A 288,358-nucleotide genomic window follows, 5' to 3' on the forward strand; every position below is an offset into this window, starting at 1 on the left:
ATTCTCCTTCTATGATTTCTTCTTCTCCAGTAGCATTTCTCATCAAATGGCATTTTTTACTTATTAATTTTCTTTCTTGTCTGTCTCTCTCTAATACATTGTATGGATGACAAAAGCAGGGTATTTTAGGTTGTTTTGCTCACTGCAGTAGCCCTAATACCAAAAATAATACCTTAAACATTGTTAGCCCTCAAGAAGAATTTGTTGAATGGATGAATTCACTGATTTCAATTATTTTGAGCACTATATAAAATGTGGTGATATTGACATTGTTATGCACTCAGCCACTCCTGAGGGAGAGGAATGGCATTTGGGAACATAGCCATTAAACTGGTCAGTGTGAGAGCCTAACTTAGGACAAAGAAAAGTTTTTATAACTTATGACTTCCCTGCCTAGGTCAATTACTACAATTACCACTCTTGAGGAAAGACCTCACTGACTCAGGTTCAAAGTTATTCAATCACGTACAAAATCAATGAGAAAATTCAGCAGTGCTCTGCGCACACACAGGTCTACAGCATTGTTTTTGTTTTATGGGTTTTTTTTTTATCACCGCTATCAGCAGACAAGATCTAAACTGCAGTAGGAGTTGATGTAGCACTTCCTAAGCAACCTGGGTCAACAACAACCAAAACAGAAACAGGGGAATTCCCTGGATAGCAAGTAATAATAGCTCATTTCATACTTATAGGCTGTGTGACCTTGAGAAACTCTCTTGGCCTCTCTGAGCCTCAGTATTCTTGCTTATAAGAATGGGAATGATAATTACATCTACCTCATAGGGCCGCTGTAAGGACTAAATGAGCAATAGATAAAAGGTGCTTGGAACAATACATGGTATAAAAAACTACTATGTAAGTGCCACTTACTATTTGTATTGTTATTTCTAGAAAGTGAGTATATCTATAGGAGAGGATCTATTTCCCCTCTACCCTCATGCCCAGAACAAAATATATAGGCACAATATAAGCACTATTACTACGGCTATCATTATAATGATGGTGATGATGATGAGTAGCAGTAGGTAGTGTAAGTATTTGATTTATGTGCCTTTCACAGGAACTGCAAGCTCCATGAAGGCAAGCAGGAACCAAGGCTGTCTAGAGCCCTAAAACATCGTAAGTGCTAAAATTGTACACAGTAGGTGCTCAAGTGAATCTCACATGTGTCTTTCACCCAGAGCTTTGGTAAGACTCCTGCTGCTTTAGGACTCAACTATTCCTAAATATGAGTCAGCAATGTCCTTCCCTCCTGTAGGGTAGAAAAAGGATATAGAGACCTCAGGCCTATTTTCCCTGGGGAAAATCAGTCTAGTAGGTTCAGCCCTGAGCAATCACTTCCAAGTCATTCATAGGTAAAGAAGTCATCAAAGCAGGTAGGCCCAGACTGTTTATTTCATTGTTACCAAAGAAATAAATTGGGAGGAGAGACAAGATGCCGCTGGAGTAGGCGGACATACCAGCATCTACCTCCCAGAACCAATGTGGATTACAAACTAATTTTATGAACTATCAGCTGGAAAAACCAACTTTGGACTAAACTAAAAGGACTCTTCAACCCAGGAACGCTGAAGAAGCCACACAGAGACTGGTAGGAAAAGCGGAAACGCGGAAACGTGGAGAGAGCAGCCCAGCTTCTCGGAGCGAACGGCAGCAGGGAGAAACTCGCGTGGCGGGAAGTGAGTTTAGCAAAGGGGAAAGGGTCCTGAGCCCCAGGAACAAAGCCCCAGCCTGCAGCCCCAGAGCCCAGAAGAAGCGTAAGGACAGTATTTAGCTGGAAACAAGTCAGGATACTGTTTGTGAGAGAGTCTGATTTCTCAGACCCAGGATCCTTCTTAAAGGGACCACACAGAACATCTCTCTCACAAACACTCATCCAGGGCTCCTGGGGACGGAGGGAGAGGGGAGAGAACCACAGTAACAGGAAGAGAGTGTAATCTAGGAGGCATAGGGAGAAACATTTTGGGAGATAGCCACCCTAACCCCTGGGACGAGTCACTCCCCAAAGCTGAAGTGAATATTTCCCCCGGAAACAGCAATACCAGCAAAGGGAAGCAAGAGAGCAGCCAAACAAGCTCCCCCGCAGCATTCAGAGCAGAGTCGCATAGAAGGAGGGAGCTTTCGGGTCTACAGTAGTGAGTCTTAGGGTCCGAGCTGCAACGCCCCCACCCATGCGGCTGAGGGTGCACGGGAGAGCGGGCGGCAGCGGGAGACAAAAGAGCGGTTCTGCTGGCAGGGGCGGAAGCCGGCTGGCCACCAGAGGGCTCAGGTGTGAGCTCAATCTTGCCCGGCTAGGGAGAAGGGGGCGTGCAAAAGCAGCCAGGCTCTGGGAGAAGGGCGGGAAACCCAGAAAGGGTAGAAACCAGCCCCGGAGCAAGGGCAGAGGAGCACATCCCTGCCCCGCCCATGCAACCCAGGCTTGCGGACTGACTTGGTAGCCGGCTCCTCCCGCGAGGGTAGAGCCAAAAGCCCAGAAGAGGTGGAGTTCCGCTACGAAGCTGAGCTTGGGCACGCAGCCCTGCCTGGCGGTAGAGCCAAGGCTAGCAGCTGTTCCTTGAGTGGGATCATCCTGCAAAGGCAGGGCGAAAGCTCGGAAACAGGCGGAGACCCGCAGCTGAGCAAAGGTGCTCGCCAGTGCCCTCAGGACCGGGCTTAACATCACACATGGGGGCAGGGCAAAGGTCAAGGCCACCAACCCTTGTGAACCCAAGCACGTGATCACAGCCACTTCCGTGAAGAGAAAATGCGAAGGCAGAGAACTACAACACAAATAAACCAAGAGAAATCCCCAGAAAAGGACCTAAGTGAATCAGATATAACCAAATTACCAGATGCAGAGTTTAAAATAACGATTGTTAGGATGCTCAAAGATATTAGAACCACCATAGATGGCCATTACGAAAACCTAAATAAAGAGATAACAAATATAAAAAAGGACATTAAAAGAATCAGACAGAAATGACAAATACAATATCTGAAATAAAGAATACAATGGAAGGAATTAAAAGCAGGATGGATGAAGCAGAGAATCGAATCAGTGAGTTAGAGGACACAATAAATAAAGGCATGGAAGCAGAGCAGAAAAAAGAAAAGAGACTCAAAAAGTCTGAGGAAACTCTAAGAGAGCTCTGTGACAACATGAAGAGAAATAACATCCGCATCATAGGGGTTCCTGAAGAAGAAGAGAAAGAACAAGGGATAGAGACTTTGTTCAAACATATTATAGCGGAAAACTTCCCCCAATTAAGGCAGGAAAACATTTCACATGTTCAGGAAGCACAGAGAACTCCATTAAGGAGAAACCCAAAGAAACCAACACCAAGACACATCATAATTAAATTACCAAAGCTAAATGATAAAGAGAAAATATTAAAAGCTGCTAGAGAAAAAAAGACAATCACCTACAAAGGAGCCCCCATAAGGATGACTTCTGACTTCTCAACAGAAACACTTGAGGCCAGAAGGGAATGGCAAGAAATATTCAAAGTAATGCAGAACAAGAACCTACAACCAAGACTACTTTATCCAGCAAGGCTATCATTTAAAATTGAAGGAGAAATAAAAAGTTTTACAGACAAAAAAAAAACCTCAAAGATTTCACTGCAACCAAACCAAGGCTGCAAGAAATGCTAAGGGACCTGTTGTAAACAGATCAAAGGAAAAAAAGAATATAGCAAAAGAGAAAAACAGTTTTAAAGAAAAAAATGGCAATAAACAATTACATATCAGTAATAACCTTAAATGTTAATGGATTAAATGATCCAATCAAGAGACATAGGGTAGTTGTGTGGATAAGAAAACAGGACCCATACATATGCTGTCTACAAGAGACACACCTTAAATCAAAAGATGCACACAGACTGAAGATAAAAGGATGGAAAAAAATATTTCACACAAATGGAAATGAAAAAAAAGCTGGGGTAGCAATACTTATATCAGACGAAATGGACTTTAAAACAAAGACCATAGCTAGAGATAAAGAAGGTCACTACATAATGATAAAGGGAGCAATCCAAAAGGAAGATATAACCATTATAAATATCTACGCACCTAATATAGGAGGAGCACCTAAATATATAAAGCAGACTTTGATAGACTTAAAGAGCGAGATCGACAGCAATACTATAATAGTAGGAGATTTCAATACCCCATTAACATCATTAGATAGATCCTCAAGAAAGAAAATTAACAAGGAAACAGCAGACTTAAAGGACATATTAGATGAACTCGATTTAATAGATATCTTCAGAACCTTTCACCCTAAAACAGCAGCATATACATCCTTTTCAAGTGCTCATGGTACATTCTCTAGAATAGATCACATGTTAGGGCACAAAAGTGGGCTCAACAAATTTAAGAAGATTGAAATCATATCAAGCACTTTCTCTGATCACAATGGCATTAAACTAGAAATCAACCACAATAGAAAAATTGAAAAACATTTAAACACTTGGAAACTAAATAGCACGTTATTAAACAATGAATGGGTTAACATTGAGATCAAAGAAGAAATTTAAAAATTCCTAGAAACAAACGATAATGAGCATACATCAACTCAAAATTTATGGGACACAGCAAAAGCAGTCCTGAGAGGGAAGTTTATAGCATTACAGGCATACCTCAAGAAGCTAGAAAAAGCTCAAATAAACAACTTAACCCTGCATCTAAAAGAACTAGAAAAAGAACAGCAAGTAAAGCCCAGAGCTAGTAGAAGGAAGGAAATAATAAAGATCAGAGCAGAAATAAATGACATAGAGGCTAAAGAAACAATACAGAGGATCAATGAAACCAGGAGCTGGTTCTTTGAAAAGGTAAACAAGATCGATGAACCTTTAACAAGACTCACCAAGAAAAAAAGAGAAAGGACTCAAATAAAATTAGAAACGAGAGTGGAGAAATAACAACTGACACAACAGAAATACAAAATATTGTAAGAAAATACTATGAAGAACTGTATGCCAAAAAACTAGACAACCTAGATGAAATAAACAAATTCCTTGAATCATATAATCTTCCAAAAATCAATCTGGAAGAATCAGAAAACCTAAACAGACCAATTACAACAAATGAGATTGAAACAGCTATCAAAAAACTCCCAAAAAATAAAAGTCCTGGGCCTGATGGCTTCACAAGTGAATTCTACCAAATATTCAAAGAAGAACTAACTCCTATCCTTCTCAAGCTATTTCAAAAAATTCAAGAGGAAGGAAGACTTCCAAACTCCTTTTATGAGGCGAGCATAACTCTGATTCCAAAACCAGGCAAAGACAACACAAAAAAAGAAAATTATAGGCCAATATCCCTGATGAACTTAGATGCAAAAATCCTCAATAAAATATTAGCAAAACGGATCCAGCAATATATGGAAAAAAATCATACACCATGATCAAGTAGGATTTATTCTTGGGAGGCAAGGCTGGTACAATATTCGCAAATCAATCAATGTGATTCATCACATAAACAAAAGAAAGGAGAAAAACCACATGATAATTTCAATAGATGCAGAAAAAGCATTTGATAAAATCCAGCACCCATTCATAATCAAAACTCTCAGCAAAGTGGGAATACAGGGAACATACCTAAACATGATAAAGGCCATCTATGACAAACCCACAGCCAACATCATACTCAATGGGCAAAAATTAAAAGCAATCCCCTTAAGATCAGGAACAAGGCAGGGGTGCCCCCTTTCACCACTCTTATTCAACATAGTTCTGGAAATCCTTGCCACAGCAATCAGACAAGAAAAAGAAATAAAAGGCATCCAAATTGGAAAAGAAGAAGTAAAACTATCATTATTTGCAGATGACATGATATTCTTTATAGAAAACCCTAAAGTCTCAGTCAAAAAACTACTAGACCTGATAAAAGAATTTGGCAAGGTGGCAGGATATAAAATCAATACACAGAAATCAAAGGCATTTTTATACACTAATAATGAACTGTCAGAAAGAGAAATCAGGGAATCAATCCCCTTTACCATTGCAACCAAAAAAATAAAGTACCTGGGAATAAATCTAACCAAGGAGATTAAAGACTTGTACTCGGAAAATTATAAAACATTGATAAAAGAAATCAGGGAAGATACGAATAAGTGGAGGCATATATCATGCTCATGGTTAGGAAGAATAAACATCATTAAAATGTCTATATTACCCAAAGCAATTTATAAATTCAATGCAATACCAATGAAAATACCAATGACTTACTTCAAAGACATAGAACACATATTCCAAAAATTTATATAAAACCAAAAAAGAACACGAATAGCCTCAGCAATCCTGAAAAGGAAGAAAAAAGCGGGAGGTATCACACTTCCAGACATCAAGTTATATTATAAGGCCATTGTACTCAAAACAGCATGGTACTGGCATAAGAACAGGCACATAGATCAATGGAACAGAACAGAGAACGCAGAAATAAACCCACAGCTTTATGGACAACTGATATTTGACAAAGGAGGTAAGACAATACAATGGAGTAAAGACAGCCTCTTCAACAAATGGTGTTGGGAAAACTGGACAGCTACCTGCAAAAAAATGAAACTAGACCACCAACTTACACCACTCACAAAAATAAACTCAAAATGGATAAAAGACTTGAATGTAAGCCGTGAAAACATAAGCATCTTAGAAGAAAACATAGGCAGTAAGCTCTCTGACATCTCTCGCAGCAATATATTTGCTGATTTGTCTCCACAGGCAAGTGAAATAAAAGACAGGATAAACAAATGGGACCTTATCAAACTAAAAAGCTTCTGCACAACTAAAGACAATAAGAACAGAATAAAAAGACAAACTACACAATGGGAGAATATATTTGACATAGCGTCTGATAAGGGGTAATAACCAAAATTTATAAAGAACTTGTAAAACTTAATACCAGGAAGACAAACAATCCAATCCAAAAATGGGCAAAAGAAATGAATAGAAACTTCTCCAAAGAGGACACACAGATGGCCAATAGGCATATGAAAAAATGTTCAACATCACTAATGATTAGAGAAATGCAAATTAAAACCACAATGAGATATCACCTCACACCAGTCAGAATGGCGCTCATCAATAAAACAACACAGAATAAGTGCTGGCGAGGATGTGGAGAAAAGGGAACCCTCCTGCACTGCTGGTGGGAATGCAGACTGGTGCAGCCACTGTGGAAAACAGTATGGAGATTCCTCAAGAAATTAAAAATCGAACTGCCTTTTGACCCAGCTATACCACTGTTAGGAATATACCCCAAGAACACCATAGCAGTGTTTGAAAAGAAGAAATGCACCCCCATGTTTATGGCAGCATTGTTCACAATAGCAAAGATTTGGAAACAGCCCAAGTGTCCATCAGAGGACGAGTGGATTAAAAAGCTTTGGTATATATATACTATGGAATACTACTCAGCCATAAGAAATGATGACATAGGATCTTTTACAACAACATGGATGGGCCTTGATAACATTATACTGAGTGAAAGAAGTAAATCAGAAAAAACTAAGAACTATATGTTTCCATACATAGGTGGGACATAAAGATGAGACTCAGAGACATGAACAACAGTGTTGGGGTTACAGGGTGGGGGGAGGAGAGGGAGGGGGTTGGGGGAGGGGAGGGGCACAAAGATCATGGCTTTTCAGCATTTGCCATATTCCCCCCTTAATCTATAGACAGCAAATATTTACGTATGGTGTTCCCACTATAAAGACTGCTGTCTTAGGGACAAATGCTGATAAACTATTTCAGCAGTTCCTCCTTCTTCAAAGACTTATATGTAAACATAGAGCTCCATGTTTCATAGGACATACTCAAGCTCACTCCATGCTCCCTGGAGCTTTAGCACAAGGGAATGCCCCCCCCCCTTTTTTTTCTTTTTTTTTTTTTTAGTATTTTTTCTTTTATTTATTTATTTTTTGTATATTTCTGAGGATGGGGATGGGGAGGCAGTCGGGCAGACTCCTGCATGCGCCTGACTGGGATCCGCCTGGCATGCCTACCGGGGGGAATGCTCTGCCCATCTGGGATGTTGCTCTGTTACGGCCGGAGCCATTCTGGCGACTGGGGTGGAGGCCATGGGGCCATCCTTAGTGCCCAGGGTGGATTTGCTCCGGTGGAGCCTTGGCTGCGGGTGGGAGGAGAGAGGCCGGGGGGGGGAGAGGGGGAGGGGGGAGGGGTAGATGGGCGCTTCTCCTGTGTGCTCTGGCCGGGGGTCGAACCAGGGAATCCTGCACAACAGGCCAATGACTCCGACGGGTCTACCATATCATGCTTTTTACTTAAAAAAAAAAAATTTACATTTCCTTTGAATGCTGATGAACAGGAGACACCAAATCTTTTTCACCTGCAAACTACTACCTTCTTTACTAGATCTAGCTAATAACACTGTTCTGTCTTTTTTCCAAATAGCTCCAGATATATGGAAAAGATTTATATAGGCGGATGGGGATCCTCAAACCCCTCAGCGAGATCTTCTGAGAATGGCTTTTAAGATACCTAGAGGCAGAAAAAGCCCAATAGAGATCAGGGGGAACTACCAGCTTTTAGGATACACCCTTAAAGGCTCCAACACCCCAAAGGGGTCTCATAGGATGACATCTGGGTCCTGCTTCAATAGTGGAAAGGAAGGTCATTGAGCTAAAGCCTGCCAGGCTTACACGCCTCTGCTGTGAGGAAACAGGGACACTGGAAGGTGGGCTTCCCCTGCGCTCCTCTAAGGGAGGGTTCAGTCTCTTCCAGCCCTGCTCCAGTCACCTATGACCTAACCTTGCCCAGAAAGCTGGGGTTTGCCACTGAAGGCTGAAGGTGCCCAGGGCCATCGGTCCCATCTACAACACTGTGGACGAGCCTAGGGTATTTCTTCCAAAAAGCAGGTAAACTGATCTCATTCGCACAAGGGCCACTTAACTATGTTTTGCCTGAATAGTCAGGTTTTTTATTCTTCCCTCAAAGATCTCTGTTGTGGGTGTTGATAGTCCTATTTTCTGCTGCTTTGCTTAATATATAGTGTTTCCTTTATCCCTCCTACCTCAATGCCCCACTCATATTTCAGGCTGGGACCTACTCTTAATTTAGAGCTCTCTTTCCTCCTTTTGCCAACTTGTATTATGAATTTACCTTTGCCACCCGGCTTAGTGTATCCCAAGGTTCTCTTTACCAGGACACAGTCACAGAGCTCCAGGGAAAGGCAACCTGGTCTCAACTCTCCAGGCAGAGGAGAACAGAAGCTCCATATCCACGCATGCTGCAAATGGCTTTTTCCAGTCTACCTGAATCATTACCAGCTAGAAGCAGCGGTCATTGGGACTTGGACATGAGCTGCAAAGTGTAGAATGGTGACAACAATTCCAGTGCCATGCGGACTTTTCCTGTGGGGAACTTTCCTGGACTCCTGCTCCCTGTGACAGCTTCTAACAGACTGAACTGTGGTTGGGTTGCATTTTTCAGGGATTTGGCATGGTGATGGGGCCAACTTGGACTTGGGGAACATGTTAAGGACACTACTCATTTATGGATTCTTGCTGTATTGGCCAAGAGTTTGCTTAAAGGCTTTTAATCACTGTAAAAAAAATAGAGGACTGGATGAAGAAGATGGGGCAAATATACACCATGGTATATTATTCAGCTAGGAGAAATGATGACATCGGATCACTTACAGCAGAATGGTGGAGTCTTGGTAGCATTGTGCGGGGTGAAATAAGTGAATCAGAAAAAAACAGGAACTGCAGGATTCCATACATTGGTGGGACATAAAAGCGAGACTAAGAGGCATGAACAGGAGTGTGGTGGCTATGGGGGGTGGGGGGAGGGAAGGAGGGAGAGGGGGAGGGGGAGGGGTACAGAGAGAACTGGATGGAGGGTGGTGGAGGACGATCTCTCTTCGGGTGATGGGTATGCAACAGAACTAAATGACAAGATAACCTGGAAATGTTTTCTTTGAATGTATGTACCCTGATTTATTGATGTCACCCCATTCAAATAAAAATTTATTTATAAAAAAAAGAAATAAATTGGATGTATATGTGTATATGTGTATATGTGTAGGTGGGTGCTTGGGAAACTTTATGACTTTATATGGGTAGTCAGATTCCTAGGAGATGGTGGCATTTGAGCTAAGACCTGAAAGATGAAAACGAAACAGGGTGCAAAGGTTTGGGAGAAAAACATTCTAGGCAGAGAAACAATAGTGCAAGGCAGCCAAGGGCCTAGGGTCTCTTTGAACAGAATGGAGGCCAGTGTGCCTGGCTTGTTAGGTGGAACAGTGAGTTTGGAGCAGCAGGTGGGCCCTGTAAGCCATAGTAAGGCAGGCCATTAAAGGGCAATCTCAGATTACTGAGATCCTTCCCTAAAACAACCTGTCAAAACACATTGCTCAATTACCTACATGCTATCAGAATGCAGGAAAGTTGTGGCATCTGGTCATGCTTGTTCTCATCATGGTTACAGACAGTTCAGAATGTCAAATCCTCTCTATTTTGGACCTCATCAATTCAAACTTTGAACTGGTCCACATGGCAGCTGGAATGAGATGGGGGTTTGGCTGTACTGCCTCCCAAATGCCACCAAATGAATTAGAATTCATCTGTTTAAAAGAACAGACTCCTCAGCAAGTTAGGAACCAACGATGGCTGTGCAACCCACAGGGTAGGCTTACTTAGCCATTAAAGCAGGTTCCAGAAGATTCTAACTTGACAGCACTGTTAGCCTTGTTCCTATTGCTATGTAGTAGGGGGGGGCATTTTTTTTTCTTTTAAAAAATAAGAAACAGAGCTTTTTTTGGGGGGGAAGAGAACATTCAATATACCAATTTTAAAAAATTGAATCAAAAGCCGGGTCTTTGCCAAATTGATTTGAATTTCCTGAGCATCTATTGATACATCTGTGATGAAACATTTGTGTCACATCCTGAGACATTTCTTACTCTCCCAGCCCACCCTCCCAGCCCCAAGAACCTGATTCAGAATCAGGTTCTAGGTCTTTGCCCCTTGAACCCGCTGTGAGGTCAGTTGGCAATGGAGGAAGGTCACATGAAGAACCAGGTCCGGGGACTTTGGCCGAAACCACCCATACCCATGACCGCCAAAAGAAACGGCCCAGGAGAATTTTGAAAAAATCTGTCGGTGAATGAAATCTTGCCATGACATATCAACCCGCCTCAACCTTACTGATGTTATAAATTACCCCCGGGCGGGAGAAATTGTGCGACTTCTCTGGCCTCTGTCTTGCGGACCAGTGAACCTCTCCACACTTGTCCACACTTGGTGGCTATGTCCTTTTTTCTTCCTTGGAGGAAAATACCTTACACCCGCCTGACAGTCCCAGGCATGCGTGCTTCCTACCTTTTTCTCAGAGCTGTAGTTCTGACTTTGAAGACTCCTTTTTCAGCAAGACTCAGCCGAGAAGAGAATGTGTGGCAAAGATTGTGCTCAACGGCCATCCATTTGTCCCCTTACATTTCCCAGCCTCCCTTGCAGTTAAGTTTGGGCCATGTGACTAATTCTGACAAAGGAAGAGTCGTCAGCAGTAATGTGTACTATTTCTGAACTGAGGCACTTAAGAGTAGTAAATTGTTGTCGTCCCCCCCCCCCAATTCATATGTTGAGACCCAAACCTTCAGTGTGGCTGCATTTCAGTAAAGGAAGTAAGTAGGTTAAATGTGATTATGAAGATGAAACCCTAATCCAGGGGTTGGGAACCTATGGCTCGTGAGCCAGATGTGGCTTTTTTGATGGCTGCATCTGGCTTGCAGACAAATCTTTAGATAAAAAAAATAATAATAGTGTTAAAAATATAAAACATTCTCATGTATTACAATCCATTCATTTCCTACCGCTCATGTTCATGGTTGCGGGTGGCTGCAGCCAATCACAGCTGTCCTCTGGGACAACAGCAGATTTTTATTGGATAATGCATAACGTACATGGGTCGTTGCATGGCTCTCACAGAATTACATGTAAAAATATGTGACATTCATGGCTCTCTCAGCCAAAAAGGTTCCTGACCCCTGCCCTAATCTGATAGGATTGGTGCCTTTATTAGAGGAGACACTAGGCAGGGGTCCCCAAACTACGGCCCACGGGCCACATGTGGCCCCTGCCACACTTCCAGAAGGGGCACCTCTTTTATTGGTGGTCAGTGAGAGGAGCATAGTTCCCATTGAAATACTGGTCAGTTTGTTGATTTAAATTTACTTATTCTTTATTTTAAATATTGTATTTGGACCCGTTTTGTTTTTTTTTACTTTAAAATAAGATATTTGCAGTGTGCATAGGGATTTGTTCATAGTTTTTTTATAGTCCGGCCCTCCAACAGTCTGAGGGACAGTGAACTGTCCCCCTGTGTAAAAAGTTTGGGGACCCCTGCTCTAGAGAGCTCTCTCTGTCACATGAGGCCAGTGAGAAGGCAGCTGTTTGCAAGCCAGGAGGAGAGCTTTCACAGGAACTAAATTGGCTGGCACCTTGATCTCAGAATGGATTGGCCTTTCCAGCTTCCAGAACTGTGAGAAAAATGAATTTCTGTTGTTTAAATCATCATGGCTGTAGTATTTGTCATGGCAGTCCCAGCTGATTAAGACACATGCTTCTTCATTTTTCTCTTCTCTGCTATAGAGATCTTGGAGACCACATATTGCAGACAGCTGAACTATCTGATGTCCAATCTGCATTTGACTTTGTGCAAAAGGCCATAAACCTTTCCTGTGCTCAACAACTGAGATTTCTGGGTTTCTGGGTTATTGCAGCATAACCTAACCAATCTTGACCTATGCACAGTGTCAGGGAAAGACATGCATACCACATCTGTCCAAACAAGAGCAAAAGCAGAGGGGCGCCACTGACTGTTCTTCCTCTGGCCCTATTGCCTCCGAGATTGAGTGTGGACCCAGTGAGCCCTGGGTATTCAGACAGAAGCAAAGTGTACTTCCTGAGTCTTGGGATTCAACAATGAAGGTGTAAACTGCTCAAGGAATCCATTCAGGTTTCAAGTAAGAAAACAAGAGTCCCTGCTGTTCAAAAGTTGGGAAGCTTTGGGAGGTAAGGCATTGTCTCCGGAAAGCTCCTATTGAAATGCATACCAATTGCCTGGCAGGGGTCACACGCATTTATCCAGTGACAACCAGGAAGCATATCCTTAGGACCAGTTCTCAGGGAGGGCAGACAGACAGATCCAGGGTCTCTGGGGGTCACCCTGGGTCACTAATTGGAGGCAGACCACACAGCTTGGTCTAGGACTAGTCCTTCCCTGCCATGAGGAAGTTTGAATTTCACCGAGGAGAGGGGGGTCATTTTAACACTTCAGTTTCCCCGTGGCTTCTCACTGATATGCCCTTCTTGGGTCAGACAACCTCCATGACCGTCTCTGTAGACCACCCATGAAAGAGGATGGAAGTGACCTTTGGGGCCTCCCCCCCCCCTTTTTTAATGCTTGGCAAGACTTCCCTACAAGCATCTTCTTCTATATTGACCTTAGAAATTATTTTCCTCTTTCAAAATCAAGATCAAGCCTAATCTCCTCCAAGAAACATTTCCTGACTCTCCCTTCTCTTTGTAATGCCTGCTGATCTTCAAATAACAGCAGTAACCAACAGTGATTGTATACCTCTACCTAGGATACCTAGGAAGCCCTCTTCTAACTCACGTTTCTTATATGCTATCTCGTCTGACCTCTCAGATTCTAAAGATGTTATCATCCCTACTTAATATCTGAAGAAACTTAAAATCAGAGAGGGAGAGTGGCTTATCCAAAGTCACACAACTAGTACGTGGCACAGTCTCCTGTATAATTCAGTCACTGTGTAACTTGGAGTAAGTCTCCTAATTTCTCTGGGATTGATCTGTAACAAACCAAATAATGTGTTTATCTGAAAGCAGGTATTAAAAGGAAATGGAAAGATTTTTTTTTTTACTACCTCAAAGCAGAGTGCTGGTTTGTATGATCTGTTAAGGTCCCTTCCTGTTTTGTGTTTTCATGATTAAAAACAAAACATCAACAAAAACTCTCCTTGGAACTGGAGAGAGGAAGCAAGTGTTAAGGAGGCAGCTTTCTGTACCACTCCCCCCAAAAGCCAAACAAAACTAAGGTTATTCTGCCCCCTTGTGTCCTCTTCTGTCACTGCAGTCATTGTTAGTGGCCCATCCAGGTTTCAGGAAATTTAGAATCATTTATGTTCATTCATTCGTTCATTCATTCACGCCTCACACAATTATTGAATATCCCACTCTGGACCAGGTGCTGTGCTATACACTATGGGTATAACACTAGGGCCCCTCCCTGAAGGGGCTGCAGTATAGTGGGGCAGACAGACAGACAGATCATTTGATCCAGTTAAATAAGTGCCCTGTAAAAGATCATTATGCAACGCAGGGAGGGCAAGATTGGCTTGGGGGAAGCAGAAACATGTTGGAAAATGCTTGAATAAAAGAGATGGTTGTTGAATTTGACGACTGACTTTGAGTTTTTTAGGTGCCTGGGGGGAAAGCCTTCTAGAGGTGGCTATGTGTGAAGGCGTGGGGGCAGGCACATTGTAAAGGACTACAGGACGCTTTGTATGCTGGGGACATAGTGTGTGTTTGGGAGGACAGTGGGAGAGGAAATTGAGAGCTGGCTGGTGGTTAGGGCATGGAAGGACTTGTGTGTCATGTGGAGGGTTTGGAACTGCCCCCCGAGTGCTAGGCATCCTTGAAGGGCTTTGAGTAGGGTAGCAGCATGGTTAGATGTGAATTTCTGTGAGTTCATTCTGGCTTCTTTGTAGAGAATGAAGTGTAGAAGTATAAGACTGGGAAGATTCTTGGGAAGGTTGCCAGATTTAGCAAGAAAACAGAAGAAAAAAGAAACCAGGATGCCCACTGAAGTTGGCATTTCAGACAGAGAACATTTTTAGTATAAGTGCACCCCAAATATTATATGGAGTGTACCAAAAATTATTTTGTGTGTATCTGAAATAGAAATTTAATTAGGCATCCAGTATCTGGCAACTGTATCTTAGAGTCATCAAGGAAAGATATTGGAGACTTCGACTAGGGTGGAGGTAGAAGTGGGTTGGATAGAAGTGGAAAAATTCAAAAGGTACTCAGAGATAGAAATGAAAGAACTTGAGGATGATGTGGATGAGGGAAGGTGAGAGAGAGGTGTCAAACACAATGCCCAGTCTGCAGCTGGGGCTGCTCGCTCTGTGGTGGGTCCTCTAACTGCACTGCAGCCTGACTATTACACACACTGAGGTAAAGGGTCCTTCTTGAAACATCCTAGAAACCCCCTGAACACAGAAGCCAAGGTGTCGTCCAGATTTCTGTCCGTCTCCCGCCTGCTTCCTCTCCTTACCTCACCTGCTTGGTTTTTTCATTTTGGTCTCACCCTTTATTTGATTGGTCCAGTCCATTATCCAGGATTTGGTGCCTGGAACCAAGTTAGGGCCCTTTTAGTCTTCTGTCCTTTGCCTCTCTGAACTACTCTCTGCAACAGCTAGCATAAGGTGCCCAGCCCAGGCCTCCATGACTGACCAGGGTAGGTCCTTTGTAACATGCAGGAAAATCCCACACAACCTAGAAAACCACAGGTTTCCCTAGGGAGTTTCTCACCTCCAGGAAGCTGAGACTGGAATGGTGGCCTGGCTTCCTGGAGCCTCTTGTGACCCAACAGTGCCTCCCAGTGGTCATATAGTATACTGAAGTCTCACGTGAGATGTAGGACTGGATTGTAGACCGCTGAGAAAGCTCTACTTTTTTATCTCTCCCTGGCAGGGCACAGGGATCTTCCCCATGCTGGTGACCATCCATTAAGAGTGCTAATGACCCTCTTCAGCTTCTAGGATCTGAACAACACATTTGTTTGGTGGACCTGCTGGTAGAGAGGTGGCCCAAGGTGACTTTGGAAGAATCAAACAACTAGGCCTTGAATCTCTATTCACGGCAGGACTCAGGGAGAAGCTCCAGGTGGAGCAGTTAGTCTCCAATATCTCCAGCCTTCCATATTGGATAGATACTACCCTACAAATCAAGGTAGTTGTGTTTGAGGAACTCCCCACTCACCAGATTGTGGACATCAGTACATAGAAAATTGGAGCAGTGAGTGGGTCTTACAACTGGGCTGCCTACAGTGGGCATGTTCCCAGCCAGCCAGTGGGCCTGGCCACCATAGAGGGTGGCTGTCCATCTCTCCAGCATGCTGTCACCCTATCCAGGGTCACAGCCAGTCAGAAAGTACCTATCAAATGTCATGGCCTCTCTCCCTTAGACACCGGAGCCTGTGAGCGTGTGAGCAAAGCCAAGGCTCTAGGCCTCAAGTACGGGAGCTGAGAGGCATCAGGGCGCCAGGTGGGCTGCAGTGAAAGGGTGGTTAGGAGTAACTGAAAAAGCCTTCTAAGGAGCTGGCTCAGGAAATGTAGCCCTCTGACTATAGGCACTTGCTGTGGGGGGTCTGGGGACACCCCAGGCTGTGGTGGGAAGGCTGCAGGGATCACTGACCCACTGCTAGTGTCTCCAGCATCATCTGGCTGGACATGATGAGTCATCCCGTGGGTATGGCATGTGCTCTGCTTTCTAGCAGGCTTTGGCTCATTAGCCTTTGCCAGGGCCCCTTGGGGCCCTAGCCCCCATTTTCCTGGGTCCAGAACTTTGGAGAAATATAAAACTTACCATGTGCCTCATCTGTAAAATGAGAATAATAGTAATACTCACCTCATACGTGGTCACTCAGGCTACATGAATAAATACATGTAAAGCGCTTTGTTGTTGTTACAATGAGTATTTCTCTGAGACCCTGCAAGGATCTAGACATCAGCTTGGGTCTTAAGGACTCAGTTTTCTTATTTTCCCTTCCCTTCAGGGTCTCTAGTTGTCTACATGTCATAAAGTCTTGCAGGTGAGCGAAGGAATTCTATTTTCTTCCATCATCTCATTTTCCCCAAAGAGCCTAGTTTGCTGTTGCTCTCATAACCAAGTACCACAGACTGGGCAGCTTAAACAACAGAAATTGACCCTGTCACAGCTCTGAAGGCTAGAACTTCAAGATCAAGATGTTGGCAGGGTTGGTTCTTCCTGAGGGCTGTGAGGGAGACTGTGTTCCAGGCTTCTTTCTAAGCTTCTGGTGGTTTGCGGGCCAGCTTTGGTGTTCGTTCCTTGCTTGTAGATGTATCACCTCCATCTCTACCTCCATCTTTATGTGGCCTTCTTCCTGTGTGCGGCCATGTGTCTAAACTTCCCCTATTTATAAGGACTAGTCATATGGGACTAGGGCCAACCCTCCTGCAATATGACCTAATTTTACTTCAATAATTACATGTGCAATGACTCTATTTCCAATTAAGGTCACATTCATAGGTACTGGAGTTTAGGACGCTAATGTATGAATTGTGGGGGGGGGGCAAAATTCAACCCATAACAAGCCTTTGGTTTTCTTTCTACTTCCTCTCCAGTCACCAGGCATGGGATCATTCTGTTCCCTTCCATTCACATCTGCATCTCCCCCTCCTCCAGCTGTTTCATCACCTCTGTCCCTGCTTCCAGCCCACCTCTCTCCAGAGAAGATCTAACTCTTCAGCAGCTCGCCGCCCTCACTGAAAGTTTCTAAATAACTTGGAACATTGAGGGACAGTTAAGAAAGCAAGACAAAAGACATGTTCTTTAATTCCTCCTGGTTTTCAGTGGAAGATAGGGCTGAAACTTCCATGGACTTCAGACAATGTCAGTCTAGTCCTGAAAAAAGTATTCCGTAGTTGTTGTTGACTTTTTAGGCCACAAGTAGATTTTAAGGAGAATAGTCAAAGTCCTCAAAATAGAAAGAAATGATCACAGAGCCAAAAAATTAAGTGCAGCTTTAAATACCAATTTTAGAACTGGGACGTCCTAGTCCTCTGCCATCTGCTGGCCACAGCTACAATTGGTAAATGAGCCTCGCCTTTCAGAGTCAGGGCCGTTAGGTGCTATGTGAATGGACATGGCTTAGAATGTCAGGCTCTACGAAGTTCCGAGTCCCAGCCCGGGAGGCCTAAGGCCACCTGGTGGCCTTCGGTTCTGCCCTGCAGGAAGCTAGAGGAGAGAAGCCTGCAGATGCTAAGCAGAAAGCAGGCCTGGGATGTGACGGGGCAGTGCAACGGGCCGGGCTCTGAGCCCGTGAGTCCATCTCCAGCTGCCTTCATGCCTGAGCAAAACACTATGTCTGTTCATTCCAACACAGACTTTTCTTTCTTTTATGCAATAATGTCTTAAATCTTTTTCTGATATGAAAGTACATACTTATTGTAAAACATTTAGAAAACCAGACAAATACAAAAGTGAAAGAAAAAAAGAAAGATTTAGGCTGGCACCAGAGGCTGGATTGGGAGTTTACCAGCATCTCTGTCAGCACCCCCAAAGTCGCTGCAAGTACGCATTACAAGTTAAGGAGAAACTGCTTGTTAGGTAAAGGCAATTCACAGTTAGAGACAAAGTCCCTAGCCTCCGTTTGAATGACATTCTGGAGCCACCACAATGCCAGCACCCAGGGGGGACTGCTCTTTACTAAACAGAGCATTGATTTCCACCATTTTTTACCTATGTATCATAATTTTTACATTTATTTTTAGTGTGATATAATTGACATATATTAGTTTATAATTGACATAAATTAGTTTCAAGTGTACAACATACTGATCAATATTTGTATATAGTATGAAATGATCACCACAATAAGTCCAGTTTTTATCTGTAAAAAACCTATAATGTGTTTTCCCACCTTCTGGTTCTGAAGACTATGTAGACTGTTGTCAGTTTTTTTGCTCTAATGAGTAACGCTGGCATTAGCTTCCATGGACTTAAGCCTTTGTGCTCTTCTAGGATAATTTCCTAGAAAAGGAATTAGTACTATGAACATTTCTAGGCTCTTGATATATATTGCCATATTGCTTCTATTTATTTATTTATTTATTTATTTATTTATTTATTTATTTATTTTTCTTTTCCAAGTGATAAGAGAGGAGATAGAGGGACAGACTCCTGCATGCTCCCCACTGGTATCCACCCAGCAGCCCCCATCTGAGGCCCATGCTCTGCTCACCTGGGGCCATGTTCACAATGACTTATTTTTACCACCTGAGGCGGGGGCTCCATGGAGCCATCCTCAGCGCCTGGGCCAACATGCTCAAATTGAACAGAGCCATGTCTGTAGGAGAGGAAGAGAGAGAGAAAGAGAAAGAGAGAGAGAGAGAGAGAGAAAGAGAGAGAGGGAAGGGTGGAGAGGCAGATGGTCACTTCTCCTCTGTGCCCTGACAGGGAATCAAATCAGGGACTTTCACACACTGGTTGACACTCTACAACACTCTACCACTGACCCAACTGGCCAGGTCCACCATATTGCTTCTAGAAAGGTGACACTCATTTACTCTTTGACAAGCAGCAGACATGCAATGTTTTTGCTTACCTTTGTCAACACTAGAGTTGTAGATGACACATATTTTTGAGTCCCAGGCATTGGGTTGGTGCTGGGGATACCGTAATAAGGAAATGAAAAAAAGAGAGAGAGAGAAGAATGTGGTCTCTGTCCCCATTGAATTACTGACCTGGTGGGAGAGGTGACCTTCATCAAATAATGAATGTATGATTGCAAACTGTGATGCGCACTGTGGAAGTGTGAGGAGAACGTAGCCCAAGAAGAACTGGCTGTGTAGTGGAGGGAGCAAGAGGAGAAGCCAGGAGAGAGAGGGTGGCAGATGTAGGAGGAGGCTGGAGTCAGTAACACTCAGACCTGCTGGGCCTCGTGGGTCCTATAAGAATTTTGGGAAGAACTGAATGCTTTTAAACAGAGGGGTACCGTGATCAAATTTGCCTTTTGAGAATCACTTTTTATGAAATTAAATTTTTTTTGAAATTAAAATTTTTTAATTGTGGTAAAAGAAAAAAAAAAAGTACCACTGTAACCATTTTAAAATGTATGGTTCAGTAGTGTGACGTATATTCACATTATTATACAATGGATATCCAAAATGTTTTCATCTTGCAAAACAAAAATTCTATCCCCCATTAAACAACTTTCCATTTTCCCGTCCTCTCGGCCCATGGAAACCACCGTTCTACTTTTTGTGCCTATGAATTTGACTACTCTAGGTGCTTTGTATGAGTGGAATCATACAGTCTTGTCTTTATGTGACTGGCTAGCTTATTTCCTTTAGTACAACGTCCTCAAGGCTCATTCATATTGCAGTATGTGTCAGAATTTCCTTTGTTTTTAAGCCTGAATAATATCCCATGGTATACATATACCACATTTTATTTCTCCATTCATCCACTGGTGGGTTCCTTCCCTGTTTTGGCTACTGTAATTCTGCTATGAACATGGGCGTGCAAATATGTATTCAAATCCCTATTTTCAATTCTTTTGGATATATATTCAGAAGTAGGATTGTTGGTCATATGGTAATTCTATTTATAATTTTTTGAGGAACCTTGAGAATCACTTTTAAAAAGCAAATTCAGCAAGGCTGATTTTGTTGCTTACAAGACAACAGAAAATGGTGTTGGATGGCTGCTAAAAGTTATTCTCTTCTTGGACTACGTTAATGTAACTAAGTACTAACACACAAGTTCTATAAGATTCATAGAGCTCAATATGAATAATGAAATGCATGCACATTTCAGGAGCACCTATTGTATACAGACTGTATCTTTAAGTGCTTTGAGGGATAATCTTTACTAAAGAAATGCTGCTTTGAGCACTTGCTCCCTATAAGGCATCATGGGGAAACCCTAAATATTCCCAGCCTAGTTTCTACTTTCACAAAGCTTCTAATCCCAGGGGGGCAGCAACACTCTTAGGTGTGTTATGTGTTAAAATATTGGTACAACGGGAAGGTTCTAAGTGCTCAGGGGAGGCAGGAGCCATGGGGAAAGGCTTCCTGGAGGTGATATTTGGGTGTGAGATGATGTGGGCAGGTGGAGTGGCAGAGTCCAGAGGGTTCCAGGTGGCTGGCCCACACTGAGCCGAAGCACAATGTGCCCATGAGTTTGGGGGAGGGGAGCGCATGAGAAGGTCGAGTGGGAGCTTCAGAGAGTTTAATGAAAGAGGCTAAGGAAATCTTCACTATTGGGATGAAGAAAAGGAACTTCTGTGGTAAGTGGAGCTAAGGGGCCCAGAGAGGTTGATTAGGGGCCTGATGTCCAATCAGCACACTGGGAAGACCAGTCTGGCAGCGATGCATGTAGGACAGACTAACAGGGAGAGCTCCTGGCAGCTGAGAAGCTAGAAAGGGCTTAAGAGGACTGCCACAGTATGCTAAGTGAAGTAAGGTAGACAGAGAAATACAGATACCATGATTTTACTCATATGTGGTATCTAAAGAATGAAATAAACAAAGCAAACAGAAACAGACTCAGAGATACAGAGAACAGACTGATGGTAGCCCGAGGGGACAGGGTGGGAGGGCCGGGTGAGGAAGGGGAAGGGATTGAGAAGTACAGACTGGCAGTTGCAGGATAGTCATGGGATGTGAAGTACGGTGCAGGAATACAGTCAGTAGTAACACTGCAAGGTATCTAGTGGGACCAGGTGGGTACCTGTAGGATCGGGGCTGAGCAGAGGACTGTGAAAAGTACATGGTTGTCCAACCACTGTACTGTACACCTGAAACCAGTACAGAATAATACTGAATGTCAATGGTAGTGGAGAAATTGAAAACGGTGTGTGTGGGGGAGTACACCAAGTCTGAAGTAATGAGGGTCTGAATTTGGTGGTGGGCTGTGGGGAGAGAGCAGTGGGGAAGGAGGGGCCGGATAGCAGACAATGGGAGTGACTAGACCTTGGCCCCTTTCCTATGGATGTCCCATCATGCCTTTTCTTCCCTTCCTTCCCGCTTCCTTCATTTTTCTTTTTCCCCTTCTCCCTCCCTCCCTCCCTCCCTCCCTTTCTTTTTTATTTTTTTTAATTTATTCATTTTTAGAGAGGAGGGGGAGAGAGAGAGAGAGAGAGAGAGAGAGAGAGAGAGAGAGAAGGGGAGGAGCAGGAAGCATCAACTCCCATATGTGCCTTGACTAGGCAAGCCAGGGTTTTGAACCGGCAACCTCAGTGTTTCCAGGTTGACACTTTATCCACTGCGCCACCACAGGTCAGGCCCCTCCCTTCTTTTTTAAAAAATATTATATATGTCTCATTTTAGGATGACCAGTCCTGCTCACTTTGATTTCCTCCAGAACTTTGCATAGTGGCCTACACTTAGCAGGTGTTTAATAAATATTGGTCAAATGCAATCCATGACTGATTAGAAGTGGGGCACGGGCCAAAAATAACCAAGGGCTCAACCCGAGGTGGTAGGAGAGAAGAGGATGCCAGGAGAAGCTGGCCAGTTCAAAGTCAGTTTGAACTTGAGCCCTGGAAGGTTATCCAGCTGACCTGAAATGTCGGGATGCAGCTAGAAGAGATAAAACTTTTAAGGAACATCCCCACCTTCACCTCCACTCCAGCAGGGGAGATAGTGGCTGTGTTTAAGGGTCAATTTTTGGTCTGGATTAATATTCTGGTCTGCCGCTAGGCGAGTACCAAGTTAGATAGCCTCACTGAGCCTACTATAAAAATGGGATAAAGTAGTACTTTATAAGGTGGTTGTCAAGGCCAAAACTGAGGTAAAATGCATTAGTATACTACCTGGGATAAGTGATAGGCACAGTTACTATCAATAGTTATTATTACTATCATTAAGATTAATTATTGTTACTATTATTAAGATTAGGGAAAGGAGCATAAATTGTTTCACCCTGAGTGAGGCCGGCCATGGCTTCCTGTTGCATGTTAAATTAAAGGCAGCTTCCTGCCCCAGGCTCTACAGGCCTGAGTGCCTAGGCCCCTGCTCACCTCTCACCCAGCATACCCTCTCACCACACCCTGGGTTCTGCCTGGCTGCCCCCTGAATGCAGCAAGATGCTTTGCTGCCTTGGGCCCTTTTGGTTTGCTCTTTCCTTTGCTTGGAAGGTTCTTCACAAGATCTTGTATGGCTGGCTTTTTCTGCAGCAGGGAAGGTGCATATATACTCAGATGAAACCTCAGTGATCTTAAGTCCCGCATTGTCCCCTCTGAGACAGACTGCCCATCAGAACAATGAGACTGGATTAGATCATCACTAAGATTTTCTCCGTAATGCTCTGCCTACTGTTGCAGAGGGTGGCTTTAGGTTATTAGGCTACACCAAGAACCAGGTCTTCAATTTGCCCTTCAGTCAAGTTGCCCTAACGGTTCTCCTGAAACAGCAGCTGGGGAAACAGTCTCTAACATCTGGAAATATGGTCATTGAGGCTGCTCTGCCATATTGCCTGCTGCTGCATAAAAAACTGTCAGTCACTATCCACTGAGGGGGGAACTCACTCTCAAAACACAAAAACACCTTCCTCTGCCAAGTCTTTGGGTGGGGTTAGAAATACTGTTCATGAAAACACTGAATCAGCACACTTATCAGGGTCAAGCTTGCAGTTGAAATGAACTGTTTGAGAGAAACCTCCAGCTGAGGAGGCCTCTTCAGTCTCAAAGGGAATGGAATCAGAATGTGCAAGTTCACAATGCAGATGGCAGAGGAATAAAGGTACTGCACCATGCTCAAGTTAGGGGTTTCCTTCTAAAGTGCTAGCATTCATATTATAGTCCCCCCTCGAGTATTAAATTTATGAAGTTCATCACCCCAGGAGGTAATAATAAGAGTTCAAAACTAGTTTTCACTCAAAAGTTTCAAAGTGAATTATGTGAAAAGAGGCTCTTTGGGGGGCATGTCAAAACTACTGAGACTATGTTGGAAAGGACTGGGTTCTCTCAAAATGTATACTTTGGGGTTTGTCAGATTTCTAGGCCTGAGGTGCTCATGGATCTGACCCAGTGTGATATATACATGAATTAAGAATCAACATTCTGCCTGACCTGTGGTGGCACAGTGGATAAAGCATTGACCTGGAATGCTGAGGTTGCCGGTTCAAAACCCTGCCCTGTCTGGTCAAGGCACATATAGGAGTTGATACTTCCTGCTCCTTCCCCCCCCCCCCCCGTTCTCTCTCTCTCTCTCTCTCTCTCTCTCTCTCTCTCTCTCCTTTCTAAAATAAATAAAAATTAAAAAAAAAAGAATCAACATTCATTCTCCCAACAGTGCTATTGTGTTGCCTTAATACTCAGTTTAAAATAAGGATCCTTGGCTGGCCTCTGAAAACACTGACTTCTTTATTAGCCTCTGAAAATATGTGGCTGCTTCTCCTGTTCCAGGGCAAATATACTGAGAATTCTTTTTTTTTTTTTTTCTGAAGCTGGAAACGGGGAGAGACAGCCAGACAGACTCCCGCATGCGCCCGACCGGGATCCAGGAAGCTCTGCCCACCAGGGGGCGATGCTCTGCCCTCCCAGGGCGTTGCCCTGCCATGACCAGAGCCACTCCAGTGCCTGGGGCAGAGGCCAAGGAGCCACTCCCAGCGCCCGGGCCATCTCCGCTCCAATGGAGCCTTGGCTGTGGGAGGGGAAAAGAGAGACAGAGAGGAAGGAGGGGGTGGGGGTGGAGAAGCAAATGGGCGCCTCTCCCACATGCCCTGGCCAGGAATCGAACCCGGGCCCCCCGCACGCCAGGTCGACGCTCCACCGCCGAGCCAACAGGCCAGAGCCTATACTGAGAATTCTTGATTCTTCCTGTAGGACAGGAAATGACAGGACAGGCAGAGCTCTGAGGACTCAGGGACAAAAGCCTCACCCCTCCGTTCTTCCTCACCAAGACCACACTTTGATTTTTCACACAACATACATTTATTGAGAAAAAATTTGCAATAAATTATAATAAAAAAGATGACACTAAATACAGAATCCCACTAGCAGCTTTGCTTAGTGACCAAAACATTTTTGGGAAATACAACAAACAATTACAGAAGAAGACTCAGAAAACCGTGAAAGGGAGACTAATGCAGCATTACCACATGAGTTTGAACCATTTCTTCCCTAAAACCATAGCTGCAGAGCCCTTCCCTACCAGCTGGCTCGGAATTCCTTCCTCAGAGGCACAGCAGAGGCACTCGGGAATCAGAGGTCAGGATGCTAGAGGACGCACTGCCGGGAGGCAGATCTCTGAGGTCTGCTCTTTCTTGTCTCCCCTACCTTGAGATTGTCTACAAACCTCAACCCTGTGTACCTCCTAGGACCACAGCTGGAATAAAGGCTGAGGCAACGAACTAACTTAGTAGTTTGCTTGACGATGAAAGAGGTAGGCTGCTGCACACAATTCCCACTAACCACGACCTTGATCACCCCGAGACCCCAGGTTGGCGACATACTAAAAATGTGGTCAGGACAGGCATATGGCCTATCATTGTATTAAAACCTGGCCCAGCTTCTGTAATTTGCCTCGGCTCTGATTGCTTTCTGGAGTAAGGGAGATCACGAGTGTTCTGCTCACTCTCTTCAGAGTCAACACCCAGCTCCTAACCTATCAGAGCTGTAGCTGTTTGGCACCAATCATGTGAGTCCTGCTTCCACAACTCCCAGTCAGAGAAGGCTCTATGCAGCCTATCGCAGATTATGTCCCTTTTCTTCCTCCCAGGAACTTCTAAGAGATGGTGGGACCGGGGAACCAAGCAGCTGTGGTGTTGCCCCAGCTCTCCTTTGATGTGCCGGAAGAGTCCGGAGTTAGTGCCCGAGAACGGATACAATGCCTGTCCATTAGGATGCCTGGATTTAATGGTAACAGGCATGAATTTGGGGTAGTTTTAACAAAAAGGAACCTGGAGGAAGCCAACTGCACCAGAAAGTTTTGCAATCAGTGGCTGGTTGCTGGTTTGTTTGCCAATCAACATAGATTCCATTTTTTAAAGGCTGCCTCACAGGGACTGAGTAAATGAAGAGCTCAGAGGGTTGTTGGGTAGCAGAGAAGGGCGCTTGGCTGGCCCCGCTGCACAGTCACTCCTCCCAGCACTGGGCCGAGTGGCTGGCGGCACAAGGGAGCTGGCTGGACAGCCCCGTCAGCCTCAATGTGGGACGGGGACATCTGGCTCCTTGGACTAGGGGACAGGAGAGAGGTTCCCAGGATTCTCATCAGTACTCTTGATGGAGAAGGAGCAGCATCTCTAGAAAGACCTGTTGGGAGGTGCACACTTGTTTTTGACTGTGGTGCAAGCATTGTTCCACAAGTGGATTTCTAAGTGGGGGGTGGGTCCCACAGACACCCAGGATTCGTTCTCATGTAGAATTTGCAAAACAGAAAGGGATGGTAGGAAGCAGGACTGGTCAAACATGGATGTTTTCACTCCTGAATATGCAAAAAAGTGCTTCCACTCTGATAACAATTCTGTCACACCAGTGGGATGTCATCTCCAATATTCCCTAATGTTCTGCTACTAAATGTGGTCTGAGATAAGAAAACATGGTTCCACTCGGTGCAAATTCATGAAAGGGCCAATGTTACAGAGACATACAGATAGCACTGTAGTAGAAATGCACAAATGCATTTAACAATCACATGTAGATGGTTAACTCACTGTTGGGGACACCCAAAGGGTCACTAGCCTTACTCAGACTCCCTTTGATGTACTGGTGGAGTGCAAAAGGGGTGACAGGGGACAGCAGGGCAAAAGTGCTTTAGAGGAAGGATCACACACAAGTCTGAGCTACACCGTGTAGTGCTTGCACGCCTAGAATGGGAACATCTCAGAAGTTAGGCCTTGGGTGCTAAGGACAATCATGACAGCAGGGCAGGAGGCATCAAACACGTCCCCAGATAAAGGAGTGTAAATACAGATCTCTTCGCCTTAGAAAGACAGAAGGCAAAAACACCAAGATGTGGTGACTTTGGCTTGGCAATGTAAGTCTAAACGCATTTCACTGTGTAGGCTATGGTAAGGGAGGGATTATGAAACTGCCTTTTCATGCCAACAGCCTTGGCATTCTGCAACAGACTCTTCCTGTGGCGTGACTTTGCAAATCATTCTGAAATACTTGGTGCCAAGATCTTCCACCTCTAGAATCTCGAAGAGTAGTGAAGAGAAAAGGGCTATTAGTCTTCATCGTTCCCAAGCAGGAAAACCAAAAGGAACTGGATAGCACGCTGGCGGTCACTCGAAGTTTGTCTTGCCAACAGGTTAGGTGGAGGTCTTAGGAGAAGACTTGTGAATAAGGTAGCTAGAGAGCGAGAGGAAGAAAAGGGGAAACCCCCTTGTCAGACACCACCTAACAAAGCTTCAGGGAAGGGGTGGGGGCGAGGGGATAAGGGCAGTGGGAAAGAAGTGACTGTCCTGTCCCTGGGCTTTAGAGACGGAATACACTGTGCACCTGCGTTTTCCCACTGCCAGTGTGCGGACCGGCGCCGGTCTGCAAGACAGTTAACCGCCCTGATGCTGTATGAAGATCATAGACACAATGATTGTTTAGGAGGCCGCTAAGACGGAAATCACCCTGAACATAAGTAAATTTGACTAAGATGGGTCTACAATCTTCATACAGGATCAGGGTAGTTTAACTATTTTGTGGATCAGCATGAAATTTTTGGCAGATCGGTGCCAGTTTGTAGACTGGTGGTTGAAAACACTGGTATACACCATACACAGAGAGTCCTGACCAACACCCACCATGGCCATTTTTTATAAAGATTTTATTTATTCACTTTAGAGAGGGGAGGGAGGGAGAGGGAGAGGGAGAAGGGGGAAGAGCAGGAAGCATCAACTCCCATATGTGCCTTGACCAGGCAACCCAGACCCAGGGTTTTGACCTGGCGACCTCAGCGTTCCAGGCTGACGCTAATCCCACTGTGCCGCCACAGGTCAGGCCTGTGGCCATTCTTACTAAGTAGTCTTACCAATCATATTGGCATTGACATTGTTGTATTCGGAGAATTTTAAGAGTTCTCGAAGGAATGCCATCAAATAACGGAAAACATTTCTATGGCATCTTGGAAGCTGGGAAATCACCTGTTTTGCAAAGGGAAGGAGGCAGTGAGGAGAACAGGTGAAAGATGTAAGAAGAGCTTACAGCTGCATAAACTCAGTTTATAATCCAACCTCTGCAGGACCCCGTTCATCTGTTAAAACCCTCCCTGATTTACTTATGACCAACACAGTAACTGCCAAATGATCATTTCCAAGTCCGAATGGCTGTACTGTCTGGCCCCTGTCCACTCAGTGACCAGGCCACGCCATCATCACGCATTCACATACACACCTCAAGTCATAAGCAGGTCAATGTTAACCTGGTCTTTTCTCATATCCCCATGACGGGAGAATGGCAGGTACCCAAGTCATCTGCCAAGCTGAAAAGTTTTCTTTGTAATGTCATTTAACATGGACGGGAGCTTCTCCCAATACTTACCTCTGAGGCAGCCTCAGAGGTATTATCAGCTATTGTAACACCAAGCACACTAAAAGAAAGGCTCCCAAGTCACGTCAGTCAGAATCTCATGTGTGATCAACTTCAGCAATCTTACGCCAGAGTAGAGGCATCCACCCTACCCAATGGGCCAACTGGGAAAGGGTGCAAAGTATAATGGGAAATAAACTTAAACTTTAAGGGTTCTAACTCTCAATGCTGGTGTCAAGTCATGAAAAAAAGACCCAGACCCATCCTACCATGTAGCTGATTGCCCACCTGGCTTTGTAAAATGGATGACTTCTCTATGGGGGAACCTGCCCCAACATAGCCTCAGAGCAATAAGACTCACCTGTCTGCAGACCCGGGGATCATGAGCAGAGTCAAGGCATCGCTGATACAGCTCATAACAGATGACAGGCTCTGGCAGGGCTTCCAGGAAAATGAGCAGCGCTTCGGCCACAGAGTGATTACTGCCAGCTGGACAGCCTTAAGTCAAAGGAAAGAAGCTACAGGAAAAAGGGCACGCCGACATCTGATTTGCTTCCCTCCTCAAGCTTCCTCAGTGACTGTTTCCTTCCTCTTACTCAGGGCACACTCATCCTAATTGGGGATTGATTATTTTATTGGTCTATGTACACTGCAGCTGAGCTGTTACAAAATTGATCAGACTCTTGGGAAGTCTGGCCCAACTTGAAAATCAGGGGACTATAGCATGCAGAATGATAGTCTACACTGGATCAGTCCTGGAAACTAGTGCCATCCTCCTCCCTGTCACGGTGACAGGACTTGTGGTGACAGGAGTGATCAATTGCCTGAAGCAGGACAGTACTAGTGCTTTGGGTCCTATTTCCACACTTTTTAAAAGCCATTGTTACTTATTCCTTTACTCTTTTCAGCAAAAGTCTGATACAAAGAAAGGTCAAAATTTCCTTTTTTCTTTTTTATTTTTTTATTAAGTGAGAGGAAGGGAGGCAGAGGCAGACTCCTGCTAGCACCCTGACTGGAATCTACCTGGCAAGCACACTACGGGATGATGCTCTGCCCATCTGGGGCGTTGCTCTGTTGTTCAGCAACTGAGCTTTTCTTAGCACCTGAGGCAGAGGCCACAGAGCCATTCTCAGCACCCGGGGCCAACTCCCTCCAATCGAGCCATGACTGCAGGAAGAGACGAGAAGAGAAAGAGAGAGAGAGAGAAAGAAAGAGAGAGAGAGAGAGAGAGAGAGAGAGAGAGAGAAGTGAAAGGGGGATGGGTAGAGAAGCAGATGGTTGCTTCTCCTGTGTGCCCTGACCAGGAATCGAACCTGGGACATCCACACACCAGGCTAATGCTCTACCGCTAAGCCAATCGGCCAGGGCAAAATTTTCTAAATGAAATAGAAACTGTAAAGTCAATGGTTACCTTATAATAAAAGTTATGAAGAAAAGATGGAAGGACAAAACTCAAATGTAGGTGGTTTGAAAAAGAGCTTGGCCAAGTACTCATCCATTTTCCTAAGCCTTTGTCAAAAAGGATACGGATTGTCTCGGGCATGCTGGTATCCAGACAGTCTATGATCTGCTGTAACTCTTCCTGCATTCCAGGGGTTTGAAACAGGTCCTCCTACCAAAGAGGTCACAAGGAATGGAACAAGGCAACACAAAACGTCCTAACGTTCTGAAGACCACCCAGAGCCAGGAGAGCAGCAGGAAGTGAAGTGAAGGGTGGTCTGCATGCATACGATTAGGAGTGGAAGTGTGACAGCAATGCCTGTTCTCATTACCATCTATCTCCATAGTCTGTGCGGACTGCATTTTAAAACAGAAACTATCTTCAAAGGTTTCAGTCTGTACCAGACACGGCAAGGGAATAGGTGGTTGGACTACAGACCAGTTGTTCCACATCTAGCCTCCTGACAAGAAGGCAGATTCCAAGCAGTAGAACCGCATTCAAACACTGATATCAGTAATCCCTGCTTTTTGAAAACTCATGTGATGTAACTGCTTTTACGAAAGACCTACGCTAGTGGCTGTTTTCACTATATAAAAACAATCAAAGAGCATTTTTGCTCTTATGAGAGCCAGCCAAGGCCCTTCCCAACAAGCCCAGGAAGAATTCAGCACTGAGAGCGCCCCCCACACCCCTTCCCCACAGCCCAGGAAGAATTCAGCAGTGAAAGCGCCCCCGACGCCCCTTCCCCACAGCCCAGGAAGAATTCAGCAGTCAGAGCGCCCCCCACGCCCTTTCCCCACATCCCAGGAAGAATTCAGCAGTGAGACCACCCACCACGCCCCTTCCCCACAGCCCAGGAAGCCCCCGCAGTGAGAGCGCCCCCCACGCCCATTCCCCACAGCCCAGGAAGCCCCCGCAGTGAGAGCGCCCCCCATGCCCCTTCCCCACAGCCCAGGAAGAATTCAGCAATGAGAGCGCCTCCACGCCCCTTCACCACAGCCCAGGAAGCACCCGGCAGTGAGACCGCCCCCCATGCCACTTCCCCACAGCCCAGGAAGAATTCAGCAGTGAGAGCGCCCCCCACGCCCCTTCCCCACAGCCCAGGAAGAATTCAGCAGTGAGACAGCCCCCCACGCCCCTTCCCCACAGCCCAGGAAGCACCCAGCAGAGTGAGCGCCCCCCACGGCCCTTCCCGACAGCCCAGGAAGAATTCAGCAGTGAAAGCGCCCCACACACTACTTCCCCAAAGCCCAGGAAGCACCCAGCAGTGAGATCGCCCCCACGCACCTTGCCCAAAGCCCAGGAAGAATTCAGCAGTGAGACCACCCCCCACGCCCCTTCCTCACAGCCCAGGAAGAATTTAGCAGTGAGACCGCCCCCCACGCCCCTTCCCCACAGCCCAGGAAGCTCCTGCAGTGAGACCGCCACCCACGCCCCTTCCCCACAGCCCAGGAAGAATTCAGCAGTGAGAGCGCCCCCCACGCCCCTTCCCCACAGTCCAGGAAGAATTCAGCAGTGAGAGAGCCCCCCAGACCCTTTCCCCACAGCCCAGAAAGAATTCAGCAGTGAGACCGCCCGACACCCCCCTTCCCCACAGCCCAGGAAGAATTCAGCAGTGAGAGCGCCCCCCACGTCCCTTCCCCACAGCCCAGGAAGAATTCAGCAGTGAGCGCGCCCCCCACGACCCTTCCCCACAGCCCAGAAAGAATTCAGCAGTGAGAGCGCCCCCCACGCCCCTTCCCCACAGCCCAGGAAGAATTCAGCAGTGAGCGCGCCCCCCACGACCCTTCCCCACAGCCCAGAAAGAATTCAGCAGTGAGAGCGCCCCCCACGCCCCTTCCCCACAGGCCAGGAAGATTTCAGCAGTAAGAGCGCCGCCACGACCCCTGCAAACAGCCCAGGGAGAATTCAACAGTGAGACCGCCCCCCACGTCCCTTCCCCACAGCCCAGGAAGAATTCAGCAGTGAGACCGCACCCCACGCCCCTTCCCCACAGCCCAGGAAGCACCCAGCAGTGAGAGCGCCCCCCATACCCCTTCCCCACAGCCCAGGAAAAATTCAGCAGTGAGACCGCCCCACACTCCCCTTCCCCACAGCCCAGGAAGCACCTGCAGTGAGAGCGCCGCCCACGCCCCTTCCTCACAGCCCAGGAAGAATTCTGCAGTGAGACTGCCCCCCACGCCCCTTCCCAAAGAGCAGGAAGCACCTGCAGTGAGAGCTCCGCCCACGCTCCTTCTCCACAGCCCAGGAAGAATTCAGCAGTGAGACCGCCCCCCACGACCCTTCCCCACAGTCCAGGAAGCACCCAGCAGAGTGAGCGCCCCCCACAGCCCTTCCCGACAGCCCAGGAAGAATTCAGCAGTGAAAGCGCCCCCCACGCCCCTTCCGCAAAGCCCAGGAAGCACCCAGCAGTGAGATCGCCCCCCACACACCTTCCCCAAATCCTAGGAAGAATTCAGCAGTGAGACCGCCCCCCACGCCCCTTCCCCACAGTCCAGGAAGAATTCAGCAGTGAGACCTCGAACCAAGGCCCTTCTCCACACCCCAGGAAGAATTCAGCAGTGAGACCGCACCCCACGACCCTTCCCCACAGTCCAGGAAGAATTCAGCGGTGAGACCACCCCCCACGGCCCTTCCCCATAGCCCAGGAAGCTCCTGCAGTGAGAGCGGCCCCCACGCCCCTTCCCCAGAGCCCAGGAAGAATTCAGCAGTGAGACCTCGAACCAAGGCCCTTCTCCACACCCCAGGAAGAATTCAGCAGTGAGACCGACCCCACGACCCTTCTCCACAGTCCAGGAAGAATTCAGCGGTGAGACCACCCCCCACGGCCCTTCCCCACAGCCCAGGAAGCTCCTGCAGTGAGACCGCCACCCACGCCCCTTCCAGACAGCCCAGGAAGAATTCAGCAGTGAGAGCGCCCCCCAAACCCCTTCCCCACAGCCCAGAAAGAATTCAGCAGTGAGACCAAGAACCAAGGCCCTTTCCCACAGCCCAGGAAGAATTCAGCAGTGAGATCGCACCCCACGACCCTTCCCCACAGACCAGGAAGAATTCAGCAGTGAGAGCGCCCCCACGTAGCCCTTTCTCCACAGCCCAGGAAGCACCCAGCAGTGAGCGCTCCCCCCACGACCCTTCCCCACAGCCCAGAAAGAATTCAGCAGTGAGAGCGCCCCCCACGCCTTTTCCTCACAGGCCAGGAAGCACCCAGCAGTGAGAGCGCCCCCCACGCCCCTTCCCCACAGCCCAGCAAGATTTCAGCAGTGAGAGCGCCCCCACGACCCCTGCACACAGCCCAGGGAGAATTCAGCAGTGAGACCGTCCCCCACATCCCTTCCCCGCAGCCCAGGTAGAATTCAGCAGTGAGAGTGCCCCCACGCCGCCCTTTCCCCGCAGCCCAGGTAGAATTCAGCAGTGAGAGCGCCCCCACGCCGCCCTTTCCCCACATCCCAGGTAGAATTCAGCAATGAGACCGCCCCCCACACAACTTCCCCACAGACCAGGAAGCAACCAGCAATGAGACCGCCCCCCCACGCCCTTCCCCACAGCCCAGGAAAAATTCAGCAGTGAGAGCGCCCTCCACGGCCCTTCCCCACAGCCCAGGAAAAATTCAGCAGTGAGAGCGCCCTCCACGGCCCTTCCCCACAGCCCAGGAAGAATTCAGCAGTGAAAGCATCCCCCATGCCCTTTCCTCACAGGCCAGGATGCACCCAGCAGTGAGAGCGCCCCCCACGGCCCTTCCCCACAGCCCAGGAAGAATTCAGCAGTGAGAGCGCCACCCACGCGTTTGCACCACAGCCCAGGAAGCCCCCGCAGTGAGAGTGCCCCCCATGCATTTTCCCCCCAGCCCAGGAAGAATTCAGCACTGAGACCGCCCCCCACGCCCCTTCCCCACAGCCCAGGAAGAATTCAGCACTGAGACCGCCCCCCACGCCCCTTCCCCACAGCCCAGAAAGAATTCAGCAGTGAGACCACCTCCCACGACCCTTCTCCACAGCCCAGGAAGAATTCAGCAGTGAGACCGCCCCCCACGCCCCTTCCCCACAGCCCAGGAAGAATTCAGCTGTGAGACCACCCCCCACGCCCCTTCCCCACAGCCCAGAAAGAATTCAGCAGTGAGAGCGCCACCCACGCGTTTGCACCACAGCCCAGGAAGCCCCCGCAGTGAGAGTGCCCCCCATGCATTTTCCCCCCAGCCCAGGAAGAATTCAGCACTGAGACCGCCCCCCACGCCCCTTCCCCACAGCCCAGGAAGAATTCAGCACTGAGACCGCCCCCCACGCCCCTTCCCCACAGCCCAGAAAGAATTCAGCAGTGAGACCACCTCCCACGACCCTTCTCCACAGCCCAGGAAGAATTTAGCAGTGAGACCGCCCCCCACGCCCCTTTCCCGCAGCCAGGAAGAATTCAGCAGTGAAAGCGCCCCCACGCCCCTTCCCCACAGCCCAGGAAGCACCCAGCAGTGAGACCGCCCCCCACGGCCCTTCCCCACAGCCCAGGAAGAATTCAGCACTGAGACCGCCCCCCACACACCTTCCCCACGGACCAGGAAGCACCCAGCAGTGAGACCGCCCCCCACACCCCTTCCCCACAGCCCAGGAAGAATTCAGCAGTGAGATCTCACCCACTCCCCTTCCCCACAGTCCAGGAAGAATTCAGCAGTGAGAACGCCCCCACAGCCCTTCCAAACAGCCCAGGAAGAATTCAGCAGTGAAAGCGCCCCGCACGCCCTTTCCTCACAGGTCAGGATGCACCCAGCAGTGACACCGCCCGACAGCCCCCTTCTCCACAGCCCAGGAAGAATTCAGCAGTGAGACCGCCACCCACGCCCCTTCCCCACAGCCCAGGAAGAATTCAGCAGTGAGACCACCCCCCACGCCCCTTCCCCACAGCCCAGGAAGAATTCAGCAGTGAGAGCGTGCCCACGCCCCTTCCCCACAGACCAGGAAGAATTCAGCAGTGAAAGCGCCCCCCACGCCCCTTCCCCACAGCCCTGGAAGAATTCAGCAGTGAGACCGCCCCCACGCCCCTTCCCCACAGCCCAGGAGGCACCCAGCAGTGAGAGCGCCCTCCACGGCCCTTCCCCACAGCCCAGGAAGAATTCAGCAGTGAGAGCGCCACCCACGCGTTTGCACCACAGCCCAGGAAGCTCCCGCAGTGAGAGTGCCCCCCATGCATTTTCCCCCCAGCCCAGGAAGAATTCAGCAGTGAGAGCGCCCTCCACGGCCCTTCCCCACAGCCCAGGAAGAATTCAGCAGTGAAAGCATCCCCCACGCCCTTTCCTCACAGGCCAGGATGCACCCAGCAGTGAGAGCGCCATCCACGCGTTTCCACCACAGCCCAGGAAGCCCCCGCAGTGAGAGTGTCCCCCATGCATTTCCCCCCCAGCCCAGGAAGAATTCAGCAGTGAGACCGCCCCCCACGCCCCTTCCCCACAGCCCAGGAAGAATTCAGCAGTGAGACCGCCCCCCACGCCCCTTCCCCACAGCCCAGGAAGAATTCAGCAGTGAGACCGCCCCCCACGTCCCTTCCTCACAGACCAGGAAGAATTCAGCAGTGAGAGCGCCCCCCACACCCTTCCCCACAGCCCAGGAAGAATTCAGCGGTGAGACCGCCCCCCACCCCCCTTCCCCACAGCCCAGGATGCCCCTGCAGTGAGAACGCCGCCCACGTCCCTTCTCCACAGCCCAGGAAGAATTCAGCAGTGAGAGCGCCCCCCACGCCCCTTCCCCACATCCCAGGAAATATTCAGCAGTAAGAGCACTTCCATGCCTTTCCCCAGAGCCCAGGTAGCACCCAGCAGTGAGAGCACCCCCAGGCCCCTTCTTTATGGCCGCAGGGGTTACCTCAGCGTTATGGCACCAGAGTTTTGAAATGTCTCTGTGAACATCTGTGCTATAGGCCCTTTACTCTTATTTTGTGCGTTTCTGATTTTGCTATGTTACTGTTATTTGAGGGTTTATGTGTTGTTTGGTATAATTCTGTAGATCATTTTTGGGGTCTGGGAACACTCAAAAATATTTTCATGCAAATTAATGGTAACTGCTTCCTGGTCATACACCATGTGGCGCAAGAAGGGTTTTGCAGGAATGCAGGACTCCGGGACAGTGGGAGGCCTGTGTTAGGAAATGCTGGGGCAGGCGGAAATGGCACGTTCAAGGCAAACCTTGAGTTTAAGTTCTGTTATTCTTCAGTAGGTAAGATACTGTTGTCCTTCAATTTGGTACCAAGAAATTCATCTTTAGGGGGGAATATGCTGAGGGTGACTAGGATATTAGGTACGGTTTGAAAGGAAAAGAGGACCACATTTACAAAATGGACTACAAGTTGCCTTTGAACTTTAAAATCTGGAATGCTTCACTGACAGCTAAAGCAGGCATAACTTGCTCAGGTATGCAGTGGTCAGGGGAAGAGCATGTGTACAGACTGGTGCACTTGGCTCGGGACCCCGCTCTGCCACTACACTGTTGCCCTGGTCTTAGGGAAATCATTCGGCCTGCAAGCTTTCACTCTCATCTCTGTGAACAGGGGTGTACTTCCATCTGCCCAGGTGATCCGACCCTGCTGCTGTGTGCAAGGAGCTTGGGGAGTTGAAACCTCTATATTGATGTGAGGTGTTATCATCTCTCACTGGACTCACACACCTTCCAAAGTTGCTGGGTAGGTCCACCCTCACTTACCTGGTGAGAGGCATTTCTGAATAAGTGATCTACCAGAAGCCAGATCTCCTTGGGGACCTGAAGGGGTCTCTCACTGGTGCCTTCATCCAAGGGAACCATGTGTAGAAGGGATTTCTCCTACGAGATGAAAAGGATGACAATCAAATGAGTTTCAATAAAAACGTTGGTCTGTAACTTACTCTCTTTCCAATTCCAGTTATATGGAGTACAACTTGATCTCTATCTCTTAAGATTTTTTTTTTCTTCCTGGGAACACCCCGGGTCAGAAGTTACTTGATGCTAATTCCCACAGTTAAAGTATCTCCTTTTCTAGATGCTTCACTAACCATTAAGCATTCCATTTGGGTTTACTAGGTTTATCACTTGGATGCATTGTGTGTTGTAAATTCTTTCAAGGGTGACGCTGAGAACCAGCGCTCCAGCAACTCAGTCATGGTCGAGTTCACACCCCACCAGAGACTTGTGGGTCATTAAATTACAACCGTCAACACAGAACTCTGAGAGAGCAGTATCTACTTAGGTTTCTGTTGACTTTCAACTTATTTTTCTTTCAGGTTTTACCACAAATATTACACTTTTTATTGTTGATTTAAATGAAGGTTGCTGGGCCTTAGGAATTAAACACAATTCTCTACATTAGACCTACATACATGAAGTATTTCAGGCTTGAGAGGTCTAATCTTAAGGCACTAACAGCCATAAGCCTTAAGATCCAAAAATAGTAAACTAACTGAACACAGAATACCAAATCTGAAATACTATGAAAAGTCTAGGATGTAAGTACAGAAGTTATTCTTTACATTAATAGCCCAGGAAAGATTTCTCGGGGTTTTGACCCCTCCTTCCACCTATCTACCTACTGTGTTAGAGTCTCCTGAAAGAGTTTTAGAGAAAAACCAAGAAGTGCTATAAACTAGATCAGTAACTAATCTGAACTTGAAAACGGTGTGGGAATAAAAGCCAATTTATCTTATGTTTATACAGTCAAACAGAAATCATACCATATTAACAGATATCTGAAATCGGTTAAAGGGCATCTGAAGGCAACCTTCAGAAAAACCCTCGTAGAGAAAACAGTGACCAACTTTTTTGTGTCATCCTCCCCTCCTCCACCTCCGTTTACGGTCATATACTATGTATGTTCAACTTTAGGAATTGTAAATTCCATGCACAACCCCCAGCCACATAGCCTTAAGGGAAAGAAAAATATTTTACTACTTCCAGAGACTATGTACATAAGAGCAGAGCTGACAGTTCTTCTTAACATTATGTTCTTCAACAAGCATTGGTGACCTTTTAAAGCCACTGTGTCTTTCTAAGGAAATGAGGAAGAGAAGGGAGCATGACAGCTGGTTACCATTTAAAATCTATTTTCCTCAGTTTATTTTGCTTCATTTCTTTCCCTGGGTCTCTATCACTTGATATTCATGTTCCCTAGTGCTGCCAGAACTTCTATCAGTGGCTCATCCTCTAACTCCTTTGCAGTTGCGAGTATTAAATCCAGGCATCCACGTGATATCTGAGCCAAAACGCTGTCAATAATGCACTCTGTGCACTCTCTGGACTAAATGCAAGACAAGTTCAGATTCTTTAGCAGATGCCACCAAACTGACCATATATAAGTTATTCAGCATTGAGTCAGGTACTTATACAAAAAACACCTGACATGCAGTTGGCACTTTTCCTGTACTAAGGCATTAAGACAACACAAGGCTCTAAGATGAAGAGATAGAACATGGCCTACTCCTAACAAGAAACGGCTGGGAAGCAGAACCATCACAATCCTGAGCAGTTTAAAAAGGTTAATAAAATGTCAAGAGGCTCTATACATCATCCCCTATCCGTTTTCAAATCCTTGTGTGATAATACAAAATGTCTTGTGTCTCTGAGGTCTAGAGAAAAGATCATGCACAAGAAACGATACTTTTTAAGAAGTCCACTAATTATCCTGAACTCTAATTTTCAAAGGGAAACCAGGCACACTTTGTCCTCTGTCAACGAGACAGATCTGGTGCCTGATAAGCCCACACATTGTCACCCTAGTGCTAATAACCAAAGCACAGAAAGACTGTGCCATTGCCACCATTAAAGTGCCTTAACTGAGCCAGATGATGTCGTCATGTTAGACACTGTGTGAAAGTGCTTGAAGAATGTTGTTCAAGCCTGTTTCTGCACGTGGTTGCCTGTGTGGAGCCAGGCGCTCTCTAGCTCCCAGGGGGGCGAGCCGTAGAAGGAGCTTTCCACTAGGCATTCAGGAGACCAGGTTCTAGTCCCCTCTGCCCCATGCTCCTGACATCTGGGATGGCAGGCACAGGAGGGCCCCAGTGAGCTCTTCAGTTGTGCTGGCCTGAGCTGCTCACCAGTAGAATAGAGCAAACACCCGACCCTGTCTGAAGGCAGAGAACCTGACCAGATGATCCCTTCTGAGCTCATTCGGCTCTATGATTCTATTCTTACGCTCTATTTCTTGACCATATTGGAGTATTGTTTCAGTAATTAATCACTGTTATCACTTACCCCAAATCACTCGTAATACAAGAATAATCCACTTCTGATTTCACTCTCATTGGAAGTTGAGGACAGCTAAGTGGTACCTTTCTCCATTTCCTGAGCTTTCTGCTACATCAGCCAGTTCTTGAGTTATTTCTCAGTACAAATACAAATACAAATACAAGTCTGGCCCCTTAGGTCCTGTTGCTTTTACATCCTAGGCATCAATGCCTTGCCCAGTCCAGTAACTATCTTCCCTGTACTTCAAATACACCGCAGACCAGCTCTGGGGGACTGTTATGGAGTCAGAGGTCTCTGCTATGGAAAACCCTAGGGACGAATTCCAGGGCCCACAGTTAAATGTCAATCAAGCACAGGGAAATGCATAACCACCAATAGATTGCATTACCTTTTCTAGGAAGCTGTCTTCTTCCTGAGAGCACAGCAGGGAAAGAAAGTCATTGACAGATAGAAAATGATTAGAATTAATTTACAGAACCGGATACAGATCACTATTATTAGAACTCAACCAGCTTACTAGATACATATGTTTTAAACAGTTTTAAATTCTTAATAAATCATGATTGTCGAAAATGGAACACATTTTCATATGCAAAGTTCCCTCTTGTGCATAATACATTTCTGTGCAGTTTACTGAGACTATCACTCAAGAAACATTCTTGTGCAGCCCTGGACTTCTGTGGCCTTTGGCCACTGGCAGCTGATCCGGGAAAAGCCCAGTGATGTTTCTCGTCTGTGCATAGCCCGGCTGCCACCCTGCGTACCTTCTCGCTTCACCCTAATGCCACTTTGATGGAAGAATTCGCTTGTGAGCCTGAGAGTGGCCATTCAGAAGGAGATGGTAAGTCTCTCTCCTCTCGGCCGCCCTTTCTGTCACCCTCGGCATCCCCACTCCTTTCTATCTTCCTATACCCGGCCCCCTCCTCAAAGCCCCAAATATGGAGGTCCCTCTAAAATGTACATTAATTTCGTTTCTGATCTCTGTGGGCCAGAACATCCATCTCTATCCCCTGTTGTGTAATGCTATAAGGCATGAGAGAAAAAAAGCAAAGCAGGGGGGAGGGAAGGAGCACTGAATTCAAAAACATTTTAAGTGTCTCTGTCTCTGTCTTCTGTACAATCCAGTAACAGCAACAGCAGGAACTACATCCCACCACTTACGGAGCTCCTGCACACACTGGGAACTGTGCAGCAGTGTCGCTTAGTCAGCAAACGTGTGTAGATATTATTTCTATTTCACAGATGAGTAAACTGAGGCTCTGAAAGCTTAAATTATTTGTCCAAGGTCACACTATTAGGTAATAAGTGACAGAAGCAGGATTAGAACTCAGGTCTGACTCCACAGTCATTACCACTATGCTCCCTTAGGCGACTCAAAAAGGACAAGCGTCCTGCTTCCAGGACAGAGAAGCGGGGCAAAGCTGGGAGAATGTATTTCACTGCACAGCAGGGCAAAGACCGTGAGAACCCCGTTACAAGGCAGCACAGTTAGTGGAGAGGCTACAGGCACTGGTGTTAGACAGTCCTGGGTACACATCTGTGGTCTACCTCGTACTCATTTTGTACAGACCAGAAGCAAATTATTCAACTTTGTAAAGGCTTAGTTTCTTCACCTCTAAAACAAGAATAACAGTATTTACCTCACAGGGATGGAGAAACAGCCTAACTCAGGGCTGATGGGCCAGCAGGCTAGCAGAAAGCCTGGGGCTCTGAGAGCTCCTCACACCACCCCAGCAACTCGCACTGGAATCTTCTCAATCCTGCCATGGGCCACCAAGAACTGGTGCACAAGTCCCACGTCTAAGGTCTGACAGTAAAGGGAGAAATCTGCCTTCACTGGCAGAGATGTGCTGGGCCTGAGGAAGTGGGCGAAGCACATGTTCTCTGGCATTTCAAGTGGTAATGCTGAGTGCATTTCCCCCAGTGAGTATGCTATGTGGTGGGCAGCTTGTTAGTATTGTTAGATACATTATGAACTAAACATCCTTTTGTGGGTTTACCTAGACTTTTAAATACCACACATAAAATTAAATAAAAATAATCAGACTAACAGTGCTTTGTAAAGTATACAGTCTTCCTAATATTGTAATTAAAATACTTTTTAATGTCAGAGTTAATTCTGAATGCCAAACATTTAATGTAACACAGATTTGGAGCACGACCTTTCTTAAACTGCAGACTACTTAGTAACAAACAGAGAATCTGCCTGCTTTCCCTCCATGAACACATACTCCATGCCCAGATGAGTAAAACTAGGCAGCATTTTTATCTATCAGCCTGTCAGCAGGCCCTCCAAGCTGTCTGATCCGAGCAGTGCCCACTAGCAGTGCACGTAGTGCCTGTGGGGGGTGGGGAGGTGACTTGGGGGAGGGTCCCAGAATTTATGGCCTGATATTGTTGTAACTTACAAATGAGTTCTCAGTAAGTGGTTAAAACAAACAAACAAACAGAAACAAACAAACAAAGACAAAAACAGGGTTCAAAGGAAGGAAACAGAGCTCTCTTCTGGGGCTGTCGGGACATTTCACAATGGAGATGGGACCTAACTAACCTTTAAAAGATTCACAGAATTTTAAACTGTAAGGGGCAGAAACAAACAAAGGTTCCGAGAAGGTAAATCATGAGGTGAGATTAGGGAAAATTCAGTCATCGGGTTTGTGGGGAGCACGTGGGGATGTTGAGAAAAACAGTGGGAAACAAATCTGCAAAGCTGTTGAAGTCAGACTTTGGGGGACACTGATGACAGGGGAAGCAATCTGGATTGCAGTCAGGAGACACTAAGGAGCCACTGACTACTGTTAAACAGGGAAGTGACAGGCCCCACCTCTGTGTTACAGAAAGATCGATCTGAGAGCCCTGAAGAGGAAAAACGAAAAGGTAAGGACACAGAGGCGAAGGGAATGCCGAAAGGCTCTCAAGGTATTGTCAAGCAGGAGACAGTGAATATCTAAACTAAAAATGGGAAAACAGTGTTTTTCTAAATGAATGCATACACAAGAGAAAACTGAAAGAAGAATCAAAAGGACTGTGATAAAATGGGCAGCAGATTGACATTGTGAGTTTACTTCCCTGGCCACAGGCAAAAGGTAGAAGTGAGTTATTTCAACAGGAGGCTCAAGTTTGAGAACAGAAGCACCACCCAGGTGTCCCCACGAATACACAGCATACTCCTACGGTGGTCCTGCAGTTACTGCTGCCCCTCTCTGCAGAAAGCTCCACCACTGATCACACTAAAACAGGGAGCTGACTTCCAGATCCCCCCAGTGGGGCAACACTGGCGTGCTACAAATGTATAGCAAATCATTCTTGACCCCAACAGTCAGACTTACGGCACTTTTTCCAGTAGTAAATGCAGTTAAAGCAATGCAAAAGAGTCATTTTGAGGCAGATTCAAATCTAAAAGTTAAAAATAGAAACTGAAATGGATACTGAAGTTCTAGGAAAGATTATTTCATGTGAAGTTAAAGAGAAGAAACACCAACCACACCCCTAACAGGGTAAGAAATGGGTGTGGAAACACCTAGTAGAGAAATCACTGGAGAGGAATTAACCACCAAGTTGTTCTTCCTGTTATTTGAGATGTTTGATGTTCTTTCCCTAATAGACATGTCCCTAAGCAAATACAGTTTGTCCACCCATCCTCAACTTTCCTCATCTCAATATTTACAAGCTAACCCTATTACCAGACCTGGGGCGTTCAAACCCAGTAGTCATTAGTCTAGTCTATAAAGCAGCACTGGAATGTTCCTCCCAGCGTGTCAGTTTACAGGCTCATATCACTCATCAAAGCCTCCATGGTTCTAGGTGCCCTCTGGCTCTAGCAGAACCTCATCCGTGGACTTTCAGACTCTCTATTCCCTGCCCCTACCCCTACGCAACCAGCTAACCCTACTTTTCCCAGGGTTACCTTATAATATTTCCCTTTCACTTCCTACTCTTAATTCACTGCATCTTATGCCTGGAGGAGCCTGTTCACTTAATATATTAATACACGTTTCTTAAATACTTCTGTGATGAACCCCAAACCACTTCCCTAGTCCACATTATTCTTATGCGTTGAACTAATTTTTTGTTATGTTGCTGCTGCATGCATGAAATATTCATTGAAGCCAAAATAGACTGATTCTGAGATTGATTTTTACAGAGATTAGCTGGTTAATCAATAAGCTTTTATAGCGTATAAGGGCTTAAGTAAACAGCACAGGAAGGGAATCTATTGTTAATACAAATTACAAGCTCCATAACTCTCATTCTAAATGACATTCCAAAATATTGACTTCCCAAACACACTGGACATAAGCCAGTAAAGGTGGTTAATATTTACATTATCTCTAACCAAACTCCATATTAACCTGGATTTCGAATTTAGCCATATGGTACACACAAGTAAACTTTCAGCACCACTAATTACAGAACCCACATAAACTCCATAATACTTTGTATCCAATGTGTAATGAATATTGATGACTATATGGTAAGTATATGCTAGATAATAAACTAAAAAGTCTATCTTACTTCTTGATTAAGTTTATCTTAATTATGAATACTCTCCTGGTTGTCACTTGGGCTAATCCCAACTATTTTAATAGTGGCAAAGTCACTGTCATTGAGATGTGCAGGAAGAATGAAAAGGACTTATGCCAGCTACTTAATTCTGCATTTGGTGTGAAGAGGGTGTGGCACAAGAATCTTTCTGAAAGGAAACACGGAGACTCAACACAGGCACTGAACTCATTTCTGGTTGCACTAAAGATTTAGAGTAAATAATACAAGAAGAACAATAGGTACCATTATTAATAGCACTGTTTCACGAGATCTGAAATATCATCTTGGGCAGGGGTCCCCAAACTACGGCCCACGGGCCGCATGCGGTCCCCTGAGGCCATTTATCCGGCCCCCGCCGCATTTCCAGAAGGAGCACCTCTTTCACTGGTGGTCAGTGAGAGGAGCATAATTCCCATTGATATACTGGTCAGTTTGTTGATTTAAATTTACTTGTTCTTTATTTTAAATATTGTATTTGTTCCCGTTTTGTTTTTTTACTTTAAAATAAGATATGTGCAGTGTGCATAGGGATTATTTGTTCATAGTTTTTTTTATAGTCCGGCCCTCCAACAGTCTGAGGGACAGTGAACTGGCCCCCTGTGTAAAAAGTTTGGGGACCCCTGATCTTGGGTCTTGGAACAAACAAACTAAGAAAGCATTTCAGAAGGGCAAAATCAGAGTGGGTAAGGTATTATGAATGGCGTCCAGAAAATGCTAGATTTCTTTTTGCTGCCCCACACTAATATGGGTGATTTTCTCATCAGTGATATATAGGAACTGAATAATGCAAAAGTGCAACAGGTTATAAAAAGAATCCGAACCCTAAGTCTTACAAAAGAAAAACTTTAAAAGAATAAATGATGACTACACACAATTTCATAGGAACTCAGCAATTTTGTAATGGAAAAAATGATTAGGTTTCTATTTTTTTAAGCCTTGAATCATTTGTACACAGAAAGAAGGAAAGGGCTTCTTACAGAACCATGAACTCCGTTTAAGATTTGGGCTACTTCCTATTTATGGTCAGATATGGTTAAATTACCTGGTATTATTTTAAATAAACTTTTAAAATTTTATGCTGCTTGAGCCCCCTCCAGTCGCTTTAATATGGGACAATTATAGTAAATGTTATTACAATGCTTTTACCAAATCTGACCAAAAGTAAAGCTAGATTCCAGTTTACAGGAAACAAGGTGGGAGGAGAGGGTTTAAAGGAATAAGTTTAAAAAATCCTCAAGAGGAAATAATCAAATACATTTAGGAAATGGCAGATTCTTGACTGGACAATGTCCCAGACTCTTAAAAAATCAACATCATCAAAGAAAAAAGGGGAGAACTATCTACTCTATAAGAGACTGAAGAGCCCTCACCAAATGTACCGTATGAATCCAGAGTGGGTTTTGCTTTAAGAAAGCTGCAAAAAAATTTCTTGAGCTCTGACTAGCTTGCTCAGTGGTAGAGCATCAGCCCAGTGTGTGGAAGACCCGGGTTTGATTCCCGGCCAGGGCACACAGGAGAAGCGCCCATCTGCTTCTCCATTCTTCCCCCTCTCCTTCCTCTCTATCTCTTCCCATCCTGCAGCCAAGGCTCCATTGGAGCAAAATTGGCCCGGCGCTGAGGACGACAGCATGGCCTCTGCCTCAGGTGCTAGAATGGCTCCAATGCAATGAAGCAACAGCCCAGATGGACAGAGCATCACCCCCTGGAGGGCATGCCAGGTAGATCCCGGTTGGGCGCATGTGGGAGTCTGTCTGTCAGCCTCCCCACTTCTAACTTCGGAAAAATACAAAAAAGAAAAATCTTGAGACAATTGGAGAACTCTAGATATAGACTGCCTAATTTTCTTAGGTGCAATAATGGTTTTGCGTTATACAGAGGTTGTCGTTTTTCTTAAGAGAGGCAGGGTGAAGTATTCACTGGTGAAAGTGACATAACGTTAACGTCACTCAATTTCAAATGGTACAACAAAAATATGTATCTATATGCAGAGGTGGGCAAAAGTAGGGTTACAGTTGTTAGTACATAAAACAGTTTATTCTTTTATTATTTCTATTAATTATTGTATTATTTGTATTTCAACTGCAATCCTCCTCTTGCTCACACCCCTGTCTGTGTGTAAGGCAGGTGGGATTCCCTGTACTGTTACTCCAATTTTTCTGTACATTTGCCATTTTTTATAATAAAGTTGAAAAAAAAAAGGAAGCTGAAAAATGGTGTTTGGGATGGAGAGAAGGGGGTATAAAAAAAGAAAAACAACTTCACTTAGAATATATTCTAAAAGGTTAAATATTAAATTTGAAAGACAGAACTATGGTAGTAGAAGAAAAAATAAGTATGAAAAATAACAGTCTGTCAGGACATGAATTTCTAAAGAAAATGGTTCTCTCGTGAGCAGAGGTAATACAGTCAGTCATGGAGGCTCTAGGGAAACAAGTATAATTCCAAGAAAGAATGCTGGAACTAGACTCAAGTGTTTTAATCAGCCATCTGAGTCATAGCTAAAACTATTCCATGGCAACAGGACAGATCGCACTCAGACAAGCCAGCAGCCTGCTTGCTGGGCCAGTCCTCTGGCTAGATGATACAATCACTGCTCTGGCCAGAGGAAAAGGATCAAGTGAATTCTAATGGCAGTGATAACAAATGGCCATCCTGTCACCTATTTATACTTTCCTGTGGTAAAAGATCAATGTTCTTTTATAGACTAAAGAGGTCGCACACAAACCCAACAATACATTCATTTATGTTACTAAAAATAATAGAAGCATTTTTTTTCCATAAGGACACTAATATCACAGCTTAGTGGCAGGGAAGGGAAATCCTCCTTCTTTCCTTTCTGAAGTGAGTCACAGGAAAGATGGATCAAACTTCCCTGCACATATAATCTTCTGGAATGCTGATCTGCGCAGATGCCGGGGCCGCCCACCCTGAGAGCACGATTCTGCACTTGCGTAACGACCCCTGGGGATTCTGAGGCAACTGAGTTTCTCATATAGGTCTGGGCTGCCAGAAGCAGCTCCATGTGACTTATATTAGATAAGATATAGCAAGGAGCCGTGGACTGGGAGTCAGAAAATCTGGGTGATAGATTTGTCACTGACTTCCTCCACTTTGGGCAAGTTCCTGCCTCTGTGCCTCAGTTTTCTCATGTGTTGAATAAGCAAAATACTGCCTCTCTCACCTACTGTGCCTCACAGACATGCCGATTTATACAAAAGTGACTTGGAAGTATGAAGAGCATAATAAACAAGCATTTTGTCTTTGAGAAGGGAACCTTTAATCTAATTCAGTGAATTTAGTATTACCTATTGTATTTCTGATAAGAGCTAATAACAGATTACCCCTTCCTCTTTTCTTTTAGGCTTAATCTAATGAAGGTGGTGCTAGAGTAAGTGACAGTCTGTCTTATTTATCATTTGACGGACTCCACAGCTCGACCCCACCCTGACAAAGAGAACAATAAGGACATTACCTAAGCACTGCGGAAATGGTACCGAAAGGAGGCGCGTGTCTCAGCGTGTTTCTTACCAAGTCTATGAGCTTGGTTACAGGAACTTCTCGAATCGGCCTTTTCATTCTGCACAAAGCCTCTAAGGATGTACCGAAACAGCTCGGGAGGTAATTCCCACTGATGGTCAGAAAGTAGTCTTTGCCTCGATCCAGGTGAAGGACAAGAATATCTTCAATTTTATCTTCCCCAGAGTTCAGGATGGTCACAGCGTCTTTGCTGACATACACATCAAGGGAAATGTCTACTGTCTCATCTGAAATGTAAGAGATGCCACATGGTAACAGAAACTTCCAGTGGAAAAACAAAGTAGGGATGAGAACTAGCAGAAGTGGCCTCTAAAAATCACGTGACAGAGGAGAGATTGGACATGCAAAAGAGGTCTCCCCAATATTATGACATTGATGATCAGAGACATGTGGTTAGAGAACAAGAAGTTAAACAAAGGGAGGGGCCATGGGAGGCAGGAGGAGGTGGCCCATTGCAAGCAGGGGCAGCGCGGTAAAGGAAAGACTCACTTGGCTCCAAGTAGCCCTCGAAAGGTTCGGCCCGAAGCCATGGCTTGCAGTACTGGCTATCATTAAGTTTAGGGATGAAAGAAAAATGGCAGGGAACCTGTCCATTGTTGCTGATCTGGAACTTCTCCTTTTGTAGTTGCCGAAACTTCACATTCTCAAACACAAACTGGGGATGACAGACAGACACAAACATGCATCACTAGTAGGGGAAGTAAGTCAGTTGGATTATTCCATAGAAAATACGAATGAAGAATGAGGTCATTATTAACCAGGTGTGCAACTGCCATACACACTGTCCAGCTGAGCCAGCTACACACCATCCCTCTCTGATACTTTTCTACTCCACCAGCAGAGAAGGAGTTAAGCAGTTTTTGCTACTTCTCTAGGCTACTCTGACTGTTACTGGGATCCTAACAGGATACCTCAAACTTGGGTCAGAGCATTCATCCCGTGACCAAGTCCTGGTTCTTGAGATATGAATTAGTCAGCAACCCTAAAATATAAACAAAGAGTGGCTAATATCTGAGGTCTTATTTTGTGCCAGGCACTGTTTTGAGAGCTTCCCGTGTATTAACTTGTGTAATCCTCACAAGCACCCCTCTATCCAGAAAAGGAAATTGGCTCTGAAAGATAAGATACTCGTCTGTGGTCATAAATCTACTGAATGGCAGTGATGTGGTTGGCATGGGGGCAGGCTGACTTCAGGAGACATGGTTTTTAGCAATGCGCTGTGCTGCCTTCTCTAAGGCACACGGTTTTCCCTGTGCTAACCACGATGGGCAACAGAAAGGGAAGCCACATAGTTGCTCACCTCCCTCCTGCTGAGTTCTAAGGAAGGAAGGAAATCATTTTCCATTCTGTCCATGATGCGTACACTATCCTCAAACACTTTCCGATACCTCTTTTCATCGACAACCTTTACCTGAAATCAAACAAACAAACAAACCCTCTTTTCAGTCTTACATGCTCCTAGCTCATCTTCTTCTGAGATTACCTAGCAATTAAAACTGGTCATTACAGCCATCATTTCAAAATAAACTGTGGTTCAAACAATATCCTCAAACACTTTCTGATATCTCACTCCATCTAGAACTCTTACCTGATAGAAAAAAGGCCCTTCTTTCAGTCTTATGGGCTCTTATCTTAAATATCCCTGAGTCTAACAATTTTTAAAAAGGTCACTAAAACAAACATAAATTAAACTAAGCATTAAAGAATCACACACTTTAAGATGAAGGTAAGGTTAATTGGTTAACTTCCTACAAGGTTAAACCTCTGTGCTAAGAAGCTTGTTGATAGTAATAAATATTTGGGAAGAATATTTTCTTGTTCTACAATTATTTGGTGGCAGAGAAAATGTGATTTTGTAAAATGATGCCCTGCACTGTATAAAATGGCAGTGTCAAAATATACCTATTTCTGTTTCTAACAATGATCCTAAAGTGTTGAAACAACAGAAAAAAATGGTTAAAGCATTTAACTCCATTAGTTGCTATGCACAATGCCAAGAATCGTATCTACGCTCAGATTATACATAATGATAAAAGGTATGTTAGTAAATGAAGCCTGTGGCCATTTTAGAAAACACTTGACCCAACATGCCCTAAATTAGACTAAAAGCATGATAACAAACAAGTCACCCTGACCAAGAGATCAAAAATCCTCCTATCTGACACGGCACTTTCAGCTTCTTGACAACTATATTTTTTCACCATTAAGACTTCATACAAAAAAAAAAAAAAATCATGCAAATCAGTGCCCAAAAATGAACGTAAATAACAAAGCATTCTAACTTACGAGATCCCAGTTTCTTTTTAGAATAGAAAACTTCACAAATTCAATGTGAAGGCAGTAGACGTAAAACCAACGAGGGCAATAAAAACAGCAAAGCTGAGCAAACATCTCTAAGGCTGGGGAGGTTGCTGCATAGCTGAACCATAACGTTTGAGGACTGAGGAGCCAGCGACACTACTGTCACCGGGGCCCACACTGCAGTGTGAGGGGAAAAGGAATGTTTTCTATAAACAAATTCATACATATACATACATACATACATTCATACGTATGTACGTACATACACACATACACACATACATTCATACATACATACACACATGCATGCATACATACATTCATACATATATACATACATAATTTTTTAAGGAATGTTATATTTTGTAATACCCTTACAAAACTTTACAACTTTTATTTCAAAAAGTATTTTACATGTGTCATCTTATATATTTTCACAACAGCCTGTGAGGCTACCAAAGCAATGATTCAATTCTGATAGTTGAGAACATCAAGACACAAAAAGATCAAGTAAGCTGCTCACTGCCTCAGTTAGTCCCAGAGGTGACACTGGGACCTCTAGTAAAGACCTGTCCAAAACATTAGGCGTGCAACAGGACCAACTTGGGTAGGCCTTAAAAATGCAGAGACCTCGGCCTACTGATCAAAATCTGGGGCTGGGGCCTATACATTTGCATCCCTCAGAGCTCTCCAGGCAGTTCCCGTGTCCACAGAAGTCTGTGATCCAGTGCAACAGCTCCCATTACGAAGTGCAAGGCGGGCGCCTTGTCTCAGCCCAATCTCAGCCAGAGAGCAGTACGTCTTCTGAAGTGAACTGGCCACTGAGTACACGGCCCCTTTGTTAAGTCATTGATGCTAAGGGTGGTAAAAATACAATGTGGCTTTTAAAGCTTCTAAGCATAGCATGCCTAAGAATTCCAAATATGGGGTGGGTGGTTACTCACTGAAATCAAAGCTTTTCTCAGTGGGTTATCATAATCATAGCCCTTAATAGCACATTAGAATAATGAAGGGGAAAATAGCACAGAATGTCATGGCCTGATAAATCCATTTTAGAAAAGGAAATTATTAACAAAATTAGAAATTAAGTAAAAAAGTACAATAAGCTAGATCCTTATGTAGTAAGGTGGCTAGCCCTGGTTGGGTGGCTCAGTGGATAAAGTGTCGACTTGGTGCACCAAAGGTTGTGGGTTCGATCCCTAGACAAGGCACATATGAGAAGCAACCAATGAGTATACAACTAAATGGAAGAACTAAGTGCAACAACGAGTTGATGTTTCTCTCACTCTCATCCTCTCTCTCTCTTCCTCTCTCTCTTTTTCTCTCTACCCTTTCCCCCTCTCTCAAATTAATGTAAAAAAAAAGAAATAATGTTTTCTCTCTACCCTTTCCCCCTCTCTCAAATTAATGTAAAAAAAAAGAAATAATGTGGATAGCTCTCCAAAACACACCACTGAACTTTTAAAAACAGCAAATTGCCGACCAACACATACAGTATGAGACCATTTATGATCTAGACACACTAATTACAAAGCAATACTATACTGTCTGTGGGTAAACAGAAAAACACATGCAAAGGTCTAGATCTGTGCTGTTCCACAAGGACCTTTAAGTCATTAAAAGTAAACAGAGTTGAAAATTCAGTTTTCTAAGTCACAGTAGCCACACTTCAAGTGATCCATAGCTGCCTGCAGCCAGAAGGTACTGCCCTGGACAGGACAGAGCTAGAGCACTTCCATCATCACAGAAAGACCTAGGGGACAGTGCCGGCCCAGGAAGACAGACACTCCTAAGGGCATTTGGCTGAGCTAGGGAGTGGGGGCTTAGGGAAAACTGGGAATGAGGGACAGAGCAGGAATTGAAGAACTTCAGCTTATCTGTACATTTTGCTTAAATGTTTTTAATTTTAAAGAGAAATCACTTTTGAATTCCTGTGTAATTTAAAAATCATTCAACACTAGAGAGAAAGACCTTTATTAAAGATACACAAAAATACGTAGGAAGCATGGAAATTTTTTAAATATCCTGTTGGGTGTTCTTGATTAATATGTATGGAGTATTACAAATAGTCCTAGGTTCTGAAAAGAACAAAATAGCCAAGTATAGCTGATTAAAACAGAAAGGTTAGTGTTTTGTGAAAGACATCCTTTTAAAAATGGATTAAGAGAACTCAAATAATAAAACAGGGCAGTATACAACTACAAACTAGAAATTAAATGGCCTGAGAGTAGTATCTGAGGCACAGCCTGGTCAGTAAGTTCTCGGAACTGCAGGAGTGATGGGGGGTAGCAGAAAGAGTATCTATAGGCTTGGGAGTTAAACAGAGTTAAGATTTGAATCTCAGCAATCCATCTAGCTGAATGCTCTTAAAGAAGTTATTTAAATGCATTGGTTCTCCATTTGCTCACCTGTTAAATGAGAAATATTTAACTCAGAGCCTTGTTGGAAGGAGTAAATGAGACGTGTGTACACTGCCGTGCACAGTCCCTGGCGCAGACTAGCTGCTATCTGAGACATATTTACTATTATTATGCATGATTATTTTTAAGTTTCAAAATGCACAAAAATCAAGTCATCATTGCCCCCTCAATTCAGAATCTATTCTAAGATCAAGAACTAATTTTGTACCTAAAAGCAACGCCTCAAATTCATCCCCCTTTAAGACAAGAGTAGGATAAGACATGTCGGTGATAATCTATGTCAGAAGGCCCCCAAATCGTCATACACACAGAGGAAAGTGACTCTCTTTCTATGCTTTTGGCATGCCTTACCTCGTTAATCCTCTTAAGTAGGTACTATTTTATCCCCATTCTGTAGAGCAGAAAACTGAGGCGCAGGGTGTTACATAAATTTTCCATGGTTGCACAGAAAGTGGTTGAGCTGGGACGTGAATCTTAGCAGTTTAGCTATAAAGTCCATCCTATCAAGCATTGCACTATACAGATTCTGACAGATTACATGATCACAAGTCTGGAGAATCTATAAGAAATAATCTAAATGTACTAGCTGTAATAAATCAACACAATCCCAATACATAACCTGCATACTAAGAACACAACTAGAATAAACAATGTGAAAACAAAAACTTTACTCACAAAAGAGACAAAACAAATAATCCAGTCCAGGATACAATGGAGTAAAAATCATGTGAAAGCTGTATTCCTGGACGGAAAGACATCACTGTAGGGCTGACAGTATGCTCCTTAAGGTAGATACAAAATTCGTTTGTGCTCAGACCAGCCTGTGCTTTTACCCCTGCTGTCCCCCCCTCCACCTAGACCTCTCTCCTCACTATTTATCTGATGAAGAGTAATAGTGAAACCTATTACTCATCCTTTAAAACCTAGTCTCTCATTTTTTTATGTATAAGGACTATAGGAGGCTAAGGTTCCTACCCAGTCCTTACATAGTGTGAGAAACATCTGCATCACTGAAAGGACCCAGAGATAGCATTCAGAAGGGCCAAGGGTACTAACTTCTTGATGCTGCAAATGACTGGTTATGAAAACATTTATGATTCACTGCATTAATGATATGTTCTGAGTCTAAATAATGCTATCAGAATAGATACTTGACATACAGACAAATGAGTGAACAAACAAATGTTTACCCCAATATGGAAGAGGGCGCTAACAGGCTTGTGGTCACTGGTTTTCATTTCCATGTGACTCCGGTAATGAAGCTGATTAACATTTGTTCCTCTCCAAAGAATTCGGTCACACCAGGCTGGAACCCGACATTTCCCACTGCAAATAAAAAAAGGAATTCTGATGAGAACAGACCACACAAGAATGTAATACCTTCCACACTGGTTCAAAGCTGAGGTAGGCCCTCCTGCTATCCACTTCTCCTTCCTTAACAACTCCAGCTATGATCTTCCCTACTACACTGCAGACTCTGGAGAGACCATGTCTGCTTGGTTGCCACTAAATTCCCAGCACCTAGCACAGGATGTGTTGCAAAGTAGGAGTTCAATGAACATTTCTCTAATGAATGAATAAACAGTGCTCCTAAAATTAGGATTACATCTTCAATGACATCGTCTTAGTGAAAAAATAACAGTGCTTTCTTAAAATAGCCTCAAAAGGTTGGGATTATATTCAGAACACATCCTCTTCCTTTGCTCTATAAACTGCAGTGAGACTTCACAACAGATTGACAGCTGATAAAATCTAAAAAATCCAATTCCATATTCCTAGACTGGGCTTAATCCCTGGAGATGAGCGATTGGATTTCTCCTTTAAACCTGAACTTTTATGAACAAGTCTAGCCTCTTCTAATAGAAATGAACTAACATCTAAGCATGCAAGTCTGAACCATAAGAGCCCATAGAATACCAAGGGTAGGGAACACATCCGTTCATCATTCTATTAAAATCAGCAACACCTTATACACCTGAACCAGAAGGTGACACAAGTAAGTTCTTAACAGTAGCTCTTCAGTTGAGTCTAAAATCAGGTGAGTGGAAGAAACAAGGCCAAGTGTACAGATCTTCTGTCAGTGTCACTTTTCACTTTCTGACCAGCTCCTGTGGAGGGCAGGCTGCTGCCACCCCACCCCAGAGTTCACTGAGTCTGCCCTGGCCAGGTGTGCTCAGTGGATAGCGCATTGTCCTGGTGTGTGGACATCCTGGGTTCAATCCCTGGTCAGGGCCCACATGAGAAGCAACCATCTGCTTCTTTCCTCCTCCTTCTCCCCTTTCTCTCTCTCTCTCTCTCTCTCTCCTTCTTGCAGCCAGCGGCTCCATTGGTTGGAACATGTGGGAGTCTGTTTATCTCCCTTCCTCTCACTTAAAAAAAAAACACACAGGCCCTGGCCGGTTGGTTCAGCGGTAGAGCGTCAGCCTGGCGTGCAGGAGTCCCAGGTTCGATTCCCGGCCAGGGCACACAGGAGAGGCGCCCATTTGCTACTCCACCCCTCCCCCTCTCCTTCCTCTCTGTCTCTCTCTTCCCCTCCCGCAGCCAAGGCTCCATTGGAGCAAAGTTGGCCCGGGCGCTGGGGATGGCTCTGTGGCCTCTGCCTCAGGCGCTAGAATGGCTCTGATTGCAGCAGAACTACGCCCCAAGATGGGCAGAGCATCGCCCCCTGGTGGGCATGCCAGGTGGATCCCGGTCGGGCGCCTGCGGGAGTCTGTCTGACTGCCTCCCCCTTTCCAGCTTCGGAAAAATGAAAAAACAAACAAACAAAAAAAAAAACCACACACCCACAAAGAAATAGAATGTGGCTAGGGATTCTTGTTTAAGTTTCTGGGCTCAGCCAGCTAGGAAGCCACAGGGAACAGAGAAATAGATAGTAGGTAGAAGACAAACAATGACCAGAAATGTACTGACAAGGGCACTTAACTTGGGTAATGAGGAGATCAAAGGGCGCCCCGAACAGTGGGTCTCAGCTTTCTCTGGCAACTGCAGATTCTGGGCCCTGGCAACAGTATTTTTTAAAGTCCCCCAAGAGATTCTAATGGGTATTCAAGATTGAGAACCACTGTGCTGGAAGAACTTTCATGATTTTTGTGTTCATCTTTTGGTGACTTGAGTAAAATAGTTAAGAGTTTGGAAAGAAACAGAACAGGACAATAGGTAAGTAAACTGAGGTGACATCAGGAAGGTGCAAATCTAAGCAAGTCTGCTGGGGTGACAGGAATAAAGTACTGCATACAGCCCATAAAACTTCAATGATCCTCAGATAGAAGTTACACTTTTTAAAGATGTATTTACCTTTAAGTACACATGAATTAAAAACTTTTCTGTAATAGCATTGAGCCATTAGGTCTTTCTAAAAAAATTTTTAAATTTATTTTTAGAGAGAGAAAGGGAGAGAAGGAGAGAAGTGAGGGGAGGAAGGGGGAGAGGGGAGAGATATTGATTTACTGTTCTACCTACCCATGCATTTATTGCTTGATTCTTGTATGTGCCCCAACTGAGGATTGAACCTGCAACCTTGGTGTATCAGGACGACCTTCTAAGCACCTAAGCTACCCGGCCAGGGCTCCATTAGGTCTTTTATATCTGCTTCTGACATGATCTAAAAAATTCCTAGCCCTTTACCAATATGGAGGGACAGAAATAAGATCAGGCCTTAATCTATTCCATGAGGAGGTTTTTGGACTTTACCTGGAATCCCATCGGTCTGTTTTAGAGTCATACTTATAAGTAGGGATAAACTTGATTTCCCCTTCGGTGAAATCAATAAAAGCTTTTTTCTGTGTGCGCTGAATATTTAGCTAGAAATAGAAAGAAGCATCACATAAGCAGGGTAACAGCATAATGCAGGAGACAAGCAGGTTGATTGGTCATTTCTAAGTAGCTAATTTGACACCCTTTGCAACTCTCAGAGTATATAGTAAGTCAAATTTCCGTACCTTATGAGTTAAATTGTGCCATTTCTGCAACACCCAAACTCGTCCCCAGCTAGAATGCTCATATGAGCACATTGCTAAGTATTTAGTGGTAGCAGTGGTCATGTAAAATGGAAAAATGAAATATGAATATTCCTAATTTCCCTAATGGGAGGCACAATTTTACTTAAAAAAAATCACATAAATGTTCAATGGATAATTCCAAAAGTCCAATTTAGTGAATAGCTACAGATTGTTTTGAAAGTTATCCTTGAGGCCCTGGTCGGTTTGTTCAGTGGTTGAGCGTCGGCCTGGCGTGCAGGAGTCCCAGGTTCGATTCCCGGCCAGGGCACACAAAAGAAGCACCCATCTGCTTCTCCAACTCTTCCCTTCTCCTTCCTCTTTGTCTCTCTCTTCCCCTCCCGCAGCCGCAGCCGAGGCTCCATTGGAGCAAAGTTGGCCTGGGCACTGAGGATGGCTCTGTGGCCTCTGCCTCAGGCTCTAAACTGGCTCTGGTTGCAACAGAGTGACGCCCCAGATGGGCAGAGCATCACCCATTGGTGGGCATGCCAGGTGGATCCCAGTCGGGCGCATGCGGGAGTCTGTCTGACTGCCTCCCTGTTTCCAACTTCAGAAAAATACAAAACAAAAAAAAAAAAAAAAAAGAAAGTTATCCTTGAATATTTTACCAGAATTACATGAGATTGAGAATTTATTCCAACTGTACCCCCTTTGGAGGCAGGGTAGAGGAAGATATGCAAAGAAATTAGCTAGCCAACCTCAATGTGAAGGAAGACACAGCCACGAAAGGCTCAGTACAAAAACCATTCTACTACAAAACACCTGAAATTTGACTATGTGAGGTCAAAAGACTCATGTAAGGATTTAAAGGCATTCAAATCAAATCGAAACATTTTCTTCCCTTAATAATAAGAAGCATTCATCTTTAGCATCTAGTATCCATAAACTGAAACAAAGACTCAAGTCATGTGCTAGGTTCCAAGTTAAATTTACAGAAAATCAGGTTCTTGAATACCAAGTTTACACAAATGTGACCAAATCAATTCTTTCTCCACGGGTTTTAACATCTATAAACCAGCTAGCCTCCACTTCTCAATCAGTTCCCATTAAACCAGTCTGTGTCCCTTGTCATCAACTTTTCTCCTGCGCTTCCCAATCTCCTCCCAGCTGATGGAGCCCGCCAGATAATCACAGAGCCGCCTTCCCAGTTTCATCTGCCAAACCACATCAACAAGGCTGGCCTGCTTCCTCCAGGAAGCGTTCTTCAATTCATCCCAGCGATCCGCCAGCTCATTGACACAGATCTCGTCTTGATAAAAACTTAATGAATGAATCTTATATTTACTTTCTGTCACAGGCACTACCTCCCCTCCTGCCACCTAAGTGCTTGATAAAAGCGCTACAGCCCTTGTACGCATTCACTGTATTCTGAGTCAGTTTCCCAAGACTATGAAAGCTTCCCATTTATTCCTAGAGTAAGACACACTACCTACAAGTCTATCTCATAAACCTAACAGTTTTATTTGCTCTGTACGAAAGTACCTATAAAATGAACATTTACATACCTGGTCAAATTTCAGGAGTCTCGGAAGGTCATTCTTGTTAATAAGACTCTTCACTTCATTGGCATCTGGCATGCAAAGTCTATAGTTCAGATCTCCCAACCAGATGACTACGCTGGGGATCAGGAAATATATGAACAGAAGTACCCATAATTAGCATAAACATCAACTATAGACCGGAGAAAAAAAATGGATCGATTATCAGTAAGGATTTATCACTATCTGACAAAGGGTTGAATTGAAGCTGTAACTATCTTTTGGAGGAAAGTACTACTGATACCAGAGAAGGATTACAGATTACACAGTACGCAGGAGGATGGGCACTCCACACGTGAAGAACAAAGACAAATAAAACAGTATACATGTACGATTCAGAAGCCAAAGAGTTAAATGCCTAAGAGAAGCATGTAGTTTATCTGTTGGACTAGCTTCAGCATCTTTTCTGGCTGCTTGCCAAGTCTCTAGGGAAAGAGAATCGGAACATTTTCTGCCTCTATGAGCCCTGACATTCTGCAGGCTCTGCATGGTCTGAATGATACCTCTCCCTGGACTCACTAAGAAACATAGGTCCAGGGCTCTCTACTACAGCCAATCCGTCTACCCCACCCCAGGCCCACTCTCCAAATCCCAGGCAGCAAGGACTCTGGAATACAATGGGATCTACAGTCTCTCTCAGAATCCTCAGGCTCCCAATCACACCAACAGGCCCTAAAATATGCTGAGACTTGGAAATTACCTCACCAAACTAGATTCTCCTTTGAGCCATCTCAAACACTGAATGGATCTCTTAAGTGCAACAAAAAATTTCTAGAATCCTGGGGTAATCAATTTATGGAACTTCAGGGCAACTTTTTGACCATTAATGTTAAGGCCTCAACTGTACCACTGTGAAACAGACCAACATCACTGTCCTTCCCTACTCTTTCCTCAGTTTACTCTACTGTCTACTGATTCTAATACCCAAAAATTATCTCTTGTTTTTCTACAATTCCCATCTTAAACCACTTATTTTAAACCACATCACCCTCTCAGAATTTTTTTTTTTTTTTTTTTGTGACAGGAACAGAAATACAGACAGAGAGAGGGACGGATAGGGACAGACAGGAGAGAGATGAGAAGCATCAATTCTTTGTTGTGGCACCTTAGTTGTTCACTGATTGCTGTCCCATATGTGCCTTGACTGGGGGGGTTTACAGTAGAGTGAATGACCTCTTGCTCAAACTAGCAACCTTGGGCTTCAAGCCAGCAACCTTTGGGTTCAAGCCAGTGACCATGGGGTCACATCTACGATCCTGCGCTCAAGCTGGTGAGCCTGCGCTCAAACTGATGAGCTGTGCTCAAGCCAGCGACCTCGAGGTTTCGAACTTGGGTCCTCTGCATCCCAGTCCAATGTTCTATCCACTGCACCACCACCTGGTCAATTACCAGTATTAATTTATTTACAACTAATTATTTTCTATCACCCAACTCATTCCTCAATTGAAAAGTCTCAATCACTAACCTTTCCCTCATGTTGATCCAGTGGGGTCTTTAAATTTCCACTTCCCCTATTCTTAATCCTTTGAGTAGTGAATGTTTTTCATGCTTGCTGACCTTCAGGAGTGAGGTTTTTTTTAAATGAAATTAGTTCCAGTTTCAGTTTGATCAACTTAAAATTATGTATGTTGGATAATCAACAAGAAGGACATACATTTGCCTTTTTAAATGTTGCCTTACACATTTTAAAAACAAACTGATCATAGTTCGCATGGTCAGGAGGCACGAGGATGTACAAGAATGTTTGTACTACTCAAAGAGTTAATGATTTACAGCTATTAAAAGAATAAAGTAGATTTATCTATACTGGCATGAAAAGAGATCTACAGAAAATAGAATAATATAGTCCATATAACAAGTATATGTGTGTTTACACGTGCATAGAGAACATTCTAGAACAGCACTATTAAAAAAATGCAATTGCCTGGCCTGTGGTGGCACAGTGGATACAGAGCCGACCTGGAACGTCAAGGTTGCTGATTCGAAACCCGGGCTTGCCAGTCAAGGCACATAGGACAAGCAACCAATGAACAACTAGAGTGAAGCAACTACTTCTCGTCCCCCACCCTCTTCTCTCTGTAAAATCAGTAAATAAAATCTTAAAAAAAAGAAATATAATGCACACCAAAAATGCAGTCTAAATTTTTCTAGCAGTTGCATTTAAAAAGTAAAAAAAACCAAACAGTGAAAATAATAGTAAACTTCATTTAACTCAATATATCCAAATTATTATCATTTCAACATGCAATCAATATTGAAAATTTCATTTTATTTTTATTATTTTTAATACCAAACATTTTATATATTTTACGTTTTCTCAAGTGTCTGAAATTCCCGATCTAGTTTGTGCTTACAGCACAGCTCAGTCCAGCCCAGCTGCTTCCCTGTATGTCAGCCAGCGTGGCTGCTGGCCGTAACGCTGGACAGCACGGACCCAGAAGGACACACCAACTGCTGGCAGTGGCTTCAGTTGGAGAGAGAGATTGGCTGGGGAGATTGGAGGATGAGAGATCAGGGATTTTTACTTTTATCTTTTACTCCGTTTACAACAAACACTTCTATTTTATAGTTTAAAAAACAATAAAAATTCCAGATCTTAGCTACTGTAAACAATGCTGCCATAAACATGGGGGTGCATTTCTCCTTTTGAATCAGTGATGTGGTGTTCTTGGGATAACTGTGTGAACTGAGGAGCAGAACAGAGACAGAGGCGGGGTCAAAGGGTCCAGAGGGAAAGCGGACAGAGGGAAAGGGGATGAGAGGATGGGATGAGAGCGGAAAAGCAAAACCAGGGGGAGGGTGTTGCAGGGAGGGGGGCAATGGAGATGTGGTAGGGAACACGGGGGAGTGGGGGAGGTATTCAGGGGGACACCAGAATCTATGTACACCCAATAAATTAAAACAAAATTTAAAAAAATTGACTCCAATTGACAGACCCCTCCTGTATTACTTTACATGCACTCTAACAGAACTAACCTTTCCTCTGATAGCAAATCTAGTTTTTCTACCTTAATAAATCTGCTCCTCCTCCCAAAGCCTCTCTTCTTTTTGTCCCCATCCATAAGTGGCAAACCCTTCCGCTTCCCGTTCTGTGGTTCCTCAACACGTGTATTCTCTGCTCGGCCCCACTATTCAAAGCCTCCTTGGACTGAACACTCACTCGTGTTTCATGATGTTCAGTGGAGGGAGGCTCTGATTTGGGACCACAAAACTCATCCGCGCACAGATGTCCTTATAGTCTTGATTCCTTCTCTCAAAGTCCTCCACGTGGGCAGCCAGGTGGGAATTGACAATGCAAAATGTAGTGTTGTGGAATACAAATCTCACCGCTACCCCACCTTTGTTTCCCTGTTGGCAAGAATTATTATTCACAGTTAGTACAAAGACACAAATAGCAGCTGAACCACGCACGGACAGAAATAATCAGCAAACTGATTTCCAAAGGAACTCACCATTTTTCCCATGATTCCAGTTCCAACCGTTTCTGTTGCAACATCACGGATATGTTGCCACTGATCTTTTCTGGCAAATATCAGGAGCATCATTCCAACCAGGCGAACTAGTTGAACCTATGAGATCCGGGGAGTGAGACAAGGTTCATGTCAATAGCACTCTTTTTAGATAACACATATCTAACTTCCCACAACTTATTTTTCACCAAGAACGTATAAGAATTGCTCAAATATGAATCCACTAATTTCCCAGTAGACTCCATAAAGAGGAAACAGAATTTCTCTGGGGAGCTCTAATCTGGTTCTATTAAGTCTTCAGGACAGCGAGTACACTCGGCTCTAGTGCCATTACTTTCATCCCGTTTTTGACCTATCAAATAGTTTGGAAAAAAACCTCTGTCCAAGCTTGTTCCTTTTGTTTTCCTTCCTTGTCTCCGGTTTCCAATTTCCTAAGAAATGAACATTTACAAAATAGCAATACTTTGTACTTTGATTACCTTAAGTCTGTGAACTAGAGCTAGACATACGTCTGAAATATGTATTAGCCGGGGACCTATATAAAAAATAACATCAACAGGATTTTTATTACCTACATCAGCTTTCAGAGGCTACAGATAAAAATTATTCAGGCAGGCCCTGGCCGGTTGGCTCAGTGGTAGAGCGTCGGCCTGGCGTGCAGAAGTCCCGGGTTCGATTCCCGGCCAGGGCACACAGGAGAAGCACCCATCTGCTTCTCTACCCCTCCCCCTCTCCTTCCTCTCTGTTTCTCTCTTCCCCTCCTGCAGCCAAGGCTCCACTGGAGCAAAGATGGCCCGGGTGCTGGGGATGGCTCCTTGGCCTCTGCCCCAGGTGCTAGAGTGGCTCTGGTTGCAACAGAGCGATGCCCCGGAGGGGCAGAGCATCGCCCCCTGGTGGGTGTGCCGGGTGGATCCCGGTCGGGCACATGCGGGAGTCTGTCTGACTGTCTCTCCCCGTTTCCAGCTTCAGAAAAATACAAAAAAAAAAAATTATTCAGGCAGATGATTCCTATTAAAGGTCTTAGCATGGCAGCCCTGCAATTAAAATAACTCTTCTGGTAGCCTCTACCTTGTGCCTTCCAAAGACCAATAAATTGGCACACCTTGTTAAAGTCAAATGAACTTTTGACTTAAAACCAACTTTAGAACTCATTTAAATTCCGCACCACTTTTATTCTTGTTCTTGTTCCAAAACATATCGTGTGCACCTGCATCCTTGAAACTGCTTTTCTGTAAATCATCATTTCTGACCATGCCAATGAACAATCTCAATTTTAAACTCTTACTGCATAAATCAGTGACCTGGTATGTAATTCTTGTTATAAGAACAGAATTCTTTTTTTTCTCCTGAAAGCTGCCTGAGGAATGAAAATGTAGGATCAGAAGGTTTGGAGAATTTTTTTTCCCCAGGAAATAGGTGTAAAAAGGATTAGTTTACCCTATTCCAGTATTACACATGGGAAAAAGAATTCCACTAAACCAGTCTTTTGGAACAAGATACATATAACAATAAAGTCTAGAAAAGATAATTAAATGTGACTTACCTTCTTATACTTGGCTTTGGAATGCAAAGCCCTTTCCACAGCCATGGACCACTCTTGCTCCTTCATAGATTCAAAGTAGAAAAAGGCTTCTGTGCTCAAGTCCAGCTCTTGGAATCTGAGAGGCAAGACAATGTGAAGTCTCTATGTATCCCATAATTACCTCTGACTACCTCCTGTCCCATTTGGTGACATTAGGTGATAAAGAAATTGGAGAGAAATTTTACAGAACTGCTCTGTTGACCCAGGTGATCAGTAAGGACAAGTAGCTTTCTTTTCGAAAGACTGCGTACAAGTATGCAGCCAGGCTATAAAAGATGTAAACAAACAAACAAAAAACTTCCACAAGGGGTAACAGTAGAGTTTTGCTCATATATCCTAGGAACAGTCACTGTTAGAATTGACCCTATGTCTCAGTTTCTGTGAAGAACATACTTTTCTACATGTACTGCGAGGACCAGGTGCTTCCTTACACCATTTTAGGTATCTATTCCTTTCTGATCTCAAAACTTGGACCCACAAGTTAACTCTCACTTATAGTCTACAGAAGATTTTTACCAAATAGATTTTTTTTTAAATGAAGGCAAAATGTTATGTAAACTAACACCGAACACACAGCCCAAAGGAAATTCCAGACGTATCCTTTACCCAATGCAGTAGATATCAGGAGGATTCGGATCACAGTTCAGCCAAGGTTCTAACCCACTATCCGGAGACTGGCCATTCACGTTCCAAGTTCCAACAAAAAACCTAATAAATAATACCAAAAAGATAACGTAAAAACAAAGGTCAAGAATAAACCAATGGAAGTTTTTCATCATCCCATACAAAGGGATATTCACAATAAGCCAACCAAGTTTCTTAAATGTTTTGCCACACACATAAGAAAAACTGCCTGCATATAAAACACTTAAAGGCAGTGAGCTTATTCTAAGTTTTACATTATATGAGCCTACAGAAAGGACCGAAGTCTCTATTTTAAAAAAACACAATTAATTATTCTACCATATTTCCTTTCAATTAAACTCCATCCAAACTCACAGTTGAAGGGAGAGCTTGTGGATGGGAAAGAGGTATCTTCATGCTGTAAGTGTGTCTAATATGGGTAACTGTTCTGTAAGGGGCTGTAGTTGAATCCAAACACTGACAAGGACATCTGTGTAGGAAATTCTATTGAGGCAGATATAGTTTTAAGGGGGAAAACAGAAGGGAAAACTCCGATTGTCTGAACTGTTTACACACAAATATAAGCATCGTGATGAATATAGGAACTGGAGGTTTTAGCATAGGGATCTAGTTATGACTGCACTAGAATAAATTAGGCGCAATGGGATAGCAGATGGGCCTGGCATCTTGAAATAGAAGGGTACGTGCTATTCCCAAATAGCAAAGAAAAGTGTCACTGCTTTGTGCACTGAGATAAAGGCCAGGCCAGGCCAGGCCACGCACACAGCACGCCACGCGCCACATATCCTTATCTCCCAGGAAGGAAGGTAGCAACAAGTAAAGATACACAGAAGCTGTAGCGCAGATCAAAGACTCCAAGCTAGACCTCCCCATCAAGAGGCTGAGGTGAAGCTTTCTTAGTTAACTTTCAAAGCAAGCAGGTTAAGATCGAGTGGTTACAGTGGACTTTAAGTTTCCAATATTGGTCGGAACAATTCAGCAGGCCAGAAAGATAAGCACACTTGCTTAGGGACTGTGCTAGGGAACAAATCTATAGAACAGTGATTTCCAACCTTTTCCACCTCACGATACAGGTTAACTAATTACTAAATTCTGCCAATCTGACAAAAAAAATAATAGGTATAATTTTGATTCATTTACACTAGATGGCTATTGTGCTGGCTGTTGTCATTTGTTTATTTGACAATATAAGGGGAAAAAGGTCAGTGCCCCCTACTAAACAGTCAGACTTTACATGTGAGTCTGATCCGGTTTCCTAAGAGCGGACAGAAATATTAGTAAAGACTGCATCGTCAAAAACAGAACAAAATAAAACAAAGCCAAAATCAAAAACAACAACAACCAAAACGCCTGACCAGGCAGTGATGCAGTCAATAATAGAGCATCAGACTGGGACGCAGAGGACCCAGGTTCGAAACCCTGAGGTTGCTGGCTTGAGCACGGCTCATCCAGCTTGAGCACGGGGTCACTGGCTTGAGCGTGAAATCATAGACGTGACTCCATGGTCCCTGGCTTGAGTCCCAGGTTGCTGGCGTGAACAAAGGGTCACTTGTTGTAGCCCCCAGTCAAGGCATATATAAGAAAGGAGTCAATGAACAAGTAAGGAGTCACAATGAAGAATTGATGCTTCTCATCTCTCTCCCTTCCTGTCTTTCTGTCCCTATCTGTCCCTCTCTCTCTGTCTCTGTCACACAAGAAAAAGACTGAATCATTAGTAGTTAGAAAATCCAAGGGAAATTTAAAAATTGATAACATCTGCATTATTTTGGATAGAGACAGGGGCTTGAATGAATCGAACATTCCTTTTCACTATGCTTTGATTCTTAATTAAGCTCATTAAACTACTAGCTTAAGGATCAAAAGGCCATTTTCTGCTGTACTTCAGGAGTAAAGAGAAACCAACCTGAAAGTCTGAATGTTGACATACTCCTTCTCTCGCTTTGCCAGAATATGTTTGATGAGGCCCTCCCGCTGCCCTGACTGGGTGTTCGGTACAAAGAGCTTCCGCATGGTGTTGGTCACTTTGGGCTGCTCCTTGTTAGAAGCTTCTTTGTCACGTGGAAGCCTAAGAAATATATGAGAGATTCAAAGTGAAATTGCCTAAAATAGAAAAGTCTTCTACATGGGAAGTATATTTTGACATAGGCCTTACATTCTGTTCACTGAAGGGGGTGGCGGGGGGGGTTCCCGGTGAGTCCCCATAGGCTGGTTTTGTGAATTTATTTTCTTGTCCAAATTCATAGATGAAAAATTATCCTCAAATCCAAGAAGACCTAAAGGACACAGAACCCAGCATCAAAGGGTGGGCCGGTTATCCTATCCAGGATAAACAGGGCTCTGCTTTGATCAGTGGGTTCAATTTGATCACTACTTGCTCAATGGCAAATTCCAAACAAAAAGGCAGTGTTAACTTAGACTGGGGGAAGAAGCACGAATGTCCCTGAAGCACTAACATATTAACTATAACAACAGTAAGTTATATTAAATAATGAGCACTAACATTTATTGAAGACTTAACACAGTGCCTGATTGATAACAAAGGATTATATCATTATCTCAATCATCACAAAGACCCCTTGAGGTCAGTGCTATTAACAATTTTCCCATGTTACAGAAAAGGAAATGGGCCTCGGAGTTATTGAGTAACTCGATCAAGGTCATCTAACTAGTAAATTGTAGAATTTGGGATTCAGACCAAGGAAGAGCGGCCTTGGAACCTACACTTATTATTTAAGCACAGTGCTGAGCTGGCTCTGGAAGAGCTAATGTGCCGCAGCAAGGATCGGAGCACACGCTGCTCAGTGGGCATGGCCTGCACAGAATCACTTCACAGCGGATGCCTGACACCGACAGTAATCTACTATATATTATCTGTCCAAAGAAAATCTACTCACTCCACAATGATCAAAGCAACCAAGGGAAAAAAGAATGTTTTCAGTACCTGGAAAAGCAGAAGGTTTGTCCTTGCTGTCTACTTTCTGGTACCAGCTGGACGAGTCCTTTTGTTCTGGAACAAGAAGTTGTGAGTGCGCTGAAGAGATAAGGGTTATGGTCAGAAACTGAGGAGCCCTTCACCGAGTGAAGTTTACCATAACCAGAGGCCACTCACTCAGCACTCCTCCAAGGCAGGGGCCAGCAGCATTCTTGGATGTAAAGGACAAGGCTAAAAAAATGAGGGCATCTTGGGGACCATCCGGGGGCAGAAGGCAGTACATGTCACTGCACCGAAGATACTGGAAACTGGCTCCGTGTCCTTAACGCTGAATAGAGTGTTCCCTGACCCGCCACTGGGTTCATTCCTGAATTTTAAAAAATCATCTATCAAGGCCCAGGGTGTGTGTAGGGGTGGTGAAATCCTTTGTTCAGGGCTACCTGCCCCTGTATCTGCAGGCCAGAAATTTCCCTCCCTTTAAAATAGTAGAAAGAAAACTGCTGCGTGTTGAGTTACCTTCCTGAGCAGCAAGGATCTCCGACAGGAACCTCAAGCAGCGTCCCTCATCAGGGATTTCAAAGCGGCGCTCTCTGGCCCAGTCCCCCTGAACCCGAATCTTGCAGCCACCTAAGAATAATTGAAATCCATACACACATAGCTATGGAATATAGCGTTTCATTGGGGTCACAGTCTCAATTTCCCAGCTTAATGGTGGAGGGTCCAGATCACAGAGATTCCAGATCTCTTATGTAGGAAGCACGTCTACAAGGTTAAGGGACTCAGTGTGGCGGCTGCGGTGGCAGCGGAGGCAGTGCAGGGTAATGCGGGGTGGGGGCAATGCAGGCGGGAGAGTCTAAGGAGCCGGTGAACCAGGTCCCTGAGCAGCCCCATACAGTGATATGACACACACTGAAATCATAGTTTCCTACGTTCCGATTTCTCCCTCAGGTGTCAATGCAGAGACCTCTAAATTCTGCAAAAGATGAATCCCCCAACCACCCTCCTCTCATCCTCTACTTGGAAATTCCTACCATTTCCAATCCAGATCATTCAGCAAGAGTAGCTGAGGTGTGAAGAAAGCAAAGGAAGGAAGATGGTTGTTCCTAGGTACAGAGTGTACCCAGGCAATCCAATTTACAAACTAATTAAAAAGAAAAGAATAATGGAATCGGTTTGAATTACTCTGAAAAGAAGCATCTATGTTTCATTCTTAGTGAAAATGTAGGACTTGAATAAACTTACAAAAGCAATATAATGACCAATTGCAAAATAGTGTGATCACAAGCAAAGTTACCTAAGACGTTGGTGATCTAGGAAACTTAGGTGTTTTTTTTTTATTTTAACTGATTTATTATACATACTGCTTTCTCCCAGCCTGGAAACTCTAAGCTCCTGAGTGCAAGAGGCAGAAGCAGACACAGGTTCTCATCACAGCACTCCTGCGGCCTCCCAGGGCCTCCTGCAACTGAGCACTGGCTTTCCAGAACGCACAACCCTCAAAGCTAAGACCGTGAACATCCCAGGCACACAGGGATGCCTGGTCACTTTACTGGCGACAATGACACGATGACACATTGGACAGAAGGCATTCAGTAAACAACTGTTTAACTGGAGTCTTGTATATAACAAAGAGATGAGAAGATGAAATGAAAATCCTAGTTTCTTATGGTGGAAATCTACTGCAGAACCTTTGACTCTTTTTTTTTCCTTTGTATTTCCGTAAGTTTCTATCCCCATAGACTTAATGATCGGGAAAGAAAAGAGATAAAAAATAGAGAAAGAAATGAAAAAGAAGACATCCAAGTGGGTCAGAAATAATAAAATTAATGACAGCGCCACTTTAAGGAGGAGGAAAAAAAGGAGGCATGAATAACAACAGCCAATTAAGAGCAGCCTTGAGATACAGAGAAAAACTCCTTCAGGACACAAGTAATCCTTTCTCAGATAATTTATATTAAAAGCAGAAAAAAAAGAGAGAGAAGTTTCAATCTGATAGAAACTTAGAACAAGAACACATAGTCTCTCCCGTAATCCTTGAAAGACATAGTTTAGCACATATAAAAAATAATTAGCCTATTTAATGGGCAGAAGATTCCAGAAATTGCTTACAAAATAACACTAGATGTTCTCTCACCATGTTGCAAGGGAAAGAGGACAAACTACCCCACAACCCTGCCTTTTACTTGGCTCCATTCCCAAGCACTCTAGCCTCTGTGATCAGTAAACACTACTAGAGCCTCAACTTCTCTGAACATTCCCTGTGACTCTCAGAGCTTTCTGACTACGGCTGCATCAGAATTACCAGAAGCATTTTTACAAAATACGACACTTGGGCCTCATCCCAGGCTAATAACACAGAATCTCTGGGGGTGAAGCCCAGGCAGTGGTAGCTTTTAAATTACTCTAGAGTGACTCTACACCCATCCAGATTGAAAATCAGTCACCTGCAAACTGGCTGGTCCCCGAGAGCGGCACTCCTTGCATAGCCCTCTGTAACGGAGGCCGTCTGTCCTCTCGCATGCCCTATGTAATTTTAGATCGGTGTCCTTATTTGTCCTAACACCATCTCCAAGCCATTCATTCTTTCCCTCACATGAAAAACCCTGTCTCCTTTGAGGCTCAACCATTGGGCGATATGAGCTTCTTCCCTTCCTTCCTCCATGAGATTATTTCCCATCTTCCCAGACACTTCTGAATCCAGGGTTCAATATCTGACTCATAAGACTGCCTCACCACTCGAACACCTGCCTTAATTTTGGGTCCCTTCAAAACCAACACAGAAAACCCAGCTGATGCCTTCAACTTCCTTCTCCAGTGACCTGAGGTCGTCCACCTCAGCACCCTATTCCCTCAGTGCCCACTGGCACGCCTTCAGTTATACCCCAGCCCTTTCCATCATAGAAACACCATCACCGCGTAAATCTCTAATTCAAATACCCCACTCTGACCTGTTATTCCTTCTAGCTTACTTGCTTATCCGGGAACCTCTGGTTGATTCATCCCTCTAGTCTCTCAGCCTCCACTCACTCACGCCCTTCTGCTTTCGCTTCCTTTTTTACCAAACAAATGTCATCATTATGCTCTGTTCCAAAAGCCCAGAACTGCCTTACCATTTTGTTCTTCCACAGCACCTGGCAGCTAACATCTATCCCTCAGAAATTCAACTAACTCCTCTTTACTTTATATGTGAACAACCAGAGGGAGACACACACACACACCCCATTATACACTGACTGCTTACCTCAACTGAGCACTCCACGATAGGGAGCAATCTAAGTTTCCATAACCAACTGGTCTCCTACTACTATCTAGAACAACTGTTGCACATCTGTTCATTTATCCTCAATCTTTGCTCTCCACACACCCCTCTTCTCATGCCCCCTCATTCCAAGCTAATTGGTTCACCTCAGACTTCGGAGAAAAAGGAAACCATCACATGCTAACCGACCTGGTTATTTGTACTCATCTCTTTAACCTTCTGACACAAGGAAGAAAAGTACTCCTCTCAAATGCCACCTTTTCTTTGACTTATAACTCCTCCAATTCTCACAAGAATTTTTCCCTCAGAACAATTCCTAGACATCTCCCCCCGATATTTTTAACCTGTCCCTTTCATAACCTATTTCCCATCAGCATTAACCCATTTATGCTGGGTCTTTCTCTCTCTAAAATCAATCAATATATTTTTTTAAGTAGAGTTCAATCCTAAAACTTTTTCTACATCTATAATAGCAGTCATTGGACTTACTGTGATGATGGGCATGTTCCATAACTATGCTGTGCAATATGGTCATCAATGACCACACGTGGCTAATGAGCACTTGAAATGTGACCAGTGTGACTGAAGAACTGAATTTCTAATTTAACTTTAATTAATTTAAATGTGCACACGTAACTAGTGTCTACTGTAGCTGACAGCACAGCTCTATACAATCATCATCTCTCTTGGTTCCCAATACCATGTATGTGTTAGTGACTCATACTTCTCTTCTGAGCTTTGGATGCATATATATTTTTCTAACAAACTTAGGGTTCCCCTCCTGTAACATATTGTGAGCTCTAAAGTTTACGTATGAAGCCCAAGAAATCAACATAAAATTTGGTTTCAGCACAAATATTATTAAATGGGCAGAGATAACATGATTTTATTCAGGTGGTTACTTACTTATTTCCCCTCTAGGATCTAGTAACTTGAACTCTGGACAGAGCAACACATAGCTAATTCTTATGCAACAGAGACCAACAAAACAATGCCACAGACTAGGTGTTTACAGGAGAAAAGGCACAGTTCAGTATAACTTTTCAGCTTTGGATGAAATACGTATTTCACCAGGAACAGGATATTTCAGAATCTTCAGCAGCAACGTCAGTCACTGCTAAACTACCTTTGCTCAAATTTTGCTTTTTAATATTCTTTTTGCTTTATTTCTAAGCACAAGAAGACATAGCTTTTAAGTTATTTGCTCTCTTGTAAACCTACAGTAGGAGCCAGTGGCTGAGTTTACTTAGCTTTTCAGGATCAGCCCTTCAGATTTCAAAAATGCATGATCAAACGAAAGAATAATAAAATCTAAACCAGAAAAAGCTCAACTAATGTTCAATGCAAGTTAATGGTGCCAAAGACAGGAACGGTGTGTAAACAAAAGTGTGTATAATCCACAGCCCCAAGCTGAGAGTCACGCCCCACTCATCCAAGGACTCAACCAAGAGATAAGGCAACCAGTTGGATTCAGACTCACATGGCCCAAGCTCTTTCCCACAGTCACCACAGAGTGCATGTTTCCTCCTCCCCATTACACAGCACAATCAGAAAAGCAAAGAAAAGGTAAAAGTCAATGATTTGCTTCAACCAGATACAAATGAAAGAATGAAGACAGTGAGAAGATGTTCCAATAAAGGGATGTGTTGAGGAGATGGGGCTTAAATAAAAGCCCAAAATTATTTTAAGGAAAAAAGGTACACCTGCTACAAGAGGGGTTCAATGGCCTCCCAAAATAATATAACAAATAAAGACAATCATTATGACTTAACATGCAAAAATAATAAACAGGTTAAAAAAAGCTTAAAAACATAACAGCAGTTAAAAAAAACCCACTAATAAAACACACTCATAAGCCTTCTGAGCTTTAAACATTTTCTGGTCCTTCCTACAATGATCAATTCTATAGCAATGACAGCAACAGTACTGGTAGCTCAAAGAAGTTCAGCATTAGAAAAGCAGATCATATTTTCAACTTTAAAAAATATTCTTGACAGCCACCTGCTTTTTCTTATGCTTAGCCTAAATGTTTTTGGGAAGCAATGCTAATTTATTTGGCTGCCTGAAGAAAATAGAGAATACTGGATAAGATGGTAAGATAAAAACGTGCCAAAAAGGTGTCTTAAATATAGTGGGTATTTAAGTAAATGTTTGTTGAATGAAAATCAACTTCATTTAGAAAGATACTCACTGTTTGAAGCTATATCAATCAAAAGATTTTCTTCTGCTTCTGAGGGAAAAGAAGAAAGAACATGATCAGGGAAGAAACCTGTCATCACAACCAAAGAAGTATATACCTAACTAAATAACTGCCTCTCTCAATCACCACTCCTAGGTCTTAGGAAACATTTTTTAAAAATCCTTTGCTCTTTTGTTTAGCATTTTAAAAAAGTATAATAGCACTAGGGGTAAAGATTATGAGCAATTTAACTAAAGGAGAAATGAATTAAACAAAAAACTGAATGGGATGCCTCAAAGCAAATCAAGGAATTACAATAGTAGGAAACATAACCTGTTAGTTCAAGTGAAGATGAGTTTAAATACCCCCAACTATAACATACAAATTTCATATAATCTGCATCATTTAGATAATTCTTATAAAAATCCAAGGAAGTGACACCAAAACCCAGAGTTAAATTACTTCCTTAACTCAGATCTAGTGTCTAAAAATTTACCAGTGACTATTATCTCCGCCTCTGCCCCATACAGGAACAGAGAATACCCAGTTCTTTACCTTCGGCTGCAGCTAATACCTGTGGGTCCAAGTATAAATTGGGACACAAGTCAGTATAAATTGGGACAGAACAGTCTCCAAGTTCAGAGTTCTCTTTTCTCTCCATGGCTCTCCTTGACTTCCTTCCTTCCCTTTAGTTTCTAGACCCAAGCCATCTCTTCCTCTCTGACATCCCTGGTTTTAGCCAACAGCACCTGCCAGATCTTCCTGGCTGGTTGCAATCTGGGTACTGGCTCCTTGGAATTAGGTGGGGTCTGCTATAGCCAGATGGAGTAACCTCGGCCTTTTCTCATCCCTCACAAGCACGGATTATGCACTTGGCTCCATTATTTAGGCACGACAGAAACTACTGGAAAGGGATTAAACTGCCTAGCATTAGAAAACAGTTTCAGTACTCCCATGATGCAATCTCATGATATAGCATGATGGGGCAAGGAGCAAGGCATCAGGACATAGCTACTACATGTTTACCATTGGTTTTCAGTAATGTTAATGTCTTCAAACCTGAGTCTTAATAGACTTTGCAGAATAGAGGTGCAGGTCAGGAAACAGAAAAGCTATGAAAATTCAAGGGAACCATTCCTTTGGTTACGGGACACTACCGTGTGTGTGCACACATATTTACCTAGATTCCAATCTAACACTGACATCTCTTTCTTATTAAAAGCAATACTAAGAGAAACAGGGCATGAGACTCTAGAAGTAGTACAAAAAGGTAGAGTTAATAGGATACTAATCTAAAGCGTGTTCTTTGGCTTTTCTCCTCCTCAGAGGGCTGGGGATGTAACATAGGGTGCTATACCATGAAGAGTGAAGTGAGGAAAGCAAGTAGTATGGCATGCAAGTGCCTTGTTCAACGTCTCTCTTGGGGGCCCAGCTGAATAGCTATGACTTCATTCTTCTATACAATGTGGATACCATTCATTGCAGGTATTTCTAATTCTTAATACATGTTGTCTTAAAAAGTCATACCCACTTAGTATTTCTACTTACAAGAATAAATCTTAAGGAAATAAGATATACACTCATTTCACTTATGTAAAGAGATGCTCATCACATTACTATTTTTTATTAGTTTTTAAGATTTTATTTATTGATTTTAGAGAGGGGGGAGGAGTGGGAAGCATCAATTTGTAGTAGTTGCTTCTTGTGTGTGCCTTGACCGGGCAAGCCTAGAGTTTCGAACCAGCGACCTCAGCATTCCAGGCCAAATACTCTATCCATTGTGCCACCACAGGTCGGGCCACATTACTATTTATACCAGTGGAAATAACCCAAATGTCAAACACGAGAAGATAATTACATTATGGGCCATTCATTAAACAGAATAGTATACAGCAAATGATGACACAGAAATGTACTCATAATATGATGGCATGAAGAAAAGACAAAAAACTATATATAATTTAAGTCCCACCCACTCTAAAAGTTACATGTGTAGAACAAGGGAAAATTTTAGGTGTTTATCTCTAATGGATGAAAATTTGCTTTGCTTTATACTTTTATGCTCTTTCCAAAATTTTTATAGTGTGTATATATAACTCTTGTGATTAAAGAAAAAAAAGTTCAATATAGTGTAAGAAGGACTCCATGCAAGGCAGAATTCAAGTTTTCCAAGAAGCTAGCTATACCTGACACAATTCTTCTATCTGATGAAGCCAACAGACCCACTGCAAACATAATGCATTTGTTCTCTAGTAATCAATTTCCTTTGGAGAGCAATGTGAGATGACAGAAGCAACACCTCCCACGCAAACCTCCCAATTATTTTATTCTCATTGTAGCAGATGAAACAACAGATGTTCTGTTCTTTGTCCCTAAATGTGAGGGCAGGAAGCCAAATATATCCTCCCCTGAGTCCATTTTCTTATGATTCACAAATGCCAAGTTTTGAGAATCAGCACAATTGAGTATAAAGTATTACAATCTCTCAAGGCATATTGCCAAGTTTTTTAATTCAAATAGCAAGGGGATAAAGTGCTGAATGTGTGTGAATCCAAGCAACCTTGATACTTTACAATGAGCAGTGTGTCAGTTAAACCCAAGAGTGTCATTTAAATCTACCTATGGGTCTGTTAGCATAAAAGACTACCCACAGTCCTGGCCAGATAGCTCAGTTGCTTAGAGCATCGTCCTGAAGCACAGAGGTTGCTGGTTCGATCTCTGGTCAGGGCACATACTCTCTTTCTCTCTCTCACTAAAATTCAATAAACAAACATTAAGAAAAGGTCTACCTATATAGGTAACATTTGTAACCCCCAGCCAGGGAAGCAGGTGAGGGAAAAAAAATCCATATATATATATATATATATATCAATGTGTGTGTGTGTGTGTGTGTGTGTATATAAACACACACTCACACATATATATATATTTTTCCAGTATAACCCACCATCTCTCTTAGACAAAGCATTTATCATCTTTTTAATGGTAGATTTATGCAGAGAATGTTTCATTTTACATACAATGAAAAATTTAAATATGTATGGTATTACACAAGGCAATTATGACCATGGAAAAATATTATAAAACTAGCTAAGCAATTAAAGCTAGTACCTTGAACACATCTAAAGTGGCTATTTATAGGAATGATATCTTGAACATGTTGTTCCTTCACGTGCAACTGGATTATTAACCTAGGAAACAGAAGAATGCATGAACGAATAGCCACTGAAAAATTCAAACATTTAACAACAAAATACACTGCTGTGTTGTTACACAAATCTAGCCTGTACTGATCAGGCTTGCTGTATCTTGTTCCCTGGATCTGAGCATCAAGACAGCTAGAAATTGCTCCAGGTCAAAAAGCACATTAGTGGTGATCAATATCTGAAGACCCACACTGTTCTACACCACAAAGAACATAGAATAGCCTACATCCTAAGAACAGCTTACAATCTTAAGAGCATGAATTACAGCACATACACCTTCAGAGTATGCATACCCGAGTGAAGAACTAATAATATCTAGATGTGAACTCCACGAGGGCAGGGGCTATGGCAGGGGTCCGCAAACTATGGCCCGCGGGCCGCATGCGGCCCCCTGAGGCCATTTAGCCGGCCCTGACACACTTCCGGAAGGGGCACCTCTTTCATTGGTGGTCAGTGAGAGGAGCATAGTTCCCATTGAAATACTGGTCAGTTTGTTGATTTAAATTTACTTGTTCTTTATTTTAAATATTGTATTTGTTCCCATTTTGTTTTTTTACTTTAAAATAAGATATGTGCAGTGTGCATAGGGATTTGTTCATAGTTTTTTTTATAGTCCGGCCCTCCAACGGTCTAAGGGACAGTGAACTGGCCCCCTGTGTAAAAAGTTTGGGGACCCCTGGGCTATGGCTCTCTTTTCACCATAGTACCTCCAGCACCTGGCAGTGACTGGAACATACTAATTGCTCAAGTTTGTTGAATGAATGAATTAGAAATATCATAAATTAGCTTTCCAACAGTATCCCCATGGCTTTTGCCAAAGAATGGTTCTATCTCTTCAAACAAGTATACAGGTTCAGAGGAGACTGAGAGGAGGTGCCCAGCTAGCTGGATCAATCAAAATAACCCCAGTGACCAACAAAGGAGCAGATGTCACCAGACTGCCTTTACATCCCTTGTGTTTTTACTCTGGTTTCCAACTTCCTGCTGGCAGTTATAGGTAAACATGACTGAAAACCCTCCCCCCCCCAAAATAAAAAATGAGAGATTTCTAAATTCCTATGTACTTCTAAAATATTACATTTTCATTCACGACTTATCTGAGATGGCCCAGAATCAAGGTATACTCTACTGGTGAGTGGCCATTCTGAACATAGCCATTTCCCCAAACCTAGCACTCTTCACGTGGTTCTTTTTGCCAGGACCATTCTTCCTGAGACTCATCTCAAATACTCCCTCCTGTGGGAAGCTGCCCCTTTGCTTGACCTGTAATAGGACACTTACATACAACATTGTAGTTATATTTATTTCCCAAACTGTTGGGAACTGCTTGAAAGCAAGGACCCTACCATATTCACATTGGTCTCCTGCCTCTAACATAGATATTGCTTGAGAAAACCAACTAGATTAAGCTATAAAGAGATGAATTTCCAAATATAACTGTTCAACTCCTGACATTAAGAATGTCATTGTTGGCCCTGGCCGGTTGGCTCAGTGGTAGAGTGTAGGCCTGGCGTGTGGAAGCCCCAGGTTCGATTCCCGGCCAGGGCACACAGGAGAGGCACCCATCTGCTTCTCCACCCCTCCCCCTCTCCTTCCTATCTCTCTCTTCCCCTCCCGCAGCCAAGGCTCCATTGGAGTAAAGTTGGCTCGGGCAATGAGGATGGCTCCATGGCCTCCACCTCAGGTGCTAGAATGGCTCCGACTGCAGAGGAACAACGGCCCAGAAGGGCCAAGCATCGCCCACTGGTGGGCATGCTGGGTGGATCCCAGTAGGGCGCATGCGGGAGTCTGTCTGCGTACCTCCCCCCCTTCTCACTTCAGAAAAAAAAAACTATAAAAATGCATTGTTTTCAAGGGTTTGGTTTCTATTTTGTCATCTTTGGGGGAGGTTGTTTTAGCTTTATGAATTTTTTTCAAATGTGTTAATTTTTAAGGAGATAACTGGGGAAAGAAACTGCTTAGACAGAACTAAGGGAAATAAACTATGGGAAAGAATGCTTTCTGCTGAGATCCTAATTTTCAGAGGTTTGTATTTTAAGATGACTAGGGGAATATGGGGTCCTTTCAACCTGCAAAGTTCATGAATTGAGTAGAAAGTCCTATAAACCCAGATGGAGACTAGAAACTAGATAAAGGCTGACAAAGAAAGGAACAAGGAAGAAGAACTTACTTTGAGGAAAATGAGCACATACAAATTTAATCTCCAAGTAACTAGACCAGAAATACTGTTAAACATTGCAGTAAAGTTTCAACTGGAATGTATTGTTTAAAACTATTATAAAACAGTCAACATGGATGGACCTTGAAAGCATTATGTTAAATAAAGTAAATTAGACAGAGCAAGACAAATATTGTATGATCTCAACAAAAACAAACAAAAAAGAAACTCATAGATAGAGAAGAAACTGGTGGTCCTCAGAGGAAAGGGGGTAGAAGGTGGGTAAAATGGGTGAAGGTGATCAAAAGATACAAAAATCCAGTTATAGAAGAGTAAGTCACGGGTACGTTACATCCTCGTTATTTTTTAAAAAGTTACAACTATGTGTGGTGATCATTCTCAACATACACAAATATTGAATAATTATGTTTTACACTCGAAACTAACATAATATTGTATGTCAATTATATTTCAGTAAAAAAAAATGCAACCCCTCTCACACACACACACACAAAAGCCCATCAAAAAACAAAGATAAACTGGGATTAAGTCATTCCCACAAATATTTATTGAATATCTATGTTCTACGTGTTAGTCACTAAATAAACTGTAGCAAGAAAGTAGGGCTAAGAATAATCATAAAAATGTTACCTAACCATTCTTTTCAGAACAGAATGATGAAAAATAATAGGCACATGGCAAAACAATGGGAATCAGAATTTGGTAGTTGTCAACAAACAGAATGGAATGACCGATTGTAACTGTGGATTCAGCATTATTTCTAGAAAATACTTAAGATTTGGTCAAGGAAGGTTAAAGATGAAACAAAATGCTGCATAATTCATTTTCCTTGAAAAAAAGTTAAGTGTTTGATTCTGTTTCCAAAAAACTTCAGTCTCTCTTGTAAATTTTTCATGGTCAATAGCAGTAACTACAGAACTAAAGATTAAAACAGGCTTCAAGTTCTAGGATAAACAGGCCAAAAGTAAAGACGTTCTGGACACCCAATTCAGAGGAGGAACCCAAGACATGAGACTTCCAAGATTATAGATGGTATGAAGTATTAGGTGTCTGTAATAAATGATTTCCAAAGAAACGCCTCAAACGATATAATCCTGAGATATGTTACATGGGTTTACATCTCAGTGAGGCTACACCCTAACTGTGAGCAAGTGACTTAACCTCTCTGTGCCTCAATTTATCTATTTATAAAAGGGGGATGATGATGAAAATATTACTATTTCACAGTACCATTCACTCACCTGAGGGTTAAATGAATTAATTCATGAAAAGTGCTTAGAAGAGAGCCTGGCACATATCAAGCCAGTGTTAGTAGTTGCTATGCCTCCATAACTTAAAACAGATATGGAACACAAGAGTTTGATTTTATGTGAGAAACATACAAATAGGAGAGCTACCACTGCAAGTTTAAAAGTTCTTCTTGGATAAGAGCTCAGATAGAGTGAGACATTTCTCTCAAGACCAGGTGCTCACTCCCTTATTAGCTGAATAGAGTTCCAAACCAATGGAACCAAGAAACCAGATCAGGGGCTGTGATGATCTCAATAATATAACTATTTAATTTAATCCTCATATATATATTTTTATACTAAGAGGAAACCAAGGCTCAAATTTACTCATTTGCCCAAAAGTGTCACAGCTCTCCAGCCTTTTCCAGCCTTTGCAAGTGGCAGTGGTGGTCCATTTTTCAATTCACATTTCTGTTAAATTGACTTTTATTAAATTTGCCTTCCTGAGTTTGATGAAATCTGGTAAAAACAGTATGAGATTCCTACATCAATAGAACTGACCAAGTAGGACACAGGGAAGAGCTACTTCATAGAACCAGCTGATGTCCAGTTAGCATGGCACAGAGTCTCAGAAAAGGGCCGGATGGGGCAGGAAGAAATTCTCACTGTATAATTAGACAGCAGCGATACAGACTGAGTCTGGACAATCTAAAAGTGGGGACTGAGAAAAATCGGTTTTAGGTGGAATCCAGTGTTGGGCAATGGCAGAATGTAAGCGATCAACAGTTTTTAAACTCTAATGTCAAGAAACCAGTGAAAAACGAAGGGAGGTGGCTTGAGCACACAAGATAGATAGGACTTATTAAGTGTAATGGTCACCACAGATACTTTCAAGACAAGGCATCAGTGGCAAGGGAGTGAGATCAGGAGCTACAGTGATAGCTTATCAAAATAATCTTTTGATCCATCAATCAACAGTATTTACTGAGTTCTTATGTGCAAGGCAGAATGGAAGGTAACACACTGATAACGTGCCAAATATCGTTTACATTTCTGCACATTTCAGTACTTTTTCTAACAGTCAGGTCAATAAATGAGGCAGTTACTGGACTACATGAAACCATTACTGAATTAATGAATATGCCTTCTAGCACGTGGACTAAGGGGTGGGGAGACTGCGGGAACCGTTGAACGGGGTTCAGAAAAGGCACTTCTGTCAAGGTTAACAATTAAGTGATTCTTCAGCACTTTTACTTTTTATAAACCACTTTCACATTTATTCTCAGTTCCAACGCCAAAGGCTATAAGGTAAGCAGTTCATGTTTTTATTTAACTGATGAAGGCATTAAGTTCCAGAAAGCCTTACTGACTTGCCCAATGTTACACAACACATGTCAGTTGCAGGAGCAGGAACTAAGAACTCGGGCTTCCTGCTTCCCCGCCCATTGAGTCCTTCCACTGAGGACACTGCCAGAAGCAATACAGCGGGTTGGATGTTGGGGACAAAGCCCCGTGGTTAGAGCACTCGCACTTCACACCTTCCCCTGAACCTGTTGCCCACGCGGCAGCAGTGGAAGAAGGGTAGGTGGCTTCTCGCGGTTTGGGGCTGGGCGGTAACAGCAGGGTCCCTTCCTTTGCGGGAATCAGGTAGTTACTTACTCATATTGCCCATTCCTCTGGGCTAGAGTCAGGGCACAGGGCTCCCGGAGAGGACCCTTCATTTCCACGCCCTCCACAGTATGCGGGCATCAGTCAAGGGTCTGCGCTAGAAGGCCAGCCCGGGCGGGGTGTCGTGGCGCGGGTGGAGGGAGGGCGCCGCCCCTCTGCCCGCCCGCCCCTGTGCCCGGGCACCGTCTCCTGCGCCGGCCCCCTCCCCCGTTAGGCTCGGCCTCTGGACCGGACCGCTCCCGCACCCAGCCTCCGCCGCGTCCCGCAGGAAACCCACTCCGAACACCCCCCGCCTGAGCGGCCTCCCCTCCCCCTTCTCTCTGGCGGATACTGCGAGAGGCTGAGCTCCGACAGGGAGCGGCGGCTCCATCCGGGCGGCCTTCGGGATCAGCCGGGCTGAGGGTTGCGGGCGGATCCGACGACACTGCCTCCCGCGTCCTCCCACCCACACGACACTGCCGCACGTTGTTTTAGGAAAGAGTCCGCGCTGCGCGCCGGGAGCCGGGAGCCGGGAGCCGGGAGGCAAGAGCCTGACCCCAAGAGAGAGCGGCACCTCGCGTCCCCGCCAGTTTTCCAGGCCGCCGTAGAGTCCGCCCCCTGTGGCCAAACTACGGAACTACAGCAAGAGACCCGACGGACCAGGGGCGTCTCCACCATGTCCAGCAAGGCGTACGTTTTAAATGCTGCCCGTGACACTAGAATTATTTTCGGGGCTCTGAAGATTGCCACAGAAACAAACAAAGTCATACCTATGTGAGAACTCAAAGAGGTTGGGCCAACAGGACCCGCATCATCCATTCAAAATGCCTCTATTACGGTTATAATGCATCGTGCTAGTTATCCCATATCTCGAACGTTCATTCTTCCCTTTCCTCTTATTTCTTCCACCTCCTAAATCGGAAGAATCCATAAAGCTCAGACCTTTGCAGCCGCTTTAGGTCACCTCTATGCAAGCAATGACCAAATATACATCCCTGGCCCTGACTCCTTGACTTATATACCCCATTGTTATCATAATACTGAATAACAAAACTAATTCATCATGATTTCACATAGCCACTCAGACTTGAAACTTCAAAGCCATATGCTTTCTTCCTCTCTCCTCATTTCTCTGTATCTAATCAGTCAACAAACCTTGTTAATATTTTCTTTGGGATTACTTTTAGATTTTGTGTTTTCTCTACATTCACACCACCATGACTTAATTGTAAACCCTGGAGATAGATATCTCCTTTGATCATTTTACTCTGTTGAAAGTTACAAGAATTTTATTCCTAGAGAAATGCTTCAATTATTATTCATTTGCTCAAAAATCTACAGTGGATTATATATCAAGACTGATTCTAAACCTATAGTAATTTAGACAGTGTGGTATAGAGATAGATAGACCAATGGAACAGAATACAAAGCTCCAATACAGGTCACACGTATATAGAAAGTTGAAATGCAGCATGTGATATTTGAAATTAGTGAGGAAAAAATGGATTATCTACTAAGTGGTATTAGGACTATTGATCACCCACATGGAAAATTATAAAATTAGATCCCTACTTCACACCATAGAGGGGGAAAAATCAATTCCAGGTAAGAGATCTTTAAAACTTTAAGAAGAAAATAGGACAACATCTTTATGACCTTGGAACAGAGAATTCTTCATATGGATATACATATAGGTATAGTAGTAAAAGTATATAAAACACTAAAGGGCATAATCATCACCAAATACAAAAGTATTGGGAAAGTAGAGACTGGAGAAGGGTATACAGGGAATATCAATGGCATCTGTATTATTTACTTTTAAAACACAATCTTTAAATTGATGTTGCTGGCCCTGGACGGTTAGCTCAGTTGATTAAGAGCATCATCTTGAAACAACAAGTTGAAGGTTCAATCCCCAGTTAGGGCACACATGGAAAGCAACCAAAAAAAAAAAAAAAAAAAAAAGAAGAAGAAGAAGAAGCACAACTGAGTGGAACAGCAAATGCTTCCCTTCCCCCGCCCCTCTCTCTCCCTTCCTCTGTCTCTCTAAAAATCAATAAAAATTAAACCCTGACTGGATAGCTTGGTTGTTTGGAATGTTGTCCTGGAGTATGGAGGGTGCCAGTTTGATTCCCCAGTCAGGGTACATACAGAAGCAGCTCGATGTTTCTCTCTCTCTCTCTCTCTCTCTCTCTCTCTCTCCCCCTGCCTCTCTCAAACAAACAAAAAACAAAATAAAACAAACAAAATAACAAAGGTGATGTTGAAAGATTTGATAGAACTGGGTCATTTTTACATATATTGGTTATGTTATTCCATGTACTTTCCAGCATTGTAGATTGTTTCCAATCAATGAAAAATGAAAAACAAAGAAATATTATGTGGGGGAGGGTCAGCAGTGTCAAATGCTGAGAACAGGACAAGGAAAATGAAGATTGAGAGATTTCTTCAGATATGTCAAGGAATTTAGAAGAGACCACTGAATAAGAAGTTTCAGTAAGTGGCGGAGGTAGAAACAAGGTGACAGAGAATTGAGAAGGGACTGTATTGTGAGGAACTGGAGATGAGAGACCACATATTGCAGAGGTTTGTAAATAAAAAGGAGTGAAATAAAATTTTAAGTAAATTAGTCAGAAGGGTCAAAGAAATACTTGGTAAAACCAGAAACCACTTTAAAGCAAAGGTGAAGGGGTCAGTGAAGAAGGTGACATTTAAAATACTGGAAGAGGCCTGACCAGGTGGTGGCACAGTGGATAGAGCGTTGGACTGGGACGCGGAAGACCCAGGTTCAAGACCTTGAGCTCTCCAGCTTGAGCGCGGGCTCATTTGGTTTGAGCAAAGCCCACCAGCTTGAACCTAAGGTTGCTGGCTCGAGCAAGGGGTCACTCGGTCTGCTGTAGCCCCCAGGTCATGGCACGTATGAGAAATCAATCAATGAACAACTAAAGAACCGCAATGAAGAATTGATGTTTCTTATCTCTCTCACTTCCTGTCTGTCTGTCCCTCTCTCTGACTCTCCCTGTCTCTGCCACACACACACACACACACACACACACACACACACACACACATACACACACACACAAAATACTGGAAGAGGAAAGCAGAAAGATTGCCAGAAAAATCCCTCAGTAATTAGGAAGGAGGAGGAGATGGAGGCATCAGTCTTATCTCAGAGAAGAGGATACTTCTTTCTCCAAGTCTACAGTATCCCCGACAGCTAAAACAGCACCGTGTGCATAGTGGGGTACTCGAATATTTGTAAAGAGTAAGAGTTGTGAAGAAATGGAGGTGAGGACACTAGAAACTGTAGTCTCTCACAAGAGAGATGGTGATTTTCTCAAGAAAAGTAATAAATGGATGTCATGATAACGATAACAATCCCTAATCCTGGTGGCTAACATCAAATGCTCATGTGACAGACACTTTCCTTATGGATTTACATGCACACTCCCAATTAATTCTCACTAAATATCTGTTAAGTAGTAATATTGTTTCTATTTTAAAGATGTGAAAACTGAGAAACTGAGACTGGGAGGGGGGTTACCAACTTGCCCATTAACTAGTTAATTGGCAGAATCAGGATTCAAACTGATGTTTGTCTTATTTCAGAGCCTGAGCTTTTTAAACAACATTTGCTGTTCATTCAGTATTAATAGCAATAACAGTGTTTGTTTAGAACCTTCGATGTGTCAGGTACTATGGTACCTGCTCTACCTGAATTATCACATTTAATTTGTTGAAATTAAAGTTGAGAGTAGAGGAGGGTTGCAAAATTTAAATAAGGTAGAGAAGGAGAGAAGGAACTGTTGGAGAGTGATAATGAATGCAGAAATCATTAATATGTTAATAAAGGGTAGTCCAAATGAGCATGTGTTTGTATAAGTTTCTTTGACAATGCTTGTCAGATGGAAAGCAGGAACAGAGACAATATACCAAGAAGGTGAGTTCGGCTTGGGAATTAGTATAGCAGGCACAGCAGAAGGTTAAGGATGTGAGGGAGTCTGAAGTGGTGTTTAAGATGAACTGAAATAGCTGGCCCTGGCTCTGGGCAGATAGCTCTCTTGCTTAGAGTGTTGTTCTGAAGATCTCTTGCTTAGAGTGTTGTTCTGAATCACAGAGGTTGCCAGTTTGATCCCTTGTGGTGTTTAAGATGAACTGAAATAGCTGGCCCTGGCTCTGGGCAGATAGCTCTCTTGTTTAGAGTGTTGTTCTGAAGCTCTCTTGCTTAGAGTGTTGTTCTGAAGCACAGATCCCTCGTCAGGGCACATACAGGAATAGATGAATGTTCCAGTCTCTCTCTCTCCGTTTTTTCTCTCTCTAAAATTAGCAGATAAAATAATATTAATAATAAAAAAGAAATAACTGGCCCTGGAGTCAAAGTTAGGTGAAGATATGAATGCCCTCAGCCTAGGCCCTAGAGCCAGCAGAAGAAACAAAGGCAAACTTGACAAATTTAATCATTTCCTTAAGCCTGATCCTGTGACAAATTGTTATATCTCCTTTAGGGGGGATCATTTTGGGGACTATGCTTACTTATGAGCTTCTGTATGCGTGAAATCATTTTTGTAAGTTGGCTAAAATAGTTTTTTCAAATTCACAACTGCCTTCTGACTTAGCTGTGGTTGTTAATAATACTACTGTTTAACTAGTCATCCAAATTTGAAAGTTCAGTTTAATCCATGAACCCTGCTTTTCCTTCACCTATGATATCTCATAACTCAAGTTTTGTCAATTCAATAGTAAATTCCTTAATGCATAGCTCTGATCATTCTCACCTATCAGATAGCATTTTGCCCTAACTGAATAAAGTTTTGGTGTTCTACACTTGTGTTTCCATACAAGAGACATCCAATGCAAAGAGTTAAGTAGTCATTAAACAAAATTCAAATAAGTAAAACTCTAGCTTCAAGAAAACACAAGCCTCACCAGCTTCACCACCATCACCGTATGTTCGTGTGTGTTCACACACAGACACACACACACAATTAAATGGGTGCTCAGGCCTGTCTTTTATCCATTAGATAACTATAACTAAGTGATTAAGATTTATTGCTTTTTAGAGACAAAATAAAAAATTGAGAACTTAAAAGAGACTATAACGTACTAAAAGAAAATGAAAAACTCAAAAATAATAATTAAATGGTTACAAAATATAACATTATACCAAGTTTATTAATTATTAAATTTTGTATTTATTAAAAAATCTGTTGTCTTTGTAAGCAATTTTTAGGTTGGATCTCTTCACTTCCCAAGAATTTACAAGAATGCATAATGATTATAGAGAAATCACAGCCATTATCTTTAAATTAGTTATGCACAAATAATTTCAAGAGCAAACTTACAAAAATCCTTTCAAAAATTTATAGCAGAAATATAAATAATTTAATGCAGGATTCAGATGCATTTTAATATGTTTAATAAAATGGTTGCTGAAGTTTTTAAAAGTAAGAGAGCTTTGGGCTTGCAAAGGCAAAAACAGGCCTGCTTAACATAGATGAGGCTGGGGAGGAGGATTTCATATAGGTGCTTCAGCAGCCAGGGGCTGGAAGGCAGGCCAGGCAGAGGCAGAAATGATTTATTGATTTTTAAATCACCACTGGTTAAAAATCATATCTTTTTATATACACAAGTTCAATATAGATATTTATTTCCATCAGAGGATCACAGAGAAGAGCTGTTTTATTTACATATTTCCATTTATGTTTTTCAGTCCTTATAAGATTTGGGATGAGAAAGGTTAGTAAGATGGCAACAGGTATCTTCCCTTTGCTACTTTATTTCTGCTCCGGTTGATTTCTGAATTCCCTTTGTGGTAGCTCATTCTCCTAGGCTAGGCTTTCCTGTCTGCGCAGCAAATCCCATAGCCAGGTTGGCATTGCCTAGGCCTACTTTTTCCTCACCTCAGAAATTGGAGCTATGAACTGAAAGAATATGGAGTTAGCCTGGTATATAAGGCTCCAAGGAGTTGTCTCTGAACAAACCTTTTTAGAGTTACCTCCTAAGATCACTTCACACATCTTATGCTTTATCCAGCATTTATTTCCCTTAGGAATTGAACATGGGCAGTGGCTAGTGGCAATAAGATGGGTGTACTCATGACTCAAGTACTTCATTGACCATCTTTATAGATTGCTAAATTTTTAAAAAACTGGTCATAAGTTGTTTAATATTTATCTACAAAAAATCAAAAATATGTTGATGTTGGAATATAGCTGATAAAAATGATAAAAATTCTCAAGATGATACTTATCAGACTCATAAACTGCACTTACCAAAATTCTTACATAGCATGTAAAGATTCTTTTAGCAATGTGCAAACCTTAAAAAAGAAAATAGAGTTATGGCTAAACGCAATTCAGTTTTTTGCTTATTGGGAATAAAAATTGTCCATATTTGCCAAGTAAAAATGTCTCCCTAATCTCATCATTTAGAAACAAAACACAGAAATTATTAAAGTAAGAGAGCTGATATTTTTTAAAGCACAAAATTCAGAATTTCCAAACACGTCTTGAAAAACAGTTTTTGTCTATTTGTGACATTTAATCTACACTGTGCTGGATCGAGTGGGACAATCCATGAAGATGAGTTGAGCTCCCTTCTCCCCTCAACCCTGTGACCCTTCCTCAAGGCAGGTAGTGACACGTGAGGCTGGTCTCACCTCCACTGCAGATATCAGAAAGGAAGGGCAAGACTCACTCGCAGTTTTTAGTTTTTTTCTGTCTCGGTCCAGGGTGTATAATTTAGGAAAGAATGCTTGCTGGGCAAGATGTGTTAGGTTATATACCCCATCCCTCCACCGTAAGAGGTAAGAACCCCTCTCCCCCAATGAGAAGGAGGCAATTAGGAAAAGAGAACTTAGAAGCTGGGATCTTGTGGTCATAAGGGGGATCAGCACTGCGTGGCAGTAAGAACCATGCCACTAGAAGCCTGACATGGAGTTGACCAACTTAATGGAAGGCAACGGGGAGGGATGACAGGGTAACTATACATCTCTTGGAATACCAGAGCAGGATAAATATATTAAGACACCAAGAAGTGGACACCTCCTTTCTCCCACTGCTATTTTAATTTTACATAAACTCTAGAGTTCAAAATCAATATGAGGGTCATGAAGGAGACAGAAGTTGACCCTAAATCTGACTGAGTTTAATCACAAAACCACACATACACACACACAGAAAACGTTGCGTGACTGAGTCTAGCTTGTTTCCAGATCTCAGGAATAATGGTGAAAGTAAGCCCAGATAAAAGCAGTGGAATCCTCAGAACCTTATCTGTCTTGTTGGGATGGCTGTGCCCATAGCATGTAGCATAGTGATCATTCAATAGTTAACTGTAGAACAGATAACTGTTCCTTAGTGAAAATAATGTATGATTTAGAATTTTCCTAAGGTTATTAAGCATCAAAGCAAGTTGGGAGATGCTACTCTAATCTATCTGACTATTTAATTTCTTGATTACATGCTACTTCCTCTTACTTCCATCTTGTTTATGCTGTCTTTTTCCCCAACTTCCTCTGCAACTGTACCTGCTAGAGTCCTTTTTATTCTTCAGTGCTCACCTCAAATGGTCCTTCTTCTGTGAAGCTTTTCTCTTGTCACCTCTCAGCAGGAAAAGAATGCCCCTTCTTCTGAACAACAGTGTCTCCTTGTATCTCTTATAAAACCTCTCAGAATTTCTCAAGGCCAGTTTGTTTCGTTATCCTGTTGTTACAGAATGCATAAACACATGACAGCTCTAATCCCTCTAATCTTCACTCCTCCAAAATCTTCTCAGGGCTTTATAGTTATACTTTTTAAAGTAAACATTTACAAAACGTCTATTTATATTTTCCTGTAGCATATCTAGATTGTTCATATATATGTTTCATATATTTATATATATTGAATGTCCATGCAACCTTCACCCAGGTCAAAAAATTGAACATTGCTAGCACTTTGAAAATCACACTTGAACCAGGGGTCTCTCTCTCTCCTTGAAAACCCCTTCTTCCCTACCCAGAATTAAATCAGGGCTGGTAATGAGCCAGCATACCCTGATGAGGTATAAAACTTCTATCTGTTTGGATTGCTCAAAATTTGAGTCATATTGATTGTTAAAAGTTTTTAGCCCTGGCCGGTTGGATCAGTGGTAGAGCATCGGCCTGGCGTGCAGAAGTCCCAGGTTCGATTCCTGGCCAGGGCACACAGGAGAAGCGCCCATCTGCTTCTCCACCCCTCCCCCTCCAGGGCTCCATTGGAGCAGAGTTGGCCCGGGTGCTGAGGATGGCTCTGTGGCCTCTGCCTCAGGCACTGGAATGGCTCTGGTTGCAGCAGAGCGAAGCCCCAGGTGGGCAGAGCATTGCCCCCTGGTGGGCATGCTGGGTGGATCCCGGTCGGGTGCATGCGGGAGTCTGTCTGACTGCCTCCCTGTTTCCAACTTCAGAAAAGTACAAAAAATAAAAATTAAAAAAAAAAAGTTTTGAAGATCATCCTTTAGGACATACCACTATCTTGACTTCTGTGATAATCATCTAATTGCTTTTCTTTACAGTTTTATCATTTGTGAATGCAGCCATAAATACTGTTAACTGTTTTTGAACTGTATATGAATGGCACCAGACAGTCTTCACTCTTTTACATCCTGCTTTTTTCACTCAATATTATGCCATGCATGTAATTGTATATAGTGGCCATTTTCATTATATGAATATATCATAGTTCATTCATTCTCCTGTTGATCGACATTTTGGTGGCTTCTTGTATTTGGCTATTATAAACAAAAGCTGCTTAGAACATTCTTGTGCATAGCTTTTGGTGCACACATGAATTTTCTCTAGGGTATATTATCCTAGTGGAATTACTGAGTCAAAGGTATTGCATTTTGGGTTCACCATAAGCAAAACCTGGGATGGAGTGTTGAGTACAAGATGCTTATTAAGGACCAAAACTCATGAATGTAAGGCAGAGGAAGCACAATTGGGCAGGGGGAGAGGATGAACTTCGATACAAATTTGATGGAGCTTGGGCCAACTTGACATGGAGCTTGTACAAGTTGTACCCATTGGTGTGTTCTGCATCAGGCTTCACTTAGTTCCACTCCCACCTTGCTCCTGTATCTTAGGAACAGTGTGACCTTGGGCAAAGCAACTCTCTGCAGCCAAAGCAGACCCTCAAGGAGCTGGCAGCTGGAGGCCATCTATTGACAGCATTCTCCATTTCTGTGAAGAATGGTCTCCTATGAAGGAGAGTTTGGGTGGAACATCTCTCATTCTCTACCACAGTAGGATGGATACACATATGTATTTGGCGCTAGTAAATAATGTCAAACTGCTTTGCAAAGTGGTTGTGCAAATTACAGCACACTCTCACATGTACTATATGAGAGTTACCATTGCTTCCCTTCTTCACCATCCGTTGGTACTGTTAATCTTTTTTTTTTAATTGCCATTATAGTGGATACGTAGCAATATCTCACTGTGGTTTTAATTTGCAGCACCCTGGTGACTATCAAGGTTAAACACCTTCTTATGTGCTTATTGCTTTATGTTTGTTTTTCTAACTTGTGCTTGTTTTGTCTTCCTCGGATAATGAGTGTTTTTCAGGTAGGGGTCAGTAAACACAGCCTGATGCCTATTTTTGTAAGCCCCTCAACCTAAGAATGTTTTTTTATATTTTTAACTTGTTGAAAAAATAAAAAGAGGAATAATATTTCATTGTATAAGATTCAAATTTCAGTGTCCATAAATAAAGTTTCCTTCCTTCCTTCCTTCCTTCCTTCCTTCCTTCCTTCCTTCCTTCCTTCCTTCCTTCCTTCTTTTCTTTCTTTCCAAGTGAGAAGCGTAGAGGCAGAGAGACAGACTCCTGAAGGCGCCCCAACTGGGATCCACCTGGCAAGCCCCCAACCTGGTAATGCTCTGCCTATCTGGGATTGCTGCTCCATTGCTCAGCAACCGAGCTATTTTTGCTCCTGAGGCAAGGCCATGGAGCCAACCTCAGCACCTGGGGCCAACTTTGCTGGTACCATTCAAGCCATGGCTGCAGGAGGGGAAGAGGGAGAGAGAGAGAGAGAGAGACAGACAGACAAGGGTGAGGGTGAGGGTGGAGAAGTAGATGGTCGCTTCTCCTGTATGCCCTGACTGGGAATTGAACTCAGGACTTCATATGCCTGGCTGATGCTCTACCATTGAGCCAAGCACTCCATAAGTTAAGTTTTATTATGGTTGTTTTCATGCTACAGCAGCAGAGTTTAGTCATTTTGACTTACAGTCTGCAAAAGCTGAGATATTTGCTGTCTTGTCCTTTACAGAAAAAGTTCGCTGATCTGTGTTCTAGGTCACTGGTTCCAAAAGGTGGTCCTGCGCCATCAGCAACAGCATCACCTGGGAACTTCTTAGGAAGGTAATTTCTAACCATACCACAAAACTATTGTTTCAGAAACTCTGCCAGTGGAGCCAGTCATTTGTATTTCAACAAGCCCTCCAGGTGATGCTGATGTGTTAAAGCTTGAGACCCCCAATGGAGGCCCAGGGCAAGGATCTAATCCATTTTCCTTGCAAATCATTGGTCTTTGATATCTCATTTTACATATCGTGGGTAAGCTGTACAAAAATCTTACAAAGTGTTCTATAAATGTGTTTCTATGCACTTTAAATCCAGCCAAAATGGACACCTAGGGCACAATTAAAGAGGAAAAGTGGAAAAAACCACAGAAGACAACATAAATTTTGAAGGGTATATGTGAAGGTGGAAGACTCAATGTAGCTGGGGAGCCAGCCCCTGGACCCTCTTCCCTCCACCACATTTTAACAAAGATGAATCAGATATAGTCCCTGGCCTCAAGGAGGTCACAGTCTAGGTAGGGAAGTGTCCCATCATCCCTCTTCTCCCTCATTTACTGCCTTTCTTCAGAACTTACCTTTGAGTGAGTATAATTGCACTAAATCACTGACCTTAATAACTGAAAACGAACACAGAAAATTAATTTAGCAAACAACAGTTGGCCTTATTCCTACTTTAGTTTAGAACTGACTTCCAGAGTGATTTTCTCAAATCCTGGCTTTTTCCTTGGCTCACTCAGTCTGAAGCTCAAAGCATCACCGTGGTATTTTTCTTTTTGTTAACTACTATCCATTAAGTGCATATTATGTGCCATGCATATTACATGAGTGCAAGGCCATGATAAATGCTTTACATGTGCTTTTATATTAAATCCTCATAAGGCCACTTTGAGTTAGGTATTATTGTATTTGTTTTATAGATACAAATCTGAGGCTTACAGAGGTTAAATAATCTTATAGAATTGAAATGCCAAGCCTTTTTGACTTTACAGCCCAAGCTGGTAATAATTGTGCTATTGTGCCTCTAATATTATAATATTCACTATTTGCAATATTGCAAGACAATACAAGCCCAATTCAGCTTAATTAGCATGTGCTTCTTATTTTAGGGCGTACATGGATGTGTAGAATTTCAGGGAGGGAAATACCTAAAAATCAGTTGTATCATTTTTCTGAGCAACATTTTTTGTGATTTTTTTTTGCGTGACAGAGACAGAGAGTGAGACAGAGAGAGCAAAAGATAGGGATAGACAGACAGGAAGGGAGAGAGATGAGAAACATCAGTTCTTCATTGCTGTTCCTTAGTTGTTCATTGATTGCTTTCTTATATGTGCCTTGACCATGGGATTACAGCAGAACGAGTGATCCCTTGCTCAAGCCAGCGATTTTGGGCTCAAGTCAGCCATCTTGGCTTCAAACCAGTGACTTTTGAGCTCAAGCCAGCAACCCTGAGCTCAAACTGGTGAGCCCATGCTCAAGCCAGATGAGCCTGGGCTTAAGCCAGCATTGTTGGGGTTTTGAACTTGGGTCTTTTGTGTTCCAGGCTGATTCTCTATCCACTGCACCACTGCCTGGTCAGGCTGTAATAATTTTTAAAAGTAGAAAGATACCTTTACATTCAACTTATAACAATAATGTCATGAACAGTTCCTTAATCCGGTAACATTATGGTAAATTAGCACAGTCATTCATATTTCTTTTGTTACACTACACATTAAAAAACATTGTCTCTTCAGTATGAAATTGTTCTTTTTGGCCCTGGCCGGTTGGCTCAGTGGTAGAGTGTTGACCCCACGTGTGGATGTCCCAGGTTCAATTCCTGGTCAGGGTACACAGGAGAAGTGACTATATGCTTTCTTTTCTTTTTCTCCCTCTTCTGCTACTCTACTCTCTCCCCCGCTCACATCCAGTGGCTTGGTTGAGTCCTAGATGGAGGTTGCTGGTGGATCCAGGCCTGGGCGTATGCGAGAGTATGTCTGTCTATTATATATCCCCTCCTCTCACTTAAAAATAATTGAAATTGTTCTTTTGTGGTTTTTTTTTTTTTTACTTACTCTGCCTACTTGCTCCTACTGCTTCTGTTAGGGACTATTTCAACTGGTCCATTTTTAAGAAGAAAAGTTTTTACATAGTTTTTTTTTCTTTTCAAGAGAGATAGAGACAGGAAAGGAGAAAGAGGGTGAGTAGCATCAACTTGTAGTTGCTTTCACTTTAGTTGTGCATTAATGCTTATTGTATGTTGCTTGACCAAGGCCAAGCCAGTGTCCCCTTGTTCAAGCCAGTGACCTTTGGGCTCAAGCTGGTGAACTTTTGGGTCGTGTGGGTGATTTCTTGTTCAAGCCATTTACCCCATGCTAAGGAGCCTGTGCTCAGAGCCTGGGACCTCAAGGCTTCTAACCAGTGACCCCAGCATTCTGGGTCCATGCTTTATCCACTATGCCACCACCGGTCAAGCAATTGTTCCATTTTTGAGCATTTTTTTGAAAAGTGGTTTTATTTATTGATTTCAGAGAGAGGAGAGAGTGAGAGCCTAAGGCTGGGTCAGAGAATTCCTTCTCTTATCAATTTGTAGTTGCTTCTTATATGTCTCTTGACTGGGAAAACCTTGGGGCTTTGAACCAGCAACCTCAGCATTCCAGGTCAACAACTTGTCCTCAGTGCCACCACAGCTCAGGCTTGAGAAACATTTTTCAAATTGGCTTTTAAAATGTTATTTATTTATTATATAAATATAAATAACTTAATCAAGGAAAATTAGAATAGCAAAGCAGAAATAAAAACGTCATTCATAATTCTACTACCTTGCTGTAACTACTGTTAATGTTTGGGGTAGAACCTTCTAGACATTTTGCTTTGTGGAAATGTATTTATGTAAATAGTTATTTTTATTTATTTATTTATTTTGAAAAAATAGAACCATTCCATTTTCTTGCTTGCCTGTTCCTACTCAACAATATATAGTATTAGGAACATACTTCCATGTCAATAAATATATATTTACAAAGTCATTCATAATGACTGCACAGTATTACACTTACACATATACTGTACACTATTTTGGCAATCAATTCCTCTTGGACATCTTAAATTTTATTTATTTATTTATTTATTTTAAGTGAGAAGAGAGGAGATAGAGAGACAGACTCCCACATGCACCAAGACCGGGATCCAGCTGGCAACCCCGTCTGGGGCCGGTGCTCAAACTAATCAAGCTACTGGCTGCAGGAGGGGAAGAGAGAGAGAGAAGGAGGAGAGGAGGAGAGAGAAGCAGATGGTTGTTTCTTTTGTGTGCCCTGACTGGGAATCAAACCTGGGACGTCCATACACTGAGCTAACACTCTATGCAATGAGCCAACCAGTAAGGGCCCCAGGTTGTTTCTTTTTTAAAAAACATACTGACGGCCCTGGCCGGTTGGCTCAGCGGTAGAGCATCGGCTTGGCGTGCGAGGGACCTGGGTTCGATTCCCGGCCAGGGCACACAGGAGAAGCGCCCATTTGCTTCTCCACCCCCCCTCCTTCCTCTCTGTCTCTCTCTTCCCCTCCTGCAGCCATGGCTCCATTGGAGCAAAAGATGGCCCGGGCGCTGGGGATGGCTCCTTGGCCTCTGCCCCAGGTGCTAGAGTGGCTCTGGTCGCGGCAGAGCGACGCCCCGGAGGGGCAGAGCATCGCCCCCTGGTGGGCAGAGCATTGCCCCTGGAGGGCGTGCCGGGTGGATCCCAGTCGGGCGCATGCGGGAGTCTGTCTGACTGTCTCTCCCTGTTTCCAGCTTCAGAAAAATACAAAAACAAACAAACAAACAAAAAAACATACTGACTTCAGAGACAAAGGAGGGGAGATATAGAGGGACAGAAACGTCAATCTGTTCCTGTATGTGCCCTGACCTGCAGCCTTTGCGTTTCGGGATGATGCTCTAACTGACCTATTTAGCCAGGATGTAAGTTGTTTCTGTTAGGTTTTCCCATGCTCTGTACTCTAACTGTCTTGAGTCCCATTAATGTTTCAAGAATTTACTTTGGGTACATGCAAGAATCCAAATTATTCTCCAAGTTCCACCTTATAAGAACTTTTAGGTAGACCTAAAGAAATTATCCAGTCATATATTACTACCAGAGCCTTAACAGTGACAATGTCTTCTTAGAAACTCAGAGGGAACACCATAGAGCCAGATGACAAAAAAAAAAATTACTAATTTTCTCAATATGATTTCTACTATCAAGGAAGAAGTCCCATAAGGGACAAAGAACTTAACAAAAGTGAAGTGAAAAGTGGAGGTTTGGAGCCAGACAGTCTGGGATTTGAATCTGGCTTCTGTCATTCACTAGTTATGGGATCTTGCATGAGTTACTTAGCCTCTCTGTTTTCTTATATGTAAAATAGGGATAATAACATTTATTTCATAAAATTTCCAGGAAGGTGAACAGTATCATAGGTGGGGAATCTAGCACAGTGCCTGATACAATAGTGGGTTCTCAAAAAATGGTAGACATAAACAAGCTATTACCATTACCTTTTCTATAACACCCAAAGAACTGAGGAAAATCACCTTTTCAACAATGCTACTATTGCCCTTGCTGGTTTGCTCAGTGGATATAGTGTCGACCTGGTGTGCAGATGTCCCTGGTTTGATCCTGGGTCAGGGTACATATGAGAAGCAAGCATCTGTTTCTGTTCTCCTTCTCTCTCTCTTCTCCTCTTGCAGCCAGCGGCTCTATTGGTTCAAGTGTTGGCCTTGGGCTCTGAGAATAGCTCGATTGACTCGAGCATTAGCCCCAGATGAGGATTTCTGGGAGGATTCTGTTTGGGGCACATGCGGGAGTCTGTCTTTCCATCTCCCCTCCTCTCACTTAAAAAAAAAAAGGAATAAAAATGCTAATATGAACTAAATGGTTCTATTATAGCTGTAAGCAAGACACTGTTACCAGAATCTTTTATACCAGTTTCTGATACAATTATCAGTGGGCTTACAATGTGGTTTTAAGTCATACTGTGGTTTAAACGATACATTTTAAATACAGAATAAGTGAAGGAACACCAAGCCCTTGACTTTGCCTTTATGAACTTCATAAAAGTATTTTTAGTACCAGCATTAGGCATGCATTCTGGTAGGTACTAAACAAGTTTGGTTATGCAAAAAATGACTATTGGATAACTTCTATAATATTCACAACCTGACAGAATGGATGTATTATCTAGTAGACAAGAATTCATTTTGAGGTTCCCAAATATGACCCCAAGGTTCTTCATAAAATTGCGCTTTGTTTTCCAACCTCAATGGAGTAGGGCAATTAAAGACCATTTCAAATGAGAAGACAGTAAGGGAAAGTAGTAGCAGATAGAGCAGGGTGTTGAGAAGGATCAGAACTCAGGTGACTTTTGTTGAACAAAGTCTACAGATCATAAATTTTAGGCAGATTTACAAATAAGGATAGCACATGCTTTGTAAATAGCAGCTGTTGCCCCAAGCCAAAGGACGATATTTACATGAATCCTGTGGAAAGATCTATGGATAAAGATTTTGACTTTTCTAGCCAAACTCATATACTTGGTAGCACTTTCAGCCATGCCATTTTAACAAAAAGGATTACATTATATATACATGGAAATTTGCCAACAAACAAATATGTTCTGGTTCCCAAATTATTATTTTTTTTTACAGAGACAAAGAGAGAGAGTCAGAGAGAGGGATAGATGGGGACAGACAGACAACAATGGAGAAAAATGAGAAGCATCGATCATCAGTTTTTCGTTGCAATACCTTAGTAGTTCATCGATTGCTTTCTCATATGTGCCTTGACCCCGGGCTTTCAGCAAACTGAGTAACCCCTTGTTCAAGCCAGCGACCTTGGGTCCAAGCTGGTGAGCTTTGCTCAATCTAGATGAGCCCGCGCTCAAGCTGGCGACCTCGGGGTCTTGAATCTGGGCCTCCACATCCCTGTCCGCTGCTCTATCCACTGTGCTACCGCCTGGTCAGGCAAATTAATTTCTAATTTATTTTTTTGAACTTGAAACACATATTCTCACAGGAAAGGTCTTATAAAGGGATGTGACTTTCCCAGATGTCCTCACAAAAGTGAATTTAGCTCACGATGTAATTGAAATACTGTGCATTGGTCATGAGAAATACAATGGAAGAAGGCACCCTTGCCAGCAGGAACTGGTGCCTTCAATATACAACAAATATTTCTTGAATCTTTCCCTTGAAGCCTCAGATAGTGAAAGGTTATTCTATCCTCCCATAGCTGCAGTTTGGTGAAAGAGAAGTCTTCCACTGCCATTGTCTAGAAGAGTCCTTCTCAAGTCAGGTGGATGCACGCATTTCAGCGTGCTTCTTGAACTTCCTCGCCAAAGAATCCATAGTGACTAAGATTGAGGAGGTAGTGGGGAAGGGACAGTATGTTTAGCTGGGAACCTCAAGCTTTTATTTGGACACACTTCAAACTGTGCAGTTCATTTCTTAACATATCTGTACATTTTTACAGAAAAAAACGTGCTTAAATGATCAGTTGAGCTAATTCCCCACCTTTTGACTGAAGTTGATGCTCCAGAAATATGAACTATTTTTATACTGATATATCCCTATATTTTCTGGATAATACACATTTGTACTTCAGGAGAAGAAAAAAGGGCACCAGGGGCAAAATATAAAGTAAATAAGAACAGCCTGACCTGTGGTGGTGCAGTGGATAAAGTGTCTACCTGGAATGCTGAGGTTGCCAGTTCAAAACCCTGGGCTTGCCCGGTCAAGGCACATATGGGAGTTGATGCTTCCTGCTCCTCCCCCTTCTCTCTCTCTCTCTCTCTCTCTCTCCTCTCTAAAATGAATAAATAAATTAAATAAATAAATAAATAAATAAAGTAAATAAGAACATAATGAAGGTAAAATCAGAGGAAAGCTCTTGGCACTGGCAGCTTGTTTTCCACTCCTCAGCGACACACTCCTCCACTCACCAATGTCTTGTGCTTTGCCTCAGGATCTTACACTAAGGTGTAAATAACCAATAGTAGCTAAACTGTCACAAGGTTTTTGAATATTAAGAGTTATAACTTTAAAACAAAAGGGAATTTAGGATATTATCTCCAGGAAAAAAGGACATTTTTTGGGGGGGGGGCAATTTTGTGCCTCCATGCTTTTGGCAAAATTCACACTTTATTTCAAATTGGTAATTTATAAAGGTGTGTTCAGGGAAATTAATCACAATTTCTTTACACTTTGGAAAGTACAGTATTTGCTTCATTTTGGAATCTGTGGGTTTTGTGATTGTTGTTTGCTATATGTTTTACTATTTTTTGTCCCTGAAATTTAAAAACTAGGAGGTAAATCTTCTCATTATTGCTCAAAATAATAGGTGAGGAGAAATAGACAGGATAATATTTAATGATTGACAATTGCATAGTGTTCAACCCTTTATGAAATCCTTTTATATGCGTGATCATACATATTATTGATATTGAATTATTACTAAATAACAACCGGGATATAAATACAACATACACCAAAAAAATCACAGTAACTCAATCCAATTATTAACATTAGGTATTTACCATGAGTTGACCCAGGTTCTCTGGGAACCTTGCCCTTGCCCCCAGGATTTTTACAATTCAGTCATTATGGCAAAAGAAAAGCTCCTTGCACATTGGCTATCTGAGAGGTATAGGAATTGAAAATAGAACACATACATAAAATTTAAGAGTCATGCTTTGCTTTGTAAGTGAATGTTTGCAACTACAATTGGGATTCAAGAAGTGCTTTTCCTTCTGCAGAATTTACGAAGGTGGGAATAGCACCACTAATCCCCCTTGGACCTGGGAAAGGCCAATTCCCAGGAGTGGGGGAGGGGATGCTGGGTTTTGCAAATGGTGAGAAAGCCCTTGTACAGTTACAAGCAGAGGAAAAGTTCTTTGTGCAAGAAGGGAAAAGCACCCCGATGTACAAAGAACAGATTTAAGGGAAAGAGGATTCCTTATGCACATATCAGCGAGGGGATCTCAGGCTGACTGTTGGGGGCGTGTGGGAAAGGAGATGTGCAGGGGGCTGAGGGTTCCCGCCTCCACCCCAGTCTGCGCCCCACACTCAGGCAACAGTTGGTCGTGCGGGGCCAGCTCGGGCTCTGAGTGGGGAGGGGGAGTCTCGCGATCGTTGGGGGGTGTGTGGAAGAACGGGGGAGGGTGAAGGGGGGCATGACGTAGGGTGGGTGGACGGAAGTGGGGCAGGGTTGAGGGTTATTTAAAGAAGGGGGGCCGAGCGAAGGGGTTGGAAACGGAGTGATTCTCCACCCCTGCTCCATCTAGCTCTTTCCAGTGCAGCCACTGCCGCCGCCCAGAAGCCCTCGCCCCTTTCCTCGCCCCTCTCCTTTTCCCGCTCCGACGCCATGGAGCAGGACACCGCTGCAGTGGCAGTCACCGTGGCAGCCGCTGAGGCGACTGCCACAATCGTGGTGATAGAGGACAAGCAGCCCAGGCCGTCCACCTCTAAGGAGGAGGGAGCGGCCACTGCCGCCACAGCTGCTGAAGCCACCGTGGCCAGCGAGAAGGGCGAGAAGAAGAAGGAGGTAAATCGAAAAGGGGTGTGTGTGGGGTGGACAAATCCCGTGAGGGGACCCTCGGAGGGACGCAAGCCCTGATCTTTTTGCGCCGACAGGTACCCACGGGCTCGGTGGGGATGGGGCCGCGGGCGCGCGGAGCGGGGGGGGGGAGGACGGCGAGCAGTCCAGTATTCGCTCCCTTCCCCCTTTCCTTCTGGCCGCCTGGAGGGCGGGGGCGGGGCCGAGGCGCGGGCGCGGCGCGGTGTGCTGGGCGCCCGTTATCCAGGGGCTTAGGAGCCCCTCGGCAGCCCCCAGCCCCCTTCACATTCCCGGAACTGGGGGAACGCGCGGGGTGGGGGATGGGGCCGTGCAGGAACCAGCCTCCGCCTCTCCCTCTCCTCTCGCTCCCTCTCCCCCCTCTTCCCGTCGGCCTCTGCCTGGGAAATCTGGGCCCTTCAATCCCGCACTAGCGCAAAAGGGGTTTTGCTAGAGCTTATTTTTTAAAATTTGAACTACAAGGTGCCGGTGGTTGGGAGGTGGAAGGCGAAAGAAGAGACTTTTATTGCTTTGATTGGCAGTGTTGGCCTTTTGGGTGGCAGGGGGCATAATCTCGTTTTTGGGTCCCCGCCTGCTGAGGCGGGGGTGTTATCCTCAGAAAATGAGCTCACCGTCGAACCCCCCCCCAGTTCAAACCCCAGTTCAAACGCCAAACTGAGAAACCGTGGACACTCGCTTAGGAAAATTTCCAACGTGTGCACCCTCACCCTCTCCTGCCCCGCCCCCGACGGTATAGTGTTTCACTCCAGGGCCACCCAAATGGTCCCCAATCTGGCCCCAAGCCTTTCAGGCTTCTTCCTCCCTCTTCTAGTAGGCGCTGCTGGCTCTGGGACACAGGCAGGTTAAAAAATGTTCTTTCTTTAAAACCCAGCTTCGCTAGGATGAGCTGCTATAAACTACGTAAGGGTCCGCTCAGACATCTATTAAAGCCAGATAATATGTATTATCTCCATAAGGCATATTTCATGTGGGTTGAGACATGCAGATAAAACTGTGAGACGCATTGAAAAATTGAGATTAAAATAGTACGAGGCAAAAGGATTTTTTATGTATAATAAAACTTTATAATGGATAATTTATGGGTGGATTTTTTCCCGTTTATAAATAGACATATCACGTATAAAATGGTAGGTAATTAAAATCATGCTTAAGAGATCTCAGGTGGCTTTGTGTGAATAATTATATGAGACTACACAACCGAATGAAAAACTTTGGAGGGAAATGAGCGTCTTTCGCCCTGGCAGGTACAGCTGGGATGAGTAGAGCGGGTTCTGATCCCGGGTGAAGCAGGGCACATACAAGAACAGATCCTATGTTTCTGTCTCTCTCTCTCTCCACCTTCTTCTCTCTAAAATTAATAAATAAAAAAGAAATATGTTTTTCTGTGAATTAGAATAATTTTAAATTCAGCAGTTGCTTAAGTGACATTTTACTGTTACAGGTTTGTAGCGCTAAATGAAAACCGTAGAAAACACGCATTTTAAGATCCCTCTGATGTTTGAATCAATAAGACAAGATTGATGATTAAAGCTGTGCCAAATACCAACCATCAATATAAATCAAATGTTGAGAAATTCAGAAACAAATCCAGGTGTCTTTTATTCCCTACTGTGGGCAAATGTAACTGCTAAACTGTCTTTTGCATGACAGTTAAGGTTGTTGAATCTCCAGGTTGTATACATTTTTTGAATTGTGAAAACACTGGCCAGCAATAAAAAAACCCCTATATAATAAACACTGAATTGAGACATATATATTCATGAACTTTGTAACCTCAATAGAAAGTATCTTATGATAGTACCGCATCCTTTCAGAACAGGGGAAGGAGTGGCTGCGTGGCAGGATCTTTCTGAGTAGGTGAGGCTTACTACTTTACTCAGTACACTTTTTAAAAAATTTTTATTGATTTTTTTAGAGAGAGAAGAGGGAAAGAAAGGGGGGGAGGAGAGGGAAGCATCAAGTCCTCCTTCTATTATGTACCTTGACCTGGCATGCCAGGTTCGAACTGGCAGCCTCAGCATTCCAGGTCTATGCTCTATCTCTCCACAGCGCCACCACATGTTAGGCTCATCACATTTTTTTTTAATTTTTAATTTTTGGTTTAAAATTTAAATAGTACCAACACATCTAAAGCTTTTTTCCCCCCATCTGTACTGTTCCTTCAAATAAGCATATTTGGTACCCCCCCCAAAAAAAACCTAAATAATATTGCACACTACCTTGACTCCTTAAATGGTGTACTGAAGGTACAGATGAACCTTTTCCTCATGTTTATCAAATTATTGTACTCTTGACAGTGATACAAAGGCATTTGAGATCTAGGATGTTTCCCTTCAATTAAGTAAGCACCTCCCAGACACTTCCAGTGTTGTGATGATGTTTTAAAAAATTTCTCACTCTCTTCCCTCAATTGTCATGCTGTTTACTATCATTTTTTAAATCCTTTTCGACTTTCATTAGAAAAATATGTCTATGATAATAAGCAGGTGTAAAAAAACCACAAAATAATTTAAAGTTACTGTAAAATACAAAATACAAGTGATGCAGCATGGAGAGGGAAATACTACACCTGGACACCAAAGAAAAGGGCCGTTCCCATGGTGGAACTCACAATTGAGTCCTGGCCTTCTGCTGTCCCTTCCTGTTTTTTTATTTTATTTTTTATTTATTCATTTTAGAAAGGAGAGGGAGAGAGAGAAAGAGAGAGAGGAGAGAAGGGGGGGAGGAGCTGGAAACATCAACTCCCATATGTGCCTTGACCAGGCAAGCCCAGGGTTTCGAGCGGGCGCCCTCAGCATTTCCAGGTCGATGCTTTATCCACTGTGCCACCACAGGTCAGGCCCCTTCCTGTTGTTTTCAGCACACCTTCTTCTAGTGGTCATTCTCACATCACTTGCTGCTGTATTACTCTCTGTAGTAGTATGAGAAGCCAGATTCTTAAACTTGCTAAGAATTGCATATCAAATAAAAGAAAATAGACTCTGAATGACAGCATTTTCGTAATGCATAAAGTAAATGAGATTTAGTGGATTGACTTGTGACATTTAACTACAGAAAGGTATTTTTGCTTGCCTTCTGGTTCTTAAACTTATTTGGTTTAAGTGATAGTTGGATGACTTCACTGTCAACTTATTTGTAAACTGGAATTGGTATTTTGGTAATAAAAACATCTAGAGAAAGGCCATGGTCTTTTAAGACAGGGCATCTTGATGACCTTGTGCTGCATTCTCTTGGCATCTAGATTACCAGATGATAAAATCTATAAGGAATGTATTAGAATAACATAGTCACCTTTTATCTTTTCCTGTATGAGAAGTGTAATTTTAAAAACATATACGTATACAAATAAGAAGGTTTAGAGGTAAAGTTTAAAATTTCTTGTGGAAGATAGTGCCGATTAAGTAATTGCTCACAGCTTTTAATAGTACTGTTCAAGACTAGGAATTTTAATTAGCATATGATTAAAATTTTATGGTATTTTACTGCAAGGTAAGCAGAAAAAAGTAATGAGTAAAGTGTTTTTCTAATATTAAAGCCTAAGTTTTCTGTAAGTCCCACATTTTTAGATATATATTGATGTATGTGAGGTAATTTTCACTTTTTAGAAATTTTAAAACTAGATTTCATATAGTTTTTCAAGGAATAATAAAGGTGTGGGTTTGTTAATCAATTTTCCTTTAAATTATTGCTTTGAAAAAAATAAGGTTTATAGTTTATGGGACATATAAAAGTTTGTGGCTGAAAGTTTTTTAAGCAGTTTTCTGTTCTCATTCATCCAAGATTACATTAAAAACATCTTACATAGATGATACATGCACATAAGGTGCTGTAAATCAAGACTGCTGTTACTTGGGTTTAGAATAACTGAACAATACCAGATCTTTGCTCCAAAGTAGAACCCCGACCAAGGTCAAATTTGCTGATAATAGTTTGGATTTCCTCAGAGTAGGACTTTTAGTAAATATTGGAAGATATATACATTAACTATTGGAGCCATAGTTTTCTTACATTTGAGATCACATTCTGGTTTTGATTTATGCTCTAAATTTTCAGTAAGAGGTTGAGAAATCCATGATAAAATTAACATAGCTCCTTTAGTTTTCACAAACAGATTTGTGTTTTGACTTGTGCAGTCTGTGTTAAAACTGAAATACTCTCAGCTTCGGTACTAATGGGTAGATATGTGTTTTTACTGTTTTGTTTCTTTATTTCTTACAGGGAAGGACTTGTATTCTGTATACCTATTTATATTTACCAGTACAAGTTTGTCTTTACAAAGTAAAGAATGCATGAGATAAGCCTCCTGATAATTTTAGTATTTTTAAGCAGCTGATTTTTTAGTTTTTGCTAAATTACATTTTTTAAATACCAAAGGTTAATAGTTAATGGCCCTGAGAAACTGCTTCTACAAAACATTTATGTAATAAAAAATAGTTAAAATAATGTTCTTCCAGGTTGGAGAAAATTAACATGAACCAAAAGTTCGAGCCTGACCAGGCAGTGATGCAGTGGATAGAGAATTGGACTGGGACGCAGAGGACCCACGTTTGAAACCCAGAGGTTGCTGGCTTGAGTGCGGGCTCACCAGCCTGAACACGAGCTCATTCGCTTGATCGTGGGGTCGCTGGCTTGAGTATGGGATCATCGACATGACCCCATGGTCGCTGGCTTGAGCCCAAGATTGCTGGCTTGAGCCCAAGGTTGCTGGCTTGAGCAAGATGTCACTCTCGCTGTGTTGTAACCCCCAGTCAAGCACATATGAGAAAGCAATCACTGAACAACTACAAAGAAAAATTGATGCTTCTCATCTCTCTCCCTTCCTGTATGTCTGTCCTTATCTGTCCCTCTCTTTGTCTCTCTCTCAGTCTCTCTTGCAAAAAAACCCCACGAAAGTTTGAAACTGTGCTATTTCATTATTTTAAATATAAATGATAACATTGCATTACATTAAAAAAGTTTAAATATTCTACTTAGAATGTGGAAACAATAAAACATAGGGTCTTTTCAAGAACTGAAATCACATTATTTTCTTCTGAAACACTGGCTTGTTTCCATTACATAAAGTGTTAGTATTAATATTTACTTTCCTTAAATTCTTTGGTTTGTGGTTAATAATGTTAATATATTCTATATTTTAGAATTTTATTCTTAGTGTATTCTAGATTTTAAATCTCCTATTCAATAGTTACATATGTTCTTATGCTTTAAATTAAGAAATAGGCAAAAAGGCTCAATGTTTCTCCTTTAGTTTTTATTTCCTTTAATATTGTTTCTCTGGCTTTCACAATTGTTTGGATTTTTTAATTGGACCTCAGGTGTACAAAGCTGGATTAATCATAGGCCCTGCTTCATGGCATACTCTCATCATTGCTCCATGCAAGGCCCATGTTGATTTATTTATTTAGTATTTAATTACTTTTTACTTTTTCCAAATGACAATGTTGACCACTTTTAAGACCTTGCTTTGCAAAAGTTGATGATTTATTTTCTTTGAAATTCTAGAAAAGCAGTTCTCCATTTCAACTCAAACTTGCTGCTAAAACTTCTAAATCTGAAAAGGAAATGGACCTGGAATATGAAGAGAAAATGGTAAATACGTCCTTGGGTAGGATAGTGAATACTGTAGTTGATTTTTATAGAGAGGATGTGAAAGATTATAAATACTTATGTATATATAATGAATACAAAATCATAGACTTTAGAATTAGAATACTTTAATATCACAATAAATATTTTGTTGAATAAATGAATCTTTTCATTTTCAGATGAGGAAATAAAACATCAGAGAAACTAAATGGAATAGTTGGGACTAGAAGCTCCATCTTTTCTTTTTTGTTCAGTACTCTACCCCATAATAAGATGTTTAATGCTAGAAATACTTTATTCATTAAGTGAAAATAAATACCTGGTTTGACCAGTGGTGGAGCAGTGGATAGAGTGTCAACCCGGAATCCTGAAGCCCCTGGTTCCACACCCTGAGGTTGCCAGCTCAAGCATGGGGCATGGGCTTGAGCGCAGGGGCTCTGGCTTCAAAGTTGCTGTATGGAGCCCCCTGGGTAAAGGCACATATAAGAAGCAGTCAGTGAACAACTAAAGTGAAGAAACTATGAGTTGATGCTTCTTATCTCTCTCTTTCCTCTCTCTCTACCTGTCTCTCCCTCAAATAAAAAAAAATACCCTTGACAGTATCAATATGGCTGAAAGAAAAGCATGTCACAAAGCCAGAGTGACAGTTTTTCTCCCTCTTTTCTTGCTTTGGATATAGGAATGCTACCCATTATAAATATGTAATATGAATCCTGGCCAATTGATAGAGCATCGACCCAACCTGTGGAAGTCCTGAGTTTGATTCCTGGTCAGGACACACAGGAGAGGCGCCCATCTGCTTATCCACCCTTCCCCTTCTCCTTCCTCTCTCTCTCTCTCTTCCTCTCCCACAGTCAATGCTCCATTGGAGCAAAGTTGGCCCGGGCACTGAGGATGGCTCAATGGCCTCCACCTCAGGTTCTAGAATGGCTCTGGTTGCAATGGAGCAACAGCCCAGATGGGCAGAGCACCGTCCTTTGGTGTGCATGCTGAGTGGATCCTGGTCACATACGGGAATCTGTCTCTCTGCCTCCCCGCTTCTCATTTCAGAAAAATACAAAAAAAACTCCACAAAAACAAAAACGTAATATGATAATATGTTTTTGGAGGGAAGGATATTTGCCCAGTACATGCAAATATAACATGTTTATGTCATATAATCTTAGGTATGCCAAGCTTCTGCTTTGCTATACATTTAATTATTTAACTTTTGGTCACTAGTATCCATATTTTAGGTTTAATTAAACTATACATTTTTATGCTTGTGAATTTTTAAGATCAGCAAATTTGGCCAACTCAAGAGAAATTAACAGGTATTTGGAACTAAGTTTTTCTGTTGAGGGTTTGTTTGTTGTAGTAATATTATAAAAGTAAATAGAGATGAAGTATACTTTTTGATTGTTCACAGTGATTTTACAAATCTCCATGCCTTAATGTTTAAGGCTACCTCTACTGTAGACAGTTAATGTTTTAACAACTCTAAAGAGAGCATCCCAGCAAGGATAACATAAAATGTAAAGGTTTTGGCCTCCTTACAGCTACTGGTCTGAATATATTTATCTAATTATTATATTTATGTTAGTGAACACTTGTTTCTTGTGTTATTAGTTATGCCTCTTTCATTAGCAATCAAATATCCTCTACCCTGTGAATCAAAAAATTGTCTTATTGTTTTCTTTATCTAGAATGAAGTATATACCTTTTGGTCTTTAAAGATTTTTTTTTAGTGAAAAATGTTTTATTGCATTTACGTGGTCCAGGTTATACGACCATTTACAATTTATTAAGAAATGATAATACGTATAAATTTTCCGTAGTTAACATACTATTTCATGTGTGTATTTCCCCCCAAATCTTGCTCACTTTGGGAAGAAACTTTATATACTATTAGCATAAGATGTAATTTTCTAGATCATTCTAATTGAAGAGACAAATGTTTATTATGTTATTGTACCATAAAACCAAAAAATATTTTGATACTGTATTCTAAGATTTCAATGATTTTTAGATGCAGCTTGAAAATTCTTAATAATTCAGTTTACAGTGTATACATACAGGGTGGACAAAAGTAGGTTACTCTTCTTAGTATGTGAAACACAGAGTTTATTCTTGTCCTATTATTTATTAATGATTGGTATTATTTTCCATACAAACAACTGTAAACCTATTTCCCCCCACCATGTTTATCGTAATTTATATTTCTATGTCTAGGGTACATTATGTATTATGATTCTTAATTTTGTTAACTGTTTAGGAAAAGAAAATCATTATGAGCATTATGGTTTGGTGAGAGGATTTGCTTTTAGATCTCATCTCTTTAAAAACAGGGTAGTTCTTACTGGAGTATTTACAAAGTCTCGCAGATCATTTGGCCTCTATTCAGACTATCCAAAAGTACTGTTTTCAGATTGGCTACCTACTAGCTGTGGGAGCTTAAGCCCAGTTATTTACCCTCTCTGTACTTCACATTTATTATCTGTAAAATAAGGAAAATACAGATACCTATCTCATAGGTTTATTGAGAAAATTAAATGGGTGAGTATGTTTAAAGCTTAGGACATAGAACAGACTAAGTGCAATATAAGTGTTTGTTAAATAACTTTGAATGACTAAAAAGGAAAGTCATTACTTTTTATTTTGTTTTGTGAACAGAGAGCAGACCGAGCAAAGAGATTTGAATTTTTACTGAAGCAGACAGAACTTTTTGCACATTTCATTCAACCTTCAGCACAGAAATCTCCAACATCTCCTCTAAACATGAAATTGGGACGTCCTCGAATAAAGAAAGATGACAAGCAAAGCTTAATTTCTGCTGGAGAGTATGTTGGCATCTCTATATATTTTCTTCCCTCTCTCTTCCTCCTGTTCCCCTTTATCCCTCTCCTCATAGACTTCTTCCCTATTCACATATTCAGTGTAATTTTATGCTAAAAAATAAGGTTATTGTTAGTGCAACTATATTTTGTAGGCAATAATATTTTTCCTTCCTAGCAGTTATTCAGTTAAACACATAGGCTGATTCTGCCAACTTATGAACAAGACCCTAGATAACTCAATGCTTTTTTTTCATGACAGACATTAGTAATGTATATTGACTTAATTGATATCATAGCATTTGGGTTGAATATGAAGTTGCTTGTTTTTTCATCTCAGCTACCGCCATAGGCGCACGGAACAAGAAGAAGATGAAGAGCTACTCTCAGAGAGTCGGAAGACATCTAACGTGTGTGTTAGATTTGAGGTGTCACCTTCGTGTGAGTACATCATGATCATGTTGGTGTTAGTTTTTCAATTTGTACATATTTATTTATTTATTTATATTAAGTAAGAGGCAGGGCAGCAGAGAGACAGTCTCCCACATGCACCCTGACTGGGACCCACCCAACAACCGCTGTCTGGAGCTGATGCTCTGCCCATCTGGGGCCGCTGCTTTGTTGCTCTGCAACCGAGCTATTTTAGTGACTTAGATGAGGCCATGACACCATCCTCAGCGCTGGCAGCCAACTTGCTCGAACCTTTCAAGCCATGGCTGTGGGAGGGGAAGAGAGAGAGAAAAAAAGAGAGCAGTCGAGAGGTGGAGAAGCAGAGTGATGGTCACTTCTCCTGTGTGTCCTGACCAGAAATCGAACCTGGGACTTCCACATACTGGCCAGATGCTCTACCACTGAGCAAACTGGCCACGACCTCAGTTTGGTTTTACAACAATTTTACTTCATTGTATTAATGGAAGTATGAGACATCATTAATTTTATTTTTTCAGATGTGAAAGGAGGACCACTGAGAGATTATCAGATTCGAGGGCTGAACTGGTTGATTTCTTTGTATGAAAATGGAGTCAATGGTATTTTGGCTGATGAAATGGTAAGGAATTGGTAGCCAAAAACACATTCTCAGTTATCAATAATTTTATTTTGTAAGTTTGAAATAACTGAGCTGAACTGTCCTTCTGAGGCCTGAAGGTTAATTTTATTTTGTTATTTTAACAAAAAAGTCATTTGCAAAGTCTAGAATTGTTTTTTTGGTAACCTCTAGAACACTTGCTTTCACTGACCACAAAATTTTTATTGAGATTTCCTCAAATGGTATTAAAAGAACTACCATATACTTTTGCTTTTTTTGCACTTTGGCTTCCAGGAAGCTCAGAGCCAAAATTAATGCTGAAATGGAGCATCTTTGTTTATTTTAATGGTCTACTCATTGTGTCCTTTGTGCCTTATTCTGTTCTTTACCTTCTAGTTTTACTGTTGTTGATTCCCCTTTATTTTTATTTTACCTTATTGTTTGTTCCATGTTTTCATCATAGGCCATCTAAAATGGATTTTCATTGTAGGCTACCTGAAATCCTTTTGGTAATGAGTCAGGGTGTGTAAACCAAATGCTAAATGAAAGAATGAATAAACCAAACACTAAACAAATAAATGTATGCATGAATGAATGTAAGTCACGCCATGTTTGAACAATCAGAAAGTGAAAAAATGGCATAAAGGATAAAATAATAGCCCTCGCTGGATAGATCAGTTGGTTAGAGCATGGTCCCAAAGCGTAAAAGTTTGCCAATTGGATCCCTAGTCAGGGCAATACAGGAACAGCTCAATGTTCCAGTCTCTCTCTTTCTCTCCCTCCTTCTCCCTCTTTTCCTCTCTCTCTGAATAAAAAAAAATTTAAAAAAAGAATAAGATTGTAAAGAGCAATGTTGAGTCTTGACAATTGAGTACCAGATGGTGGTCAGCAAATAAGCCAGGAGATTACAAATAAATAAAAGGATCAAAAAGAAAAAGTAAAGTGATTTAAGATGCTGATTTGGCTGAGGTGGGAGGATCTGAAGGTCTAGATTGGTATTTTAAGACCAAATAAATAAGATGTGATTTAAGAGAGGACAAGGGGAGTTCTAGATCTATATATATGAACCAGTGAGACCCATTTATGTTACTGCTCTTTAAAAAATTTTTTCCCCATTGATTTGAGAGAGAGAGAGAGGAAAAAGGCGGGGTGGGGGGAGAGAGAGAAGCATTAACTCGTTCCACGTAGTTGTTCCACTTAGTTGTGCATTCATGTATTGCTTCTTCTATGTGTGCTGACCTAGCATTGAACCAATGGCCTCAACACATTGGGACAATGATCTCTCCATTGAGCAACCTGGCGAGGGTTACTACTCTTGGCTGCAGCCTGTCTAAGCATGAAGACTCTAAAGAGTCTTTGTATTGAATTTATGCTGACACCAGATATGATTTTTATTTTTTAAATAAATTTTTAAGCCTTTATTCATTTTTAGAGGGGGAAGAGAGAGAGAGAAAGAAGAGGGGAAGAGCAGGAAGCATCAACTCCCATATGTGCCTTGACCAGGCAAGTCCAGAGTTTTGAACCAGTGACCTCAGCATTTCTAAGTAGATGCTTTAACCACTGTGCCACCATAGGTCAGGCAACACCAGATATGATTTAATTGCTAAAAAGAGAAAGGAGTATAGAAAATTGGGAAAAAAGCTCAAAAAATATATTAAAAGTAAGTTATAATTTTGCTATCTATAAATAACCACATTTAACATTTGAACATATTTGTTTTCAGTCCTTTTCTTTAAGATGTATTTATTTTGAGTAGTTAAGATTATATTTTGGGTATTTTGATTTTTTCACATTCATGATTTTTTTCCATATACTTTAAATATTGTTAAAAATAATTGTTATTTACTACATAATTAATCCTAGGGAAGTGCCATCATTTTATTCATCTCTTCCCTTATTGTCAATCATTTGGATCAGTTGATGTAGTGTATGTCTTTTATAATAATGCTATTATGAGAACCTTTGTAATTTAGCTATTCTGTACCTCTCAAATTATTTTCATAGGATTCCTAGAAGTGGAGTTACTTGGTTTAGGAATATAAACATTTTAAGTTTTTGATGCGTGATGCGTAGCATACATAAAACCCATCTCATTAAGTGAAATATCAGGCTAAACCCTATAAAAATAGATTTAAGTTTAGGTTTATAAAAAAAAATACATATCTTGCATTGAGATAAACTTAGAAATTGTTTTAAAAGGCTGTGCAGCATAAGAACATGTTCCCTTTCCCATGGGTTAGGTAGTAGGTTCATAGGTGGTTATTATATTATTTTTAAAAGTCCACTGGACTGGATAATCTCTAATGTCTTCTATGGCTTAAGAGTTCTGTTAAGTTCTGTTCTTTTATGGTTCCTTAGATCTTCAAGGGTGTGTGATACTCCTACAGAGCCACCTGCCCCTTGAGATGCATAGTTTGAATATTTCATGCCTGTGCTGTAGTGTTGGGGACAATGGGAAAAAACATGGGTATCTAGGCAGTGTGGTAAAAGAAATGTGTCTTTGTGAAATGCACACTCAAAATTCTTAATTTTGCAATTGGTAGAAAAATATAGTAGATTGCTTGCTTTTTTAGGAGTAAAATCTTCTCAGTAGAGAGTTGCTTTGTTAAGCAGCTATTTATTTTAAATTGATTTTTAGAGAGAGAGAGAGAGGGAGAGAGGAAGAGGAGGAGACAGAGAAAGAAACATTGATTTGTTGTTTCTTTCATTCATTCATTCATTCATTCATTCATTCATACTTGTATTGCCCTAACTGGGGATCAAACCTGCAACCTTGGTGTTTTGGGGACGATGTCTAACCAACTGAGCTACCCAGTCAGCACTTGTTGAACAACATTGTAATTTCAAATTCTTGGTTTCTTTTTTTGCTCACAGTAACTATTGAATTGGAATGGTTATATACTTAAAAACAAATCTTTTATCTTTTCCCTATGTGAGATAGTTGACAGATGTCTTTCGTGATGTCATTACTAACAAAATGTTTTATTAAATAAAAAAATAATGTTTATGGATTTTTTTTTTTGTCTTGTGATGAAAATGCAGGGTCTTGGGAAGACTTTACAAACAATTGCTTTGCTTGGTTACCTGAAACATTACCGAAACATTCCTGGACCTCACATGGTTTTAGTTCCAAAGTCTACTTTACACAACTGGATGAATGAATTTAAACGATGGGTTCCATCTCTCCGTGTCATTTGTTTCCTCGGAGACAAGGATGTGAGAGTAAGTGAGAAACAGGTTTAAAAAGGCAATCAAAAACATTGTTTGTGAGGTTAGGTTGCACACTATTGCCATCAAATATATTTAAGTTGATGGCTATTACTAAATACTTAGTTTGTGCTTATTCTAAGGCTCTGTTTTAGTGCTTTTTATATAGTAATTTCATTCTCACATTCTCACAACACTTCTATATGGTGGATTTGTTACCTACTAATAACAGACAATCCATTTTTTAAAGAAATACTATTAAATATTTTTTATTGATCTCAGAGAAAAAGGAAGGGAGAAAGTGAGACAGACAGACAGAAACATGGACCTATTTCTGTATATGCCCTGACCAGGGATCAAATTGGCAACCTTTGTGCATCAAGGAGGATGCTCTAACCTACTGAGTTTTCCAGCCAAGGCAACAATCCATTATTATGCTTATCTGCATTTACTTTTAAGTAGCTCATTAACTTAAGCATGTTTGAGTTGCACTTTTAAGTGACTTTAGTTAAAAAAGTTATTTCATTAATAATGTATCTTATTAATAACTCTATTAGTTGTGTTATTTTACACAAGAAATGTGTTCATTTCTATGATTAAGGTTTTGTGTTTAAGTTTTTGACTTTTGACTTTGACTTGTATACATGCACACATGTATGGGTACACACATATTAATGGGAGCTTTTCTCTTTGTTATGAAATCCTTGTATTTTGTGTTTATGCATAGACATAGCTTTCAGCTTTGGTCTTTGAATAGAAAAAATATATGTCTGCATGCATTCTTAGATAATATAAAAAAAACTCTGGGCCCTTGTTTAAATTATCCATTTGTCAATCTAGTAGGCCACACTTATTTTAGGAATGTAGAATTAATTTAAAAATAATGTATTGTGCAAAAATACCAAAATGAATAATCAGCTTAGGAAGCATATTATTAAAGTTTGTCTTTGTTTTGCCTGCACAGAGCATAGTTTAGAGTGTAAAGATTTATTTTATACTAGGCCCTGGCCGGTTGGCTTAGCGGTAGAGCGTCGGCCTGGCGTGTGGGGGACCCAGGTTTGATTCCCGGCCAGGGCATATAGGAGAAGCACCCATTTGCTTCTCCACCCCCTTCCCCTCCTTCCTCTCTGTCTCTCTCTTCCCCTCCCGCAGCCAAGGCTCCATTGGAGCAAAGATGGCCCGGGCGTTGGGGATGGCTCCTTGGCCTCTGCCCCAGGTGCTAGAGTGGCTCTGGTCGCGGCAGAGTGACGCCCCGGAGGGGCAGAGCATCGCCCCCTGGTGGGCAGAGCATCGCCCATGGTGGGCCTGCCGGGTGGATCTCGGTCCGGCGCTTGCGGGAGTCTGTCTGACTGTCTCTCCCCGTTTCCAGCTTCAGAAAAATACAAAAACAAAAACAAAAAAAGATTTATTCTATTTTACTTATTTTAAATAGGTTATAAAAATATATTTTCAAAAGAGTGATAGCTTAATGAATAAGTAATTTTATTTTTATCATTTTGCTTGAAGAAAAATTAAATTTATTTAAATTGAACATAAATAATTTAAATGCTGAAATCCTGAAATCATACGTTTAAAATTAGGCTTGATTTTGCCCTATGCTTAATATTCTCAGTAACAGATTAGTCACCTAGAACTCTTTCTAATCACTACTATTATTTAATGCAGTGATTTTCAACCTTTCTCATCTCATGGCACATATAAACTGCTAAAATTCTGCGGCACACCAAAAAATATATTTTGCCGATCTGACAAAAAATGGGTATAATTTTGATTTATTCACACCAGATGGTGTATTCACACCTATTGTTGTATTGGCTGTCATTTTTTTATTTGACAATCTAAGGAAAAAGGTCAGTGCACCTGACTATATAGTCAGATATTGCATGTTTTAAAAATTCGTATGTCATACCACTTCTTTTAAACTTTGTATTTCTAAAGTATTCATTTTCTTTGCCGAATGATTTCTTGATGAAGACCATAAGCAAAAGAGAAATATCTAGGCTTGTGTTTTCATGACATTTCAGTAAAAAGGTATGTCAGTGGTTTTCAACTATATCATATGGAATCCAAAAGTTTCATGGAAGCATCCCGGCAATATTTCATGACTTTTAAAGAAAGAGTAGCTGCATTTAATTTGTGACTGCCCTATCTCTATCCCCTGGGAAGTTGGCATTCTTCTGGTAACTTCAAAGCTTTTTTAATTTTGAAAACCAATCTTTAAAACAGCATTTTTCAAATTGCCACTAATAGGTTGGGAATTAATTTTAATGCATGGTGATAACAACTTCTTATACATTGAGATAGAATAGAGTAGAAAATAGTAGAGGGTTTTATACATAGTAAGGTTATGTATTGCTTTTTTTTTTCTGTGTACATACACTTGAGCATGTATATGTATACTGCATTGCAACCTAAAAGATAATTTTACTATGGGCCATTGTCAAAAGAGTTTGAAAAACAATAATTATTTAGTAAATAAATAATGTGCCCTATTCAACACTTAAGATATTGATGTTAGTATGTATTGAGAAAATCCGATCATTATGTATAGATGATTTGAGTCTTGCTACCACATAGGATAGATATATTGGATCTTCCTGGTTTCCTGACTTTCTGTAAACATTTTGTGAGGTGAATATTTTAATAATAAAAATATGTTTTAGGTTACGATAGTTTTTAAATTGAGTTGGAAAATTATTAGAGGTATTCCTGGTCATGTCTGATGCTAATGTAGTCTTGAAGTCTATAGACATATGATTCCTAAACATGTTTTTTGACCCCTTTTCCTTTTCCACTCCAGGGACATCAAATATCATGGACATAGAAACAGGAGATCTGGTTTAAGTTCTGGCTTTGCTATGGGATGTGTGATGTTAAGTAGATTTTTTTTAAAAAAAAATATTTTAAAATTTATTCTAGGGAGAGAAAGGAAGGGAGAGAGAGACAGAAACATCAATATGTTCCTGTATGTTCCCTGGCTGGGGATTGAACCCACATCTTTTGCTTATTTGGACAGTGCTCTACCCCAGTGGTCCCCAACCCCTGGGCTGAGGACTGGTACTGGTATGTGGGCCATTTGGTACCGGTCTGCAGAGAAAGAATAAATAACTTAACATTATTTCTGTTTTATTTATATTTAAGTCTGAATGATGTTTTATTTTTAAAAAATGACCAGATTCCCTCTGTTACTTCTGTCTAAGACTCACTCTCGACACTTGTCTCGGTCACATGATACATTTTTCCATCCCACCCTAAAGACTGGTCTGTGAAAATATTTTCTGACATTAAACCGGTCTGTTGCCCACAAAAGGTTGGGGACCACTGCTCTATCCAACCAAGTTATCTGGTCAGGGTCTTGAGTAGATCTTGAAGGGCCTTAATTTTGTCACCTACTAAATGGGAGCTTTTAGATTTTGTGATCTTAAATGTTTTGTCAAGATATTTAAGTCTTTTAGGTAGTTAACAAATTTCAAAAGAGAGTTAATTTAATTTAAAAATATGCATATGTTCCATGGAACTGTAGGAGGAACCATTAAACTGAATGTTTCACAAAATCAAACAAGAATTAGGTGGTGTTTGCAGGACTGAATAGGGTCTGGAGCCTTGGTTCCCTTTATTTTTGTCTCCATTCCCTAATGTCTTAATTAACTTTTTTAATATGATCACTTCCTAGGGTGAAACTGAGATTTCTACAAAGGCTTTTTTCCCCCCTGTCCTCTACTTAAAGTCAGGCAATCCTTTCATACATAGTGGACACTCAGTGAATATTTGTTGAATGAGTTATACATTCAGTATTTTGCTGCATTACTGAAGTAAAGACTTTGCAGTGAATAGTTAATTTTGTTTATGTGCTATAATTTCAGATTTATAATACTAATCAGACCCTCTTCAAATAGATTTTGCTTCTCTCCATAACTTCTGTGGTTTTATTTTGACTCATAACATCTGAAGTTCATTTCATACAAGTTAAAAATGCTATCAGTCAGCTTGGGTACCATGTTGGCCACTGTCTGTGAAGGTTTAAAAATAGTTTTAAATAATCTCACGGTTTTAAATAGACTGTGTACTAGACAGAGCAAGTCCCCTTCTATAAAGTCACATTCATAGCTTCATAACATCAGAAAGTTCATAAAAACCTGAAGAGCCTTTTATGACCTCTAACAAGTATAAGACTTGTCCCTCCTAGAAACTAAGGAACATACAAGAAATCTCAAAAAGTTGAAATCATCATGTATAATGAGTTTTTTTCCATTTGTTGAAACTATATCATGTTGGTAATGCTTAGATCTTGCTAAGAATATGGTATTCAGAAATAGTTACTGTGCCCACGTGCGTTTAGACCCCTTGTGGTACGGAGAGAGAGCCTACAATGTAATCACCTTGCTGATAGGAACTTCTGAGTTCATTGAATATGCTGTACTTGTTTAAGGGAAGCTTTTGCTTGTCTTTTGTTGACGAATACTATATTAGTATGTTATCCCAATAATTAACACTTGAGATACCATATTTTCCCATGTGTAAGACGTACCCTTTTCTGAAAAATTTGGGGTATAAAAACTGGATGCATCTTATATAGTAGTTGTAGGTTATTTTACTTGCATTTCCTGCTTTTTCACGCAGATGAGGAGTTGTCTGAATTTTAAGATGAATAAAACTTGAGTTCAATAACTTTATGTAATACTTTTTTTTTTTCAAATTTTGGGCCACAAAATTAAAAGTGTCTTATACATAGCATTGTCTTATATATGGGGAAATACCGTATCTTTGTGCCTTTTTCCATCTCTAAAATGGATGAGTCCAAATGATTCCCAATATCTGTTAGAATTCTTAGTCTTCTCTTGATATTTGAGTCTGTGATAATATTGTCAGAATACTCATTAATATAAGGAACTTTATTTTGTATTAGGCTGCTTTTATTCGTGATGAAATGATGCCAGGAGAGTGGGATGTTTGTGTTACTTCTTATGAGATGGTAATTAAAGAAAAATCTGTTTTTAAAAAGTTTCATTGGCGATACCTAGTCATTGATGAGGCTCACAGAATAAAGAATGAAAAATCTAAGGTAAGCCAGTTCCCAATATTGTCACTAAAGTTTTCTTTGAACTGTTATATGTTTAATTCTCTGCATTCAAAATAAAAAAACTGGCAGAAGACTGTGATTTTATTTATGGACTATAAATGAAAATCCATTTTTAAAAATGATTTTAAAGTTTAAATTATTGAATATAAAACAAATAAAAATTGAGCACAGTTTTTAATATGAAAATTGGGTGTTCATTTGCTATATCCATTGCAACCTAACTCTCTGTTTTGCAGCATTTTGATATTTTGGTAATATTTTTGTGCAGATGTTACTTAAATTGATTAATATTTATTGATGGGCTATATGGACTAGAAAAAACATTTCTTGGAATTATCTGACTTGTGTGAATTAGAGTGTGGTGTTAACACTGAAAAATATATTTCTTGCCATTCAACTCCATCAACAGTAGGAAAAGCATCAATTATTATGATGAACCTCTATTTGGATCACTGGGCTACTTTGGGAGAAACAGGGACAGAACTGGAGCAAAAGCACCAAGTGGATCATACTAATTTCAAATTGGAACTAATACCTGATAAAAGGATGCATGTTAGAGAATAATTGTTTAAGAGCATTATAAAAATGTGTGTTTTTATTGATAAGATTACTGTTCTTTTGGAATTTTTGTGCTTTCATTTTGGTGATCATATATTTCAAAAATTAATCTAATATGTCAGGGAAATTGGGCTCAACTCTGGTGCTTAAAAATTGCAACCAGGTCAAGTTAGAACTTGGCTAGTCATGTAGATGGCATGATTGAGAGGGTGAACAGGATGTTATTGTATAAAATGACTAGCCTGAATTCCACGGAGTTATGGCTGTTTCTGTGGATCCAAAATGGAGAAGATAAATTTTTAGAAGTAGTGTAATGGTCTCTGGTATAACTATGATCTGCATTCTTGTAAGTGTAGAAATACCTAGAGTACTTTGTTCAGTTATGCTTTACTGTGGCTATGTCACCTGAACTATAATATTTTTCCATAGACAATTTTTAAATTTTATTTTATTCAGAAATATATTGGTTGGATAAAGAACTGAATGTTGAGTATTCTAATAAACAATGCAATGCTAACATAACTATTCTTTTTCTAGCTTTCAGAGATTGTTCGTGAATTCAAGTCAACTAACCGCTTGCTCCTAACTGGAACACCGCTGCAGAATAACTTGCATGAACTCTGGGCATTACTCAACTTTTTATTGCCTGATGTCTTTAATTCTGCAGATGTAAGTTTTAAGTCTAGTTTTGTTATGTTCACAAGCGTGTGTTTTCAAGCATATAATGTAGCTTGAAATTTATAATTCTTTTTCATTTGTAATTCTTTATCTGTGCGTTTAAGTTTTCACAGAAAAGAGTTGTTAAGTACAAATTTTTCAAATGGGGATATTTAGAGGAATAATGTTTTTTTTTTCCTTTGAGATTATCATGCCTGTTAAATTTTGCCTATGTCACATTGCTGCCACAATTTATGATATGAAATAGGCTGATTTCAGAGCAGTGCATTCACAAATTTCTTTTAATTAATTTGGTAGGGCTTTCTGTAGACTGGTTTGTCAGGTTAAGTCTTTAAAATGTTATTTGGTTATCGTAGACATTAAACATTTGGTGAGTACTAAAGAGCTCATAGTATGCAATTTGGAAAAAACATTTTGTAAATGTATGATATATATGATTTTTATCATTAACATATAGTTATGAATTGAATGATTTAAGGACTTTGGAACTTGATTTTCCTCATTACTGATATTGATAATAAAAGCACCAAGTTCAGCTATCCATTGGTTTGTATACCTTATCTTACTTTTGTTTGTTTTTTATTGTTTGGTTAACATTTCATTACTATTATATGCTTCAATTCTATATTTATACTTCTACTAGATATAATGTTATGGTGTTATGGGAAGCCTAATAAAAATGTTTTAAGGAAAATCTGCTGATAGAGTTTCTGTGTAATGGGGTTCAAATTTTGTTAACTGTTATGCAGTATTTTATTTATTTTAGAAGTAAACAATATTGGCTATCACAGTTAACATTTTGAAAGTGCTTTTTAAAATGAATTCTTGCTGTGTCAATTGTATAAGAGTTTATAGAATATTGAGTTTTTGTTTAAAAAAAAGGAAAGAAAACAAACTGCACTTACTGCAGAATTTTCACCCCTCCACAGGATTTTGATTCTTGGTTTGACACTAAAAATTGTCTTGGTGATCAAAAACTTGTTGAAAGACTTCACGCAGTAAGTAATAGTAGATAAGAAAATTTAGTAATTAAACATATATGAGCAAACTAAGAAACAAACTGCCATAGAATCTGTTTGAAGTGTGGATTTGCCTCTTGGTTCAGTCTCATGGCTTCTTTCTTTCAACAATTCTGGCAGTCTCTTTGGGAAACAATCTGCACTGTTTCCTCAGCCTCTCTCTGCAATGCTTTCCCCAGTGGATAATGGGGAGTAATGGGTCCTCTCTAGTAGAGGCTGCTCACTCTCCACACCCCACAGGACCTCAAGAGCATTCTCTCAGTAATCTCCTAGTTACCTAATGCTACTTTTCAGTCACTGTGTCTCCACTGTCTTGTGTAGAACTCTTCCTTTGAGGCTCAAGTTATGTTGCAGGTCTATTCTCCATCCATTCTCTTCCCTGTCATCTGTTCATCAGGAGGTGACTTCTTCACTTTTATTAAACACCAATTTTACATTTTCTGATAACTTCTCATATCATTTGAAACCTTTCATTCATGTAACTCTTTTTATACTTATTCTTTTACCTTACAGAGATCTCCAGTCTCTTGACTTCTGCTTTTTCTCCCCACCCATCAGCCTAGTTACTTTGTTACTTTTTTCTGTACCCAGTGATGAGCCCATTTTCTATCCTTTGGACCACTCTTTTGCTAATACTGCTCCAAAACTCCCTTGGTCTCTTGATTTGCCATTTTTCTCTGAAAGTCTTAATCTGTAATAATGTAACAGTGTCTCTATCCTCTGGGTTTAAATTCTGCTTCTACCACTTACTAGCATAGGTAGGGGCCACTATAATTTCATGTTCCCTTAGATAAACTGGGATTTGATGAGGCTAGTGATCTTTTAACATGGCCTTCCACAACATTCTTTCCAATTTTCTATAATATGATAGCTATTTCACACTTTCCCCAATCTCTCCAAGATGTCTATCCGAGATGTTCCATGCCCTCTTCCTTTCTCAGCAAATTACATTATTCCTTTCTCAAAGATAAAATGTAAGTCACTGGGGTAAGAACTCCTTCAGGGATCTCCATCTTCCAAGAGTTATTTGCATGTGTGCTACCTTCTGTCTGGGTGGAATATGTGTTCTTTCTCTAGGCAATGGCTAAGTTTTCTAATGTGAACCATGGATCTCATCTTTTCCTGTTTCCTTATGGACATTTACCCATGATTTATCCTTTTTACTAACTGAATTTTTACCTCTCCCTCTGTAATAGCTAATTTCCCTCACTGTGTAAACATTTTCAATATCTCCCTTATTAAATTCAGACCCACTCCTATACCCTATCACCCCCACACACATACAAAACAGGACCCTCTCAGCAGTGTGTCCCTCTCTGTGATTCCGGTTTTTTTCTCCTTGATAGAAAAGTTTGTTTTTTTATTTTTCTGAAGCTGGAAACGGGGAGGCAGTCAGACAGACTCCCACATGTGCCGACCAGGATCCACCCAGCACACCCACCAGGGGGCGATGCTCTGCCCATCTGGGGCGTCGCTCTATTGCGACCAGAGCCACTCTAGAGCCTGAGGCAGAGGCCATGGAGCCATCCCAAGGGCCCAGGCCATCTTTGCTCCAATGGAGCCTCGGCTGCGGGAGGGGAAGAGAGAGACAGAGAGGAAGGAGAGGGGGAGGGGTGGAGAAGCAGATGGGCGCTTCTCCTGTGTGCCCTGGCCGGGAATCAAACCTCGGACTTTGCATGCCAGGCCGATGCTCTACCACTTAGCCAACCGGCCAGGGCCTATAGCAAAGCTTCTTAAAAGAGTAATTGATCTTCTCCATCCCTACTATTTAATCTGCTATTCACTCCTTTTTATATACACTTTTAAAATTAAGAAAAAAATTGTCTTAGTGGACTTTTGTAAGGATGTAGAAGCCAGTGCATTTTTGCTAACTTTTGTCTGCTCTCTTAAAAATATTTATTGATTTTAGCTAGAGAGAGAGGGAAGGAGGGAACAAAGGAGGGAAAGTGGGGGAGAGATAGAGAGAAAGAGAGACAGGAATATCAAATTATTCTTGTGTGTGGTCTACTGGTGATTGAGCTGGCAGCCTCTGTGCTTGGGGCCAAAGCTCTCACCAATGGAGCAATCTGGATGGGGATTGTATGCTGTTTATAATGAGAATCTCAAGCCTTTTTTACATATTAAAAAAATAAAAACAAAAATGTATTATCTTCCTCTCCCTCTCCTCCCCCGCCCCAGCAAAATATAAGCTTCATGTGGCAGAAACCTTTTCTCTTTCTCTCTACATTTTGTTCTGTGTGTCTCGACCAGAGTAACTACTCATTAAACATTCATTGACTTGAATCCTCAGCAGTCATCATGGTGTAAATATTTGTTCAGGGTTAAACAGAACAAGTCAAAATAAATTACCTTAATAATAGGCATTTATTGTAAAAGTGCAGAACAGGAGTAGAAGGCAAATCTTCCAAGAATCTTGTTATATAAGTTGTAGTACATTTGGGCCTTAGATATCAAACTTGGTCAGCTCTAGCAGTTGCTTCTTCTGTCTTGTGTGGGTCTTATCCACTTCTGAATCCACTGACCACTGGCTTCTGTCCATTCCATACAACTGAAACTTACCTCACAAGTTTTCAATGATTTTCAAGTTGCTGTATTCAGGATACACCTTTTGGTCAGTATCTTGGCTTCTCTGTGTTGTTTAGCACTGCTAACTATTGTTCCTGCTTGAAACTCTTTCCTGCTTGATTTCTGTGGTGCAGAATGGATTTTCCCTTCTCTTACCTCTTTGCTGCTCTAAGTTCCCTTTATGGCCTTTTCTTTCTCTGTCTGTTTCTGAAAATTTAGTGTTTTGTAGGGCTTTGTCTTTGACTTTCTTTTTCATACACGCTCTCCCTGGGGATCCATTCCTATAGTTTCAGCTACTACTTATATAATTATAACTCCAAAATTTTTTTCTCCATACCTCTTTCCTAAGCTCTAGATTTATATATTCCATTGCCTTCTGAGTCTTCTGCTTAAATATCTCACAGACAGTTTAAACACTTAAGAATCTCCCTTAGACAAATTTAGGAGGCCCAACCCAGAAACTAGAAGTCTGCTTTTGTTTCTCCGTTTTCTTTCCCTGCCATAGATCTCTAATAATAATAGCTCTAATTTACTAATGTCTCCTGTAGTTAAATTTTACACAGGTACTACCACAAATTGTCACAGCAGCCTTAGAAGTAGGTATCATTATTCCCATTTAAAACTACTTAGCATATATATTATATTTATACACATACATACCATAAATATAAATATTGTTGGATGAATGGATGAGGAAACATTCTGGGAAAAATTAAGGAACTTGAGCAGCTCATGACAGCAATCAGGGACTGAGCTGATTGCTGACTCAGCTTGATCTGGGTTGGAATTTCTGCTTCTACCACTTATTAGTCGAGTAACTCTGGTGACATTTTTAAAATTAAAATAATCACTTCCCCTGAAAGGTTTATTGTAAAGATTCAATATTTGTCATGTGATGTTTAAGGTGCAGTGTTTTGCACATTGCATGTACTTTATAGATGGTAACATTATTATTTTCTTCCGGTAGAATCTGCCTTGCAGGTATACACTCTTTTTTACTATGTTCATTTGTATCTTCCTTAACATTGAACCATTTTCTCCTTGTTCATATATTTAACCATTTTGAAATTACCTGAATTTTTATTTTATGTTTAGCAACTCTGTGATCCATACTCTGATTTCAGATTTCTTTTAAGATTTAGAAATCCTATAAGACAGTATATTTTTAAAAAGCTCTTTCATAGTCATTGAATAGTCAGTAATCTTGTCTTAATTTTTAATGTATTTTATGCTATCAGATTATGTATGTCTAATTTAGGTTTATATATTAAATGTCTGACAAACTTTTATAAAACCTGTAACATTTTAGGTTTTAAAACCATTTTTGTTACGTCGTATAAAAACTGATGTAGAGAAGAGCCTGCCTCCTAAAAAGGAAATAAAGATTTACTTGGGACTGAGTAAAATGCAGCGAGAATGGTGAGCTATTTTATTTTTATTAGAATTTATTTATGTATAAGGATTTATTAAAATTAGCTTTGTAATGGTTCAGTTATACCTTTAGTTCAAAAGTTACATTTTTGCCCTGGCCGGTTGGCTCAGCAGTAGAGCATCGTCCTGGCGTGCAGGGGACCCGGGTTTGATTCCCGGCCAGGGCACACAGGAGAAGCGCCCATTTGCTTCTCCACCCCTCCGCCGCGCTTTCCTCTCTGTCTCTCTCTTCCCCTCCCGCAGCCAAGGCTCCATTGGAGCAAAGATGGCCCGGGCGCTGGGGGTGGCTCCTTGGCCTCTGCCCCAGGCGCTAGAGTGGCTCTGGTCGCGGCAGAGCTATGCCCCGTAGGGGCAGAGCATCGCCCCCTGGTGGGCAGAGCGTCGCCCCTGGTGGGCGAGCCGGGTGGATCCCGGTCGGGCGCATGCGGGAGTCTGTCTGACTGTCTCTCCGTTTCCAGCTTCAGAAAAATAGAAAAAAAAAGTTACATTTTATGTTTAAATGGCAAATTAAGTAGTTCAAATATCATATATTTCAATACAAAATTGGTGAGTATTTTATTTAACCTTTAGGAAAGAGCATTTGCCTTGAAGTCAATAGACCTGTGTTTCAGTCCTGTGCTTTTTCTCTTAGTAGCTATTTAGCTTGGACAAGTTATATAACCTCAGTTTCCCTTCTGTAAAATGAGGATAATAATATTAAACTTATCAAGATGATAGATGTCAAGGTTAAAGGGGATAATGCCACTGACACATTTTATTTTTTCATCACTGAAAATAGTAATAACTATAATAAGAATCAGCAATAATAACATGGGTGAAAATATCAGTGATTGTGTATATTACAAAAGTGCAAGCTGGAATGGTTTGATAAATACAAGTAAGCAGAAAATTGACAAGAGGAATCACAAGGAATCATAAATAGACATTAATAGTGCAACCATGCTGCTAAGAGAAGCAAAATGTTGCTTATATAAATAAAATTAGATTATATAATATATAATGACTTCTCTGCTATTGAAACCAGTATATGGTAGTGGTGAAGAATATATTTTTATGGACTCAGACATAAACTCAAACCTGTCTTTGTCCTTTTCTGTGCCCCTGAGTAAGTTGTTGCACTTCTCTTTGCTGCCTGCATTTGTAACTATAGAATGGAGTTATGTTAGTACATATCTCAGCATTTCTGTGAAAATTTTTTTTTGTATTTTTCTGAAGTGAGAAGAAGGAAGGCAGACAGACAGACTCCTGCATGCACCCAACTGGGATCCACCTGGCATGCCCACCAAGGGGCGATGCTCTGCCCATCTGGGGTGTTGCTCCATTGCAACCAGAGCCATTCTAGTGCCTGAGGTGGAGGCTGTGGAGCCATCCTCAACACCAACTTTGCTTCAATGGAGCCTTGGCTGCAGGAGGGGAAGAGAGAGATAGAGAGGAAGGAGAGGGGGATGGGTGGAGAAGCAGATGGGCGCTTCTCCTGTGTGCCCTGGCTAGGAGTCGAACCCAGGACTTCCACACGCCAGGCCGATGCTCTACCACTGAGCCAACCGGCCAGGGTCTCTGTGAAGATTTAATAAGATAATTCATATAAAGCCCTTGACATGATGTCTGGCACTTGCACTCAGTATAGGATAGCTCTTATTATAATTAAATAGTCTTACTGTTCAAGTGGATACACTGCTCTGTTTTTGCCTGGATGGATGTCTAGAAAAACAATGAAAAGAGCTTTTAGAATGGGGAAAAAATGACCTATGAAGACAGGTATAAGAAATTGTGATTGCTTTTTAGCTTAAACAAGTAAAGGTTGGATGTCAATTTTAGCCACTGTAGGTATTGAATAATTATCAGATATAGTTATCTGAATAGTTACCAGCTGATTACAATTTCTAGTAATGGAAAAAGCAGGAGGAAGCAAATTTATAGGCAACAAACAGGTTAAAATATTTCAATCTTCACTACTTTTTTGGTTTTACTGATAAGATTTACTCTCAAATCTTGTTTATCTTTTAAAAATTATTTTTAGAGAGTGAGAGAGGAAGGGAGAAACAGTGATTTATTTTTACACTTATTTATGCATTCATTGGTTGATTGTTGTATGTGCCCTGACCTCAAGCTTGGTGTATTAGAACGACACTATAACCAACTGAGCTACCCAGCCAGAGCAAGTCTTGTTTATCTTTAAATGGGAATCTAAACTGATCTCCAAAGGGACACTTCTTGATGGCATTGAACCTTTCTAATAATCAGTGATTAATCATAGTTTAAAATTTTAGGTATACAAAAATCCTGATGAAAGATATTGATGTTTTAAACTCTGCTGGCAAGATGGACAAGATGCGGCTCTTAAACATTCTGATGCAGCTACGAAAGTGTTGTAATCATCCTTATCTGTTTGATGGTGCTGAACCTGGTCCACCTTACACTACTGATGAGCACATTGTCACCAACAGTGGTAAAATGGTAGTTCTTGATAAACTATTGGCCAAACTCAAAGAACAAGGTGAGTAACAAATCTTTCTATTAACATGAAATAACAGTATTGACTTGCATCTGAAGAACATTTTGCATAATCAATACTTATTCATTCATTTCTTCAGCAGACATCATTGAGCACTTACTATTTGCTAGGGATTGTCCTAGGGCTGGGTGTACAAAGATACATAAGACACACACAACATTTTTTGCCTTGGAGGAACTCACAGTATAATGAGGAGGAATAGTTACAGTTCATTGTGATAAGTTCTGTGATTTGTTGAGAAACTAGGAGTTGGGGAAGTGGTCACAGAGATGACATTTGAGGTGAGCCCTGAAGAATGTATAGGAGTGCCTGACCAGGCAGTGGCTCAGTGGATAGAGCATTGGACTGGGATGTAGAGGACCCAGGTTTAAAACCCTGAGGCTGCTGGCTTGAGTGCAAGTTCATTGGCTTGAGTGCAGGCTCACCAGCTTGAGCATGGGGTTGCTGGCTTGAGCATGGGATCATTGGTATGACCCCATGGTCACTGGCTTGAGCCCAAAGGTCACTGGCTTGAAGCCCAAGGTTGCTGGCTTGAGCCCAAGGTTGCTGGCTTGAGCAAGGGGTCACTCGCTCTGTTGTAGCTCCCCTGCCTGATCAAGGCACATATGATACAGCAATCAGTGAACAACTAAGGTGCTGCAACAAAGAATTGATGCTTTTCATCTCTCTCCCTTTCTGTCTGTCCTTATCTGTTTCTCTCTCTCTCTCCCTCTCTCTGTCTCTGTCACACACAAAAAATGTATAAAAGTAACTCATGAGAAAAAGAGGAAGGGTTTTCCAGAGCAGTGAGACACAAGAATGTGGAACTTATGGTATTTAGGGTAGAGTGTCAGTAATGAATCTCGGAAGATGGATGGGGCCATATTGCAAAAGGCTTTTTAAACCATACTTTCAGGAATTTGGGCTCTTTCAAAGGCAAGGCAGGGTTCAGGGCAGTTCATAGAAGACTTGGGTATGGAAAGTGACGCAAACAGAGTTGCATTTTCGGAAGAGAACCTTAGAAGCAGTATAGGGGAATCTACTAAGGATGAGAGACTAGAAAAAGGAGACTAGTTGGAAGACTATTGCAGTAGTCCAGTGAAAGATTGTGTGGACCCATTGGTATCCTCAGTACAGGGTAAAGGAAGACTTATCATCTCAGTATGTGTGCAGGATTTTGAAGGCCATCAAAATCCATAACTTGACAAATGAATAATTCTATATAGCATCCCTTGAAGGTGTATGTGTGTGGGCATATGTGTGTGTGTGTTTAGTGGAATATTCATGATATTCATGTGCTATATATATTTATATTGCATATGATATTTACTTTTATTTGTATAACTTTCAAAATACAAGTTTTACAGAAGTTGAATAACTTTTTTGTTAAATGTTTCAGGTTCAAGGGTTCTCATTTTTAGCCAAATGACTCGCTTACTGGACATTTTGGAGGATTATTGTATGTGGCGTGGTTATGAATATTGTCGACTGGATGGACAAACCCCACATGAAGAAAGAGAGGTGAGGATGAAAAAATAAAATAAGACTTCAAAACTTAGAGTTTAATTAAGCCTTGCCTTCATCATTAGGTAGTTTTGACCTTTGGCCTTTTCTTTAGGGAGGTGCATTGAATTTCTCACTGCCACTCCTTTCTCTCTGAGATCTTCTATTTGGCTTCCATTACACTGACTCTTTACCAATTATTTTTTCCAAGTTTTTCAAAAACATTCTCACTTATCTAAAGGATACTACACCATTACATCCTTACTTCCGCTAATCATTGCAATCTCTGACCTTTTTGATTACTGTTTCTTAGTTTACTCTTTAATCTCTGATTTTTATGTCATTTTCTTTTCTTGATTTGCCTCCTACAGTAGACCCTCACCATTCGTGGAGTTTAACAGTCGAGATTTTTCCACTTTATGAGAAACCCTAAAGACTCATGAAGCATCATAATTTGTAAAAGGAATAATCTCAGTCTTACAGAGATTTTGTAAAACTGAAATGGGATAACATAGGTAGAGGTGCTGATCATGCATTGGATCTTGGAATAAATACTAAAAATATGGTGTGCAGTAAAGAGTCAGCTAGTGAGGAAGCCTACTAGCACCCAGTATCTTTCTCAAATTTGGAAATTCTTGTAGATCTTAGATTATTCTTCACGAATGTCATGGGTCTAATGTATTTTAAACCTTTTAAAGCACTTTTTGGGGAGGGCTTTGCTAATTTATCTTCTCTTTTCTGTGATCCTTCAGGAATCTGTCTTTGGCCTCTGTTTTAAATCTGTACTCATGCTCTGGGCAAAGATCGTGATTTCATGGTATAGTGGAAAATGCATTGAACTTGGTTTCAGAAGACCTGAATTTTAGCACCAACTCCACCACTTTGTAGTGTGTGCAAGTCATTTAATTCTCTGAGCCTCAGTATTTTTAACTGTGTTAAGGGTGATTTTAATACCTAGGCTTCTTTTTTCTGACAACGTTGTGAGGACCATTGGATATAATAGGTATGAATGCAGTTTATAAATTGTATAGTGAAGTATGCCGCATGTCATGAAATTGTACCCCAACCTTTTTACCTCTCAGCTGTAGGGCCCCTTATCAGGCAACAAAGACTCAGCCCATAGCCATAGACTCCTTTTGTAGCTGCAGGGGGTCCTGTGTCCCTGAGTACCTCATTGAAGCCTGGCTAGAGCATAGGATAGTGCTGACAGCAGACACACAGGCCCTTTCACATTAAGGGTTTATGTGCTACCCACTCTGGGGAAACTCTTGCATCAACATTTACAAATGTGGGACATTTCAAAGCTTACAGTCCCCTGCCCTATAGTATTTTACTCTTCCTGAAACGGTAACTTGAAGCTTTATTGCGCTTTTGCTGATTTATTCTTGAGAATGTGTTTCTCTAAATCCACTTTAAGCAAAGGCCATATAGCACCATTCAAGATGACCCTTCTTTCTAGAATGAAGATGATACTAAGGCAGGAGGGTAGGTGCTTTTTGACTTTACCTAGCCAATTTGCATTTCTGACTTCTGACTGATCTCTCTGCTCATAAACATGTGGACTTAACTTAGTTATAAACAAATTCTTCTGTTTTCTTAAAATTTCAAATAATGTTCTCCCTTCAGAAACTTTAAATTGCATGTGTTGACTTTAGATACTACAAAGTCAGAGCTGTTCATTTTTTAATTTTTTTTGGAAATGCCCTGCTTTCCCATTATGTTGTTGTCCACACAATCATTTCAGTCATTTCTTATTATTTTTCCAATAAGAAGGGGAAGACCATATTTGATTCCTTACTTTAATCATTTACCAGTTGTTAATAAACAATTCTTTCCAACAGCTCACAGATTTGCCCTTTCTCCATTGCTACAGCTAAATTCAGCTAAGTGTTTTTGGTCTTCCTCTGGTTCAGTTCCTGTAACTTTCACTTAATTGGCATCCTCACTTTTATAGGGAAAGCAACTAATATTTGTCAAGCTATAGTTGTCTGCTGTAAGCTAGGCAACTTATAGTTCCAGTTGAATCCTTTCAGCAGCCCCGTTAAGTATTGGTGGAATTGTCTCTACTTGAAACTGTGTCTCAGAGAGGTTAAATGCTTGCTCAGATCCACATATGTAATAAATGGTAGAGTTATGATTCACACCCAGGTTTTTGCTATTTCCTCTACACCAAATTGCCTCTCACTACACCACGCTGCTTTCTATACTGCCCCCTCTACATTGCTATACTGACTGTGGCAGTGGGAGTCACCTTTTCTGCCTGCAACTTTTGACCATGCCATTCCATTCATTAAAATTGTAACTTCCTATATTTTGTGATTATAACAATAATGCTCTATTGCTGAAGGAAATTTGGAAAATAAAGTATTTCTGGCCAATCTTTTAGTGTGTATATTAATGTATGTATTAAATATATAAATATAAGTATATATATAAATATGCATTAAAAGATTGTAATTAACATACTCTATGCACTATATATAAAGTTTAGTATCCTGATACTTTTTACTCAACATCAAATTGTACTATTTTATATCAGTAAATATAAAAGCATTGTAAAATAATTTTTTACAATTTTTGCATTGTAAAAAATTAGTATAATATTTCATCTTATTGATATACTATAAATATTTATCCCTCTACTGTTGATAATGTAGGTTGTTTCCAGTTTTTCACTATTATAAATAATGGTAAAGTGAAAGTCCTTATACATAAATCTTTGTGCACATCTCTGATTATTTCCTTAGGATAAATTCCTAGTAGTGGTATTACTGGGTCAAAGGGTATGAACATTTTTAAGACTCTTGATGCATATTGCCAAATTGCTTTCCAGAAAGGTTGTACCAATTTACACTCCCAGCAGCAATGTATGAGAGTGCCCGTCTCACCGCCCCCTTCGTCAACATTGAGTATTATCATTTTGTAATCTTCAAAAAATGGTATTCTGTTTCAATTTGTATTTATTTGATTACTAGTGGATTGAACATTATTCTTGTGTTTTTTAGTTATTTGTATTTGTTCTGTGTATTGTCTGTTTTTTTTCCTCATTTTTCTTGTGGGGGTTTTGCTGGTTTTTTTGTTTGTTTGTTTGTTTGTTTGTGGTTTTTTTTTGCTACTTAATTTGTATGAGATCTTTATATAGTAAGGGTATTAACATCCCAATAATTTTTAAGACCCTTTACTAAATATCCCTCGATTACCTTCCTGATTTTCCTCATTACTTCTTTGTTTGCCCCTTTTCACCAGATGGAAAGAAATCTATTTACCTTCCCCTATCTGTTGCTCTCATTCCCATTTCTAAACCTTTTTCTTTCTTGGTTGGTCTCCTAAATTATACCTTCTTTATTAATCCCTCAGAAACTAATGAGAATGAAATTGAGATATCTGGAATTTTGCCCCTTAGATATATGTCAGCTCCCATTCAATTAAAACATTTTCATTATTGTTGTTTTAAAGTAATTAAAACGATTCATTACTTGCTTAGGTAAATTTGTTTATATGACCATTCTAAGGTTGTCTCTATTGATGTAAGCTTATAAAGATTAGGAACTTTGTGTAATATATTTTCTACAGCAATTTACACATTCCAGTGTATAGATAGATAAATGTTTAGATATTTTAGAAGGTACAAAAATAGTATAAAGTTGAGTTTTGAGTTTGCATGTTTAAAATGTTTATTTTTAAGGACTTTTAAAATATAATTGGATTCTTCTCTGTTTTCCTTCCATCTCTGTGTGAATTAAAAAAAAAAAGGAAGCAATAGAAGCCTTTAATGTTCCCAGTAGCAGTAAATTCATCTTTATGCTGAGTACCAGGGCTGGAGGTCTTGGAATTAACTTGGCCAGTGCTGATGTGGTTATACTATATGATTCAGACTGGAATCCACAGGTGGACCTACAAGCTATGGTTAGTGATCTTTAATGATGTCAGAAATTTATCTTTACTCAGATTGCTATTGTTATTTATATAGTGCAAAGGCAATTTATGGTAAAAGGATAACAATTTTTGAGAAGTTTTGTAGATGTTAAACTAGATTATCCTGGAAAACAAACTATTTTACAAATGTGCTAATTGCAAAAACAAACAAAGGAAATGAAGACAAACATACCCCAAATCTAACTATAGCATTTGTGTGTCAACTTTGGCTTTTGTCATAAAAGAGAAATGCTGTTTTTTCCCACTTCTAAATATTGAAGAGGACACATACATGTTTTAATGAGGAGGGTTGAAAAATCTCTCAGTATTATTCTGTTTAACAATTAGATATATTAAGATCCTTAGTACTGCAGTTGGGAGAAGTGGGATTTTTACTTTTGTAATAAAACGCTTGGGGTGATAAAGTAAGAATGTACAAAGGAAAATATTCCAGGGAAACATTTGGTTCCTAAGGACAATATCAGAAACTATTCTATCATTAAAAAAAAATACTTTTCAGGGAACTGATTCTCTTACTTTTCATCATGGTGTCATTTATTGAAGTAAAGCTACAATTTTTGTCTATGTAACACGTTTTAAGATAAATATAGTTTCAGAAGTAAGACAATTCAAAACAGCTATTCATTAAAATCCCAAGATGATATGGGACAACTGACTATCTTTGGAAGCCCTATGCCAATGAGGCACAGCTTAGAACTCCTTCATTTTCTTTTATAATAGAGAATGGAAAAATATTGACCATTGGGATATTATAAAACTAACATAACTTTGGCAAATTATTAACTTAACATGGTATCGAACTACTTGTTTGATATGACTAAGTAGGAACAAGCCACCTCAGTAAGTTACAGTGTTACTGAATTGGAAAATGTATTGACAATAACCTTTATTTCCATAAAATTGTTAGAGTGGAGTGCAGCTGTTTCATGATTCACTGATTTGAGTTTGAAATTTTAAATATGTGTAGAGATGTTGCAGTCTCTTTCAGTGTACCATATTGAAGGTGGGCTCTCATGTTTTTATATTTAGTACAAGGGCTGTTTTGAACCTTGTTTCTTTGATTTTTTTCTGAACTACCCACTTTCCTTCGCCTGTTTGCTCTGACAGTTTTCTGTGTTTTTTTTTTAAAAGAACACTATCCCTAGATGTTTTTATATTATCAGAACTTGCCACCTGTCACCTTTATCAACTATAAGCCATAGGGCCAATTCTAGACCAACATATAGTAAGGCTATTAGTATCCGATTAATTGATATGACCCTTTACTACAGATTTCTAAATTTCCTCAGGAAGTAAAGGAAACTGTTTGGTAATGAGATAAAGCTGACTTTTGCTACCACAGCAACCCTTCTTAACTATTTTGTCTCTCACAAAACTCTGCTCATGTGGAAGATATTTGGCTTTAGCATCTTTAGTTATTTAGTAACTTAAGAATCTTTCAGCTCCCTGTAGTCCTTATCTTTTAAAATATTAATTAAGTCTGCATTTGTAGTTTACATGCAATATTATATTAGCCTCCAGTATACAACATAGTGATTCAGCATTTGCACACCTTACAAAGTGATCACCATGATAAGTCTACAAAGTTATAATGATGATTATATTACCTATGCTACATATTAAACCACTGTGACTTATTTTATAACTGAAAGTTGGAACCTCTGAATCTATTAATCTTTTTCTTCATCACCTGCTCTGTCAACCAGTAGTTTGTTCTTTGTATCTAGGAGTCTTCTTCTGTTTTGCTTTTTAGATTTCACATAAAAGTGAAATCATACAAATGTCTTTCTCTGTCCAACTCATTTCACTTAGCGTAATATCCTGTAGGTCCATCTTTGTGGTTGCAAGTGGCAAGAGTTCCTTTTTATGGATGAGTAATATTTCATTAAAAAAATACCACATCTTCTTTATCCATTTAGCTATCAATGGGCACCTAGGTTGCTCCCACATCTTGGCTATTTTGACTAATGATGCAGGGAACATAGTGGTCCATTATTCTTTTTGAATTAGTGTTGTCATTTTCTTTGGATAAAAACCTAGCAATGAAATTGCTAGGTTGTATGTTAGGGCTTTTTTTGCTTTTCTTCTGGAAAATTTCCATTAGAACTGCAATAAAATATTTACAGATTTCTTTGATTCCAGGGGTCTCTAGATATTTTTTTAAGTTACAGTTTACTTTAAATATTATTTTGTATTGGTGTCAGGTGTATAGCATTGTACATGGACAATCATATACTTTACAAAGAGTTCTCCTCGATATTTCCAGTAACTGCCTGACACCATACATAGTTATCACAATATTCTTGACTATGTTCCCTATGCTGTACTTGACATCCCTGTGACTATTTTATAACTACCAATTTATACTTCTTAATTCCTTTATAGTTATCATTTTTTTCAGAAGTAGCAGGTATAAAGAGATCAGTAACAAATTTTATTTTCAGAATTTTATAGCATATGGTGGCCATACTATGTTTTATTGAGAATACCCAACATCTTAACAGAATTGTTTCTATTAGGATCGAGCACATCGTATTGGTCAGAAGAAGCCAGTACGTGTGTTCCGTCTCATTACTGACAACACTGTTGAAGAAAGGATTGTAGAAAGAGCTGAGATAAAACTGAGGCTTGACTCAATCGTCATACAACAAGGTATTTATATGTATAAACTTAATCAGGTGTTTTGGATTTTTTAATTTTTTTTGCAAAAATGCATGCAATTGTCTTCAAAAGAGATTACTTTTAATGAAAATTGACCAAAACTGCAAACCTAGAGAAAAATATCAATTTTTGCAACAAAATGCTAATTTAAATCTTAAACTAAAGCCTTGCATCCATTATATGCTAGTTAAGAATCACTAGCTTATAGCTGAATGTCAATGGTATGTGTTTTGAAGTAACCTGATATTATTTAGCAGACAAAATTTCTAGTTAAATTGTTTTAAACATGTACTTGAGGGTGTCTTTCCATACAGAGAAATTGAATCTAAAAAAAGGAATTGGTATTTGAAAAAATGTTTCTTTCCTTCTGAATTTTAACTGAATTTTACAGAATAAAATTTATGTTGAAATAAAAAGTATGGTAGAGAAAAACTTGTAGGGCTGTTCATTAAAAAATAACTTTAAATCTCACTAATTTTCTGTTTTTATAAAGCTTTACTTATGGATAAACATAGTAATGTGTTGTTAGAACTATTATGCCATGCTTTCTCTGGAATATAATTGGATATATGCAACTTTTATTTTTATTATTAGGAAGACTCATTGACCAACAGTCTAACAAGTTGGCAAAAGAGGAAATGTTGCAAATGATACGTCATGGAGCCACCCATGTTTTTGCTTCTAAAGAAAATGACCTGACAGATGAAGACATTACAACTCTTCTGGAAAGAGGTGAAAAGAAGGTTAGTTAAAATGGCATTTTGTGTTCATGATGAATTGTTTTGAAATCAATATACTTCAGCATATTCTTTGTATTTACTTTGTTTAAAATGCATGTCTTAAACCATGTGCTTCAAAAAACTCATGTTTTCTCTTAGAATTTGTTGATTTATATCCTTGGGTAGTTTAGGTTTCTTTAGTTTAATTTTTGGTGAGAAAGGCTAAGAACCAGAGTTTAATATTGAGTGATCTTGTACCACAGGCTTACTGAAAATAATGTTGGTATAAAAAAACGAATAAATTTTGTATTTAATTACATGTATCAAGACTGTATTTGTTGCACTGGATTAAAAATTGTTTTCTGATAAGTTGTATTAACTGAAAATCTTTTGTGAACATTTCACAAAATATTAAACCATTATTTGTTAAGGTATACTGATGTTTCAGAATACTGTGGTTCTGTGTTGAATTTGCTTTTTGTCACAAATTATTTTGGACAATTTTAAACATAAGCAAAAGTAAACGGATCCATCTATGCTGTTGTAAAAGGTAAGATTTCCTTCTTTTTATGGTTGAGTAGTATTCCATTTTGTAAATGTACCACAGCTTTATGCTAAGTGAAATAAGCCAGTAGAGAAGGACCAGCACCATATAATTTCATGTGTAATCATTATTCCACATGTGTTTGAACCAGTGGTTGAACAGCACTGGATTAAGCGAAGAAAAAACCTCATAGACACATCCACCAGTACGGTGATTACCAGAAGGAAAGGGGGTGAGGGAAGAGGTAGAAGAGGGTCAAGGGGGATAAATGGTGATGGAAGGAGAGTTGACTTGTAGTGATGAACACACAATGCAATATATAGATGATTATACAACTGAAACCTAAATAATTTGTTAACCAATGTCTTCCCAAAAATTCAATAAATAAAAAAAAATAAAAAAGTTAAAAAAGGACTCTTTTTTAGAGTAAGGACTCTTTCTAAAATCATAATCATTACAGTATTATTCCACCTGCAAAACCCCAATTATTCTACAATAATATGAAATATCCAGTTAGTATTCAAATGTCCATTTGTTTTATAAATAGCTATACAGTTCGCACATTGCCATTGGTTGGTACATCATTTATATCTTTTCAGATATGTAGTTCTCCCTCCCTTTATATATTAGTTCCCTTGTCATTTATTTGGTGTAGAAATTAAGTTATTTCCTTTTTGAGTTGCTCACATTTAGGGTTTTGTTGATTCCATCTCCAATGGGGTATTTTTCCAAGTTCACATATTTCCTGTAAATTGGTAGAATTTACTTTTCAGATCATTTAAAAAATTTCTGAGGATATTTATATATTTTTTTATGTTTTATCCTCAAGTGTTAGTTATTTTATAACTAACTCCCTCACCCCTTGCCTGTGGCAACCACCAATCTATTGTCTGTATTTTTTTTTAAATTCCACCTCTCAGTGAGATCATATGGTAATTGTCTTTCTCTGACATATTTCACTTAGCATAATGCTCTCAAGGTCCATCCAAGTTATTGCAAATGGCAAGATTACCTTCTTTTTATATGGCTGAATAATATTCCATTGTGTGTGTGTGTGTGTGTGTGTGTGTGTGTATATCACATATTCTTTAATCCATCAACGGACACTTAGGTTGTTTACATGTCTTAGCTATTGTAAATAATGCTGCAGTGAACATGGGCGATGCAGGTATCTTTTCAAGTTACTTTTTTGCTTCAGATAAATACTGATCAATGGAATCCTGGATAATATGATAATGTTATTTTTAATTTTTTGAGGAACCTCCATACTGTCTTCCATAGTGACTATGCCAGTTGACATTTCCATCAGCAGAACACAAGGATTCTCTTTTTTCCACGTCCTCACAAACACTTGTTTGTTGATTTATTTACCATAACCATTCTAAAAGGTGTAAAGTGATATCTCATTGTGGTTTTGATTTGCATTTCCCTGATGATTAATGTTGTTGAGCATCTTTTCATGTATCTGAAGCCAGATATTGAATTTTGAATAATTTTGTTTTCGTATGCAAAATGTATTGTTTAACTCAAGTTTTCTTTTAGTATTATCTATTGTCCCATTAAAATTTTGCAATAGAAACTATAACATGACTTTGACTCAGTAAATAGAGCATCTGCACAGCATGTAGACATCTTGGGTTTGATCCCGGGTCAGGGCACACATGAGAAGCGACCATCTGCTTCTCTTCCCTTCACTCCCCTTCTCTTTCTCTTCTGCTCTCGCAGCCAGTGGCTCGATTGGTTTGAGCATCAGCCCCAAGTGCTGAGAAGAGCTCAGTTGATTCAGCATTGGCCCTAGACTGGGGTTGCCAGGTGGATCCTGGTTGGGGCGCATGTGGGAGTCTGTCTCTATCTCTCCTCCTTTCATTTAAGAAAAAGAAAAAAGAGAATAATATGGTTATATGTTTAATGATAAAAGATTTTAAATAAAACCTAATTGAAGAATATTTTCATTTAAGTATTTAAAATACTTGGGGCAAGTAGAATTTTTGTGTTTGATGTTAACATTGCATTCTTAACTTGTAAATTAACAGATTGACTATTTCATGTCAAAACCCGATTGAAAAAGGTAGACTACAGAAAAAAGAAAAAGATAGACTATACTCAGATATTTATAAATAATTTAATGATAATTTTCTAATTTTAATGCATTCAAATTTAGACTGCAGAGATGGATGAACGCCTGCAGAAAATGGGAGAGTCTTCTCTGAGAAATTTTAGAATGGACACTGAACAAAGTTTGTACAAGTTTGAAGGAGAAGATTATAGAGAAAAACAGAAGGTAACTTTTTATCCTTAGGCATTAGACTCTCAGATTAGCATTTTCCCCATGACAATTATAAAAATCACTGGCACTTACCTATTACAATACTCAGCTATACAGTGAAATTTTATGTAGGTCAAAAGATCTCTTTTAATATATTTTTCTGATTTATCTTTATTGCCATTATTGGCATCACCATTATTGCTGCAGTTGCTGCTATGTCTACTATTTTTTTTTTCTTGAGAAGAATTAAAGGAATATAGTTGAGTTCCTGGATTCTGAAGCTGAAATACCAATTCTATAACTAAGTGACTTTGTGCACTCAGTTTTCTCAAATGGAAGTTATAGTAATTACATCTTAAAATGATTCTGAGGTTAAATGTGTTCATTTTTATAAAGTAATTAGAACAATGTGTGGCACTTAGTACTAAACATATTAGTGATAATATTAACATGTTAAATAATAAGATGACTTTATTAAAGGTGGTCTCATTTATGAAATAATGTCATATATTATACTACATGGACAGCAAGAGTCCTTTGAAAAGGTGAGAGTTTTATTTATTTTGTTTGTTTTAATTGAATTGTGGCTGTAGTTTTTATTTTATTTTATTTTTATTTTTTTTAAATAAATTTTTATTAATGGTAATGGGATGACATTAATAAATCAGGGTACATATATTCAAAGAAAACATGTCTAGGTTATTTTGTCATTAAATTATGTTGCGTACCCCTCGCCCAAAGTCAGATTGTCCACCGCCACCCTCTATCTAGTTCTCTGTGCCCGTCCCCCTCCCCCTAACTCGCTCCCTCCCTCCCTCCCATGTCCTCCCTCCCCCCACCCCTGGTAACCACCACACTCTTGTCCATGTCTCTTAGTCTCATTTTTATGTTCCACCAATGTATAGAATCATGTAGTTCTTGTTTTTTTCTGATTTACTTATTTCACTCCTTATAATGTTATCAAGATCCCACCATTTTGCTTTAAATGATCTGATGTCATCATTTCTTATGGCTGAGTAGTATTCCATAGTGTATATGTGCCACATCTTCTTTATCCAGTCTTCTATTGAAGGGCTTTTTGGTTGTTTCCATGTCTTGGCCACTGTGAACAGTGCTGCAATGAACATGGGGCTACATGTGTCTTCACGTATCAATGTTTCTGAGGTTTTGGGGTATATACCCAGTAGAGGGATTGCTGGGTCATAAGGTAGTTCTATTTGCAGTTTTTTGAGGAACCACCATACTTTCCTCCATAATGGTTGTACTACTTTACAGTCCCACCAACAGTGAATGAGGGTTCCTTTTTCTCCACAGCCTCTCCAATATTTGCTATTACCCGTCTTGTTGATAATAGCTAATCTAACAGGGGTGAGGTGGTATCTCATTGTAGTTTTGATTTTCATTTCTCTAATAACTAATGAAGCTGAGCATCTTTTCATATATCTGTTGGCCATTTGTATCTCTTCCTGGGAGAAGTGTCTGTTCATGTCCTCTTCCCATTTTTTAATTGGATTGTTTGTTTGTTTGTTGTTAAGTTTTATGAGTTCTTTGTAAATTTTGGATATTAGGCCCTTATCTGAGCTGTTGTTTGAAAATATCATTTCCCATTTAGTTGGCTGTCTGTTTATTTTTATATCAGTTTCTCTTGCTGAGCAAAAACTTTTAATTCTGATGTAGTCCCATTCATTTATCTTTGCCTTCACTTCTCTTGCCATTGGAGTCAAGTTCATAAAATGTTCTTTAAAACCCAGGTCCATGATTTTAGTATCTATGTCTTCTTCTATGTACTTTATTGTTTCAGGTCATATATTTAGGTCTTTGATCCATTTTGAATTAATTTTAGTACACGGGGACAGGCTGTAGTCGAGTTTCATTCTTTTGCATGTGGCTTTCCAGTTTTCCCAACACCATTTGTTGAAGAGGCTTTCTTTTCTCCATTGTGTGTTGTTGGCCCCTTTATCAAAGATTATTTGACCATATATATGTGGTTTTATTTCTGGGCTTTCTATTCTGTTCCATTGGTCTGAGTGTCTATTTTTCTGCCAATACCATGCTGTTTTGATTATCGTGGCCCTATAATATAGTTTAAAGTCAGGTATTGTAATGCCCCCAGCTTCATTCTTTTTCCTTAGGATTGTTTTGGCTATTCGGGGTTTTTTATAGTTCCATATAAATCTGATGATTTTTTGTTCCATTTCTTTAAAAAATCTCATAGGGATTTTGATGGGAATTGCATTAAATTTGTATATTGCTTTGGGTAATATGGCCATTTTGATTATATTTATTCTTCCTATCCAAGAACAAGGAATATTTTTTCATCTCATTGTATCTTTTTCGATTTCCCTTAACAATGCTTTGTAATTTTCATTATATAGGTACTTTACATTCTTTGTTATGTTTATTCCTAGGTATTTTATTTTTTTTGTTGCAATCGTGAAGGGGATTATTTTTTTGAGTTCGTTTTCTAATATTTCATTGTTGGCATATAGAAAGGCTATGGACTTTTGTATGTTAATTTTGTATCCTGCGACCTTACTGTATTGGTTTATTGTTTCTAATAATCTTTTTGTGGAGTCCTTCGGGTTTTCGATGTATAGGATCATATCATCAGCAAAAAGTGATAGCTTTACTTCTTCTTTTCCGATATGGATGCCTTTTATTTCTTTGTCTTGTCTGATTGCTCTGGCCAGAACTTCTAGCACCACGTTGAATAAGAGTGGAGAGAGTGGACAACCCTGTCTTGTTCCTGATTTAAGGTAGAAAGTCCTCAGTTTTATGCCGTTTAATAGGATGTTGGCTGATGGTTTATCATATATGGCCTTTATCATGTTGAGATATTTTCCTTCTATACCCATTTTGTTGAGAGTCTTAAACATAAAATTGTGTTGTATTTTATCAAAAGCCTTTTCTGCATCTATTGATAAGATCATGTGGTTTTTGTTCTTTGTTTTGTTGATATGGTGTATTACGTTAACCGTTTTGCGTATGTTGAACCATCCTTGAGATTCTGGGATGAATCCCACTTGATCATGATGTATTATTTTTTTAATATGTTGTTGTATTCGGTTTGCCAGTATTTTGTTTAGTATTTTAGCATCTGTATTCATTAGAGATATTGGTCTGTAGTTTTCTTTCTTTGTGCCATCCTTGCCAGGTTTTGGTATGAGGGTTATGTTGGCCTCATAAAATGTGTTTGGAAGTATTGCTTCTTCAATTTTTTGGAAGACTTTGAGTAGAATAGGAACCAAGTCTTCTTTGAATGTTTGATAGAATTCACTAGTATAACCGTCTGGGCCTGGACTTTTATTTTTGGGGAGGTTTTTAATAGTTTTTTCTATTTCCTCCCTGCTGATTGGTCTGTTTAGGCTTTCTGCTTCTTGTTGACTCAGTCTAGGAAGGTTGTATTGTTCTAGGAATTTATCCATTTCTTCTAGATTGTTGTATTTGGTGGCATATAATTTTTCATAGTATTCTACAATAATTCTTTGTATATCTATGATGTCTGTGGTGATCTCTCCTCTTCATTTTGGATTTTATTTATTTGAGTCCTGTGCCTTTTTTCCTTGGTGAGTCTTGCCAAAGGTTTGTCAATTTTGTTGGTCTTTTCAAAGAACCAGGTCCTTGTTTTGTTGATTTTTTCTATAGTTTTTCTGTTCTCTATTTCATTTATTTCTGCTCTGATTTTTACTGTCTCCTTTCTTCGGCTGGTTTTGGGCTGTCTTTGTTCTTCTTTTTCTAGTTCCTTAAGGTGTGAAGTTAAGTGGTTTACTTCGGCTCTCTCTTGTTTGTTCATATAGGCCTGAAGTGATATGAACTTTCCTCTTATTACTGCTTTTGCTGCATCCCATAGATTCTGATATGTCGTATTTTCATTTTCATTTGTCTGTATATATCTTTTGATCTCTGCGCTTATTTCTTCTTTGACCCATTCATTTTTTAGAAGTATGTTGTTTAGTTTCCACATTTTTGTGGGTTTTTCCCCCTCTTTTTTGCAGTTGAATTCTAGTTTCAAGGCTTTATGATCAGAAAATATGCTTGGTACAATTTCAATTTTTCTAAATTTGCTGATATTGTCTTTGTGGCCCAACATATGGTCAAATCTTGAGAATGTTCCATGTACACTAGAGAAAAATGTATACTCTGTCGCTTTGGGATGAAGTGTCCTGTAGATGTCTATCATATCCAGGTGTTCTAGTATTTCGTTTAAGGCCACTATATATTGATTCTCTGTTTGGATGACCGATCTAGAGCCGTCAGTGGTGTATTGAGGTCTCCAAATATGATTGTATTTTTGTTAGTTTTTGTTTTAAGGTCAATAAGTAGCTGTCTTATATATTTTGGTGCTCCTTGGTTTGGTGCATATATATTAAGGGTTATTACGTCTTCTTGATTCAACTTCCCCTTAATCATTATGAAATGACCATTTTTGTCTCTGAGTACTTTTTCTGTCTTGTAGTCAGCATTATTAGATATGAGTATTGCTACACCTGCTTTTTTTTGAGTGTTGTTTGCTTGGAGTATTGTTTTCCAGCCTTTCACTTTGAATTTGTTTTTATCCTTGTTGCTTAAATGTGTTTCTTGTAGGCAGCATATAGTTGGAGTTTCTTTTTTAATCCATTCTGCTACTCTGTGTCTTTTTATTGGCAAGTTTAATCCATTTACATTTAGTGTAATTATTGACACTTGTGGGTTCCCTACTGCCATTTTATAAATTGCTTTCTGTTAGTTTTGTATCTAGTTTGATTCTTCTCTTTTGTTTTTCTATCATTTGTTTTTGTTTGTTTGTGTTCCATACTTCTTTCCTCTGTTGCTACCTTTTTTAAGTCAAGTGTTTTTGTGGTGGTTTTTTCAAGGATGGTTACCATTAAGTAATGAAAAGGGTACCTACCATATTCATTGTAGTACCCTATCTTATAAGTATTTCTGCACTTCATCATCCTTTGCTACTGTTAATCTCCATCCTCTCCCCCCTTTTTTTTCCCTTTGTTGTCACAGTTTAAGTTTGGTTTTATTGTGTTCTTGGTGGAGCTGTTACTTGTGGTGTTGTTTTCTTTTGTTCTTTGAATCTGGTTGGAAAACCCCCTTTAGTATTTCCTGGAGTGGGGGCTTTCTGTTGATAAATTCTCTCATCTTTTCTGTATTTGTGAATGTTTTTATATCTCCTTCATACTTGAAGGATAGCTTTGATGGGTATAGTATTCTTGGCTGAAAGTTCCTCTCTTTCAGGGCTTTAAATATTGGGGTCCACTCTCTTCTAGCTTGTAGAGTTTCTGCTGAGAAATCTGATGATAATCTAATAGGCCTTCCTTTATATGTTGTACTCTTCTTTTCCCTGGCTGCCTTGAGAATTTTTTCTTTGTCATTGGTTTGTGTCATCTTTATTATGATGTGCCTTGGAGTGGGTTTGTTGGGGTTAAGAAAACTCGGTGTTCTGTTTGCTTCTTGAATTTGAGGCTTTAGTTCTTTCCACAGGCTTGGGAAGTTCTCGTCTATTATTTGTTTGAGTATATTCTCCATTCCATTTTCTTTCTCTTCTCCCTCTGATATACTTATTATTCTTATGTTATTCTTTCTGATGGAGTCAGACAATTCCTGTAGGGCTTTCTCGTTTTTTATTATTTTTGAGTCTCTTTCTTCTTCTCTCTGTTGTGCCTCAAGTTGTTTGTCTTCTATTTCACTAATCATATCCTCAATCTGGGCTGTTCTATTAGCTAAGCTTGTTACCTCATTTTTCAGCTCGTGAATTGAGTTTTTCATTTCTGTTTGATTTGTTTTAATAGTTTCAATTTCCTTGGTAATATATTCTTTGTGTTCATTGAGTTGTTTTCTGATCTCCCTATATTGCCTTTCTGTGTTTTCTTGTATATCTCTGAGTATTTTTAAGATTTCTATTTTAAATTCTCTGTCATTTAGCTCCAAGGCTTCCAATATGTTAAGTCTTTTCTCCATAGATTTTCCCACATCTATTTGTGTTACCTCTCTTTCTTTTGTATCCATAATATTCTATTTCCTCTTTCTTATTGGCATCTGAGGGTGGTCTTGTTGATAGCACTAATTAGAATTAATAAAGAGTAAAAAGTAAAAAAAAAAAAAAGGTAAAACACCCCACAAAAAAAAAACAGTAATAATTTATTATTTCCCCCTTTTTTCTTTCTTCTCTTTCCCTCCTCTCCCCTCCTCAGGGAAATATTGTGCCTATAATGAAGGGCCTGATTTGGGGTGAAGAGTTCAAGGGGCAAAAAAAGGTAGTAGGGACCTACTAAATGCAAAAAAAAATAATAATAAAAAAATAAATAAATAAAAGGAAGAAAATTTTAGACAAACATAAGATGATTTGCTTGTAAGTGATGGTCAACTAAGAGATATAATGAGAGGGATAAGAGGGAACCAGAAAAAAGGACCAAAAAAAGAATAATAAAGAAGAAAAAAATTAAAATAATAAGTAAAAATCTGTTGTATTAAGTGGAGCGAAGACTAAATACAATGGAGACCTTGGGTTGGGAGGACCCAAAATGCCGCAAAAATAAACAAACAAGAAAAAAACAAAAACAAAAGCAAAAAAGAAAAATAAAGCCAAAAAAAGCCTTGAGTCCCAAATTAACTAATTTGTTCGTGATTGAGGATTAAATGGGAGGAAAGTAAAAGGAGAAAAGAAAAAATGAATAGAAAGGAAAAAATAAGAAAAAGAGAAAAACGAAGGAAGAAATAAAAAAAGGAAGAGAAAGAAACAAAATAAAGCAAAACAAAAAAAAACAAAAGAGGAGAGAGTGAGAGTTAAGTGTTTTGGAGTATAACCTTAAAGTAAGGTGAGGATGAAGAAGAGAAATAAAATGTAACACTCATGGGTAGTGTAGTTCAAGAAAAGGGAAGCATAAGATGGGCAGAGAATAGAAGGACCGAGGTGGAGGAAATAAAGGAAATAAGATAGAAGAAACAAACAACAACAACAAAAAAATTAGTGGAACAAGTTGTAAAGTCTGTGGATTTTTTTCTTGATTTTGAGAGGTTAACTTTTTCCTTTTTTTTTTCTCTCCCTCTTCCTGGTCGGTGACTCTGTACCCCAGGCTCTTCCCCTGTGTCACACTTAGGTAGGGATTTGCATTTGATGGGATTCTATGGCAATGTCATATAATTGGCTTTAGTCTTGCTGGTAGTCAAGGCTTGTTGGTGTTTGCAGGGCCCAACAATGAGAGAGTTTGCTTTCCTGGATTCTCTCTCCTAGTCCCCCCTTCCTGAATTAGCAGCCTGGTGATCCAGCTATAAGGCTGCAACTGCTTCTGCCTGGGGAGTAAGAGGCTCAAAGAGCTGGGAAATCCCTGCTCTATCCCCACTCAGTGCAAGGCTTTGGGAAAGGCTCTGGCAGTCAGGGCCTCCAGTGTAATCTGGCGGGGGTGGGAGTCAATTGTTGTCAAGGTGACTGTTCAGCGCCTAGCATTTAGTTGGACCTCTCACCCCAGGCTTTCTACACTTTGTAGCCTGTTTTTGCAGGGAAGAAGAGGCACTAGTCTCTGCTTGCGACTAGTGTAGTATAGATCTTATTATCTGCCGAGTCCTTCTTGTTAGCGTTTATCCCTGAATATGGAGGCTCCATCAATCAGAAGTTGCCCCCGCCCCTTTAGCGAGAGGCACTAAAAAAATGTCACGCCTCTTGTCTTGGGTCGCTGAACTGAGAGAGATCTTATCAATTAGAACCGAGGGTGCGCAGATTTCATGGGTTAAGCTAATTTCAGTGATTGGGTCGCAGCTGTGCTCCCGAAGGTATTTTAGGCTGCCTGCACGCGCCCCTCCCCCAACGCTTGATTGTTAGCTTGAATGGCTGGGTGAGGTGCCCCGCCCACGGAGAGAATCTCCCAAATAGGGAAGACCACCCTGGTGCCTCTCCCGCTCGCCCTGCCGCTGGCGGCTGGATCGCACCAGGCGCAGGATAATGGGGCACCGTGGGTGTGCGTGCCAGTAGGGCGCTCTGGGCGCGTGGAATGCCCAGGGCACGCGCGCGAATGGGTTGCTCTGGGCACCGGTGGCTGGCGACTCTCACTTGCAATGCACGGGCTGCTGGGAACGTTAGCGGTGCTCGCTGTGCAACCGGACCGGGCGCACGCCGGCGGCTGCTCGCTGCTCCCGAGTGTGGGCGGTGCTTGCTCTGCAACTGAACCGGGTGCGCGCCAGCGGCTGCTCGCCGCTCCAGAGTGTGGGCGTTGCTCGCTCTGCAACCGGACTGGGCGCACCGGTGGCTGCTCGCCTCTCCGGAGTGTGGGCGGTGCTCGCTCTGCAACTGGACCGGGCGCACGCCCGCGGCTGCTCGCGGCTCCCGAGTGTGGGCTGACTCACCACAGGCGCACTTCCCTCGCGGCTTAAATGAACGTCCCTGCGGTAGCTTCCTCCACACCCTCGTCTCTCAGATTCAAGTGATAACAGTCCTTTCGCTTTCATTTTGTGTGGAACTCCGGAATGCTCCGAGGATAAATTTTTCTGTTTCTAGTTGATAAATTTGTTGTGATTTAGGGGAGATCTGTCGGACGCGCTGCTCACGGCGCCATTTCCGTGACGTCACTCGTGGCTGTAGTTTTTAAATGACTAAAGACTTATTGCAAAAATAAAAATAAAAATACTGAACTGTTCACATATATCCTTCACTCAGCTTTCCCTAATGTTAACAACTCACAGAATTATAGTACAATGATCAAATCCAGGAAATTAATGTTTCTCCTAATGTCCTTTCCCTGTTCCAGGAGATACGGTCCAGGATCCCACATTGCAATTTTTAAAAACAGAGCTTTATTTTGTAACTTACTTTCTCAATCTCTTCACCTTTTTCACCCAGTGTCCCAACCCAATCCCCTCTGCTCTGGCAACCATCACTTTGACAGCCATGAGCCTGTGAATTTTTGTTTGCTTGTTTATATTATTCTTTAGATTCCACATATAAGTGAAATCATATGGTGTTTGTCTTCCTGTCTGACTTATTTCATTTAGCATAATACCCTCTAGGTCATGGAGATGTGAAGTAATGCATGGGAAATATAGTTAATAATATTGTAAAAACTCTGTATGGTGTCAGGTGGGTACTGGAAATATCAGGGGGAACCTTTGTAAAGTGTATGATTGTCTAATTGCTGTGCTGTACACCTGAAACTTATAGATAATGATACTGAATTTGAACTGTAATTAAAGCAAAAAAAGCTTAATTTTAAAGAACATTTTAGATTAACACCATAATTGAGCAGAAATATAGAGTTCCCATGTTTCGCCTGTTCCCACGCAAACACAGCCTCATCCTTTATAAACATCCCCATGATATAGTATGATTGATACATTGACATCTTTATCATTTAAAGTTCATCATTTATGTTAAGGTTCGCTTTTGGTGTTGTACATTCTATGGGTTTGGATGAATTTATAATGGCATGTATCCACCGTTACAGAATCATACAGAATAGTTTTACTGCCCTAAGAATCCTCTATGCTTTGCCTATATTCCTCCCTTCCCTTAATGCCTTCAACAACTGGTCATAGTATTTTTTTCTTTTCTGGAATATCATATAGTTGTAAACTTACAATATGTAGCCTTTTCACATTGGTTTGTTTCACTGAGGAATATGCATTTAAGCTTCCTTCATGTCATTTCATGAATTTATATAGTTCATTTCTTTTAAGTACTGAGTAATACTCTGTTTTCTGGTTGTATCACAGTTTATTTATCCATTCACTAATGAAAGACATCTTGATTGCTTTCAAGTTTTGCCAACTGTGAACAAAGCCATAAACATCCATGTGCAGGTTTTTATGTGGACATAGATATTCAGCTCCTTAGAATCAATACCAAGGAGCATGATTGATGGATTGTATTGTAAATAAATATTTAGTTTTATAAGAAACTGCTAACTTGTCTCCCAAAATGGCCATACCATTTTGAATTTGCGTGAACAATGAATGAAAAAGTTCCTGTTGGTATACATCCTCACCAGCATTTGGTATTGTCAGTGTTCTGGAATTTTGCCATTCTAATAGGTGTGTAGTGTTATCTCATTGTTTTAATTTGTATTTCCCTGATGACATATGTGGAGTCTCTTTTCATTTGCTTATTTTCCAACTGTATATCATCTTTGGGGAGGTGTGTGTTCAGATCTTTTGCCCTTTTTTTTTTAAATTTATTCAGTTTAGAGAGGAGAGAAAGTAGAGAGTATGAGAGAGAGAAAGAGAGAGAGAGAGAGAGAGAAAGAGAGAGAGAGAGAGAGAGAGAGAGAGAGAGAGAAAGGGGGAAGGAGCAGGAAGCATCAACTCCCGTATGTGCCTTGACCAGACAAGTGCAGGGTTCTGAACCGGCGACCTCAGCATTCCAGGTCGACGCTTTATCCACTGCGCCACCACAGGTTAGGCTCTTTTGTCCATTTTTAATCAGTTTGGTTGTTCTCTTATTGTTGAGTGTTAAGAGTTCTTTATATATTTTAGATAATAGTCCTTTGTCAGATAAGTCTTTTGCAGAAATTTACTCCCAAGCTGTGGCTTGTGTTTTCATTTTCTTGACAAAAATTGCATTTTTGTTGCTATGTCTCCTTATTCTCTTCTGATAGTTTTCAGTTTTTCTTTGTCCTTCATTACCTTGACACTTTTGAAGAGTATTGGCCAGTTATCTTGTATTTACCTCTCATATTGGGTTTGTTGACATTTTCTTGTGTTTTGATCAAAACTCTGCATTTTTTGGCATGAATACCATGGAAGGAATGCTGTGTCCTTCTCAGTAAGTACATCATACTGGGGAACATATATATGATGTCACTTTATCATATTACTGGGGATGTTAACCTTTATCACTTAGTTGAGGTACTGTCTGCTGGGTTTCTCCATTGCAGGGTAACCATTTTTCCCTTTATAATTATAAATATCTAGAGGGAAGATACTCCTCAAACCTTTATGTACCAATTTGAGCACCTGCTGGTGGAGTTTGCCTGCAACAGTTTTTATTGTGGTGTTTACCTAATGATGATTTTTAGGTTTTCCTTAATTAATAATCTACACTCATTCATAGGATATTGTTGTAAAGAAGAGCTGTCCCTTCCCATTTATTCGTATACTCATTTATTTATAGTAACATGGGCTCATGGATAGTTATTTTATTTTTGAGTTATAATAAAATCCACTCACTATTTTGCTTAAATTATTTTATAAATCAATTATATTTTTTAACTGACATAAATGAGTTTTATTTTAAAAAGAGCTTATTCTTGGCCCTGGCCGGTTGGCTCAGCGGTAGAGCGTCGGCCTGGCGTGCGGGGACCCAGGTTCGATTCCGGCCAGGGCACACAGGAGAAGCGCCCATTTGCTTCTCCACCCCACCCCTTCCTTCCTCTCTGTCTCTCTCTTCCCCTCCCGCAGCCAAGGCTCCATTGGAGCAAAGATGGCCCGGGCGCTGGGGATGGCTCCTTGGCCTTGGCCCCAGGTGCTAGAGTGGCTCTAGTCTTGGCAGAGCGACGCCCCCCCCCCGGAGGGGCAGAGCATCGCCCCCTGGTGGGCAGAGCGTCACCCCTGGTGGGCGTGCCGGGTGGATCCCGGTCGGGTGCATGCGGGAGTCTGTCTGACTGTCTCTCCCCGTTTCCAGCTTCAGAAAAATACAAAAAAAAAAAAAAAGAGCTTATTCTTGAGTATTGCTTTTACTGAAAAAAATGAAAGGTGAGCCATTTTGGTTTGCAGAACTAGTACACCGACAATGCACTCATTATTTCTGGTAGTTTTTAGAGTCTTGACTTAAATCTAGATAGTTTTATCTATAAACTTAATTCTGACTATTACTGGTTTATTGTGATGAGATACAGGTGACTGCTTGCATTCACAAGGTGGGAATTGTCTTCTTAATATGCCTTTTAGATCTCATTAAGTGATACAAATTTTATAAATTTTATAGCTATTCCCTTGTGCTTACTTATAATAAAAGTGTTTTACAAAGTGGAAAAATGTTAAACTGTGAAGAGTGTAAATATCATTGGAAATTCTATCTATATTCTTAGAGGTAAATTAGACTCAGTAAAGTACTTATTTATTTCTAATATAGCTGATTTCTTGTGTTTATAATTCTAGCAAACTAATGATATACAAAGAAATTTTAATAGTAATGATGATGGTGTATTTTTATAATTGACTGTTTGACAAATCAGATTTTTCTGAGTATCTTGAGTTGAGATTATGTACATATACATAATATATATATTACCCTTCCCAGGAATGCATAGTTTATGTAACATTTGAAAAGAAACTAAATAAATTTACCACAGGGATAAAATAGAGAATTGAAATGATTTAAAATTTGATCTGTTCATGTTAAATATCATTTGATTTTTGAAAGATATTGTTCAGAAAATAAAAAGGCAATAATATATATATTTTTATTATATGTATTTGACAAAACACTTGTATCCTAAAGATATAAATAAGTCTTGCATAGAATAACAAGCAAAAGATTAAACATACCTTTACAAGATATTCAAGTGGTCCAGAAGCATATAAAAAGATGCTAATACTATTAGTCATCAAAGAAATTCAAATTAAAATCATGATGAAATAAAATGATAAATTTACTGAAATGAGCAAAATTAAAAAGACTTAAAGGGCCAAATATGGATGAACATGTGCAGCTCCTGGAGCTCTCATACATTGTTCTGGGATGATAAGATGATAAAACCACTTGGGAATAATTAGGCAATTTCTAATAAAGGTAATCATACAACAAACAATCTTTTGACCCACTCTGGGGTATTATTACTCAAATTTCAGCTATGTTATTTACTCAAGAGAAAATAAAATTCTCAAAATTACTTTTCAGAAGTATTTATAAAAACTTTAATAACAGTACTACAACATAATAAAGGACATATATGACAAACACTCAGCTAATAAATTGAGATTATATTTTATTTTTGTCTCTACATATTTTCTAGATAGGTTCTTAAAATAGGTTCATATTATCTTTTGAAGGAATCAGAAGCTTGTAAGAATGTTGTTTATATATAAATCATGGGAGTAACACAGCAAGGTAGATTTTTATATATGATTTTTTGAACCACTTGCAGTACTTTACGACCATACCTGGTAGATTGTCATAATGACTGACATTGCTACTAAATAAGTTAACCTAAATAAGTTTGTATGAATGTATTCTGGTCTAAAACAAACTAATTCAGCATGATTTATTCTGCTTTTGAAAGTTCAGGAATTGGTCTTGAATACTTAATTCAAATTTGAATACCTAGACTTTCCAACAAATGTAATTTAAATGGTCAAACACATTACTTTTAGAAAGTTAATTTAAATTATTATTGATTTATTTTTCACCTCAAGAAAAATAAAATATTGGTTATTTTAAAATATTACTATTATCCCACATTAATCCATCTAAGGGGAAAAACAAATCTAATTTTACTGTTCTGGGTATTTCTCATTTTATGTAAGTTCACATTACACTATACATATCTCATAAGTAGAGAGTTAAAAAAAGACCCTGAAGGTTATTTACTATAACCTTTCTTTTGTAATTAAGAAGCCTCATTATAGCATTTAGGATGGTTATCCAGACTCTGAATACGGTCATGTTGGGAATCCTACTTCGCTCAGGAAAGCTCATTTCATTGTTTTATATTCTCTGGTTCTCAGCAAATTTCTTACTTGATTTATAAGATCCTTAATGGAAGAGGTTATTTTATTCATCTTTCTATCCTTGACACTAACTTGCAAATAATACAACAGGTACTTAAGACATTTTAAAATTATACTGAGTAGCAGTCTACTTTCCTGTGTATGTCCATGTTGTTTTTAATCTTACGGATCAATGAAGAACTGTGTTCTTTTCTGTTTGATAGACTTCTACTTATATGGATGCCAGCATTGTCTATCTTGAGTCTTTTCTTCTCTAGACACTGTGAGAGTTTGTAGATCTCGAACCATCCTAGTCATCATAGTTTATCATCCACTCTTTAAATATGATACCAAGGTTGGAACTCAACCCTTAGATAAGGGCAAGTACAGTGAGACAATCTTGGATTAATGGCTGCTTTTGCATAAAGACACAAGTCTAGGCACTGTGAAATAAAGGAAAATGTCTGAACAAGAAAATCATTTCTATAGACTCAAGAATTTTTACTGTCAGTTTTGTCTATTTTTCTTTCTTTATTTTTCTTTTTAATTGAATTTATTGGGGTGATACTGGTTAACATATTATATAGGTTTTAGGTGCTCAGTTGTACAACACATCTCTGCACTGAATTGTGTGTTCACTCCTATAAGTCGAGTCTTTGTCCATCACGATTTATCACCCTATACCCTTCTTCACCCCCTCACTCTGGCAGTCACCACAGTGTTGTCCATGTCCATGGTCATTTTCTTTTTTCATTCTTGCCCATTTTTGCTCAATTTCTCCACCTCCCCATCACCAAGCCCCCCCCCAACCTAACAGCTGTCCACCTGCTATCTATGAGTTGGTCTCTATTTTGCTTGTTAGGTCATTTTGTTCATTAGATTCCACATATGATGGAAATCATACGCTATTTCTCTTTCTCTGACTGGCTTATATCATTTAGCATAATGCTCTCCACGTCCATCCATGCTATCACAGAAGGTAAAATTTCCTTATTTCTTTATTACTGCATAGTTATCCCATTGTATAAATGTAGCACAACTCTTTTATCCATTCATCTACAGGTGGGCACTTAGGCTGCTTTCAAATCTTGGCTATTGTAAATAATGCTGAAATGAACATAGGGTTGCATATATTCTTTTGATTTAGTGTTTTGAGTTTCTGCGGATAAATTCCCAGAAGTGGAATCACTGGGTCATAAGGTAGTTCTGTTTTTATTTTTATTTTTTAGGAAACTCCATACTGCTTTCCACAATGGCTGTATCAATCTGTACTACCACCAACAGTGCATGAGGATTCCCTTTTCTCCACACCCTTGACAACACTTATTTTTTTTGTTGCTTTATTTATTAATGATAGCCATTCTGACAGGTGGAAGGTGATATCTCATTGTGGTGTTTTCTTTTTTAGGTGAAAGGAGGGGATATACTGTAGTGAGGCAGACTCCAGCATGCATCCAGACTGGGATCTACCTGGCAACCCTGTCTGGGGCCAATGCTTGACAACCAAACTATTTTTAGCACCTGAGGCTGACTACTTGGACCAACCAAGCTATCCTCAACATGCTTAGACCAATTGAGTCACTGGCTGAGGGAGAGCAAGAGGGAGAGAAGGGGAAGAGAAACAGATGGTCACTTCTCCTGTGTGCCCTGACTGGGAATCCAAAATGGGATGTCCATACAATGGGCCGATGCTTGATCCACTGAGCCACTGGCCTCATTGTGGTTTTAATTCACATTTTTCTGGTGACTAGTGACATTGGGAATTTTTCATATGTCTATTGGACATCTGTGTGTCTTCATTAGAAAAGTGTGTATTCAGGTTCTTTGCTCATTTTTTAATTGCATTGTTTGTCTTCCTGGTGTTGAGTTTTGTAAATTCTTTATAAATTTTGGATATTAACCATATAGGTATGGGCTGATTTCTGGGCTCTATTCTCTTCCATTGATTTATTGTATATATCTGGGTTTTTAAAATTTAATTAATTGTGTTTACATATATCTGTTTTGATACCAGTACCATGCTGTTTTGATTACTATGGCCTTGAAGTATAATTTGATCAGGCAGCATGGTTCCTCCAACTTGTGTGGCTATTCAGTATTTTTTGTGGTTCCATAGAAATTTTTAGAATATTTTTTCTAGTTCTGTGAAATACACCATTGGTATTTTGATAGGAATTGCATTGAATATGCAGATTGCTTTGGGAAGTATTTGAATAATGTTAATTTTTCCTATCCATGAACACGGTATATGCTTCATCTTATTTGTATCCTCTTCAATTTTTTTCTTCAGTGTCTTGAAATTATGTGAGTACAAGTCTTTTACATCCTTGGTTAAAATTATTACTAGATATTTTATCATTTTTAAAGCAATTTTGAATGGTATTGTTTCCTTTTATAGTTTTTTCCTCTGATAGTTCATTATTGGTATGTAAAAATGCAACAGGTTTCTGGATATTTATTTTGTATCCTGCTACTTTACTGATTTTTATTTAAAAGTTCTAGTAGTTTTTTTTATGATATCTTTAGGGTTCTCTATGTACAGTATTATGTCTGCTGCAAGTAATGACAGTTTTATTTCTTCCTTTCCAATTTGGATGCTTTTCATTTTTTCTTGTTTGATTGCTATGGGTAGGGCTTCCAGTACTATATTGAATAAGAGTAGTGATATTGGGTATGCCTGTGTTATTCCTGATTTTAAGGGAAATGGTTGTAGTTTTTGCCCATTTAGTATGAATGTTGTGGCTTGTCATATATGGCCTTTGTTAAGCTGAAGTATATTCCCTCTACTCCTGCGTTGCTGAGAGTTTTTAACATAATTGGGTGCTAGGTATTATCAAATGCTTTTTCTGCATCTATTGATAGGATCATGTGATTTTTATCCTACATTTTGTTTATGTGATGCATCACGTTTATTGATTTGCAGATGTTGTACCAACCTTGCATTCCCAGAATAAATCCCACTTGATCATGGTGGGATTTATTTAAAATATTGCTGAATCTGGTTTGCTAAATATTTTGTTGAGAATTTTAACACCTATGTTCATCAGGGATATTGGCCTATAATTTTCATTCTTTGCACTGTCTTTATCTGGTTTTGGAGTTACAATAATGCTGGCCTCATAAAATGAGCTTGGGAGTCTTCCCTCTTGAAATTTTTGGAATAGTTTGAGAAGGACGGGGTTTAATTCTTCTTTGAATGTTTGGTAAAATTCACTAGTGAAGCCATTTGATTTGGGAGTTTTGTTTATTGGGAGTATTTTGATTCCTGCTTCGATTTCACTAGTTATAACTTATGAGATTCTCTGATTATTCTTGATTCAGTTTTGGAGGACTGAATGTTTGTAGGACTTTATCCATTTCATCTAGATTGTCCAATTTGTTGGCATATAGTTGTAATATCTTACAATCCTTTGCATTTCTTTGGTATCTGTTGTCCCTTCTCTTTCATCTATGATTTTATTTGGGTCTTCTTTCTTTTTTCCTGATGAGTCTTGATAAATGTTTGTCAATCTTGTTTATCTTTTCAAATAACCAGCTCTACATTTCACTGATCTTTTATTGTTTTTTTAGGCTATATTTTGTTTATTTCTGCTCTAATATTTATTATTTTCTTACTTTCACTTTGGCCTTTATTTGTTTTTCTTTGTCAGGTTCCTTTGAATGTAAAGTTAGATTATTTATTTGAGATTTTTCTTGTTTCTTGAAGTAGACCTGTAATGCTATGAATTTCCCTCTTCTGCTACTTTTTCTGTATCCCATAGATTTTGCATTGTGTTGTCATTTACATTTGTTTCAAGGTATCTTTTGATTACTTCCTTGATGTCATTGTTCACCTGACATGTTAATTGTTTAGTAACATGCTACTTAACTTCTATATCTTTGTGTATTTTTGTTTAGTAACATGCTACTTAACTTCTGTATCTTTGTGTATTTTTGTTTTTTTCTCTTGTGATTCTAGATTCATAGCATTATTGTCAGAGAAGATGCTCGATATGATTTCAGTCTTCTTAAATTATTGAGATTTGTTTTATATCCTAACATATGGTCAATTTTAGAAATTGTTTCATGGGCACTTGAGAAGAATGTATATTCTGCTGCTTTGGGTATAAATTCACTGAATATACCTATTAAGTCCATCTGACCTGGTGTGTCATTTGAGGACACCATTTTCTTGCTGATTTTATGTCTGGAAGTTCTGTCCATAGATGTCAGTGGGGTGTTAAAATCCCCCACTATGACTGTTGCTGTCAGTGTCTCCCTTTAAGTCCATCAAGATTTGCTTTACATATTTAGGTGTTCCTATGTTGGGTGCATAAATATTTACAAGGATTATACCCTCATATTGGATCACTTCCTTTATTATTCTGTAATGTCTTTCTTGTCTCTTACTATAGCCTTTGTTTTAGTCTATTTTATCAGATATAAGTATTGCTATCTCAGCTTTTTTGCCCTTTCCATTTACATGATAAATCTTTTTCCACTCATTTATCTTTAGTCTGCATGTATTTTTTCATTCTGTGGTGGTTCTTGCTTTTTTATTCATTCAGCTACCCTATGCCTTTTAATTGGAGCATTTAAGCCACTTACATTTAAAGTGATTTTTGATAGGTACATATTCATTGCCATTTTATTTTATTAAGTGTGTTCCTTTCTTGGTCCTCCTCCTCCTCCCTTCTTCATTCTCCCTTCTCCCTTCTCCCTTCTTTATTCTTCTTTTACCTCTTCCAAGCCTTTTAAAATTTCTTGTAATAGTGGTTTGGTGGTAACAAACTCCTTTAGCTTTTTCTTGTCTGGTAGGCTCTTTATTTCTCCTTCAATTTTAAGTGATACCCTTGCTGGGTGAAGTAGTCCTGGTGTTAAGTCCTTTATTTTGATCACTTAGAATATTTCATGCCAATCCCTTATGGCCTGAATTGTTTCTGTTGAAAAATTAGATGACAGTCTTACGGGAGCTCCCTTGTAGGTAACTAACTGCTTTTTTCTTGCTGCTTTTAAAATTCTCTCTTTGTTTTTAACACTTGTCATTTTCATTATGATGTGTCTTGTTATGGTCCTCTTTAAATCTATATTGTTTGAGATTCTCTGCACTTCTTGGGTATCTTTTTTCTTTACCAGCTTAGGGAACTTTTGTGTTATTATTTCTTCAAGTAGGCTCTTAATCTCTTGCTCTGCCTATTCTCTTTCTGGTATTCCTGTGATTTGAATGTTGTTGTGCTTCACGTTATCTTAAAGGTCCTTTTTTTGTATTTTTCTGAAGTGAAAAGTGAAGAATCATAGAAACAGACTCCCACATGTGCCCGACCAAGATCCACCCAGCATGCCTACCAGGGGGCGATACTCTGCCCATCTGGGACATTGCTCCATTGCACCTGGAGCCATTCTAGCAGCTAAGGTGGAAGCCATGGAGCCATCATCAATGCCTGGCCAACTTTGTTCCAATGGAGCCTTGGCTGTGGGAGAGGAAGAGAGAGATAGAGAGAAAGGATAGGGGGAAGGGTGGAGAAGCAGATGGGCACTTCTCTTGTGTGCCCTGGCTGAGAATCAAACCTGGGACTTCTATACACTGGACCGACACTCTGAGTCAACCGACCAGGGCCTGAAAGGTCTTTTAAACTATTTTCATGCTTTAAAATTTTGTTTTTCTTTATGCTGCTTTGCTTGGGTGTTTTTTCTCCTTGTTTTTGAAACCACTGATTTGATCCTCTGCTTCCTCCATTCTAATGTTTAGTCCTTCCAGTGTATTCCTGATGTTGATACTGTGTTTTTTTCATTTCTGATTGGTTCCTTTTTATGGTTTCTATGTCCTTTTTTACATTTGCTATCTCTTTGTTGAATTCACTTTTTTTTAGTATCTTTATAACCATTTCTTGGAACTCTGTATCTTATCTCCATTACATGTAGCTCTTTTTCTATAGACTTATTCTGTTTTCTATAGATTTATTCTGTTTTCTCATTTGGGATCTGTGTCTTTTTCTCCCCAGTTTAGCTGCCTCTTTATGTTTGTTTTTGTGTATTAGATAGATCTGCTATAATTCCTCAGTCTTTGTGGTGTGGCATTATGTAGTATGTGTTCTATTGTGTCTAGTGGTGCAGTTTCTTTGGTCACCTGAGCTGGGTGCTCCAGTAATGTCCCTTGTGTGTGTTATGTGGGCCCTTCTGTTGTAATTGAGACTTGGTTGCTATTGAAACATTGTGCATGGGCTTGACCCTCAGTTTGGCTGACTGTGAAGCTCTACCTCAACCAAAGTGAGTGAGTTGCTGTGCAGGTACTGATCACAGAAAGCAGGATTTGTCTCAACTGGTTTTGGTGCCTGACAAGATTTTTCTTAGATATGCTGCTTGTGAAGCTAATTGGATCCAGATCTTATGTGGTCTGAAGCTGGCCACTGGGTGTGTTGTTCCTGGGTCTCTTGGGTGGTAACTTGGTGCAGGACAATTTAAGGTGCTGCCTGTGACTGGCCCTCAGCAACCTGTTTGGAGCTACAAGTGATCCAAAGTTTGTGGCTGCTTTACTGGGCTTAGGTGAATGCAGGAAGGACCAAACTGCACACCAAGGCTGGCTTTTAGCAGCCCTGGGCCTTGGGGCAGGTCATCAAAAGTCCTATGGCACCACAAGATCTCCTCTGTTTGCCTCTGCTTGCTGGTTTCCTGTTAAGCTCAGTCACTTAAAGAACCTTTGGTGGAGTCAGGAGACTGGAACTAGAGGATATACCCTGAGAGGAAGGTGCCTGTCAGGCTTCAAGAAAGGTGATGGGTGTAGCCTCTACCCCAAAGCCACAACTCTCAATCTTTTCTGGATTTGGCTCCAATAGGGCAGAACCACTAGGAAACAGTAGGGTGGGGCCTCTGGAGCCTGGAGGGTGGGTATTCCAGCAACCAGGAAGGTGTTCTTATTGAATTTCCCATCAAGGGAAGCCACCAGTCAGATTCACAGGAAAGTGGTAGAAATGGTTCCTGCCTCAAAGCTAGACAACTGAATCACTGTCACCCTCTGAGTCTGCCCAGACTTCTACTCGATGGCCAAAGCCTCTGACTCCTCAACAGGGCCAAATCTCCTCAGGGTAGGAAAAGAGGGTGTTCTGAGAATGCAGAAATTACTTTCCCCCAACCAATGCTGTATGGAAGGGAGTGCTCCACCTAAGAAAGATGGTGACTGTGGTATTGGAGAATGATTCCACACAAGGATCCTGGTGCCTGTCCCCTCATGTTTCTTCCCAGTGCCACAAACCCGAGTCACCTCCTTGATTCTAGTCTGCTCAGCCCTACCTCCACCAGAGCCTAGGGTAACTGCCTGTGAATGATATTTTGTTTACTGACCCTTTAAGAGGGTGCCTGCATCTCTAAGGACTCCTGTCTCTTTCTGGCAGACAGAAACTTCACTGCTTTTCACAGATAAATGATATGTGGTCACCTCATCTGTAAAGCCAGTAGCCACGGCCACCATCACAGCCGCCTGGCCCATGTAGGTTTGCATTTGATTCGGACAGATAGTAATGAAACAACGGAGCCAAGAACTGGTGGGCCATTAGCTTTAATCCTAGCTCACACCCAGTGGGTGAGAAATACACACAGTGGGAAAATACTTCCCTTTCCATTTGGCTTCCAAAGCCACTGACTTATCTGAGTTTCCTAGAATCAGAGTTTCTACGTCACCAGCCTATTCACCTCTATTCCCCATCTCCTTCTGCGTGCACAAAATGCACAAACTGGCTTCTCCCTCAGCACTCTGCCGTCTTGGCTGCTTCTCTTCTCCTCCATGTGGCCTTTCTCTGCTCTCCCCCAGCATGGGCTCTCTGCCCCATTTTATAGTGTAGAAATCAAAACCTTTAATCCAATATACAAACAAAGAAGTCTTTGATACAAAGTCACTTATCTGAGGCATAATGGAATTCCTCATGAGAGTGCACCACCCTACATAAAAAAGGATGGGAAAGGTTTAGTCTTTAAACTAAGCCTTAGGATATAATAACCCTGCCTGCTTACACCTGTCCCCCACACCCAATGAAAACTATAAGCGAGCAAACATATATCATATTTACAAACTTATTTGACCAATAGTCCACTCCTTTTGCTTGCTTCACAATCAAAAGCAGAGGCATTCCTGCACAAGGAAATTAGGCACAGTACACAAATTACAACAACACAAATCATAATGTTTCAACAATTACAAAGGTGCATTTCACCAGTCTCTGAGCACTTTGCCAAAAGTGCAGTGTCCTCAGCCTTCTTTCTAGCCATGGGTAAAGCTTCCCAGGGCAGGGGAAGGGCCTCTAGCAAAGCCACCCCCCCCATCAGGATATTTCACAGTGTCCAAAATCTGTAAGTCCATCCAACAAAGGAGCCAGTGCCCACTTTGGTCATAGTCCAGTAATCAGTCCACACACATGGGACCTCAGCCACCCCCCTCATCCCTGCCATCCTGGCAGGTCTTACACTGTCCCAAAGAGGAGCACGTGGCAATGACAGTCAGTATTTCCATGTCTGCTCTGTAGAGCATGATGTCACCCACCCTTATATCCCAAAATCGCAGACCTACCAGGAGTGTAGTAGGTACTCCTTGCTGCTGGGCTCTCACGTTCTAGAGACTGCAGATCGAAACTCCAGCCTGATTCTTCTCATCCTCCAAAGAGGAACTAAAAACACCAGCTCCTGCTGCCAGGCATGAGTCCCAGGCTGCTGCTGCCTTCTGCTCCATGGGCCTTGTAGCCCCGGCCCCGGCCTCAGTCCTGGCCTCCCGCCACTGCTGGCTCTCCACAACGTCCAGGGCAATCTGCAACTCACGTACCTGTGATTCCTTCTCCAGCGGCTGCTCCATTTCCAGGTGAATCTCGCGAACCTGGTCAGCCACCTTCTCCAGTGCTTGCTCCAGCTCCAGGGTTGGCATCTCTCTCTCCCACGTTTGCTCCAGCTCCTTCCACTGCTTAGTTTGCAGGTCCCGAGTAGCCTCTTCCACAGAGCTTTTGATTTCCTCATGCATGGCTATAAAAGTCAGCCAGCCTACGGTCCCCAAAAGGACAGCCATGGGGAACCATAACAGCAGCCAGTCCTCTACTCCATCGCTCAAAGGTGGTGGCGGCTCCATACTCATCTGTGTCGAATCCTGTCACGGACTATGCCAAATATAAGGCCAGTAGCCAAGGCCACACCAGAGCCACCTGGCCCCTGCAGACAAACATTTTATTCGGACAGACGGTAATGAAACAACGGAGCCAAGAACTGGTGGGCCATTAGCTTTAATACTAGCTCACACCTGGCGGGCGAGAAATACACACAGTGGGAAAATACTTCCCTTTCCATTTGCCTTCCAAAGCCACTGACTTATCCGAGTTTCCTAGAATCAGAGTTTCTACCTCACCAGCCTATTCACCTCTGTTCCCCATCTCCTTCTGTGTGCACAAACTGCACAAACTGGCTTCTCCTTCAGCACTGCCGTTTTGGCTGCTTCTCTTCTCCTCCATGTGGCCTTTCTCTGCTCTCCCCCAGCATGGGCTCCTCTGCCCCATTTTATAGTTTAGAAATCAAAACCTTTAATCCAATTTACAAACAAGGAAATCTCTGATACAGAGTCACTTATCTGAGGTGTAAATGGGATTCCTCATGAGAGTGCACCACCTCACATCATGCAACAGTCAAGGTTGTGTGGAAAAGTTTAGTCTTAAAACTAAGCCTAACAACCCTGCCTGCTTACAGCATGTCCCCCACACCCAATGCAAACTATAAGTGAGCAAACATGTATCATATTTACAAATTTATTTGAGCAACATCATCTCTGCTGTAGTGCTCTGGAACAGGAGGCTTGGCTTGGGGTATAGGCCCCACACTTCTCAGGAAATCCCCCCTAAAGCTTCAGTTACTCTCAGGAACTTCAGCTGCCTCTGGTGGGAGTGAAGACAGACATTCTTGCATCTTATCAGCTTTGCTGTGGTTTCTTCTGTGAATTCTTAGTAATAAGAATAAGAGTCCTCTTCATTAGTCTTGAGTTGGTTATTCTGGATTATAGTTCTTTTTTTTTGTTAAATATTTATTAATTTTAATTTACTGTGTTAACATGGATTCAAGTGTCCCACTCAATATAACAGATTCACCCCAACCCCTGTGTCCCTATATACACCCCCTTTGCCCCCCTCCCCATAACTCCATTTCCCCTTCCCTCTGGGATTTGCTGTCCTGTGATCTATATCTCTGTGTTATGTATGTATAATTTCACTAATCCCTTTACCTTCTTTCATCACATCCCCTCATCCCCTTCCCTCTGACATCTGTCCCTCTGCTCTCTGTGATCCTGCTTCTACCTCTTTTCCATTCCTCAGCTTGCTTTGTTCATTAGATTGCACATATATGTGAGATCATATGACATGTGTCTTTCTCTGCCTGACTTAATTCATTTAGCATAATAATGTTTAGGTTCATCCATGCCACCTCAAAAAGTAAGATTTTTTACGGTTGTGTAGTATTCCATCGTGTATCTGTACCAGAACTTTTTAATCCACTCATCCACTGACAATTGGGCTGTTTCCAGATCTTGTGTATTGTACACAATGCTGCAATAAACATGGGGGTGCATATCTTCTTTTGAATCAGTGATTTGGTATTCTTAGGATATATTCCTAAAAGTGAGATAGCTGGGTCAAAAGGCAGTTCCATTTTTAATTTTTTGAGGAATCTTTATACTGCTTTCCACAGTAGCTGCACAAGTCTGCATTTCCACCAGCAGTGCAGGAGGGTTCCCTTTTCTCCACACCCTCGCCAGCACTTATTCTGTGTTGTTTTATTGATGAGTGCCGTTCTGACAGGTGTGAGGAAGTATCTCATTGTGGTTTTAATTTGCATTTCTCTGACGATCAGGGACGTTGAACATTTTTTCATATGCCAATTGGCCATTTGTATGTCCTCTTGGAGAAATGTCTATTCAGTTATTTTGTCCATTTTTTAATTGGATTGTTTATCTTCCTGGTGTTGAGTTTTAGAAGTTCTTTATAAATTTTGGTTATTCACCCCTTATCAGACATATTGGCAAATATGTTCTCCCATTGTGTGGTTTGTCTTTTTATGTTGTTAGTGGTGTCTTTTGCTGAACAAAAGCTTTTTAGTTTGATATAGTCCCATTTGTTCATCCTGTTCTTTATTTTACTTGCCAGTTGGAGATAAATAGGCAAAAATATTGTTACGAGAGATGTCGGAAAGTTTACTGCCTTTGTTTTCTTCCAAGATGTTTATGGTTTCACAACTTGGGTTTAAGTGTTTTATCCCTTTTCAGTTTATCTTTGTGAATGGTGTAAGTTGGTGGTCTAGTTTCATTTTTTTGCATATACCTGTGCTATTTTCCCAACACCATTTCTTAAAAAGACTGTCTTGACTCCTTTATATGCTCTCACCTCCTTTGTCAAATATGAATTGCCCATAAAGGCATGGGTTTATTTCTGGGTTCTCTGTTCTGTTCCATTAATCTGTATGCCTGTTCTTATGCCAGTACCAAGCTGTATTGATTACAATGGTCTTGTAGTATAACTTGGTATCAGGAAGTGTGATACTTCCCACTCTATTCTTTGTTTTTAAGATTGCTGAAGCTATTCAAATTCTTTTTTGGTTCCATATAGATTTTTGGAATATTTGTTCTATATCTTTGAAGTATGCCATTGGTATTTTAATAGGAATTGCAATGAGTTTATAGATTTCTTTGGGTACTAAAGACATTTTAATGATGTTTATTCTTATCCATGAACACAGTATATGCTTCCACTTGTTTGTATCATTTTTTTTAAGTCTTATAGTTTTTCGAGAACAAATATTTTACCTCCTTGGTTAAATTTACTCCTAGGTATTTTATTTATTTATTTATTTATTTATTTATTTATTTATTTATTTGTTGCCATAGTGAAAGGGATTGTAGGGTTTTTTTTTTTTTGTATTTTTCTGAAGCCAGAAACGGGGAGAGACAGTCAGACAGACTCCCACATGCGCCCGACCAGGATCCACCTGGCACGCCCACCAGGGGCCACGCTCTGCCCACCAGGGGGCGATGCTCTGCCCCTTCGGGGTGTCGCTCTGCCACGAACAGAGCCACTCTAGCGCCTGGGGCAGAGGCCAAGGAGCCATCCCCAGCGCCCGGGCCATCTTTGCTCCAATGGAGCCTTGGCTGCGGGAGGGGAAGAGAGAGACAGAGAGGAAGGAGGGGGGGTGGAAAAGCAAACGGGCGCTTCTCCTGTGTGCCCTGGCTGTGAATCGAACCCGGGTCTCCCGCACACCAGGCCGACGCTCTACCGCTGAGCCAACCGGCCAGGGCCTGTTTTCTTAATTTCTCTTTCAGACATTTTACTGTTGGTGTATAAAAATGCCACTGATTTCTGAATACTAATTTTATATCCTGCTACCTTGCCGAATTCATTTATCAGGTCTAGTAGTTTTTTGACTGAGACTTTAGGGTTTTCTATAGTATATACAGTATCATGTCATCAGCAAATAATGATAATTTTACTTCTTCTTTTCAAATTTGGATGCCTTTTATTTCTTCTTCTTTTCTGATTGCCGTGGCTAGGACTTCCAAAACTAGTGGTGAAAGGGGGCACCTCTGCCTTGTTTTTGATCTTAAGGAGATTGCTCTTAATTGTTTTTCCATTGAGTATGATGTTGGCTGTGGGTTTGTCATAGATGGCCTTTATCATGTTGAGGTAAGTTCCCTGTGTTCCCACTTTGCTGAGAGTTTTGATTATAAATGGGTGCTGGATTTTATCAAATGCTTTTTCTGTGTCTATTGATATAATCATGTGATTTTTATCCTTTCTTTTGTTTATGTGATGAATCACATTGATTGATTTGCAAATATTGTACCAGCCTTGCCTCCCGGGGGAAAATCCCATTTGATCATGACGTATGATTTTTAAATGTTTTTCTGGATCTGATTTGCTAATATTTTGCTGAGAATTTTAGCATCTATGTTCATCAGGGATATTGGCCTATAGCAGGGATCGGGAACCTATGGCTCGCAAGCCAGATGTAGCTCTTTTGATGGCTGCATCTGGCTCGCAGACAAATTTTTAATAAAAAAATGTTAAAAATATAAAACATTCTCATGTATTACAATTCATTCATTTCCTACCGCTAATGTTCATGGTTGTGGGTGGCTGGAGCCAATCACAGCTGTCCTCCGGGACAACACCAAATTTTTATTTGATAATGCATAACATACACAGGTGATTGTATGGCTCTCACGGAATTACATTTTAAAACATGTGATGTTCATGGCTCTCTCAGCCAAAAAGGTTCCCGATCCCTGGCCTATAGTTTTCTTTCTTTGTAGTGTCTTTACCCGGTTTTGGAATGAGGATAATGCTTGCCTCATAAAAAGAGCTTAGAAGTCATCCTTCTTCTTGAATTTTTTGTAATAGCTTGAGAAGGATAGGTGTTAGTTCTTTTTTGAATGTTTGGTAAAATTCGCCTGTGAGGCCATCTAGTCCAGGACTTTTGTTTGCTGGGAATTTTTTGATATCTGTTTCAATTTCATTTGCTATAATCTGTCTATTTTAGGTTTTCTGCTTCTTCCAGATTGATATTTGGAAGATTGTGTGTTTGTTGGAATTCATCCATTTCACCTAGGTTGTCTAATTTTTTAGCATATAAATCTTCAGAATTTTTTTTATAATCCTTTGTATTTCAGTGGTATCAGTTGTTACTTCTCCACTTTCATTTCAAATTTTATTTTTTTGAGTCTTCTCTCTTTTTTTCTTGATGAATCTGGTTAAAGGTTCATTAATCTTGGTTACTTATTCAAAGAACCAGCTCTTGGTTTCATTGATTTTCTGTACTGTTTTTTTTAGCCTCTATGTCTTTTATTTCCATTCTGATCTTCATTATTTCCTTTCTTCTACTTTCTCTAGGCTTATTTGTTGTTCTTATTTTAGTTCTTTTAGATGCAGGGTGAAATTCTCTCTCTCTCTCTCTCTCTCTCTTTTTTTTTGTATTTTTCTGAAGTGAGAAGTGGGGAGGTAAAGAGACAGATTCCTGCATGTGCCCGACTGAAATCACCCGGGAAGCTCACCAGTGGGTGATGTTCTATCCATCTGGGACATTGCTCTGTTGCTACTGGAGCCATTCTAGCACCTGAGGCAGAGGCCATAGATCCATCTTCACCACCCAGTTCAACTTTGCTCCAGTGGAGCCTTGGCTGTGGGAGGGGAAGAGAGAGATAGAGAGAAAAGAGAGAGGTAAGGGTGGAGAAGCAGATGGACACTTCTCCTGTGTGCCCTGACCAGGAATGGAACTGGGACTTTCATCACCCAGATGCTATACCACTGATCCAGCCAGCTAGGGCCAGGGTTAAGTTCTATATTTGAGCTTTTTCTTGCTTTTTAAGGTATGCCTGTGATGCTATGAACTTCCCTCTCAGGACTGGTTTGGCTGTGTTCCATAAATTTTGAGTTGAATGTTCATTTTCATTTGTTTTAAGGAAATGTTTTATTTATTTTTTGATCTTGCTGTTAACCCATTAGTTATTTAGTAACATGCTATTTAGCCTCCAAGTGTTTGAATTTTTTTTCAGTTTTTCTATTGTAGTTGATTTCTGGTTTCATGGCATTGTGATCAGGGAAGATGTTGGCATGATTTCAATCTTTTCAAATTTATTGAGGCTTGTTTTGTGTCCTAACATGTGTTCCATCCTAGAGACTGTACCATGAGCACTTGAAAAGAATGTATTATATGTATATTCTCTTGCTTTGGGGTGAAAGTTTCTGAAGATATCAATTAAATCCAGTTGATCTAGTTTGTCATTTAAGGCTGCTGTTTCTTTGTTAATTTTCTCTCTGGAAGATCTGTCCATTGATGTTATTGGGGTATTAAAGTCCCCTACTATTATAGTATTGCTGTTGATATCACCCTTTATTTTCATCAAAATCTGCTTTATATATTTAGATGCTTCTATATTAGGTGCATAAATATTTACAATGGTCATATTCTCCTGTTGGATTGCTCTCTTTATCACTATGTAGTGACCTTCTTTATCCCTTACTATAGCCTTTGTTTTAAGGCTATTTTGTCATATATAAGTATTGCTACCATGGCTTTTTTTTTGTTTCCATTTGCATGAAATACTGTTTTCAATTCCTTCACTTTCAGACTCTGTGTATCTTTTTTTCTGAGGTGGGTCTCTTGTAGACGGCATATGTACGGGTCCTGTTTTTTTATCCATGCAGCTACCCTATGTCTTTTGATTGGAGCATTTAATCCATTTACATTTAAAGTTATTATTGATATGTACTTATTTATTGCCATTTTATTTTTTAAATCTACAATCCTATTTTTTCGATTTATTTTTTCCCTTTGTACTTTTAATGGCAGGCCCCTTAACATTTTTTGCAGTACTGGTTTGGTTGTAATAAATTCCTTTACTCTTTTTTTTTTTTAATCTGGGAAGCTTTTTACTTCTTCAATTTTAAACAATAGTCTTGCTAGATAAAGTAGTCTTGGTTGTAGGTTCTTGTTTTGTATCACTTTGAATATTTCTTGCCAATCCCTTCTGGCCTCAAGTGTTCTGTTGAGAAGTCAAATTCATCTTTATGGGGGCTCCTCTGTAGGTTATTAACTGCCTTTCTCTTGCAACTTTTAGTATTCTTTCTTTGTCTCTTAACTTTGGCATTTTAATTATGATGTGTCTTCACATAGGCCTTCTAGGGTTCCTCTTTAATGTTACTCTCTGTGTTTCTTGAACTTGTATGATTTTTTCCTTCATCCATTTAGGGAAATTTTCAGGTATTAGTTTTTCAGACAGGTTCTCTATCCCGTGTTCTTTCTCTTCTCCTTCTGGAACCCTTATGATGTGGATGTTGTTTCTATTCATGTTGTCACAGAGCTTTCTTAGAGTTTCCTCAGTCTTTTTGTGCTTCTTTTTGTTTTGCTGCTCTACTTCTGAGCTTATATTTATCTTGTTTTCTAAATCACTGATTCGATGGTCTGCTTCATCCAGCCTGCTGTTGATTCCTTCTAGTGCAGTTTTCATTTTTGATATTGTATTTGCCATTTATGACTGTTTTTTTCCTTATGATTTCAATATTCATTTTGATGCTTGCTGTCTCTTTATTTAGGTTCTCATTATGTGCATTAATTGTTACTCTAAGATTGTTGAGCATCCTGAAAATCATTATTTAAACTCTATGGCTGGCAGTCTGGTTACTTCCATTTCATTTGGTTACTTCTATTGGGAATTTCTCTTGTTGACTCATTTGGGTCACATTTCTTTGTCCATTTTGTCTGTGTATTCCGTGTCACTGTCTGATTTTGAAATTTTTGTGTTATCTTTATGAGGAAGATGGAATTGGTGTGTTCACCAGGCCACCTGTTTTCCTTGTTCTAGGAATGCTTCTTGAGAATTCTGTTTTCTTCCTGTTGTATGTGAGTATTGAATGCAGTTGGTCCTTTAGTGAGTACAGTTATTCCTTCTGGCTGGCTGGCTCTAAGGTCAACCTTGCTCATTTGTATTACACACTGTGCAATGTCTGTCTTGTTAGGCGTATTTATTCTCCACAGTGTCTTGTGCCTGCTTGACTCTTCCTTTGTGTGTGCTGCTTATATACCTAGCTGAGTCTAGCATTGGTGCTGTGTGCCACCCATTACCAGCTGTGTTGGTTCTGGATCTTCTTGGGTTGGCATCAGCTATTGTTTGTAACCCACCGTAAGCTATCTGTATGCAGCTACTGCTCCTTTCACTGTTTTTGTTTGAGTTTTCTGTGCCTGACTAATGTGGAAAGGGCCAACCTGTGTTTAAGGATTAGCTTCCTTCTGCTTAGAGATGATAGCGGCTCCATAAAAGCCCCAGCTCCGTAAGAGTTGTCTCCACTTTCAGCTCCTCCTCCTCTTTCAGCTGCCTGTTCTTCCCATGGAGTCTTCATAGAAAGACTGCAGTATAGGTTCAGAATGGCCTCACCCAGCCAACCTCTCTATTGGTTGCAAGCTTATTGGTTTAGGCCAGCTGAGGTAGGGAATACAATGTTAGTGGGATCCCCTACTTCAGGGGTCTCTTGGTCAGGAGTTCTGTATGGGGAATATGGCCTCTACTCCAGAGCTTTATCCCTCAGCCACTGCTAGATACTCTAATTTTATTTGTCCCCAACAAGATAAGCAGGAGGCTCAGATCGAGTGGGGCTAACAATTCCCTTTGCAGAAGTTCTTACAACTGTTGAGACCCTGGTCTCAGGGAGGAAGGCTGAGAGAGTTCTCTCCTGGGGCAGACTGTGCCCCCCCCCGAAAATGGCTAAGCACCTTGATCAGAGCACTCTCTCCCTTTGCCCTGTGGAATCTAGTATAGCAAGGCAGGATATCCAGCACCCAGGCCTACTGGCTGTGGAGCTCTACCCTATCCAATGCACATGAGCCACTGTGCCGGTGCTGATCACAGAGATTGGAACTCATCTCTGCTGTGCCTGGTGTGAGGAACCCTTCCTTATGATACCACTCTAGCAAGAGTTGTTAGGTCCTGAACCAATGCTTTCTGCAGCTGGCCACTGTTGTGCCAGCTCTGGGCCTCCCTAGCAAGAACCTGGCACAGACCAGTGGGAGACACTGCCTATGACTGACCGTCAGCAACCTTCTTGGAGCTACAAGCAATCTAGAGTTTGTGGCTCACTCTGCTGGTCCTACGTGAAAATGAAAATACCAAGCTGAACACCTAGTTTTACCCACACTGAGCCTGGGAGAAGGTCCCCTTAAAAGGCCAAGGTTCCCTGAGTCTTGCCTCCTGCAGCCTCTGTCTGCTGGCTGCTTGTTTTGCTTGGCCACAGGAAAAACCTCTGGTAGAGTCTAGAACCTGAGGCAATTCAGGGATTAGGAAGTGTGGTGGGCGTATGTCCACCCCTCAGCCCCAGGTGTCAGTCTCTGCAGACTTTTTTCACAGACCTCAGTAGTATTTGACTTTAGAGGTCCCGTTGATGTGGCCTCTGAGACCCTCTAGTGTGGTCTTCCTACAGTCTGGACAGTTTCTAGTTAGTCTCCCATGAGGCAGAAGAACCAGTCTTAGTCTCAGAAGCCTGTGGGGGAAAGCTCCAGGCTCAACACCAAAAAACTGTGTCACTGGTGCACCCCCTGCTTCCTGGCTTCTCAGAATGACCCAATTTTTTTTGACTGGGGCAGGAGAGACTCCCGAGGGCAGAGCAATTGTTTTTACCCAGGCTGATGCCACTCAGAGGGGATTGCTCTACCTAAGAAAGATGGTGACTGCAGTACTGGAGAATGATTTAGCACAAGGGTTCCGGTGGCCTTCCCCCACAGTGTTTCTTCCTGGGCCTCCAACTTTACATTCTCCTCTTGCAACTCTAGTCTTCTCAGCCCTCCCTCGGATGGAGCCCCCAGTAAGTGGGTGTGAACAAGTTTTTCTGCATGGGCCCTTTAAGATAGAGTCTGTGTCTCCAAGAGCTCCTTCTCTTTTTCGCAGACAGAAACCCTGGCTTTTTTCAACCCTGGCCAAATGCTGTCTGGGTGCCTCTTCTAGGCTCTGGGGCTCTAAACTGGGGCTTTCATCCTGGGCCTGAGCACCCATACCTATCAGGTGATCCTTGCCGCAGTGAGAGTTGCTCTGGACCCTCAGCTGCCACTTGCTCTTGGGAGCAGGGTAGCCCTTTCTGCGGCTCCACCCTTCCTACCAATCTCAATGTGGCTTCTTCTGGGATCCTGGGTTATAGACTCCTCTTCCTTTAGTCCAAAATTGGTTTTTCAAGATGATTGTTTTTAAATTAAATTGTAATCCAATTTGGTCCTGGGAGGTGGCAGTTGTAACATTAGCCTACTCCATTGCCGTTTTGGAATCTCTCCTGGATTATTGTTGTAAAATCTAGTTGTAGCCTGACCTGTGGTGGCTCAGTGGATGAAACGTTGACCTGGAATGCTGAGGTTGCCGGTTCAAAGCCCTGAGTTTGCCTGGTCAAGGCACATATGGGAGTTGATGCTCCCTGCTCCTCCCTTCTCTCTTTCTCTCTCCTCTCTAAGATGAATAAATAAATAAAAATTAAAAAAATCTAGTTGTAACTTTAGTTTGGTCCTGGGAGGGTGGGTATGACATTCACCTACTCTGCCTCCATCTTCTATCTCTCTATGTATTTATTTTTAAATTATATTTTCTAGCTGCTATTGGAGTGAAATTTTGTAGTGCTACCAAATAAGTGTTCACTCCACTTTGGACGTTTAATAATAATGTACATTGGCTTGACCAGGTGATGGTGCAGTGGATAAAGAGTCATCTTGGGACACTGAGGACATATGTTTGAAACCCCAAGGCCACCAGCTTGAGTGTGGGCTCAGCAACTTGAGTGTGGGGTCACTGGCTTAAATGCGGGATCATAGACATGACCCCATGGTTCCTGGCATGAGTCCAAAGGTCACTGGCTTGAAGCCCAAGGTTACTTGCTTAAGCTCAAGGTCTCTGGCTTCAGCCAGGGTTCATTGGCTTAGCTGGAGCCCTGTAGTCAAGATACATACCATATGAGAAAGCAATCAATGAACAACCAAAGCAACCACAGCTCTGAGGTGATGCTTCTCATTTCTTTCCCTGTCTGTCTCTCACAAAATAAATACAAACTTACATTGAATTCTTGGTAGTTTACCTGATGATTTCACATATATGGTCAGATTTAATCCTTAAGGTAAGTATTACTATTCCTATTTTACAGATGAAAGAATTAATTTACCCAAAGTTATACAGCAGATAAAGTGGCAGACTGTGGTTTCAAATTCTGGTCATTTTTATTTCACTGACTTTTTCCATAGCTACCTTACCAAGTGTTCTCATTCAAAAATTTATCCTGATTTTAAGGGATATATACCTGTCATATTGGTAGTCATTATTTACCCCCTTCAGCTGTTTTCTAATTTGTAATCCTAACAAAGTCACCTGAGTCAATGTTAGTCTTCTTTCTTCATTAGATAACTACAGGGTCGGGCAAATGTAGGTTTATAGTTGTTTGTATGGAAAATACTACAGTAATTAATAATAATACAGGAATAAACTCTGTGTTTTGCATACCTATAGCTGTAAACCTACTTTTGGCCTATGCTTTATTTATTAGGCATAAAATACAAACCAGATTTTGCAAGTTTTTCTCAATTACTAAGGAAGAACTAAGGTTTTTTTTTACATATATAATTGTTATATATATATATATTTATTTATTTATTTACAGAGACAGAGAGAGAGAGTCAGAGAGAGGGATAGATAGGAACAGACAGACAGGAATGGAGAGAGATGAGAAGCATTAATCATCAGTTTTTTGTTGCAACACCTTAGTTGTTCATTGATTGCTTTCTCATATGTACCTTCACCGTGGGCCTTCAGCAGAATGAGTAACCCCTTGCTCAAGCCAGTGACCTTGAGTCCAAGCCAGTTAGATTTGCTCAAACCAGATGAGCCTGCGCTCAAACTGGTGACCTCGGGGGTCTCGAACCTGGGTCTTCCTTATCCCAGTCCAATGCTCTATCCACTGTGCCACCACCTGGTCAGGCTATAACTGTCATTATTATTAATATTTTATTTAGAAATTAAATTTAATGAGGTGGCATTGATCAATAAGAGTACATACGTTTTGGATAAACATTTATATAGCATTTGAATTGTTGGCTGTGTTGTGTGCCTATCACCCAAAGTTAGATCATTTTTGCTCACTGTATTATTGTCCCTCTTTATTTCTCTGTATTCCATGTTGCTCCTTTTGGTAACTACTTCACTTTTATCTGTGTCCATGCATTTCGGTTTTATATCCCACCTATGGATGCAATCATATAGTTCTTTGCTCTTTCTGATTTACTTATTTCACTTAGTATAATGAGGAAGAATCAAGTTTTAAATTTACTTAAAAAGAAAATAAAGAAAACCATCTTGCATCTGAACTTGGTATCCAGGGCAAGGTTTTGGCACTTGGGATGTATGACTGTGACTTAAAGAAAAGCTAGTTTTTATTGTTTTTAAGGGCTTTAATTTTCTCATGCTTCTGCAACCTTGATGTGCTCGATTAAAAAAAAAGTTTGCAGTAATCATACTCTTCATTCTTGTTTGCTGTGTATAGCTTGGAATGGTGGAATGGATTGAACCTCCTAAACGAGAACGCAAAGCAAACTATGCAGTGGATGCCTACTTTAGAGAGGCTTTGCGTGTCAGTGAGCCAAAGGTTCCAAAGGTAAAAAAAGAGTATGAGGCTTGTTTTTATGTCTTACAGCAGAATTATTTTGTAACGTTGTGATTCAGATTTACTTATACATACTAGTGCTAAATAATAGTCCCAAAAATATAACAATAATACAGACAAGTACTTGATATGGCCTAGCCATATCTGTGGATTTCATTGTATTTATGTTTCTACATATAAAACAAATAGTAACAAATAAATATGTTTGCTTTATGTACTGAAAAAATATATATATCTCATGCGTTTCTTCTTCACAGGCTCCACGACCTTCAAAACAGCCAAATGTTCAGGATTTTCAGTTTTTCCCACCACGTTTATTTGAGTTCCTGGAAAAAGAAATTCTTCATTATAGGAAGACAATAGGCTATAAGGTAAAACTTCAAATTTTTAGACTACTATAATTTAATTTTTTAAGCTAATATAATCTATTAAACTACACTAGAAGGTGTTCCACTTTAATATGAAAGCATGTAAGAGTAAATCAGAATAGTGGTGTTTTTTAAACCAAAATGCTTTAACTGGAAGTAAAGCATTCTGAGTCCTGAATCATCAGTGGGATCATCACTAGATGAGATTAATGAAGAATTATCCAGTATTTCAAAATAGTTATAATAATGTATTACTTTAATAGTGCTAATGTTCTAGTGGTTAAAGGATGTGTAGAAAGAACAATAGCTAGTGAATCATACTTCACTTCATAGAAGTGAATGTATGATTGATGATAGCAAGATTTGATCATTTTTCTTAATATAACCAAAAAATAGGATTTTTGAGTTTATTGCTCATGGTTGATGAAAGCCCTGTTGGTAATTAGTAGACTATGGTCACTTAGATATTAGTGATAATGAATTATATAATTTAAAAAATGATCTTTTAGAATTCAAAATTCCTATTTATATAAATAGATAAGAACCCAATTTTGTGAGTGAAATTTAATGTTTGTCACACTAAAAGCTATCACATTGAGAGATTAAGCACAGATATTTATTTCTGTTTGTTGAAATTGACCTCCTAGTGAAAGAAAAGGATGATCAAAAGTATAATAACCAATAGTATAAATGAAATTATAAAACTATTAACACTATAACACTATTGTAACTTCATAACATTTTAGTTTTATGAGTTGGAAGCTGTGTTTTAAAATTTACTTTGTGAATCTTTAACACAAGTGGAACTATGACCAGTTATTTTGACTAGATGTTGTAATTTGCCTAGAAAAGCTCCATGTATATAAAGTATTTATTTAGTATGTTAATAATATTTTGGAGCTAAAGTGGACCTCGGGAATGTTTCTACTATTATTACAGAGAGGAAGCATTGCCATTTGAAACAAAGTAAAAAGCTTTGCTTGCTCTTTATGTACCAAAGTTTAAATATATAAAAATAGGAATAAGAAACTTAAGGTGAATATAAATAGTTAGTTATAATCTGGTTAGGGAAATGTGATTAAATTTGAATGTATTTAACCAACAGGACTGGATAAATTCTTCTTAGGAAGTTGTAGAAGAGTACAGTAACCGTGGTTGAACATTCAGACCAGGCATAAAATTGTTTCAAAGAAAGTGAAAACGGTAATATGCCAAGAGAAACAGGCAAGTTATAGGTACAAAATGTGAAATAAAAATAATAAAATTAATGAAGTAGTTAATGTGATTTCATGAGGTAGGTAAATATATATATATATATATACACACACACACACACACACACACATACATACACACACAAACACACATATATGTAATCTCACTAACAGTTATAAAATTTTACATTTAGGTTGTTATTTTCTGTTCCTTTTATTGACTGTTATTGATGAGACTTGAAAAATTAATTGAATGTTAGACCTCATATTTTATTTAATTACTCAAAAACCGGTGAAATGGGTATTATTACCACCTCTAAATAATAGATGAGGAAACTAAAATTCAGAGAAGTTAAATGACTTGTTCAAGGTCACATAGTTAACAGGATTGCTAAGGATGCTAGTCTCAAACACAAATTCTCCATGTTCAAATGCTGTGCTTTCTACTCAGACATCCTGGGCTATTTCTGCATGTGACCTAACCCTGCTTCTTTCTGCAGTCCTAAATAAGGACTGTGTTTACAGTGGTATGACATGTTGATTGGTAGGTGAGCCAAGTGGTAATCAAGAAGCAGCAATAAAAAAAGCATCTTAACTGGTAGAATTATCTATATTCTTTCTTTGAAGATACTGAAATTCTGTTTCTGGCGGTAAAATTTTTCGCATCACATTCTCACCAAAATTCTGGTTTTAATGTAAACAGTGCTTTTATTACAGGCAGTTTGTGGTTAGGGGTGAGGTTTCACAATGAGTGGTTGAGTGGTGGCCAGCTAGAAGGAGATAGAGGAGAGAGGAAACCTTAGAAGAGGGAGGAATGAAGGGACAGCTGCAAAGGGTGATAGGAAAGAGGAAAGTGCAAGAAGAAAGGAAAGGGATGAATGAGGAGAGGGAAGATAGCATGGAATCCATGCAATAGCACTTACTATTTTCTTCACTTCCCAGAAGGAAGTGACAGGACAGGGAGAATGAATGAAAAGAAGACTTTTTAAAAATTTATTATATATTTATTGAGTACTCTTGTGTAAGGTTCTATGCCTCACACTGGGGATAAAGCGGTGAGTAAGAGAGACAAAGTCCCACAGTGCATAAAACTTACATTCCACTAGAGACAGACATTAAGCAGATACTACAGAGTAATGACATAGCTATGTGTGTGTTTCAGTGCTTACACAGGGTGTTACAAGGGAGTATAACATGGATATCTAATGCAGACTGTGAGATCAACGTAGTGGTCCCTAAGTGAAAGGGGTCATTTAGCTGAGTTTGGAATGATGCACAAGAATTAGCCAAGTGCAATATGAGAGAGAAGAACTCAGGTATGGGAACCATAGCTGTGAAGGTGGTGTGGTAGGAAGGAGGATTGCCCCTTCAGAAACTGAAAAAAGACCACTGAAGAGGAGAATAACTTGAGATACAGCTGGTGATTTTGATCACGTGGAGCCATTATAGGTCATTTTAATGAAGATGAAGTTTATTTATCTTTACAGCAAGGGGAAACCATTGATAGTTTTTAAGACAGAAAGGTGGATGAGTGGTGAAATAATAATAGCAGCTACTTATTTAGTCCTTATTAGTGATGCTTACTATTCTAAGTGTTTTTTTTTTTTAATTTAGTGAGAGGAGGGGAGGCAGAGACAGATTCCCACATGTGCCCTGACCAGGATTCCCCAGCAATCCCACTAGGGGGCGATGCTCTGCCCATCTGGGGCCCTTACTCTGTTGCAACCAGAGCCATTTTTTTTAGTGCCTGAGGCAGAAGCCATAGAGCCATCCTCAGAGCGAGGGCCAACTTGCTCTAACTGAGCCATGGCTCTGGGATGGGAGGAGGTGTGTGTGTGAGAGAGAGAAGCTTGAGGCAGAGGGGTGGACAAGCAGATGGGTGCTTCTCCTATGTGCCCTGACCAGGAATCAAACCCCAGACTGGGTAGATGCTGTACCACTGACCCAACTAGTCAGGCTTCTGAGTTCTTTAAAATGATTGGCTCATTACCCTTGTAAGAGCCCTGGAACAACATTCTTATTTTAGAGGTGGAGAAACTGGGGCATAGAGAGGTTGAGTAATTTACCTTGAATAATTTGCTAAAGGTCAAACAACTTATAAGTGGTAGGGTATGATCAGATTTATACTTTTAAAAGATCACTCTGGCTATGAAACAGAGAATGATGAGTTTCTCCAGGGAATCAGCTAAGGGGCTATTGAAGTGTGAAGATGAGAGAAGATGATAGTGGCTTGGAGTGTGGTGGTGGTAGTGGTGACAATGGCAGTGGCAGTGGTGGAGGTGGAGGTGGTGATGGAGGAGAAAGGAAAATGATCTCTTCCACTCTAATCTCAGCTTATACTGTCTTTAGCCCCAACCTGAAATGCTTCTGTATCGTCTTAAGACTTGTCTAGATCCTCTGTATGCATCTGTAGCTGAGGATTTGTAAGGCAAATAAGAATAACATTCTGGATGATAGTTCTTTCCTAACCTTGATTCTTCCACCTTTTACCAGAAACTACACCCTTGAGTTACGGTGGGTGTTTTAATTGGGTGGGTTTCATGTTTGAGTTCAGAGTATAGACGGAAGAACATGACATGTTAATCATCTGCAAAAGCTTCCTTTCTAGGACAATGTAACGATAACTCTTAGACCTATCTTCTCCTATATATTTAGCATTGATTTCCTCCCATACTTCCAGAAAACTCAACAGAGCCACAAATGAACAGAGAAATAGTTTATTTTCTGATGAACAGAACTGCTGTAGTACAGTTACCTGGTATTCTCTATACAAAGTTACATTCTCAAAAGGGGACTCATTTACCCCCTTCTGCTTAAATGATTGTTAGCTCAAGGGAAAGAAGTGCAGGGAGCATTGTGATGCATGGTACCATTTTGTACATCTTAAATTCCTCATATGATGAATATTACAAAGGAGACTTTTTGGTAGAGAAGGTACAGGAATTTAGGTATGTTGAGTCATTTCTAACTAAAAGAATAGCAACTATGTATGTAGTTTCTAGGATTAAAAGTAATGTGACATTGATGAAGGCATTTTAAATTTTTGCTGTATTATAAATATGACTGATGGTATGGAAGAAGTAGTCTGTAGTGAGTCCTGAAATTTAATGGTATTATATAATATTCTGATTTTGTTCTTATTAAAGTTCAAGGGGAAAGTTTTAATATTGGGGATATCTGCACAGGAATAAATATTTTGGGGGGCATTTTCCATTTTCTGTCAAAATTAGACGTTTGTAAAATATTTTATTTGATTAAAATATGGTTTGTTAGTTATAGAAATTTTGAAGGTTTTTTTTTTTTTTTTGTATTTTTCTGAGGCTGGAAACGGGGACGCAGTCAGACAGACTCCCGCATGTGCCTGACAGGGATCCACCCGGCACGCCCACCAGGGGGCGATGCTCTGCCCATCCGGGGCGGCTCTCTGTCATGACCAGAGCCACTCTAGTGCCTGGGGCAGAGGCTATGGAGCCATCCCCAGTGCCCAGGCCATCTTTTGCTCCAATGGAGCCTTGGCTGCGGGAGGGGAAGAGAGAGACAGAGAGGAAGGAGAGGGGGAGGGGTGGAGAAGCAGATGTGTGCCCTGGCTGGGAATCGAACCTGGGACTTCCGCACGCCAGGCCGACACTCTACCACTGAGCCAACCGGCCAGGGCCTGAAGGTATTTGATAGAGAAATATTTTATGATTAAAGAGGTTTTATCTCAAATTTTGAAGCCAAAATAATTCCATATACCAGCAATTTAAGGAGGTCTATTAAACTTAAAGATATAGTTACAATTTTTTTCAAATATTTTATCATGAAAAATTTTCAAACATACAACAATATTGAATTGTATAGTGGACACCCACATACATACCACACATTTTCCAGATTACATCTTACTGTATTTGCTTTATCACCTATTGCTCCAATTCTCCAGCCTTCTATCAAATGGATACTTATTTTATTTTTCATGCATTTCAAATTTGCAGACATAAGTATATTTCACCCAGAAACACTCCAGCATGCATATTATTAGCCACAGTTCAATATTTATTTGATTCTTTTATTAGGTAAAGTTTACATACCATGAAATGTGTAAATCTTAAGTATATCATTTGATGTATTTCAACAAATACTTACATATGTACAACTGAAACCTGTTTAAAGATATGGAACATTACTATCACTCCAGAAAGTAACTCTTCGTAGTTAATCCGCAGACCTACTCCCCAGAGACGATCACTGTTCTGATATTATTTTCCTCCATAGATTAGATTTTTTTTGTTCTAGAATTTCACATAAATGGAACCATGCATTATGTGTAAGGTTCTTTCTGTTACCATCCTGTTTTTGATATTCATTCATGTTGTCTCATTATCACAGGTTTATTCCATTTTTTTTTTAGATGAGTACTGTTCCATTGTAAAGATATACTACAGTTTCCTTATCCATTCTCTTGTTGATGGACATCTGGTCTGTTTTATGGTTTTTGGCTATTATGAGTGAAGCTTCTATGAACATTTTTGTAAAAGACTTTATGTAGATTTTTTCCTTTCTTTGAGTAAATACTTAGGAATGAAATTGCTAATGTGTCTTGTAACTTAAAAATTGAATTTAGCTATTGAGAAAAATTATTTTAATTATACTTATCACTGGATTACATTTCATTTTTAATTTATGCCTTCCTTTTTTATTTGCTACTATCCTAGGCCAGGTGATCATACTTCATTTCTAGATTACATAGAAATTACATAGTTGGTTCTCTTGCTTCTAGTTGCTCCTTGCTTCATCCAGCACAAAGATAAAAAATGAAAACACTATGTTTTGACACTTTACTACCTTGTTCAAAAATCTCCAATGGCTTTCTGTTGCCTACTGTGGTTTAAAAAGGCTTTTTAAATCTGTTTCCACCTGGCCTTGTTTCTTATCCTTTCACAACATAAACCCTGTGCGTTCCTTCATGTATATTTCTGCCTTCATGTTTTTGCTTGTACTATTCCCACCTAGAATATTCTTCCCCTCCTCTCCATCTCCCCAAATCCTTTGAATTCTTAAGGTACAGCTCACAACTTCACAACTAGGTTGTGAGCTTTTTGTGGGTAAAGATCATGTCCATTCTTTTATATTTCAATAATACCTATCAGTAGTACAGACATAATAGATACTTAGTTAATACTTAATAATTTGGTTGTCTGGCATTGATGATTACAAATCCATTTTTCCCAGTATTTCTTATTAATGCCTTGTTAATGGATTTTATATTTAAATAATTGCTATCTATAACAGCTGTAAGCATATTTATTTTAAAGTTACAATGATATAATTTCAATCTCTATGAAATATGTATCAAAATTAGAAAACTAATTCAAATTATAATTATATTATAGTAAAACCATTTGATACCCCTAGGGAATGAATCATTTATGATAGGAGGTATGCATTTCAAACAGTGGAAGGCTTCCTGTCAATCCTTTTCATGTCCAATGGCATGCTATACAATGTGCTGCCTACCCATGTTATGTACCTACCCTCTTATCAGTGCGCTGAGACATCAGTGCAGATGCACATAGAGATGGTGTGAAGCTTGGGATGAGTGACTTACTTGTCACTTCATAGAATGAATGCTTCTCCATACTACAGAACTGTACTGGCTTTCTATGTTTACTGTGCTGCATTGAAACTCCTGGGGCTATAGTTTGAGATACAGATGACTGCTTCCCTGGAGAGCTGAGCTTCCGTCCTCAGTCTTTTGAACTTGAACTCTCTTCTCTTTAGTTGTAAGTGCATTGACAGCTTTGTGCCCAGAACACTATAATTTGTTAGTCACTGCTAATGTAGCCTTTTCCCCTTGACTGCAAGTCTCATCACAGCTGTTTGTGTGCTCCACTATCCCTACCTTCGTATATAAAGGATGCGGCAAAGTAGGGTTGCCCTTATATGTATGGAAAATAATAAAATAATTAATAAATAATAACACAAAAATAAACTTTCACACACTCACAACTGTAAACCTACTTTTCCCCATCCTGAATATTATCTAATTTTTTTTCTTTTGCTTCTCTAGTATCCTGTCACTTCTAGACTTTTTGCATTTTATGTGAAGATGCTCTTCCTATCCATTTCCCTGGTAGGCAATAAAAACACAGCTCTTATTTTGCACAATAAATTGATCAGAAAGTTGGATGCAATCTTCAGGTGCATTACCATATTTCTCTACTACTTTCATATTGCTGGGTGAATATGGGCACTTTTTGCACTGCCAAAGTTTGTTTCCTCTGGGCTTGAGATTTTGTTGTATAATGTTGGTATTGTGGATAATTATATTATTTTTTAACATATTTTACAACATTATAAGGGTATATTTTGTTCCACACTATAACTAAATCTAAAGTTTAATGTGGTATTTAGCAAGGGGTTTTAACTCTAATATGCCATGTGGCACATTTATTTAAGGTTTTTATTTTGGTAATATAATGGTAGTAGGAATGTGGAGAAGATCGTGTGCCATTATGGTATGAGTTTAGATTGTTTACTGTTGAAATAACTAGATCAATATGTGTATATAGTCCCTTAATTAATTTTCCTCAACAGGATACTCATAACTCATCTTTTGAATTTATAGGTCCCAAGGAATTCTGATATCCCAAATCCAGCTGTGGCTCAAAGAGAGGAGCAAAAAAAGATTGATGGAGCTGAACCTCTTACAGCAGAAGAGATGGAAGAAAAGGAAAAACTTCTCACACAAGTAAAATATTTTAAGTGGCTGAATACTTCTAGTCAAACAATAGAAAAAGGAAAATATAGATTACGTATTTTTTATTTTATATGTTCAGTACCTTGATTGGACACACTACATAACTCAGGGCTATTTTGTAAATGTTTAGATCAAATATCCCTATTTTATATTCCTTTCACAAGATACTCCCCTTTGGAAATACTAGGAAATACATAAATATAAAATGTACATGTCAATTTTTATAAAGAAGACATATTTTATTAATTATAATAAGGTCATTTAATTCACTTATGAATCCTGATAGACAATAATTACTAGCATGTTCTTGAAAATTCAAATTTATTTTATTGAGTGATGTGAACTGTCCTTTGAAATTACACTTTACTAATATTTTATTTGTAGAATAATTTCATAATTCTCCAAATGCCTTTTATCTTTTCTTGAAAAAAGCTTTAATACAAAGATGAGAGATTTCTGAAACTTTTAAAAGCTATCATTGTAGCCTAACCAAGTGATGGTGCAATGGGATAGAGTGTCGGATACAGAGGACCAGGTTTGAAACCCCAAGGTCGCTGGCTTGAGCACAGGCTCATCTGGCTTGAGCATGGGCTCACCAGTTTGAGTGTAGGGTCAGTGGCTTAAATGTAGGATCATAGACATGACCTCATAGTCACTGGCTTGAGCACAGGCTCATCTGGCTTGGGTGTGGGCTAACTTGAGTGCAGAGTCTGTGGCTTAAACGTTGGATCATAAACATGACTCCATAGTTGCTGGCTTGAGCACAAGGTTGCTGGCTTGAGCAAAGGGTCACTTGGTCTGCTGTAGCCCCCAGTCAAGGCACATATGAGAAAGCAATCAATGAACAAGTAATGAGCTGCAACAAAGAATTGATGCTTCTCATCTCTCTCCCTTCCTGTCTGTCCCTATCTGTCCCTCTTGCTGTCTCTGTCGCCAAAAAAAAAAAAGGCAATCGCTGTTATAGTTAAAAGCTAATAGTTCCTAAAGGGGAACAATATTTTGTTCAAGTGGAACAATATTTTCCACTTGTTTTCTAGTCATCGTTGATTTAATGAGTTTTATGAATGTCATACTTCCAAAATAATCTGTAGAAAATAAAAAAAGTTGTAGCATAAAAGATTCTTGTAAAATAACAAACAAAAATGTATACTGAATGATACCACCTTAGTATAAAAACTTGCCAGCAAGATGTATTTATTCAACAAATTCTTTTGAACAATATATAAGGCACACTGCTAATTAATTTTCTGGAAACAGTAATTGATGGGTAGTTTTTATATTTATATCTTATTTATTATATAGGTCTTTTTTGTTATAACATGTAACTTCATTGAATTAATTTTTACAAATTATATTCATAAGTTTTTAGCCAAGTGCCTGGAAGCCATAAAGTTTAGTTTGAACTATAATTACAGTTGTCTTAATAGTAGGACTTAATATAGAATAAAACATTTAAATATTCATGTTTTTTTTTATAATTTGTTTTCTGAGCACAAAAATGAAGTTATGGTCTTAGAATGCTGCTGAGTTTGCAGTATATTATGACTGAAAATATATTGTGAATATGCAATCTCAACTGAGAAATTGCTTGAGTTTATAATTAGAAGTATATTCAAATATTTTGCCTCTCCTAATAGTTGAATTAATAGTTAATCAATTTTATCTGCTGGTTAAATATTTTTTTAAAAAAGTTCAATTCATTTAAACTAAAAATAACCCAAAAGAGTTCAACCCATTTCTACTACCCCGCCATCCCTTGCCTCTGGCAACTACAACCATTCTTTGTATCTATGAATTTAGGTTTTGGTTTTTTTTTCCTTGGTTTTTTTTTTTTGAGAGTGAAAGAGAGACAGGGACAGACAGATAGGAAGGGAGAGAGATGAGAAATATCAATCCTCTATTACAGCACCTTAGTTGTTTAATGCATGCATATTCTTCCCTTAATTTACTTGGGATCAGAGCTGTGAAAAAAAAAATTGAAGTTCTGGAATATCAGAATGTTAGCATTTATTTAGTATTTTTATTTTAATGCATTTGTATTCAATATTGTAGGCATCTATAAAATATGGAATTAAAAAGTACACAATATCTTGAAACTATAAATCACTTTTTAGTGGTTGGAGAGAAGTACATTCTCTTCATGATAGAAAAGAATATTTTTCTATAAATAACACTCACTAAACTTTAGATTCCAACATAAAATACGTAGGATTTTATAAGGAGGAACATTTTAAGTCTTTCAAACTATTTTAATGCATCATTGTTTAGAAGTAAATAGAACAATAAATGGATTTGTTAATTTAACCTTGATTGATTGATGCTTACTTTTTGTTCACAGGGATTCACAAACTGGACTAAGCGAGATTTTAACCAGTTTATTAAAGCTAATGAGAAGTATGGAAGAGATGACATTGATAATATAGCTCGAGAGGTGGAGGGCAAATCCCCTGAGGAGGTCATGGAGTACTCAGGTTTGTATATAACTTCAAACATGGTATTTAATTGTAATCTTACTTCTTTAATTTCAATTTATTTCTGTCATTGTGCAGATATATTTTAAACTTTTACAAATAAAATACAGGTGAGAGTATAAAATATAATTGACTGTTTTTGTCCCTTGTAATTTACTAATAGGGCCAAGAAAGCTCTGATGAATTAAGACTATTATTGGATGAGCATTGAAAAAATGTTTCTCACTTTCCCTTCTCTGTAACTTGGTTCTCTTCTGGTAATTCTGAGACTTCAGGTTCAGTAGATGGAATTGATGTCTTTTTAGGTCACCCTAGTAGGAAGGTCATCTTGAAGTAGATAATTCCTATTAGTCCCTTTTAAATTCTCAGACACTGTCAAGGTTCCATTCAACTCCAGGCAAGTTATGTGTGTTCTATTTACTCCAGGCAAGCTGGAATAAATCTAAAAAGATTGCTTGAATAAGTACATTGATTGATCCTAGAATCATGTCCCTCTCTTACTCAGCTATGTCTTTGGTCTTGACCAAAGTTAGATTAGCTGCTGAAGTAAATGGAGTTGATATAATTCCCATGTCACAGCATATTCAACCTCAGGCTTCTGAAAGAAGTCTTATTAAAAATAGGTTTATGTTTAGAAATTTTCTTTATGTAGAATAGAAAGCTTCTAATTTTCAAAAATATTCAGCTCTCAAGTTTAGTCTGAATATCAGCTGTTTAGTATCTAGCACATTTCCCCCCATAGAAACAATGTTACAAAGTAAGTTTAGGTTTCTATATTAGCCCTTCAAATCCTATTTAGCTTAACACCTCAAATTTTGTAGGAGGGGTAAACATTGTGATACTAATAAATATATCAAGGATTAATATAAGCTAGCACCAGTTCTTAAATTATTTAGTGCTAATGCTCGAAGGAATTAGGTTTAATAAGAAAATACTTTTTCTTGCCTTTAGAAATATGAAAGGGTCAGCCTGCCCAGGCAGTGGCGCAGTGGAGAGCATTGGACTGGGATGCAGAGGACCCAGGTTCAAAACCCCAAGGTCGCCGGCTTGAGGGCAGGCTCACCAGCCTGAGTGCGGGGTCACTGGCTTGAGCATGGGGTCATAGACCTGACCCCATGTTCGCTGGCTTGAGCAAGGGCTTACTTACTCTGCTGTAGCCCCCTAGTCAAAGCACATATAAAAAAGGAATCAATGAACAACAAAGTGCCGCAACAAAGAATTGATGCTTCTCATCTCTCTCCTTTCCTGTATATCTGTCCCTGTCTCTATTTCTCTCTCTGTCTCTGTCACAGAAGAAAAAAAAAGAAAAAATATGAGAAGGTCTTCTGGTGATTATCAAGGACTTTGTTGGTTGATTATATTGAGTTTTAATTTCACATACTATAAATAAAGTTTATAAACTTACTTTTCCTTGATAACAGTATAACAAACATTTCTATTCTTAAGTTTTAACACTTAAGTTTAGTGCATTTGGTGGCTTAGATAGGGGAAAAATAGATGAGAAAAAGACACTTTAGCAGCGAGAGTTGAATGAAAAGAATGTAAAAGGATATGTGCAGAATGATTTTTCAAAATAGAATTTTTTTCAAAATAGCATCAAATAGTTTATATGAAATAGCAAGAAACCAAGTGATTCAGAAAGATATTATGTTAGGTGTTTCCTCAGACTTAACACCAGGCCTAGTAGCATGACTAGCTTAAGACAACTTAATTAGGGCTCTGTCAGAGGGTGGGGAAAATGCATTGAATGTATTTGGTTGCAATAAGGGGAGAAATGTGTAAAACTGCCTGTTCATGTGTATCTTATACTGTACATAGCTGGCATTTAAATATGTGTTGAATGACTTAGAGAATTAATAAATGCATGCAGGTACTTATACAAATCAGAGCACTAGCAATCCTTTGTTGATAGGCTCTAAAAATGAAAAATTTGAGAGTGTAGAGTATGTCATTAAAAAGGCTTTTAACTGAAGTCATATTAATACATATCAATGCAGCTAGATTATTTAGTTCATTTATAAAATTTGGATGACTTGGAGTTTTGTTTTATTTTTTAGAGAAAAGGTATTCCAAGTAAGTTTAAAAAGTAAGCTATACATCACTTGAAGTGTTGTAAGATCAGTAGGTGGCTCCAAAAGTGAGCGAAGCAGTGGTTTCAGTAGAAATTGCTGCTTCATGGGAAGTTTGAGTGATCTGTTGATAATGATTTTGTTTTTGTTTTTGCTTACTAAGAAGCGGTTTTCTAAGTTAATATGGTCATCCTCTCTCCTGCTTCACTCTGTGTTTGGTCTCTTCTATATCATATTTGTATAAAAGCATAGCTTAAATTAGTAGTATTTTGAAATATCATTTGAGAGGGATAATTAAAAATGCCGTAATATTTCATGAAAGGAAACTCATTAACCTAAATCCTTGTTGATGGTTTTACTTTTATCTTTTTGTTTTTGGGTTTTTTTTCCATTTTATTAAATTTATTGGGGTGACACTGGTTAACAAAATTATACAAGTTTCAGGTGCTCACTTCCACAGCATATCATCTGTATGTACCTCCTGTTGCCGCCCCCCACTAATCACCACACTGTTGTCCATGCCCATGAGAGTTCTTTCTTTTTCCCTCCCTCCCTCCCTCCTTCCCTTCCTTCCTTCCTTCCTTCCTTCCTTCCTTCCTTCCTTCCTTCCTTCCTTCCTTCCTTCCTTCCCTCCCTTCTCTTGCTTTCTTTCTTTTTCCTCCCTCCTTCCCTTCCTCCTTCTTTCCCTCCCTCCCTTCCTCCCTCCCTCTCTCCTTCCCTCCCTCCCTCCCTCCCTCCTTCCCTTCCTTCCTTCCTTCCTTCCTTCCTTCCTTCCTTCCTTCCTTCCTTCCTTCCTTCCATCTTTCTTTCTTTCTTCTTTTTTCCTCCTTCCCTCCCTCCTTCCCTCCTTTTTTGGCTCTGTCTCTCTACCCAGCCGCCAACCTCCTTTCTACTACAGTTGTCAATCTGCTGTCTACCTATTTGATGGCCTTACTTTTAAATGAAAAGTTAGGGTATTTAATAATTGAACATAATATATACAGACCAATCTAAATCTTGAGTATAAACATTGTAATTTTACTATATCCTTTACTGTTAACTCTATTCTACAGTTCCTTAGATTCATTTTCTTAAAATGATAGTATTCTAAAGTAATAACTCTGTTTTTCAGCTGTATTTTGGGAACGTTGCAATGAATTACAGGACATTGAGAAAATTATGGCTCAAATTGAACGTGGAGAAGCAAGAATTCAACGAAGGATTAGTATCAAGAAAGCTCTGGATGCCAAAGTACTATATTTCCTAATTGTAAAATTATTATTACATTGTTTTGATTGATATGGTGATTAACTTTGACTTATTACACATTTAGTTAAAGCACTAACTTGTTTAAATCCACAGATTGCAAGATACAAGGCTCCATTTCATCAGTTACGTATTCAGTATGGAACTAGCAAAGGAAAGAACTATACTGAGGAAGAAGATAGGTTCTTGATTTGTATGTTACACAAAATGGGCTTTGATAGAGAGAACGTGTATGAAGAATTAAGACAGTGTGTACGGAATGCTCCTCAGTTTAGATTTGACTGGTTTATCAAGTCTAGGACTGCCATGGTATGTATTCCTTTCTTACTTATTTCTTCCAACTTTTATTTTTAAAATTTCAAATATTATATATCTTTTACTTAGATTCTCTGGTTAACATTTGCCACATTGGCTTTCTCCCCCACTTATATATCTGCATATATATTTATACATACATACACATAATATCTATCTATCTAAATCTATATTCTGATTTTAGAAATACATATCTGTATTTTATATTTCTAAATATACATACCTATATTTCTGAACTGTTTGAAAGTAAGTTGCATCCTGACCAATTGCCCAGTGGATAGAGTGTTGGCCTGGTGTGTGGACGTCCCGGGTTTGAGCCCTAGTTAGGCACACATGAGGAGTGTCCATATGCCTCTCCCCCCCTTCTGTCTCTCGTCCCCTCTCACAGCCAGTGACTCGATTGGCAGTGGCTCGGTTGGTCCAACCATCAGCCTCAGGAGCTAAGGATAGCTAGGATGATTCAAGCATTGGCCTTAGACTGGGGTTGCTGGGTGGATCTTTGTCAGGGTACATGCAGGAGTCTGTCTCTCTTATCTCTCCTCCTCTCACTAAAAAAAAAAAAAGAAAGTCGCACACATCATTTGTGTTCACCTCAAAATGCCTCAGCATTAATCAAAAACTAAGGTTATTTTCCTACATAGCCACAATATCATTATCCTACCTGAAAATGTTTTAACTTCAATTCATTGATGTTATTCAGTATACAGTTCATGTATAAAGTTTTCAATTGTCCTAAAAGTGTCTTTCATAGCTGTTGCTTAAACTTGATGATTCAGTCAAAGTTCACATATTACATTTGGCTTTTGAGTCTCTTTAGTCTCTTTTAATTTACAAGTTTATGTTTGCTTATTATTAGAATCAACTTAAGCATTTTTTTTAGTTAAGCATTTTTGATAAGAATGATACATTAGTGATGTGTACTTATTGAATCACATCAGGAGGCACATGATATCAGGTTGTAACTTTTTTGGTGATGCTAAGTTTGATCACTTGGTTAATATGGTGACTACCAGAGCTCTCTACTTAAAATATGTATTTTCCCCTTTGTAACTAGGCAGGTGATACTTGAGACTATGTATATAAAGTAAGGATTTTTATTTATTTATTTATTTATTTATTTATTTATTCATTTTTAGCAATGGAGAGAGTGGAGGGAGACAGCAAGAGAAAGAGAGACAGAGAGAGAGAGAGAGACAGGAAGGAAGAGATGAGAAACATCAACTCACAGTTGTGTCACTTTAGTTGTACATTGGTTGCTTCTCATACATGCCTTGACTGGGAGGTGGGGGCTCAAGCCAAGCCACTGACCTCTTGCTCAAGCTGATGACCTTTGTGCTCAAGCCAGTGACCATGGGATCATATCTATGATCCCATGCTCAAGCTGGTGATCCTGCGCTCAACCTGGCAAGCCTGCACTCAAGTCAGATGAGCCCATGTTCAAGCTGGAGACCTCATGGTTTTGAACCTGGTACCTCAGCGTCCCATGTTGATGTTGTACCACCACCAATTGGCAAGGACTTTTTTTTTTCTTAAGTGAGAAGCAGGGAGGCAGAGAGACAGACTTCCGCATATGCCCTGATTGACCGGGATCCACCTCGCAAGCTCCTTACTAGGACATGCTCTGCCCATCTGGGGATGTTGCTCCATTGTTCGGTAACTGAGCTATTTTAGTGCTGTGGTGAGGCCATGGAGCCACTATCCTCAGCGCCCAGGGCCAGCTTGTTCCAACCATTCATAGCTGCAAGAGGGGAAGAGGGAGATAGGGAGAGAGAAGGTAGAGGGGGAGGGGTGGAGAAGTAGATGGTCACTTTTCCTGTGTGCCATGACCAGAAATTGAACCTGGGACATCCACTTGCTGGGCTGATGCTCTGCCACTGGGCCAACTGGCCAGGGCCTCAAGAACTTGTTTTTAATGAGAAGGACGTGTTGTGTAAGTCAAGTCTTTATACAAATATTATGGGACAAAATAATTAGGTAGAAGGGATATTTTTATTTTAGCTGCCTGTAATTTACTCGGGTACTTTCTAATATGAATTGTATTTCTGTTAAATTCTAGTGCAGCTTAGCAGTTTTCTGATGATACTGAAATAAATGCAACATATTTTTAATTCAGCATCATCAATCTTTTGTCAATTGAAGTAATTAAAATAAAAATAACCTTATATAGCCTAAAAATTAAAAGTGACCAGAAACTAACAATCCAAACATTGAATATGTTTCTCAAATAGTTGCTATCTAACAAATTTTTTTGGGGGTGAAAGTTTTATAGGGATGCAATGATTTTGTTTGCTTTTGTATTTTCCATTCAAGTTGAATAATGAGAATAACAAAAATTAGAGTTGCTATATTGAAGATGCTAATTTTGGCAGATTCTTTATATGATCAGATATTTCTTAAAACTTAAACACAAATTTAGAGTGTTCTTGGACTGTTATTAGAATATGCCTACCAAGTTATGGAATACGTACTACTGGGAGAACTAGCAAATTCATTGGACAAAGCAAAGATCCAAAAGGAACTAGAGAAATTGGAATGATGGATCTGATCCATTGGATTGCACAGCATGACACGTAATAGGAATAATTGTAAAAGTGCTATACTTACTCAGAAGAATACGAAGAGGTGCGTGTGTTAATAATAAGATGCAGTATAAAGTATTGAGGAAAGAATAAAAAAGCCTGACCAGGTGGTGGTGCAGTGGATGGAGCTTCAGACTGGGAAGTGGAGGACCCAGGTTTGAAACCCCTAGGTTGGAGGCTTGAGTACAGACTCATCCAGCTAGAGTGCAGGGTTGCTAGCTTGAGCATGGGATCATAGACATGATCCCATGGTTACTGGCTTGAGCCCATGGTTGCTGGCTTGAGCAAGGGGTCACTCACTTTGCTGTAGCCCCTGGTCAAGGAACAGATGAGAAAGCAACATGAAGGGGTGAGGTTGGATGTAGGGAGGAGTTGTTTGACAGGGTTCTTTAGATCCATGACATAGACTGTTGAAAAACAATATAGAGTAACTTTTATATTAGATTTTTTTGACAAAGACAGAGTCAGAGAGAGGGACAGATAAGGACAAACAGGAAGGGAGAAAGATTAGAAGCATCAGTTCTTCATTGCAGCTCCTTAGATGTTCAGTGATTGCTTTCTGATATATGCCTTGACTGAGTGGCTACAGAACGAGTTACCTCTTGCTCAAACTAGTGACCTTGGGCTCAAGCCAGTGACCTTGGGCTTCAAGCCAGCAAACTTTGGGCTCAAACCAGTGACCATGGGGTTGCATCAATGATCCCTCACTCAAGCCAGTGACCCCTCACTAAAGCTGGTGAGTCCATGCTCAAGCTGGATGAGCCCATGCTCAAGCTGGTGACTTCAAGGTTTTGAACCTGGGTCCTCTGCATTCCAGTTTGACACTCTATCCATTGTGCCACTGCCTGGTCAGGCAACTTTTATATTATATTTAAAAATGAGATTCTAGTTTGAGTGTTTGAAGGCTTTGACAGTGAGATATTTGGCCTTTATTTTTTATTTTTCTGAAATAAGAAGGGATGAGGCAGAGAGACAGATTTCCACATGCACCCTGCCAGGATCCATCCGGAAAACCCACTAGGGGGCGATGTTCTGCCCATTTGAGGTGTTGCTCTGTTGCAACCAGAGCCATTCTAGTGCCTGAGGTGGAGGCCATGGAGCCATCCTCAGCACCCTTTACTTCATTGCAGCCTTGGCTGTGGGAGGGGAAGAGAGAGACAGAAAGGAGAGGCAGAAGAATGGAGAAGCAGATGGGTGCATTTCCTGTGTGCCCTTACCAGGAATCGAACCCAGGACATACACACGCCTGGCTGATGCTCCACCACTGAGCCAAACAGCCAGGGCCGAGCTACTTGGCCTTTTAAAGTGCCTTCTAGCTTAGTGCATCTGTGACCATATTTAGCAGAGAACTTTCAAAAGGCATGTGTTTTTTTTGAATTATAATTGATATACCATATTAGTTTCAAATGTACAACATAATGAATTGGTATTTCTATATACTATCAGATGACCACCACAGTGTCTAGTTACCATCTGTCATCATATAGAGTTTCAAAATACACTTTTTTTTCTTGTGGTAAGAACTTTTCTCTTGGCAACTTTTAAGTATGCACTCCAGTATTATCAACTAATACATTAAATCCTCATTGCTCATTTATTTTGTAATTGGAAATTTGTACCTCTTGCCTTTAAATTTTTAACCATTTTGAATTTTATGCATTTAACAATTTAATTTAGAGCAAAATCAACAACTTGTAAAAGAGAAATGCCTACCTGCATTTTTTGGTGAATCGTATTTTAGATCATATATGCCCTTTAATGTGCTGGAACTTTTGCTTAATTTTGAGTATTATTTCAGTGATATTATACTATTTTCAAACAGGTTGAGAGTTTAATGCTGTTTTCAGTTTCTGAAATCATTAAACAGATTCAGAATTGCAAGGAAAGTCTTATATTATTTGTTATATGAGCATGACTGTAGAACTATATAACTTTATTTCATTTTCCAAGAAAAAAACATGTTATTAACAACCACTAGATGTCTCTGAACTCCCTTCTAAAGAACCTTTTTTCTCCATCTTTTTTATATAAAACATTTACCTCTTTCTTTACCAAGATATTTAAATCGCTAATTTGTATTTTCCAAAGAGCAGATATTAACTTTATAGATGATTACAAAATGAAACCTTCACTTTTTTTTGAAAATGAAGATATCACTGTTCTTAATTACCTTCTAGAAGCTGGAATTTATTATTTCTAATGAATCTTGACAATATGTAATAGTTTATTTCATATTTAAATATTGAAACAAAGTGTTTTTGTTAACTTTTATTTCATATTAATATTTTGTTCCTGAGTAATGGATGATTTTTACTTATTTATCTAGATTTAGAGTACAATAGCATATTTTTAAATATGCATATATTTAGACCATGTTTTGCGCAATATTTTATGATAATATCAGTCATTAGGGAAGTGAGAGAAAGACAAATACCATATGATTTTGTTTATATGTGGAATCTGAAGAACAATATAAATAACAAACAAAACAAAAACAGACTCATAGATACAGAGAACAGGTTGTTGTTTGCCAGAAGGGGGAATCTTTGGGGAATGGGTGATAAAGGTGAAGGGACTAAAAAGTGCAAATTGGTAGGTACAAAATAGTCATGAGGATGTAAAATACAGCATAAGAAATAGTCAATAATATTGTAATAGCTATGTATGGTGCCAGGTGGGTACTGGAAATATTGGGGAAACCACTTTGTAAAGTATATGATTATCTAACCACTATTTTGTACACCTGAAATTAATAAATATTATTGAATTTAGACTCTAATTAAAAAAATAAAAGTAAAAAATAAAATAAAAAAGAAATAGATTATTAATATTCCTATATGATCTCTTTACCTCCTCATTTTAAATAATTATTCTTTTTTTGTGACAGAGAGAGAGAGACAGAGACAGAGAGAGGGATAGACAGGAAGGGAGAGAGATAAGAAGCATCAATTCTTTGTTGCAGCAGCTTAGTTGTTCATTGATTGATTTCCATATGTGCCTTCACCAGGGGGCTACAGCAGACCAAGTGACCCCTTGCTCAAACCAGTGACCTCGGGGTTTCGAACCTGATTCCTTTGTGTCCTAGTCCGGTGCTCTATCCACTGCGCCACCACCTGGTCAGGCAAATAATTGTTCTTGATTGGTGCATAACATTCACAGTCTTGGAGATTGAATAAGGTAGTTCTGATTTCCAAAAATAAAATAATTTGTTTCACTGAAAAAATTTCATCTTAGAAATACAGAGGGTACTGTAATTTGATTCAGTGTGTGTGTCACTGTGTTCCAGTTAAAGTCTTATTAATGTTTAAACTTAGCTTGCTAAAGAAGCTGTCTTTAAAAACATAACTTTGCTTTAAGATGACTCTTAAATCCCAGGGGTATCAATAAATAGTGTGGAAATAATCTTATAAAAACAAAGTAGAAACCTGGTAGTTATATTTTATTCTGAAATCTCAAAGTACTGAATTTATGGCTTCTGACTTAAATAACAGTCTTAAAGTGCTTCAAGTCATGAACCTTCTCTTGTAAATATGCTTCACTTTGAAAGCCTTCAACTAAATGTTGAAGAGTTCTTAGAGGGTTTGCTTCACTTAAGAGTTCTTGCTATACAAAAGAAAAAACGAGTTTTAGTTTTCATTTCTCTGTGCTAAAAAAGATTGTGACTTTTTTCTCTGAAAACTTCTGTGGCCTTTAATCAGTCTCGATTGAACTACATAAAGAAATAGGAAGGATGTGAGCAATTTAGATTTTTAAGCTAAGAGCATTTGAATAACCCTACTATTTTCCTCGTAAGAAAAATATCTTAAACTGGGGTTTTAGTCTTAGGACATTCAAAGACTATCAGAATGAAAAGGCCTTTCACCAAATGTCTATAAGAAGAAATTATAATATTTTCTATTTATATAGTACTCTTTATATAATGATTGCCAGTTTTTTTAATCAACATTAGCTCATTAATTATCTCACATTTCTTTTAGGAAGTGGATGCCAAGATATGATCTCCATTCATTTAGTGATAGACTTATGTGACTGGGAGATTTGAGAAGAATCTGTGAGGTCCAAAAGATCCAGAACATTAGTCAGTCTACTGGAAAGGACTTGGGGAAAGTACCCAAAGCTTAATTGGTACTTTTTTTTGACCTGCTTAGGTCCTTTTAAGTATTTAAAGTAGAAAAGCAGAATTTAACTTTCTGAGATAAAGAACACTTCTTGATTCCATTTATTATTGTATCCTTTGCAGAGTTGCTTTAAAAGCTCATGAATATAAGGCCAGGGAGTGAGGGGAGAAAGGGGAAGTGAGAGGTGGAGTAGAGCATAGGGAGGATAAATGGTGATGGACCAAGACTTGACTTGGAGGGATGAACACACAATAAAGTGTGCAGATGATGTGCTGTGGAATTGAGCACCTGAAATCTGTATAATTATGTTAATCAGTGTCATCCTAAAAATTCAATTAAAAAATCACATATGAAGTTTTTAAAACTTTCAAAAAATGACTTTTTTTACCTTATACTTTATTTAAAATTAATGAAATGATCATCACAATTACAAGTAAATGACAATTCTGTACATTTGGTTGGATAATATAAAAAACTTACATATTCACAAGCACACAGATTCCTTTACTGATACCGAACACTTTAGCCTATGTAGTCAAAGTCTTCTGGAATTCCAAAATGTTTATCAATTTTATTTTCTTCAAACCCAAATTTTCTTTTGGCCCAAGGTTTTATTGCAAATATGTTATCAGTCCATCTGTTAGCAGCTTTGGCTACTTTATTTGCTTGATGTATTTCTTCCACAACTTGCGGGTCACATTCTTTGTATTTTTCTACTTCTGCCTTTAACTGTTTCCTTTGTTCTTGAAATGAAGAAAGCTCTTTTGCTAGCCTGGTTCACTCTTCCATTTCATGCCAGCCAATTTTAGCTTTCTCTATGCTTTTCTGGAGGTTTGCATGCTTTTGGTTTCCCTTACATAACTGAGACTCCAGAACCTCCAACTTACGTTTCCTCGCATGAAGCGCTTTACTTGGGAAAGCCCAGTAATAATTAGATGTTCCAATCCTCTCACAGTCAACCATACCATCATCCACTAAGCTTTGAAGAACTTCTTTTACTGACATAGCAGTAATTTCTTTCTCTTTGGGAACAATCTTCTCCATGTCTTTTAACTGAAATACATCTTTCATCTCAAAAAAAATTTTCCATCATGTGGACTCTCTTTTCCTCCACACTCAGTCCTTTTTTCTTTGACATGTTGCAGGCAGTGTGTCTTCCGGGGACGGAGCACAGCACTGGGGGCGAGGGGCGGGTCGCACCAACTAGGGTTTGATTTTGGTGCCAACCCCGCTCTAAAGGTGGAGCAACCAAAAAATGACTTAATTTTAATAAAAAAATTGTTGGCTTTAACTTCTGGGAAGGTGTGTCCTTTCCTCTGTTAGCCAGCTAAAGAAGCTCTGCACATTGCCTATGGCCATGTACCTTGGAGTTGAATAAAAGTATTAGTAATTAGTTATTACAATTACCCTGCCTTTTGTAGTAGTTTAAATGAAATTCCTTAAAATTGTAGGAGAGAAAATACTTTTTAGAAAATATCACTCTAGTTTTTTATTAGCTAGCTTCCCGTTTTATAGGTTTATCTCTGATAGTGTTAGTTAGGTTATTAGTTTATCACAGTCAGCGAAGCACTTTCTTTATAGGTATTTTAGAAAATGAAATTCAAATTTGAAAATTAGCAACTTATTCGATAGTCACAGTAATACTTTTGTTTGTTGCTTATACTGCAAGGTCTAGAAAATTTCATAAAGCAGGCCAGTCACAATTTTTGATTTTGTATGTCAGTAGTTAATTGTATGATAAGAGCTTACATCGATATTTTAGAGCATTACATTGTTAATGAAATGTTAGGAATATGAATTAACACATTGATGAAACTGGTAAATTGTAAAATGCATTGATGGGTTTTTCTTGAGTAGGATTTTTTTTTTCCTGAAGCTGGAAACAGGGAGAGACAGTCAGACAGACTCCCGCATGCGCCTGACCAGGATCCACCTGGCACGCCCACCATGGGGCAACGCTCTGCCCACCAGGGGGCGATGCTCTGCCCATCCTGGGTGTCGCCGTGTTGCGACTAGAGCCACTCTAGCGCCTGAGGCAGAGGCCACAGAGCTATCCCCAGTGCCCAGGCCATCTTTGCTCCAATGGAGCCTTGGCTGTGGGAGGGGAAGAGAGAGACAGAGAGGAAAGCGCAGCGGAGGGGTGGAGAAGCAAATGGGCGCTTCTCCTGTGTGCCCTGGCCAGGAATTGAACCTGGGTCCTCCGCACGCTAGGCCGACACTCTACCTCTGAGCCAACCGGCCAGGGCCGAGTAGGATTATTAAATACTATAATAATATAAATATATATACTCATGCTATAAATAATATACTCATGCTCATAGGGACATATTAGGAAGTCATGCACTTAAAAGATGAAAATGTCCCTTTCTGATTTAATTTTGAAAAGGTTTTATATAGAGATATATACGGAAGAGGTAGTGTTTAACTTGGCTTTGAGTCAGAGGACTAGCTTCACAGAAGAGGGCCTTCTTGGAATTAAGTCTTAAAAAACTAGAAGGAGTTGGCCATGGGACTATATTCAGGGTTGTAGAAACAGCATGTCCAAAGATACAAAAAGGCAGAGCTTTTTCAGAAACTGCAAGGAGGTTTGTACAGTAGGGTGTAAGTAGAGAAGTACTGGGAAATGAGGAAATGGCTGGAAGCGAAATTACAAAGGGTCCTGTCTACTATATTGAAGTCTTTGATCTTTAGTCTATCAGAAGTGGGGAATCATTGAAATATGTTAACAGGTCAGTGGCATGATTGGATTAACATTTTAGAAATACCTTGTAAGTAGAAAAATGTCTATCTCAACTACCAACTATAGGCTGATAATCCCCAAATTTTTATCTTTATTCCTCATCTTTATTTTTCCCTACCCTTGGATAATATATTACCATCTGGCCTACAGACATTTTTTACTACTGCTCTCTTAATTTTTAAGTGAAATGGGTTATACATAAAGGGACCAGCATATTACCTTGCACTAAGTAGACAGTGAATAAATGAGTGTGGAACTTTTGTATTTCAATTTGCTTCTGTCTTTGACACCTACAGTTGGATCAGATTTGGATAGAATGTGAAGAAATGTACCAGTGGGATTGAGTTATTTTCTTTACTTTTTCTCTCCCCTCCCTCCTCCCTCCCTCCCTCCCTCCCTCCCTCCCTCCCTCCCTCCTTTCCTGAGAGAGACAGAGAGAGGGGCAGAGAGAGGGACAAGAAGGAGAGAGATGAGAAACATCAATTCTTTGTTGTGACACCTTAGTTGTTCATTGATTGCTTTCTCATATGTACCTTGACCGAGGGCTACAACAAAACGGTGACACTTTGCTCAAGCCAGTGACCTTTGGCTTCAAGCCAGTGACCTTTAGGTTCAAGGCAGCAACCATGGAGTCAGGTCTATGATCCCATGCTCAAGCCAGTGACCCCATGCTCAAGTTGGTGAGCCCACACGCAAGCTGGCAACCCCAGGGTTTCGAACCTGGGTCCTCTGTGTCCTAGGCCGATGCTCTATACACTGCGCCACCACCTGGTCAGGCTTATCTGCATTTTTTACTGCTAGATTTTATTTAGCTTGCATTCTTACAGCTTTTTGTTTATTCATAAGGTTGAATAGTCAATTGTAAATATCATGTGTTTTATTAGTAACTGTAGCATGTGATTCAAGACAGAACTGTTCTAACAATCTGAAATACAATAAATACACTAACAAGAGTTGGTTTTAAGTATTTATACTTACGTGTTACCTTTTAAGGAGGTGACATAACATTTTTAAAGTATCAATGTTTAAGCAGCAAGAGTTAAGTAAAAGCATCATAACATTTGATGCTTGCTTTTAAGAAATGTATGATATATTTATTAGAATATTAATGCCCTATTGTTTTGTTCATTAGATTTCACATATGAGTGAAATCATGTGGTACTTGTCTTTCTCTGACTGGGAGGAGTTGGAGGAAAGTATAGGGCAGGGGTCCCCAAACTTTTTACACAGGGGGCCAGTTCACTGTCCCTCAGACCGTTGGAGGGCTGGACTATAAAAAAAACTATGAACAAATCCCTATGCACACTGCACATATCTTATTTTAAAGTAAAAAAACAAAACGGGAACAAATACAATATTTAAAATAAAGAACAAGTAAATTTAAATCAACAAACTGACCAGTATTTCAATGGGAACTATGCTCCTCTCACTGACCACCAATGAAAGAGATGCTTCTGCCTGAAGTGCGGCGGGGGCTGGATAAATGGCCCCAGGGGGCCGCATGCGGCCTGCGGGCTGTAGTTTGGGGACCCCTGGTATAGGGGGTAAATGGTGATTGACAAAGACTTGACTTGAGGGGTGAACACACAGTACAGTGTACAGATGATATATTGTAGAATTGGGCACCTGAAACTTGTACAATTTTGTTAACCAGTGTGACACCAACAAATTCAATTTAAAAATAAAAGAATATTAACACTCATTTAACTGCCAGTATGCTTGGGCCATGAGATTCTTAACACAGACTGCCATTGCTTTTTGTTATTTTGATAGAGGTTCCAAGGTGACAGAGAACCTGGGAAATATACCACACACTGTGTAGTTGAAGATACCAATTCGGGAGGTAAAGTATAGGTGATTTATAATAGCAAAGGTGAAAGCACCTGTTTTGTTTTACTAAGAACTGTAGAAGAAAATTCTGGCTTTATAGAATTACATCAAATTTTTGTGAAACAAATGTTTTTTTGTTCACCTACTTTTGACTTTGAACCATAATGGGCATGGACCTTCTGTCATTCAGACTTAGGTAGTCCTTGTGTCTAGGATTTTAGCACGTTAGAAATGTGATGTGGAACTTCTTTAACCTCTTTAATAAGTCATTTCAAGTCTACTGATGCTTTCTGTGCCTATTGAATTGATGCTTTGAGGCTGAGTATTGGGGCAAATGATATTTGAACTTGGTGTCCAACATGATTGATGTTTACCACGCACTAAGAGGCAGTGCTGTTCACTGCAAACATTCCATCATCTATTACATAAAGGTAGAGATACATGTCTTAGTATTCAAAAGTTGAAACACGGGTGTCTTTGCAGGGAGTAGGCTCATAAATCATTAAAACATTATGAAAAGTCAAGCCAGTAAAATTTGTTTAAAGTAAATCTAAAGTCTGTAGTTTAAAATGGATTGGCAACTGCAGCCCACCACCTGTTTTTGTATGGCCTGTGAGCCAAAAATGACTCTGCATTTTCAAATGGTTGAAAGAAAATGAAGAGAAGAGTGTTTGGTGACATGTGAAAATAAATACAAAAGTATATAAGGTTTTATTGGAACATAGCCACCCTCATTCATTTCTATACTGTCTACCACTGCTTTTATCCTGTGTGGCACAGCTGAGTAGTTGTGACAGAGACCATGTGGTCTGCAAAGCAGAAAATATTTACTGTCTTGCTCTGTACAGAAAAGATGTGCTGACCTCTGTTTCTTTTTATTCTCAGTTATTTTTATTACTTTCTTATTTATGTATAATAGTTGCATAGAAAGCTCAGCAACTTTGCTCTAACACATTTTCAGTGGTTTGTGATATATATTCCAAAACACAAAAATAACACAGAATCTTTAGTAACTTCATATTTTTGTGCCCAAAGGACACAAAACAAACCTGTGTGTATTTTTTTTCAGTAAGGCTATATAATGAACAAATCTTTCTCTTAAGGGTTGACATTTTGAGGTACTGTTATCAAACTGGGAAATATAAATGTTCTGGCAGTGCTTTCATTTAAAAGAAGAAACTTGATAAGCCTGACCTCTATTTTAAAAGAATGCATGAGACAAGTGGTAAAAAGTAATAAAATCAAGGATAGATATAAGTATTACACCCGTGATGGCGAACCTGTTTATAAAAACCTCCCACTTTTGCAGTGCTGGTCAATCTGGTCCCTCCCACCCACTAGTGGGTGTTCCAGCTTTCATGGTGGGCCAATTGTGGTGCCATTTGGTTGCTCGCTACCTTCCACTGTGAAAGTTGGAATGCCCACTAGTGGGCAGGAGGGACCAGGTTGACCAGCACTGCAAAAGTGGGCGGTTTTTATAAACAGGTTCGCCATCATGGTATTGAAGTGTGTTTGGAGGTTGTGTTGGTGATTGTGATGAAAGCATGATAGCTGCCTTTTAATATTTGAAGTATTATCATACAGAAGAGGTAATAAACTTGTTTTCTGTACCTATGAAAGTTAGACCTAGAACTGATTGTTGAAAACTACAAGGTAGCAAATTGTAACTTTGCATAAGGGAACATTTTACACTTGTTGAAAGGTGTAATAGACAGCCTTGGGAGGTAAAGAGTACCCCATCATAGGAAGAAGTCAGACATGATGGACAACTACTTAACTAGGACCTACTAGAAGGGATTCAAGCATCAACTTGAATGGTTTTTAAAGACCCCATTTAACCTTCATAGTCTATAATTTTATGAACTCTCACTATTGAGAATCTGTATCAAGGGATGATTTTCAAGCACAAAAATACACCTTTGATCACATTATTCCACCAGCTCATAAATTGTCAATGAACTTCCATTTGTCAACTAAATTAAATAAAATTTTAGTTCTTTGTTCTTAGTTTCTAGGTTTTTATTGTACTTTGATCCAAACTTAGCCTTATCTATTATTCTTACACTGCACAGCATTTCCCAGCTGTTGTCACCAAACCAGTTGGATATGCACATAAATGATATGCAGAACATATCTGTGTTCAGATAGATTTGGGAAATTCTGATAATGAATCCTGCCCTGGACACTTCTAGTCTACATTAGAATGTGCAACACTCTTAAGTCCTGCCATACAGAAATTTGTCAAACCTTTTTTAAATCCAGCATTTCCACACATACGTGAACACAGAATACTTTCTTCTTTTGCCACAGCTATGAACATTGCAGAACAGTTTCCTGTTGTCTTTATTGGTTCAGCATCTCCTCTCTTGCTTTTGTGTACTATTTTTCTCCCTCCATCTTAATTCCTAAATACAGCATGGGGAAATGGTGAGAAAAAGAGATAATTAGACTATAAAATTGTAAAAACAGTCTGAGGTCACATGGACCAGTCCCTGTAACCCCAGGAAAATAGGAAGATAAAAAGTTTTATAAAAATTAGAAGAATATATCAGTGAAAGGAAAAATTATTTAAAATGATTTTGACAGCATGAAATTTCTTATAGTCATTTCATAGTTACTTAGTTATTCAAAAAGTGGAACACTGTTTTGTCGGTAATCTCGCCTTTCTACTTGTAATTTCTGGTTTTAGCTAGTGTTCTGTTTATGATACCCTTTTTTTACGTAGGCACTCTTTAAGCATGTAAATAAAAAATGGCGTTGGTATCTCTACAGAAAGTGACAATTACCTTGTGGTAGGAAAGCAACATTCATATTCTCCCAATCCTTGGTGCCTTTCTCTAGTGAGTTCGATTATTTTTCTATGTCCAGAGTAGTAAACATCAGGTTAAAATGAATGAAGGAAGAGCTTGTTATACAGTCTATTTATAATCAGTTTGAGATATTCTACTTCTCTGTATATAAGACTGTCTCAAAAGTATTAGTTTTCTTTCCTGAATCTCCTATATGAACCACGAATATGTATCTAAAGATATCTGCAGTCACAGGCAACTATTACTTGTTGAGAATAATAATGGCCAGAGGGTATAACTTAATGATTCAAGAATCAGCTTCAAATAAAGATTCTATCTAGTCTCCCTAGAAACTAACAATCAAATCTAATCAGGATGAACTTAGCTCTCTCTATAATAGATAAATTGAATAACATGCTATTTAATTTGTATGTGTGTTATTGAATTAAACTATGAAGAATATTTGGTCTGCATAGTAAAGATACCAGTATTGTTTTGGTAAGCAAAATTTCAGTGTTATTTAACCTTGGCTAATTGAATATGTGCAAGATATTGAATGTATCAGTGTTTTGTAAGGTTATTTTTAATGATTAAACAGTAACTTGTTAATAGGATTTTTTTCTGGCTAGACTACCTTTGGTTTTCTGCCTCCTTTTGGGTTTGAATTAGATAGTAGAAAATACTTGGATAGTTGATAATATTTCTGTATGTAACATTTTCTATGTTGTGTGCCATTTTTCTGGCTTTTATTTGGACAGCTAAAACTGTCTTTAAAAAAGTATTTTCCATTTCTTAAAAATGTTACAGACTGCCCCAAATTTAAATGTTCATTACCAGAAATCTAGAAAACACAGGCTAGTATAAATAAGAAAATATAGGTTACCATTGGTCCTTATCTCAGAGATACCTGTTGTTAACCACTAGTACTAGTAATGCTGTAGTTAATATTCTCTCAGTTTTTTTCTCCATATATATGCATATAATAAGACATGGTTGTTATTTCCAAGTTACCAAAAATTCAGTCCCAGTATTTTCCTGCTAAAATAACACTACTCTAAACATTCTTTTGTAAATTTTTGTATATATCTCTTATTTCCTTACATTAAGTTTCTAGGAGTGGAATTGTTAGTTATAAAGAGATGGGATGTTTAAGATGCTTCACTGATATTCTCAAATGCTTTCTAGAAATACAGTGTTTTAGTCTGCAAGTTGCTTAAACAAATTTCTTCCAGTTTTGGAGACTGGAAGTCCAAGATGATGATGTTAGTAGGTTTGGTTTCAGGTGAAAACTTTCTCCCTGGCCTGTAGATAGCATCTTCTCGTTGTGTTCTTACATGGTCTTTTCTCAAGTCAGTGTAGAGAGAGAAGAGATATCCGTGGGTATCTCTTTCTTTTCTGATAAGAACAACAGTCCTATGGGATTAGGGTTCCACACTTATGACCCCATTTAACCTTAATTACTTTCTATGGGCCCTAATTGCAGTCACAATGTGAAGTTGTTAAATTCAACATAGGAATTTTGAGGGTTCACAATTCAGTTCATACCATTGGCATCTTGTCATCAGTGAATTAGTTTTCATTTCACCATCTAACTTCTGACACTGGATACACAAACCACACAGACATGCATGCACATGTCGTTGCTAATTTGATAAAAAGGGTATGATTTTACTTTGCATTTTGCTCATTATTTTGAGTGAAATTTTTAAAACTACTTGGACATTTTAATTTTTAGGAGTTTTCTATTCATGTACTTGACCATTTTTTGTTAGGTTTTAATTGTCTCTAAATGTACATTTTCATTAGAATATTTAGCTATTTTGCATTTTATCAGACATTTTGCTTATACAGAAAAGGAATCGTATTTTAAAATGTTATTGATCCTTTAATATTAAACTGTTATTTACCTTAAATGCAGCAAAGTATTCAGAGTTAATATATATGAGTGTCCATATTACTGAATCATAAGTTTGATGCTCATTATGCATTCATAAAAACTATTATGATTGGATGAATGGAGTTGCTGACAGTGAAAAATAAGTAGTGGCAAGGTTAATGCAAATTCTTTTCTGCTATTGTTTGCTCCAAATGAACAAATATGGCAGTGTTTCCTGAGGTGTGTTTCTCAGAACTCTGATCCCACAAGGTGTTCCGTGAGAAGAGAGTTCTGTTGGTTGAATAGCTTTGGGAACTGCTTGCATCCTCCATCTTTTAACTAGTGGTTGGCAGTGCTTGTCAGGTACGTGAGGGCTCTGAGGAGCACTGTACTATTGCAGTCTGTTTCACTCTTGTCAACTGAGTACTTCCAAAACTTATTTTGGCAATTAGATATTCCCTTATTATTTTTTTTTGTTTATGTGATTTTAACTTTTTATTTTGAAATATTTTTAGATTCACAGAAAGTTGTAAAGAAGTGTACAGGGAAGTCCCATGTACCATTCACCCAGTCTTCCCTGATGGTAAAATCTTGCATAAATATAGTACAATGTGATGACCAGGAAATTGATATTACTACAATCCACAGAATTTATTCAGATTTCATCAGTTATGCATGCACTTATGTGCACGTGTGCATGCATGTGAATGTAGTTTAGTGCAATTTCATCACATGTGGATTCATGTGACCAGCACCATTCCAAGACTCCCTTGTGCTAGCTCTTTATAGCTACACTTACTCTGCCCCCTTTCCTTAGCCCTTGGCAACCATTGGTAGGTTCTCCATTTCTCAACTTTTGTCATTTCAAGAGTGTTTTAAATGGAACATGTATGTAACCTTTTGAGATTGGTTTTTTCCATTTAGCATAATTTCTTTGAGATTCATTTAGATTGTTGTGTGTATCAAGACTTCTTTCCTTTCTATTGCTGAGCAGTTAATGGTATGGATGGATGTACCACAGTTTGTTCACTTACCCATTGAATGACATTTACTTCCTCCCCTTAATTTTGGTGGAATGTATTAATAGTTTGTATGAATATAGTTCTGATGAATACCACCTTTAGATATCTGTACCATGGAAATTATACAATTAAAGAATTATTATTCTTTAAAGATTATTCCTAGGTTACAGAAATTAAAAACCTTTTACTATTTGGTTTAGGAGTTCCAGAGACGCTGTAATACTTTGATTTCATTGATTGAGAAAGAAAATATGGAAATTGAGGAAAGAGAGAGAGCAGAAAAGAAGAAACGCACAACTAAAACTCCAATGGTAAAATTTTCAGCATTTTCCTAACTTTTAGGTAGATCCCATTTTTTTTACATAATTAAAATGCTTATATTATGTTTAATGCCATAATGATACCTATTATAAAAACTGATTTTATGAACTGCTAGTTTGTTTTTGACAGAAAAGGAATTACACTACAGCCATGTTTTCTATTTGTTTATAGAATATATGGTTAGGAAATCCCTAGGAGCAGGACTTAGTATTTTAAAATAATCCTCATGACTTTAAGAAAAAATATAATGCAAGTAAAATCTTTTGAATTGAGACTAGAGTTGTCATGGAGTGTAGGAGGGGATTGCGGTGGGATGGGGCTGAAACTGAAACAGGAATTTCTGATTTGATCAAATACATTTTTTTATCTTTGTGAAACTATGAGTGCAAATGAGAATTTTGAGCAGACAGCAAAACTTTACTTGGTTTGCTTGCTAATAAGTTAAGTAGAATAATAAGATGACTTGATTTTAATTCAGTCAGGTAATCTTGTATAGCTACAAATTAAAGTAGTCTTGAATAGATCATGTTATTTGAGTGTGGTTATGTAAACTACCACATTTCATCAAGTCTGTGATGCCTTCCACTCTAAGATGCAGCATTATTTTATGTACCAATGAGAACTGTTCCCAAATAACTTATCATCAAGATGCATCCTGATTTCAGAAATGCTAAAGTTTGAAAGAACCGTGCATTGTAGAATGTATGAAATGTGATATTTTAACATCTAACATACAAATTTTTAAATAATACACTCATAATAACATTTTACACAGAAAACTTAAAGTAGTAAGTAGTTCTATAAGATAAGAGTACATTTATAGTACTATGTGTAAGTAGACATTTGATGACTATTTTTGATGCGATTTTATGTCGTCTTAAAAAGAAACATCTTTGAAGGTTATTTTACATTGGGTTACATAGTTTGTTGGGCTATATAGAACATTAATTGTGAGTATAACATTTAAGTGAATATTCATGTTAAAATTTTTTTTAATGCATTTACATCCTAGATTTAACATTGTTGGGCCATTTAAAAATGTCCATATTGGAGCAGAACATTAAATCTGTTTCCATTTTAGTCACAGAAAAGAAAAGCAGAGTCAGCTACTGAGAGCTCTGGAAAGAAGGATGTCAAGAAGGTGAAATCCTAAAGCCTAGAAATAAAGTTTTAAATGGGAAACTGCTATTTTCTTGTTCCCATCTTCAAATGCTAATTGCCAGTTCCAGTGTATTTATGGTACTCTAAGAAAAATCTTTTTTGTTTTGATTTCTTGCATATTTTATATATTTTACAATGCTTTCTACTTGAAATGTGTAGCTTTATATTTTATGCATTCTAGTATTTTTGTGTACTGTATTTCGTGCATTTCATGTCTTCATCAAAATCCTCTCAGTCCTTGTTCTTTTGAAGCTTGTGCTGAGGTTTTAGCTTTTCTATGTTTTATATGCCGCTGCTTTGAAAGAGAACCTAGATTCTATAGCTGTATTATTGTTGTTTCATACTTTAAATTTATATGGTTGTGGAAAAAAATTAAAATGATTTGAGGAGAAAGACTTTTTCACTTCTTTGTTGCTTTCTTTTTCTATTGAATATGGGATTGTTGTGTTACTTCATACTGTGATTAGCATAATAATTGTTTCTTTGAGGTCATCTAAATATTTTTTCCTAAAGGAATCAAGGGTGAGAACAGAAAAATATTAAAAAACCCTAATATTTGATACTGTGCTTGCTGTCAGTATGAATTACATTTAAATTATTCTCTAAATATTCAAGTGGGAAAATATAATAAAGAAAAGTCTATAAGAAATTTAATTATTTCCTGTTTTTTGTGCAGTAAGAAAATATTTGTGTTCACTGAATTGTATTGCTCACTACTATGTATTTGGTTGAAAGTTAAAGCTTTGCTTGCTGACTTATTTGTGATCTTATGTCCAGTAGAACCAGTTCAGAGAGTATAGGTTTAACATGTAGATTTATTAATGACTAAGTTAAGAATATGAAATAAGCACTGTGCATGCAGAAGAAGGGGGAATGTCTTTTGTAGGAATACAATTATGTTCATGTAACAATCTCAAAGCGTCAGAAGTCTTACACACCAAGAGTTTATTTCTTGCTCATACCAAAAATTCCATTGCTGGTGAGAAGGATGTGAGAATGAGGGGATCTGCTCCATTCAGTCATTCAAAGCTCCAGGCTAACTGAGACTCCACCGTTTTGTAGCTGCACCAGCTGGGACATGTGGCCTGTTCATCTGCTGCTGTGGGAGAAAAAGAGGCTGGATAATCCATATAGGCACTTGATTGCTTCAGTCCAGAAGTGATACATGTCACATCCACACTTACATTTTATTGTCTAAAACTAGTTATGTAGTCCTGTGTATGGGAAAGTGGGCTGGCAAATGTAGGGGAACAAATGGAATGTTTTATAGTGTCACCTCTGCTACAGGGCTGTCTGTTCAGGAAAGAAAACCTGGATCCATTACATAAAATTGTGAGCATGCAATGAATCAAGTCAAGGTTAGTTTTTAAGGGGAAAGAGAAAATGGGTAAGAATCTAATGTGAAACACACAACAAATAATATCTGGGAATGTGGGATAAGGGTGTTGCTTATCAAAACAATAATCAATAAAGAGTTTCTCCCTTCCCCTACCAGATCTTTTGCATTTTCTATCAGATTTAGTATACCACTGGCCAATCTTGAGTCTCTCTGAGTGCAAGTCAGCATCTTTCACATCCTCAGTCTTCTCATAGGGGTTCTGAAACAGGAATACATCTTCTAGAATGACAACTCACTATCTGCTGGACTTTTCCAAGTTTTTATTCATTCTCCAGATTTCTTATTTTTACTGATATGTTCCTGACTGAATACCTTGTACTTTATCCACTACTAGGCGTTAGATTATTGTACTCTTTTGGAGGTTGGGGTGAAATCGGGGTGCTAGTAAGAGATGTGATTAAGATGATAATAGGTCAAGGACCCAAATTGGCCCTTGACTTAAGTGCCCTATCTGTAAAGCCTACAAAGGAGGCAAAGGTAAGCAAAGTAATACTTCAGTAGCTGGTTCTGTGACTCCAAACTTCAATCCTGAGCTCTTAAATTTAAAATAAAGTATTGAAAATTTTTTACTTCCATGAAATTAAAAGCTACAGTCACCTGAAAGGGAGAAAATGATAAGCTAAGAGGGTCTTATTGTTACTCCCAAGTTTCATGTATTGAAAAACAGCCCAGTTAGGGTCCTGGACTCTGATTAGTTAGTTCAGCATTACCTTCTTTATATTTTTTTAGGTTCTTGTCTTTTTTAAATTTTATTTCTTTGAATTTTTATTATATGTATTGGGGTAACATTGGTTAATAAGATTATATGCATTTCAGGTGTAAAATTCTATAATACAACATCTATATTGCATTGTGTGTTCACCACCCAAAATCTAGTCTCCTTCCATCACCATGTATTTGACATCCTTTACCTCTTCATCTTTCCCCCATTTCCTTTATCTCTGGTAACTACCATACTGTTGTTTGTGTCTATGAGTTTGTTTGTTTTGTTTGTTCATTTATTGCTTTCTGTTTTATATCACATATGAATGAAATAGTATGGTTCTTGGTTTTTTCCATCTGACTTATTTTGTTTGGCATGATATTTTCAAGAGCCATCCGTGCTATTGCAAATGGAAGTATTTCATCATTTCTTATGACTGAGTAATACTCCACAGTATTTGTATACCACATCTTCTTTATTCAGCCATCCATTGAAGGATACTTGATGCTTAGATTGTTTCCAAATTTTGGCTACCATGTATAATGCTTCAATGAACATAGGAGAGCATATATCATTGCAAATAAATATTTTCAAAATTTTGGGTAGGTACCCAGAAGAAGGATTACTGGGTCATGTATTAACTCTATTTTTAATTTTCTGAGGAACATCCACATTGTTTTCCATAATGGCTGTGCCAGTTTATGTTTCCATGAGCAGTGTATGAGGGTTCCTTTTAGCATTTCTTTTCTTAGGGTAGAATGAAGATGGGGAAGTGGGACCAGATACAATTAGTGTTTTCGAACTTCTTTCATGGAAATTTAATATTCTCTACTTCTTATTCTTTCTCTGTTAACCCAAAGAGTTAATACTAATAGCTAAGCTGTATGTGACTGTTTGTTTCAAGGGGAGAAAATCTGCAGGTAAGTTCTTCCAGCCTTCATGGGGCCATTTCTCTGATCATGGCTCTTAGGAGCCTTGAACCAAAGAGATGTGAAATGTTCAGTGGTTGCCTCTGATGTCATTCTCAGAAACTTGTGAATCTGTTTTATTCAGGATGTTAACTTAAAGACCACACTATATATTTAGTGAGAAAAAGTCACCACCAATTCTGTTCCTTGTCTTAGATTATGTACAGAGTCTTTGTTGAACTTAGCCTTATAAGGAGGCCCATGAAATGAACACCACATGACAGCGCAGTTTAAATAATACAGCGTTGGGGATATAAAATGTCCCAAGTCTTCATAGGAAACTACTGTCAACTTTCTACAGAGAAATTAGTATCATAGAGAATTTTTAAAACTCCTAATAAAGAAATCCCATTTTAAACAAGAGACCTATACTGATGGGATAATAGGACTAGACCTGGCAGCCATGTTGGGGAGAGAAAGCATAATAGTTGTTTTACCATGTGGGTTGCTTAAACATTGGAGGAAGCAGAAGAGAGTGCTGTATCTATGAATGCAATCTTATAAGTTCACAATGATCCAGCCCGCCAGAAAAAATGGTCCAACTGATTCTATTGGGTTCTTACCCAACCTGATTCTTTGTTTGGAGAATGTGAAAGGAAGGAAGTGAATAGAAGAACAGGGACCCTAAGTGATTTCTTACACTCAAGCCCTCTGCCTATAGAAGATGAGGTGAATGGTTTCACCAAAACCCTTTTATTCCCACAGAAACCCTAATAAAGCCTACATCTTTGGTGATTCATTGGATATTCAGGCCCAAATTTCCTTAGAATCAAAAGAAGATAGTGAGCTCTGTAATCTCTCATTTTCATAATTGTCATTTGTATCCTCTCTTCATTGCAGTTTCTTCTTGTTCCATGGATATCTGGCCTATGAATGGTTATACTATATGGAAAAGTTGGATACTTGTCAGATTACACAAGTCTCCCATGAAAGATGTCCCAAATTTGGGCCATTGTGTGAGATTTCTCAGTTAAAAGAAGTTATTGAACTACAAATTTGCAGCTATCTTAGTTGCTGGGTGTTTGGTTTTAAAAGCCTCTACTCAAGTGGTAAAACAACTGTCACCAAAATAAAAAGCTATTATTTCCCAAATAACAGGCACAAGTCCCCACTGATCCATTGTTCCTCTCCTATGGTGCAGTAGCCAGTTCAGCGATTTCAGATTCCTGGGCCAGTTTCAAATCCCACAATAACACTGTTGTCTATATTGCTTTCTCTCCAGGTGTTCTTATCAACTCCTGAGACCCTTAAATATCCATAAAATTTCAAACTTTTATTAGTATTCTATCCCATGTCTCCTTTATTTAGCCTGCCTAAACTACCTTCCCTAATAGACAAGGGGTAAACTTTTCATGAGGTTCAGATACATGTAGATAATGCCATTTGTCATGTCCCCTATCCCTCATTATCATACCAGTATCTCTTTGTGGTATTTATCAGAGGCCCTGGAATGCTTTACAAGCCTTTGTATGATAGGCTGAAGGAGGAAGAGGGTGGATCTTAACCAATCACTGATTGGAGTTGGTGTATAAGTACTCCAGCTTTCTCACCTCTTGAGCAAGGTCACTCTAAAGTATGTGATCTCTGGTTCCCCATAGATTGTTTCAGTCACTCAAACTAGTAGCTGTTGATAACACACTTTTTAAAAATTAATTATTTTTTTCAGTAAGAGAGAGAAAGAAACAGACAGGGATAGACAGATAGGAAGGGAGAGAGATGAGAAGCATCATCTCATAGTTTTGGCACCTTAGTCGTTCATTGATTGCTTTCTCATATGTGCCTTGACAAGAGGGCTCCAGCCTAGCCAGTGACCCCTTGCTCAAGCCAGCAATCTTGGGCTCAAGCCAGTGACCATGAGGTCATGTTAATGATCTCACACTCAAGCCAGAGACCTCACACTCAAGCTGGGGAGCCCGTGCTCAAGCCAACAACCTTGGGGTTTTGAACCTGGGTCCTCAGTTTCCCAAGCTGACACTATCCACTGCACCATTACCTGGTCAGGCAATAACATACTATTGACTGCTTCTCTTTACTTGTATCACTTCCTCACTGCCCTCTGGGAGTATTTTGCAGTCAAATCCTAAATAACTTGCATTAGAATCTTAGTCTCAGGGTCTGCTTCTGAGGAAACCTAAATGAAGACACTAATCTTAGCCTTGGCCGGTTGGCTCAGTGGTAGAGCATCGGACCAGCATGTGGATGTCCCAGGTTCAATTCCTAGTCAGGGCACACAGAAGAAGTGACCATTCCCTTCTCCACCCCTCCCCTCCCCCTTCTCTCTCTCTCTTTCTCTTTCTCTCTTCCCTTCCCACAGCCATGGCTCGATTAGTTTGAGCACACCAGCCCTGGACACTGAGGATGGCTCCCTGGAACCTCTGCCTCAGGCACTAAAAATAGCTCAGTTGTGAGCATGGCCCTAGATGGGTGTTGCCGGGTGGATCCCAGGCAGTGCACATGTGGGAGCCTGTCTCTCTACCTCCCTTCTTCTTACTTGGAGAATAAGAAAAAAAAAAGACACTAATCTTGTATGCATAACTCTTCTTGACCACTAGTTATTTCATAAATAGGAATAGGGTGTTTAAGGAGATAATCACTGAGTAGTGTATCACTGGTCTGTTCTTAGAAAATCTGCTCTGTGGACAGTTAGTGGGTAATGTGAATGGGTCAAAATAGTCTGCACTGGTACTAAGTACTAGGTTCTGATTTACTTCATTAACAAATGAGACTTTCTCATCACCAATAGCCATGATAATGGGAATGAGTATTAGGCAGATGTTAGAAGGTTTCCAAGTTTTTGGTAAGGCCAAAGATGGTGCTTCGACTGTTAGTGTGCTTCATGCTAATTGGCGCCCCTTCCCTGTAGCAGTGGTTCATTTAGATAATTGGACCCAGTGTCAGCCTTTCTATCTGTATTGTGGTATATAACCATTACAGAAACCTCATAGGTTTCTGTAAACCAGACCCCCCCACCCCATCAGTCAGTCTAGTAGCCTGATTATTTGTCCCTTTCCTGATACATTGCTTTCCACTGGGGAAATTTTAATCTAGGCCATTGTGGTCATATTCAAGCCATATCTTTCCATTGACTTTCAACCTTGCCTTCCATATTGCCACCAAAACATGCTTGGTTAACTTCTGATCTTCTTCCTGTGGTATGGATATTAGAATTTGTCCACAAGTATGACTACCAAATGATATTGACTATTTTTGAGGGTCCCCATATATCTATAATGAGGTTTATGGTAAGTACTTCCTTGTCTAACTGCCTACATCTCATTATGAATACAGTTTTGAACTGACATATCTACTACATTGGTTACGAACAAAGCCTGTTTGCTATATCTTAGACAGAAAAGAGCTTTGCATAAAGTCCCATTTTTGTTAGGATGTTTAATGTGTGACAATCATCAATGGGGATTGATCCTGTATTCAGTTCTCCCCTAGAATCAATTTTGTCTCCAAATACCCCTTAGTTTTTGTACTGGCCATGTGAGATCATTGCTGAAATATGATAATTTCTTATTTTCTACTAATATGGTCATCCTTCAGGAGAGCTGATTGCAGTTATGTCTGGGTGTATCTTTGTAAGCATGTCCTTTTTACTTTTATATGTGTCTATTCCGATTTCTAAGATCTCAAGCTTTTTGGGTTTTCTTCATTTTCTAATTCTTTCCTGGTTTGTTTTCCATCACTACTAAAGCTTAAATTATCTCCTGGGCAAGGGTTTTTAGGTCATTTAAAATATCCTGAAATCATTCTTCCTGCTGACCAAGGGCCTTCCACTATTTTGAAACCAAACCAATTTTCAAAGCCAAGGCAATTCAGGGTATAGGCATTATTTAATGTATTTTTGACTTTTTTCCTTTCATTAAATTTTCCTCTCTACCTTATTCTAAGAGGCTACTTTCCTCATGCAATAAAAGGCTCAATTATTTTTTATTAGTTAATGCTACCTCCCTGCCATGATTGCATCCACACTCTGAAGTCTGAAATGACAACCATGTATACATGCTTGGCAATGCTCAATGAAGATGCATTGCAAGGGACGTATTCTCTCTTAAGCCTTGCAAATCACTTAGGGTTATTTTTTATTAGTCTATCCTTTATTTTCTTTCCACAGACTCATAGATGAGGATTTATCTAATGTACAATTAGAGTCAATATGAGAACGTATAGTAGAGAAGGGACTCAGAAAACTTTAGAGAAGGCACATGACACCCAGAATTTTATCTCACTGTCATTCTCTTTTCCCATGGATGCAGATTAGCACAAGATTAAGAGGAACAGAATTTGGGCCTGCCATCTAGTTGGCTATATGACTATTTAGATCAAACAATCTACTATGCCAAACATGTCACACTGCTTATTTTAGGGAGACCTACGTCATACTGTAGATCTTGCTGTTCCTGCAGTTTGAAGTCATGAACAAGACTACCCTATCTCTAAATAAATATTTAAACCAATATCAACACCTACCTGTTAACATGAGAGATTATATTCTAAACCTATACAAGCAGTGCTTCCACATTTGAGGACTGAACCTTAATTTCTTTTCTGGACCTTTGCTCTGCAAATATCAGTTCCCAGAGCATATGTTTGTTCTGTTTACTGAGATTATATCAGTGTTAGGGGTGAAGTTGAGATCCAAATACTATTAGAAGATCTAATTATGGTAGTAATAGGCCAGGGGACTCAGTAATACTTAAATCTTGCCTTGGTCTCACCATCCTGTGTGTTCCAGAAATGATACACAGGCATAAGACTGGCAAAAAAAAGACAGAGTAACATTTGATTAATTAGGACATTAGCTCCAAACTCTAGATCAGCACTCTACTGACCAGGGCTAGTCCACAAAGTTTAGGGTAGAGGCAACCTGGAACTCATAACAAAGCATTTCTGTTGTTCTGATGAATGGCTTGGCATTTCCTTTGAGCCAAAGTCAGATTTCATAACTTGCCATTTCAATAAGAAACAAACAAACAAACAAACACCTCAAAACTACCAGCTTCAGAGGGACTGAATCTATAAAGAGGCTTTCTATGGATATAGGATGTTTATATTCCCAAGGCTCCATCCACTAGAAACTGGTTCAACCAGTGTTTGGTAATCTTATCCATCAGTTCAGCACTCCTCCACTACTTGTGTTGAGGGATAGTGAGAGGACCAAAAATGAGCTTTGAACTCCTTTTCCTGGAGGGCAATATGGTTGCTATGCTTAGACTACTTAGATGTTCAACTTCTAATTGAGCATCTAAGGTATCACAAGAGGTACCATTATAGAATGAAAACTTGATAACTTCTCATGAGGATTATATCACCTATGTGGGATTTATTATTATATACCATATTTTTCTGATTATTGGTCAGATAAAGTTTGCCAATGAACTTGAATCCTTAAGAATAGTGGTTTACTACACAATAGCATCACAGTATTTTGAGTCTTCTCTTCTGGAATATGGCAACTGTTGCTGGTCATGATAATAGGAGAAAAAGTGATGCTTTTTTAAAAAGATTTTATTCATTTTAGACAGAGGGGAGAGAGAGAGTGAGAGAGAAGGGAGAGAGAAGGGAGGAGGAGCAAGAAGCATCAACTCCCATATGTGCCTTGACCAGGTAAGCCCATGGTATCAAACCGGCAACCTCAGCATTCCAGGTCGATGCTTTATCCACTGTGCCATCACAGGTCAGGCAAAGGTGATACTTTTATATGCTATTATATATGTGTATCGGATAAAATTTGAATATAGATGGATTGTGTTTTTAAAATATTTACTTTTATTTTGTAGTTTAAAATGAAGCATTGTAATCTATGTATTAATAATTAGCATGTTACAATTTTCCTAATGTGAGGATCTTTGGCAGTGCTAGGTTGGTGCAGAAGCATGGCAATCTTCTCTGCCCAGGCTTCATAGAATTGTGATTAATAATTGTGTCTCCCAGGATACAGGGGTTCAGACTTATATGAGAGGGAAAATATTCAGAATTGTATTCTGAATTGCCAGATTCAGACTTTGAAGACCACTAAGCCTGATTTGGGTTTATTTTAGTTTTGCTATGTATCAGTTAACTTTTGCTGCATAACAAACTACTCTAAAACTTAGTGGTTTTAAAAAACATTTATTTACCTCAGAATTCTATGGGTTGACACTTTAGGTTGGGCTCAGGAGGGTGGTTCTTTTGGTCTTGGCTGGGCCTTGTGTCTCTGGTCAACTACTGGTTAGCTAGGTGACTCTGATTGTGGGGATTTGACTAACTGTTGGCTTGGGCAGGGTGAGGGATAACTCAGCCACTAAACTCTTAGCATCCAGCAGATTAGCTTGGTCTTGTTCACATGGCAGGTTAGCAGAGTTCTGAAAGAAAGAATAGAAGATTACAAAGCCTCTTGAAGCCCAGGCTTGTTTTTCACACAACTTCTAGATTCTTTTTTTTCTTTTTTTGCAAGAGACAGAGAGAGGGACAGACAGACGGAAAGGGAGGGAGATGAGAAGCATCAATTCTTTGTTGCGGCAACTTAGTTGTTCATTGATTGCTTTCTCATATGTGCTTTGAGTGGGGGGTTACAGCTGAGCCACTGACTTGTTGCTCAAGCCAGCAACCTTGGGCTTCAAGCCAGTGACCTTTGGGCTCAAGCCAGTGACCATGGGGTCATGTCTGATCCCACGCTTAAGCCAGTGACCCTGCACACAAGCTGGTGAGTCTGTGCTCAATCTGGATGACCCCAAGCTCAAGCAGATGACCTTGGGGTTTCAAACTTGGGCCCTCTGTGTCCCAGGTGATGCTCTATCCACTGCACCACTGCTTTGTCAGACTACTAGATTCTTTTGATCAAAGCAGACCACAAGGCCAGACCAGATTCAAGAGGTAGGGAAGTTGACTCCACTTCTTGATGAGAGATACTGCAGTTACATTACAAAGGCCTGGAGAAAAGATGGGGGTGAAGGGGAATCTACCACAGGCTATTTCTGTTTATAGTTAGTATAGAATAGCAGTCCTCTAGTAGTATACCAAATCATAACCTTTGAGTCCCATGTATACAGTTTAGTAGAGAGTTCAGTCTATCACTTTGAATCTTCTTTCTTGGTATGTCCATGAACAGCACAAATGTATTTTGTAGTTGCCTTTTTGACTACCATTATGAACTTGTAGTCTTTTTTTTTTTTTTGTATTTTTCTGAAGCTAGAAACGGGGAGAGACAGTCAGACAGACTCCCGCATGCGCCCAACCGGGATCCACCTGGCACGCCCACCAGTGGACGACGCTCTGCCCACCAGGAGGTGATGCTCTGCCCCTCCGGGACGTCGCTCTGCCACGACCAGAGCCACTCTAGCGCCTGGGGCAGAGGCCAAGGAGCCATCTCCAGCCCCCGGGACATCTTTGCTCCAATGGAGCCTTGGCTGCGGGAGGGGAAGAGAGAGACAGAGAGGAAGGAGAGAGGGAGGGGTGGAGAAGCAGATGGGCGGTTCTCCTGTGTGCCCTGGCCGGGAATTGAACCCGGGACTTCTACACGCCAGGCCGACGCTCTACCGCTGAGCCAACTGGCCAGGGCCACTTGTAGTCTTTTTGATCCAGCAGTTTGGCTTCCCCATTTATTTTGGCTATGAGAACACTTGGATTACCTGCTTTGAGTAAAAGTATATGTGTTACAGTTATGTAAATGGAGACAAGAGACTTCTAATTGCCTCCCTATATACATCTTTTACTTCTTGCTTAGTAATGACATTTATTTTCAGCTGTTCATATTGCCACTTGGCTAAACGAGTACGTTATCCAGTTTCCTTTGTAGCTAGCTACTACCATGTACTAAGTTTGGGCCAATGAAATGAAAATTGAAGTGACACTGCAACTTCTGGAACATATTCTTTAAAGAAGAGATTTCCTTCATTTTTCCTCTTTCTTGCTGGTTGGAATGTGGACTCAGTGGCTGATGTTGGAGCAACCATCTTGAATTATATGGATTCACATCAAGATTGGTGTAGCAGCTGGATAGAAAAAGCCTGGGTTACTGATGACCATGGAACTACCTTACCAGCACTGGGGTGCCTCTACTTCCAGGCTTACTCATCTTGAAAGAAATAATTTTCCATCTATTTTTAATTTTTATACTGTTTTTAACTTTGTTCTAATTGGTATATTGAGCTGTATTCTAATACTCCAACTCTGATGAATTTTTATTTAAGCACAGTTTTATTGAAACAAATTCCCGTAAGCCTACTAAAGATCCTTGATCAATTTTCTAAACTGTATGGATAAATCATTTCCATTTGTATTTTTAATCTACCTAAAGTATTTTCATTGGAATTGATTACTTTCATTTTAACTTTACAGTAAGAATTTGCTGTATCAATAAATTATTTTCATGGTAGAATTTACCTTGAATTACAAAATTTTATTTGTAGACAGTATTTTTTTTATAAAGGTATATTTTCCTGGCTCCAGTTTTAGAGATCTAAAATTTTCAATAATGCATGATTTTTCTGTAAAATTATGGTCAACAACAAATTTTATCTTGTGTAATTTCACCACTTGTCCTTTTTTTTCCATGGTGGTTGTTTTCACCAAGTCTAAAATTTCTCAGGTTAGTTTTCAGTTCTGAGTGTTACAAATGACATAGTTTTTCAGTTTTTTGTTTCTAATAGATTGTATATGTGCAGTTTTAGACATTGACCATTTTATTGTGTTAATTCTACCAGTTATATTTATTATTATTTGAAATTGGTGGTTCCATTAGGAAATTGTGGTAAATGCCCCTTAGGTGTTTCATAATTTTCCCATTCTTCAGGATGGATCTATGCTATAGCACATCCAATACTTCTGAATATAATCTTTCCCCCTGTGATTCGTTTCTGGCAATCTCCTTTAGTGCTAATTCTCCTAAGTCAAAGTGGCAATTACCATTACTTTAAATGGAAAACATAGTTATGCATCTCTGAGCTCCCAAATTGACACCCATTTTGTTGAAATACCACCAAATTTTCATTGAAATGGACTCATGATTTTTTTTAATAAATTTTTATTAATGGTAATGGGATGACATTAATAAATCAGGGTACATATATTCAAAGAAAACATGTCTAGGTTATTTTGTCATCAAATTATGTTGCAAACCCCTCGCCCAAAGTCAGATTGTCCTCCGTCACCCTCTATCTAGTTCTCTGTGCCCCACCCCTCCCCCTAACTCTCTCCCTCCCTCCCTCCCATGTCCTCCCTCCCCCCCACCCTTGGTAACCACCACACTCTTGTCCATGTCTCTTAGTCTCATTTTTATGTTCCACCAATGTATGGAATCATGTAGTTCTTGTTTTTTTCTGATTTGCTTATTTCACTCCTTATAATGTTATCAAGATCCCACCATTTTGCTGTAAATGATCTGATGTCATCATTTCTTATGGCTGAGTAGTATTCCATAGTGTATATGTGCCACATCTTCTTTATCCAGTCTTCTATTGAAGGGCTTTTTGGTTGTTTCCATGTCTTGGCCACTGTGAACAGTGCTGCAATGAACATGGGGCTACATGTGTCTTCACGTATCAATGTTTCTGAGGTTTTGGGGTATATACCCAGTAGAGGGATTGCTGGGTCATAAGGTAGTTCTATTTGCAGTTTTTTGAGGAACCACCATACTTTCCTCCATAATGGTTGTACTACTTTACAGTCCCACCAACAGTGAATGAGGGTTCCTTTTTCTCCACAGCCTCTCCAACATTTGCTATTACCCGTCTTGTTGATAATAGCTAATCTAACAGGAGTGAGGTGGTATCTCATTGTAGTTTTGATTTTCATTTCTCTAATAACTAATGAAGCTGAGCATCTTTTCATATATCTGTTGGCCATTTGTATCTCTTCCTGGGAGAAGTGTCTGTTCATGTCCTCTTCCCATTTTTTAATTGGATTGTTTGTTTGTTTGTTGTTGAGTTTTATGAGTTCTTTGTAAATTTTGGATATTAGGCCCTTATCTGAGCTGTTGTTTGAAAATATCATTTCCCATTTAGTTGGCTGTCTGTTTATTTTGATATCAGTTTCTCTTGCTGAGCAAAAACTTTTAATTCTGATGTAGTCCCATTCATTTATCTTTGCCTTCACTTCTCTTGCCATTGGAGTCAAGTTCATAAAATGTTCTTTAAAACCCAGGTCCATGATTTTAGTACCTATGTCTTCTTCTATGGACTTTATTGTTTCAGGTCTTATATTTAGGTCTTTGATCCATTTTGAATTAATTTTAGTACACGGGGACAGGCTGTAGTCCAGTTTCATTCTTTTGCATGTGGCTTTCCAGTTTTCCCAACACCATTTGTTGAAGAGGCTTTCTTTTCTCCATTGTGTGTTGTTGGCCCCTTTATCAAAGATTATTTGACCATATATATGTGGTTTTATTTCTGGGCTTTCTATTCTGTTCCATTGGTCTGAGTGTCTATTTTTCTGCCAATACCATGCTGTTTTGATTATCGTGGCCCTATAATATAGTTTAAAGTCAGGTATTGTAATGCCCCCAGCTTCATTCTTTTTCCTTAGGATTGTTTTGGCTATTCGGGGTTTTTTATAGTTCCATATAAATCTGATGATTTTTTGTTCCATTTCTTTAAAAAATCTCATAGGGATTTTGATGGGAATTGCATTAAATTTGTATATTGCTTTGGGTAATATGGCCATTTTGATTATATTTCTTCTTCCTATCCAAGAACAAGGAATATTTTTCCATCTCATTGTATCTTTTTCGATTTCCCTTAACAATGCTTTGTAATTTTCATTATATAGGTACTTTACATTCTTTGTTATGTTTATTCCTAGGTATTTTATTTTTTTTGTTGCAATCGTGAAGGGGATTATATTTTTGAGTTCGTTTTCTAATATTTCATTGTTGGCATATAGAAAGGCTATGGACTTTTGTATGTTAATTTTGTATCCTGCGACCTTACTGTATTGGTTTATTGTTTCTAATAATCTTTTTGTGGAGTCCTTCGGGTTTTCGATGTTTAGGATCATATCATCAGCAAAAAGTGATAGCTTTACTTCTTCTTTTCCGATATGGATGCCTTTTATTTCTTTGTCTTGTCTGATTGCTCTGGCCAGAACTTCTAGCACCACGTTGAATAAGAGTGGAGAGAGTGGACAACCCTGTCTTGTTCCTGATTTAAGGTAGAAAGTCCTCAGTTTTATGCCGTTTAATAGGATGTTGGCTGATGGTTTATCATATATGGCCTTTATCATGTTGAGATATTTTCCTTCTATACCCATTTTGTTGAGAGTCTTAAACATAAAATTGTGTTGTATTTTATCAAAAGCCTTTTCTGCATCTATTGATAAGATCATGTGGTTTTTGTTCTTTGTTTTGTTGATATGGTGTATTACGTTAACCGTTTTGCGTATGTTGAACCATCCTTGAGATTCTGGGATGAATCCCACTTGATCATGATGTATTATTTTTTTAATATGTTGTTGTATTCGGTTTGCCAGTATTTTGTTTAGTATTTTAGCATCTGTATTCATTAGAGATATTGGTCTGTAGTTTTCTTTCTTTGTGCCATCCTTGCCAGGTTTTGGTATGAGGGTTATGTTGGCCTCATAAAATGTGTTTGGAAGTATTGCTTCTTCTTCAATTTTTTGGAAGACTTTGAGTAGAATAGGAACCAAGTCTTCTTTGAATGTTTGATAGAATTCACTAGTATAACCGTCTGGGCCTGGACTTCTATTTTTGGGGAGGTTTTTAATAGTTTTTTCTATTTCCTCCCTGCTGATTGGTCTGTTTAGGCTTTCTGCTTCTTCATGACTCAGTCTAGGAAGGTTGTATTGTTCTAGGAATTTATCCATTTCTTCTAGATTGTTGTATTTGGTGGCATATAATTTTTCATAGTATTCTACAATAATTCTTTGTATTTCTATGATGTCTGTGGTGATCTCTCCTCTTTCATTTTGGATTTTATTTATTTGAGTCCTTTGTCTTTTTTCCTTGGTGAGTCTTGCCAAGGGTTTGTCAATTTTGTTGATCTTTTCAAAGAACCAGCTCCTTGTTTTATTGATTTTTTCTATAGTTTTTCTGTTCTCTATTTCATTTATTTCTGCTCTGATTTTTATTATCTCCTTTCTTCGGCTGGTTTTGGGTTGTCTTTGTTCTTCTTTTTCTAGTTCCTTAAGGTGTGAAGTTAAGTGGTTTACTTCGGCTCTCTCTTGTTTGTTCATATAGGCCTGAAGTGATATGAACTTTCCTCTTATTACTGCTTTTGCTGCATCCCAGAGATTCTGATATGTCGTATTTTCATTTTCATTTGTCTGTATATATCTTTTGATTTCTGCACTTATTTCTTCTTTGACCCATTCATTTTTTAGAAGTATGTTGTTTAGTTTCCACATTTTTGTGGGTTTTTCCCCCTCTTTTTTGCAGTTGAATTCTAGTTTCAAGGCTTTATGATCAGAAAATATGCTTGGTACAATTTCAATTTTTCTAAATTTGCTGATATTGTCTTTGTGGCCCAACATATGGTCAATTCTTGAGAATGTTCCATGTACACTAGAGAAAAATGTATACTCTGTCGCTTTGGGATGAAGTGTCCTGTAGATGTCTATCATATCCAGGTGTTCTAGTATTTCGTTTAAGGCCACTATATCTTTATTGATTCTCTGTTTGGATGACCGATCTAGAGCCGTCAGCGGTGTATTGAGGTCTCCAAGTATGATTGTATTTTTGTTAGTTTTTGTTTTAAGGTCAATAAGTAGCTGTCTTATATATTTTGGTGCTCCTTGGTTTGGTGCATATATATTAAGGATTGTTATGTCTTCTTGATTCAACTTCCCCTTAATCATTATGAAATGACCATTTTTGTCTCTGAGTACTTTTTCTGTCTTGTAGTCAGCATTATTAGATATGAGTATTGCTACACCTGCTTTTTTTTGAGTGTTGTTTGCTTGGAGTATTGTTTTCCAGCCTTTCACTTTGAATTTGTTTTTATCCTTGTTGCTTAGATGTGTTTCTTGTAGGCAGCATATAGTTGGATTTTCTTTTTTAATCCATTCTGCTACTCTGTGTCTTTTTATTGGTAAGTTTAAACCATTTACGTTTAGTGTAATTATTGACACTTGTGGGTTCCCTACTGCCATTTTATAAATTGCTTTCTGTTAGTTTTGTATCTAGTTTGATTCTTCTCTTTTGTTTTTCTATCATTTGTTTTTGTTTGTTTGTGTTCCATACTTCTTTCCTCTGTTGCTACCTTTTTTAAGTCAAGTGTTTTTGTGGTGGTTTTTTTAAGGGTGGTTACTATTAAGTAATGAAAAGGGTACCTACCATATTCATTGTAGTACCCTATCTTATAAGTATTTCTGCACTTCATCATCCTTTGCTACTGTTAATCTCCATCCTCTCCCCCCTTTTTTTCCTTTGTTGTCACAGTTTAAGTTTGGTTTTATTGTGTTCTTGGTGGAGCTGTTACTTGTGGTGTTGTTTTCTTTTGTTCTTTGAATCTGGTTGGAAAACCCCCCTTAGTATTTCCTGGAGTGGGGGCTTTCTGTTGATAAATTCTCTCATCTTTTCTGTATTTGTGAATGTTTTTATATCTCCTTCATACTTGAAGGATAGCTTTGATGGGTATAGTATTCTTGGCTGAAAGTTCCTCTCTTTCAGGGCTTTAAATATTGGGGTCCACTCTCTTCTAGCTTGTAGAGTTTGTGCTGAGAAATCTGATGATAATCTAATAGGCCTTCCTTTATATGTTGTACTTTTCTTTTCCCTGGCTGCCTTGAGAATTTTTTCTTTGTCATTGGTTTGTGTCATCTTTATTATGATGTGCCTTGGAGTGGGTTTGTTGGGGTTAAGAAAACTTGGTGTTCTGTTTGCTTCTTGAATTTGAGGCTTTAGTTCCTTCCACAGGCTTGGGAAGTTCTCGTCTATTATTTGTTTGAGTATATTCTCCATTCCATTTTCTTTCTCTTCTCCCTCTGATATACCTATTATTCTTATGTTATTCTTTCTGATGGAGTCAGACAATTCCTGTAGGGCTTTCTCATTTTTTATTATTTTTGAGTCTCTTTCTTCTTCTCTCTGTTGTGCCTCAAGTTGTTTGTCTTCTATTTCACTAATCCTATCTTCAATCTGGGCTGTTCTGTTAGCTAAGCTTGTTACCTCATTTTTCAGCTCGTGAATTGAGTTTTTCATTTCTGTTTGATTTGTTTTTATAGTTTCAATTTCCTTGGTAATATATTCTTTGTGTTCATTGAGTTGTTTTCTGATCTCCCTATATTGCCTTTCTGTGTTTTCTTGTATATCTCTGAGTATTTTTAAGATTTCTATTTTAAATTCTCTGTCATTTAGCTCCAAGGCTTCCAATATGTTAAGTCTTTTCTCCATAGATTTTTCCACATCTATTTGTGTTACCTCTCTTTCTTTTGTATCCATAATATTCGATTTCCTCTTTCTTATCGGCATCTGAGGGTGGTCTTATTGATAGCACTAATTAGAATTAATAAAGAGTAAAAAGAAAAAAAAAAAGAGTAAAACACCCCACAAAAAAAATAATAATTTATTATTTCCCCCTTTTTTTCTCTCTTCTCTTTCCCTCCTCTCCCCTCCTCAGGGAAATATTGTGCCTATAATGGAGGGCCTGATTTGGGGTGAAGAGTTCAAGGGGCAAAAAAAGGGAGTAGGGACCTACTAAATGCAAAAAAAAAAAAGGAAGAAAATCTTAGACAAGCATAAGATGATTTGCTTGTAAGTGATGGTCAACTAAGAGATATAATGAGAGGGATAAGAGGGAATCAGAAAAGAGGACCAAAAAAGAATAATAAAGAAGAAAAAATAAAAATAATAAGTAAAAATCTGTTGTATTAAGTGGAGCGAAGACTAAATACAATGGAGACCTTGGGTTGGGAGGACCCAAAATGCCACAAAAATAAACAAACAAGAGAAAAAAAAATAAAAACAGAAGCAAAAAAGAGAAATAAAGCCAAAAAAAAGCCTTGAGTCCCAAATTAACTAATTTGTTCGTGATTGAGGATTATATGGGAGGAAAGTAAAATGAGAAAAGAAAAAACGAATAGAAAGGAAAAAATAAGAAAAAGAGAAAAACGAAGGAAGAAATAAAATAGGAGAAAAAAACAAAATAAAGCAAGACAAAAAAAAAAAACAAAAGAGGAGAGAGTGAGAGTTAAGTGTTTTGGAGTATAACCTTAAAGGAGGGTGAGGATGAAGAAGAAAAATAAAATGCAACACTCATGGGTAGTGTAGTTCAAGAAAAGGGAAGCATAAGATGGGCAGAGAATAGAAGGACCGAGGTGGAGGAAATAAAGGCAAAAAGATAGAAGAAACAAACAACAACAACAACAACAACAACAAAAAATTAGTGGATCAAGTTGTAAAGTCTGTGGGTTTTTCTTGATTTTGAGAGGTTAACTTCTTCCTTTTTCTTTTCTCTCCCTCTTCCTGGTCGGTGACTCTGTACCCCAGGCTCTGCCCCTGTGTCACTCTTAGGTGGGATTTGCAGTTGATGGGATTCTATGGCAATGTCATATAATTGGCTTTAGTCTTGCTGGAAGTAAAGGCTTGTTGGCGTTTGCAGGGTCCAACGATGAGAGAGTTTGCTTTCCTGGATTCTCTCTCCTAGTCCCCCCTTTCTGAATTAGCAGCCTGGTGATCCAGCTATAAGGCTGCAACTGCTTCTGCCTGGGGAGTAAGAGGCTCAAAGAGCTGGGAAATCCCCACTCTATCCCCACTCAGTGCAAGGCTTTGGGAAAGGCTCTGAGAGTCAGGGCCTCCAGTGTAATCAGGCGGGGGTGGGAGTCAATTGTTGTCAAGGTGACTGTTCAGCGCCTATCATTTAGTTGGACCTCTCAACCCAGGCTTTCCACACTTTGTAGCCTGTTTTTGCAGGGAAGAAGAGGCACTAGTCTCTGCTTACGACTAGTGTAGTATAGACCTTATTATCTTCCAAGTCCTTCTTGTTAGCGTTTATCCCTGAATATGGAGGCTCTATCAATCAGAAGTTGCCCCCGCCTCTTTAGCGAGAGGCACTAAAAAATATCACGCCTCTTGTCTTGGATCGCTGAACTGAGAGAGATCTTATCAATTAGAACCGAGGGTGCGCAGATTTTATGGGTTAAGCTAATTTCAGTGATTGGGTCGCAGCTGTGTTTCTGAAGGTATTTTAGGCTGCCTGCGCGCGCCCCTCCCCCAACGCTTGATTGTTAGCTTGAATGGCTGGGTGAGGTGCCCCGCCCACGGAGAGAATCTCCCAAGCCTCTCCCACTCGCCCTGCCGCCGCTGGCGGCTGGACCGCACCAGGCGCAGGATAATGGAGCCCCCTGGGTGTGCGGGCCAGTAGGGCGCCCTGGGCGCGTGGAATGCCCAAGGCACGCGCGCGAATGGGGCGCTCCAGGCACCGGTGGCCGGCGACCCCCACTCGCAGTGTGCGGGCCGCTGGGAATGTCAGCGGTGCTCAACCGGACTGGGCGCGCACGCGGCGGCTCGTGGCAGCCGCTCGCGGTGGCGGTTCGCGGGGGCTCGCGGCAGCTCGCGGTGGCGGTTCGCGGGGGTTCGGCAGCTCGCGGGGGCTTGCGGAGGCTCGCAGTTCCCAAGTATATGGGCTGACTCACCGCAGGCGCACTCCCTGGCGGCTTGAATGAGCGTCGCTGCGGTAGCTTCCTCCACACCCTCGTCTCTCAGATTCAAGTGATAACAATCCTTTTGCTTTCAGTTTGTGTGGAACTCCGGAATGCTCCAAGGATAAATTTTTCTGTTTCTAGTTGATAAATTTGTTGTGATTTAGGGGAGAGCTGTTGGACGCGCTTCTCACGGCGCCATTTCCGTGACATCACCCTCCGGACTCATGATTTAATAACTGACATTATTTTTCAAATACAATTTAACCAGGCAGTTTCTTCTAATATAATTATGACTATTTACCTGTTCCTCTTAAAATGTTTGTAGCTATTACATGCTTAACATATACAACTCTGTTACCCCCTAATATCATAAATATAACATGGTAAGTTTATGTCCTTCAGTCTTTAATGCAAAACACATACACACACAGCAACAACAAGACAAAATAAATCAAAAGAATGAGTTTTAGGGGCATGTCAGTGCCTTTCAGTTAAAGCCCACCAAGCAAACACCTGTATTTGAACAAGTTGGGTTTATTACATGTTCCAGGGAGGGAAGATACACACCATTGGGAACCATGGGGTCACCCAATGAGATGATAATAGAAGGAAACTATATTATAGGATTTGGGCTTTGATGAGATGATTGAGGGAGGAACTAAGGAAGTGAGGATTTAATCTAGATTGGATGCTGTCTGAAATTGGGGACAATTCTATGACTGGATATCTCAATAAAACCACATCTACAGGGAGGGCCAGCTAGAGAGCAGATAAAGCAATAATTGATAAATCAGTAGCAGTTACTTTTTCTGCTGAGAGGGAGCAGTGCTTAGTAGTTTGTTAGGAGCACAATGGTCTTCACTTTGTGCTTGAAACAAAATTATGAAGTAGTCTTGTTTTGTCTGTTTTCACAGTAACCTTTGAAGTTGGTATTATAACATTTAAAAGAACATCTGATAGGAGAATCACATAGCTTACTTGTGAACATCAGGCCTAATTTCAGATTTCAGGGGCAACTTTGTTTTTGTCTTGGGCACCATGCTCTAGGACAGAGGTCCCCAAACTACGGCCCGCGGGCCGCATGTGGCCCCCTGAGGCCATTTATCCGGCCCCCGCCGCACTTCTGGAAGGGGCACCTCTTTCATTGGTGGTCAGTGAGAGGAGCATAGTTCCCATTGAAATACTGGTCAGTTTGTTGATTTAAATTTACTTGTTCTTTATTTTAAATATTGTATTTGTTTCCATTGTGTTTTTCTACTTTAAAATAAGATATGTGCAGTGTGCATAGGGATTTGTTCATAGTTTTTTTATAGTCCGGCCCTCCAATGGTCTGAGGGACAGTGAACTGGCCCCCTGTGTAAAAAGTTTGGGGACCTCTGCTCTAGGAGGTTATCATAGCCATACGCTGGTAAAGCAGGAGTACTCTGAGAAGTGAACCTAATGGAACATGTGCCAACTTTATAACTGGGAAGATCAGCACATGATGTCTTTCCTCTCATGGGTTCAGCTGCTTTCAAGGTGTCAGATTCTTATTTATACATTCAAAGAAATTTATAAGTTGAATTAGAGGTATTAAACTCTTAGGAAAGTTGAATTTTTCTAACCTAAATGGTTCATACTATGGGTGGAGGAAATAAAATGCAGAACAAAAATGTCCTTGTGGCCAGAATGGCAGGGTGGGAATGTTCCATAGTCCAAAGTGTGCTGGTCCTGCTATGCCTCTTTTGGCATGGCCCAGAACTCAGATAAGACCTTTCCCACCCTCAGCTGTTTGCCTCAGAATAGGCTTTAATGTATTTCTGCTGTCACCAAAGTTGGCAAGTTTTGTGATGTTGCCACTGTTATCATTACTGGTGCTGGATTGTGCTTTATCACCTGTTATGGATGGATGGATGTGTATGGGGTAGAATACACTCACTCCTATCATTTCTCTGGCTCTTAAGTGAGATCCTTATCTAGGCCACCAACCAGCAAAAGTGCTCTGGCAAAAACTGGTCTGTAATTGAAACATTTGAGCTCTTTTTTTTTCTTGTTTTTCCAAGTGAGAGGAGGGGAGACAGAGAGACAGTCTCCCACATGCATTCCAACTGGGATCCACCCAGCAACCACCACCTGGGGCTGATGTTTATGCCCATCTGGGGTCATGCTTGCAACTGAGCTATTTTTAGCAGCTGAGGCAGAGGCTCCACAGAGCCATCCTCAGCACCTGGGGCAATGCAGTCAAACCAATCAAGCCATGGCTGAAGGAGGAAGAAGGGGGGGCAGGGAGAGAGGAGGGGGAGGGGTGGAAAAGCAGATGGTCACTTCACCTCTGTCACCCCACAGATCTGGTCCTTCTGTTACACTTTGACTACATGGCTTGGGGCAAGGGCTGGCCCACTGGTGCCATCTCTGTCTAATTTTGTAGTAATTTGACCGCAGAAGCTGTGCCGTTGTTTCTGCTACTGGGCTTTGGCCAGAGTCACCTCTGTTCATCTTGACAAATGTCATTGACTTCATGTATTAATCTAAAATATATTTATTTATTCACTTGTATATTCATTCATTCTTTCATTTTCATTTAATTGGACTTCAGGTTAAACTCTTGGGAGAAAGAGTTGTGGCCATGACCCTTTCTCTGACAGCCCTTCGAATCTTGTATCTTGTATCCCTATAGACTTTTTTTTTTTGTCTCTGGTGTGTGCTGTTGATCTGTGTGTTATCTCTTTCTGTTTCTTTCTTTCATTGTCTCTGTTTCTCTCACTGACTCTGTGTTGTGCTAATCTTGTTAATTGCCCTTACCAGTTTACACCCAAACTAATCTAAATAGCCCTTTCCTCAGGCATTCCAGAAACTCCTACTACTAACATGAAACCGTGGATATTGTAGGGACACCAGTCAGCAGGACAACAGGGAGTTATGCTTTCCATCCCTCTCCTGGACTATATGATGTCTCTCAATATCCCTGTCATTGTCATTCTTTCTCAGCAGCCTTGTTTCTCTCTATATGTGTCTATAGCCTTAATGGATGGCCCACTGATTTTGTGTTTTGGAATCCCATGCTGTGCAATGCATTCTGCTTTTTTTTGATACTTTGCCTTGTCATGATACTTAATAGAGCCTTCTCTTCCTGAGGGCAGTTTTGGTAAGCTTTAACTTTAATTTATAACTGTATGAGGAAAACAGCTGTGTTAGGCTTGCTTGCTCATTTCCCAGCTGCAAGCACTTCGTAAAATTGGTGTGTGAGCACATGGCAGAAAGTCAATGTATGTCTCTATGAAACACTATAGGTGCTTTCCCTTGGGGGAGATTCTCCCAGATAGGTCTCCCACCACTGCTAGGTACAATTCCCTGATCCTCTCTGCCATCACCTTGAGAGGCAGTTTTCCTGATCCTTTGCCCTTCACTGTGAAAAGAATGTTTTCCTTTGTTTATGCATTCTCTTGTCTCTGCAAGCCTCCAGTAAGTGGGTATGGCCCGATGCTTTCTGGCTCCACTGTTCCTCTACTATCTGCTCAAATCTAATGTGAACCTGCCTGGCCTCAGCTACCAGCATTACATAGTGGGCTGTATTTGTATCAGATCAGTATGGAGCCACTGACACCTTTGAAGGGTGAGATAGAAGAGTGGTCATTGTTCTCCAGCATATGGTTTCCTGTGTCTGTCATTTTAGGGTCCATGGGCTGTATGTTTTTTACAGCCCTGCGAGCAGACACTGAAAGCTCTGTGCAAGAGACTGCCCAAGGTTGAGATCACTGGGGTGAGCTGCAGACTGAGTGCAGACAGGAAGAGGCAGGAACAGCAACAGGAGAAGGAGGCCAACCACTCTTGAGAACAGTGTGAAATGTAGGCTGAACATGAGTGGCACCTGGAATTGGAATGGTTGCTGGAGAAGGAATTACGGGTTCACAAGCTGCAATTTGCCCTAGAAGTGGAACATTGGCAGTGACACTTGGAGAAACAACTGCAGGTTTAAGAGCTCAAGCTTCAACTACAGGCTGAAAGCTGGCAGCCATAAGAGCCAAGGCAAGCACTGAAGATGATGCTGCATCCATGCCTGCAGAATGGCCGAGTCAGTGGGAGCAGGAGTTTCCACCTCCTGAGGAGGAGGTTTGGACTGAAACTGCCACTCACAGACTCAGAGCCTGGCTGGTGGTCACCCAGAAGGTAAAAACCTAGCATCCCAGAGTGCCTCAAGGTCAGGCACAATCCCCTTTGCAGGTAGTGGGACACTCTGTGGTCTGGCCCTACACTCAGACAGAACTGATGGAGTTGGGGGTGAAATTCAGGCAGAAACCCACTGATCTCCTGGCAGCTTGCTTGCTGCAGTTGTGGGACATAGGGGGGTGGATGGCATCATGCTTTCCAGAACAGAGATGGAGAAATTGGCCACCATTACCATCCAGTCCTCCTTGAGGCGGTATCTTAAGAACTGCCATGACAACCCAGGAAACCATAACCTACGAGAATGGGTGATGGCTTTCATTCGTACAGTCTGGTAGAATGCTAGAGACTTGCTGGGGGCAGTGAGTTGGTGGCAGACATATATGAAGCTATAACAAGTCCTCCTGGAACTGGGTATAAGGAATGCTGCTTTCAACCTGAGGTCCTGTTGCTCAGATAAGGAAATGTTTATGGTGGGGATGATGGATCTTATTCTCTGCAATGCCCTGTCAGCCCTTTTGGGGTTACTAGTGGTATCTTGAGCCCCTATGTGAGGCAGTCCATCAATACAGTTACATAGATGATGGCAGGTTTGCAGGATCTGGAGAAGAGCACAGGACCATAAGGCTGTGTGGGCTGCTGCCCATTCTGCTCCCTCGACTAACAAGAAAAATGGGCCTGAAAAGGATACCTGAACACAGATGTGGGTAGATTTGGTTGTGGTCAGGGCTGGTAATGAGAAATTAGATGGCAGGTCTAATAAAGTACTGTTAGAGCTTTGGTGGCAGCTTGAGCAGAGATTCCAGCTGCTGAAAAAGTGGGGGAAGTGGACAGCCCCAGCAGCTGCCAAGGAAATGGCTAGTGTTTGGGTGGCATGGTTGTAGGATTACTTGTTGGAGCAGCTGTGGGAGAGGAGGATCCCTAAGACCCATTGTCCTAGTTTGAATAGGGGGAAGGCTGAGGAACTCATCTAATGAATGCAGGTGGGAGGGCCAGAGGACCCATGTGAAATTGGCAATCCACTGGTCCCCCTCTAATGTGCAGCAGGTGTTCGCATTAGAAGATAAGTGCCCCCCCCTTTTTTTTCAGCAGTAAGAGAACAGTCTAGGCAGGCCTTGAGTGAGTTCAGCTCCACCAGGCTCTGTGAGCTTGAACTTCTGAAGGGTTTGGATGAGGCTTGTGGCAATGGACAGAGTATTTATGGAAAAGTGCTGAGGTTTGTTATCAAAGACCTGTGTGGCTAGTTTGCTGTAATGGACTTTCACCTTAGGTAATTTGCACAGACAGCTGGACTGTCTCTTGTGGAATGATCATTTTTTTGTGTGTGACAGAGACAGAGACAGATAGAGAGAGAGATAGATAGGGTCAGACAGATAGGAAGGGTGAGAGATGAGAAGCATCAATTCTTTGTTGTGGCACCTTAGTTGTTCATTGATTGCTTTATCATATGTACCTTGACTGAGCACATATGATACAGTTGAGTGTGTGACCCCTTGCTCAAGTCAGCGACCTTGGGCTTAAGCGGGTGAGCCTTGCTCAAACCAAATGAGCCCAAACTCAAGCTGGTGACCTTGGAGTTTCGAACCTGGGTTCTCTGCATCCCAGTCCTACACTCTATCCACTGTGCAACCACCTGGTCAGGCATGGACCAATCATTGAGCAGTGTAATGGACTCTTGGACTATGACCAGAGGGGCACACTGGTTCCCTTGCTGGATGGACATACTGCTTGTGTACTGTACTACAAGTTACCTTGATGGGGGGGTGCGGCACCTGTGGAGGTCCTCTTGCACCAGGAAGCGGCTCCCATACAGTTGCAGATATACACCAAAGACACTTTACACAGCGGGCTTTGGATGGCAGAACCAAGTGCTCTTGCATACCTCGACAGTCCTCCTTAAATGCCAATGGCTTCATTAGACAGGGTCCTGGACTGTACAGGCCTCCCACCTATGATGAGTGGCCTTGTTGGCACTGTGGGGTAAGGGACTAGAGGTGGCCTTTCAGTTAAGTCTCTAGGCAACCCGCACCTGGCTGCCTAAGATAGAAGTGTATTATCCCATGAGTGCTCAGGGAGACAGCATTATGAAGGGCACCTTTGTAATTTCTTTATGACCTATAATGACTTCTCCCAATTTATTACACATAGAACCAACAGATTCTGGTGTACCAGCCAATAAGGTTTGGTACATCTGCTCGGGGCAGCCTCTGGTACCAGCTACTGTGCTGTCTGCAGACAAAACTCTGGCCTGTATTCTGCCAGAAGGGAAAGATTTGCCTCTCTTGGTGCTGCTGACAACTCTTCTCATTTCGCCCATAGCGTGTGTTTTTGTAATTCTGTTGCTGTGGTCTGTACTTTTTCTGTTTATGTAATGTACCTCACTCCTCACACAGGGACCACTGTGGAAGATCCTTGTCATGTAGATTATGAGGCAAGCAACCCTAAACGGAATGGGGAGAAAACAGCTGTTAGGCTTGCTCACTAGTTTCCCACTGCAAGCACTTTGCACGATTAGTGCGTGAGCACATGGCAGAAAGTCATGTATGTGTCTTTATGAAAAGCTATGGGTGCTTTCTCTTGGGGGCACTTCTCCCAGATTGCTCTCCTGCCATTGTGAGGTGTAGTTCCCTGATTCCCTCTGCTCCCACCGTGAGGGGTGGTTTTCCTTGTCCTCCACTGTGAAAAGCAGGTTTTCCTTTGTTTATTCGCTCACCTGTCTTTGTGAGCCTCCAGTGAACAGGTATGGCCCGATGCTTTCTGGCTCCTCAGTTTCTCTACCTTCTGCTCAAATCCAATGTGAGCATGCCTGGCCTTGGCTACTGATATTACAAACTACTTCAGTCTTCAGATTTAGTGTGAGGATCTAGGAGTACAATCATCTTCTACATCAGATCACATTGTAGGTAAGTGGTTTGACTGACTTGGCTACACTTGAGTCAGGGGTACACCATTTGGCTAGAGGTGTACCCCTGGCTAGAGGGCAAGGTCATGTGATAGAAAATTTGACCTGACTCCATGGGCTTGCCTATGGTTGTTGATTCAAAGTATATATTGCATCCTGCAACTCTTTGAGGGTGGTGATTTATTTACTGAAACTGGTAGGCATAAATGTATTGAAGAGAAATGAGTTCCTTGGTCAGCAAATCTGACCAACAGGAGAATCTGCCTCTAGGAAGATTACTCCTGAGATGCTCTAAGGGCAGCAGGAGTTCACTTCCAGGTAGTGCTGGTACTCTGGGCCAAGTCAGCTTGAGGGACTGGTTCTCAAACTTGAGCTTGGTTTGGAATCATCTGGAGGTCTTATTAAAACACAGGCTGCTGAGCTCCATTCCTTGAATTTCTGTTTCAGTGATGATTTGGTTTTTGACAAGTTCCCAGGTGATGTTGATGCTACTAATTCAGGAATCATACTTTAAAAGCTGCTATTCTAGGCCCTGGCCGGTTGGCTCAGCGGTAGAGCGTCGGCCTAGCTTGCGGAGGACCCGGGTTCGATTCCCGGCCAGGGCACACAGGAGAAGCGCCCATTTGCTTCTCCACCCCTCTGCCGTGCTTTCCTCTCTGTCTCTCTCTTCCCCTCCCGCAGCCAAGGCTCCATTGGAGCAAAGATGGCCCGGGCGCTGGGGATGGCTCTGTGGCCGCTGCCTCAGGCGCTAGAGTGGCTCTGGTCGCAACATGGCGACGCCCAGGATGGGCAGAGCATCGCCCCCTGGTGGGCAGAGCGTTGCCCCATGGTGGGTGTGCCGGGTGGATCCCGGTCGGGCGCATGCGGGAGTCTGACTATCTCTCCCTGTTTCCAGCTTCAGAAAAATGGAAAAAAATAAATAAATTAAAAAAAAAAAAAAAGCTTGAATCAGACCTTTGGTGTTCAAGTAGAAGTGGGGTTTTGTTAGTAGTTTCAATCCAGAAGGATGTCTCTTGGTCATCTGTCTGTTGTGTTCTTGAGAACCCGTCAATTTGTAAACCCCAAACAGAGGTCTCCCTATGTTCTTCTGCTCCTCCTGGCACCTGATTGCCACCCTTCCTCATGTGCTGATTGTAATGTCTGTGCTCACTTCTGTAATTAACTGCTGCCACTTGTGTTTATCCCTGGCTTCTTCCCCCTCTCTGTATTTAGTGATACTTTTATCACCTTTCCAATTCTCATTTCTTTCAAAGAAAGGACTAACTGCTTTTTGGATAAGTCTTTTTGTGTTTTCTAACTCCCAATTTCTAAGACTGGAAATCTGATTTGCTGGCCAGGTTATCGTTTTGTGTCAGGCTCAAAAGGTGTACCGGCTGGCCTCTGGATTTTCAGGCCCTGTGAGTATATACTTATTTTTGTTGTTTGTTGTCAGTGAAGGGCTGAATAATATGGCATATAAGATGAGTGTCTGAGTAGCAGGGGCTAAGGGTAAGGTAGTTGGAAAAGGGACTGGGGCATGCCAGGCACAGATGGACATTTTAAGTACAGTGCATTGATTGGCAGGGTTGATTTTTAGATGGTACTCACCATACTGGTTATTTTAAATAATATGGAAATATTTAATATACTATTAAAATATAATAGAAATTAAAGTGTACTACTGGTAATTACTTAATAACCAGTGGTACTGACTACTGCAATATTGAATACTTAATGATTGGTAAATGGCTCCTTCTCTGAGCCCCTCAAGTGCCTTGTCTCACCCAAGTTGACCTTATCCCTCCCTGGGAACCCCAAGATCTTCTTAGTACCCAGCACCTAAAGGGTTAATCTGTGGTATAACAGAAAACTCTGCTCCAGAATAGAGTTAGCTTCCATTTTGATTGGCTGGTGTCTGTGCAATGCAGGTTGTTAATATTTTGAATGCCACTCCCATGACTTGAATGAAAGGAGCATTCAAAACCCATATTACAAAAGGCATATGTACAAAGTTTTCTGTGTGCATTTGCATCAGTGTAGTTTTAAATAATGTATTTCATAGTTTAGATTATTTCTTCTAAAGCCATTTCAACATGTCTTTCTACACATTTGCATTTTAAAAACATTTTTCATTTATTTCTGTTAAAAAAGAAATCGTGCCTTTAAAAGATACTTTTAAGTGATAATCTTTACTTAAGTTTACCCTTTTATTGCCAGAAAAATAAATTTTGGGTCACAAATCAGAATGAGTTGATTGACTATAGGTTAATGTTATATTCCAGTAAAACTAACCTAAAAGGGTAAAAAATCCTTTTTCCTTTACAAAGAAGAAATGATTTCATAGTAGAAACACATTTATTAGAATCTCTTATAGTGCTGTAATGGAAAACAACTTCAAATCAAACCAAACATTGTTCAATCTTAATTCCTAGTAAAGATTTTGCATGATGCATAGTGTCTGGCCATAGTGCGTAGCAATGAATGATCCAAGGCTTGAGAAAATAACAGGATCCCGACATGAATAATCTTCATAGAATAAATGATGTCTTGAAACAAGCTAGAATTCATCAACCAATAATAAAATATGTAGGGAAAAATATTGCCCTGAACTTTCACAGAACAAAATTACATTTGGTATATTCTTTAGCAAATGAAGTGTATTTGCTGAGAGGAACTGCATTATGTAGTTCAGATAGAAAGAATATAGACTTTAAAAAATGCAGTGGGAGCCAGGAGCATTATTCAGGAATTATCTTCTTTTACTAACCCTTTCAATGTATAAAGTAATAAAAGTGTCCTATTCAGACTTATTCAGATATGAAGTGTGACTCTAAAGCAAAATGACAATTTGTTGTGTATGACTTGTGGAATGATGGTTATTACTTTAGAATCATAAAAAATGGTTATTCCTCTTTGGGGAAGTGTAGTAGTCTAGTGAATATACACTGGATTATAAATCAGGAAATTTAGACCGAAATTCCTGCATTCCTGATGGATTGTAAAAACCAGGGAGAATCAGACTTATCCAGGATCTAGTTTTATCTTCTCCACTTACTAGCTATGGGACGTGACACACTAGTTTACCTCTGAGCACTTATTTGCCAAACTTTTTTATTTTTATTTATTCATTTTAGAGAGGAGAGAGAGAGGGAGGGAGAGAGACAGAGAGAGAGATGGGGGGAGGAGCTGGAAGCATCAACTCCCATATGTGCCTTGACCAGGCAAGCCCAGGGTTTCGAACTGGCGACCTCAGCATTTCCAGGTCGACGCTTTATCCACTGAGCCACCACAGGTCAGGCCTATTTGCCAATCTTTAATGTGGGGTTGTAATTCTGGTAGTTGAGGCCGGGTAGGTTCTGATTGAATTTGGGAAGATGGTAGAGGAACTGTGGAGCTGGAAACCTTTGGGCCATAGCCATTTACTGGAGGCTCGTGAGCCTCCAATAAGGATAGGTGAGCAAATAAACAAAAAAGGAAAGAGCTAATAAACAAAGGAAAACTTGCTTTTCATAGTGAAGGGTAAGGGAGCGGAAAACCACACCTTGCAATGGTGGGAGAGTGATCTGGGAGGATCGGCCCTGAAGGAAAGCACCCGTTGCCTTACATAGACCATACACACATATTGCTGCCACGTGCTCACACACTAATCAGGCAAAGAGCTTGCAGCCTGTAAACCTGTGAGAAGCCTAACGTAGCTATTTTCCCCCCACATTTCACCCCTTTAGGGTTGCTTGCCTCACAATGTATGTGATAGGGATCTTCCATGATGGTCCCTGTGTGAGGAGTGAGGTACACTACACAAACAAACAGTACAGACCACAGCAACAGAATGACAAAAACACAAGCTATAGGTGAAATGAGAGAGTGGTTAGCAGCACCCAAAAAAGGCAAATCTTTCCCTTCTAGCAGAATACAGGCCAGAGTTTTGTCTGCAGACAGCACAGTAGCTGGTACCAGAAGATACCCCGGCAGTGTACCAAAGTTTATTGGCCTGTACACCAGGATCTGCTGGCTCTATGTGTAATAAAATGGGAGAACTCATTATTGGCTAGAAAGAAATTACAAAGGTGCCCTTCATAATGCTGCCTCCCCAAGCACTCAAGGGATAAAACACTTGTATCTTACATGGTCAGGTGCTGGTTGCCCAGGGAGTGTTACAACTGGAGGTCCACCTCCAGCTCCTTACCCTACAGTGCCAACAAGGATACTCATCATAGTTGGGGGGCCTGTATAATCCAGGGCCATGTTAATTGAAGCCATTGGCCTTTAATGGGGGTTCTTAGGGCAGGCAGGAGCACGTTGCCCTGCCGTCCAAAGCCTGGCTTGAGTAGAGCATCCTTGGTGCGTATCTGCAACTGGATGGGAGCAACTGCCCGGTACAGGAGGGCCTCCATAGGAGCTGGGCCCCCTGTCAATGTCTCTGATTCAAAATTCGAAGTGCTGTCCACAAGAAGCATGTCCATCCAGTAAGGGAGCTGCTGCCCCCTCCTGTCACAGTCCCTGCTTTAAGAGTTCATTATATCACTCAATGATACCAGCAGCCTGGGGGTGATAGGAAACATGGTACTTCCAGTCTACCCACAGCTCTTGAGCCCATTGCTTCAACATAGACCCAGTGAAGCAGGCACTGTTGTCACTTTCAAGAACCAGTGACCACCCACATGCAGCACTCAAGCAGTCCAGAGCCTGTATGACTGCCCTCTGGTCTGGGTTAAGAGCAGGGTAAGCAGTAAGCAGACTGGTGGCAGTATCTACACAAGTGATTGGAAACTGATACCTGTCTGACTTTGGTAAGGGTCCAATCCATCTGCCACCGTGTCAGTGGAACACAACTTCTTTGGATCTGTTCAGGTGATGCCAGTTGTCTCCAAGGGTGCTCCTTGGAACACACTACACATTAATCACAAGCTGCAAGTACTTCTGCATAGGATACAGGATGGGCTAGAGAGGCATGATATATTGTCACCTGCTTCTGGTGTCCTATTTTCCATAAGTCCTGCCACATAGCCTGATCCCATATTGGATGGTGCATTACCATTACACTGGTTAATGTGCTAAGTAGCAATCCAAAGGGTCAGTCCATGACAGATAGCCCAGCTGTCAGTGAAGATCACCAGAAGTGAAGGTTCATTACAGGCAACTAGCCATATAGCTCTTAATTCCACCCATTGGCTGAATTGGCCTATAGCTGTGTTCATCCAAATAATCTCACTGGCTGGACGAAGGCTATGGCTGTCTACTTGGCAGGCTGGTCCCTGCTAGAACCATCAGTATACCAGGCATCCTCAGGGATGGACATCTGCCCCTCCTGGTAGGGACTGACTTCACGTTCTGCCTCCTGAGGCCCAGTTGCACCTGACTTGAAGGTCACATATGTGATTGGACCAAGACTTCCTGCAGCTCTGCTCTCAATGGGCTGGTGCTAAGAGTATAGTCCCGAGACCAGCTCAGCCATGGGCATGCATGAAAGGAAGGTGCTGAAGGACTGAAGAAAAAACATACACAAGACACAACATACAGAAAAAGATGGGTCCAGGGGACTCCCAGCCTCTAGCACTGAGAGCCCAGATCACTGCAGCCTCATCGAATTTATTGGTCTCTTTGATCATGAGGTAAATTAACAGAGCCTTGGTTCAGGTGCATAGAAGGGTAATTAACTAATGTCTTTCAAGTATGTAAGTAAAGGCCATAGGGATCAACAGTTTCCTTTAAACAATCTTTTCTAGTGCTTGCAAGGGCAGGACCTGGCGTTCCAAATTCTGCACAAAAAACTTGTCTCAGGACCAAAACTTGTCTTAGGACCACAGTCTAAACCCCAGCCATTTTCCCACAGTACAGCATTGTTGAAAGTATGCACCCCACTTGGCCAGGGTGAAGGTTTGGGCTGTGCCACTACGTAGTCTGGTTGCCTAATCTCTCACCCATCCTGAACTAGGGTATATTGTCTTGACTGTAACTGAAGTTGTGATTGTAATACTCTCAGGGGCTAGCAGGGCAGCATACACAGCTGCCAGCTGTTTCTCCACTAATGAGTGATGGATTTCAGTGCCTTTCCACAATTAGGACCAAAACCCAATAGATTGTCATATGCTCTCTGTTGCCACAGCCCCATTCAAACCCCTCAGAAGTAACGTGGACATCACGCTCACAGGGCCTGGCAGAATCAAACACATTCAAGGCCTGTGCCACCTTGACAGCTCTCTTAGCTGCTGCAAATGCACCTTGTGCCTGCTCAGGCCAATCCCAGCAAACCACCTTCTGAATGAGGTTATTTAAGGGGCACAGGAACTGAGCCAAATGGGGTATAAATCCTTGCCAATACCTCAACAAACCTAGGAATTCCTGTAACTGCTTTATTTTAGTGGGCTCGGGGAATGCTTGGATCTTATTTACAACTGTGCCATGGATAACTTTTGTCTTACCCAACCAGACAACCCCCAGGAACTTCAGAGATAACCCAGGTCCTTGTAATTTGCCCTTGTTGACCACCCAGCCACAAGCTTTCATATGGGATAGCAGGGTAGGGACTGCTTGCTCTAATTCTGGAAGAGAATCACTAGTTAGCATAATATCATCAATGTAATGATACATACAAACTGCCTCGGCTGTTTCTATTTAGCCAGGTCAGCAGCCACCAGCCCATGGCACAAGGTGGGGCTAGCAAATAGCCCTGGGGTAACACTGTAAAGGCCCATTGCCGCCCTTCCCAAGTGAAGGCAAACTAGTCTTGACTCTGCAGCTATATCAATAGAGGAAAAGACATTAGCCAAATCTGCCACAAAGTAGTATGTCCTCAACTCATGGCTTAGCCGATCCATCATGTTAGCTATTGAGGGAACAGCAGCGTGCAAAGGGGGAACAACTTTATTAAGTTCTCTGTAATCTGTCATTTTCCAGGTTCTGTCTGGTTTGTGCACAGGCCATACCGGCGAGTTATAAGGGCTGTGCACCGGCCAGATGATCCCCACCTTTTCTAGTTCGAGGACTGTCCCTGTGACTTCTTCATAACTGCCTGCAGGCAGTACTGCTGTGTGCTAGTCACATGACAAGGAATGGGTAATTGCAAGGGGGAATGTGCTGCGTGTCCCTGCAATATGGCCTTCACAACCTGGACTTGCAGGCAGAACTCCCTGGCTGTAGTTTCCAACCACAGTCCTTGTAAGACATCTACCTCCAAAATATATTCAGGAATAGGAGATACATATACCTTGTATGGCTTAGGAGGCAGTCTTGCTATCCTCAATGGAATAGTTATTGGCTTCACTTGAACAGTTTGGCCTACATAACCATCAATAGCCACTGGGGTCCTAGAAAACAGCTCTGGGTTCCCATAGAGGAGGGAACATTCTGCATCTGCATCCACCAAGGCCAACACCTGTTGTACATTAGAAGGGGACCAGTGGATTTCCAGTTTCACGTGAGACCTCTGGTCTTGCCCATCCCTGTTAGATGGATCCCTCGGCCTTCCCCCTATTCAAACTGGAACGGAGGGTCTTGGGGTTCCTCTTCTCTCTCAGCTGTCTCCATCATATAATCTTGTAACCGTGCCACCCATGCACCAACTGTTTTATTTGTAGTTGCTAGGGCCATTCATCTCAGTGGCTGGAACTTCTGTTCTTGTTTAAACTGCTGCCAAAGCTCCAAAAGAACTTTATTAGGCTTGCCATCTAATTTTCTCCCTATCTTCCCAAGCCACAATCAAATCTACCCACATCTGTGTTTGGGTAACTTTTACAGGCCCATTTCCTTTGTTAGTCGGGGGCAGGGGCATCAAGGGCAGCACCCTGCACAATGTTATGATTCTGTGCTACCTCCACCTCCCCCAAATCTGCTATCATCTGTATAACTGCATTGATGAGCTTCCCCACATTGGGGCTCAGGATAACCACCTAGTGACCCAAAAAGGGCTGATGGGGCACTATAGAGAATAAGTTCCCTTATCCCTGCTATAAACACTTCCTCATCTGGCCCATGGGACCTTGTGTTGAAAGCAGCATTGTTCATACCTAGTTCCCAAAGGGCCTTGGGCAGCTCACTATATCAGTGCTACTGACTCACTGCCCCTAGCAAGTCCCCAGCATTCTGCCAGACAATACAAATGGCAGCCATCACCCATTCTAATAGGGTATGGTTTCTTGAGTTGTCATGGCAGTTCTGAAGATGCTGCCTAAAGGATGAGTAAATGGTAATGATGGCTAATTTCTCTATCTCTGTTCTGGAGAGCATGATGCCATCCACCCCTATGTCCCCACAATTGCAGCAACCAAGCTGCCAGGTGCTCTGGGTTTTGCCTGAATTGTACCCCCAACTCCATCAGCTCTGCCTGGGTGTAGGGCCAGACCACAGAATGCTCCACTACCTGTGGAAGGGGCTGTGCCTGACCCTGAGGCACTCTTGGCTGTTGGGTTTTTACCTTCTGGGTGACCACTGGCCAGGCTCTGACTTTGCAGATGGCAGTTTTAGCCCGAGCCTCCCCCTCAGAAGAGGAGTTGGAAACACCTGCTCCAGCTGACTCAGAGCCACTTTGCCAGCATGGATGCAGCTCTATGTTCAGTGCCCATTTTGGCTCCTGCTGCTGCCAGCTTTTGACCTGAAGCTGAGACTCAGGCTCTTGAACTCACAATTGTTTTTCCAACACCTGTACTGCCAACATTTAGCTTCCAGGGAAAACTGCTACTGGTGAATTTATAATTAATTCTCTAGAGACTGTTCCAATTCCAGACGCCGTTGGTGCTCAGCCTGCATCTCACACTGCAACTCTCAAACCCGATAGGCCTCATTGCCCAGTGCTCATTCCAGTTCATGTCATTGCTGTTTCTCAGCCTGTTGCCTGACCTGCAGTTCTTGGATTTGCAACTCTTTTTCCAGTGACTGTTACAGCTCCTGACATTATTGGCTCTTGGTCTGCAACTCATCCTGGAGCTTTTGACCTCATGAAGCCTCTCACACAGAGCTCTCAGTTTCTTCGCATAGGGCTATAAAAAACACCCAGGCCACAGCCCCCAAAATGACAGCCATGGGGAATCATATGCTGGATAATGAGGATCACTCTACCCCACCCTTCAAGGGTCTCGGCAGCTCCATACCAGTATGATCTGAATCCTGCTCACTACACCAGATGTAATGCTGGTGGTTGAGGCCAGGTTCTCATTGAGTTCAGGCAGATGGTAGAGAAACTGCAGAGCTGGAAACTGTCAGGCCATACCCATTTATTGGGCCTTGCAAAGACAGGCAAGTGAATAAACATAAAAAGGAAAAGCATTAATACACAAAGGAAAACTGGCCCTTCTCAGTGAAGGGCAAGGGAGCAGGAAAACTGCACCTCACAGTGGTGGAAGAGCAATTTGGAGAATCACCCCCAAGGGAAAGCACCTGTTGCCTTACATAGACCATACACATGTGGTGCTACCATGTGCTCACACACTAATCAGGCAAAGGGCTTGCTGCTGGTAAACCAGAGAGCAAGTTTAACAGCTATTTTCCCCACAGGGGTTGATGTAATACTCAGGGCAGACATTAAACTCATATTTACAAGCATGAGTGGAGCTGTTGTTTACAGCTATGCTCTGTTCTGATCAGGCCAGTATCCCCTCTGATTTGTGGGTGTTTGTGCTGTAATGGTTAGTAAATATTTTTACTATCACTCCTAATAAGCCTGAATGTGTAGGGTTGTTTGGAACATAAAATTAGATAATATATGTGAAGCTTCTGATATACAGTAGCTACTCATGAAATATTAGTTTCATTTTTTCCATTTTTCTGTACAATTTAGAAACAGAAACAAAACAAAACCCCCCACCATTTTTCAAACTAAATAAGAGGAGATAAAATTCCTGACACTTGTTTTCAATGTGATATTAAGAGATTAAGGGAATTATTTAAATCTTATATTTATTCAGGAACCGTTAGACAAACATTAAGTTCTTACTCTGTGCCAGGTCCTTGAGTTCACAGTCTAGGAAGAACAATAGACAACTAAACACTGATTTCAATCTAAATAACTATAACAGTTAATGTGAATCAATTATGTCCCTTTGTGCAAATTTAATGGAGACTCTTCCATGCAGGTCCAGCCTGTCTGGGCAGCTGAGCCCAGGAAAGATTTTAGTTTCCACTTACTCCCTCATCTTGGGTACTTTTGTTCAGTGCACAACCAGCACACCAGTGGCCCTAAGAACTGTTATAACAGAGGTATACACCAAGTGCTATAGGCCTGTAGGAGGGTCTGGCCATTTATTGAGAAATGAATGACATTTGTCTAAACTATAAACAAGGCAGAAAACATTAGGGTATGGGCAAGGACACAGGTATAAAAGAGATGTGAGATTAGGGGAATTGTGAATACTCTTACCAGGTAATATTTTTGGACTCTGTTTGGAGGATGAAGAAAGGGATGCCAATGTAAGTTATATTTGTAAACTCTCTATGTAGACAATTTACTATCATTACAATTAAATGCTAAACTTCCATAAGTATAAATTGATGTTTCTTCATTGCTCTTGGATTAGGTAGCATGCTTTCAGTCTTGAAATTTTCATTTGTAGTAAAAAAAAAAAAGTTGCTTTTGGTTGATGAGAGAACACATTGTCCTTTAAAGTTAATTATTTGATGTCATACTACTTTTTATTTTATTTCAATTTTCCTTTTTAATCATTCTTTATTTTTTAATTACAGTTGACATATAAGGAGTACAACTGAGTAATTAAACATTATATAACTTACTAAGTGATTATCCTGATAAGTCTTGTACCCATATGGAACCATACATAGTTATTAGAATATTATTATTGTTATTATTTTTAATCTTATTATTTTCCTTAGTGAGAGAAGGGTAGACAGAGAGAGATTCCCGCACGCTCCCTGACAGGGATTCACTCGGAAAAGCCCACTAGGGGGCGATGCTCTGCAACCCTCTGGTTGCAACCAGAGCCATTTTTTTTTAGTGCCTGAGGTGGAGGCCATGGAGACACCCTCAGTGCCCAGGGCCAACTCACTCTAATTGAGCCTTGGCTGCAGGAGGGGAGAAGAGAGAGAGAGAGAGAGAAGTGAGAGAGGGAGGGGTAGATAAGCAGATGGGCACTTCTTCTATGTTCCCTGACCGGGAATCGAACCTGAGACATCCACACGCTGGGCCGACACTCTACCACTGAGCTAACCAGCCAGGGCTTAGAATATTATTGACTATTTACCCTATGATGAACTTTACATCTATCCCCATGACTATTCTGTAACAACCAATTTGTATTTCTTAATCCGTTCATGTATTTCACCCATCTCCCTCTACCCCCCTCCCATCTGGCAACTCTTAAAATGTTCTCTGCGTCTCTGAGTCTGTTTCTTTTGTGTTTGTTTGCTTATTTTGCTTTTCAGATTCAATTGTTGATAAATATGCATTTATTGCCATTGTATTGTTCATATATTCGTCTTTATTTATTCTTCTTCTTAAAGACGACCCTTAAATATTTCATATTATACTGGTTTGGTGGTGATGAACTCCTTTAGCTTTTTTTTGTCTGGATGCTCTTTATACATCCTTGAATCTAAATGATAGCTTTGCTGGATGATTTTGGTTGTAGGTCCTTGATTTCCATCATTTTGAATATTTTTTGCCACTCTTTTCTGGCCTGCAAAGGTTCCACTTTGTGTGTGTGTGTGTGTGTGTGTATGTGTGTGTGTGTGTGTGTGTGTGTGTGTGTGTGTGAGAGAGAGAGAGAGAGAGAGGGAGAGAGAGAGAGAGAGATGAGAAGCATCAGCTCATATTTGTGGCACTTCAGTTGTTCATTGATTGCTTCTCATATGTGCCTTGACTAGAGTGCTCCAGTTGCACCACTGACCTTTGGACTCAATCCACTGACCTTGTGTTCAAGCTAGTGAGCCTGCACTTAAGCCAAATGAGCCCATTCTCAAGCCAGTGACCTCAGTGTCCCATGTCAACACCATTCACTGTGCCACCACCAGTTAGGCTGGCCTGCAAAAATTTTGAGAAATCAGTTGAAAGTCTTATGGGAGCTCCATTGTAGGTTACTAACTGCTTTTATTTTGCTGCTTTTAAGATTCTCTTGTTGTCTTTAATCTTTTGCAGTTTTATTATAATGTGTCTTGGTGTGGGCCTCTTTGGGTTCATTTTGTTTGGAACTCTAAACTTTCTGGACTTTTATGTCTACGTCCTTTACCAGGTTAGGGAAGTTTTCTGTCATTATTTTTTCAAATAGTTTTCAATTTCTTGCTGTCTTCTCCTTCTGTCACTGCCATGATGTGAGTGTTGGTATACCTGAAGTTGTCTTAGTCTCCTTATACTATCTTCATTTTTTTATTCTTTTTTTTCCCTTCTTGCTGTTCTGATTGGGTGTTTTTTGCTTCCTTATATTCCAAATCACTGATTTGATTTTTGGCTTGATGTACTGTACTGTTGATTCCCTGTAAATTATTCTTTATTTCAGTCCGTGTGTTCTTCATTCCTGACTGATTCTTTTCTATGGTTTCTTTGTCCTTTTTTATGCTTATTTTTTTTTGTTGCAGTTCTCACTAAATTTCATGAACATCCTTATAAAGAGGGATTTGAACTCTATATCTAGTAGTTTGCTTGTATCCATTTTGTTTAGTTCTTTTTCTGGAGATTATTCCTGTTCTTTCATTTGGGACACTTTTCTTTGCTCTGCTTTATGGTTGCTTCCCTGTGTTTGTTTCTATATGTTAGGTAGAGCTGATATATGTCTCCTGGACTTATTAGAGTGGCCTTGTATAGCTGGTGTCCTGTAGGGCCCAGTGGCACAGCCTACCCAGTCATCTGATCTGGGAGCCCCAGGTGCACCCCTGTGTGGGCTTTGTGTATCCATCTATTGTAGTTGAGCCTTGTTTGCTATTAGCATCACTGGGAGAGATTTTCCCCTGGCTGATCAGCTTTGAGGACAGGCTACTACTACAGTGGAGGAGATGCTGTGCAGCAGTCTGCTCTACAGAGCAGAGCTTCCTTCAGTAGGGCTTTGATGCACACCGAGTCATGGAGATGGTAGGATTGAAATTAGGCATGGCCTGAAGCTGTCTACCAAATTAAATGGCTCTGGGACCTATTGTAGGTACAATAACAGCCACTGACTGTTACCTGCCTGGGGCCACCTGCATGAGCTACAGAGTGATGTGCAGGTGGCCTTTATTTGTGCCAAGCTTGTAGGTACCTAGGAGAGGCCAAGCTATGTACCAATGCCAGCTGCAGCTAGTAGCAGGCCTAGGGCCACTTAGTAAGAGGTTTGGGGTATGCAGAACCAGATGCTACTTTATTGAGAGATCTTAGGAAAAATCTACACCATGATCCGAGACAGGCCATTTGTATGGAAAAGCCACTGAAAATATCTTGGATGGGCCTGCAAATTGGGTGGGTTGGGGTCTGAGGGAATCACCTGGTTGAGGAAAACAATGTGAGCCAGGTTGATGAAAACTTAGATAGGTGTATTCCTACTAGCTCTGTGTATGTGTGGGTGTTTCAGAAAAGAAACAATTCCTGTCAGCATTTGCTCTGTTACCAGACAATTTGGTTCCTGCCTGTATGTCCCTGGTTTTATTCAAGCTACTTCCTCAGTTCTGGAGCTCAGAAGGAATGAGTTTGAGTAAGTTCATTTGTGGACCCTTTAAGAAGAGGTGCTTGGTTTTCTCTCTCTCTCTTTCTTTTCTCCCTCTATATTAGTTTCTTCCTTTCTTCTATACATCTCCTCTCATTCAAACCTCAATAACAAACAAATTATCTTATTTGGGACTCAAACTTATGTTTGTGGCATTTTGGGGGTTTTTTACTTCACCTTTTTAACTCACTAGCAGTGCTCCCATCCCTGGCTCTCCATTTTATCTAGTTCTTGTTCCACTAAATACAATAGTAATTTTTTAATTTGTCCCCCCATTTTTCTGTTTCCCTCTTATTCCTATCATCATAACTCTTAGTCAACCAACATCTAAAAGCAAATCATTTTATTCTTTTTTAACTAATCTTTTTTTTTAATTTTATTTCATTTTTTTAATTTAATTTTTTTTAGTTTATTCATTTTTAGAGAGAAGAGAGAGAGGAGAGAGAGAGACAGGGGGGAGGAGCTGGAAGCATCAACTCCCATATGTGCCTTGACCAGGCAAGCCCAGGGTTTCGAACCGGCGACCTCAGCATTTCCAGGTCGATGCTTTATCCACTGCGCCACCACAGGTCAGGCTCATTTTATTCTTGACCCAACATTTTTCCTTATTTGCTTTCTGTGGGTCCATACCCCCTTCTTTTTTCTTTCTTTCTTTTCTTTGCCCCTTTATTACTTTTCCCCAATTCAGGCCCTCCATTACAGGCATTGTTTGTTATAATTCACAGTTCACCACAAGATTTTCTCAAGAAAGAGGGGAGAAAAGAGGAGAGGAAAAAGGGAGGGGGGAAATAATTTTCTTTTTTAAAAAATTTTAATTTTATTTTATTTTTCTTTATTTCATTATTAATTTTTTTAAAAAACCCAACTCTTTTAGATTTTTTATTTTTTTAACTTTCTATTCTTTATTAAATCTCATTAATACTATCAACAAAACCATCCTCAGATGCCATTAAGGAAGAGAAAATCGAATATCATGGATACAAAAGAAAGACAGGTAACACAGATAGATGCGGAAAAATCTATGGAGAAAAAATTTAATATATTGGAAACCTTGGAGCTAAATTACAGAGAATTCAAGATAGAAATCCTAAAAATCCTCCGAGATATATAAGAAAACACAGAAAGGCAATTTAGGGAGCTCAGAAAACAACTCAATGAACACAAAGAATATATTTCCAAGGAAATTGACACTATAAAAACAAATCAAACAGAGATGAAAAACGCAATTCACGAGCTGAAAAACGAAGTGACAAGCTTAGCTAATAGAACAGGTCAGATAGAAGAGAGGATTAGTGAAATAAAAGACAAACAACTTGAGGCACAATAGAGAGAAGAAGAAAGAGACTCAAAAATAAAAAAAAATGAGATAGCCCTACAAGAATTATCTGACTCCATCAAAAAGAATAACATAAGAATAATAGGTATATCAGAGGGAGAAGAGAGAGAAAATGGAATGGATAACATACTCAAACAAATAATAGATGAGAACTTCCCAAGCCAGTGGAAAGAACTAAAGCCTCAAGTTCAAGAAGCAAACAGAACTCCGAGTTTTCTTAACTGCAACAAACCTACTCCAAGGCATATCATAATAAAATTGGCACAAACCAACGGCAAAGAAAAAATTCTCAAGGCAGCCAGGGAAAAGAAGAATACAACATATAAAGGAAGGCCCATTAGATTATCATCAGATTTCTCAGCAGAAACTCTACAAGCTAGAAGAGAGTGGACCCCAATATTTAAAGTCCTGAAAGAGAGGAACTTTCAGCCACGAATACTATACCCATCAAAGCTATCCTTCAAATATGAAGGAGAAATAAAAACATTCACAGATACAGAAAAGATGAGGGAATTTATCATCAGAAAACCCCCACTCCAGGAATTACTAACGGGGGTTCAGCAATCAGATACAAAGAACAACAACAAAAAAACAGAGCCACAAGTAAAAGCTCCAAGAAGAACACAATAAAACCAAATTTAAACTGTGACAACAACAAAAAGAAAGGGGGGGAGAAGATGGAGATTAACAGTAGCAAAGGACGATGGAGTGCAAAAGTACTCACAAAATAGTTTGCTACAATGAACAGGGTAGGGACCCTTTTCATTACTCAAAGGTAACCACCATTGAAAAAACCACCACAGAAGCACATGAGATAAAAAAGATAGCAACAGAGGAAAGATGTATGGAATACAACCAAATAAAAACAAAAGATAGAAAAACGAAAGAGAAGGATCAAACAAAACACAAAACTAACATAAATCAAGATATAAAATGGCAATAGGGAACTCACAAGTATCAATAATTACACTAAATGTAAATGGATTAAACTCACCAATAAAAAGGCACAGAGTAGCAGAATGGATTAAAAAAGAAAATCCAACTGTATGCTGCCTACAGGAAACTCATCTAAGTAACAAGGATAAAAACAAATTCAAAGTGAAAGGCTGGAAAACAATACTCCAAGCAAATAACATCTAAAAAAAAGCAGGTGTAGCAATACTCATATCGGATAATGCTGACTACAAGACAGGAAAAGTACTTAGAGACAAAAATGGCCATTTCATAATGGCTAAGGGGACACTGAATCAAGAAGACATAACAATTCTTAATATATATGCACCAAACCAAGGAGCACCAAAATATATAAGACAGCTACTTATTGATCTTAAAACAAAAACTGACAAAAATACAATCATACTTGGAGACCTCAATACACCGCTGACGGTTCTAGATCGGTCATCCAAACAGAGAATCAACAAAGACATAGTGGCCTTAAACAAAACACTAGAGCACCTGGATATGATAGACATCTACAGGACATTTCATCCCAAAGTGACTGAGTATACATTTTTCTCCAGTGTACATGGATCATTCTCAAGAATTGACCATATGTTGGGCCACAAAAACAATATCAGCAAATTCAGAAAAATTGAAGTTGTACCAAGCATATTTTCTGATCATAAAGCCTTGAAACTAGAATTCAACTGCAAAAAAGAGGAAAAAAATCCCACAAAAATGTGGAAACTAAACAACATACTTTTAAAAAATGAATGGGTCAAAGAAGAAATAAGTGCAGAGATCAAAAGATATATACAGACTAATGAAAATGACAATACGACATATCAGAATCTATGGGATGCAGCAAAAGCAGTGATAAGAGGGAAGTTCATATCACTTCAGGCATATATGAACAAACAAGAGAGAGCCCAAGTGAACCACTTAACTTCCCACCTTAAGGAACTAGAAAAAGAAGAACAAAGACAACCCAAAACCAGCCGAAGAAAGGAGATAATAAAAATCAGAGCAGAAATAAATGAATTAGAGAACAGAAAAACTATAGAAAAAATTAATAGAACAAGGAGCTGGTTCTTTGAAAAGATCAACAAAATTGACAAACCCTTGGCAAGACTTACCAAGGAAAAAAGAGAAAGAACTCATATAAACAAAATCCAAAATGAAAGAGGAGAAATCACCACGGACACCGTAGCTATACAAAGAATTATTGTAGAATACTATGAAAAACTTTATGCCACTAAATTCAACAACCTAGAAGAAATGGATAAATTCCTAGAACAATACAACCTTCCTAGACTGAGTCAAGAAGAAGCAGAAAGCCTAAACAGACCTATCAGTAGAGAAGAAATAGAAAAAACCATTAAAAACCTCCCCAAAAATAAAAGTCCAGGCCCTGACGGCTATACCAGCGAATTTTATCCAACATTCAAAGACTTGGTTCCTATTCTACTCAAAGTCTTCCAAAAAATTGAAGAAGAAGCAATACTTCCAAACACATTTTATGAGGCCAACATAACCCTCATACCAAAACCAGGCAAGGATGGCACAAAAAAAGAAAACTACAGACCAATATCTCTAATGAATACAGATGCTAAAATACTAAACAAAATACTAGCAAATCGAATACAACAACATATTAAAAAAATAATACATCATGATCAAGTGGGATTCATCCCAGAATCTCAAGGATGGTTCAACATACGTAAAACGGTTAATGTAATACACCATATCAACAAAACAAAGAACAAAAACCACATGATCTTATCAATAGACGCAGAAAAGGCTTTCGATAAAATACAACACAATTTTATGTTTAAGACTCTCAACAAAATGGGTATAGAAGGAAAATATCTCAACATGATAAAGGCCATATATGATAAACCATCAGCTAACATCATATTAAATGGCACTAAACTGAAGGCTTTCCCCTTTAAATCAGGAACAAGACAGGGTTGTCCACTCTCTCCACTCTTATTTAATGTGGTACTAGAGGTTCTAGCCAGAGCAATCAGACAAGACAAAGAAATAAAAGGCATCCATATCGGAAAAGAAGAAGTAAAGGTATCACTTTTTGCAGATGATATGATCCTATACATCGAAAACCCCAAAGAATCCACAAAAAGACTACTAGAAACAATAAGCCAATACAGTAAGGTCGCAGGATACAAAATTAACATACAGAAGTCAATAGCCTTTCTATATGCCAACAATGAAACAACTGAGAAGGAACTCAAAAGAATAATCCCCTTCACGATTGCAACAAAAAAAATAAAATACTTAGGAATAAACATAACAAAGAATGTAAAGGACTTATATAATGAAAACTATAAACCATTGTTAAGGGAAATCGAAAAAGATATAATGAGATGGAAGAATATACCTTGTTCTTGGCTAGGAAGAATAAATATAATCAAGATGGCTATATTACCCAAAGCAATATACAAATTTAATGCAATTCCCATCAAAATTCCAATGACATTTTTTAAAGAAATAGAGCAAAAAATCATCAGATTTATATGGAACTATAAAAAACCCCGAATAGCCAAAGCAATCCTAAAGAAAAAGAATGAAGCTGGGGGCATAACAATACCTGACTTCAAACTCTATTATAGGGCCACGACAATCAAAACAACATGGTATTGGCAGAAAAATAGACACTCAGACCAATGGAACAGAATAGAAAGTCCAGATATAAAACCACATATATATAGTCAAATAATTTTTGATAAAGGGGCCAACAACACACAATGGAGAAAAGAAAGCCTCTTCAATAAATGGTGATGGGAAAACTGGAAAGCCACATGCAAAAGAATGAAACTGGACTACAGTCTCTCCCCCTGTACAAAAATTAACTCAAAATGGATCAAAGATCTAAACATAAGACCTGAAACAATTAAGTACATAGAAGAAGACATAGGTACTCAACTCATGGACCTGGGTTTTAAAGAGCATTTTATGAATTTGACTCCTATGGCAAGAGAAGTGAAGGCAAAAATTAATGAATGGGACTACATCAGACTAAGAAGTTTTTGCTCAGCAAGGGAAACTGATAACAAAATAAACAGAAAGCCAACTAAATGGGAAATGATATTTTCAAACAACAGCTCAGATAAGGGCCTAATATCCAAAATATACAAAGAACTCATAAAACTCAACAACAAACAAACAAACAATCCAATAAAAAAATGGGAAGAGGATATGAATAGACACTTCTCACAGGAAGAAATACAAATGGCCAACAGATATATGAAAAGATGCTCATCTTCTTTAGCTATTAGAGAAATGCAAATCAAAACGGCAATGAGATACCACCTCACACCTGTTCGATTAGCTGTTATTAGCAAGTCAGGTAGTAGCAAATGTTGGAGAGGCTGTGGAGAAAAAGGAACCCTCATACACTGTTGGTGGGAATGTAAAGTAGTACAACCATTATGGAAGAAAGTATGGTGGTTCCTCAAAAAACTGAAAATAGAACTACCTTATGACCCAGCAATCCCTCTACTGGGTATATATCCCCAAAACTCAGAAACATTGATACGTAAAGACACATGCAGCCCCATGTTTATTGCAGCATTGTTCACAGTGGCCAGGACATGGAAACAACCAAAAAGCCCATCAATAGATGACTGGATAAAGAAGATGTGGCACATATACACTATGGAATACTACTCAGCCATAAGAAATGATGACTTCGGAACATTTACAGCAAAATGGTGGGATCTTGATAACATGATACGAAGCGAAATAAGTAAATCAGAAAAAACCAGGAACTGTATTATTCCATACGTAGGTGGGACATAATAGTGAAACTAAGAGACATTGATAAGAGTGTGGTGGTTACGGGGAGGAGGGGGGAATGGGAGAGGGATAGGGGGTGGGAGGGGCACAAAGAAAACAAGATAGAAGGTGACAGAGGATAATCTGACTTTGGGTGGTGGGTATGCAACATAATTGAACGACAAGATAACCTGGACTTGTTATCTTTGAATATATGTATCCTGATTTATTGATGTCACCCCATTAAAAAAATAAAATTATAAAAAAAAAAAAAACAAAAAAAAAGAAAAACAGTAACAAAGGACAATGGAGTGCAAAAGTACTCACAAAATAGTTCACTACAATGAACAGGGTAGGGACCCTTTTCATTACTCAAAGGTAACCACCATTGAAAAAACCACCACAGAAGCACATGAGATAAAAAAGATAGCAACAGAGGAAAGATGTATGGAATACAACCAAATAAAAACAAAAGATAGAAAAACGAAAGAGAAGGATCAAACAAGACACAAAACTAACAGAAAGCAAGATATAAAATGGCAATAGGGAACTCACAAGTGTCAATACTTACACTAAATGTAAACGGATTAAACTCACCAATAAAAATGCACAGAGTAGCAGAATGGATTAAAAAAGAAAATCCAACTGTATGCTGCCCACAGGAAACTCATCTAAGTGACAAGGATCAAAACAAATTCAAAGTGAAAGGCTGGAAAACAATACTCCAAGCAAATAACATCCAAAAGAAAGCAGGCATAGCAATACTCATATCTGATAATGCTGACTACAAGACAGCAAAAGTACTCAGAGACAAAAATGGCCATTTCATAATGGCTAAGGGGACACTGAATCAAGAAGACATAACAATTCTTAATATATATGCACCAAACCAAGGAGCACCAAAATATATAAGACAGCTACTTATTGATCTTAAAACAAAAACTGACAAAAATACAATCATACTTGGAGACCTCAATACACCGCTGACGGTTCTAGATCGGTCATCCAAACAGAGAATCAACAAAGACATAGTGGCCTTAAACAAAACACTAGAGCACCTGGATATGATAGACATCTACAGGACATTTCATCCCAAAGTGACTGAGTATACATTTTTCTCCAGTGTACATGGATCATTCTCAAGAATTGACCATATGTTGGGCCACAAAAACAATATCAGCAAATTCAGAAAAATTGAAGTTGTACCAAGCATATTTTCTGATCATAAAGCCTTGAAACTAGAATTCAACTGCAAAAAAGAGGAAAAAAATCCCACAAAAATGTGGAAACTAAACAACATACTTTTAAAAAATGAATGGGTCAAAGAAGAAATAAGTGCAGAGATCAAAAGATATATACAGACTAATGAAAATGACAATACGACATATCAGAATCTATGGGATGCAGCAAAAGCAGTGATAAGAGGGAAGTTCATATCACTTCAGGCATATATGAACAAACAAGAGAGAGCCCAAGTGAACCACTTAACTTCCCACCTTAAGGAACTAGAAAAAGAAGAACAAAGACAACCCAAAACCAGCCGAAGAAAGGAGATAATAAAAATCAGAGCAGAAATAAATGAATTAGAGAACAGAAAAACTATAGAAAAAATTAATAGAACAAGGAGCTGGTTCTTTGAAAAGATCAACAAAATTGACAAACCCTTGGCAAGACTTACCAAGGAAAAAAGAGAAAGAACTCATATAAACAAAATCCAAAATGAAAGAGGAGAAATCACCACGGACACCGTAGCTATACAAAGAATTATTGTAGAATACTATGAAAAACTTTATGCCACTAAATTCAACAACCTAGAAGAAATGGATAAATTCCTAGAACAATACAACCTTCCTAGACTGAGTCAAGAAGAAGCAGAAAGCCTAAACAGACCTATCAGTAGAGAAGAAATAGAAAAAACCATTAAAAACCTCCCCAAAAATAAAAGTCCAGGCCCTGACGGCTATACCAGCGAATTTTATCCAACATTCAAAGACTTGGTTCCTATTCTACTCAAAGTCTTCCAAAAAATTGAAGAAGAAGCAATACTTCCAAACACATTTTATGAGGCCAACATAACCCTCATACCAAAACCAGGCAAGGATGGCACAAAAAAAGAAAACTACAGACCAATATCTCTAATGAATACAGATGCTAAAATACTAAACAAAATACTAGCAAATCGAATACAACAACATATTAAAAAAATAATACATCATGATCAAGTGGGATTCATCCCAGAATCTCAAGGATGGTTCAACATACGTAAAACGGTTAATGTAATACACCATATCAACAAAACAAAGAACAAAAACCACATGATCTTATCAATAGACGCAGAAAAGGCTTTCGATAAAATACAACACAATTTTATGTTTAAGACTCTCAACAAAATGGGTATAGAAGGAAAATATCTCAACATGATAAAGGCCATATATGATAAACCATCAGCTAACATCATATTAAATGGCACTAAACTGAAGGCTTTCCCCTTTAAATCAGGAACAAGACAGGGTTGTCCACTCTCTCCACTCTTATTTAATGTGGTACTAGAGGTTCTAGCCAGAGCAATCAGACAAGACAAAGAAATAAAAGGCATCCATATCGGAAAAGAAGAAGTAAAGGTATCACTTTTTGCAGATGATATGATCCTATACATCGAAAACCCCAAAGAATCCACTAAAAGACTACTAGAAACAATAAGCCAATACAGTAAGGTCGCAGGATACAAAATTAACATACAGAAGTCAATAGCCTTTCTATATGCCAACAATGAAACAACTGAGAAGGAACTCAAAAGAATAATCCCCTTCACGATTGCAACAAAAAAAATAAAATACTTAGGAATAAACATAACAAAGAATGTAAAGGACTTATATAATGAAAACTATAAACCATTGTTAAGGGAAATCGAAAAAGATATAATGAGATGGAAGAATATACCTTGTTCTTGGCTAGGAAGAATAAATATAATCAAGATGGCTATATTACCCAAAGCAATATACAAATTTAATGCAATTCCCATCAAAATTCCAATGACATTTTTTAAAGAAATAGAGCAAAAAATCATCAGATTTATATGGAACTATAAAAAACCCCGAATAGCCAAAGCAATCCTAAAGAAAAAGAATGAAGCTGGGGGCATAACAATACCTGACTTCAAACTCTATTATAGGGCCACGACAATCAAAACAACATGGTATTGGCAGAAAAATAGACACTCAGACCAATGGAACAGAATAGAAAGTCCAGATATAAAACCACATATATATAGTCAAATAATTTTTGATAAAGGGGCCAACAACACACAATGGAGAAAAGAAAGCCTCTTCAATAAATGGTGATGGGAAAACTGGAAAGCCACATGCAAAAGAATGAAACTGGACTACAGTCTCTCCCCCTGTACAAAAATTAACTCAAAATGGATCAAAGATCTAAACATAAGACCTGAAACAATTAAGTACATAGAAGAAGACATAGGTACTCAACTCATGGACCTGGGTTTTAAAGAGCATTTTATGAATTTGACTCCTATGGCAAGAGAAGTGAAGGCAAAAATTAATGAATGGGACTACATCAGACTAAGAAGTTTTTGCTCAGCAAGGGAAACTGATAACAAAATAAACAGAAAGCCAACTAAATGGGAAATGATATTTTCAAACAACAGCTCAGATAAGGGCCTAATATCCAAAATATACAAAGAACTCATAAAACTCAACAACAAACAAACAAACAATCCAATAAAAAAATGGGAAGAGGATATGAATAGACACTTCTCACAGGAAGAAATACAAATGGCCAACAGATATATGAAAAGATGCTCATCTTCTTTAGCTATTAGAGAAATGCAAATCAAAACGGCAATGAGATACCACCTCACACCTGTTCGATTAGCTGTTATTAGCAAGTCAGGTAGTAGCAAATGTTTTAGAGGCTGTGGAGAAAAAGGAACCCTCATACACTGTTGGTGGGAATGTAAAGTAGTACAACCATTATGGAAGAAAGTATGGTGGTTCCTCAAAAAACTGAAAATAGAACTACCTTATGACCCAGCAATCCCTCTACTGGGTATATATCCCCAAAACTCAGAAACATTGATACGTAATAAACATGCAGCCCCATGTTTATTGCAGCATTGTTCACAGTGGCCAGGACATGGAAACAACCAAAAAGCCCATCAATAGATGACTGGATAAAGAAGATGTGGCACATATACACTATGGAATACTACTCAGCCATAAGAAATGATGACTTCGGAACATTTACAGCAAAATGGTGGGATCTTGATAACATGATACGAAGCGAAATAAGTAAATCAGAAAAAACCAGGAACTGTATTATTCCATACGTAGGTGGGACATAATAGTGAAACTAAGAGACATTGATAAGAGTGTGGTGGTTACGGGGAGGAGGGGGGAATGGGAGAGGGATAGGGGGTGGGAGGGGCACAAAGAAAACAAGATAGAAGGTGACAGAGGATAATCTGACTTTGGGTGGTGGGTATGCAACATAATTGAACGACAAGATAACCTGGACTTGTTATCTTTGAATATATGTATCCTGATTTATTGATGTCACCCCATTAAAAAAATAAAATTATAAAAAAAAAAAAAACAAAAAAAAAGAAAAACAGTAACAAAGGACAATGGAGTGCAAAAGTACTCACAAAATAGTTCACTACAATGAACAGGGTAGGGACCCTTTTCATTACTCAAAGGTAACCACCATTGAAAAAACCACCACAGAAGCACATGAGATAAAAAAGATAGCAACAGAGGAAAGATGTATGGAATACAACCAAATAAAAACAAAAGATAGAAAAACGAAAGAGAAGGATCAAACAAGACACAAAACTAACAGAAAGCAAGATATAAAATGGCAATAGGGAACTCACAAGTGTCAATACTTACACTAAATGTAAACGGATTAAACTCACCAATAAAAATGCACAGAGTAGCAGAATGGATTAAAAAAGAAAATCCAACTGTATGCTGCCCACAGGAAACTCATCTAAGTGACAAGGATCAAAACAAATTCAAAGTGAAAGGCTGGAAAACAATACTCCAAGCAAATAACATCCAAAAGAAAGCAGGCATAGCAATACTCATATCTGATAATGCTGACTACAAGACAGCAAAAGTACTCAGAGACAAAAATGGCCATTTCATAATGGCTAAGGGGACACTGAATCAAGAAGACATAACAATTCTTAATATATATGCACCAAACCAAGGAACACCAAAATATATAAGACAGCTACTTATTGACCTTAAAACAAAAACTGACAAAAATACAATCATACTTGAGACCTCAATACACCACTGACGGCTCTAGATCGGTCATCCAAACAGAGAATCAACAAAGACATAGTGGCCTTAAACAAAACACTAGAGCACCTGGATATGATAGACATCTACAGGACATTTCATCCCAAAGTGACTGAGTATACATTTTTCTCCAGTGTACATGGATCATTCTCAAGAATTGACCATATGTTGGGCCACAAAAACAACATCAGCAAATTCAGAAAAATCGAAATTGTACCAAGCATATTTTCTGATCATAAAGCCTTGAAACTAGAATTCAACTGCAAAAAAGAGGAAAAAAATCCCACAAAAATGTGGAAACTAAACAACATACTTTAAAAAAATGAATGGGTCAAAGAAGAAATAAGTGCAGGGATCAAAAGATATATACAGACTAATGAAAATGACAATACGGCATATCAGAATCTATGGGATGCAGCAAAAGCTGTGATAAGAGGGAAGTTCATATCACTTCAGGCTTATATGAACAAACAGGAGAGAGCCCAAGTGAACCACTTAACTTCACACATTAAGGAACTAGAAAAAGAAGAACAAAAAAAAACCCCAAAACCAGCCGAAGAAAGGAGATAATAAAAATCAGAGCAGAAATAAATGAATTGGAGAACAGAAAAACTATAGAAAAAATTAATAGGTCAAGGAGCTGGTTCTCTGAAAAGATCAACAAAATTGACAAACCCTTGGCAAAACTTACCAAGGAAAAAAGAGAAAGAACTCATATAAACAAAATCCAAAATGAAAGAGGAGAAATCACCACGGACACCGTAGCTATACAAAGAATTATTGTAGAATACTATGAAAAACTTTATGCCACTAAATTCAACAACCTAGAAGAAATGGATAAATTCCTAGAACAATACAACCTTCCTAGACTGAGTCAAGAAGAAGCAGAAAGCCTAAACAGACCTATTAGTAGAGAAGAAATAGAAAAAAAACATTAAAAAACTCTCCAAAAATAAAAGTCCAGGCCCTGACGGCTATACCAGCGAATTTTATCAAACATTCAAAGAAGACTTGGTTCCTATTCTACTCAAAGTCTTCCAAAAAATTGAAGAAGAAGCAATACTTCCAAACACATTTTATGAGGCCAACATAACCCTCATACCAAAACCAGGCAAGGATGGCACAAAAAAAGAAAACTACAGACCAATATCTCTAATGAATACAGATGCTAAAATACTAAACAAAATACTAGCAAATCGAATACAACAACACATTGAAAAAATAATACATCACGATCAAGTGGGATTCATTCCAGAATCTCAAGGATGGTTCAACATACGTAAAACGGTTAACATAATAGACCATATCAACAAAACAAAGAACAAAAACCACATGATCTTATCAATAGATGCAGAAAAGGCTTTCGATAAAATACAACACAATTCTATGTTTAAGACTCTCAACATAATGAGTATAGAAGGGAAATATCTCAACATGATAAAGGCCATATATGATAAACCATCAGCTAACATCATATTAAATGGCACTAAACTGAAGGCTTTCCCCCGTAAGACACGAACAAGACAGGGTTGTCCACTCTCTCCACTCTTATTTAATGTGGTACTAGAGGTTCTAGCCTGAGCAATCAGACAAGACAAAGAAATAAAATGCATCCATATCGGAAAAGAAGAAGTAAAGGTATCACTTTTTGCAGATGATATGATCCTATACATGGAAAACCCCAAAGACTCCACAAAGAGACTACTAGAAACAATAAGCCAATACAGTAAGGCCGCAGGATACAAAATTAACATACAGAAGTCAATAGCCTTTCTATATGCCAACAATAAAACATTTGAGAACGAACTCAAATGAATAATCCCCTTCACGATTGCAAAAAACAAAATAAAATACGTAGGAATAAACATAACAAAAAATGTAAAGGATTTATATAATGAAAACTATAAACCATTGTTAAGGGAAATCGAAAAAGATATAATGAGATGGAAGAATATACCTTGTTCTTGGTTAGGAAGAATAAATATAATCAAGATGGCTATATTACCCAAAGCAATATACAAATTTAATGCAATTCCCATCAAACTTCCAATGACTTTTTTTTAAAAGAAATAGAGCAAAAAATCATCAGATTTCTATGGAACTATAAAAAACCCCGAATAGCCAAAGCAATCCTAAAGAAAAAGAATGAAGTTGGGGGCATTACAATACCTGACTTCAAACTCTATTATAGGGCCACGATAATCAAAACAGCATGGTATTGGCAGAAAAATAGACACTCAGACCAATGGAACAGAATAGAAAGTCCAGATATAAAACCACATATATATAGTCAAATAATTTTTGATAAAGGGGCCAACAACACACCATGGAGAAAAGAAAGCCTCTTCAATAAATGGTGCTGGGGAAACTGGAAAGCCACATGCAAAAGAATGAAACTGGACTACAGTTTGTCCCCCTGTACTAAAATGAACTCAAAATGGATCAAAGATCTAAACATAAGACCTGAAACAATGAAGTACATAGAAGAAGACATAGGTACTCAACTCATGGACCTGGGTTTTAAAGAGCATTTTATGAATTTGACTCCACAGGCAAGAGAAGTGAAGGCAACAATTAATGAATGGGACTACATCAGACTAAGAAGTTTTTGCTCAGCAAGAGAAACTGATAACAAAATAAACAGACAGCCAACTAAATGGGAAATGATATTTTCAAACAACAGCTCAGATAAGGGCCTAATATCCAAAATATACAAAGAACTCATAAAACTCAACAACAAACAAACAATCCAATAAAAAAATGGGAAGAGGATATGAACAGACACTTCTCCCAGGAAGAAATACAAATGGCCAACAGATATATGAAAAGATGCTCATCTTCTTTAGCTATTAGAGAAATGCAAATCAAAACTGCAATGAGATACCACCTCACACCTGTTCGATTAGCTATTATTAGCAAGACAGGTAATAGCAAATGTTGGAGAGGCTGTGGAGAAAAAGGAACCCTCATACACTGTTGGTGGGAATGTAAAGTAGTATAACTATTATGGAAGAAAGTATGGTGGTTCCTCAAAAAACTGAAAATAGTACTACCTTATGACCCAGCAATCCCTCTACTGGGTATATACCCCCAAAACTCAGAAACATTGATACGTAAAGACACATGCAGCCCCATGTTTATTGCAGCATTGTTCACAGTGGCCAGGACATGGAAACAACCAAAAAGCCCGTCAATTGATGACTGGATAAAGAAGGTGTGGCACATATACACTATGGAATACTACTCAGCAATAAGAAATGATGACATTGGATCATTTACAGCAAAATGGTGGGATCTTGATAACATGATACGAAGTGAAATAAGTAAATCAGAAAAAAACAAGAACTGCATTATTCCATACGTAGGTGGGACATAAAAGTAAAACTAAGAGACATTGATAAGAGTGTGGTGGTTACTGGGGGGGGAGGGGTGAAAGGGAGAGGGAAAGGGGGAGGGGGAGGGGCACAAAGAAAACTAGATAGAAGGTGACAGAGGACAATCTGACTTTGGGTGATGGGTATGCAACATAATTGAACAACAAGATAACCTGGACTTGTTATCTTTGAATATATGTATACTGATTTATTGATGTCGCCCCATTAAAAGAATAAAATTATATAAAAAAAAGGTGCCTGGGACTCCTGCAGCCCTCCATCTCACTCTGGCACAATGCCCACAAGTTTTAATGTCCATAAGTTATGGACACTTCTCTTCCTTGCAGTGGAGTCTTCAGCTGGGATGCCTGGTGTGGGCCTGGGACCCCTCCCTCCTCATGAGAAACCTCCACAGCTGAGTTATCCCTCCTGATTTTTATCCACCACATATGGGTATGGTACCTGCCCATTCCAAATCTCTGCTCCTCCTACCAGCCTTGATGTGGATTCTTTTTTAATTCTCTATTTGTAGGACTTCCATTCAGCCAGATTTTAGGCAGTTCTGAATGATGACTGTTTTGTAGTTTAGTTGCAATTTTGATGTGGTTGTGGAAGCATCCTATGTCACCATCTTGACTGGAAGTCCCATGTAGTGCTTTTAAAATGGCTATTGGGCCTAAACAAATGTCAGTGATCAAAGTGCACTAGAAGATTCAGTAAGGTATAATTTCTTTTTAATGTGGGGACTTTTACAACTGAATTAAGGATATGTTTACATAGAAGAGTAAATCATAGACTTTTAGAGCTTGGAGATCCTTGGAGACCTTTGACTTGAATTCCTGCATTTCAAAATGACATTTTTGATGTCCTAAAAAATGATACACGCTCAATATAAAAAATTTAAAGAATGCAAAGTAAAAATTTTAAGAGCTAAAACTACCTCAGTTCCTACCATTCTGATACAATTATGTTAATGAAGTTAACAGTATTCTAGATAGCTCATTGCACACATACAAATTTTTGATACAATTTGGACCATATACATATTATTAATCAAAAATATTCATTTTAAGTTTAATAGCATCTAACAGTATAAAAAGAAAATGAAATACAACTGTAGAAACCATACTCTTTAGAAAATTAATTTACCAAAGGGAATATCAGTTTCTAATAATCCCTCAATGGTTGAGAAAAACATTTGATGAGGAAAATATCAAGAGGTTGGGGTTATGTTTTCTTCCTTACCATGTTAATTTAAGTAATGTCTGGCTCTCTGCCATGAAAGATGATGAAATCACATTTATGATATTTCCTTTTCCCTTTCAAATTTTTTCATATAATAATATTTCACAGTGTTAAGATTTGTAACATTTACTTTATGTTCTAGGAATTGTTTAGAAATTGTGTTTGACTGTCAGATAAGAGACCTGATTGTAGTGACTTAAATATGTTAGGATTTAGTGTCTCACCTAAAGGAAGACTGGAGTCAAGACATGGCCAAGGTTCTATAAACTCATTAGGAAACCCCCTTGCTCTGTCGTCCTGCTTTGCCAAGGTTGGTAAATGACTTTTCTTTTCAAGGTCATAGGTAGCTGATGAAGTTTCTAGTCATATCTATATTACAAGCAAGAAGCAGAAAGAAAAGGGAGAAGGTTAAAAAAACCCCACTATTTCAGAAACCTAACTGACATTTATATTCCATTGCCTGCCACCTCACCAGGATCACTACCAATCTATAGAAGAGGCTGAGGAATGTAGTTTTTTCATTCACCACATGGCCTAAGGTGGAAAATCTCTGGAACCTCAATTTCCATAGTTCTTTGCTTTTGGTTTTATATTTATATGGATTTAATTCTTGAAACACCAGTCCATGTTACTAAATAATCTTCACTTATAAGATTTTTATTTTACTTATCTCTTGACTGTATATATTTTATCCTTAAATAGTTCTTTCCAGAAATGTCTATTGGCATTGTATTACCTAAGTTATTGCTTGCTTGGTTGCTTTCCTAAGAGGCATTGCCTGCCATTATTATCTTCTTAGGTTGTTCCAACTTTTTAAGGATAGTATAAAAGTATCTCTTGATTCCTGTTACTTTCCATGGATACCTCACTCCTGGAGCCCTCCATTGCCTTGCTCCAACCCACCTGATTGTTCCCCAGTTCTGATGAACATTAGTTATCCTAGGACTTCTCGTTACTGCAGTCCTTGGGTGAAACCACTGGTTCTTGGATCTCAATGTTTTGTTTTTGTTTACTATTTTTTCTTGCTTGACTAGATTCTCAAGTAGCTTTCTAAGAAAGAATGTGTAAAAAATTAACTTTCTCAGTTTTAAATGTCTGAAAATGTTTTGATTCTATTCTCATACTTGACTTTGTAGATGCACAGTTCTCATTTGAAAGTAGTTTTCTTTCTGAATTTGAGGTCAAATTTAGTTTTCTTCTAGCATCTAATGTTTCTGATGAAAAATATGCCAGTCTGATTCTTTTACCTTTGTAGATGACCAGTTTAGTTTTCTTTAGAAGTTTTAGCATTTTCTCTTGAATTTTGGCATTCTGAAATTTCAAAATGATATGGCTTTGCTGTGAAGTGTTTTTGATTTATTGCGTTGGACACTGAGGAAGCCCTATTGACATAGAAACTCTGTTCTTTATGGACTGCTATAAAATTTTCTTGTGTTAGTTCTGATGATTTCTTCCCATTTCTCTTATCAATTTTCTTTCTGAAATTTCTGTTAATTAGATTTAGAATTTCTGGGTTGATCCTCTATATCAGGGGTCAAGAACCTATGGCTCGCGAGCCAGATGTGGCTCTTTTGATGGCTGCATCTGGCCCGCAGACAAATCTTTATTTAAAAAATAATAACATTAAAAATATAAAACATTCTCATGTATTACAATCCATTCATTTCTTACCACTCATGTTCATGGTTGCGGGTGACTGGAGCCAATTACAGCTGTCCTCCGGGACAACACCAAATTTTTATTGGATAATGCGTAACGTACAAAGGTCATTGTATGGCTCTCATGGAATTACATTTTAAAATATGTGACATTTGTACATGGGTTGTTGTATGGCTCTCATGGAATTACATTTTAAAATATGTGGCATTCATGGCTCTTTCAGCCAAAAAGGTTCCTGACCCCTGCTCTATATCTCTTACCTTTTTGCTCAGATTTCCCATCTCTTTGTATCTTCATTTTCTTTTTTTTAAATTCCTCAGCTTTATACTCAAACTTATCACTAAATTTTATTTTGGAAATCACATCTTTTCTTTTTTTGTGGGGGGGTAGAGAGATCGAGAGAGGGACAGATAGGGACAGACTGACAGGAAGGCAGAGAGATGAGAAGCATCAGTTCTTCATTGTGGCACCTTAGTTGTTCATTGATTGCTTTCTCTTATGTGCCTTGACCTGGGGGCTACCGTGGACCGAGTGACCCCTTGCTCGAGCCAGCAACCTTGGGCTCAAGCTGGTGAACTGTGCTCAAACCAAATAAACCTGTGCTCAAGCCAGAGACCTCGGGGTTTCAAACCTGGGTCCTCTGAGTCCCAGTCCTATGCTTTATCTACTGCGCTACCACCTGGTCAGGATCTCCATTTTAAAATTGAATTGCTTGTTTGTTGCTGAGCTTTGAGAGTTTTTTTTTTTTTAACACAGTTTGGATATTAGCCATTTTACAGAGCTCTTATTTACAAATATCAACTCCCATTTAGTTGGCTGCCTACTTGTTTTGTTGTCAGTTTCTTTTGCTATGCAGAAACTTTTTAGTTTGATACAGTCCCATTTGTTTATTTTTCCCTTTACTTCTCTTGTCTTTGGATTAAATGAGCTTAATTCTATGTAATTTACTGTTTCAAATTTTATATTTAGGTCTTAGATCCATTTTGAATGAATTTTTGTGCAGAGGGACAAACGGTAGTCAAGTTTCATTCTTTTGCATGTGACTTTCCAATTCTCCCAGTGCCATTGATTGAAGGGGCTTTTTTCCCTCCGTTGTGTGTTTTTGGCACCTTTGTCAAAGGTGTTTTGTTCATATATGTGTTTTTATTTCTGGGCTTTTGATTCTGTTCCATTGGTCTGTATGTATGTTTTTCTTCCAATACCATGCTGTTTGATTATTGTGGATCTATACTATAATTTGAAGTCAGGTATTGTAATACCTCCAGTTTCATTGTTTTTCCTCAAGATTTCTTTGACTATTCAGGGTTTCTTATGGTTCCATACAAATCTGGTGGGGTTTTTTTTTTTTCATTTCTTTAAAGAATGACAGTGTGATTCTGAAGGGCATTGCATTAAAATTGTATATTGCTTTGGGTAATATGGCAATTTTTACTATCTTGATCCTTTCCATCCATGTACATAGAATACTTTTTCAATTCATTGCGTCTTTTTCAATTTCTTCCAATAATGTTTTGTTGTTTTTAGTATATAGGTATTTCACATACTTTCTTAAGTTTATTCCTAGGTATTTTACTTGTTTTTGCTGTAGTTGTAAAAGGAATGGTTTTTGTTATTTTTTTAAGTCACTTTCTGAAGTTTCATTGTTGGCATATAGGAAAGCAATAGACTTTTCCATATTGATTTTGTATCCTGCAACTTTACTGTACTGTTTATTGTTTCTAATAGCTTTTTGGTGGTCTTTTTGGGGTTTCCTATATACAAGATCATGTCATGTTTAAAAAGTGATACCTTTATTTCTTTTTTGTTATGGATGCCTTTATGTAATTTTTCTTGGCTGATTGCTCTGGCCAAAACATCCAGGACTACAAAGAATAAGAGTTGTGAGAGTGGGTAGTCTTGTCTTATTCCTGATTTTAGAGAAAAAGCCTTCAATTTTTCACCATTTAGTATATTAGCTGATGGTTTGTAATATATGACCTTCATTATGTTGAAGAACTTACTTAACTTCTATTCCAATTTTATTGAGTGTTTTATTTTTTTTACTTTTATTTTTTGATAACTTTATTTTTTAATGGTGCGACATCAATATATCAGGATACATATATTCAAAGATAAAATGTCCAGGTTATCTTGTAGTTCAATTATGTTGCATACCCATCACCCAAAGTCAGATTGTCCTCTGTCTCCTTCTATCTAGTTTTCTTTGTGCCCCTCCCCCTCCCCCTTTCCCTCTCCCTCTCCCCCCTCACCCCATAACCACCACACTCTTATCAATGTCTCTTAGTCTCACTTTTATGTCCCACCTACATATGGAATAATGCAGTTCCTGGTTTTTTCTGATTTACTTATTTCACTTCGTATAATGTTATCAAGATCCCACCATTTTCCTGTAAATGATCTGATGTCATCATTTCTTATGGCTGAGTAGTATTCCATAGTGTATATGTGCCACATCTTCTTTATCCAGTCATCTATTGACGGGCTTTTTGGTTGTTTAATGTCCTGGCCACGGTAAACAATGCTGCAATGAACATGGAGCTGCATGTGTCTTTACGTATCAATGTTTCTGAGTTTTGGGGGTATATACCCAGTAGAGGGATAGCTGGGTCATAAGGTAGTGCTATTTTCAGTTTTTTGAGGAACCACCATACTTTCTTCCATAATAGTTATACTACTTTACATTCCCACCAACAGTGTATGAGGGTTCCTTTTTCTCCACAGCCTCTCCAACATTTGCTATTACCTGTCTTGCTAATAATAGCTAATCGAACAGGTGTGAGGTGGTATCTCATTGCAGTTTTGATTTGCATTTCTCTAATAGCTAAAGAAGATGAGCATCTTTTCATATATCTGTTGGCCAGTTGTATTTCTTCCTGGGAGAAGTGTCTGTTCATATCCTCTTCCCATTTTTTTATTGGATTGTTTGTTTGTTGTTGAGTTTTATGAGTTCTTTGTATATTTTGGATATTAGGCCCTTATCTGAGCTGTTGTTTGAAAATATCATTTCCCATTTAGTTGGCTGTCTGTTTATTTTGTTATCAGTTTCTCTTGCTGAGCAAAAACTTCTTAGTCTGATGTAGTCCCATTCATTAATTGTTGCCTTCACTTCTCTTGCCTGTGGAGTCAAATTCATAAAATGCTCTTTAAAACCCAGGTCCATGAGTTGAGTACCTATGTCTTCTTCTATGTACTTCATTGTTTCAGGTCTTATGTTTAGATCTTTGATCCATTTTGAGTTCATTTTAGTACAGGGGGACAAACTGTAGTCCAGTTTCATTCTTTTGCATGTGGCTTTCCAGTTTCCCCAGCACCATTTATTGAAGAGGCTTTCTTTTCTCCATTGTGTGTTATTGGCCCCTTTATCAAAAATTATTTGACTATATATATGTGGTTTTATTTCTGGGCTTTCTATTCTGTTCCATTGGTCTGAGTGTCTATTTCTCTGCCAATACCATGCTGTTTTGATTGTTGTGGCCCTGTAATATAGTTTGAAGTCAGGTATTGTAATATCCCCAGCTTTATTCTTTTTCTTTAGGATTGCTTTGGCTATTCGGGGTTTTTTATAGTTCCATATAAATCTGATGATTTTTTGCTCCATTTCTTTAAAAAATGTCATTGGAATTTTGATGGGAATTGCATTAAATTTGTATATTGCTTTGGGTAATATGGTGATCTTGATTATATTTATTCTTCCTAACCATGAACAAGGAATAATATTCTTCCATCTCATTATATCTTTTTCGATTTCCCTTAACAATGGTTTATAGTTTTCATTATATAAATCCTTTACATTTTTTGTTATGTTTATTCCTACGTATTTTATTTTGTTTTTTGCAATCGTGAAGGGGATTATTCATTTGAGTTCGTTCTCAAATGTTTTATTGTTGGCATATAGAAAGGCTATTGACTTCTGTATGTTAATTTTGTATCCTGCGGCCTTACTGTATTGGCTTATTGTTTCTAGTAGTCTCTTTGTGGAGTCTTTGGGGTTTTCCATGTATAGGATCATATCATCTGCAAAAAGTGATACCTTTACTTCTTCTTTTCCGATATGGATGCATTTTATTTCTTTGTCTTGTCTGATTGCTCAGGCTAGAACCTCTAGTACCACATTAAATAAGAGTGGAGAGAGTGGACAACCCTGTCTTGTTCGTGTCTTACGGGGGAAAGCCTTCAGTTTAGTGCCATTTAATATGATGTTAGCTGATGGTTTATCATATATGGCCTTTATCATGTTGAGATATTTCCCTTCTATACTCATTATGTTGAGAGTCTTAAACATAGAATTGTGTTGTATTTTATCGAAAGCCTTTTCTGCATCTATTGATAAGATCATGTGGTTTTTGTTCTTTGTTTTGTTGATATGGTCTATTATGTTAACCGTTTTACGTATGTTGAACCATCCTTGAGATTCTGGAATGAATCCCACTTGATCGTGATGTATTATTTTTTCAATGTGTTGTTGTATTCGATTTGCTAGTATTTTGTTTAGTATTTTAGCATCTGTATTCATTAGAGATATTGGTCTGTAGTTTTCTTTTTTTGTGCCATCCTTGCCTGGTTTTGGTATGAGGGTTATGTTGGTCTCATAAAATGTGTTTGGAAGTATTGCTTCTTCTTCAATTTTTTGGAAGACTTTCAGTAGAATAGGAACCAAGTCTTCTTTGAATGTTTGATAAAATTCGCTGGTATAGCCGTCTGGGCCTGGACTTTTATTTTGGGGGAGGTTTTTAATGATTTTTTCTATTTCTTCTCTACTAATAGGTCTGTTTAGGCTTTCTGCTTCTTCTTGACTCAGTCTAGGAAGGTTGTATTGTTCTAGGAATTTATCCATGTCTTCTAGGTTGTTGAATTTAGTGGCATAAAGTTTTCATAGTATTCTACAATAATTCTTTGTATATCTACGGTGTCTGTGGTGATTTCTCTTCTTTCATTTTGGATTTTGTTTATATGAGTTCTTTCTCTTTTTTCCTTGGTAAGTCTTGCCAAGGGTTTGTCAATTTTGTTGATCTTTTCAAAGAACCAGCTCCTTGTTCTATTAATTTTTTCTGTAGTTTTTCTGTTCTCTATTTCATTTATTTCTGCGCTGATTTTTATTATCTCCTTTCTTCGGCTTGTTTTGGCTTGTCTTTGATCTTCTTTTTCTAGTTCCTTAAGGTGGGAAGTTAAGTGGTTCACTTGGGCTCAATCTTGTTTGTTCATATATGCCTGAAGTGATATGAACTTCCCTCTAATCACAGCTTTTGCTGCATCCCATAGATTCTGATATGTCGTATTGTCATTTTCATTTGACTGTATATATCTTTTGATCTCTGCACTTATTTCTTCCTTGACCCATTCATTCTTTAAAAGTATGTTGTTTAGTTTCCACATTTTTGTGGGATTTTTTTCCTCTTTTTTGCAGTTGAATTCTAGTTTCAAGGCTTTATGATCAGAAAATATGCTTGGTACAATTTCGATTTTTCTGAATTTGCTGATGTTGTTTTTGTGGCCCAACATATGGTCAATTCTTGAGAATGATCCGTGTACCCAGGAGAAAAATGTATACTCAGTCACTTTGGGATGAAATGTCCTGTAGATGTCTATCATATTCAGATGCTCTAGTGTTTTGTTTAAGGCCACTATATCTTTGTTGATTCTCTGTTTGGATGACCGATCTAGAGCTGTCAGTGGTGTATTGAGGTCTCCAAGTATGATTGTATTTTTGTCAGTTTTTGTTTTAAGGTCAATAAGTAGCTGTCTTATATATTTTGGTGTTCCTTGGTTTGGTGCATAGATATTAAAATTGTTATGTCTTCTTGATTCAGTGTCCCCTTAGCCATTATGAAATGGCCATTTTTGTCTCTTAGTACTTTTGCTATCTTGTAGTCAGCATTATCAGATATGAGTATTGCTATTCCTGGTTTTTTTAATGTTATTTGCTTGGAGTATTGTTTTCCAGCCTTTCACTTTGAATTTGTTTTTATCCTTGTTACTTAGATGAGTTTCTTGTAGGCAGCATATAGTTGGATTTTCTTTTTTAATCCATTCTGCTACTCTGTACCTTTTTATTGATGAGTTTAATCTGTTTACATTTAATGTAATTATTGACACTTGTGAGTTCCCTATTGCCATTTTATAGATTGCTTTCTGTTAGTTTTGTGTCTTGTTTGATCCTTCTCTTTCATTTTTCTATCTTTTGTTTTTATTTGGTTGTATTCCATACATCTTTCCTCTGTTGCTATCTTTTTTAAATCATGTGCTTCTGCGGTGGTTTTTTCAATGGTGGTTACCTTTAAGTAATGAAAAGAGTTCCTACCCTGTTCATTGTAGTGCACTATTTGTGAGTACTTTTGCACTCCATCGTCCTTTGCTACTGTTAATCTCCATCCTCACCCCCCCTTTCTTTTTGTTGTTGTCACAGTTTAAATTTGGTTTTATTGTGTTCTTCTTGGAGCTTTTACTTGTGGGTTTGTTTGTTTTTTGTTGTTGTTGTTGTTCTTTGTATATGATTGGAGAACGCCCTTTAGTAATTCCTGGAGTGGGGGTTTTCTGATGATAAATTCCCTCATCTTTTCTGTATCTGTGAATGTTTTTATTTCTCCTTCATATTTGAAGGATAGCTTTGATGGGTATAGTATTTGTGGCTGAAAGTTCCTCTCTTTCAGGACTTTAAATGTTGGGGTCCACTCTCTTCTAGCTTGTAGAGTTTCTACTGAGAAATCTGATGATAATCTAATGGGCCTTCCTTTATATGTTGTATTCTTCTTTTCCCTGGCTGCCTTGAGAATTTTTTCTTTGCTGTTGGTTTGTGCCAATTTCATTATGATGTGCCTTGGATTAGATTTTTTGGGGTTAAGAAAACTCAGAGTTCTGTTTGCTTCTTGAATTTGAGGCTTTAGTTGTTTCCACAGGCTTGGTAAGCTCTCATCTATTATTTGTTTGAGTATGTTCTCCATTCCATTTTCTCTCTCTTCTCGCTCTGATATACCTTATGTTATTCTTATGTTATTCTTTTTGATGGAGTCAGGTAATTCCTGTAGGGCTATCTCATTTTTTTTTTAATTTTTGAGTCTCTTTCTTCTTCTCTCTGTTGTGCCTCAAGTTGTTTGTCTTCTATTTCACTAATCCTCTCTTCTATCTGGCCTGTTCTATTAGCTAAGCTTGTTACCTCATTTTTCAGTTCGTGAATTGAGTTTTTCATCTCTGTTTGATTTGTTTTTATAGTTTCAATTTCCTTGGAAATATATTCTTTGTCTTCATTGAGTTGTTTTCTGAGCTCCCTAAATTACCTTTCTGTGTTTTCTTGTTTATCTCTGAGTATTTTTAGGATTTCTATTTTAAATTCACTGTCATTTTACTCCAAGGTTTCCAATACATTAAATTTTTTCTCTATAGATTTTTCCTCAACCATCTGTGTTCCCTCTCTTTCTTTTGTATTCCTGATATTCGATATTCTCTTCCTTAATGGCAACTGAGGGTGGTTTTTTTTGATAGTATTAATGAGCTTTAATATATAATAAAAAGTTAAAAATAAAAACAAAAAATCAAAAAGAGTCATTTTTTAAAAAAAGTTAATAATTAAATAAAGAAAAAAAAATAGAAATTATAAAAGGGAAATTATTCCCCCCCTCCTTTTTTTCTCTCCTCTCCTCTCCCCTCTTTCTTGAGAAAATCTTGTGGTGAACTGTGAATTATATTGTAGTAAATAGAACAAAGAATGCCTCTAATGGAGGACCTGAATTGGGGAGAAGTAATAAAGGGGCAAAAAAAAAAAAAAGAAAAAAAAGAAAAAAAGGGGATATGGACCCAGAAAAAGCAAATAAGGAAAAAAATTTGGGTCAAGAATAAAATGATTTGCTTTTAGGTGTTGGTTGACTAAGAGTCATGATGAGAGGAATAAGAGGGAAACAGGAAAATGGGGGAGATAAATTAATTACTATTGTATTTACTTAGTTGAACAAGAACTAGATAAAATGGAGAGCCAGGGATGGGAGTACTGCTAGTGAGTTAAAACAGTGAAGTAAAAACCCTCAAAATGCCACAAACATAAGTTTGCATCCCAGATAAGATAATTTTTTCATTATTGAGATTTGAATGAGAGGAGACGTAAAGGAGAAAGGAAGAAACTAATATAGAGGGAGAAAAGAAAGAGAGAGAGAAAGATGGAACCACTCAAAGAAGAAAAAAGAAAAAAGAGGAGAGAGAGAGTTAAGGGTTTTGGTGTGCACCCTCTCAGAGAGAAAGGAGCAGGAAAGAAAAGATAATGGGAAATGTAACACTTATGGGTAGTGTAGTTCAAGGAGAGGAGAGAGTAAGACCAGCAGGGAGGTAAATGACCAAATTGGAGGAGGAAAAAATAATCAAGAATGAAGATAAGAGAAACAAACGAACAAATATAATCAAATGGGATAGGTTATAAAGTCTGCGGATTATTCTTGATTTTGAGAGGTTATCTTCTTGCTTTTTCTTTTCTCTCCCTCTTCCTGGTCGGTGACTCTGTACCCCAGGTTCTGCCCCTTTGGCACGCTCAGGTAGAGGTTTGCAGTTGATAAATCTCTATGGCGATGTCATGTATTGTGCTTCAGTCTCGTTGGCAGTCGAGGCTCATTAGCATTTATAGGCTCCGACAGTGAGAGTCTGTGTTCCTGGAGCCTCTCTCCTAGTCCTTCCTTCCTCAATTAGTAGCCTGATAATCCATCTATGGGGTTGCTGGTGCCTCTGCCTGGATAGTAAGAAGCTCAAAGAGCTGGCAACTCCTTATTCTAATCCCACTCAGCGCAGGGCTCTGGGTAAGGCTCAGTCAGTCAGAGCTGCTAGCATAATCAGGCGGGGCTTCTGCCTACTTAAAAACCTCTGGCTCTGCCACTCTGTCCAGTAACACTGGTGGGCGCCCACTCCCGGGGTGCTTGGAGGAAACTCTTGCTCACTATCTGCGTGCGCAGACCAGGATATCAGGGCAGCAGTCTCAAGCTCTGAGTGAAACCCTGGCCCGCACGGAAAAGTTCCAGCATTGGAATTTGCTCTCATTCCTTCCCTGTGTGCGGCTTTTTTTGGGCACTGGAGTGGCCTTGAGATTCTGCTTTTGGCCCACACAAAAGCCCCTGACTCTGCCCCTCTGTGGGATAACACGGGAGCTCACTGCCGAGGCACTTGGAGGAATCTCTCATTCACTATCTGCGCATGCAGAGCAGGATATCAGGCTGGCCACCTCACCCTCTGAGTGAAACTCCCACCCCCACGGAAAAGATCCAGCATTGGAATTGGCTCTTGCTCTGTCCCGTGCGTGGCTTTTTCAGGGTGCTGGGGCGGCCCGAGATTCCGCTTTTGGCCCACACAAAGGCCTCTGACTCTGCCCCTCTGTGAGATAACACAGGCACCCACTCCTGAGGTGCTGGGAGGAGTCTCTTGCCCATTCTCTGTGCGCGCAGACCAGGATATCAGGCCGGCTGCCTCACCCTCTGAGTGAAATCCCTGCCTGCACGGAAAAGTTCCAGCGTTGGAATTGGGTCTTGCTCCCTCCCCGTGCGCAGCTTTTTCAGGTCACTGGGGCTGCCCAGAGATTCCGCACACAAAGGTCCCTGACTCTGCCTCTCTGTGGGCTAACATGAGCGCCCACTGCTGAGGCACTCAGAGGAATCTCTCGCCCACTATTTGTGTGCGCCGACCAGGAGATCGGGGAAAATGGCTGCCCCACTTGTCTTTCTTTGTCTGGGTTTGGCGCAAGTGTTAGCTTGTATTGACTTGGTTGCCACAAGTACAGTTTTTCCTCGTCTTGGATCTCCGTGCCACAGCCTGGTTTGGCCGTTTGTGCCGCGGCCTGGATCTATTCACCCCCTTTGCCCTCCTTAGTTTCTATATTCTCAGTTCCCAGTGAAAGCAGCCCTGTTTAGGTTAGTGAGGAAGGCGGAGCATTTCTTACTCCCTATTTCCTTCAGGGTTTGATAATATATTTAGCCAATTTTTTGCTCGACCATACCTTAGGGTGTATTGCCAAACATCTGCAGGCTCCAAGGATAGGTTTTTCTGTTTCTGGTTGCAGATCTTGTTGAGTTTTGGGGGGAGATTTCTCAGTATTGCTTCCTACTGCACCATTAGTCTGACATCATCCTCCTTATTGAGTGTTTTAAACATAAAGGATGTTGTATCTTATCAAATGCCTTTTTTCCATCTATTGAAAGGGTCATATGATTTTTCCTTTGTTCTGTTGATGTGGTGTGATGAGTTGATCAATTTCCATATGTTGAAACATCCTTGTGCTCCTGTAATAAGTAGTGATGTATTATTTTTTTAATATGTTGTATTCGATTTGCTAGTATTTTTTTAAAAAGATTTTTGCATTTATATTTATTAAAGATATTGGTCTGTAGTTTTCTTTTTTTGTGTGTGTTGTCCTTGCCAGATTTGATGTAAGGGTTATGTTACCTTCTTAAAATGTGTTTGGGAGTGTTGCTTTTTCTAGTTCTTGGAAGACTTTGAGAATGATAGTTACCAAATCTTCTTTGAATGTTTGGTAGAATTCACTAGTGTAGCCATCTGGTCCTGGACTTTTGTTTTCGGGCAGGTTTTTGATATTTGTTTCTATTTCCTCCTTGCTTATAGATCTATTTAGGTTTTCCTCTATTTTGTGACTCTGTCTAGGAAGATTGTATAGTTCTAGGAATTTATCCATTTCCTCTGGATTGTTGAATTTGGTGTCATATAATATTTCATAATATTCTACAATAATCCTTTGTGTATCTATGATGTCTGTGGTAATTTCTGCTCTTTCATTTCAGATTTTGTTTATATGAGTTCTTAGTCTTTTTTTCGTAGTTAGTCTAGCGAGTGGTTTGTTGATTTTATTGATCTTTTTAAAGAACCAGCTCTTTGTTGTATTAATTTTTTCTACAGCTTTTTCTTCTCTATTACATTTCACTCTGCTCTAATTTTTATATTTCCTTTCTTCTGCTAACTTAGAGTTGCTTTTGTTCTTCTTTTTCCAGTTCCTTAAGGTGTGATATTAGGTTGTTTACTTGGGATCTCTCTTGTTTCTTGATATACACCTGTAAGCATAGTAAAATTTCTCTTCTTACCACTTTTTCTGTATCCCAGACATTTTGATATGTTGTGTTGTCATTTTTGTAAACAGGAGATTTGATTAATTTTCTCCCTTGAACATATAATTTTGTGCATTACATGGATTTTCTAATGTTAAACTAACCATGCATTTCTGGTATAAATACACTTGGACATAATGTATTAGAAATACATTTCTGAGCTTAGTAATATTTATTTATTTATTTATTTATTTATTTATTTATTTATTTATTTGAGAGGTAGGGACAGACAGGAAGGGGGAATGATGAGAAAAATCCATTCTTTGTTCTGGCACATCAGTTGTTCTTTGACTGCTTTCTCATATGTGCCTTGAGCAGGAGCTCCAGCAGAGTGAATGAACCCTTGCTCAAGTCAGCAACCTTGGACTCAAACCAGAGACCTTGGGCTTTAAGCCAGCAATGATGGGATCATGTCTATTTTTCTATACTCAAGCTGGCAACCTCGGGGTTTTGAACCTGGATCCTCTGCATTTCAGGTCAATGCTCCATCCACTGTGCCACCGTCTAGTCAGGCTAGGTCAGTAATATTTAATTTAGGCTATTTTATCAATAGTTATAAAACAGATTGTCCTGTTTTGGTCTTTCATTTGCACTGTTCTTTTCTAGTTTGGTATCAGAGTACACTAGACTCACAAAAAGAAATTGGAGAAATTAACTTCTTTCTCTTTTTTTATAATATCTTATATAAAATATGGATAATATATTTTTGAAAATTTGTTTAAATTGCTTCCAAAGCAAGATAGGCCTTTGACATCTAAATTTAATCTATTATCCTTTATTATGATTATTGATATATTTGGACATTTCTTTTTAATTTGCTTTTAATAAAATTTATTAAGGTATAATTCACATACTATAAAGTTTCTACTGTTAACATCTAAAATTCAGTGGCATTTGGTATATTCAAAGACTTATGCTGTTATCACAATTTAATTTTAGAACACTCTCATCAAACTAAAAAATACCCTACACTGTACATAATAGTAGTAATTTACAGTCCCTACCTTTACCTTACTTTCTGTCTATATGAATTTGCATACTCTGAGCATTTTATATAAATGGAATCATAAAACATGTGGTCTTTTGTGTTGGCTTCTTTGATGTTTCATAATGGTTTCAAGTTTTACCCACATTGTGGCATATATCAGTACTTCATTCCTTTTTATGGTTGCCTAATAGTCAATTGTACACATCTTGTCATCAATGATAGACATTGGGTTGTTTCAATTTTTTGCCTATTATGAACATTCATTTGTAACTTTTTGTGTGGACATGTTTTTATTTTTCTTGAATATATTCCTAGGATTGGAATTGCTGGCTCACATGGGAACTTTAACTTTTTGAGAAACTGTCAATGATAATTTTTCTATTGAACAAGTAATACTATCTTTTTAATTATATTCTGCTTATTTTTTTCCTAGGTATTTTAATCACTCACATTTTCTATCGACTTTTAACTTTCTCTGCTGGTGATTGTCTCAGGTAACTTCTAGTATTTACCAAGTCTTTCTTCTGCTATGTCTAGTCTAGAGTTGTTTTTTTTATTAAATTTAATGCAGTGACATTGATAAATCAGGGTACATATGTTGAGAGAAAATATCTCTAGATTATTTTGACATTTGATTGTGCTGTATACCCCTCCCCCAAAGTTAAATTGTCATCTGTCACCTTCTATCTGGTGTTCTTTGTGCCCCTCCCCTCCCCTAACCCCTCTCTCCTTCTTCACCCCCTCCCCCCTCCCCCAACCTCCCGCCCCTGTTGCCATCACATTCTTGTTCATGTCTCTGAGTCTCATTTTTATGTCCCTTCTATGTATGGATTCATCTTAGTTTTTTTTTTTCTGATTTACTTATTTCACTCCGTATAATGTTGTCAAGGTCCATCCATGTTATTGTAAATGATCCGATGTCATCATTTCTTATGGCTGAGTAGTATTCCATAGTATATATGTACCAAAGCTTTTTAATCCACTCGTCCTCTGACGGACACTTGGGCTGTTTCCAGATCTTCACTATTGTGAACAATGCTGCCACAAACATGCAGGTGCATTTCTCCTTTTCGAGCCGTTCTATAGTGTCCTTGGGGTATATTCCTAAAAGTGGGATAGCTGGGTCAAAAGGCAGTTCAATTTTCAGATTTTTGAGGAATCTCCATACTGTTTTCCACAGTGGCTGCACCAGTCTGCATTCCCACCAGCAGTGCAGGAGGGTTCCCTTTTCTCCATATCCTCGCCAGCACTTATTCTGTGTTGTTTTGTTGATAAGTGCCATTCTGACTGGTGTGAGGTGATATCTCATTGTGGTTTTAATTTGCATTTCTCTAATGATTAGTGATGTTGAGCATTTTTTCATATGCCTATTGGCCATCTGTATGTCCTCTTTGGAGAAGTGTCTATTCATCTCTTTTGCCCATTTTTGGATTGGGTTGTTTGTCTTCCTGGTGTTGAGTTTTACAAGTTCTTTATAAATTTTGGTTATTAACCCCTTATCAGATGTATTGTCAAATATGTTCTCCCATTGTGTAGTTTGTCTTTTTATTCTGTTCTTGTTGTCTTTAGCTGTGCAAAAGCTTTTTAGTTTGATATAGTCCCATTTGTTTATCCTGTCTTTTATTTCACTTCCCCGTGGAGATAAATCAGCAAATATATTGCTCTGAGAGATATCCGAGAGCTTACTGCCTATGTTTTCTTCTAAGATGCTTATGGTTTCACGGCCTACATTTAAGTCTTTTTTTTATCCATTTTGAGCTTATTTTTGTGAATGGTGTAAATTGGTGATCCAGTTTCATTTTTTTGCAAGTACCTGTCCAATTTTCCCAACACCATTTGTTAAAGAGGCTGTCTTTACTCCATTGTATTTCCTTATCTCCTTTGTCAAATATCAGTTGTCCATAGAACTGTGGGTTTATTTCTGGGTTCTCTGTTCTGTTCCATTGATCTATATGCCTGTTCTTATGCCAGTACCAGGCTGTTTTGAGTACAACGGCCTTGTAGTATAACTTGATATCAGGAAGTGTGATACCTCCCACTTTATACTTCTTTTTTAAGATTGCTGAGGCTATTCGTGTCCTCTTTTGGTTCCATATAAATTTTTGGAATATGTGTTCTATATCTTTGAAGTATGTCATTGGTATTTTAATTGGTATTGCATTGAATTTATAGATTGCTTTGGGTAATATAGACATTTTAATGATGTTTATTCTTCCTAACCATGAGCACGGTATATACTTCCACTTGTTTGTATCTTCCTTTATTTCTTTTATCAATGCTTTGTAATTTTCCGAGTACAAGTCTTTAGTCTCCTTGGTTAAGTTTACTCCTAGGTACTTTATTTTTTTGGTTGTAATTGTGAAGGGGATTGTTTCCTTAATTTCTCTTTCTGACTGTTCATTGTTGGTGTATAAAAATGCCTCTGATTTCTGAGTATTGATTTTATATCTTGACACTTTGCTGAATTTATTTATCAGGTCCAGTAGTTTTTTGACTGAGACTTTAGGGTTTTCTATATACAATATCATACCATCTGCAAATAATGATAGTTTTACTGCTTCTTTTCCAACTTGAATGCCTTTTATTTCTTCTTCTTGTCTGATTGCTGTGGCTAGGACTTCCAGGACTATGTTTAATAAGAGTGGTGATAGGGGACACCCCTGCCTTGTTCCTGATCTTAAGGGTATTGCTTTTAATTTTTTCCCATTGAGTATGATGTTGGCTGTGGGTTTCTCATAGATGGCTTTTATCATGTTGAGGTATGTTCCCTGTATTCCCACTTTGCTGAGAGTTTTGATCATGAATGGGTGCTGGATTTTATCAAATGCTTTTTCTGCATCTATTGAAATTATCATATGGTTTTTCTCCTTCTTTTTGTTTATGTGATGAATCACATTGATTGATTTACGAATATTGTACCAGCCTTGCCTCCCCAGTATAAATCCCACTTGATCATGGTGTATGATTTTTTCCATATATTGTTGGATCCGGTTTGCTAATATTTTGTTGAGGATTTTAGCATCTATATTCATCAGAGATATTGGCCTATAATTTTCTTTCTTTGTGTTGTGTTTGCCTGGTTTTGGAATCAGAATTATGCTCGCCTCATAAAAGGAGCTTGGAAGTCTTCCTTCCTCTTGAATTTTTTGAAATAGTTTGAGAAGCATAGGAGTCAGTTCTTCTTTGAATATTTGGTAGAATTCCGTTGTGAAGCCATTGGGCCCTGGACTTTTCTTTGTTGGGAGTTTTTTGATAACTGTTTCGATCTCCTTTTTTTGTAATAGGTCTCTTTAGGTTTTCTGATTCTTCCAGATTGATTTTTGGAAGATTATATGATTCAAGGAATTTGTCCATTTCATCTAGGTTGTCTAGTTTTTTGGCATACAGTTCTTCATAGTATTTTCTTACAATATTTTGTATTTCTGTTGTGTCAGTTGTTATTTCTCCTCTCTCATTTCTAATTTTATTTATTTGAGTCCTCTCTCTCTTTTTCTTGGTGAGTCTACTTAAAGGTTCATCAATCTTGTTTACCTTTTCAAAGAACCAGCTCCTGGTTTCATTGATCCTCTGTATTGTTTCTTTATCCTCTATGTCATTTATTTCTGCTCTGATCTTTATTATTTCCTTCCTTCTACTACATTTGGGCTTTACTTGCTGTTCTTTTTCTAATTCTTTTAGACGCAGGGTTAAGTTGTTTATTTGAGCTTTTTCTAGCTTCTGAAAGTGTGCCTGTAGTGCTATGAACTTCCCTCTCAGCACTGCTTTCGCTGTGTCCCATAAATTTTGAGTTGTTGTATGCTCATTGTCGTTCATTTCTAGGAATTTTTTTATTTCTTCTTTGATCTCATTCTTAATCCATTCATTATTTAACACCCTGCTATTTAGTTTCCATGTGTTTAAGAATTTTTGAGCTTTTCTGCTGTGATTCATTTCTAGTTTCATGCCGTTGTTATCGGAGAAAGTGCTTGATATGATTTCAGTCTTCTTAAATTTGTTGAGAGCACTTTTGTGCCCTAACATGTGGTCTATCCTAGAGAATGTACCATGAGCACTTGAAAAGAATGTATATTCTGCTGCTTTAGGGTGAAAGGATTTGAAGATATCTATTAAATCGAGTTGATCTAGTGTTTCCAATAAGTCTGCTGTTTCTTTGTTAATTTTCTTTCTTGAGGATCTATCTAGAGATGTTAGTGGGGTATTGAAATCCCCTACTATTATAGTATTGCTGTTGATCTCACCCTTTAAATCCATCAAAGTCTGCTTTATATATTTGGGTGCTCCTATATTAGGTGCATAGATATTTATAATAGTTATATCTTCCTGTTGGATTACTCCCTTTATCATTATGTAGTGGCCTTCTTTATCTCTTACTATATCCTTTGTTTTAAAGTCCAATTTGTCTGATATAAGTATTGCCACCCCAGCTTTTTTTTTTAATTTCCGTTTGCATGAAATATTTTTTTCCATCCTTTTACCTTCAATGTATGTGTGTCTTTTGTTCTAAGGTGTGTCTCTTGTAGACAACATATGTATGGGTCCTGTTTTTTTATCCACGCAGCTACCCTATGTCTTTTGATTGGATCATTTAATCCATTTACATTTAAGGTTATTATTGATATGTAGTTGTTTATTGCCATTTTCTTCTTTAAAGGTGTATTCCTTTTTTTGCTATATTCTTTTCCAACTTTGATCTGTTTACAACAGGCCCCTTAACATTTCTTGCAGCGTTGGTTTGGTTGTAATGAATTCCTTGAGTTGTTTTTTGTCTGGGAAGCTTTTTATTTCTCCTTCGATTTTAAACGACAGCCTTGCTGGATAAAGTAGTCTTGGTTATAGGTTCTTGTTCTGCATTACTTTGAATATTTCTTCCCATTCCCTTCTGGCCTCAAGTGTTTCTGTTGAGAAGTCGGATGTCATCCTTATGGGGGCTCCTTTGTAGGTGATAACTTTTTTTTCTCTTGCAGCTTTTAATATTTTCTCTTTATCGCTTAGCTTTGGTATTTTAATTATGATGTGTCTTGGTGTAGGTTTCTTTGGGTTTCTCTTTAATGGAGTTCTCTGTGCTTCTTGGAGTTGTGAGAGTTTCTCTTGCATTAACTTAGGGAAGTTTTCAGTTATGATATGATTGAACAAAGTCTCTATCCCTTGTTCTTTTTCTTCTTCTTCAGGAACCCCTATGATGCGGATGTTATTTCTCTTCATGTTGTCACAGAGCTCTGTAAGTGTTTCCTCTGACTTTTTGAGTCTCTTTTCTCTTTTCTTCTCTGCTTTCATTCCAGTTGTCCTCCAACTCGCTTATTTGATCCTCAGCTGTATCCATCCTGTTTTTAATTCCTTCCATTGTGATCTTCATTTCTGATATTGTATTTGTCATCTCTGATTGATTCTTTTTTAATATTTCAATGTCCTTTTTTATACTTGCTATTTCTTTATTTAGGTTTTAAAACTGCCCCTCCATTGTTGTTCTAAGATCCCTGAGCATCCTTACAATCAGTATTTTGAACTCTGCATCTGGAAGTTTGATTATTTCCATATCACTCAGCTCATCTCTCAAAGGTGTCTCTTGTGGTTTCATTTGGGTTGCACTCCTTTGTCTTCTCATAATGGTGTTTTATTTGTAGAGCTGTTTGAGTCTAGGCTTGGTGTTGTCTGCCTCAAGTTTTCAGTTGTGTTATTTCTAGGTCTTCTTGAGTTGGTATCAGCTATTATTTGTAATCCACTTTCGGTTTTGGGCAGCTTTGAAGTCTTGATTTGTTTGTTTTCTTAACAGGTGATAGTCTTGCTAACTGATCTCAGCAGGGGGCTTCCTTGAAAGTGTAACCAGGAATGCTGTGGGTGTAACCTGAGACGCTGAAGGTCTCTTCCACCAACTAATCTCACTGGGGCCAGGGTTTTTTCTCAGCTTCAGTAGGGGGAGGTGTATCTCAGATCTCTATGGAGACCTGAGTTACTGCCCCTCCTCCCCACTTCTTGTTTTCAGCTGTGTCTTGTTGCGCTGATTGGAGCTGGATAGATGTCCGGAGATCTCTGATCCAGAAGCACTTCAGCTCTGTTTTGTGAAAGGTTCAGTCCCTCCCCCAGCTATGGCCACCTCCAGCACGAATGAGTCAGCTTTTTTATTTCATTTTTTGCATACCTTCTCCCCTCACAGTCTGTCCCTCTCTGTGTCCTTTCCACTTGGGAGATAAGCTGGTCTTTTCAACCCACCTTGCTCCCTGGTCGCCAGGTAAGTGGCTGTGAGCAGTAGTTTCTGCTCTTTTTCCTCTGTGAAATCCTCTCTGGGCTCTCAGCCTCACGCCCCCCCTTCCGTTCCTGTAAGCAGAGGAGATTCAGGCACTCCTTACCAGGATTATTGTGTCTTCCTCTTTGCTCCTTGGTTTTTGAGAGCTGTTCTTGCAGTTCAGTGTTGGTTTTTCATGCTGATTTTTCCTAAATTGATTTGTATTCCAGTTTGGTGTTGAGAGCTGGGCGTCTGTGCATCCGCCTACTCCACTGCCATCTTCAAAAGCCCTAGTCTAGAGTTTTATTTCTCTAATCATTTATTTTTTTTCATTTCAGTGACTATATATTTTATATCTAGAATTTCTTTTTGTTTCTTGTTTAAATTCATCTTTTTTATTAAAAATTCTCTTATTTCATATTTTAATTATTTCAAGCATACCTATTTTATAATCTTTTTCAACTGTTTATTTTGTTCACTTCTTGGGATGCTAATCTTGCTGTTCACTGTGATAGCTCATTCTTTGGAGAGTGGTTAATTTCCTTATGTGGTTTACTTATTTTTTGTTATAAACTCAGAGCTGTCTTTTCTGTGTGGGTGTTCCATGCACCTTTTGATGTGAAGGTGTCTCAAAGTAATTGTTTTTGTTTCTGCAGTAGATTTAGGAGTTTTATAAGTTCTAAAGCCTGTTTTATGTTAAGTGATTGCCCTATTACATTTGAGTAATATATATATGGGAAAACCCCACAGAAATATGAAACAGACTTAGAATATGACTTCACATGGAAGACTATTTTCTACCCATAACCACCAGCAGCCTTCGGGTGTCCTTGCTGTTTCCCTGAGCTGATGCATGAATTTTTTCTAGTTTCCTTTACACAGAATGGGTAGATTCTAAGGATCCTAACTTTAAACAAGTGTCTCAATTTCAGGTTTCTGTCTTGAATGGTCCAAAGACCACACTTCCTATCCCCTTAAGAGCATTAATATTTTATCTATGTTCAACTAATAGGGTCTTCACTTGAAGTAAACTCAATACAACATGCACTAGGTTACAGATATCTCTTTACCTAATGATTATTTATTTTATAGTAGGATCCACTCTAGATTTCTTCTAAATAGCCATTCATGTATTATACTAACATGTGATTTAGTTTCTAACAATTCAATCTATATAAAACTTTACATAGTATTCAACAAATACTGAATAAATTAGTAATTGACTGAATAAATATAAAACTAACTACATTTTTTGATACAGTTAGCACTAATAAGTTGAAAAATCTTAAGTACAACAGGCAAGCTATTAAATAAAAACCATAATGAGTTACCCCAAAGCCCATGATTGTCATTTAGAAAAGTTTATTATTTTGAAGCTAAATATAAAACTGCTTTCTGAATGCTCAGCTTGTGAAGAAACAATTCTGCTGGTTTGTGATATTCTGGGAAGTTAAGTTAAACTTCATATGGGGCTATGTATTAAAGATGAGGTATCTTTATGGCAGGTGCACAATTCAGCACCGAGGCAAACATTATTTCTTGAGCTACAGTGAAGTTTTCCAGGGCCAAGAAGTTCAAGTGACTTTACTTAGAAAGAGAAAAGACCCCAAAAGAGATAAAAGGAAGTTAAAAAAGCATAATGGAAACATAAATGAAAGAGAATTATTCTGCCTCAAATCTTTAAAACACAAAAGGCGAGGGGGAAGCCTTTTTTTTTATTTTTATTTTTCCGAAGCTGGAAACGGGGAGAGACATTCAGACTCCCGCATGCGCATGACTGGGATACACCCGGCACGCCCACCAGGGGCGACACCCTGCCCACCAGGGGGCGATGCTCTGCCCCTCCAGGGCATCGCTCTGTTGCGACCAGAGCCACTCTAGCGCCTGGGGCAGAGGCCAAGGAGCCATCCCCAGCGCCCGAGCTATCTTTGCTCCAATGGAGCCTTGGCTGCGGGAGGGGAAGAGAGAGACAGAGAAGAAGGAGAGGGGGAGGGGTGGAGAAGCAGATGGGTGCTTCTCCTGTGTGCCCTGGCTGGGAATCGAACCTGGGACTTCTGCACGCCAGGCCGACGCTCTACCACTGAGCCAACCGGCCAGGGCCAGGGAAGCCATTTTTAACATTTGCTGTGTTGTGCAATAGTATGCTGCACATTTTTAATAACAAAGGGCAGATTAGCTTGAGATTTCCGTAATGTATATCAAAACCAATGGGTTATAAACTACGTAAAGCATCTTTGCATACAGGGCAGAACTAGGACACTACTACTTTTCTGTCTTTGGCTAAACGAGACTTAGTTGTTGTCTTCACATAGTTGTTGCAGCACTATAATACAGTGCTAAAAAAGAAGTTCTACATTTACAAGGTATAAGAGAAAAAACAAATGGTGTTTAATTCACAACTGTATTGTGTCTCAGAAAATATGTTATGTCCCAATTTATAGTCCCCTCAAGGTTTGGGGAATGCTTTCATGTTTCTATAGAAGCTAAGAAGAAATGGGGGTGACTTTAGTTCCAGTGAGAATTCAAGATAAGCAAAAGTGCAGAAGATGGAAGGAGTTAATTTTATTATAAAATATTTCACTACTTTTTATTGCTATTATTTGAATTTAGGGCTGTATGCTAACATTTTCAGAAATGCAATATAAATGAGTTCCACTAATGGTGAGAAATATCATCTTTGAGAAGAATTTAGTGATTGTCCAACCCAATCTCTGCATTTTATAAATGGGAAAATTTAATCTCAGAGAGAGCTAGTGACTTGCCTAATGTCAGAAAATCACAAGAGAATTGGGACAAAAACTTAAGTTTTTAAATTCCTAGTCCATTGTTATTTATGATATCTTATAGAAGATGAAACTCTTTAGACTTTTAATTTTTTTTAGGGGGGAGCAGGCATATAGGATGAGAGAGAGATGAGAAACATCTATTCATTATTGCAGCACTTTAGTTGTTTGTTGATTGCTTTCTCATATGTGGCTTGACCAGGAGGCTCCAGCTGAGCGAGTGACCCCTTGCTCAAGCCAGCGACCTATAGGCTGAAATCAGCAACCTTTAGGCTCAAGCCAGTGATCATGGGATCATATTCATGATCCCATGCTCAAGATGGCGACCCCATGCTCACACAAGATGAGCCTGCACTCAAGCTGATGACCTTAGGATTTTGAACCTGGATTCTCAATGTCCCAGGTCAAATCTCTATCCACTCTGCCACTGCCTGGTCAGGCTCTTTGACTTATTTTGTTTGCCTATCTATCATCTATCTGTCTGTCTATCTGTCTGTATCTATCTATCTATCTAATCAACCTATCATCTATCTATTTATCATCTATTTATCTATCTATATCTATGTATTCTATCTGTTCATTCATTCATTCATTTATTCATTAATGCATTTAAATAACTGTATTATTTTGCTACGTCTATCAAAGTACCAAAAACTAGGTGGTTTAAAACAACAGAAATTTATTGTCTCATAGTTCTAGAGGCTACAAGCCTGAAATCAAAGTGTCAGCAGGGCCAAGTTTCCTCTGAGACTCTGGGTAGAATCATCCCTTGCCTCTTCTTAGCTTCTGTTGATGGCTGTTTATCATTGGTGATCCTTGGCTGGCAGTTGCATCACTTCAATATCTGCCTCTGTCTCACAATGGCATATTCCCTTTGTATTTTTGTTCCTATTTTTATTTTCTAATAAGGCCCCCTACTATGTTGAAGTAGGGAACAATCTAATGATTTCCTCTTAAGTCGATTAAATCTCCAACAATTCTATTTATAAATAAGGCCATATTTACAGGTACTAGGGGTTTGAATTTTAAAATATGTCTTTGGGAAACGCAATTTGACTCATAGTATGAGCTTTGTTGAGATATAATCCACGTACCATACAATTAACCTATTTGAAGTGATAATCTATAGTTGTTAGTGTATTCTCAGATTGTGACCATCTAATTTTAGAGTTTCCATTTCCCCTAAAAAAAATCCATCCCTATCAGTCACCACTGTTCATTTCCCCTTTCCCTGTCCTTGCCCTAAACAATCACTAATCTATTTTTTTGTCTTTATAAATATGCCTGTTCTGGGCATTTCATATAAACAAATTATGCAACATGTGGTTCAATGTGAGTGATTTTTTTCATGTAGAACAATGTGTGTGTGTGTGTTTTTTTTAATTGATCCAGGTCAAAGCATGTTTCAGTACTTAATTCTTTTTTATTTGCTGAATAATATTCCCTTATACTGATATCCTATATTTTGTTTATCTATTTATCAGTTAGACATTTAAGTTTCCACTTTTGGGCTATCTAGATATTGTTACTATGAACATTTTTCTGCAAAATTTTATATACAGATATGTTTTGTTTTATCTTAGGCATATAACTATAAGTGGCCCTATTGGGTCATATGCGAACTATATTTAATCATTTGTAGAATTTTCAGATAGTTTTCTATAATGGCTGCACCATTCTATATTCTCAACAGAAATATATGAGGGTTCTAATTTCTCCACATCCTTCCCAACACTTGTTATTTTTTAAAATCCATCCTAGTGGGTATGAAATGGGATCTCACTGTGGTTTTAATTTTCATTTCCCTAATAACTAATAATAATGAGCACCTTTTTATATGCTTATTGGCCATTTGTATGTCTTCTTTGGAGAAATGTCTATTCAGATATTTTGATGATATTTTAAATTGAGTTGTTTGTACATTTATTGTTGAATTATAAATGTTCTTTTTATAGTCCGGACACAAGTTCCTTATCAGTTATATGATCTGCAAATATTTTCTCCCATTCTGTTGCTCTTTGTTACTTTTCTTTCATGTTGTCCTTTGAAGCACATTTTAAAAAACTGATGAAGTCCAAATTATCTATTTTTGGGGTTTTTTTTATTTTATTTATTCATTTTAGAGAGGAGAGAGAGAGGGGGGAGAGAGAGAGAGAGAGAGCGAGAAGAGAGAGACAGGGGGGAGGGGATGGAAGCATCAACTCCCATATATGCCTTGACCAGGCAAGCCCAGGGTTTCAAACCGGTGACCTCAGCATTTCCACGTCGACGCTTTATCCACTGCGCCACCACAGGTCAGGCTATTTTTTGTTGTTTTTATGCATGCTTTTGTCATCATGTCTAAGAATCCTTTGCAAAATCTAAGGTCATGAGGAATTACCTCTACATTTCCTTCTAAAGATGTCATAGTTTTAGCTTTTGCATTTAGGTTTTTGATTTCTTTTGAATTAATTTTTGTGTAGGGTATGAGAAAAACTTCTTCTTTTTCTTTTTCTTTTCCTTCTTCTTCCTCCTCCTCCTCCTCCTCCTCTTCTTCTTCTTCTTCTTCTTCTTCTTCTTCTTCTTCTCTTCCTCCTCCTCCTCCTTCTCATCCTTTTCCTCCTCCTCTTCTTCTTCCTCCTTTCTTCCTCCTTCCTCCTTCCTTCTCCTTGTTCTTCTTCTTTTTTGCATATGGCTATCCAACTATCTAAACACCATTTACTGAAAAGAATATATTCCCCAATTGAATGGTCACGGCATCCTTGTCAAAAATCAGTTGATTGTAGACACATGGTTTCATTATTGCATTCATGATTTTATTCCTCTGATCTATATGTCTATTCTGTGCCAATACCTTACTGTCTTGATTTCCATTGCTTTTTAGTAATTTTTGAAATTGGGAAGCTGTGAGTCCTCCTACTTTGTTCATTATTTTCAAGGTTGTTTTGTCTATAGTGGGGAACTTGCAATTCCATATTAATATTAGAATTGCCTTCTCAATTTCTACAAAGAAGTCAGCTGGGATTCTGATAGAGATTATGTTTACTCTGTAGATGAATTTGGATAAGATTGCCACCTTAACAATATGAAATTTTCCAACTTATAAACACTAGATATTTTTACATTTACCTAGATTTTTAATATCCTTCAACAATGCTTGTAGTTTATAGAGTATATATTTCAGTATTTTTAAAAAGATCATTCCTATTTTATTCTTTTGATGCTATTATAAATATAATTGTTTGCATAATCTAATCTGTTGATTGTTCATTGAAAGTGTATAGAAATACAACTGATTTTTGCATATTGATTTTATATTATGCAAACTTGCTGAACTTGTTTGTTATAATAGGTTTTTAGTGGATTCCTTATTATTTTCTATATACAAGATCATGTCATCTGCAAATAGGGATAATTTTCCTTCTTTTTTTATCAATCTGGATGCCTTTTATTTCTTTTTTCTTGCCTGATGCCTGGCCTAGAACTTTGGGGAAAACAAGCATCCTTGTCTTATTCTTGAACTGATAGGAAAAACATTCAGTCTTTCACCATTAAATATGATGTTAGCTGTGAATTTTGAAGCTCTCTTTCAACTAGTCTCAACTGATCTAATAAACTTTTTCCCCACTGTCAACCATAGGATGCCTGTTACCCTGCTCTCCAATCCCAGCCTTGCTCACATAGACCCATTAGTCTAAATAGTCTAATTTTAAAAATCCTTTTCTTTACATGCCATTTGTTTGCCTCTACACCCATTACTTACAGTAACAGAGGATGCTCTTTACCTCTAACAATCTAGCTTGTGCACTTCCTCAGGATAAAGTTCCATTTCCCACATTAATGCACTACCACCTCCTCAACACATATCTGTATGTATGGAAAAATACATAACATGTGATTTCCTGATTCCCCATTTCTTGAGTGCTCGAAACTAATTTACATTTTGCTTCAGCTTATATCACTTTGTAAATATTCTTTTGTAATTCCTGATGTCTGTCTTAGCTTCACCACCTCTATACTATAGATTTCTATGGAGCAAGGATCAGGAACCCTGTATTTTAATATCATCTATAACATGGCTCAACACAAATGCTTATAAAGAAATAATGTGCTTAATAAAAGCTGGAAGACATTAGTCTAATCTTGTTCTTTCAGAAGGAACCTTTCTTCTTGGTGGGCCACTATGAAAATCAGAGACTACCTGAATGCCCTTCATACCTCTATCAGTACTCCATTTCCATTTCTAAGTCATTGCTCATATTAGCTGTATTTCAGAGGGAGATAATTGGCTCTGTTGATGTTTATGGTTTAATGAAGATCTTAATCATGTTTAAACTGCTTTCCTTCCAGGGTAAATGGGTCATATGCCAAGGCAAAGTCATTACCACAATCTTTGCTTAGAAAATGTATGATTTTTATATTGTTACCATTGAAGCAATACAATCTACTAGCTATGATCTTAAACAGAACCTTCTTCAAAAATGAGTGCCTCTCAAAGTTAAATGTTAATTCTCAAGGCCAGGCTTATGCTAGGGTTTAAGGGTTTGTAACAAAAGTTCCAGATTCCTGAGCACATTGCTTGCTGTTGTTTATTCCTATGGCATTACCTGTTTTTTGTACTTTATTGCAACTAAAATATTTACATCACCCTGCCCCATGCCATTAACTGTGGTGAATGTCATAGAGTAAAAATCCTTTGTAATAAGCATACCACAAATAATAGAATGTAGGGATTGTTCTTGTTGACTTAACAGTTGAAAAGGCAGGCTGCATACCAGTTTCAGGAGAAAAATTGTTTTTATTAGAAACTTCCTGAACATGTAGCCTGTGTCAGGCATGGAAGGGGGGGTAGGTAAGCAAATACATAGTTGCTGCTGTAGAGGAAATTATAGTCTCACTGGGGATGATAAGACTAACATATCTCAAGCAGAGAATAATTAAGTGATAAGTACTATGTGATAATTTCTAAACAAGGACAGAAGAACATACCTTCAGTGTGACTTGAAGTCAAGGAAGACCTTTGAGAGAAGGTGACTCTTAAGTTTCACTTGGAACAATTTTAATTTGGCAGAGGAATGAAAGGTATGCAAAGAAACTAATAGAATATTGACAATATAGGGAGGCAGACTAATAGGGTTCAAGGTCCATGCTAGATACCATTTGAAAATAATATCAGTAAACTAAG

At 39.6% G+C, this 288,358-nt stretch overlaps 2 protein-coding genes and 1 pseudogene across 6 annotated transcripts; 1 reads left to right on the plus strand and 2 right to left on the minus strand.

Annotated features, from left to right (window-relative positions):
* Positions 1 to 24,701: 24,701 nt before the first annotated feature.
* Positions 24,702 to 79,680, minus strand: OCRL (OCRL inositol polyphosphate-5-phosphatase). 3 transcript variants are annotated; one of them, XM_066248837.1, is made up of 23 exons: positions 79,550 to 79,680; positions 74,388 to 74,467; positions 71,289 to 71,324; positions 66,355 to 66,465; positions 65,848 to 65,937; positions 65,059 to 65,179; positions 64,810 to 64,971; positions 62,868 to 62,969; positions 62,223 to 62,337; positions 60,662 to 60,778; positions 60,370 to 60,557; positions 57,177 to 57,288; positions 55,367 to 55,476; positions 52,867 to 53,002; positions 48,256 to 48,366; positions 47,445 to 47,610; positions 46,947 to 47,182; positions 39,262 to 39,285; positions 36,363 to 36,479; positions 29,772 to 29,856; positions 28,606 to 28,733; positions 27,748 to 27,859; positions 24,702 to 27,074 (listed from the first exon to the last, which is right to left on the minus strand). In XM_066248837.1, the coding sequence occupies exons 1-23, from the start codon at positions 79,609 to 79,611 to the stop codon at positions 26,950 to 26,952; spliced, it is 2,646 nt and encodes an 881-aa protein (XP_066104934.1). In that variant the 5' UTR covers positions 79,612 to 79,680; the 3' UTR covers positions 24,702 to 26,949. The 3 variants fall into 3 exon arrangements, with proteins under 3 accessions (XP_066104934.1, XP_066104933.1, XP_066104935.1); XM_066248836.1 differs by having other exon boundaries at positions 71,289 to 71,327; XM_066248838.1 differs by lacking the exon at positions 39,262 to 39,285 and having other exon boundaries at positions 71,289 to 71,327.
* Positions 79,681 to 98,074: 18,394 nt separating this feature from the next.
* On the plus strand, positions 98,075 to 204,811 carry SMARCA1 (SWI/SNF related, matrix associated, actin dependent regulator of chromatin, subfamily a, member 1). 3 transcript variants are annotated; one of them, XM_066249521.1, is made up of 25 exons: positions 98,075 to 98,407; positions 103,940 to 104,026; positions 106,676 to 106,842; positions 107,177 to 107,277; positions 107,784 to 107,884; positions 110,906 to 111,085; positions 115,977 to 116,132; positions 117,246 to 117,377; positions 118,316 to 118,384; positions 122,280 to 122,389; positions 124,672 to 124,898; positions 126,295 to 126,416; positions 129,146 to 129,181; positions 130,152 to 130,304; positions 132,854 to 132,986; positions 133,590 to 133,738; positions 136,420 to 136,539; positions 171,186 to 171,296; positions 171,563 to 171,676; positions 179,495 to 179,617; positions 181,965 to 182,097; positions 185,278 to 185,396; positions 185,508 to 185,720; positions 202,881 to 202,991; positions 204,083 to 204,811. In XM_066249521.1, exons 1-25 carry the CDS (start codon positions 98,228 to 98,230, stop codon positions 204,152 to 204,154), a joined length of 3,219 nt encoding a protein of 1,072 aa, XP_066105618.1. In that variant the 5' UTR covers positions 98,075 to 98,227; the 3' UTR covers positions 204,155 to 204,811. The 3 variants fall into 3 exon arrangements, with proteins under 3 accessions (XP_066105618.1, XP_066105620.1, XP_066105619.1); XM_066249523.1 differs by lacking the exon at positions 129,146 to 129,181 and having other exon boundaries at positions 202,881 to 203,022; XM_066249522.1 differs by lacking the exon at positions 129,146 to 129,181.
* Positions 193,158 to 193,561, minus strand: LOC136317473 (meiotic nuclear division protein 1 homolog pseudogene; annotated as a pseudogene).
* Positions 204,812 to 288,358: the final 83,547 nt, after the last annotated feature.

This window comes from Saccopteryx bilineata, chromosome X, assembly GCF_036850765.1.
Source record: "Saccopteryx bilineata isolate mSacBil1 chromosome X, mSacBil1_pri_phased_curated, whole genome shotgun sequence".
Lineage (NCBI taxonomy): Eukaryota > Metazoa > Chordata > Mammalia > Chiroptera > Emballonuridae > Saccopteryx > Saccopteryx bilineata.

Coding starts and splice junctions, on each gene's coding strand:
- SMARCA1 (XM_066249521.1), top strand. CDS start 98,228: ATGGAGCAGGACACCGCTGCAGTGGCAGTCACCGTGGCAGCCGCTGAG. Junction 136,540..171,185: donor ATTATAGAGAAAAACAGAAG/GTAACTTTTTAT, acceptor TGCTGTGTATAG/CTTGGAATGGTGGAATGGAT. Junction 185,397..185,507: donor AGAAAGCTCTGGATGCCAAA/GTACTATATTTC, acceptor TTAAATCCACAG/ATTGCAAGATACAAGGCTCC.
- OCRL (XM_066248836.1), bottom strand. CDS start 79,611: ATGAAGGGTCCTCTCCGGGAGCCCTGTGCCCTGACTCTAGCCCAGAGG. Junction 66,466..71,288: donor GATTGATATAGCTTCAAACA/GTGAGTATCTTT, acceptor AATTATTCTTAG/GTGGCTGCAAGATTCGGGTT. Junction 29,857..36,362: donor TCAGAAATGCCTCTCACCAG/GTAAGTGAGGGT, acceptor CCTCTTTGGTAG/GAGGACCTGTTTCAAACCCC.